The sequence below is a fragment of the Homo sapiens genome, chromosome 16 (genome assembly GCF_000001405.40).
Source record: "Homo sapiens chromosome 16, GRCh38.p14 Primary Assembly".
Taxonomy (NCBI): domain Eukaryota; kingdom Metazoa; phylum Chordata; class Mammalia; order Primates; family Hominidae; genus Homo; species Homo sapiens.
Window position 1 is genome coordinate 64,287,131 of NC_000016.10, and position 288,358 is coordinate 64,575,488.

The 288,358-nt window shown below is 37.2% G+C and overlaps 2 long non-coding RNA genes across 4 annotated transcripts, besides 1 other annotated feature; both read left to right on the forward strand.

The window, feature by feature from the left end:
* Positions 1 to 57,174: 57,174 nt before the first annotated feature.
* On the forward strand, positions 57,175 to 192,082 carry LOC105371310 (uncharacterized). Of its 3 annotated transcripts, none has more exons than XR_001752234.1 (4): positions 57,175 to 57,262; positions 77,649 to 77,766; positions 188,559 to 188,685; positions 191,945 to 192,082. It is a non-coding gene; the product is annotated as an uncharacterized LOC105371310 (long non-coding RNA). The 3 variants fall into 3 exon arrangements; XR_001752233.1 differs by lacking the exon at positions 57,175 to 57,262 and adding an exon at positions 64,609 to 64,714; XR_001752236.1 differs by lacking the exons at positions 57,175 to 57,262; positions 77,649 to 77,766 and adding an exon at positions 103,576 to 103,865.
* Positions 57,900 to 59,459, forward strand: LOC105371311 (uncharacterized). Its single transcript, XR_001752237.1, has 2 exons — positions 57,900 to 58,038; positions 58,688 to 59,459. It is a non-coding gene; the product is annotated as an uncharacterized LOC105371311 (long non-coding RNA).
* Positions 246,654 to 247,853: an enhancer, noted in NCBI's record as "MED14-independent group 3 enhancer chr16:64567687-64568886 (GRCh37/hg19 assembly coordinates)". NCBI's record gives its function as "activates an origin of replication core promoter dependent on BRD2, BRD4, P300/CBP and CDK7 cofactors, and independent of MED14, by STARR-seq in HCT116 cells {active_cell/tissue: HCT116}" and the evidence as "EXISTENCE:reporter gene assay evidence [ECO:0000049][PMID:35650434]".

Genomic DNA, 288,358 nt, shown 5'->3' on the forward strand with positions numbered 1-288,358 from the left:
GACACTTTTTTTTTTAACAGAGTCTTGCTCTGTCGCCCAGGCAGTGGTGCAATCTCAGCTCACTGCAACCTCCAACTCCTGCGTTGAAGTGTTTCTCCTGCCTCAGCCTCCCAAGTAGCTGGGATTACAGGTGTCTGCCACCACGCCTAGCATTTTTTTGTATTTTTAGTAGAGACGAGGTTTCACCATGTTGGCCAGGCTGGTCTTGAACTCCTGACCTCAGGTAGTCCACCCACTTTAGCCTCCCAGAGTGCTGGGATTACAGGCATGAGCCACTGCGCCTGGCCGACAGTTGCTTTCAAAATCCCATTCACGTAAAGCAGGTTTCCATGCAGTACATAAAATCTCAAAAATCTCCTACAAAATATTACTGAATAAATAATATTTGATAACATAAATAATATTGATAAAACAGAATTCTATATATATAATTATGTATATATAGAATTCTATATATAGGATTAAATATATATATTTAAATAAACCTATAACCAACTGTGGTTTTTCACAAGAATGAAAGTCTTGTTTAATATGTGAAAAAAAAATCTCACTATCTAAACAGTCTAATGAAGAAAATCCACATGATCATACAAATTCATGCAGAAAAAGTAATTGACAAAATTCAACATCTATCTGAATGAAAATTCACAGAAAACTATAAATAGAACTTCCTCAACTTGATAAAAGCCTATTTTGAGAGCTACAAGCTAAAATGGGATTCTAGTGCCAGAGAGATTAGCAACCCTGTCTTAACGAAAAATGAATAGAAGCTGAGCATGTGTGTTTACTGTGTCCTTCATGAAATACTTCTTTTACCTGACTGATGGCCTAACGCCTAGTTGTCCTGCTAATGACCAGGGGTCCCTCACCCAGAAAACTTGATTATGTTGGCAGATGCCCTTGAGGCTCTTGTCTGACATGTGTCCTGGTATGTGTCCAGTTACATGCCTAACATATTGTCTGATATGTGTCCAGTTATGCCTGCCTAACAGTTGCTTTAGCACTGGGGCCCTGCCTTGTGTTCTCCCTGACATGCCAGGGTAAACCTAGCTTGGGGATGGCCCCTAGTTCTTCAGATGGAAAGTGAAAATTCAATACACTACCACAATAGAAAAAACATTCAAATATTTTTCCCTACAGATTCTGAGCCGGCAGGGCACAATGTGCTGGGAGGGCAAACCTCAGGGTTACTAGGTTACATGAGGCAGGAATGAAGTGTCAGGAAGAGGGAGAGAGAGTGAGAGAGAGAGCATTGCAAATAGCAAAATACATACATAGAGAATAGGATGTGGGTCACTTTAAATTTGAAGGCAAATGCTTAAATGGCCCCTTTGGAGGAAGCAGCAGCAAAGCGAGGAGCCCAGTCTGCTAGGTGGGAAAGATGTCTCTAAGTTCTTATCTCTGGCCATAGATTTGGTATTCTATTTCTAATATCTAGGCAGTAGATATTAGAAATTTAGACATTTCTAAATTTGCTGTGGCATTCTTATTACAAGGGCACCTACAAGAAAAACTATAGCTAACTTTATACTTAATTATGAAAGACAAAATTATTTCCCCCTAAGTTCAAGAACAAGGTAAGGATGTCTAGTCCCATTAATATGTCATTCCTATTAAACAGGAAGCTCTAGCTAGTGCAATAAGACAAGATATACTTTTAGGCCGGGCGCATTGGCTCACGCCTGTAATCCCAGCTCTTTGGGAGGCCGAGGTGGGCAGATCATGAGGTCAGGAGATTGAGACCATCCTGGCTAACACGGTGAAACCCTTCTCTACTAAAAATACAAAACATTAGCCAGGCGTGGTGGCGGGCATCTGTAGTCCCAGCTACTTGGGAGGCTGAGGCAGGAGAATGGCATGAACCTGGGAGATGGAGATTGCAGTGAGCCGAGATTGTGCCGCTGCCCTCCAAGCTGGGCGACAGAGCGAGACTCCGTCTCAAAAAAAAAAAAAAAAAAAAAGACGAGATATACTTTTAAAAAGGCATACAGATTTGGAATGAAGAACTAAAACTGCCACTGTTTGCAGGTGACATGATTGCCTAAGTAGAAAATCCTAAGGAACATAGAAACAAAATAAAACAATAAAATAATAAAATCTTTCAGGATTATTAAGTGACTTTAGCAAAGTGGAAGATGCATGACTAAAACACAAAAATCTACATTTCAATGTACTACCAAAGCAATTTATCAATATAGATGTAAGTTTAAAAATGTAAATATTTAAAATACTTCTAAAAAAGATTTAAATTAGCTCCAAAATAAAATACTCATTAATAAATTTATAAAACAGATTTAGAAACTATATTCTGAAAAGTTCAAGACACATGAAACAAATCAAAGAAGACCTTAATAAATAAAGATGCATACCATTTTCATGGATTGGAGACTCAAATTGGTAAAAATGTCATCCGTCCCATATTTTTTTGCAAATTTAATTTAATTTCAATAGAATCCCAGCAAGATATTTTTATTGACTTAGAGAAGCTCATTCTAAAATTTATTTCAGAAAGCAATGGAACTAGAAGAAGCAAAACAACTTTGAAAAGAAAAATAATAAAGTTAAAGGAATCATCTTACCCAACTTAAAAATTTTTTTTAATTTAACATTTTTTAAAAGATACTGTTAAAAAATTAAATGATTAGCTATGGAATGAGAAAATACATATTCAAATCACATGTCTGACTTAAAGACTTGTATCCAGAATATATAACAAAGTCTCAAAACTAAATAACTAGGAAGAAAACAAATGGGTCATTAGTAAATGGCCAAAAAACTTGAATAGATAATTCACCAAAAAGGGTTATGGTTGTCAAAAAAGCATATTTAAAAGATGTTCAATTTGTTAGTCATTAGAAATATGCAAGTTAAAAACATGCCATACCACTGCACATCTATTAGAAAAGCCATGAAAAATACTGTGAGTATCAATTGCACACAAGGATGTGGAGTAAGTTGAACTCTTGTATGTTATATATGTAGAGAACTGCTGAACATTCTTAAGCAATAGCAGATTCCCCATCTATTGTCTAAATAGCTTTAAAACAAAACAAAACTTAAAAATATTGTTAATGTAGAGAATCTTAAAATATTATCAGATTCTTTCAAATATTTACATGTCATTTCATTTAATTCCTCTATTTTATCTCTAACAAAATTGATGTGGTCTTCTGAATTTGTTTGCCTGTATGTGTTTGTTTTGCTTGTTATCTTGCCTTTGAGAAATGGAAATACAGAAACATCAATAATACATTAAAAGAGATTAAAGAAAAATAAAATATTTTATATTTCTATTTATTTATTCCATAAACACTTAGTAGCACACACCCTATCCCCAGCAAGATGTTAGTCACTAGGAATTAAGACAACAAACAAATAAAAACCAGTCAGAATGCCTGCCTTCAAAGGGCTCTTTGTCTCATAAAAGACACCAAAACGTAAGTCTATGATTAAAGTATACTGTGGTTTGGGTTACAGTAGAATTATCCACAAAATTTGGTAGATACACAGAAAACGGACCCAAAATATAGCCTCGAGGTATTTTTGAGACTTGGAAGATGAGTAGGAGTGAGCTAACAGAACACCACAGGAAGGCTATATATGCCAAGCCCAGGAAACGTGCTCAGATTTTTGTAAGTGTGGCACATTCAAGAAAGTGCAATTAATTTCATATGGTGAATGTATGGAGAAGTGGGAAGAGAGAGGAACCTGAATAAGACAGCTGGAGCCAGTAGATAATGGAACTTGTGCTTCATGTCAGGGAGAGCAAATCTAATGCTTTGGTTCTGCCTTTTATTAGCTCTAAAACCTAATCAACATCTTTGGAAATTCAGTGTGCAAAACTAGATTAAAACTATAGCTTTCTAGTTATGGGTGTGAGGAGAACTGTCAAAACGGTAAAACCAACAACATTTCTAGCTGGTATCCCCGGAGTATCCTCCCTAGCCAAAGTTTGGAAAATACTGCAGGAATAATTGGGTAGTAACAATGGGACTTCAGAAGATAAATGGTAATATCAGATTTATAATTTGGAGAGAATAGTATACATAAACAAGGGCAGTATTCACAGAGAGGGAAATCTCTGAAAAAGACAAAATTAAAAGCACCCTTTGGATTTAAGTGATCACCAATGTATGCCATTGTAACATGTAGTGGGCATGTGGGTGCCACAATATGAGACATTTTACATGGAGTGCCTAAAGGAAGTTTTCCAACTTTATGGCAATACAGAAGAGAGCTGACCTAAAATGTTAATAATTACACTCTGAGTTAACATCACACTCTGAGAATAACACACCGTTTTTTACCACAGCACACTTCTGTGACTCCTGGTCACCAAAATGTATGGAGATTCATCCCCACCACTAATCAATCAATTCTGCAGCAGATTCTCCAGAGGACATAAGTTAGGTGTCCTCTAATTCAATTCAATTCTCACACTACCTGCCGAGAGATAGCATCAGATCCAATAAGTTGAGGGCTCAGGCCCACAAGATTGCCCTTCAATTCAGATGCCAGTCGCAACCACAGATTTTGTCTATGCTTCTGACTGACTGGCTATAAATCGAGGCTCCCACCACCCCCTCCTGGGGTTCAATTAATTTGCTAGTAAGCCTCACAGAACTCAGGGAAACAAGTACTTACTTCTGTTTACTGGTTTATTATAAAGAATACAGATGAACAATCATTGCACAGAGCTAGGTATGTGGGAAGGGGCGCAGAACTTCCCTGTCCTATCACCCTCCAGAAACATCCATGTGTTCAACTATCCAGAAGCCAATGATAACGTCATTGGCCATTGGTGATCAGTTCAACCTTCAGCCCCTTTCCTCTCCACAGAGGTTCAGGTATGGGGCTGAAAGTCCCAACTCTCCAATCATGCCTTGTTTTTTTTGGTAACCAAGCCTCATCTTGAAGCTATCTAGGGATCCCCAGCCACCAGTCATCTCATTAGCATGCAAAAAACACTCGTCACCCTTGAAAGTCCAAGGATTTTAGGAGCTGTATGTTAGAAAACTGGGAAGAAGACCAAATATATCATTCACAATATTACATACACACGTTCTTTATCAGAACACATTGATCATAACAAATTGTTTAATGAATAATATACTGCAAATTTTTATCTAGAAGGAGAAATATCAGCTATTTCAACAATTCCTAATCAGGGTTTCTCTGTGTTCTGCAGGAATATTCATGTATTGCAAGTTCCCCAGGGATATGTATGCACATTTGAATTTGATGAGCTCTAAGTCTAGACTGTCACCTGGTTGAGAGCTCAGTCTCTGTCTTATACATTCAAACATTGCATATGTCTCTTACAGTGTTAAATGGAAGAACAGATTTGGGTAATATTTGCAGTTTTAACTTTTACAAATAATGGAAATGAGATTGAGAGAGGTTGTGAGGCTTGTCTAAAGTCACATAGTCCTGCAAAGTTCTCCTGAGATTCAAACTAGGTTACGTTACCTGATACAATGACCAAGGAATCCACTAATGAAACTGTCTTTGCAAAATTATGATAATAAGAGAAATCCGATATGACTGACTCCATCTTGCTTTTAGCCTCACAGGTTGGCTGTCTTTGCTCATGCATGGGCATGGGGCAAGCTAATTTGGGAAAAAATTTAGTATATAGTTTAAATGATAATAGCACTTTCCAAAAGCTAAACTGCCCTTGTAAAACTAAGAAAGGCCACCAAGTTAAGAAGATGAGAGGGACCTGAATTTTACTAAGATGTAGGTGTAGTCAAATGATTACTAACAATACAAATAATTTATTCCAGAGGTCACAAGATTTACAACTTCCTCAATTACTCCTGCAGGTAACATCACTATTCCTAATATTGGCCTTATGAGATGTCTTTTTAGATCTTTGCATTTATGAAAACCAGATGGCCCTACTTGGACTCGCTGACCGGTCCTATGGCCCCCACCCAGGAACCAACACAGTGCAAGAAGACAGCTTTGACTCCCTATGATTTCATCTCCAACCCAACCAATCAGTACTCCCCACTCGCTGGACTCCTACCAACCAAACTATCTGAAAAATTCCTAACTTCTGGGCCTCTGGGGAGACTGATTTGAGTAATAACTCTTGCCTTTTGCTTGGCGTGGCCCCACCTTATGTCAATTACACTCTCTTTATTGCAATGCCATGGTCTCTGTGAATTGATCTGCTTTGTGCAGTGGATGGAAGGAACTCTTTAGGTGGTTACACTAATATTTGTATTTACACACCCCCCAACCCAGAGACCCTGTTCTGTATTCCCCTGTGGATATTTCAAGTTTTTCATGGGGACAATGTATACTTAGATGAAAAGATTACTTTTAAGAATTAATACATAGTGAATAATGCTGTTTGAGTTTATTTTTGTTGTTGTTTTTTGAAAAACACTCAAGGGTGGTAAGGTGTATGTGTGTGTATGATAGGGGTAGGATATCAAGGCAAGGGAAATGACCTCCTCTCAAATTGTCATTTGCCAACAGTTTCAAGTTCTGTTCATATCTAATCTAATTGCTTACTGCAACTGAAGCCCAGAATGATAATTCCAATTTTACATAATGCTTTCCCTTTGGTCTCTTGAGGAGGTGCAAAGGATTTTTGAGAGTGAGAATAACCGGATGTCCAAAAGAAGCAGGAGATATACCAAAGGGGTGAACCCAAAGGATTTGAAGAATCTAACCAAGAGAAGACTCTTTTTAGTGAGTTGATTTTTTAATGTGCAAATGTGGACTAATAATTCCCTTTTATATCCTAATTAGGGTGTGAAGCTCCCTGGGGCTCTCAACAGCTCTTGGCCATTTGTTCTGCTGTACCTGAGAGTAAGTGCTGAGATTTTTTTCTGATTCAAGTCAGATTGACAGAGCATCTCCAAAAAATCCCCTGACCTGTTTAGAGTAAGGTGATAAATAATTAAGATGTTGGGAGAGATAGAAAGACTTTTACCTTGCCTGATCCTTTCGAAAGGCAGTGGGTTTTCAGATTGTAAGGCTCTGTGAGAATGTTCTAATGTTCTTTTCTGATGACTTAGACCTAAGAGAGAATCAGTAGGAAGTAAAGCAATTATACTCATTGTGTAACTTAATGACACAATGTAATGTGTCTGCTAAATGGATGTAAATATATGTGGGTTATTAAAGCAAGGTTATGGATCTGAAGAAAGCAATAACCAAACTTTACAACATTTATGACAATATTCAACAAGCTAATATTAAACAGACTTTTAAGGAGTTTCAAGCAACTTCATGTAATAGATGGAATTAACGAAAAAGAAACGGCAGCTCCAAGGAGTATCAATCCAATCAATCTTTTTCTCATTTTGTAATAATTTATTTGTATTTTTCTCCCAGACACTGTGAACATATGTGTTTATTTCTGCTTTGACATATTGGAACTCATTACCAAGCGGCTTTTTTTCTAAATATCCTCTGAAATATTTACACAAATTATAGACTTAAAACAATACTGCTTGTAAATTAACTTCTATTTTATTATTATTTTTCCTGTACTTAAGTCCAAGTGAATTCTAATCTCAGCATCTAATTGTGCTTCTGTTAATGGAGATAGGAAGAAGATCTCAAGGTTTAGAGCTCCCCATATGTGCTGTAAATTTGACATTTGTTTCAAAATACTGTTTTTGACACATATGCAGCACATAAACAATTTGTAGGATAATGTGACCTCCTTACATATTGATAGCATTCACTATTGCTGATATTATGGAGTGTTGATACCATACACTTGCTCTATGACAAACTGAGATTTTTACTTTTAATGTAATCCACAAGTAAAGAAAGTACTATAAAATTGTGGATTCTTAAAGTTTGTTTTAATGGTGAAAAAGATGTACAACATAAAATTTACCATTTTATTCATTTTAAGTGTATAGTTTGAGGGCTTTAGGTATAATCGCATTGCTGTGTCACCATCTCCATCATCTACCTTCAGAACATTTTAGCTTTTAAAACTAAAACTCTGCACCCATCAAACATTCCACCTTCTCCCTATCTCCTGACAACCCCTATTCTAATTCCAGTCCTTATGATTTTGACTACTCTAGGTAACTCAGGTAAGTGGAATTGTAGAGTATTTGTCTTTTTGTGCCTGGCTTATTTCACTTAGCACAATGTCCTCAGGGTTTATCCATGTTGCATATGTCACAATCTAATTTCTTTTTGAGGCTGAATAATAGTCTACTGTCTGCATTTACCACATCTTGTTCATCCATTCATCTGTTATGATGAACATTTGTGTTGTTTACACATTTTGACTAATGCAAATAATGCTGCTATGGACAAGGGTGTACAACATATGTGTTGGAGTTCTTATTTTTTTAATTTGGTTATATACCCAGAAGTAGGATTCCTGCAACATTTTGTAATTCTATGTATAATTTTTGAGGAATGGCCATATCATTTTTTTGCAGTTACTGCCCCATTTTAGATTCCCACCAACAATGCAGAGGGCTCCAATTTCTCCATATCCTTGCCAACACTTATTATGTTTTGTTTTGTTTTAAGTAAATCCATGCTAATGATGTGAACTGATACGTCACTGTGGTTTTGACTCGCATTTCCCTTATGATTAGTGGTGTTCAGCATCCATCTTTTCCTGTATCCATTGACTATTTGTCTATCTTTAGAGAAATGTTTATTCAAATTCCTTGACAATTTTAAAAAAATAACCTTGGGGTTTTTGTTGTTATTGAGTAAAATTATGTTCTTAATTGGATTTTACCCCATTTTAGTGTTTGTAAATTCATGGCTTTGAATTTTATTCAAGTGTCTTTACAACAATAAATGAGGTTTCGCTACATAAATTTTCATGGGTTGCCTCTTAGCATCATTCAGCATGGATTTACACAATTTACTAAATGCACCGGCCCATAACATAATTTAAGCTGAGCTGAACTGTTGTCTGCAGATTCATAGAAAAATGAAATAAGATCAAAAGAGCCAGTCCAGGTACCAGGTACTTTTTTTTTTTTTTTTGAGATGGAGTCTTGCCCTGTCGCCCAGGCTAGAGTGCAATGGCATGGTCTTGGCTCACTGCAACCTCCGCCTTCAGGGTTCAAATGATTCTCCTGTCCACCACCACGCCCAGCTAATTTTTTGTATTTTTGGTAGAGACGGTGTTTCACCATGTTGGCCAGGCTGGTCTCGAACTCCTAGCCTTGTGACCCACCCTCCTCAGCCTCCGAAAGTGCTGGGATTACAAGGCATGAGCCACCACGCCTGGCCCAGGTACTTCTTATAATCCACAGTTTACTCCAAAGGAGCTAAAAGAAAGCTACTAATTATTAGTTGTGTCTTACAAAAATAAAGAGTTGATGTTGTCAGAGGCATTGCAACCAGAGCAACTTCATCTTGAATAGGGGCTGGATAAAATAAGGCCGAGATCTACTGGCCTACATTCCCAGACGGCTAGACATTCTAAGTCATAGGATGAGATAGGAGGTCAGCCCAAGATACAGGTCATAAAGACCTTGCTGATAAAACAGGTTGCAGTAAAGAACCCAGCTAAAACCCACCAAAACCAAGATGGTGACGAGAGTGACATCTGGTCGTTCTCACTGCTACACAACTACCAGCACCATGACAGTTTACAAATGCCATGGCAATGTCAGTAAGTTACCCTACATGATCTAAAAAGGGGAGGCATGAATAATCCACCCCTTGTTTAGCATATCATCAAGAATTAACCATAAAAATGGGCAACCAGCAGCCCATGGGGCTGCTCTGTCCATAGAGTAGCCATTCTTTTATTCCTTTTCTTTCTTAATAAACTTGCTTTCACTCTATGGACCCACCCTGAATTCTTTCTTGCACGAGATCCAAGAACTCTCTCTTGAGGTCTGGATCGGGACCCCTTTTTGGTAACAATGTGATATAAGATGCAGTTTACCTTAGAAATAATAGAGTTGAATTTGGTTTAAGATGATATATTAATAGTAAAACACAAGTTAACATGTAGCAGAAACGAGATGTATAGAGCCTATTGCTTCTTTGACATCTCCAATTAGATGTCCATCCAAAAAGCAGGACTAAAATCATACTAAACTCACCCTTTCTCTCCAAATCCTGACATTCATTTCAGTTCTCTCCTCCAGGCAATACTGCTCCTACCCACTCATGTACTGGAGGCCAAAGCTTGGCAGGCCCCATCTCATACTCCTCTGCACGCTCTCTCATCCCTCCCCATTCAATCCAGGTATAAATTCTACCCCATAAATAGCTCACAAATGTATCGATTTCTTTCCATTCCTTTTGATATTTCCATGTCCCAGGCCATCTTGACTGGAATACTGGGACAACTTCACAACTGGAGATTCTGATTTCATCTTTATCTCTTTCCAACCCATTTTCTGTATCATAAATCCTTCCTGAAACACAAACTTGCTAATGTCTTTCTCTTACCTCATACGTATTTATAAGGTTCTTGTTACCCTCAGGATAAAGTCAAAAGCTCTGATTTAGCTTGAAAGGCCCGTTAGGACTGTGACATGCACATTTATCTCTGTATACTCTTTCTCTCTTCCTTCTTCTCTTTGCCCCACCCCGGAGCCTTAAGTAAATCCCCCAAATGCATATTCTCAACTTTAGAGCTTTGCTTATTTCATCATTTGTTTCTGGAACACACTTGACCTCTTCAAGCTTTGTAAGACTGACTTCTACTTCCGTTAGAGTAGGCAGATAGCTGGAAGCCCCCAAGAAAAGGGAAAAGTCTGAAAAGTCTCACACCCCTGGGACCACTGAAAACCTGCATGCTAGTTATAAACAGAGAGGAGGGGAAATACCCGAGCAGAAAGGAATGCCCCTTAAGATGCTCAGTAATTGCTCCCTCTGTAGTTACCCTACCTGAATGTAGGTTATATGCTCCTAAGGAGGGCAAAGGAGAAATCCCTAAGATACACTCCGGGGTAAAAAGTGCAGATTTAACCACTATGTGACCTTTCTGGGGTGGCAGTAATGAGCAACGCAGCCAATATGTAGGATTGCTAGCTAGCAACAGCCTGTACATGCGCACCAACTAAGAGTAAGGGTGGGGTACCACAGACCTGGGGCAGGAACTAGGAGGGGACAGGGCAGAGACCTAAAGCAGGAGCAGAAAACCTAGACAAAGAAAAAGGCAGAAACTTAAGACAGAGGTGGGAACTTCAAGAAAGGGTCTGAAATAATAAAAAGCCGGTGCGGAACTCTCAAGCTGCTGCTGGCTCAATCCCTTCGGCAGGCGCTCTGCTTCAGTTTTGCAGAGTGTACTGTCCCCTCAAATAAACTCTCTGCTATTTTCCATCAGTAAATTATCTTTTTGGCAAAATCAGTCATTTGGCAGAATGCTTTCTCCAAGAGGACAAAGAACTGAGGATTCCTGCACTTCCCGGTCACGCTTCTATACCAATTGTAAATTTAGAAGAAATTCTTTGGTTATCTTTTCTTGACTCTTAAATCTGGATAAAATGCCCCAATGCTCTGCTTTTGCTCCCCCAGTAATTTCCCTAAAGTAACTCATCACATTGTATTCTTTTATCCTTTTAATTCATATGACCCTCCACCAGATTGAAATTCCATGAGGGCAAGCAACTTATCTGTTTTGCACATAGTTTGATTCAATTCCCCAACGCGATTCCCAAGTATTAGGTCAGGGAACGCTAATTCCTTATTTCCCCGCCTCATCCCCCACAAAGTTAATATGTTGAGGTCCTAACTCCTCGTAACTCAGAATATAACTGTATTTTCAGATAGGACTTTTACAGAGGTAGTCAGGTTAAATGAGGTCATATGAATGGGCTCTAATTTAATATGACTGGTGTCCTTATAAGAAGAAAAGAAATCAGGGATGCAAGGGCACAGAGAAAAGATCATGTGAGAAAACAGCTAGAAACAGCTGTCTGCAAGCCAAGGAGAGAGGTCTCAGTAAACCAAACCTGCTAACACATTAATCTTAGACTTTCAGCCTCCAGGGCTGTGAGAAATAAATTTGTTGTTGAAGGCACGTGATCTGTGGTATTTTGCTATGGCAGCCCTAGTCGAATAATATTCTGGTAAATGTAGACAGTTAACAAAAATGTGTTGAATAAATGAAACTTGGCCATAATCAAGAAAGATTTTCATCAATTTTTAATTAAACTTTGCAGTGATTATTTTAATAACACAAGTTTTACACATACTTTGAGTAATTTACTCTGCTATATATTTTTCTCTGCTGTAACAATCTTGTAAGTTGGCCATAATTACCTCCAATTCTCAGATGAGGAAACTGAAGTTCAAGAAGTTTAACTGAATTATCTGAGGATATTCAATTAGTAGCAAAGTGAAATTTCAAAGTTCTGGTTTTGAATTACTGATTCTGTGTTCAGCATATTGTTATAACATAATATTAATACCTCCTGAATCATCTCTTCTAATCATGTTTACTTTACTTTGGTTTCCTTATAAACAATGCAATAGCATTATTTCTTATATGAACCTATTTATGTTATCATGAACATTTGAATTTAAATATGATTTCGTGGTATATCGTACTTTAGGAAACCAATAAATTATCCTTGAGAAATAGGATTTCCTCAATGTTTGGTCTAAAATTGGCTTGAGTCTACAAAGCACTAATTATTTGATGAATTTAGAGAATTCACATTAAAATGACAGTTTAAACAGTATATTTTGATGTGTTAAATGTCATATAATTAATACATGAGTGTTCATTTTAAAATAAATTAACTATTCTTACAGAACACATTTAAACCCATCTCTTGGCATTATGATACCACTGAAAGCCTATTAAACTCAGAGTTAAAGGCAACTGGCTTCACATCTTAGGTGGAAGACCTTCAAGTGACATGTTCTTGATATTTAGGTAATCTCTCTGGATGCCACTTTTATTTAAAATATAACGTGCACCTGAAAGAATGATTGTGAGAATGAAAAGAATGAACACATATAAAACCTCAACACAATGTTATTACTGTTAACTTTGTCATGAAGGAAGAAAGATTTCCTTCAAGATTTTTATAGCCAAATATCTCTTCAAAACCTAGAATAATGAAACCATATTTGAAAGCTATTAAAAAAAGAATTAAAAATAACAAGTTTGCATGCTTTATCTAGAGCAGTGTCCTACAAGTATAAAAGTCTGAAGCCATCTGAGGCTCTTCACCTAGACTGACACACTCTTCTCTTTTTTCTTGCAGTACTGACAAATATATCTATGTATTTGTAATCTTTGGAAAGCTGTTGGTTCCATCTTTGAGCTTTACAGTGACAACAGAGCTTGAAGAAAAAAAAAAAAGGCTGGTTCTTGGGTTGAACCTCGGGAATTTTGTTTCCAATTATAAAGGAGTGGAACTTTAAGCAGCCCGTAAGTTATCCTTAAGCCTGTTTCAGCACAGTTTTCTTATTATGTCTATAATTATTTCCTTTATTACTTAACAGAAGTTTGATTCTTTTCTCATCTTAAGGAAATTTTGAAATCATTAAACTACACAGATAACCAGAGGAAGGAAATGTTCTACTGATTCCAAAAACTTACTCCTGGTCTCTGCTATAGAGTGTGTGAAAAACAGCCTTCTGCAAATCTGGCATGCTCTAGCTGTATTCAGTTTGTTGTCAACTATGTCATGAGTTGATAAGCTTTGCCAAATTCACAGTGGAAGAAAGTGTTTTCTTCTTTCTTTCTTTCTTTTCTTTCTTTCTTTCTTTCTTTCTTTCTTTCTTTCTTTCTTTCTTTCTTTCTTTTCTTTCTTTCTTTCTTTCTTTCTTTCTCTCTTTTCTTCTACTTCTTTTTTCTTTTTTTTTTTGACAGAGTTTCAGTCTTTGTTGCCCAGGCTGGAGTGCAATGGCACAATCTTGAATTAGTGCAACCTCCACCTCCTGGGTTCAAGTGATTTTCCTGCCTCAGCCTTCCAAGTAGCTGGGATTACAGGCATGCACCAGCACACCTGGCTAATTTTATATTTTCAGTAGAGATAGGGTTTTGCATGTTGGTCAGGCTGGTCTTGAACTCCTGACCTCAGGTGATCTGCCTGCCTCGGCTTCCCAAAGTGCTTGGATTACAGGCGTGAGCCACCACACCGGGTGCTCTCCTTCTTTCTTAATAGGTGGAGAAGCTTCAGTTGTTTCTTCACTGTTTCTGACATATATATATATATGTATGTATTTTAAACTGGTCTAAATGGTGCTTGCATCTGATTTGAAGAGTGCTGGAAAATAATAAAATTTGCACATTTCCAAAATAACCCCACATTTATCTAACCACTACTGTGAATGCTGCCTTCTCTGTGTTTTGGTCACAGATATTTTTCTATGTTTGTATAATAATGACAACGTCTCCCTAGCTGTGTGTTCAACTAAGACACACTTGGTGATATGGGTGGGTATTGTTAAGAATAGTGAGAGGTGATTTATATCACCGAGAAGGCAGAATAGTTTATTTGTAGAATAGGTGTTTATTTTTTCAGAAAATAAATACATAATTATTTTAGGAGTTTCAGAAAATTTAGAAAAGTCACAAAAAATTATTTATTTACCCATGACAGAAAAAAACATTGTTAATAATTTTATATAATTTATCTCAGGCATAATTTTTGTACATAGGCTTTATGTATAATAACCTACCATATATGTGTGTATATATGTATATATATATAATTCCATGTTTATAACTTTCACCTAATTCATAAAAATTCATATTATAAAAAGTGCATAAATATTAATTACTACACACTTTTCCATCCTATAGACGTAGCTCCATTTATTTTTTTATATATTTAAGTTGATTAATATTTGTAAGTAAAAAAGCAATGGATAAATGGAGAGATTTTGGTCAACCTCTAATACTACAAAGAAAATAGTTTCAAAAATTACTAGATTATAGATTATTGGGATGCAGGGAGTTTGTCTTGCCACTATATCGCCAAGCTATAGAAAAATACCTGCCACATGGTACATCAGCTCCAATATTTGTAAGTGAATGCAAGAATAACTGAATGATATCTATAAATACATATTATGACATTGCTTTCTTTCTTGTACCATGTCTAGACAAGGACCCGACTAGACATAATAAGCTATACAAAGTAAGTAGGAAATATTTATTTAGAATACTACTACACAATGAACTCCCTGAAACAGCCTTTGTTGCTTTCAATAGCATATACTTATTGGTTGGAGGCCAAGCCTTTGGGAACAGAGCTTCTAGATATTGACAACTGAGAGGTGGCCAAAAATCTGAGCCTATGCTCTAGAGTTGGTTTGATTTAGGCTGAAAATGGTATTCAAAGTAACTTGCATGTGTAGGCATGGGCTGGCATCGGTTGTCTTCAAACAGTAGCAATCTACAAGGCCTCCAGCATAAAGAATGGAGGAATAAAACATTTGAGTCTCAGACTCTCAAAAATCACTCACCTTCTTGATGAATTCTTATATCAGGTTTTCTTTTTCTTTGCTCTCATATACATTCACTCTTTTCAATTTTAGCCTTTACAGGTAAGTTACAGGATTCCTTCTTTTTTTTTTTTTTTTGAGACCGAGTCTCACTCTGTTGCCCAGGCTGGAGTGCAGTGGCGCCATCTCGGCTCACTGCAAGCTCCGCCTCCTGGGTTCACGCCATTCTCCTGCCTCAGCCTCCCAAGTAGCTGGGACTACAGGCGCCCGCCACCACGCCCGGCTAATTTTTTGTATTTTTAGTAGAGACGGAGTTTCACCGTGTTAGCCAGGATGGTCTCGATCTCCGGACCTTGTGATCCGCCAACCTCGGCCTCCCAAAGTGCTGGGATTACAGGCGTGCGCCACCGCGCCTGGCCACAGGATTCCTTCTTACAACTCAGTTTACTTCTCCATATCTCAGGGTTACTGGGAAGATTACGTGAGATAATCTTGTGATACGTGTGGCACAGTTTCAAAGAGTAACCAGGTACATAATAGTTTCCTAACTCCCCTTATTTTAGAGTTGATGACATTTGTGCTTCAATAATTTAAAGAGATTGACTTTCATTTAAAACAAGGCAAATCAACAACAACAAACTGAATCCCTGACAGTTGACATTAGGGAGGCACCAAAATTTGAGGACTGGGAAATTTCATGTTAAAAATAATACTCTAGGAGATATATTTTGTCAGCATTATAAAAAGGTAGATTAGGAATTGAACATGAAGATACAGCAGTTGTAGGAATATTTATAAGATTACTTTATCAAAATAATACAAGGCCATGAAGATAAAAACCTCAGTATCGGGGTAGCTTTGGAATTTCTTACTTTCCAAAATGAGAAGAAAAACATCATAAAGTTGTATATATTTATTACTAAAAATAACTATTTTTATTAGTGTCTATTCTAAGAAAGTACTTTGTTCTTAAATGAAAAACAAAAGGATAAAATAACAAATTGGTTTTGGCTGAAAAAAATAAATATAGCATGGCCTGCATTAAGAATAAGAAGGGATGTAAGTGAAGCCCAAGTGAATAAGTGGCTTCTAACAGATTAAGTCTTACTACTTAAAAGACACTCAGAGGACCCGAAAGAGTTAATGCATTCCACCTTTTACAACAGTCTACTTAAACTCCTCTTTTGACTAAGCCATGAAAATAGCCAAATCCAAAATTCATCCCCAAAGGAAATGTTATACACGAATCTAAATAATTATACCTTCATTTAATCACACTTATTACAGCTTTGTTGTTTATGAGGCACGCACCCTAAGACCTTTAGGAATAAGTAACTTAATATGACAATAAGATTCGCCCTCTTATGGGGGGGATGTTGTGGAGGGATTGTTTTTGTTTATGCTTTATTGCTTTTGTTATGAAGATGTCATTATTTTCTCCTGACTTATGTGACTGGCATTAACAGTGGACACTCATTTTCTACAAAAAAACCTCAATTTCCATTGCTTTCCAAAAGTTATTTTGTCCACAGTGAATAATCAACTATTATATAGGTAAATTGGGAGACATATGCTATCTATATCTGTACTAAGTAATTGACTCTCACATGCCAGCATCTTCAACTAACATTCAAATTCCTACAATGTCATAAATCAATTTAGGTCATGCAGTTCTTCATTTCTCACAAAGGGAGATGTTCAATCTATAATCCCCAGGGTTTGTAGGTGTCCTTAAATGAAATACTTGAATTATACATAGGACAGGATTAGAGAGTTCAAATGCAATTGAAATGTCTTTGTAAATGTTTGAGATGGGCATGCATACCACAATGGCAATATGATAGCAAAGCATTATTACATATCAATAGCACTAACTGGATTTTGTTTGGGAAATAAAATTAATTGCCCTGCACTCATTTGGTCTGGAAACACCGACTAAGTAACTTTGTTTTGATTGCTTCTTAGGAGGTGATTAAAAGTAGATAATCATTTTGTCACAAAGGCCAGTACACAAGCACAATTGAATAAGCTATGAGTGGTGAATGTGAACTCCATTCTGATTGGGGGCTTCAACTATGAAATCCATTAGATTCACTGCTTTTGTTTGAGCAGCTGTTGATCTGCAAATATATTCAGTGTCAATGTTTATATTAAACATTTAGACACAGTATGCAGTTTGCATTGTTTTAATCCAATAAAGTATCCACAGCCACTCAGTTTTGCATCTATTTATTTTATAATGCATCCAAAAAGTTGTAATGAGGTTTATTTTCTATTTTCTTTTTGTTTATTTTTCTTTTCCCAAATGAGCGTTGCATACCACATAAAAGAGAAACTGACTGAAGTATTTTGGTGAACTTTTGTCAACTTATCTTTCTGAAATAAAATTTAACCTTATAAATCTTTTCTTAGACATAAATTCCAAGACCCAGTCACTCTTTCCAAAGGTGCCTCCAAAGATATTGAGAAAGGTAGTGTCTGGAATTTTCTCTGAGGAGAAATGCTATGAATGGTATCTCCCCAAACAATATGCTTTTTGATAGTAAAATGATTTTCATAGTTTAAGTGTATTTTTGGCTGTTTTTTTTTGTCAGCAGAATATGATATGTTTGCTCTATCTTGGGAACTTCCTTAAACTATGACATATATATGGTCGTTGGCCAGAAAAGAAATACATTGCCAAAAATCACATCAATCACTTGTTTGTTTTGAAAGTCCTGTTATCACCTTAAATATTTATAATCGTTTTCAGAATTTGTTCAACCAGTGAAATTCATCAAAACTTCATTTGGACTCTCCACTATGCCCCACTTGGACTTGGGAATTAGACAGAAGCTGTGTAAACCTTGGGCTATTGTATAACCTCTCTGAAGCTCACTTTAATCACTCATAAAATTAGAGGACTTCTTGCCATACAGGCTTATTACTGTGAGGTTTGAATGAAATGTAATTGGCATCAACAACAGTAATGTCTGCATGCAGCTAATGCATGAGACATGCCAGTCTCCTTCTTTAGGTGGTCTGAGCATAATCTGGGAGCCTCTCTGAGGTCCTGTAATTTTCTATAGCCACTGTACGGAGAGCAGATTGGAAGGTTAGGCAGAACCAATAGACCGAAAATAAACTATTATTAAAACATAAGTCTGAAGTTACTTGGTTAAGGGACAAAAATACCTAATGCTTCATTTTGCTTTTTGCAGTCTTTTAATGCACTTTCTGACTGGTGGGACAAGAATAGCCAGGACAGGGACCAAAGGAATTTTTGGAAGGCCAGCATGAACAGGTCTTTTGTGTTTTTGAAAGAACGTGATATGGTAGACTGTTTAAGAATAACCCTGACCTCATTGGTTGCTGCTGGTGTGGGGAAGTGGACAGCATGCAGTGAGGGAGGGCTGATAGAGGAAGAGGGAAAGAGATACAGAATCTACCCCTTTAGTCTTATTCCTCTGTTTTCAAGTTATTGTTTTCCAGACCATTCCTATAAGACTCTCTTTATTGTTTGCTTTAGAGTTTCTATAAGTGCTTCTTATTGTGTGTATCATAAGCTAAATGAATGACTTTTTAGACAAAACTAAGTGTTTTTGTAAAGCTATTTGAATGGTATCACTGGTATAATAAACCTTTGTCTTCGATAACCACATGCTTCTTTTCATTTCCCTTTAGAAGCTGGTGATAGGTTTAGTTGAAGTCAAATGAATAAAAATTATAATTTTTAACCTTATTATTGAGTTAATGGTGTATCCCCAATACTACCATTGGGGAACACTGTTCATTCTGTACTTGCCAGGAGTAATCTAATGAGTGGGATCAGGAGATGACAATAGCAATGCCTGGCATTTGTATTCTACCTTATACTTTGGCAGAGCATGTTTGAGGCACATTATATCATTTGATTATCGTTTTATTTCAGTGTGTCAAGCACTGTGCCCTGGATCCCAGGATTCATTTGCCTGGTACGGGAGAAATCTGCACAGCTCTTTGCAATTTGGCTGCAGCCTACCTTTCAGCTTTTTCCCAAGAGAAGATCTTAAAAAGAAATTGAATCATTGCAGGACTATGAGACAGAATATTAAAATTGAATTAATTTAGTGTAGGATATCAGGAGAGGCATCCCTGAGGTAGCACACTTTGAGATGTGCAGGATAATAGTTAACTGTGCAGGAGGCATATGTGAAGGGCTCTGGTTTAGGAGACAACAGGGGAGGGAACAACAGAAAGAAGCAAGGGGCCTTGCAGGACTCCAAGAAATGGAGCATATGCTGAGGAGAGCAAGCTGGAGAGTGAGGGAGAGTGACTGGGGGAGAGAGAGAGGGAAAAGTGGAGAGAGAAAGGGGCAGAGAGAGAAGACAAGTGGGAGAGGGAGGGAGAGTGGGGAGAAGGAAGGACAGAAGGAGAGGAAGAGAGAAGGAGAGTGGAGGGAGGGAGAGAGAGGGAGAAAGAGAGGAAAAAGACAGGCTGCTATGGTTAGGATGTTCCCCCCTACCTCGCACTCCAAACCTGATGTTGAAATTTGATCTTCAATGTTGGAAGTGGGGCCTATTAGAATGTGTTTGGATCATGGGGGTGGATCCCTCAAGAATGGCTTGGTGCTATGGTGGTAATGATAGAGAGACTTCCCATTATTGGTTCCTGGAGAGCTGATGGTTAAATATAGCCTTGTGCCTCCCCCTGCTCTCCACCTTCCTCTCTCGCCACGTGATCTCTGCACAGGCTGGCTTCCCTTCACCTTCTGCCATGAGTGGAAGCAGCCTGTGGTCCTTACCACATGCAGATCCCCAATTCAGAACTTTTCCAAACATCAGAATTGTAAGCCAAATAAGCTTTTTTTTCTTTATAAATTACCCAGCCTCAGGTGTTGCTTTGTAGCAACACAAAATGAAGTGAGATGGAGCGATAGAGGGTGGGTGGGAGATACACAGGATGAGGGGAGAGAGACGGAAGAGAGGGAAAGAGAGAGGGAGAAAGAAGCAGCGAGAAAAAGAGAGGAAAGCAGGGAGGGAGGGAAGGGAAGGGAAGGAAGGAGATGGAGGCAGAGGGGAAAAGGAGAGAGGGAGATAAGAGAGGAGGGAGAGAACAGGAGAGGGGGAAAGAAAAGGGTGGGAGAAAGAGAGGGAGAGAGAAGGAAAAGGAGGAAGGGGAAAAGAGGGAAAAGTAGAGACAGAAAGGAAGAGAGGGAGGGAAGAGAAAGGAAAGGGAGATGGAGGAGAGAGAGGGGGATGAGGGAGAAAAAGACAGAAAAAGAGAGAGACTGAGAGAAGAAGGAACAGGGAAAGAAAGGAAGCTGGGAAAGGGAGAGGACTGGGAAAGAAAGAGCAACAGAGAGAGGGGAGAAAAAGAGACCGAGGGAAAGAGATAGAGAAATATTAAGTGAGATAACGGTGAGAGATGAGATGAAAGAAAAGAAAGGATAAGGTATGAAAAGTAATAGAAGAGAGGAGACAAGAGGAAAGGAGGCTAGAGAAACAGGAAGAGGAGAAGAGAAGAAGACAGAGAAAGAAAATTGAAATCGGGGGTAGGTGGGAAAGGGTAAGGGGTTTCAAGGCTGGACTATTCAGACCATTTTAAGCCATGTTCAGATGTTGCACATTCTATAAGAATTGCATAAAACACTTGGAGTGTTAAACATGACAGTGCCATGATCGGAAGTGTGGCTACATAAGACAATGACTTTTTCCTTTAAAAGTTTATAATTTAATACAGAGAGAAAGAAGTAAAGAAACATGTAACAAAAGCAAACCAAAGCAGTATAAATCAAGGGGCCCTAGCCCCTGGGCCATGGGCTGGTACTGCGCTGTGTCTTGTTAGGAGCTGGGCCACACAGCAGGAGGTGAGCAGAGGGCAGCAGGCATTACCTCCTGTCAGACCAACAGCAACATTAGATTCTTTGGGAATGCAAATACCATTGTGAACTGTGCATGTGAGGAATCTAGACTGGCACTCCTATGAGAATCTAATCAATGCCTGATCTGAGGTGGAACAGTTTCATTCCAAAATCAACTACCCCAGTCCATGGAAAAACTGTCTTCCATGAAAAGAGTCCCTGGTGCCAAAAACGTTGGGGACTTCTGGTATAAATAACATGGTATAATTAAGTAGAGTGTGATATCCTAAATTATAGAAAGAAAACAAATACAAACTTGAGGGGGACCTGTAACATAAATTGATGCCTGAGATAAGTCTTAGAGGATTCACAGCTGCCAGGAGACAAATAGGCAGGTATAATTCAGGCAGAGGAAACAATGTACAGAGGTAGGCAACTGAGAGAACCACAATTAGACAGGGATGCAAAACCCTGTGCAGAGCCTGGGGGAGGGATGAGAGATGGGCAAGGGAAGACCCTGAAGACCTTGTGATGAAAATGAGAAGTTTGATGGGAAGATGTTCAACCTCATTAGTCACTAGGGAAACGCAAATCAAACCCCCAAGATACCATGTCATAGACACTAGGATGACTATACTTGAAATAAAAAAAGAAAATGACAGAAAATAACAACTGTTGGGCCGGGTGTAGTGGCTCACACCTGTAATCCCAGCACTTTGGGAGTACGAGGGGGTGGATCATCTGAGGTCAGGAGTTTGAAACCAGCCTGACCAATATGGTGAAACCTTGTCTCTACTAAAAATACAAAAATTAGCCAGGCGTGGTGGTAGGCACCTGTAGTACCAACTACTGAGGAAGCTGAGACAGAAGAATTGCTTGAACCCAGGAGGCAGGGTTTGCAGTGAGCCAAGATCATACCACTGCACTCCAGCCTGCAGGACAGAGTGAGATACTCAAAAAAAAAAATAAAAATAAATAAAGAAGAAGAAGAAGAAAATAACAAGTGTTGAGGAAAATATGAAGATATTGACACATTCATACTTTGCTGATGGGAATGTAAAATGGTTCAACTACTCTGGAAAACATATAAACCTAAAATTATACTATAACCCAGAAATCCCAAACTTAAGTCTATACCAAAAGAAACATTGAAAACAGGTACTCAGCCAAACATGTATTCAGACATGTCCATAGCAGCCCTATTCACAGCAGCCAAAGGGGAGCGCAACTCAAATGTTCATGGACAGATAAATGGATATATAACTGTGGTATGCACATACACTGGAATATTACTCAGCCATAAAAAGGGATCATATACTGCTACATGCTGCATTGTAGCTAAACCTCAAAAACATGCTAAGTGAAGGAAGCCAGACACAGAAGGTCACTTATAGTCGATTCCACTGATGGGAAATACCCAAAATAGGTAAATCCATAGAGACAGAAAGCCAGTTGCTGTTAGATAGGAGCTGGGAGAGGGGAGGAATGGGGAACTACTGCTTAATAGGTATAGGGTTTCCTTCTAGTGTGGTTAAAATATTTTGGAACTAGATAGAAGTGGTGATTGCACAACACTGTGAATGCACTGTTTGTCACTAACTTTTCACTTTAAAATGTTTGATTGTAGGTCATGTGAACTTAATAAAAATGAAAATAAGAAGTTTGAACTTTAAAGTTATAGGAAGCTCTGAAAGGAAGAAAGCATGAAGAAAGAGAAGAAGGAAGGAAGAGAAAGAAGAAATGAAGGAAGGGAGGGGGTGAAGAAAAGTGAGGAGGGGAAGGCAGGGAAGAAAAATGACAGATTCTCAGGTATGTTTCTGAAAGAAAACTGCCAAAAAATGGTAGATAAGGGTTTGAAGACAAAGAGCCTATCTGGAGGACTTAGTAGAAATAAAACTAAAATAAATAAGGAACTAAACTAGAACAATATTTCAGAAGGTAAGGGAAAGCCTTGATTTTACTAGTAGTGGAGAGGGTGTAACCAGCATTAATTGATGTGCCAGCCAGGGGTGAGGAAAAGGGAGAGGGAGAGAGAGTGGCTTAGCCTTGTGCATGACTTTGTTCAAGGTATAGAGCTTTGGAGGGAAGATGATGTCTTCTCTTCACTCAGGCTTAGAGACCCTGGAGCCAGGTATCGAAAGATGTCTGGATCTGAAATGTCTATTTGGTACTCATCTGTTTACAGTGAGCTGTTTAAATCTTGCAATCAAAAGAGCTGTTCTTTTAACATGATTTCATGGTAAGCAGTTCAAGTTCTCGTTTTCTGACTAGCTATCAGGTCTTATAATTATTTTTAGGCTGAAAACTTTTAGAGAAAATATAAGAGCAAAACTCAGAAAAATATCCTCAGGGAGGTCAAATTGTATAAAGCGTCTCTGCTGAGAGCCTGGTTTCATGGAGTTAGGACACAGCAGAGCCAATTATCCAAAGATTTATGAACAAAGTAGTCTGACTGATAAAGGGAAGACATAACCCAATAACAAAGTTTTATTTTTTATTCTCATAGGGTGTGTGTGTGTGTTTGTGTGTGTGTTTGTGTGTGTGACTGTACATGTACCTTTCCCTTAAAGCCAGATTGATTCTAAGGCTGGGCAAGACCTATGAATTATATAATGCTGGATTCTATGATGTACTTGATATCCTAGGGAAAAATGATGAAGTTTTTCCCAACATTTGGGGTATGAGCCATGTGGGCTGACAGAATCATTTCAGAGTGAGAAATTGATATGACAAGATGGGATGGTTTTAGCATTCCCATTGGCCAAATTCTGTCCAAATCATGTTAGGACTGAAGAGATTAGGAAAGGTAATTTCAGCTAAACATCTTTTTCTTGAGCCTATTCTCTTCTTAATTTGTATTATAAGTGTGTCAAACAAGACAAGCAATTTTCCAATTTATTTTGCAAACAGAATTACTGAGGGAGAGTGTTAAAATGTATAATATTAGGCCTCATAGAAATATACTTTCACCCAATAGTGCTTGATCTTGATGCTGTTAGCACAAGAAATAGTGGAAAAGTCAAAGTTTAAGGCACCTTCCTGCTCAAGAATTCTATGGTTCAATAATTTTATTTCCCTTCCTATGGCAAGAGTATCTTGACCAGCAATGGTGAATCATACCCATGGAATTTTTCGAACAAGCCTAATTACACACATAGTCCTGTTGATTTCTTCTTCAAATAAAATGGATTTTCAGAGTCTTTTCTTTATTCATACTATGAAAAACATAAAGGGTCCAGAGGAAAGTAGTGGATTAGATTAAAACCCTAAGACTTGGGGTTTTTAAGATTTTTATAGCTAGGTTTATTTCAACTCTGGTATATTAAACTATCATTTATTTTCCATTTACAATAAGCTAGACACTGACATGGGTAATTCAGGGATAATAGAGCATTGCTCAGATCTGAAAGAACAACAGGGCTAGTTAACCCTGTAAAAGGTATAGCTGCATTAAAATCCAATACATATAAGTCATGAAAAAGTAATAATTCATGCAATAGCAAAACAGTATCTGAGAGAACGAATTAGCCTGTAAAATAAACTAAGCAGTGTTAATAACAGTCTTTTGGGCTGGGCATGGTGGCTCACGCCTGTAATCCCAGCACTTTGGGAGGCTGAGGCAGGTGGGTCACCTGAGGTCAGTAGTTTAAGACCAGCCTGACCAACATGGTGAAACTCCATCTCTACTTAAAAAAAAAAAAAAAAAAAAAAAAAAAAAATTAACTGGGCGTGGTGGCAGGTGCCTGTAATCCCAGCTACTCGGGAGGCTGATGCAGGACAATTGCTTGAACCTGGGAGGTGGAGGTTGCAGTGAGCAGAGATCACACCACTGCACTCCAGCCTGGGTGACAGAGCAAGACTCCATCTCAAAAACAAACAAACAAACAAAAGCAAAAAGCAAACAAAAATACAGTCTTTTGGCATATGAAAGATTTTATTGAATTAAGAAAAGACATTCACATGATGGCACAGGGAATATTGATTGAATTTGGATAGATCAGAAATGATGTGTTTGGAGAGAACTGTATTTTGCATTAAATGATATGTACTAGGACTTGTGTATATGAATAAATGCTTCTGGAAAATCTGCAGGCTGGACCATCAAATAACCAAGTATCCAGCATCAGGCATGTCATTGACTGTAAGCAGTAAATTCCTGACTCAGCAAGGAGTAGCTAGCTGGCTGGGATAAAGGGAAATAAGATTTCTGTAGCCAGGTGCAAGTAGATATATTGAAGGATGTCTATACAGCCAAAGTTTTGATGTCTTACCATAATTCACCTGTATGGAATGATGACATCCACATAAAAACAGAGAAGATGATAGCTAGTATTGAGGGCCACTCTGTGGCAGGCATTGCTCTGAATGCTGTATACTTATTAACTAACTTGATTTTCAAAACTATATTGTGAGGCAAGTGCCATAATTGCTTCTGATTTGTTGCTATAAAAACTGGGTTTAAAGAAGCTAAGTGCTTTTTCGCAAGGCCACACAGCAAGGTCACACAGCTAGCAGCAGAACCAGATGTAACGTATGTTTATTTGGTGCCAAATTCCTTGTTCTTTGCCTTGACTATCCCACAATACTGCCTTCTAATAAGCAATGGAACCTTACACACTAAGCCTAGATACAGATGTTCAATGTGTTTACCATTTTTAAGATTCTCATCAATTCAGGGAAAGAAACCATGATATAAAAGAGAGCAAGCTAATTAATAGTTTTCTCATATCAGACAAAGACAGGACCATTAGAGTCTTCCACTAGTACTCAGAATCACAGTACCCCTCCGAATGTTCCATCTATCATTTCACAGCATGAAAACAATCAAATTATAGTCATTGAAGGGAAGGTAAATACAGCTAAGAGATTGATGTTTTTTAAATGAGCGGAATTTGCTGAGCTAGTCTAGAGGAAGCTCCACATTATTAGAGAGTTGTAGCTGCAAAGAAGAAAAGGGTAGAAACCACACAAGTGTCCTAGGGGGAAGATGTCTTTAAACTAGGGGCAAACTGTTAAGCTCCAAGACTGAATGGCTTGTGTGGCTCAAAAAACTCACTCAGCCCCTACACACACACTATGGCTTTCAGGCAATGCAGCACACAGAATGATATGCTATTTTCCTGGATTTATTCATATAGTGGTCACTCACATAGCTTGAACCATTGCTACTGTAAAAGAAAAAAAGAAAAGAAAAAACATTCTTCAAAATGTATGTTTCATGATATTTCTGTTAGCATGAATGTTAATACTATATTTGCTTATTGTTTTTATTATGGTAAGAACACTTAACATGAGTTCTATCCTCTTAACAAATCTTTGAGTGCACAGTACAATATTATTAACTATAGGCAAAATGTTGTACAGGAGATCTCTAAAACTGATTTGTCTTGTAAAACTGAAACTTTGTACCTTTTAATAGTAACTCCCCATTTCCTTCCCCTCCCAGTCCCTGGCAACTACCATTCCGCTCTCTGTTCCTATGAGTTTGACTATTTCATTTCATTTTATTTTGAGGCAGGGTCTCACTGTTTCCTAAGTCTGCGTACAGTGGCAATAACATGGCTCACTGAAACCTCGACCGCCTGGGCTCAAGTAATCCTCCTGCCTCAACCTCCTGTGTAACTGAGACCACAGATGTGCACCACCATGCCTGGCTAGTTTTTTGATTTTTTGTGAGAAGGAAGTCTTATTTTATTGCCCAGGCTGGTCTTGAACTACTAGCCTCAAGTGTTCCTTCTGCCTAGGCCTCCCAAAGGGCTGGGATTACAGGTGTGAATCATCATTCCTGGCCTGACTATTTTAGATAGCTCTCATATAAGTGGAATTACGCAGCTTTTGTCATTCTGTGTCTGGCTTATTAAATTTAGCATAATATCCACTAGGTTCATCTATATTTTTGCATATAGCAACATGTCCTCACCTTTTACAACTTTATAATATTCTACTGTATACACACACACACACACACACACACACACACACACACATATCTTTATCTATTTACCTGTCAATGAACATTTAGACCACTTCCCTATTTTGGCTATTGTGAATAATACCACAATGTACACGAGAGTGCAGATGCATCTATGGGATCCTGTCTTCAGTTTTTGGGTGTATATACCCAGAAATTGGATCGCTGGATCATATGGTGGTTCTACTTTTAATTTTTTGAAGAATTTCCATACTGCTTTCCATAGTGGTTGTGCCATTTTAATTTCTTATTAACAGCATACAAGAGTTTCAACTTCTCTATATTTTCACCAACATCTTTTCATAATGCTCATCCTAACAAATGTGAGTTGAAGTCTTATTGCTGTTTTGATTTCCACTTTTTAATCATTACTGATGTTGAACATCTTTCCATATAATGATTGGTCATTTATATGTCTTTTTTAGAGAAATGTCTACTGAAGTCTTTCAGCCACTTTTAAAAATCAGGAATGTTACTACTCTAAACAAAACAAAACAAAACAAAACAAAACTTTACAAAGATAATAGAGAGAGCAAGGAGAATCTGTGGATAGCAGATTGATTGTGTCATATTCAATATCGTTGTCACATTCCAGGAATCCTTTATGGATTCAAATGAATGAAAATCTGACATCTGGTCAGATGCCTCTATTTTACAGTTGGAGAGAGATCACAGAAAATATATAACTTGGTCAAATCATTGAGAAAATTGGTGACTGTCTCGATTAAAATCTATATTTCCTAAATCTCCTTCAATGATATTATTGACATAGCAGGAGCTGGTCCAGTTCTTTTCCAAGTTGTATTTAGAAACTTTCTATAAGTAATGCTCAATAAATAATTCAGATATCAGTTTAGGTCAGTCTTTTGATTTTCAGCTAAAATAGAATAATCTTACCATCTTAAATTCAGAGGCAGATTCAAGTTCCTGCCCCCCAACTCTGACCATTTATGGATTTGATTGAACTTTTCCCTCATATTATTGCCTCCAATTTATTCCTTCAACTGAATTTTTCATTTATTTTGGACCTGCTGTCCCATTTCCAACACTGCATTAGCACTCAGAAAAGCAAGTCTATTTATTACAGCAAATAATTCTGCTGTTGGGCTCTCCGTGTATACAGAATTTTTAAAAGAGTTTCTACTTAAATCACAAGACAAAAAATATAAGCCACAAAATATTAGACATTCCTGTTTCAAATTCCTGTTTTGAGACCACTTGCCCTGGACAATTTTCACTGGCCACCTAGCCTTACTGGCTTCAGACTTGAACATACCAATTTGCTTCCTCTTTTCTCAAGTTCCTCTTCTCCTGTCTTTCTCCTTTCTATACAAAGTACTGAATCCCACTATTTTCTCATGCACATAGTTTTTTTGTTTTGTTTCTATAATTTTTATATCTTTTTCTAGCTTATGCCCTAGGTACTCCATTTTCAATGGTAAATTGCTTTAACTAGGTAGTTTCCTTAAACTGAGGAACTCTACTACCATTTTTGTCAATGCAATATCACAGTGTTATCCTATTTATGATGTACCAGTCAAGTTTTGGCTACAATAATCCTCTTTTATTTGATATAATGTAGATTTCCAAGAAGGGTTTACTTCCATCATGTTGCTCTAACTTCTCTATTTACATAAATCATAAATCATATGTTCATCTATTTTTATTCACTCCAAACAGCATGAGCCTTATGAAAGATGGAAGCCAGAAAGTTGCACCCAAGAAAAGACAATTGATATGACCAGGGGAACTGAGAATACAGGTAAGCTAGGTGCCACAGTGAAATGGAGGAAGAAAGTCATCAGATGCCATATGCCTTGATATGCCTCTTTGTAGACATGCCTCAGATGTCATGGCCCAGATAAAAGATGTGAATGAAGCATCACTGAAAACTCTCAATTAAAAAAAAATCTCTTTTATCTAAGAAATTGAATAAAGAAGCTCTTTAGTACTCTTTATCTTAATAAGCTTAATTGATACATGCCAATGCTAGATGCAAAGATAACCATTGAGAGATATGATGTCTAAAACTAGTGTTTCCTTTTTTCATGCCTATCACCTGGACATAGAGGCTGACTTAGGTCACTTTGCTTATGGGACAGAACGCAGAAGAAGAAATGCATAAAATCTATATCGATTGATGTACCCCACACTATCCTATTCAGTGATTTATTTGTATCTCCTAAGTACAAAGTGTCCACCCTCAACAGATTGGCATCAGCCTGTTATAGTTCAAAGGCCAGACCTGGAATATCATGATATGATAGTTAATTTTATTTTCTACCTCCACCTTCCTAAAGTTCTTCAAAACCAGAAAATAAAAATGAATCCAGAATACCAAAGATAAATAGGGCAAGATGAGAAGAGTGTACAAGTTGCAAAGTCAAGACTGTATGAAACATGAAATTGTGAGGAAGAAAAAATAGGAACCTGACCAAGTATGCTATTGGCTTCTGCTACAATATGAAGTTTGTGATTTGAGGACATAGGCACTGTGTTGGATGTTGTGGAAGATGCACAAAGTATTTAAAATTAGTATCTTTAGAAATTTTTCTTCTACTTAGAATGAATGTATTTTTTTCTTATTTCAAGAGAATATTATTTTTCCATGTTTGATGAGAAATAATTCTTGTGATACAGATCCTCAATAGATTATATAAACTACTATTTTCTTCTATCTGTTCTATGTTCCTATTTAAAGCAGAATAATTTTAACAGTATTACAAATATTTATGTTTATGTAACATCTCAAGTAATATAAAAAGAAAGATGAAAGCAACAGATAGCACCAAATACTGGGACCCAGAAATTATTTGATTGATATTTTGATGATAACATCGTAAGTCAGTCATTAAACATATCTCTCTCTATATGTATAGACAGAGAGATTAATGAAAGGAAGAATGGATGGATGGATGGATGGAAATATATGTAAAGATAATTAGAAGGAAAAACAAGAAAGAAAAAGATGCCTGGATGATTATAAACATGACTAGGTAATATCTGTAAACAAACTATTTCTATTAGTACTGATATGTTAAATAAATTTATTTCTTCTATTTGAATTTAAGATAAAAAGAAACTTAAGAAAAACTGAAATAATTGCTACATTTCAGAATGTTTTCAGCTGGGCACAGTGTCTTACGCCTGTAATACCAGCAAGTTGGGAAGCCAAGTCAGGAAATCACTTGAAGCCAGGAGTTCAAAACCAACCTGGGCCACATATCAATACCTTGTCTCTATAAAAAAATTTAAAAAATACCTGGGTGTGGTGACACATCCCTGAAGTTCTAGCCACTCAGGAGGCTGAGGAGGGAATTGCTTGAGCCCAGGAGTTGGGGGTTACAGTGAGCTATGATCATGCCACTGCACTCCAGCCTGGGAGACAGACAGAGAGTGAGAGACAGAAAGAAAGAGAGAGAGAGAGAGAGAGAGACACATTGTCTCAGAAAAAAAAGGATTTTTTTCATATCAGGGAGTATAATTTATTAAAAGATCAATTTGAAATTAAGAAAATACATTATTAAAATCATTAAGAGGTTAGAGTCATTATTTTACCCACACTTTTAAGGCAGTATGGATTGACTTCCTTTTACGCAAATAAGATAATTAGCACTCTGAAACTTTTTACCCACATCCCCATTTTTTATTGCTAATTATATTAGTGTTACTTTGTTAAGGATTACAGAAAGTACATTCTGTTCTGAATCGATAATTTCCTATTGTTGAGACTTAGTTTTATAAATAGACTAAATGAATGCCAGTTTTTATTGTGAAACAATTTGTAAGAGGCACAAAAGAAGAGGATAGTATAGGAAATCCAGGATTAATTTGAAACAAAACCAGTACATCATGCCAAGTTTGATATATTAATATATCCTACTTGGGAATTAGAAAGTAGTTACAAAATCTTAGAGTCTGTAAATGGTAGGAACTAGGAGAGGTTTTGCCCTGTAGGGGAAACTGGACTATGAGTTGTCACAACGGGAGGTGCAGTGCCATTGGCATCTAGAGGGTAGATGTAGTGTTGCTGCTAAACGTCCTAAAATGTGATGGACAACACTCCACAATAAAAAACTTTCTGGCCCCAAATGTCAATGTTGCGAAGCCAAAAACTCTGTTGTAATCCGATTCACCGCTCAAAGCACAGATTTCCATGAAACTTTCTGACTCTAGTGTTTTCCAGTCTACTTGATCACCTCCGTCTTTTCCTCTTGGTTTCTAAGGCTCCTTACCATCCTCATTAAGACATCTTGTTCCATGTCTTTTGAATGCCTGACAAGTTTGGCTCAAACCTCCAGAGTGGACATTTTCGTCATGTTACATAGATTTTTTTCTCCAAATTAATTTCTGGAAAGCTATATTTAAAGTTCCTGAGCCAGGTGGACCCAGATAAGAATTATCCTTCTGGAAGACCTTTGATCAAGACTCCAGTTTCTGCTGCCTGTTTGTCTTACTATTAAATACCACAAACCTAGCTGCCTGCACTTCCCTGATGGCATATTATTGTCTTTTGTATAATGCATAACCCTTGAAAATGTTCAAAACTTTTAAAAACATATTTGTGCATTATAGTGACAAAAATATACCTGGATTAATATGTTTATATTTATTTCACTTGACTATTCAACAAATAACATTTATCAATAGTTTCTCATTGTTGCTAAAAATAGATGTTAGCAAAATTAATAAACATATTAAGAAAGAATGTGATAGCTTTGTTTTTAGTGTCCTCAAATGAGCACTTTTCAATGGTAGTTCTAAGAAATCAGTAGTTGCTTATGCACATTTAGGAGCATTCATATGGAGGCACTATTTGAAAAATAAGAGCAAGTTAAAAATCAATACAGAAAGACTGAAAAGTATGATATTTATGTAGATAATGATTCAGGATAATTGAACAAGATTGTTTTAAGACACAGAATATATGGTAAGTGTTTTCAGAGTGGGCTCCAAAGTTATAATTCCTTAACACAAATTTCACACTATCACTTGCTTCAATTGTTTTATCTGTAAAATGGGTGTGCTAAAAAAGCAGCTGAATCAAAGTGTTTTGCTGAGAATTATTTTAGGTAATTAGGTCAACCACATAGTACAGATTTTGCTATGTAGTAATCAGCCAATAAATATTATCAACGGTTACTATCAGTAATCATTCTTATAATCTAATCTTATCACACACACACTTTTATTTTCAGATGAGCTTCAAGCCATCGTGCCCAGCCGGGAGAGATCTCTTTTCCCCCCAAATTACTCCCTTTATATTTACCAAGTGTTTATATTTATTTATGCCAAGCTCCTCTTCTCCTCTTTATAGAACTCAAATAGAAGAAATCATTTTTATTCATTCTTCATCAATTCATTAATTTAGTGTGCATTTATTAATCCATTCTAGAATGTATTTAATGTATGCACCAACTACTACATGGCAGGAATTTATGCTAGACTCTCCAGGTACAAAGGTGAAAAGCTATAAGATTCTACTCCTCAAGGAGCAAATAAGCAACTAAGACAATAGCTCTCTTGAAGCAGTAGAGACATAGTAGAAGGTACTAAAATATATATACTTTAAAATTTTCCATAAGTTATTGGGGGTACAGGTGGTATCTGGTTACATGAGTAAGGTCTTTAGTGGTGATTTGTGAGATTTTGGTGCACCCATCACCTGAACAGTATACACTGCACTATATTTGTGGTCTTTTATCACTCATCCCCCTCCCACTTTCCCCCCAAAGTCGCCAAAGTCCATTGTATCATTCTTATGCCTTTGCATCCTCATAGCTTAGCTCCCACATATCAGTGAGAACATACGATGTTTGGTTTTCCATTCCTGAGTTACTTCACTTAGAATAATAGTCTCCAGTCTCATCCAGGTCACTGCAAATGCTGTTAATTCATTCCTTTTTATGGCTGCAATATATATATATATATATATATATATATATATATATATATATATATAATCACAGTTTATCCACTTGTTGATTGAAGGGCATTTGGATTGGTTCCACGATTTTGCAATTGTAAATTTTGCTGCTATAAGCAAGTGTGTGTAAGTGTCTTTTTCGAATAATGACTTCTTTTCCCCTGGGTAGATACCCAGTAGTGGGATTGCTGGATCAAATGGTAGTTTTACCTTTAGTTCTTTAAGGAATCTCCACACTGTTTTCCATAGTGACTGTACTAGAATATTTTTGTGGGGGAGTGAATGGAGGCTTTAAAATGGGAGGAGTAGTTCAACTGATGCTCAGTCTCTTACTGAGATTGTGCTAGTGAACCAAACAGAAGGGGCCATTCTAAACAGGTGAAGTAGCATATAGACCATCGAGATGACATGGGGAATTCTGAAGACCACCTGATGTTCCAGAAAGTCCTGTTTCAAATCCCTTTCTCACAAAAGTCTGTGCAAATGTGCTTGACGTCTGTTATTCCAAATGTCTCCATGACACCTACATCCTGGTTTTACAACAAAGAAAACACTTGTTCTTAGTCCAAATAGAAAATGGAACCCTCTCAGTCAACTCTAAAGAACAGGAAAACCATGTTTCTATATATACCAAAACATAATAAAACAAAACAACTTTTAGAGATTGTGTCTCCATGCCTACTTCTATTGCTACTTGTAGAAATTGCAGGAAGGAAATTCCTGCTGCCTCCAGCCAATAGTTGACATCTCTGCTCCACCCATAACTGATAGTAATTGAATCACTGTGGTATCCCATGCTTGGAATGTCAGTAAAGGTGTGGCCAATAGTGATTTTCTACTTTTAAAAAATAACATAAACTTTTCAGATCTGCAGAAATCATTAATCAGATCCTAACAAAGAAATTATCGGAGTCAATGTGCTGAAAATTAAAGCAACCATGTCCTCACTCTCTGTTTGTCTGTATTTCAAGGCTTGGATGTCAGCCCTGTCAACAACTATTCAGTATGGCAAGAAGAGGGTGGCATTAACTAGGTTGCTGAAAGCAGGATGCTAATCCAAGCTAGATCTACCTTGCTATGATGCATAGAGTTCCTCTATAAAAGGCATCCTTTTGTTAAAGTGTTAGAATTATTTTCTTATTTAAATGAATAATAATTGGTAATTTTAATTTTGTTTGCAGCAAAACTTTAAGAGATAAATATATATATTGGTCTTTAGATGAGGGTGTTCATTAGATACTTACATTGAAACTCAATTTCTTTAGGATCTTTCTAGACCAGAAATATATTGGACACAGGGTACTGGGAATATTCCAGAATTTCTGGAGTATAAAGCATAAGAGAGGAAATTCAAGGGGATTGGAATGGAGGGAGAAATAAGAACCACATTTTGAAGTCTCTGGCACAGCCATCCAAGGAGTTGAGGTTCTTTCCTTTAGTCAACAGGCAGCCTCAGAATAAACTTCAGCAAGATAATTATTTGATTGGTTGTATTTATTATAGATTTTTTTTTTTTTTGGTGGGAGGGTTTTAGTGGATGAGACTGAAAAAAGAGATGATTTATGAAAGCTTTTTCCATAGTTTACATGTGGCAGCATGAACAAAGTCACAGGCAGGTGAGTCAGAAAGTGGACACAGAACATACAGAAAAGGTAGGATGCAGATAAATTTATGACTGGGTAGAGATGAGGTTTAAAATAGAAAATAATGTGAGCGGTATTCCTCTAGATGAAAAAGCTATACTGTTCTCTGCATCCAAATGCTCTCCCCACTATTGCAGAAAATATTCAGTGATTGCTCACAATGCCTGTTTCCCCTTTATACCCACACACAAACAGCACCTGCATGATTATTTATGTCTCCACATCTGGAGAACTAATTTGTTTGTGGACGGTTCCAGTTCCACAGAGCAGTTAGCTATCACTCAGTTCATTCAACCCTGATAATTAAATTAAATATCTACCAACATGAAAGAGACAGCAGAAACTTACCAACAATACCAAAAAGTTTACCTGGTCCCTCAAGAAAGCTGCATTGCATTATAATGGAGACTGATAACATATTCCGTAGTGGAGAGATGGTCAGTTTAATATTCCACTCATTTTAATGTGTCTGTGGTGTAGTTTAGCAGAGTATGGTCTCACAAGTGAAGTAACACATTGGCGGCTCAATATAATAGGACAGACATTACTATGGAGTTCAATATTACACGGGCATGACCTTACTGAAGGAGATTTAATTACTTAAAATATCAGAAGGATGAGGATGACACTATAACAATATCACTGCAAAGGTCTTTAGAAAGAAGTGCTTGAGTGTCATGGATTCTGATTTCCACAAATTCATTTGTTTTATTATTTTTATTTCTGCATTCGTTTTCTTAGTTAAGGACATCATCATCATTTTTGCACATTCTACAAGTCTTAGAATCACTCCTCTTAAATATTTTTTCCTCTCTGTTTCACTGAAAATAATGCATATACATTTAAAATAATAATAATAAGCAATCAAAAATAGTCTGCTTCCCATCCCTAGATCATGAGATATGTCTCTTTCTCTCTCCACAAGTGAACACTATCCCAGTCCATTGACTATCCTTCCTGTGATAAGACAATCCTAAGAGCATGTTTATTTGTGCATGTGTGTGTGTGTGTGTGCGTGCGTGCGTGCATTTGTCTGCCAAACTCTGTGTCTTTTTAATACATTAGCATATCTTACCTTTATATTAATACACTTTCTTATTTAATGCATCTTGGAAAGTATTTCATGTGAGCCAGTATGGATTGATTATGCAACACATCTATATGGTTTTTATTGTAGAGATGCACCATGACTTATTTAATGAATATTCTATTGATGGCTACTCAGGTTGTTTACAGTCTGTTTCAGACTGAATCATGTATTCTCAAAATTTATATTTTAAATCTGTAAACCCCAGAAAATTCAGTGCCTCAGAATGTCACTATATTTGGGAGATAGGATCCTTAAAGTGTTGATTAAGCTAAAATGAGGCCATTTGTGTGGGCTGTAACCCAGTCTATCTAGGCTCCTTGTAGAAGGAGGAAATTTGGACAAAAAGAGCCATTAGGATGCCTGTGCACAGGGGAAGGACCATGGGAAGACATAGAGAAAAGGCACTATCTGCAAGCCAAAGATAGGCTTAGAAGAAACCAGACCCACGAACACCTTGGTCTTGGCCTTCCGGGCTCTACAAACGTGAAAAAAAATTAATTTCTGTTGCCACTCCGTTGGTGATTTTTTTTGTTATGAAAGCCTTTTTTCTATGTGTATCACCATATTGATACACAGTCTCTTGTCTTTACAGCAAAACAGAAACTGGCCAGGCACGGTGGCTCATGCCTGTAATCTCAGCACTTTGGGAGGCCAAGGCAGGTGGATCACTTGTGGTCAGGAGTTCGAGATCAGCCTGGTCCACATAGTGAAAGCCCATCTCTACTAAAAATACAAAAATTAGCCTGGTGTGGTGGGGCAGGCCTGTATTCCTAGCTACTTGGGAGGCTGAGGCTGGAGAATCAATTGAGCCTGAGAGATGGAGATTGCAGTGAGCCGAGATTGTGACTGGAAAATGCTCCAGTCTGGGGGATAAGAGAGAGGCTCTGTCTCAAAACAAACAAACAAACAGATATTTGTAATCTAGATGAGGTTATTACAATTATTTCTATAGATTATAGTCTGTCAAAATGAATGTCGATGCTTATCACACTTTCACTGAATAGTATTACTTTTATACAAAAGATATCTTCCTCTTTGGTTGAAATATTACATTTTTAAATTTTGACTTAGTCTAAATATCTTTTCATCTGTTTACAACAACATAAGTGGACATGGTCTCCTTATCTTCCTATTGAATCTTTATTTTTCTGCAAGGTTGTCTTTCAAAAACAAATCTTAAATTCTGATTTAGCCATATCAGTCTTTGTTTAGTGATTTGTTTGTTTAGGAATTTGTTTCATTTGTTTCTTATTTAGAAATGTCTTCTCTGTTTATAATTTTGGAGCATTATTTACAATTATATTACTACTATTCAGATTTGTATTTAAAATAAATCCATGATCAATTTGATTATATTTGATAGAACTGAAATACATATATGTATTATTCACATATATGCATACATTATATATGCATATTTATATATAATATATATTATTCATGTTGTTATCTAAGGATATGAGTTTTTCCCTCATATTTTTCCAATAATTCTCACTATTCCTGCTTGCTTATAATTTAGAATCAACTAGAGTCTATTTCTAAGTATCAAGTTCTACTTACAACTTACTCTACAATTGTGTATAATTTTTAGATTAACTTAAGGATAACTGACTTCTTTAACATATTAAGTTTTACCCCAAAATAATGACTAACTTTTTATAGACACGTGTTTTTTTTCTCATCATATAGATCTCACACATTTTAAAAGATTACTCATAGGTATATTACATTTTCATGGAAGATTAAATAGAATGTCTTTATTCTCACTCTATTATTCTTTTTAAGAAACTTGGATTTTTTATGGTGATTTTGCAGTTAGTCATCTAATTCTATTGAATTATCAGTGCTCCTTTTTTCAGTTGGTTCTCTTGGATTTATTAAATATGGCACTAAAAGTTAACTTTCTTCATCCTTGTCTCATCCTCTCTCTTTTTTCCCATTTCTTTTCAATTCACTCTAGGTTCTGTACCATCTACTTTGTCTCACCTTATATTTTGTAGCTTCAATTTCTGTAAGCTCCAATATTCTGAGACCCTTATGTTTCTGTTCTGCCTAGAAAAGTTGCTTGCTAGTATTTAATAATCCCAAATCTCATCATCCTGAATCTCATTTAATCCTGAATAAAAGCACCAGCAGATCTCTATTTCTGCCCTGCACTGTATACAGATGCAGAAGACATTGGGGGCCTATCACTTCTATCAAATCCACAGGAAGATAAAAATGGTAAGAGGACAGTGTTTTCTTTGGGGGAGGGTTGTTTAAACAGGGTTTAAAGAAATTCTTTTTGATCATTCCCTTGGAGCTAAAATGTATTCCTGGGAAATTCAAAGGGCTCCATTAGTGGGATAGTCTATTTCAATTGTAACCCACATTCTTAGCCAATGGTCTTTCTTGATCAAGCACAACTGAAAACTCCAAAAGGAGACATTAGGCAGTAAACAACCTTGATTTTGTCTCCTTTCTCAACCTTTAAATGACTGTCGTTCCTCAGCTCTAAGAGGTTGTATGATCCAATTACGAAAATGGAAAAAGACTGCTTTTATGCAAAAGCATGAGAAAGTTAATTGAAATCAATCCAGGTTCAGTGAAAATGCTACAGACATCACTGATAATTTAGAGCAATTAAAAGATGTTGTCCTGAAGCAAGGCAGAAACATTAAGTTTAAAAGCCTGTTAAAGGAAAATTACTGAAAATATTTAAATGATACTATTCACCTAAGAAGGACTAGGGACATCTAAACCAATTAGAAATTATAAGGTATTTCATTAGTCAGAAGCTGTGTTCTTAAATCTATTGAGATGAGAATTTTTCACCTTGTATTCTTTGTTATTGCAAAGTAATCTGTTAAAAACAAAGCATTAACCCCAGTTTTGGGAACATTCTTCATGAAAATAGCTGTTGCAGCTCCATGATTAGAGAAAAGTTTCTCCATCTATGAAACAAGGGTGTTTTAATTAGAACAGTGGTTTGCAAGCTTTATTATTCAAAGGTCTAAATGTTCTAGGAGATGGCTGGGCATGGTGGCTCATGCCTATAATCCCAGCACTTTGGGAGTCTTGCATAATACTACTATACCAGCAGTGCTGTTGAATCCTAGCACTTTGGGAGGTCAAGGCAGGAGGATTGCTTGAGGCTAGGAGTTCAAGATCAGCCTGGAAAACTAAGGGAGACCCCATCTCTACAATAATAAAATAAAAATTAGCCAGGCATGGAGGTGCATGCCTGTTTTCCTAGCTACTCAAGAGGCTGAGAGAGGAGGATTGCTTGAGCCTAGAAAGACGAGGCTGAGGTAAGCTATGACTGTGCCATTGAACTCCAAAATAAATAAATAAATAAATGCTCTATGAGATAATTGGACAATACATTAGGCAGGATGAAGATGGTGCAAAGAGCAAAGGGATGACATATTAGAACTCTGGAATTCTCATCTCATGACTAAAACATGAACATCTCTGTTCCATTGTGTTGAATGTTCATGGAAAACAGAGATACCAAATTTGTGGTTCATCTTGGCGCTATTTATCTTGTCCATAACATACATCATCATGCAATCAAATTTTCTTTCCCCTAGAGGCTAGATACAGCCTTTGAATCCTTCTTAACACAGTGATACAAGAAACTAGTCCCAAATGATCAGAGGTGGCATGACAGATAAAACACTGGCAAATCCCTGACCTAAGATTTTGCTTAGAAAATGATTCCTTTGCAAAATAAATACATAGGAAAAAAAACATTTTGTATTAAAAAAACAAAACTGCTGTACTAATCACTTAAAATCCTTCTACAACCTTGATTCTTGTTTATGTTCTTTAAGCCCCAGGAATACTAGCCTCTTTATCTGTTTCTAGACCTACCATCACTTCTCCCTACTCTCACTAAGTCATTGTCTAACGTGTTACTTGCTCATATAATTCTGCTGAAATGGGCCTCCTTTTTGGCCACAGAATATGAAAACCACCATTGCAGAATTGTAACTGAGACAGTGACAGAGATCTGACCTGGCCGACTTCATCTTCCTTCTAATCACCAAGCTGTACTTGCTCATTCCTGGGCATAGGCCAAACTAACTTTGGGAGGAAATTAGTTCAAAATTTGAAACAAAGATAATAGCCTTTTTCCAAAGGAAACTCCCTTCTTGCCAGGGAACTAGATTGCCTTTGTAGGACTAACAAATTGGGCAAGAGATTAGAAATTATGGTTTTGGAGTCATACAGCTAAAGGCCACAAGATTCTGACCCTCCCCAGATTGTTCCTGGGGATGGCATCACTATTGCAAAACCTAAGATCAGTGCTTGAGATGTTTTGCAGACCCTCCACTTGATGGATCAGCTTGCACCACCCACATTGATAAACTGGCTCATCTGATCTTGTGACCCCCACCCAGGAACTGACTCAGCACAAGAGGACAGCTTTGACTCCCTATAATTTCATCTCCAACCCAACCAATCGGCACTTCTTGACTCAGTCTCCCCACTCCCCCTGAAATTGTCCTTAAAAACTCATCCCGCAATGCTCAGGGAGACTGATATTTGAGTAATAATAAAACTCCAGCTTCCCCAGTAGCTGGCTCTGTGTGAATTACTCCTTCTCTATTGGAATTCCCCAGTCTTGATAAATTGGCTGTCTAGGTAGAGGGCAGGGTGAACTCGTTGGGCAGTTTCAAATATAGGTGACCAACTTAGAGGGGTTTTGGAAATTCTTCTTGTTCTGACTACAAAACAACAGGTCCCCATCAATGCTAAAACCTGGGTTTCTTAAAACACACATACTTCCCTTAATGTTAAATGCCTCATGGAATCTCTCTTGCCATCTTTACTTTTACATGCTAGATAATTTCTGTCTGGAGTCTCTGCCCCCGCCACCCAAAAAAATAATCCTATACCTTCCTAATCATTTTGTTTTTAAACCTAAGTAACTTTGTTTTATCTCTGAAAGTTCTTGCTTTGACCCTCTGCTACAGTGCTTTTTGGACCGTTCTCTCTTTTGTTAACAGCATTCCACCCAGGGAGCACTCACCTTGGAGCCCTTATTACCTGTGTGTGTTTTCATTCATTTTGGTTTATGTTTCATTGTTTTGTTTCATGTTTTCATCTATCTCTTCCACTGATCAGTAGAACTCTTGATAGGAAGGGCAGTTCCAGATCTTCAAATATTTCCCCAGGTTCCTGCCTATTACACAGTAAATGGTAAATACATGTACGCATGCAAGCATGTAACAATGAGCTGTGTAGTGCAAAAAATAGAAAAACCCTTGGATCCAAAGTCTTCACTGAACTATTTACAAACAAGCCAAAAAGAAACTTCTGAATTTTTAATTACTGCCTCAATATGTCACCAGGATAATGCTTATTCCTGTTGGTTTTGTGGAACAGAAAAATACATGGCTGTTGGATGGCATTACTTTGTCTAGGTCTTGATAGAATCTGAATAACTGAGTAGAGACTAACCTTCTGAGGTAACACATGTTGCTTAGATTTCAATTTGCACTGTCACCAACTGACATTTATTAAAAGCCTACCATGTGCTAGGAACTGGAATATGTCCACTTCCACCTGTATGGTATTTGGTTGTTAATACACCAATTTTATGTCCATTACCTTAGATCAGTTTTCATAAGCCTCAAAGCTGTCAGGAGGAAAGAGCGGGAGGCTTCTTTTCAGTTAAGAAGAGTAAGTTCAAGAGAGGGTAAAAGATTTGCCTTAGACCTATAAAATGAATACAAGTTAAGCTTTGCCCTCAAGGAACATCAACTCTACTGGAAGATCCAGATAGGTAAAATGAAAATACAAATTTAGTGTAATAATGGTAGTAAATGCCAGGAAAATTGGGGAGAATAGCAGGAAATTAACCCATTCTAGAGTTAAAAAAAATGTTTCTTAGAATTGAAAAGGCCCTTCCGAATGGGCTCTCAGAAACCATTAGAAGTTTGCTAGGGGAGAATTTAGATCAGGAATATTAAAGACTGAGGAGCAAAGCTTCAATTGTTGGAAGCAAGAGAAAAATGTTCTATTTAGGCAAATTCCCTTAGGTCAATGGACATAACCCCTAAAGTGAGATTGCAGCTCAGTAGGAGGTGCAATAAGAGAAATAACTAAGAATAAGATCATTTTTTGCCAAGCTGTACTTGGACTTTATCTTGTGTGAACATACAATTAGCATTATGAAGAGCACACTGGAGCAGGATAAGTAATTGTAAGACCACCAATTGCAATAATCTCAGCAAGAAATTATAGTTATCTACTTTAGTCTCATGAAAATGAAAATAAAATTGTTTTGCTGTTTATGTAAAGGCAATTTGTCCTTAATTGAAGAGGGACAGGCGAGAAAATTTCCTTAAGAAAAAATAAAAATTTCAAAGTGAATGAGAGCAGGGAAGAGTGGTGAGTCCTGATATAAATATAAATATAAATATAAATATAAATATAAATATATATATAGCACAGGGAAAGGCTGAGACTTGGAGGAAAATATATTTGAAGCAAAGATGCCATCAAAAAGACCACTTAGGAGCAGGTGGCAGCAAGCAAGCTTTCTTGGATTAAGATATTGCCAGTGGGGATGGGAAAAGGTTCATGGATACTAGTGATTCTCAAATAGTCAAATTATCATAGCTGGTGATTGGTTACATGTATGTGGGTGGGAGAGTGAAATACTGAAAAGAGATAGAACTCAACAGGTTTCACACCAACGCCAGCATAAATAAACACTGACTTCTTATGGCAAGAAATGGGTTCTCCCAATGACTGCTTAATCTTTCACAGGACAAAAACAGACGCTCATGTTAATAGTTCCAGCCAGGTGCGGTGGCTCATGACTGTAATCCCAGCACTGTGGGAGACCCAAGTGGGCAGATCCCTTGAGTTCAGGGGTTCAAGACCAGCCTGGGCAATGTAGCCAGATCCGTCTCTACAAAAAATACCAAAATTAGCTGGACATGGTGGCATGTGCCTGTGGTCCCAGCTACTCAGAAGGCTGAGGTGGGAGGATACCTTGGGCCTGGGAGGTGGATGTTGCAGTGAGCTGTGTCCATGCCATTGCATTCCAGCCTGGGCAACAGAGTGAGACCCTATCTCAAAAAGAAAAAAAAAAAAAGCTCCAAGAAGTTTGTTTTATATAGAAGAGTCTAATTCATGCTTACCCATACTAACACAATAATTTTGGCAACATACTCCTGAAAAATTATATCATAAAATTAAGGACTTTACCCTTTTTAAAGGTGTTCCTCTTGTTCACATACTCAGTGCATGTAATTTTCCAGGTGTGGGGTGGGGAAACGTGCAGTGAATTCAAAGCATGCAGAGAAGCAATCGAGTCATAGATTAGGGAGAAACTCTAGACAGTATTAAGTTAAATCCTCACTTTTCACAAATGTGAAACTGAACATTCAGAGAGATAAAGTGATTCCAGAGCCATCATAAAACTTTTTATTCTTTAACAAGCATTTCAGTACTGCTTTAGTCATATGATAGTGAGTAAAGTATGTATTATTGAAAAACTTATTGTAAGGGCTCCGAATGCCTCAGGACCTCTTTGAAATGCCTCCATATTTATCAGTTTAAACTAAGTCATGCAATGGTAACAGACAATAAAACATCAGTGATTCGAACCAGAAACAGCTATTTCTTGTTCATATCATGATATGTAGGTGGGGGGCTCAGCTCCTCATTATGTTTGATCTGCCTTTGAGTGGGAGCCCTCTCTTAAATACTTTCACCTGAAGGAGGCCCATAGACTGTCCACTCATGTCCTGTGGATAAGAGGATGCCCATGATCATGTCTGAATTGAAGACGCATAGTCTTCTCCTGGGGCTGGAAACAGGAGAACTGGAGAAGTGCGAATGTGTCTGAGTAGCATAAATACTTAGCATGAGTTCTTTGGAAATTGTCTTCAAATCTTTTTTTTTTTTTTTTTTTTTTTTTTTTTTTTTTTTTTTTTTTTTTGAGACTGAGTCTCGCTCTGTCGCCCAGGCTGGAGGGCAGTGGCGTGATCTCGGCTTACTGCAAACTCTGCCTCCCGGATTCACGCCATCCTCCTGTCTCAGCCTCCCGAGTAGCTGGGACTACAGGCGCCTGCCACCACACCCAGCTAATTTTTTTTGTATTTTTTAGTAGAGACGGGATTTCACCATGTTAGCCAGGATGGTCTCGATCTCCTGACCTCATGATCTGCCCGCCTTGGCCTCCCAAAGTGCTGGGATTACCGAAGTGAGCCACCGTGCCTGGCCATCTTCAAATCTTATATCACATCAGAGTCAAGATTGTGGTACCCAGAGTTGGCAAAATCAAGTAAATAATTTATCCTGTAGAATTCCGTAATAGATATTTTTATTTGCGTGCATTCTCTTGAACCATAGAAGTGTTCATGGAAAGAGAGTTGTAGAATAACAGAAGGAGAACTTATGAAGACAGTGTCTTACTTCTTATATCCCCAAGGACCAGGCCATAATTACCTGAGATCCAGATTACTCTAGAACTGATGAAAAGAGTTTAAACGGAGGATATAAGTTAAAATGCCTGGGGTCCTTTTAATATTTCCTGACAAATACGGAAGTGAGGACCAAGTCCTCACTTGTCCTGGGCTTCCCACAAGGAAGACACCAAAACAATACTTCACACACACAGTTCCTTGACATATTTGACTGGTGAGAGCAAATAACAAATGACAAGAGCTCCTGACATATTTTTTGAGGACTGAAGCAGGTGGGGATCATGATGTGGGAGCTGGCAGGTATGCACTCCAGGTAGTTGTCACTGACAGAGCCTGAGGGCTTAAGGTACGATAGGAAGAAGGAGATGACCATCAGGGCAGATATTTATTTTAAAGAAAGGAAGGGCGGTATGAGAAAGGAGCAGACACTTGCCACAGAAGGCACATTAGCAACTGCCCAGAGTGTCCTCATTCATGTTACCAGCCTCTGGATATTTTTTAATACTTTGCACTCTCTAATTTTGCCATTTGATCTCATTTTCCAACCCTAATTATTCTCTCAATTCTTTCCACCAAATTCTGCAAGCCTGGTTCAAACTTTAAAAAGGTTAAACTCTTTCTCCTCTATCATATCCAAAGGCCAAAGCATTCTGACAAATGAAATAACACAGGTATCTAGATGTAGATTTGTAACTACAACTAATCTATCTTGTCATATCCATTCAATTTTTATTTAACTTTTACTGTGGGCTGAGCATTAAAATTTTGAAAAAAAGAGAAAAAAATTTCTGCCTGAGCAGAAATTCTGGGAGCCTCTGTCAACTCTTTTATTCCCCAGAGAGAAGCAAGCAGCTGTGTTTTCTTCGTTCACTTGCTCTGTGCTAAGCAGGAGGACCAATGGTATTTGCCAGCCCAAGCCACTGCATTCATTCTCCTCAAGGATACTAGACTCAACCAAACCCATCAGAGCACCAACTGGCAAGACAGAGGCCAGTTTTGGGGGAGTTCTTTTGGAAAATGTGGGATGACAGATGCAGAAACCAATGCCTTCCCTTCCCTAGGTGAAGCTGGGACCTGGGGGGTCTCCTCCTGATCATATGATGCTTATTGGGGTCAGGATATCTGGCAAGAGGGTGTGAAAATCTCGCTGCCTCCTTTGATGAGTTTGGTTTTATTCTCCCAGGGTGCAAGAAACTTTCACCTAGTTTCTGATTTCTCACAAAGGGAATTTGTCTGTGAATTGTTGATGAATTGATGTGCTGGTGGTGGGGAGGGGAGTTCCAGGGCTTCTGATTCTATCTCGCTGACATTACAACTGAAGACACAGAAATGAAAAGGACTCATATTATGAACAATTACACACCAACAAACTGGATAACATAGAAGTAATGGATAAGTTCCTAAAAATATACACATTACCAGGACTAAATCAAGACAAAATAGAGTTTGAGCAAATCTATAAATAGTATGGAGATTGATTCGGTAACCAAAAACCTCCCAACAAAGAAAACCTAAGGACCAGATAGCTTCACTGAAGAATTCTACCGAGCATTAAAAAAAAAAAAAAAAGAAAAAATTAATGCCAGTACTTCTCAAACTCTTCTAAAATATTTGAAGAGGAAGGACACATGCAAACTCATTAAACTGATACCAAAGCCAGATAAAGACAAGAGAAAAGAAAGGTACAAGTCATTATCCCTGATGAATATATGCAAAAATATTCAACAAAATACTAGCAAGCTGAATCCAAGAATCATACAACATGACCAAGTGGGATTTACTTCTGAGATGCAAGGATGGTGAAAGTATGGAAATCAATTAATGTAATACACCACATTAACAGAATAGAGGATAAAAAATTACATCATTTCAAAAGATGCAGAAAAAGAGTTTGTCAAAATCAAACAATCTTTCATTATAAAAACTCTCAACAAACTAGAAATAGAAAGACATGACCTCAAAATAGTAAAGATCAAAAATGAAAACTTACAGCTAACATCATAATCAAGTGCGAAAAACTGAAACTTTTTTTTTTTTTTGCCTAAGGTCAGGAACAAGGGAAAGAAGCCCACTCTCATCACTTCTGTTCAATGTGGTATTGGCAGTCTTCAGTAGAGCAATTAGGAAGGAAAAGAAACAAAAGTGATACAAATCGGAAAGAAGAAGTAAAATTGTCCATCTTCGCAGACAACACAATCTTATATAAACAGAAAATCCTTAATACTCCATTTTAAAAAAAGTTAGAAATCATAAACAATTTTGGTAAAGTTACAGGATACAAAATCAACAAACAAAAATCAGTGTTTTTTTCTGTACAGTAACAATGAACTGTCTAAAAAGGAAATTAGAAAAACAATCGCAATTATAATGGCACCAAAAGAAATAAAATGCCTAACACTAACACTAAACTTCACTAAGGCGGTATGTCTTAGTCTGTTCTCGTACTGCTATAAAGAACTACCTGAGACTGGGTAATTTATAAAGAAAAGAAGTTTAATTGATTCACAGTTCCACATGCCTGGGGAGGCCTCAGGAAACTTACAATCATGGTGGAAGGGGAAGCAGGCACATCTTACACAGAAGCAGGTGAGAGAGAGAGATTGTGTGTGAGAAGGAGAACTGTCAAGCACTTGTATAACCATCAGATCTTGTGATAACTCACTATCGTGAGAACAGCATGGGGGAATCTGCCCCCAAGATCCAATCATCTCCCACCAGGTCCCTCCCTGGACACATGGGGATTATGGGGATTATAATTTGAGACAAGATTTGAATGGGGACACAGAGCCAAACCATATCATAGGTAAAAGAAAGACCTGTACATGGAAAACTACAAAATATTGATGAAAAAATTAGACAAAGCACACACAAATGGGAAGTCCTCCTGTGTTGATGGATTGGAAGATATAATAGTGTTAACATGTTCATGCTATGGAAGATGATCTACAAATTCAATGCAGTCTCTCTCAAAACCACAATGTTATTTTTCACGGAAATAGAAAATAAAATTCTAAAAATCCTGTGAAATCATGAAAGACCACAAAATAGCCAAATCATTTTTGAAAAAGAAGAACAAAGCTAGAAGCATCAAATTTCCTGATTTCAAAATATATTACAAAGCTGCAGTAATAAAAACATAATTGTAGTAGCACAAAGACAGACAAATAGATGAATGGAACAGAGTGGAGGGCCCATAAATAAATTCATGCATTTACAGTCAACTGTTCTCTGATAAAGGGCCCAAGAACACCCAATGAGGAAATAATAGTCTTTTCAAAATAACGGTATTGGGAAAACTGGATATCTGCATGCAAAGGAATGGAATTAGAACCTTATCTTGCACCACAAACAAAAATCAACTCAAAATGAATTAAAGACTGAAATATAAGACCTGAAACTGTAAGACCTCTAGAATAAAACATAAGGGAAAATTTCATGATGTTGGTTTTAGCAATGACCTTGTGAACAAGACACCAAAAACACATATGAGAAAAACAAAAATAAACAAGTAGAATGATATCAAACTGAAAAGTTCTGCACAGTAAAAGAAACAAACAGTAATAGAGTGAAAAGGCAACCTACAGAATGGGAGAACATAGTTGCAAATCACTCATCTGCTAAGGGGTTAATCTCTGAAATATATAAGGGACTCTTACAACTCAATAGTAAAAAAAAATTTAATAACAATTAAAAATGGGCTATAACCTTGAATAGACACTTCTCAAAGAAGGCATGGATATATTTGTACAACAACTTGAAGTCTATAAATTCCATGAAGGATAGGACAGAAAACCTCTATCTAAAACACTTAATATGACTGGGACTTAGCATTCAATGAACACTTTATGAATGAATGAATTATTAAATTAATTAGAGTATTACAGTGGGCAAATATAAAACAGCTCCCCAAGAAAGATGTTCTCAGTGCAGTGCTCCACACTGCGATTTGAAGCTCGCCTTCACAAACGTGGCTTTGTAATCCCCAGATAATACTTTCTGCTTGTATCTGACAGCCCCCAGTCCTTTGCAGAAAATGCTACACCCTTCATGAGCCCCAGTACTCTGTTCTGGCATCCTGACAGCCCTAGATTTAAATCAATAAAATTTTCCAGCATCTACTAACAGTTGAAGACTGAAAAAAGTCCATTTTACTGCTGAAAATACAAGCTTCATAATGAGGTAAAAACTTGATGTTGTGGATAATGTGTTCACTTAACCTCTGCTAAGGGCAAAATATGTGATTTATTGATTTTGATTTTCTAATAAAAAATTATGTTACCTTTTCATAAGCAACTTATTACCAGATGCTGGGGTCTTGGGTCCCATAAACAAAGATTATGCTTAAAATATATCAAAAGGAGAATTTCAATATAAAAATCAATAAAAATATGGAAAAAGCAAAATGAATCAAGATCAAAAGCAATTTCTTCTTGGGACATTGTAATAACATTTATTTTTAAAAAATCCTCAACTCATTGCCTGATCCTGAACAAAGTAGTAGAATAATAGTGGTAGAAAAATTAACAAAACCAATATAATAGTAAATAATGACAACAGTAATAATAGCAGCTTCCACTTTTTGAGCACTCATTGCACATCAGGTGCTGGGATGGAAGCTCAGATTACTACAGAGAACAAATTACACGTAGATTCTAATGCATTCTAGGCAGGAGACTTGACTTTTTAACATAAATTATCATATTTAATACAGCAATCCTTGGGGGGTCTGTATTTTAATGACTGTATTTTAGAATGAGAAAGTAGAAGCTCAGAGATATCAATTCACCTGTGCCAAATCACAGCTAATACATGCTGCAATCTAGATGATATTTGAACTCCAAATTTAATGATCATTCCTATAAACCTTACTGCTCCTCACAAACACCGAAAAACACCAAAAAATATTCCATCAACCACCTGGCCAATTGGTGAAGATTTAATTATTTTTGAGGAGAATTGTAGGTCTTCTTTATTTTTATTTTTCAAAGTGGATCATCCCCAGGGTGATCCTCAGCTATTGCTCAGGCTAGATTTAATAAGTGCTGGCATTTACATTTTTGCATGATAGTGGGGACTATACCACCGAAAGCCAGGGATTACTTTTTGTGAGCTACATTTAATCAAAAGTGATCCATAATTTCAAGCTCCAATGCCTTCCACCATGTTATTAACTAGACAGTTGTTCACTGTGAAGCCTCCTCACTCAGGTTTAAAATGTGGTGTGTGATATGCTGAGAGACTTCTCTTTGCCACCTCCCAAATGGCTGCCCTTTTTAAAAGCTCAAGAAATAATTTTATCCTTTGGTTTCTTACTCTTCCCTAAGTATTACAGATGAGTTGAAAAATATTAGACTTACTAGTGAGGATTTTCTTAGACAAAGTAGTTTGTTATATGTTTGTGAACATACATGAATGTGTATCTATATGTGTGTTTCAGGAAGGAACATTATTATCAAAACATAAAGTTTCCCCCCACCTACCTCTGAGCACCCATCCTGTCCAGTCCATTGTTCCAAACAGAATTTCTTAACTCCCAGCAAAGGGAGATATTGTAACTAACTGACTAAAATAGATCAAGGAGTATTATTAAATCAATCATGTCAATTATGAGATAAAGGGTACATATTCTATTTTCTCCCCTATGGCAACATAAGCATCAGAATTGATGTTTTATCAAGAAAAAGTAGAACAACAGATAAATTCTAAAGCCATGAAACGGTGTGAACACTCAGAACATTTTTAGATTATACAGCCACCTCTAAGCTCAGTCTCTCTTCCTCTCTCCCTCCCTCTCTCTTCCTTTCTTCCTTCCTTCCTTTTTTCCTTCTTTCACTGTCTTGCTATTTCCTGCCATTTTATTTATATATGTAATTTTTTATGTCTTAGGTCTACTTTTCTCCAGGACTTAAGAGAGTGGTTTTTATCATAGAATGGAAAATAAAATAACCAAAGCACTAGCCACAAGGGAAACAGCACTCCCGAATGCCACCTGGAGAAATGGTTGGCTCTATTTTGAGGATGAGCTGGGAATCAATGGGGCAAGAAAAGTAAAAATTGAGCATAAACAGGATAACTTGCAGAGACTGTCCTTATTGCCTCTGTCTTCTCTCATCCCCAGTTGGAGTGTTGCTGCTGGGCTTATACAACCAGGAGCAAATACGTGGCCCATTTGAAATCCTATAATGAAGACAATGGTGGGAAATTGGAACCTAGTACTTCTTTCAAGGGCAGTGTTTGGATGTGGATGCCATGGGGTTTGAATACTGTTTTTGTAGATGAAAGCTTGGAGAAATTCCTAAGTTTCTGTTTGTCACCTGCAAGATATTTTTTTGAAAGAAATAAATACTGTATAGGCAAAAGTGATTAATTAGATTGATGAGAAATTGGCAAGTGCAATAAAAAAGAAAAAGTGATGGTTAAACTTTTGGCTTATCAAAATTTTTAAAAATCATTTGTGCCAAGGCAAAATATCTTTATTTTCCCTAAGCATAAGTCATCTGGGTATTTAGAGATACTGGATTAATTCAGTTCACTGTATTATGATACTTCAGCTCAGTCTGGCAATGAAGACAGACATATTGGTTGTCATTAGTTACCAGTAAGACATTTCATGAAAGAAATAAAGACTGTATAGGTAGAAGTGATTACATAGAAAGGTAGCTTTTAGTTCACTTCATTTGTCAGCTCCTGATGTTTTCCTGCCGAATCTTCAGGCAGCCAAGTATAGTAAAATAGTAGTAGTAGTAGCAGTTTATGGTGTTTTCTTAAAATAAAATATACTTTAGATTGTCAGCCCAGGGTCAATCTTGGGCTCAAAATTTTGAATTAAATTACTCTCCTGAATAATGACCTTCCCTTAGGGTTGACAGAGAAGGTCTTTTGCCAGAAAAGAAGATTTTGAAGTTAGAAAGGTCTTGTCTGTTGCATCCTGGCTTGATACTGGAACACTTCATTGATTCTGGCTATATTCTTCTTCCATAAAATTTCTTTATGGCCACAAATATACTCAGTCTTGATTTCTAACTCTGTCTGCATTCCATCCTTCTTACTGACTGTTTAGTGACTATATATATTTGTATTTATATAATTGTACGTGCACACACAAACACACACACACACACACACACACACATATATATTATTGTGCTGATGAGCAACATTAATTGTAAGATAGGCAATGTTAAGACAGAAACAATGTAAAGGGGGCAGAGGATGTGAAAACTCAGCACCAGTCAGTCTTAGCTAGGTGAATTTTGCAGAACTCTTTCCCTGTGGTTACGTTTTCAGTTGCCTCCTCATACCACTATTAATTTCTATGGTTCTTTGAGAGAAATAGCATCCCACTGACAAGTAACATTGAAAGAACTTAGGCTCTTCCAAGCTCAATTATAAACTTTTGGTATTGATACTGGATTAGAAGCTTAGACTACGTAGGGCATTTGAGGGATTTGGAGGCTGAACAAGAAAAAAATATAGGACCACAAGAGGCAGTTGTGTACAAAAAACTTCACTGGGCAATGCTCAAACATGGTCACATGAGAGGGGTGTCCCTTTATGGCAGGGGGCCATCCAGAGGCTTATAGTGACAGGGCCAGAAGGAGAGATTGGTAAGGAAACTCCAGAGAGATAGGGGGATGAAAGCAGCATAATAGGGAGTTTGTCTTTGTCAGAGAACTCTGAAGGGTAATAGTGGCTTAAAGCAGGGGTCCCCAGTCCCCAGGCCGCATACCAATGGCAGTCCAGGGACTGTTAGGAACCAGTCCACAGAGCACAGGGTAAGTGGCAGATGAGTGAAGCTTCATCTGTATTATCAGCCGCTCCCCATGGCTTGTGTCACTGCCTGAGCTCCACCTCCTGTCAGATCAGTGGTAGAGGGAACTAGGTCGCATGCTCCTTGTGAGAATCTAATGCCTGATGATCTTTCACTGTCTCCCATCACCCATGATCTCCCATCATCAATCTAGTTGCTGGAAAACAAGCTCAGGGCCCCCATTGACTCTACATTATGGTGAGTTATATAATTATTTCATGATATGTTACAAGGGAATAATAATATAAATAATGTGTGCAATAAATGTAATGTCATTGAATCATCCCAAAACCATCCCCCTTCCCCCATTCTTGGAAAATTTGTCATCCATGAAACTGGTCCCTGGTGCCAAAAAGGTTGGCCGACTGCTGGGTTATATTATTAAAACCACAAACCTCTCTCTTATTAATGGCCAACAGATGCAGCAGAAGATTTTGTTGAGTACACAAAGCAGATAGTCTCTAAATGACTAAAAGTCTACTTATTTGGGTTATTTATTTGTAATAGTTTCAACTTTGAGATTCAGGGGGTATATGTGCAAGGTTGTTACAAGGGTATATTGTGTGAGCTGAGATTTGGGGTACAATTGATCCCATCACACAGCTACTGAGCATAGTGCCCAACAGTGAGGTTTTTTTTTCTTTTTCTTTTTTTTTGAGATGAGTCTCACTCTTTCACCCAGGCTGGAGTGCACTGGCCAATCTTGGCTTACTGCAGCCTCTGCCTCCAGGGTTCAAGCAGAGGCTTGAATCCGGGAGGCGGAGGTTGAAGTGATTCTCCTGTCTCAGCCTCCTGAGTAGCTGGGATTACAGGTGTGTGCCACCACACCTGGCTACTTTTTGTATTTTTATTAGAGACAGGGTTTCACCATGGTGCCCTGGCTGGTCTTGAATTCCAGACTTCAAGTGATCCACCCACCTTGGCCTCCCAAAGTGCTGGGATTATAAGTGTGAGCCACCACTCCCTGACCAATAGTGACTTTTTCAATTCTTTTCTTCTCCTTCTCTTCCAGTAGTCCCCAGTGTCTAACGTTGCCATCTTTATGTCCATGAGTATCTAATGTTTACCTTTCACTTATAAGGGAGTAATGTTTCTGCATTAATTTGCCTAGCATAATTGCCTCCAGCTGCATCCATGTTGCTGTAAGGGACATGATTCTGCTCTTTTTTTATGGCTGTGTAGTATTCCATGGTGTATATGTATGTTTCATTATCCAGTTGTTTGGATTATATTTAAAACAATAGGGAACATAAAATTTTCTATTTGGTTATGGCAGGCTTGTGAACTAACAGGTATTAATTTGCAGTGAAGAAATAACCTAGGGGGTAATACCTACAGACTATTGTTTGGCTCATTTATAAAATAGATTGCCACGAAGAACTAAGAGTATCAAAAACCAAGAGCAGTTTTCTGGACAAGGCACATGAAAAGGTCTTCTGTTTCTTTTGTTGTGTAAATTTTTAAGAAAAAAAAGAAGAGGACCAGAATTTGAAGAAAGCTGGGTTGACATAATTATTGAATCTTTGTTAAATGAGCCTTATCTGAATAATATTTGAGCAGAACATGGGATGAGTCTTAAGATATTGTTAATACTGGATGATGAATAACACCCCCTAAAATTTTCCTAATAAAATAATCATGCCATATTTACCTAAGATTCCAAAAGGCTCAGGCTACTAAAAGTATCTAGGGAGTAGTAACACTTAGTACTCAAATGACCTTAACAACTTAGTCCCACCTACCCTTTCTGTTAGTTTTCTATCAGTGTGCATCAAACAACCTGCCTTCCAGTCTCCCAAAAGAACCCAGAGGATTTGTTATTGTTTTATTTCTTTCGTTGTTGGTTTTGCTTTAAATAATCTTTTTATTTTAATTTTATTTATTTATTTATTTTTGAGACAGAGTTTTGCTCTTGTTGCCCAGGCTGGAGTGCAGTGGCACAATTTTGGCGCACTGCAACCCCTGCCTCTGGGTTCAAATGATTCTCCTGCCTCAGTCTCCTGAGTAACTGGAATTACAGGCATGTGTCACCACGCCAGGTTAATTTTGAATTTTTAATAGAGACAAAGTTTCACCATGTTGGTCAGGATGGTCTCGAACTCCCAACCTCAGGTGATCCACCTGCCTCAGCCTCCCAAAGTGCTGGGATTACAGGCGTGAGCCACTGCACCTAGCCTAAACAATCTTTAAGCTAACCAATCTATCCATGCTGTCTAGAGATGCCCTAATGCATCCTACTTGGTAGATGGTGAATAGTGATAGATTTCTTTTCCTTTTCCTTCCTTCCTTCCTTCCCTCCCTCCTCCCTCTCCTTCCTTCCTTTCCTTCCTTCCCTCCTTCCTTCCTTCCCTCCCTTCCTCCTTCCTTCCCTCCTTCCTTCTTTCCCTCCCTCCTCCCTCTCCTTCCTTCCTTCCCTTCTTCCTTCCTTCCTTCCCTCCCTCCCTCTCCTTCCTTCCTTCCCTTCTTCCTTCCTTCCTTCCCTCCCTCCCTCTCCTTCCTTCCTCTCTCTCTTTTCTTGTCTTTCCTTCCTTCCTTCCTTCCTTCTTTCTTCTTGACAGTCTCATGCTGTCACTCAGAGTCGAGTGCAGTGACCTTAACCTCCTGGGATCAAGCAACCCTCTCACCTCACCCCCCGAGTAGCTGGGGCTTCAGGTGTACACCACCAGGCCTAGCTAATTTTATTTTATTTTTGTAGAGATGGGGTTTCACCATGTTGTCCAGGCTGATCATGAACACCTGGCCTCAAGCCATCCTCCCACAATGGCCTCCCAAACTGCTGAGATTACAGGCATGAGCCACCCTACTTGGCCAGATTTCTCATTAATGTATCAAGAAAAAATTATGTTACCTGCTTTGTAAAGTTTTCTCTGAAGTTCCCAGGCAAAATGAATAAATATGTCTTCTATATTTCCATAGAATTTTGCCTGTGATATTACCAAGGACATTTTATGCTTCATGTTATAATTTTTTTTTCTATATTGTAGGCTCCCCTCATCCTATACCTTTAAGAGAATGCCTCTCATAATGTTAATTCTCTTTGAGTTAGAGCAAGGTCTGACACACAAAGGTGCAAAATAAAGGTTTGCTAGATTAATAAAGTATGTATATTGTTTTTACTAACTTTGCTAAATGTTTAGCTGTCTTAATGAAATATGAATGTGGTAACTTGTGCTAAAGGAGAATGTCAAAAGTGATTAATAATAATTATTAATTTATCATAAGAATATATATTCAAATTAGTAAAAAGTTAAAACAAATTCTTACAAAAGGCATGAATGAATTTCAAAATGTGTGAAAAGTCTGAGATTATTGCAGAATTCTATTATTCATTTTTGATTATCTGGTGAAGGTAGAACTAATGGCCCAGAATGTTCTGTCCCACAGTTCAGTGAGGAAGATTCTTTTGGGTGGTACACAACATTCTTCGTGTCATAATATCACGTGTTCTCTCCTACATGTGAGAGCCAAAAAAGTTGATCTCATGAAGGTAAAGAGTAGACTGATGGTTACCAGAGGCCAAGAAGAGTAGAGGTAATAGGGGATGAAAACAAGATGGTTATTATGTAGAAAACTACAGCCAGATAGAAGGAATAAGTTCTAGTGTTTGATGGTACAATAGACTGACAATAGTTAACAATGATTTAATGCGTATTTTAGGATAGCTAGAAGAGAACATTTGGAATGTTCTCAGCACAAAGAAATAATAAATATTTGAAGTTATTAATATTCTAATTACTTTGATTTGATTATATGCATGTATCAAAATATCACATTTACCTCATAAATATGTACAATTATTATATAGCAATAAAAAATAAAATAAAGTTTCACATACTTAAGAAAAATTATCCAGGTTACGAAAAACCAATGTCACTGGAATTTGCCTCTAAGAGACATTGGACAATTGTTGGAATAATGGAAAAAGTCACTCAGGGGCATGTCTATTTCAGCATATAATAGGCCTGAATAAATTCTCTCCTGCACATGCTACTTCTAGATTTTCTTTTACTTTACACCATCTGTTGGTCTGCATTCCATGTTGCTTTTTGCATCCTTTTGGAAGGCATAAGCAGTACACCTGCCTCACAGATGTTCCAAGGCTCAACCAGACACCCAGATGCAAAACTGATGAAAAGAGAATTGGCCAAATTTGAGGTGAATAAAAAAATATTGAATGCAATTAGAAAATTTTCATGCATACAGAGAATAATCAGGAAAACTTATTAAAGATCTGCAGCTTTATTAATTGTTAGGCTATGAATTAATTTTTAGTACAATGAACTGTCTCTTTTTTTGTTATACAGAATTAATTTCTGGTCCACCTCACCTGATCCCAGGGAGAAAAAATCTTGGAGCAGAGCTGGTAATGTATTTAAGATGCCAGAGGTGGTCCCTCTGGAGTGGCTGCTGAGAAGAAACTGGCTGAAGTGGGGGGTGTGGCCAGAGTTGTGCGCTCCACAAGGCCAGCGGGAGCCCACACTTCTGGGCACAGCTGCAGCTCCAGACCCAGGTGAGAGGTGACAGCATGAGGGCAGCCCTCACAGCCCTCGCTCGCTCTCGGCGCCTCCTCTGCCTGGGCTCCCACTTTGGCGGCACTTGAGGAGCCCTTCAGCCCGCCGCTGCACTGTGGGAGCCCCTTTCTGGGCCGGCCAAGGCCGAAGCCGGCTCCCTCAGCTTGCAGAGAGGTGTGGAGGGAGAGGCGCGAGCGGCAACCGAGGCTGCGCGCGGCGCATGCGGACCAGCTGGAGTTCCGGGTAGGCGTGGGCTTGGCGGGACCCGCACTCGGAGTGGCGGGCTGGCCCTGCCGGCCCGGGCAATGAGGAGCTTAGCACCCGGGCCAGCGGCTGCGGAGGGTGTGCTGGGTCCCCCAGCAGTGCCGGCCTACCGGCGCTGCGCTCGATTTCTCCCCGGGCCTTAGCTGCCTTCCCGCGGGGCAGGGCTCGGGACCTGCAGCCCTCCATGCCTGAGCTACCCCCGCCTCCGTGGGCTCCTGTGCAGCCGGAGCCACCCCGACGAGCGCCGCCCCCTGCTCCAGGGCGCCCAGTCCCATCGACCACCCAAGGGCTGAGGAGTGCGGCCGAAGGCTCGGGACTGGCAGGCAGCTCCACCTGCAGCCCCAATGCGAGATCCACGGGGTGAAGCCAGCTGGGCTCCTGAGTCTGGTGGGAACTTGAAGAACGTTTATGCCTAGGTAAGAGATTGTAAATACACCAATCAGCACTCTGTCTCTAGCTCAAGGTTTGTAAACACACCAATCAGCACCCTGTGTCTGGCTCAGGGTTTGTGAATGCACCAATGGACACTCTGTATCTAGCTACTCTGGTAGGGACTTGGAGAACTTCTATGTCTAGCTAGGGGATTGTAAACACACCAATCAGCACCCTGTCTAGCTCAGGGTTTGTGAATGCACCAGTGGACGCTCTGTATCTAGCTACTCTGGTGGGGCTTAGAGAACCTTTGTGTCTAGCTCAGGGATTGTAAATGCACCAATCAGAGCCCTGTCAAAACAGACCACTCGGCTCTCTGTAAAATGGACCAATCAGCAGGATGTGGGTGGGGCCAGATAAGAGAATAAAAGCAGGCTGCCTGAGCCAACAGTGGCAACTTGCTCGGGTCCCCTTCCACACTGTGGTAGCTTTGTTCTTTCGCTCTTTGCGATAAACCTTGCTGCTGCTCCCTCTTTGGGTCCACACTGCTTTTATGTGCTGTAATACTCACCGTGAAGGTCTGCACCTTCACTCCTGAAGCCAACGAGACAATGAACCCACCGGGAGGAACAAACAACTCCAGACGCACCACCTTCAGAGCTGTAACACTCACCAGGAAGGTCTGCAGCTTCACTTCTGAGCCAGCGAGACCCCGAACCCACCAGAAGGCTGAACACATCCGAACATCGGAAGAACTCTGGACACGCTGCGTTTAAGAACTGTAACACTCACCGCGAGTGTCCGCGGCTTCATTTTTGAAGTAGGTGAGACCAAGAATCCACCAATCCCAGACACACAAGCATGCCTGTGGCTTGTGTGTCTGCAGGCTTGAAAGTGCTTCCTCCCACTGCCTGGCCTCTCCCCATTCCTCGTGCCCACTCCAGGGCAGAGCAAAGCTGTGGCTGAGCCTAGGCACTGTTGCAGTCTGTGTGTGCACACTCAGGGCAGTGCTGACACATCAGGCCCCTGTTGCCTTGGCTCCCTCAGGACTTTGGGTGCTGATGAGCATGGGAGAGAGGCTGAGCAGGGGCTTCAAGGCAGCTCTGCCAGGGCCTGCAGGTGTTTCTTGGCATGAATAGCTTGAGTGCCATGGACAACGTGTTGATGGCGGTAGGAGGCAGACAGGCTCTGGTGCAGAAAGGGGTGGGTTACTAGAGAAACCCCACTTTCAAGCCAGGGACAACCTGAAGCCTGAAGGCCAAGCTGTCAGTTCCAGGTGGAGTCCACAGCCTGGAGTGAGAATTTATGGTGCTTTATCTGAGCCTTCCCATGGCCTCCCATGGAACAATCAGAATGCACTTCCTCCATTCTGAGCCCGTGAAAACCCTCAGACTCAGCCAGACTCACGCAGACTGTGGGATGGCCTGCCTGCAGAAAGGAGCTAACCACTGCGGGTCTCTTCTCCACAGAGAACTGGACACTTGTCAAGAGGACCTGCCTGCAGAAAGGAGTTCCCTCTTCTGGTCCCCTGAGAACTGTTCTGTTGTTCAGTAATGCTCTTCTCAGCCTTGCTTAACCTTCAGTTGTCCACATACCTCATTCTTCTGGACACAGGACAAGAACTCAAGACGTGCTGAATGGGGGGATTGAAAGAACTGTAACACAAACAGGGCTGAAACATGCCCACTGCTTGCCATGTTTCAGGCAATGAGAAGGAGAGAAGATCTGTAGCCTTTTGGACACCCCAGACCTAGGGGCTCCCCAAGCCAGGGCTGTGACTACTCTCTTGGGGCTCTGAGTTCCTGGCATCTCCAAGCTTCAGGGTGCCACCTTGTTCCCCTTGTCCAGACATAGGTGCCTGCTGTGGAAGCTGCCGTGCAGTACATCTGGTCCAGCTGCAGCCTCACATGGAGCCGGCACCTGTGTCAGCACCTGGAGCTGCCTGCCCTGCCACAGCAGCTGGCATGCCTGGCTGTATGCAGTGGCTGGACCCTGCACTTGCTCGGCCACACACCACTCATCTCTTTGTGCCTGGCCCACCCTTGGTGGATGTCGGATCCAGGCTGGTAGCATGAGCCAAGTGCAGCCTGCCAGTCTGAGTGGGCAAAATGAGCTCAACAGGTGCAAGCAATACTCAGGCAGAAAGCACCAGTGGACACAGAGGTTTCCAGCTGATGAAGTGACACACCAAAGATCCTGTGACATTTATTACTAAATAAATAGTATTGCATAGTTTCTTCATGTGATTGTGTGGTTATGAATCTGTCAGGGAAAAATACATGGCACAGTCTGTGTTATTGATCTTTTATAGACCCTGGTACACATCACTAATCAATGATAGCACTCTGGACAGCCACTACCAATCAATCAGAATGTGTACTTACATAAAAAACTAATTATATTCATGTAGTTATTTTTACATATATTCCACATATTTCTTTATCTACATCTGTCTATCTCAAACAAATAGGGAAAATACTAACATTCATTCTTCTCATATTCATTTAAATGTGTCCTTTTCATAGAGGTTTTTTTCGGTGAAGCTATAAAGTCCCACTCACCAGGAATTATCAAATATGTTACCATCACCTATTCACATGTCATTTATCACAATTTGAAATTACGATTTGAATTATCGTGATTATGTTTATTTCCTTGCTTTATTTTTTTGATATCTCAAATGAAAATATAAGCTCTAAGAAAGTCAGAAGTTATCTACCTGGAACTTTTCTATATTCCCAATATAGACAAAAGTGCTTACTAACTAGTGGCCACTCAATAAATGTTTGTTCAATGTAAGCAGTAAAGTTTATAAGAAAAGGCCCAAGAGCAAGAACAAAAATGAGAGGTGTCTGATTTCTATACATTAGCTCTTTTTATCTGGAGAAAACTCTGTCCAAAATAAATATAATGTGAACTACATATGCACGTTTTAAATTTCTAGCAGACCCATCAAAAAATTGAAAAGAAGCAGGTAAAAGTGATTTTAAGAGTATATCTAATCTAATACAATATATTCAAAGTAGTATCATTTCATTATGGTATTGATAATAAAATAATAAGATATTTTCTTTTTTTTTTGTGCTAAGTTACTGAAATCTGGTGTGTATTTTATACTCACAGCTCATTTCAATATGAACGAGGCACATTTCAAATGCTTTGTAGCCATAGATGGCTAGTGGCTGCTGCACTGGACATTGTGGATAGAGAATATAGTTTGTGTGGGAGTTTCACGAAAAATAAGCCCAACTGGTAGGGCTATAATTCGGTAATCATGGCAAGGTGAGATCTGTGGAACAAATTAACAAAAGGAAGATGATTAGCATTGTGTTCAAGGAAAAGTAACATAACGTATGTTGAAGTTAGAAGATGGCAAGAAAAATTTGGAATTTGATTGTCATGAAACAAGTAAGAAATAGATACTTGAATTTAAGCAGTGACATAGACTGGGAAAGGTGGGGTAGATAAATCAGATTCAGTAAATATTCTGAAGTAGACATTTATTCAATGCAACTTCACAAAAACCATCCTATTTTACACCAATAAATATTTCCAGGTTTCATTTAGAGTGATTTGCTGTGATAATAACAGTTAAGAATTATGAATCTTTTCACTCATAAAAGAAGTCTTTTTACACCTTTACATTACACTCAGCTGACAGCAAACCTGTCAAAAAGCAAATTGATGGATGAAAGATGAACATAACATTTAAAAACACTGAACCTCTTTATATAAAACTTAGTTGGAGACTTAAAGTAGAAGTGTCTTTTGAGGCTACATCTTTGTGTTCAACAAAAGACAGAAGAGGCTTTGTTTAAGGGTATAGTGCCCCATCATTTCTGCTCACACAAAGGCAACAATCCTTAAAGCCCAACTCAGGCCTTGCTTCATCCATGAATACATAAGATTTTTGTGGGCCTATAATGTAGCAGACATAGTGTTAGTTCCCATAAGTGAAATATCTCACTTGACATATGATCTCATGGAGATCCCAACCACTCTCCAGCTCATTGCATTCTCCAAAGGATTTCGGGGTGTTTACTGTCTTCTTTCAATCTATTCTTTTTTGCTAAAACAAAATACATTAGTCCATGTTTGCCAAAGGATTAAAAGATACCAGTGTACATGTAAAATACTTAATATATACTATCTTATTCTTTGTTGTTGTTGTTTGTTTGTTTCATTTGAGACAGGGTCTTGCTCTGTCACCCAGACTGGAGTGCACTGGTACAATCTTGGCTCACTGCAGCCTCTATCTCTTGGGTTCAAGTGATTCTTGTGCTTCAGCCTCCTGAGTAGCTGAGACTACAGGCATTCACCACCATGCCCAATTAATTTTTGTATTTTTAGTAGAGATGGGATTTCACCATGTTGGCCAGGATGGTCTTGAACTCCTGACCTCAAGTGATCTTCCTGCCTTGGCCTCCCAAAGTGCTGAGATTACAGGCATGATCTACTGTGCCTGGCTGTTTAACAACTGTATAATGTAAGCACTATTATTATTCAAATTTTCCAAAGAGGAAACTGAGGCTTAGAGATGTTAAGAAGCTTTTCAAAGTCAGAAATAAAGTGGAGAATAGATAGGAACACCATTGATCTAAAAATTTTAAACAATCATATCAAATATCATTTATCTCAAAAACATTTATTCTCTTAATAACCTAACCTAAGGGCAACAGCAATGAGAGTTGCAAAAAGGAGACTGTCCATATGTTAGATGCTACTGAAAAATTAAATAAAATGAGAATTGAGATCATTTGTTTCAGTTGCATTTCTGGGAGAGGTCAACTTTGGTAACTTCTGAAGCAATATTTCAGATGAGGAATGGGGAAGAGAATGGACAGTCATTGTTGTGGAGATTGTGATTGAGTAAGGAGTCCTGTAGTAATGCATCCTCCATGGGAAATCCTAAAACCTCTTCCTCTACCTCCTTTCAGTTCCGTAATTTGACTTCCCTGGGAAGTCGCTGAAGGAGATGTGAGTAATGTAATTGTTATAATTACTATCCAATTTGACCCTGATCTACTAGACAGTTGTAGACCCTCAGAGTGAATAGTGACTTTATAAGTATGTAATTCAGCATCCTATCATAAACCTTTAATTTTCTCTGGTATCTTGGGACAAAGCATACAGTTTCATGACGTGAGTTTGTTAGTTCCTTTAATTTATTTTAATTGTTAAATGAATGCAAAAATATTTCTTAAAATGAAGGCAATATAACTGTTAGGGCTGCTCTGAAATTAGAGTAGACATGATATATATTTATAAAGAGAGTTATATGTTTTATTTTTCATATAATATGCAGTGACTTGCCAATATGGTGCATTATTTTTTTTTCTTCTTCTCCCTAAGGAGTCCTAATAATGGTCTATGTACTCATAAAACAACTCTTTGGTTTTCAGACATCATGGTTATTAACTCTCAGACTTGCTAAAAATAGTTTGAAGTTCTTACAAGAAAGAGCTACTTAAAAACTTCTCTCCACTGATATGTTTCTTCTGTGAAAAAGAGAGACTCTCAAATCTTACAGCACCACTGAAGTGTTAAAAGTATAATTTCTCATGTCCTTAATTCACCCCCAACTCAAAGTGTGTTTTCTCTCTCAAACCATTCAGAATAATTTCTGTTACCAATTCAGCAGATGCTCTCAATTTCAGATTCATTTCTTCCATCTAATTGTTTCTCTTTTTGTTTAACAGCTTTATTGATGTATAATTGATATATAAAGAATGAAACATATTTAATGTGTACAATTTGATGAGTTTGGACATAGGCAAACACCCATGATGCCATTACCACAATCAAGGCAATAGACATACTTCCCAAAGTTTTCTCATGTTTTTGTGTATGTGGGGTGTGTGTGTGTGTGTGTTTGTGTGTGTGTGTGTATGTGTAGTTGGAGTACCTAACATGAGACTTGCCCTTTTAATCATTTCTTATTGGCCATTTGCTTTCAGTTTGTCCGTGTATTGAGTGGTAATTGAGCAGGCCCATTCTTAATAAGTTGGAGCCATCATCTCCCTCACTGAAGGTACTGGGCTTCAATTAAAACAAAGAAAATGCAGTGCAGTATGTAAGGGACAGTCAAAAAATGTGTTGTCCAGGCTAACGAGCAATTTTTATTACTGAGGTTGCAATGGTCTGAATTCATGTTGAAATCCTAACCCCGAGATAATTGTATTAGGAAATAGAACCTTTAGGAGGTGAATAGGTCCTGAGAGCAAAGCCCTCATGAATGAGATTAGTGCCCTTATAAAAGGGACCCTAGAGAGTTCTCTTCCCACTTCCACAATGTGAAGACACAGTGAAAATATATGCATCTATGAACCAGGAGAGACACTATCATCAGACACAGAACTGGCTGGTGCCTTGATGCTTGACTCCCCAGTTCCCAGAGCTATGAGAAATAAATTTTCCTTGTTTATAAGACACTACTGTATTTTTTTATTATAATAACTTGAACAAACTACTATAGAAACTTGGCACTGAGAAGTGGGGATGCTGCCATGATAAATACCTAAAAGGTGGAAGCAGCTTTACAACCAGGGAATGGGCAGAGACTGGAAAAGTTTTGAGGTGCATGCTGGAAAAAGCCTACACTGCCATAAATGGACCTGTAAGAGTGTTTTTGGTGACAGACCAGAAAGAAAAGAGGATAACTGAAGACAGAGCCTCAGTCTTCTTAGAGAATATCTAAATAATCCTGAACAGAATGTTGATAGAAATATGGATGGCTAAAGCCAATCGGATGAGGTCTCAGACAGAAATAAAGAACATGTTATTGGACAATGGAAGAAACACAATTCTTGTTATAAACTGGCAAAAATATGGCTGAATTGTGCTTGTCTTCTGGTGTTTAATGGAAGGTAGAACTTTTAAGCTGCAAAACTGGATATTTGATTGAGTCAGTTTCTAAGCAAAGGGTTGAAGGAGTGGCCTGGTTTTACTTGACTGCTCCTCATAAAATCTGAGAAGAGAGAAATGACTTAAAGACAGAATCATTAACTAAAAGAGGCCAGGCATGGTGGCTTACACCTGTACGAATCCCAGCTCTCTGGGAGGCTGAGGCAAGTGGATCACCTGAGGTCAGGAGTTCAAGAACAGCCTGGCCAACATGGTGAAACCCAATCTCTACTAAAAAATACAAAAAGTAGCTGGGTGAGGTGGCAAACACCTGTAATACCAGCTACTCAGGGGGCTGAGGATGGAGAATTGCTTGAACTCGGGAGGTGGAGATTACAGTGAGCTGAGATCATGCCGCTGTGCTCCAGCCTGGGCGAGTGGCAGAACATAAAGATTAAAAGGAGGCAGAATGTAAAGATTTTGAACATTCTTGTCTATCCATGTTGGAAAGAATAAGAGAGCCTCTTAACCTTCTCTATTCAGGAGAGAACCAGAAGGATGTGGCCAAATAACCATGTGTTAAGGAGATCAGTCAGCCATCCGAACAGAGGCCAGGAGCTGTTGTACAAGACAATGAAAGAATGACCCCAAAGGTAATTAAAAATAATCCAAGACTGCCCTTCTTATCCCGAGTCCCAGTGAGCAAGGGGCCACTGCAGAGGGCCTCCATTAGGGCAAAGTGCAGAGGAGCCTCCATTAGGGCAAAGTGCAGAGGCTGTATGAATGACCCTAGAACAGTAGAGCCACACACATGGGAGTCCAGCCATTGAAAAGAGCTGGTTCAAAACCCAGGCACAAAGCTGTAGTTGGTGTGGGACCACCCAAAGAGGCTTCTCAGAGACTTGGGGGCCCAACCTGGCAATACAGGGGGTATAGGACAATTACTCCAATGTGCGTAAGGTGAGACCTCTGCCCTAGTGGGCATGGAACATACAGAGCCATAGAAGATTATTCTCAAGACTTAGGATCTAATGTAATTTGACCTGTTGACTTTCCAGCTTCCTTGGGATCTGTTACTCCTTTCTTCTTCCCTATTTCTGTTATTTTGTAATGCGTGTGTCTATTCTGTGCTTTTCCCACCATTGTAGTTCAGAAGTGCATAGTACATTTGATTTCACAGGTGGACAGCTGAAAAGCAGTTTGCCTCAGGATGAATCATACTTTGAGTCTTGCCCATATCTGATTTAGATAATGTTCACAGGAGACCTCAGACTTTTGAGATGATGCTAGGATGAATTAAGACTTTGGTATTATTGGATTGCAATGCATGCATTTGCAGTTAAGAAGGATGTGAATTTTGGAGGACCACAGGAAGAATTTGCAACCCCCCTTACAAATCTATATGTTCAAATTCTAACCTCAAGGTAATAATATGAAGAGGTGGTGCCATTAGGAGGCGAGTAGACCATAAAAGTAAAGCCCATATGAATGATTTCAGTGCCCTTATGAAAGAGGCTGGAGAGAACTCCCTTCCCTCTTTCACCATGTGAGAATATAGTAGAAAGACAGCCATCCATTAACAGGAAGTGGGCCCTCACCAGACACAGATTCTGCTGGTGCCTTAATCTTGGACTTCCCAGCCTCCAGAACTGTGAGAAATAAATTTCTTTTTTTTATAAGTCACCCCACCCAGTTTGTGGTGTTTTGTTATAGCAACCTACATGGACTAAGACAGAGACATACAGACCCTTTGAGTAAGAGCCTGCCCTCTGAATGACGTTAGATGTTGATATTTATGCCAAATCTGGATATATCAATGAACTTATGTAAATGATGGAGTATCATCTTTATATCAAGCAGAATATAATTAATTATCTACTCATATATCTAAGTCTTTGATATTAGTTACGTTATTATTCAGGACCTTCCTCATATCACTACCCAGACCCTGGAGGGCTTTATATTGCTGCCCCATCATTAACTGGTTTACTAAATGTCTCCCAGCTCTAGTTACTTCATGTGCAGAAAATACTAACTATGATACCCCTTTCTTGAACTTATTGTGAGATTCAAAAGAAATCCACATATAACCTCTTAGGACTGCAATTTGGCATATCATCCTAAATATTATCTGCTATCATTTTCATAGCTTTCTGAATTAGATAAAAATATATGAGATGCAAAGGTATAGAAGATATATCATGGCATACAATTTAAGGGATATAGTATAAGAAAGAATAGTCATCCTGAATGTAGCAGATCCTGTTTATGCCAATTCCATGTCACTTAAATTATGCATTCTAACTTTTTTCTTCATGTCTAAATAAAATTGACATTTAGAAAAGCCACAGTGACTTGACACATTGACTTAGAACAACTCTAAATAAATTCTGTTATTGGCAGAGGCATTTTGACCATTAGCAATAGTTTGGCCATATAAAAAAGACCTATTTTTATGAGTAAGGATTTATTTATATGAAGCCATGATAGGGATCAAATAGAAGCTAATATGTGAAGCAAAGTCAGGAAAATTAGCAAATGTAGATATCACTCCTCATATTCTCCCATAGCCAAAGCTAATAAGTGTGTATTTATATAAATTGATCAGAGCTATTATTACATGCTAGATGGTTATCTTATATGAATTGTGATACTTATGTAATTCAAAAACCCTAATCATAGTTATTAGCAAAACAGTTGCATAAAAATCAATTAGCCTTTGCACTGTAAGACATTACAAACTAGCGCATTATTTCTGCCTCACAATACATTTATTTCCCAAGCCTATATAAAATATTTTCAGTATACAATGGAAGAAACAATATTCCTTCGGGAAAGTTCTGGAGTTGTCTCTGTGAACTTTCCAAGGTCAGGATTATGAGATAGCAAATTCTTGATTCTCTGAATCATTACTCGTGTGTTTTCCTAACTTGAACTTACACAGATTTATGCTCATTTTACCATTAAAATGAAAAAAGACAAGACTATATGTATTGTGATTTATAGGACTTGCATTCTTACCCAGGATGAATACATATCCTTATATTTGAAATCTGAAAAATTAGCAATACTTCTTAAAGTATGGTAAAAAGTACAAAAGATTATTTTTCAAAGTTATATTTGGGTTGCTTTTCTCTAGCACAGGGAAATATTTCAATCCAACTTCTGAAGACTCCTTATATTTTCTCTGTGTTTTAAAGTTTTTGTAAAATATCTTTATCAATTCTGCAATGAAACTGTTGAGATTTAGAACCTCTCTGTCTGTCCTTCTCCCCCTGCGCTTTCTCTCTCTCTCTATCTCTCATAGACAATGACTATTCTTTCCCGGGGCAATTTCTATTTGGCAATAAACTCAGAGACATTTCCAAAGTCAAGAAGAATGAGGGGAACTGGGGATTACAAAGTTATAAAATGCAAGTTGTCTTGTTAAAGCATAAAATGATTGCAGGAAATGTCACTCCAGGGGAACAGTGTCTTGCCACTGATTTTTGCTAATGGAAACATTTGATCGACTCCAAGGAGAACGTTGCTTCATGATTACTAGGGCAGTGCCATTATTCAAAATCTCAGTCTGATTTTAGCACTAAGGATGCAGTTTTAATGCCCAATGATACTGAGTTCTTTTCAGCAATAAGTGACTCTTAAAAGGTTCAGGAATATTGGTTAGAAGAAGTCCTACCCTTAAAGTTTAGATGGCAGGATATGAATCTTAAATTTTTTGTGAACTTGAAACAATGATTTAACTTTTCTGGGCTTATCAGGATTGTGGAGTTCTCTCCTATTGATCCACCTAGATTTTCTAGTTGCCATCTGTCCAACAATTATTCATTGTTGGTTTATTGATTAATTGATTCAGCAAATATTTGTGTAGTGCTTTCCATTATATAAATGAATGCACAGCAGCTGTACCAAAGTTTTACTACTGACTTTGAGCTTTAGTTTAATTGATGGATCATGAAATTAGCTTCAACATGCTGTCAAGTAACTTGATTTAACCCTAAAGTAGGTACTCTAGAGCTCAAGTAGAAAGACATCTTGTTCTTTGCCAAGATTATAGACTTACAGTTCATTAGAATAGTGAGCCTCCTTCTAATAGTTTATAGATTTTTTTCCTTTTTAAAAGTATATTTTATGTTAACAATTCTATGGTATTTGTTAGCACTTTAATAAAAACTGTGTCCCATTTTTGATGGAAAGCATCTTACCTTATTTATTTGGCATACTGGTATTCATTAATTTCCCAACATTTCCTCTAATTTACCAGGTAAAAAGTGCTGTGCAAAGTGCTCAGGAGCAGCATGATATATCCGACATGATCTCTCATTTTCTTTTTTTTTAAGCAAGTACTTAGCACCTACTATGTTTTATTCTGGCCCTTGAGAGTCACAGGCTACCTGAGATAAAGTCTATATATTTAGAATCTAACAGTATTAAAAGAGGAGCTAATATGTTAAGGCCAAGTACCATTAATACAAGGAAGAATATCCATTTATAACAGGGGAGCACAAGGAGTAAAGGAAATTCTTTCAAAATTAAAGAAAAACATTTATTATAAAATTATTTATGTATTTATTTGACATCCCTCACACATTTCAGTCAAATGTAACCAGTCTAAATAATTGAACATTTATGCAACAAAAAACAGACTATTCTATGTTTCTAAATATGGACCTGTCCTGCAATAGCCTAATAATAATATATTCTAAACTAAATAACAGTATCCAGTGTCAATTTATAAATCAAATAAATGAGCATATTTACTGTCAGTTTAGAAAAATATATATATAGCTTTGTTGCTCATTTGCCACAGGAAAACCACCACAGAATTATTCTATATTTTTAAATTATATTTTATTTGGGTTATAATAAACTACATAGTGACTTAAAGGAATGGAACAGAGGATGTCTTTGTTTGTTTGTTTTCATATGCTGGACATTAAAGAAATTTCCAAACATAGCCCCAGTGCATCCCAGATGTATTTGCAGATTTCAGGCTCTTATTCATTTATTTTAAAATGTTGCTTTGAAATCATCGCTAACATTTTTTGAACGCTCATCCTATCCAGAGCTCCCTTTAAGTGTTTCCTAGGTTCCATCTCATTTAATCCTGACAATCATTGCATGAGGCTTTTTTTTTTCAGATGAGAAATCTGAGTTAAAGGTTGAGCAACCTCCATAAACCAGAGTTTTGCTGAATTTCACAGTCTGAGACATTTCTTCCCTGGCAGATGAGTCACAAGATAATAAGTTGTGGAGGAATTACAAGTCTAAGTTTTTAACCAACTGAAGCTGTTGTACATGTGAAAATTGAACCAACTACTTTGTAGCCAGATCAGCATATTTCACAGTCACCTCTTTTTTGCTTTCTCTGCAGAATTCCACACATGGTTCTGCTTAATGTTAAGCTACGCATGGAGACCTGGTTTAATTGTAACAGAAGTGGCACTTTTTCCCCATTACTGCTACTGCAGGAAGAAGTGACTTTATGTTAACTGAAATGCACAACTTATGTAGTGTATTATACCTGAATGTTACAAAGTTCTTAAGAAATTGACAGTTTAAGTCCTGTTATTTGACTTATACTGGAATAGTGTAGGAGGTGGATTGTACTAAAATTGAGCAAGTGAAAAAATGAGATTAAAAAAAAATGCCCCAAACAGGCAATTTCTCTTTAATTGAACTATATCATGTAATATTGTTTATTTCATTGCATTATTTTAATTAAAATCAAAAGTGCTGTTACTACCACATGTAGTCCGTTTAGGTAAGTTTTTGTAATATAGTTAGCATGTCATCATATTTAATATTTCTTAGAAATATGCTTGGTAGAAAAATGGCCACATGGAAATCATTTTATTTTTCTTTGTTCAAATTTGCTGTCACATAATTTTACATCAGCAGTTAATACTGTTCTAAGCTTGGGAGAAGGCATTAAAACCATTATTTGGAATCTTATTTGAGGATCTGGGTACTAAAAACACATTTGGGTAGGTGTAATCTATTTAAGAAAACACAGATCACGTATTCCTCTGAAGCTACTTTTTTTAAAATGTTGAAAATATTAAGAAGTTGGAGATGATAACTAAGAATATTGCTTGCATGCGAATAACCTTGGCATTATAAAGTGAAACTAAGTGGATCCAAATAATTTAGTGAATATTTGGACCTCCTATACTAATTTTCTACTTTAAAAATGTCCATATTGAAATTATTCAAAGCTGAAAAGAGGACAGTTGCTTGAGCTGAGAAGAGTTATCTACCTATCTAACTAGATGCACATGTAACTTCATATGTGGAAAATTTATAACTAAAAGTATATAGGCAGTTTTATCATCTTTATCATTCTATTATTATACATTGCTAGTTGAGACATTAAAGATGTTTGATAATCATATTCCTCAGTTTTCTTCTTCTTCTTCTTCTTCTTCTTCTTCTTCTTCTTCTTCTTCTTGTTTTTCTTCTTCTTCTTCCTCCTCTTTTTTTTTTGGTGGGGGTTGAGGTGGAGATAGGGTCTCCCTCTGTCACCCAGGCTGGAGTGCAGTGGCACAATCATGGATCACTGCAGCCTGGAACTCCCAGGCTCAAATGATCCTGCATCAGCCTCCTGAGGAGCTGGAACTACAGGCAACTGTCACCACACTCAGCTCATTTTTTTTTTCTGTTATTTGTACAGATGTGACTTCCATGTGTTGCCCAAGCTGGACTCAAACTCCTGGGCTCAAGTGATCCTCCCCGCTCGGCCTCCCAGAGTGCTGGGATTACAGGCATGAGCCATTATGCCCAGCTATATTCTTCAGTTTTTACCAGGGAAAAGGTTATGTTGTTTCAAAAAACAGAATCATCCATAGAATAAATAGGAAGCAAAGTAATTTAGTCAGATACTAAACTAAATTCCCCTAATCAAAGGTGAGACCCTCTGTCCCTAACTCCCTGGATTTAGGGGAGGAAAAAAAGGATTGTAAACTTTGAGTAGATACCAAGACCAAGAACATGGGAGTATATATTATATCGCTGAATCCTGTATGCTGGAGGATGCTGCCTCCTCTTGGAGACTTCTTCCCACGTAGAACCATATATTCGACTTGTCTTCTCCTACATCGTTCCAGTCTCTGAGATCTTTGCCTGAGAACTAACCTCACTTAATTTATGCAGTCTTATCATTTTATCTTCCATGTTCAGTTTTGGCTTTTTGTTAGCTCTGGCTACCACTGATTTGATTGGCAGATGAGAATGTACTGATTATCTGCAGAGATGATTGCTTTACGAATCCAGTAGATGAAGAAGATTTATATTGATGATTGATTATTGGCAATGGTCATTTGGTTTTGGAAGCCAATTGAGCTAAAGGTTTTTTATTTCCCTCTTGTAATGTGTGTATATCAATGTATAAACACATAGATGCAGCATTCCAACTAACATAATCTGTGATAAATATGTCCTTCCAGTTTTCAGGAAATATTTTTGAGAGTGGGACATGGATATAATAGGATGAGTTAACCATGCTCAGTAGTTCTCAGCACGCTCTTGTCAGTAGCCTGTGCGAGGCTTCCTCTCCTGCTTTACTGATTTCCTTTTCTCCTCCTTTTTCACACACATCCTTCTCATCCTCTCATGAACAATGTTTCTAAAATGTTGATGTATATATTTTTCTTGTTATGTATAATTTCTACACTTTTTGTGTACATGAATTTTTTATTCACCTAAGTTGTATTATACAATAGATCTTACTTGATTTTTAAAATTTTTCTTGTACTATGGCTTTAAGATCTATTCATGTTATGATGGGAACCTGTAGTATATTTCTCCCAGCAAATTTTTTAATGATAACCATCCAAGTAGTTACTAATCCTGTTGTGCATCAAAATATCTTATGGAAATTTTTGCTTATTTGTTTTTGTTTTGTTGTAAGACATATATACTAGATGCCACTCCCAGAAAACTCTCATTTGGAGATCTAGAGTACCAGCAAGTTTTAAACCTTTGTAATATTGGGGTTCAGTCAAGATTGAGAATCAAAAGTAGGTTCCAGCTCTACACAATTCCTTATATTTCAATTCATACCCTTTATGTTGTAAATCCCAACAATTCAATTAAACCTGTTGCTTGAAGAGTATCAGTGTCCAATTAATGCTAATGTTTTAAAATAATAGGTTCGCTGGAACCTTCTGCAGGATCTGATATTAATTTGTGACTCCTCCCACTTAAAAGGTTATCTTAGTTTGCCTCTTCGCTTTTCCCAGTGTCTGAAATATAGAGTTGGGTACAAGCAGTGATTTTTGGTGTCGTCGTCTTTTGTTTTTAAAATTTTGTCTTAGGCTGGCCGGGCGTGGTTGCTCACACCTGCTATCCCAGCATTTTGGGAGGCCAAGGCGGGCAGATAACTTGAGGTCAGTATTTCACGGCCAGCCTGGCCAACAAGGTGAAACTCCGTCTCTACTAAAAATACAAAAATTAGCTGGGTGTAGTGGCAGGCGCCTGTAATCCCAGCTACTTGGGAGACTTAGGAAGCTACTCGGGAGGCTGAGGTTACAGTGAGCCAAGATCGCACCACTGCACTCCAGCCTGGGAGACAGAGGGAGACTCTGTCTCAAAAACAAAAACAAAAACAAAACTAAAGAAATAGAGTGAAGAAACAGAAGGTGATCAATGGAAGCAAGAAAGCCAGTTAAGTTTACATTATTGACATATATACCATCATGGACAACTGTGACTCAATCCTGTTTCTGACCTATGGAACCATGGAAACTGTTCCACAAAAATGTTCTAGCAAATGATCAGAATGTGGGCATTTATCCAATAAGTTCTGCAGCTCTTTGTTTGAGGATTTACCCTCTACCCCACCCCAGGTGTTAAGTGAGCTCCCCTTCCCCTGTACTGTCAGGCTGTGCCTATGCGACCAGATGAGCAGTCACTCGACATTGGAGAAAGCCTAAAAGCTGCCACAGGGTCCCTTGAGATGGGATTCTGGAAGTTTGCAAAATGCTGTTCCCCAGTGCTACGCTGAAACTAGCGGGGCCAAGGGAATGTATTGTGGACCTCAAGTAGTGTCTGCTTCCAATGACTTTCTCTTACTATCGTATTCTTCTTTGTTCTTTTTTTTCTTCCTGCCTGAAAATAAAAATATGTTCACATACCGTGTAAAAATCTAACACTAGGCAAGACAAGATCCTTTCCCATTCATAACTGCTTGATTTAATGGGAAAGGCAGATCATTCAATCCAAAATGGTGGTGGAAGAGATATGCAAATGGAACAACTGAGACTGTTTTTGCAAAATCACCTTAGGAAAGTCAGAGAAGGCGAAGTGGGAAGGGCTAATCCCTGAGATGCATCTTAAATAATGTTTACAAGAAAGCCCATGACAGAAAACAACCTGTTTCATTATCATGCACTCCGATTATTTCCCTTCCATGTGCTTGCAGAAATAAATTATTCTGTTCTTGGCCTTCTCTCTTTACACATATTCTCATTGTCATTATGTATAATTTACCTTCTTTATTTGAGCGATTATTTGATTAATGTTGGGCTCCACAATTGACCAGAGGCCATTAGAACAGAAATATCTGTTTCCATTTATCTTCCTTGAATCCCAAGTCCTAACATAGTGCCTGACATACAGATAAATAAACAAACAGATGAAATGATAGAGTCCCAGTATTGATATTTAAGAGTCCAATGCTTTAGCAATCCCTTTAATATAAACTTAATGTATGACTTTAGGAAGGTCATTTTTCTTTCATGGGCCTCAGTCTTCACAGTTGATTATTGCATTTAGAGTCCTAAAATGGACCTTCTAGTTGAGTCTTTAATGACTCAAAATACCATGAAGATAACTTTGGCATTTTGTTTTTCAATAAATCAGTAATAGCCATTCTTTGTTGAGGCCTTTGCCTTGGAAAAGAATCAACCATCTTTACATAGCCATATAGCATTTACTTCCTCAGACTGTGGCTCACATCTACACAGGTCCAAACCCTTACCTCTCTTAACCCTTTACATACAGTGCACTTTTATATAATCTTATGCTAGAAAGAGAAGTGTTTATTATTTGAATATCAAACAACATAGACATGAGCATGCTTCCATTTGGAAAATCTTCTTGGTTCTATTGTCTGAAATATCCACCAAGTAGATCTGTAACCAGGGAATATTTAAAGCCACTGTATATTTTGTTCTTTATTTTTAAAAAGAGTGTTTTTTTAAATAAAGCATGTGGAATTGCTATGTTAATATAAATCAGGTAATGACAGAGTTGATTTGTAGTGTTGGGTCAGCCCTCATTATCTGGAAGATCCATGAAGTCTCAGATGTGTCACTAAGTCATACAGTCTTTGGAGAGTTGGGGCAAAAACAGAGATCTGGTAAATTCACTGTGAAACATGGTTGCCATAGACAATCATGGCCTGTTTCTAAAAGCAGAATAAATCCTCATTGGTAGAAAGTCACAAGATGATGGCCCAAATAGTCTTATTTCATGCATCCAGGCCTCTTGTTACCCTCTTGTGTACCCAATTACAAAGTCAGGAGAGAGGTAAGACATTCACAATGGATGTGCCTCCTCATATATAGAAGGATACACACGACCCTACTGGGTATGCATCCACAACTGCAGAGAAGAGAATACACTCTGAGAAAAACTATCTAGTGAGCTACACATTTCCTTCAAACTTTCTGAGTTGTCAGCAGAACACAATGTCCCGTGCCAAAAATTATGTCAGCCTTTCCCCCCAGAAATCACTCCATAAAAATTTAAGTCTGTGCCATTTCAAATTCATCTGAGAAAAGGAGAGATAAAGTATCCTTAAATCAAAGAGATTTATGTATTCCAATAAAGCTGCAAGATTTTGTTTTGATAGCAATAATGCAAAAGCCCACAAATTAAATGCTCTTGAGGAATGATTATGGCTACAGGAGTTATTTTGTTTTTATCAGGATTGAATAGCTGTGTAACTTGTCTCTTATAGTTGTACAGATTGCAGTTGTATTGATAAGTGGTTTATGAGAAATGGTGTTGAATGAGGAGGAAAGTACAATTTACTTTTAATTTGATTTCATTTGGTAAACCTGACTTCACAGCTTGTGTTGTGCTTATTTATTATTCACCATCCATGATACAAAGTAACCTGCCACCAGGGACATCAATTATGACCCCCCACCTCCCCACTCAATGAAGATTGCTGTCATCAGAAGGAATGCCACGCTCTCTGCCCATGTGTCAGTGATGAGTCAATGTAAAATTTCCTCTGACCTCGAAGGGAGTTTCTGCTTCTTCTCTCTCCCTATTGCCAGAGGGTCCTTTACTTTACTTGGCATTCACTAAAGAGCCACAGAGGCAGAATAGACTGATCAAGCAATCCAGAGGCCAGTCAAGATAAATTAGATGCTTAATTTATATGCCAGGCTTTGCAGACAGACTAATTACACAAAGACAGTTTGATAAAGTAATATAAGACTCTGCACATATTAGCCAGAGCCTGCTTCCGTGAAATTATTGCTGATATATGTGCTATGGGCTTTGAGATTTCATATGCGCAATTGTTCAGCGGGCACTATGAAACACATTCTATAAAGGTATTAAGACTGGGTGCTATCTGCCAATCTTTTCTAATTTTATGCTGCCACTAAGAGACTATTCTTCCTTGGCTTTGTGATTTTATAGCACTCATTGAGATGAATGTGAAACAGTTAAACAGGAAATCTGAAGATACGATGGCCAAGAAAGACACTGGAAATGAAGCACAGACAATTTTCATGGACCAAGCCACTAAAATATTGGTGAAAATGGGCCTTTTGAAGAATCACGCTGGATCTAAAGCTCTTGCCTTATCTCTTGAGAATTCAGTCTGAGTGACCAGAGACACAGAATACAAGATAGGAGCTGAAACACACCGATAGAACAAGAGAAACCTTTGGCTGCTAATGTTATATTGCAAGATCACAGGATCAAGGACAGACTTTATATTCCAGAACTTTGTGTTTGTGGACAGTGGCTAATAGGGGCAGCCAATAGCTCATGTTCTTGGAATAGCTTTAAACACTGTAATTGAAATGTAAGCTTCACCTAATTGCGTAAGAGAGGCCAAGAATTGACTGCATTTAGTATAAATACTAATGGAAAGAAAAGGATATTTTAAAGTGAAGGGTATGAGAGATGAGATAATTGGGAGAAGAAAAGAGTTTTAGGTAATTGAATGAGAAGTTTGAGGATATTAGTAGAGCCAGAAGAGAAACAGCTCTCACAATTACAAGAAGGTAAAATTTTTTAAAAGTTCCCAGATATGAGAAGATAGCATCAGAATCACACACACACACGTGCGCACACACACACACACAAAGAAAAGTATTCATTTATTACCAGAGAAGGATATTTAAAGCAAATACACATATAAAATAAACAAAAAATGTATCCAAAAAGTCATTGCGGCAACATACTAGGACACAGAATTTCTAGATGGGATAAGCACTGCCTATAGCAAAGTCAGACCTGAATAAATTTCCTCTGATTGTTCTACATGTTACGCTTCCAGTATAGTGGCTGCTCCCAGGTGAATAATGGTGCAGAGGTCATGGATATCTGGGCCATCGTATACATTCATTCCTTTTCCTAGTTAGTTTTTAAGAGACACTTTCATCCCTACCTGAACTTTGGTTCGGAAACCTCATAGGGTCAGAACCTTGTTTTCTGACTTTGAGTTAAGGGCTCCCCTGGGGCTTCATAGAAGTTTTGACATTAAAAGGCCTCAATGTAGCTTCTCTAGAATTTCCGAAGAAAGTTTCAATTAATGATTTACAATTTCTCAAGGGAATGTGTTAAGTTCCTGGACATCTAAAATCAGCTTCAAAAAAATTCATGTTCAACCCACGATTTAGCCTTTCCATAGTGTTAGAGTACCTAATATCTCCTCTTTGATCTGTAGAATGATCAAGAAAATAATTGTGGCTACAGACAAGTGCCTTTACATCCCTAAACTCCATGATACTTGGTTTGCCAACAGAGTTTCCTTGGCAACATGCTTTAGTTATGTGTTACGCTCTCTAATTCCTCCTCTGACTCAATTTATATCAGCATGAACTTGCTTTAACAACAACAACAACAACAGCAACAACAACACCACCACAATCCTATATTGAAATTCTTTACTGAATCATAAACTGCTGATCACAAGTGCATGCTGGGAGGTAACATAGCATCCTCCATAAGTATAAAAGGTCTGTAAGTTCTGAAGGTAGACTTCCTCAGTTCTGTATTTTGCCAGAATGTAATGTTAGACATGTTATTTTTAAATCTTCAGATTATAATTTTTTGTCAGTTTATTTAATAATATAGCAATAATAATGCCTATGTCACTGGATTGCAAAGGGAATTAAATAGCATAATGTGTGCAAGAAGCTTAGCGGCATGCTTGGCACACAATTGGCATTTAACAAAATTTCAGCTGCTACAGACTTCTCACCAGACTAGAACACTTTTTTTTTCTAGAAACACATATGGATAATATTTCAAATGAAATAGAGAGTGAATTCTTTACAATCTCAAAAGTACAGTGCTCTCAGTTTCACACAAAAAATGTATACTTCTCTTTAACAGATACACAGATGAAGATGACATCTATGGAATCTTTTCCTTGCAATTGATGCATTCTTTAGTCCAGTAATATCATCTCACTTTGTATCCAAGAGATCCTCTCTGTTCATGTAGAATTCAGGTAAGTCCCCTAAACTTCTTGGTTTTCCATCTGTGGAAAAATTGTGGTGGGAATATTTGTACACCAGTGCTACTATTTTATGGCTTTCAGTTACCAGACATATAAAAACCTCAGTTTTATCTAAAAAGTTAACTTTAATATAATGTTTCATCAGTGACTAAAATATCTTCATTCCTGGTTTATTTCCAAGTTTAATTTCTAGCCTAATGACATAGAAATGACTAATTCCTCTGGCACAAGAAAGTAATCAGTAAATTAAATATTCTTATGCCTGTATTCCAAACTTAAAATTGCTTGTTGGAAGTAAGGATTGAATGGAGTATTTGATTACTATCTTGAATAAATTTATTAATTTATTCAAAACTCATTTGAGTGTCTATAATGTGCTAGATACATGCTAACTTCTAAAGAAAAAAGTATATATATATGTTTTTATATTTGCTTTATAATTCATAAAGTGCTTTTGAGTGACATTATCTATTTTAACATTTACGATAATCCGATAAGAAAGGTGAATGATCTCCCATTTTAAGATAAAGAGTTTGATTGTGGGAGATGCCAAGTGACTTTTACATCATCCTATAGTTAAGTACTGGACAGCAGGTGGAAACAATCTATTAAAATTATATGTCATTTCCAATCAAACTGTACTCATTCTAAAGTTTTGTGTTTGTTTGTTTTACCACGTAAGTCAGGAAACATCCAGTTCAATACTTGCCTTTGTCAAAACTTTAATCCTACGATAAATAAAATCTCCTTTCTTAGCCTGGGTCAGTTTTAGGATATACTGCATTTCTGAATGATGAACTAACACAGTGAAAAGCAATACATTATGCAGAGTCAGAGGGCCTGGAAAAATCAGCTGCTGTTGTTTTAGCTAATATATAATGATTTCAGGTTTTCTGACTAATGAAACAGAGAATGCCATGTTTCTCCCTAAATGGTGCAATTTCAGCTCTCAGGCTGGAACTTTATCAGAAATGCAGATTTAGAAAAGCAAAGTGGTCTATGCATCTGCTCAGTAGAATGGGCTATGTGAATGCTTGTGAATCTTTATTTTGGTAAACCTGATGATTTGAAAGCAGAGAGAATGATTAAGTTCCCATGATTAGTAAATAAGGGGTTTGGGACTCAAATCCATTTCTCTCTGGCTTCTAAACCACATCCCCTGCTCCTGTCTAATGGAGTCTTCTGAGTGTTCTTCTTTCCATTATGGGAATGGGGAAGCTCCTTCTTCTCTGTAGCCTCAGTGCCAAGCATATTATGGGTGTTCAGTAAATAGGTGGTGAATTGCCTGTGTGGATGAACTTTTCATCATAGCACCAAATACCTCCCTAAGTACTCCATTTTATGGGGCTGGAGGTTTTAAACTGGCCTAGCCAGGGTCAGTTGCCTTGTCATGTTATTGAAATTACTTATTAACACTGTTTATAACAGCCTCATCCAGAAAGTGATTGTTTCATGTCAGTGAACTCACAGCATCTGATGGTGTCTATTCCATTTTCACAGGTGCACCTGTACCCACACGCACACAAACATGGCAAAATGATGTTGTTATTATCTGTTTTTTTAAAAAAATATTTACTTGTGATTAGCTTATAAGCTAAAATCTGGCCCCTGAAATTTCCATTATGTTTTCTGTCCTTTTTAGGGGGACAAACATGTAGTTTAATTGTCTATATATCCATATATATAATCTCAATATTTATATTACAGTCCTTTCCAGCTATTGCCAATTAAATACAAGGCCACCAAGGTTATTTTTCTTCTAAAAATACTTTCCTTTGACCATCATGAGCACAACTAATACCATGACCAAGGACACTGTCTGTAAAATATCTCCATGGAATTTCAATGTCAGTGAAAAAAAATATGTAGAAAAGAGAATTACCTTAAAGGCAAGTTAAATATTGAGACAACACATACCTTGGTATGTATAGTAATTGCAAAAAACAATTTGATGAACGTTTAAAGTTCAAACTGCCTAGAATTTTTTTCCAATGAAAAGAATATTGCAATGCATTGTACATAAACAATGTATTGTAATTAAATATTATTCAATCTAAAACTGTATATTTTAAAATATATGCTGTTATTCCCAAATATATATGTTTATGTATATCTAATATATGTATATTAAAATTAATTTAACCCTCTATCTCCCAAAAAGATTTATCACAAAGTACATTTCAAGAGAGCAATGACATGTTTATATTTTGTTCACAGTTATACCTTCAATACCTCAAACATTACCGGCCATACAATAGGTAATCAATAAATGTTTATTGACTTCATTACCAATGAAACTAATCCTAAGAATTTCTAATGGTAATAGCTTTGTGCTAGGCATTAGCTTACCAATGATAATTCGAAGATGAATTTGATCTGTTCACCGTCTTTAAGGACCTACTAGTGTGTTGATTTTTATAAAAACATATAGGGTAGGCATCACTTTCAGTTAGTCCCATGTCCCAAAGTTGGAAGCCAAGGCTCTGTGAGACTGAAAGTCTCGCTCAAGTTCAACTATCTAACTGTGGCAAAGCCAAGGCTACAACAAATAATATCTATCAGAAATGCCTTTCAGAAATTGTTCTGTGTGCCAACAATTAAACTGCAAATGTTTAGAGTCAGGAAACTAAATGAGTAAACCTGAAGCAGCCCCTTAATGGACTCAGCCTCTGTCATGATTCTCAGTAAAAAAGCTAAAAGATACTTGGGGTGGTCCCAAGGAACTCAAACCTTTAACATGATTCATGAGCATAAGAAGAGCTCTTGGAGAAGGATTTTTCCCAGAGTCCCTAGAATTCCTGAAGCTATGGGTGGAAGACATGAGGGAAGTGCTGGGCCAGGGTTTTTATCTGTGAAAGGCACTGGTTTTGAAGCCTAAAATAAGGTCACATGGTTTTACTAATTTCTAGTGTTTTTTTACAAAAATAGTTATTATGAGCATTGCACATTGAGTTGTCACTTTGAACACCTGGCAGTTACAACAGTCTGGCTTTGTGTCCCAAAGGAAAGACGTACCGATACACTACCAAAGACTGGAACAAGTAGCACTACATATTTCTTCCATAAGTACATACGTTAATATATGTTAAGTGCCTTACAAATGGACATGTCTTTAAATCATTTATTTCTAATTTTAGGACAACGTTTTCAAGAAACAATCTCAAATAAGGATAGACTTTTTTGAGAAAATGGTATATGCATTTTTTTCAAATAATGGAAAGAAGAAAATATTCAACATACAATGGCCTTAGGGTTGTATGATGTGTGTGTGCGTGTGTGAGTGTGTGTGTGTTTTCATTTTGTGACTATGTAACTACTACCTAAAATAGTTAATAGCTGTAAATGCAAAGCATTGCTTTCATAGTGATAATTTGCAGTGGAAAATTATTTCACTTGATAGGATTTAACTTTCTCAAGGTATTGTTTCTTAAATAGCATATTCCTAGGCTCCAAAAGGACATATTTGTAGCAGTCTGAGAAAATTACATTTTTCCCTTTGGAAAAGAGATGATTCATTACTCAAATGTAGGAAATACTGTTTATTATAAAGTGTAAATCCAAGTATATAACATATACATGTGTTAACACACACAAACTTACACAAAATCCTAAAAGAAAATAAAAATGTTAAATATTATTTTATTTTCAGAATATTTTTATTTTAATGAATGTATACTTTCTTTACATCAAAAACAAGCAAAACAGTAAAAATACCGTAAAGCCATATGAAATTTACCAGTTATTGAATAATGAAGTCCAAGTACATCTTATTTAGTTTCATTGTCTTTTACTTAGAATCACTTTTAACTCAAAATTTTATGCTTCAGCTCTACAGCTATCAGGCCATTTTGTAGTTTACTAATTGGACAAGATCTGTTGAGAACATTTTAGCATTTTTTAGATCTTTAAACATATGTTCAGTAAAGTTACAATAATATTGCCTTTCTGATCAATTCTGGATTGTTTTAACACAGAAAAAGACATTTCCTATAGTTTCAATAAAAGTGTATTTTAAATTATTAACTGTATTACTATTAAGATTAATAATAATTTAATTATAGCCTGAGTGATGGATGAGTTTGATTCTCCACAGAGGAAAAGGATAAAAAGAAAGAGGTGCTTTTGAATCATTTAATTTGTTAGGGCATTTTACTTGTGAGGTTGGTATTATTAATGCTAGATTACGAGTTAGTGGGTGCAGCGCACCAGCATGGCACATGTAGACATATGTAACTAACCTGCACATTGTGCACATGTACCCTAAAATTTAAAGTATAATAATAAAAATAAATAAATAACAAAGTTAACACAGAGAAGGTAGCAACTTTAATCAAAGTTACATAAGTTGTATATAGGTGAGAATGCCAGAATTTGAATTTGAACCTTTGGTCTCTACAAACACTTTTTCACCATTCCTAGGCATTCCTGTCTCTTAAGTCCCCTTAAAGATGAAGCCAAGATTCTTACCTTGTCCCATGCAGCCCTTTATCTCTGCATGTCACATCTCACCCTCCCTTTACTGTCAGTTCCACTGAAACCAGCTTCCCCATGGTCAATCTGGAGACCCAAATTCACCTGGTATTTTTCTTTTCTTTCTTCAACTCAATTAAAAAATACTTCTACATCTTCTTCCTCGGGTTTACTGCTATGGACTACACACATCAGATGCTGAGAAATATGCAGTTAAGATACAGATATTCTTCAGAGTCATTTTCATCATCTGCTATTCTTCAAGTTATCTTTTAAATATGCTCTGAAGATGTTTTTAAAGTACAATCTAGGCCAGGCACGGTGGCTCATGCCTGTAATCCCAGCACTTTGGGGGGCTGAGGTGGGAGAATTACCTGAGCTCAGGAATTCAAGACCAGCCTGGGAAACACAGCAAAACCCCGTCTCTACTAAAATACAAAAAATTAGCCGGGCGTGTCAGCGGGCGCCTGTAATCCCAGCTACTCGGGAGGCTGAGGTGGTAGAATCGCTTGAACCTGGGAGGCGGAGGTTACAGCAAGCCGAGATTGTGCCACTGCACGCCAGCCTGGGCAACAGAGTGAGACTCCGTCTCCAAAAAAAAAAGGTACCATCTAAAACTTGAAAGGGGAGTTTCATAATTCCGAATGGCTATTAGAAAACACACACACGTGTGCACATGCACACACACACACACACACACACACACATCCCCCTTATATCTATTTCTATCTGTGCATGCTTATATGTCTATATTTTGCCATCAGACTCATGGTGTTCAAAAGCAACACTGGCTTTCATTGAATGCCCCTATAGCAATATTAGCAAAGTGCTATTGCTGCTGGCTCAGTGCTTATTTAAATGGAATAGCAGGGCCATTTCTCCCCATGTTATGGGCTTCGGTGCACAGCAGAGAGCAGCTAAGGATTTCTTGGCACACATCTGAGTGACTCTCCACAGAGGTCACCTAAGGACACAAGAAATTGGAGGCCAGATAAATATCCCTTTTGCATCTTCAAAGAGTGACCTTTCTAGGTGTGCTTAAAGGAATGGGATTTTTCTTCTACTGCCAAGGACAAGAATCTGGCCTAAGCTCAAATGTTAACAACAACAAAAAATGAATTCTAAGATGCCACTTCCTCATCAGAGCTTTCTAAGGTGGGAGCGTTCATTGTCAGTGTGAATTCTGTACCAGGAAGAAAATCACCAGAACAATGGTGCTAAATTTGAACCAGGGCACTGTAGGAAGTGTGGGTGCAAGTGTGGACTTTGTACACAGATGAACCAAAATTTGTACCTGTTCACCTGAGTTCTACCTTCTAGCAGTGGTCTTTTGTGATCTGATGGACCCCAAGATAACGATTTTAGAAAAGAGGTCCCAGGAAGTACCTTCTTACTTAGTAAGGGGGAGTGCTTAGCAGTGAGCCAGAGAGACTGGAAAGGATTAGTAGTTAACAAAGGATATTTTAATAAGCAGGTTACAGTTATGGGCAACTGAGCCTCAGTCCCATTGGGAAACTCTAAGAAACAGTATAGAACTTGCCTCAGATTTGTCCCACCAGGTAGGCCAAGAAGCTAGGTGTTTTTCTTCTAAATTATTTTAGTCATTGCCTGAAGTTACTTCTGAGACCATTAACATCATGGCACTCTAGTGGAGTGGCAGGAAGGCCCTATGAATATATATTGGAAACATGAGTATGATAGGAACATGGGTGGGGCCCCTGCTTTTCTAGGTAGGTGACTTAACTGCTCTTACCTTCATCTGTACATTGGGTAGAATCATCAGTGTTTTACAAAGTGTTATTAAACATCATCTGGAATTACATACATAAAATGTCTAACAATGCCCATTCCCAACGACTACACAAAGGAAAGCATAGCTATATTTCACTTTTAAGGGGTGATTGACAAAGGGTCCATTTAAATATTCTTAGGACACTATAAGTTTTAAGGCAGTCAACTCTCTGGGCCTCATGATGAAAGTCCTTGTAAAATAATATTTGAAGTGCTTTTATCTAAGGATAGAGGTGCTTTATTTGAAGGTAAGGATAGGGGTAAGAATGAATTATGAGCCCACTTACTAGGTAGCAAATGTGTATTAACTCCAGGGAAAGGAAAGGTCACGTAGAAGGAGGGAGGAAGTGAATTAATTACAAAGCATCTTGTTAAATAATTGTAAGAACCAGAGAAAAGGCTAAAAGAATTATGGTTCCACATGCTGACTGTGGCCATGTCTACACTGAGAAAACAGGTCAACTTATGTAACCAGGAAAAGAAAGAAAACATGCAAAGAAGAGGAGACAGCCTGAAACAATGAAATTTTCAGGTTCTATCTTGGTGCGTGGACATCTAAATATATCAATTTACCTAGAAGAGTTATTTATGCATTATGTTCAGTACCCTCTCTGAATATCTGTGCATGCAATGTCTGTGTTTAAGTTATCAATATATGAAAATAGGATCTTTCCTTGGGTTTTATAGGAAAGGTATAATTACCTTTTCATGTATAACAAGAACAGTAAAATATGCTATAACAAATAAAACCAATGCAAAATAATTTTAAGTCCATGTAAGGGTATTCTATTTGATATAATTAGGTAACTTAATTGCTCTTTTAGGACTATTTCAGATTCAAAGCTTAGTTTAAGCCTCATCTGAGATTTGAAATTTAACAGCGTGCAGTTCTATGTGAGATATGTGAAAGCAGACAGAGAACTGGTTTGAAATTATGACTGTGTCCTTTACTAGACAGAAGACAATAACATAACTCTGCAACCCTCAGTTTGCTGGGCTACCTGGTGAGAGTAACAATTCTTACCTTGGATGAAATATATTTGCCAGTCTAGAGTACTTCCTGGTGCTCATAGCATCATAACTCAGATATAATTCATTTAATCAGTGCTCCTATGGGATGTTTTCATAGTCCAATGCATGACATGTGGGACAGTTTCCGCATATGAGCCAGGATGAACAAATTACTGTGTGGCATGAATCTACAGAGTACATGTGCTAGAGGTACCACATATATTCATTACTGGAGGTGCCACATATATTCAATTATTCACAATATTTGTCAATGACTATCAAATATGGGACCATTTAAGAACCTTAGGAAAAAAATACACAGAAGATCTAGCTATAGTTTACAAGTTGTTTGTTTTAATAGGGAATCCATTTATATAATTAGCTATATAATTAATTACAATAAAGTATTGCTAGGGATGTTTGACAAAAATCAGGAATGAATAATTATGAGTAATATCTGCAGTTGACACTAAGGTAGGCAGTGAGGCATACGGAGGTAAGAACAAGAATCTGAAGACTGTGTGTTACAGCCCTAATTCTGGTACTATTAGAATGACTATAGGCAAGACATTTAACCCCTATATGCTTTAAATTTCATCATCTATAATATGGAATCCTTATGGGCCGTACAATTTTTTTGGTGGAGGGAAACACAGGGTGGCTAATTAGCATGTTGTCTGATGTGTGGCAGAGGCTAATTAAGTGTTGGCTTTTATTTTTATGTCTTAGATTTTATTTTATTTATTTATTTATTTTATTTTATTTTTTGAGACAGAGTCTTGCCCTGTCACTCAGGCTGAAGCACAGTGGCGCAATCTCAGCTCACTGCAAGCCCCGCCTCCTGGGTTCATGCCATTCTCCTGCCTCAGCCTCCTGAGTAGCTGGGATTACAGGCGGCAGCCACCACGCCCAGCTCATTTTTTTTTGTTTTTGTATTGTTTGTAGAGACGAGGTTTCACCGTCTTAGCCAGGATGGTCTCAATCTCCTGACCTCGTGATCTGCCTGCCTCAGCCTCCCAAAGTGCTGGGATTACAGGCGTGAGCCACTGCGCCCGGCCGTGTCCTAGATTTTAGACGAAGGGCTTTATGAATACCATTGAATTTGATCAATACGATGAACTAAGGCTAATGTCATACTCATTTTATAGATGGGGAAATTTGGCTTCAAGACATTATTTTAACTTGCCCAGTTTTACACAGATAATCTATGACTAAGACAGGTTTTCTTCTATATGAGTGCAATGCAAGCTCTTACCCACACCACCATATATGCTCTTTGAAAAATCAGACAAAGCAAGGAGAAAAGTCAGGATAATGTCTTTGTTGGAAACGCAGACTTGGACAATTAAAGGATGTTGGCATTTAAAAAGTGAGGGGGCCTGGGGTGCTTAGAGGCCAGGCACAGTGGCTCATGCCTGCAATCCTAGAACTTTAGGAGGCCAAGGCAGGAGGAGAGCTTGAGGCCAGAAGATTGAGACCAGCCTGGGCAATATAGAAAGACCCTGTCTCTACAGGAAAAACTAAAACAAAAACAAAACACTGAACAACTTAACTTGGCATGGAGGTGCGCACCTGTAGTTGTGGCTTGACTTTTCAAGCTAGAGGTCAGAGTGAGCTATGGTCACACCACTGCACTCCAGCCTGGGCAACAGAGCAAGACCCTTATCCCTCCCCTCCCCAAAAAAGGAGGGCTTATAATCTTATAATTGTGCCTGAAAAACAGTAGGTGGGGCTTGCTAATCTGTATCTAAGGTCCCACTCTGTTTGATGTGGTTGATAATGTAATCATGATTGAAGCTAAGATTTAGCTGATATTGAAGAGAGTTGACAAGAAAATAACCCCTCTTTCTAACAGGGCATATTGCCTTCTCTATGTAAGATTTTAATATATACTTAAAAAGGGCATAACCCAAATATCTTTTTTTCTACTCAAGAATCTAAATTAGCCTAGGTTCCTGAGACCAAGGGAAGACCCAAAAGAGAAAAACTGGTTAGTCTATGTGGGTGTTTTAAAAAGTCTGCTGTGAAAGTTCAGAAAACCAAATGACTAATTCAGACTGGGTACAGCTAGAAAGATGATCATGCAAGATTAGTCTTACCTTGAGGCTGTAAAAAGATGTGTAAGCTATTATCCTCCCATAATGAGTGTTTTATTGATAGTAGATTTTAACCCCCTTTGCTCAATTACCTTTTATTTTACTTTCTTCAAACCCTCCATTCTCTAGGTGGCCATCTATTCAGTTATCTGCTCCAAAAACAAGTCATTAAACATATCTAGCAGTAAACAGCAAATATACTGAAACTAGCCTATCTTACAAGGAGTACATATTCAGCAGGTTAAGATGAGTTAATGGGATTTCTTAAATCTTGAGAGGGGGTTTCCTTCAGCTGTGGTAATTAACATGTTTGAAAACTAGAATTAATAAATAATCATAGCAAGTTCAACTTCAATTACCATTACAAATGTTTGTATTTATTTTTGCAAAACAATTGACATCTAATTAGCATGTTAAAAGCTACTTGTGTTCACATATTAATCAGACAGCTTCTAAAAATCTTAAGAGTTATTTATTAAGGATAAGCCAGACATATGCATAACCATAATTAACTCATAACACTACATGATCTACTACTCAAATAACTGTTAGAACTATGACCATAGACTCACCTGTTTATTCATTCAAAAATATGATACAGCAGAAGCCCTAAAATACACTAAGATTATTACAGCTAAGTGATGTGTGTCTCCTCTATCTTACTCCAGAACGCTAAAACTTATAGGTACCAGAGGATATATATATATCCTACTAAACAAAACTAGCTTTGCTTATAAAGCTTCTTCCAAATTTTAGTGCCCCTATAATGGTTTGATCATGTTTTATTACTTCTTATTGCATTGTATGATAATATTTGTTTACAAGTTAAACATTCCCATGTATTGCGAACTTCCAAAAAATGATATTGAAGTCTTTTATTTTGTATTCCCAGTTCATGACATGATTGTTTAGAAAATAACAGACATCTACAAAGTCTATAAAACAGGATGGAACATCTACTGGTGTGATCTGTTCTTAAACTGTGCACTTTAAGTCTTTTTGAAGAAAGTTAACTCATGGAAAAGTTCAGGCTTTGACATTAGACAGACCTAGAATGAGAAGCATGCCTCGGCCCTGCTCTACCTAACGTGAGCTAATCATGTAACCTCTGAACCTCAGATACCTCATCTGTAAAGGAGGAATTATATTCCTTACGTCAGAGTGGTGGCAAGTATTTCATGAGATAAATATAAATTCCACCCGCTATGAACATTAAGAGACCTCTTTCCTGCAACTCATACATCAGCTATAAAAGGCTTCCCTTTCATCCTTAGCCCAGTTTGTGGCATGAAGTGAGCCCTTGGAATGTATAATTTTCCTTTGTCTCTTTTAAATGTAGAAATATGATAAACTTCAGAAATGAGATTGCATTTGCAGAAAATCCACACTGGTCCCAAGAACTCATTCCATTGCACAGCACTTGTTCAGCCTCTGATAGAAGGAAATGTAAATGTGGAGCCATTCTTATCTTTGCCTGGAAGTTTCCAATTGCATGGCTCTGGAGAGCAGTCTCACTGACTCAACGAATGTGGCTTGGCCCAGTTTGCATGCAACTTTGAGATGTTCCTTGGATTTCAGTAGTTCTGTCCTGCTCTCTCTGTCCCAGGGTATAATGTGTTTTCCCTGACTCAAACCTTCCTTGTTTGGAAGGCAGTAAAATAGTCTGAAAAGCAGTTTTTCTGTTTTTGTTTTTTTAATCAAATGGAAGAAAGTGGAACAGAGCCAGCTCTTGAAATGAAATATAAAAGCAAGCCAAGTGAAAATGCTAATATTTCAATTGCTACCCTGGGTACAGAAACTCAGAAGTGTTAACAAAGAAATCTGAGTTCATAGCTCAAGGAGCCCTTACTTCTATATAGCTTAGAATAGACATTGCCTTTGATAGCATGTTGAGAGAGAAGTCAGTCTACCCGGTTAGGTCATCTCTTGTGACTGGGACCTCAGTATCTCATTTTTCAGTGCCTCCATCATTGATTTGTTTGTTTGTTTGTGCTTTGTTTGTATGTTCAGCAGCAGCTTTTAAAATGTCTACCAATGATGCCCCATTTCAGGTATCTCGGCCCTTTTTATCCCCTCCCCTTTAGTCTAGGCTGGAACTAATGATTTGCTTCTAACGAACAAAATTTAGCAAAAGGAATGGGATATAACTTATGAGATTAGGTTATAAAAAAAGTCTGGTTTCTGTTTTGTTCAGCATCTCTTGCTTTCACATTTGTTCATTCTGATGGAAGGCAGCTGCCATTTTGTGAGCTGTTCTATGGAGAGGCCCACGTGGTTAGGAAATGGGGGACGCATCCAGCCAACCACCAGAGAAAAACTGCAGTCGTCTGTCCACTCACCCCAAAGAAACTAAATCTGAACAATAGAAAATATTATGAACTAAATAAAAATGAAATCGGTCGGGCGTGGTGGCTCACGCCTGTAATCCCAGCACTTTGGGATGCTGAGGTGGGTGGATCACGAGATCAAGTGATCCAGACCATCCTGGCCAACATGGTGAAACCCCATCTCTAGTAAAAATACAAAACTTAGCTGGGCATGGCAACGCGCGCCTGTAGTCCCAGCTGCTCGGGAGGCTGAGGCAGGAGAATCTCTTGAACCCAGGAGGCGGAGATTGCAGTGAGCTGAGATCGCGCCACTGCACTCCAACCTGACGACAGTGTGAGACTCCGTCTCAAAAAACAAACAAACAAAAATTAAATCAATCATGCCAAAACATATCAAATTTTTTGGGATGTAACAAAACAGTGCTCAGAGAAAAACTCATAACATTGAATTTTTATTTTGTAAAAAAGAAAGATTTCTGATCAATAATCTAGGCTTTCAACTTTAAAAAGTAGAGAAATGAGACAAAAAATGAATTCGAAGCACGTAGAAGAAAATAAGAAAGAAATAATAGCAGAAATCAATGAAATAGAAACAGAAAAGAACATAGGAAAAATCACTAAAACCAAAAGCTGGTTCTTTGAAAAAGTAAACTGATAAACATCTAGCAAGACTGACAAGAAAGAGAAACAAATAATCAATATCAGTAATGAAAGAAAGGTTATCACCACAGACCACATAGACACTACAAAAAATTTAAGAGAACACTACCAACAACTCTACACACATAAATTTAACAATTTTCAAGAAATGAACTAGTTCCTGAGAAGCCATAAACCAAAAAATACTCACTAAGAATGAAAGAAAACTTTATAGTCCTACAATTACTAAATAATTGAATTAATACTTAAGAAGTCAGTTTTATTTTCAAAGTTTTTGCAGAAGTAATCAGAACGGTTTCCTGTGTGTAGTACCCTGTGGCCTACCTGGGAACTTTAGAGTGGTCTATCCTGTTGGTCATTTTTTAAAGGCTAATGAATACTGCTTAGGGTCAGAATCATGCAAGAAGGGCTCATAGGTGATCCCAGAAGTTCATAAACAAATATATGATGTCTCCTTTTTGAATTCCTCTCTCTTCATCTCTTCTGTACTTTACAGCTCCCTGAGATTCCTTTTGAGAATTTTCACCCAGAAAGCTGGGGCTTTATTTACACTGTTCTGCCACGCACTTCCTATAAACGCACCTACATCTGGGGCCAAGTGGTAGAAAAAGAGAGAAAGGAAAAATAATCAGGAAGTTTATTTTATCCTCTTGAGACCCATGGTTTTCCCTCCAGTGTTCAGTGCCTATGGGCTATCCTGGCCTGAGGAACAATAGAATGAAGAAAAGAAAAATAATAGAAAAGAGAAGATTTTTTCTACTACCTAGGAATGTTAAGAGAACTCTTTCCTGCATCTCCTGCATGAACTATAAGCTTGTCTTTCAGCCCTCACTGCTAGGGCTATAGCCCAATTTCTGTTTTGGCATTGCCTTGAGTATAGGCTGGGAGACACTAAAAGGGGAGAAAAAAGATAATTCCAATGGTACTTAAATTCTTGTTTTCTTCCTCAATCTGCCTGTTGCTCTCTATTTAGAGTCCTCAAATAGCTGCTACATTTATTCTGTTCAGGTTTTACAACACATTCAGTGGGGAAAAGAAAAATACGTTTTTCCCTAAAATTTAAACGTGTCTCAGAATTGGAGTATTTCCTAATATTTTTATAGGTTTTGTTTCGTGTTAAAATAAAGAAATTCCTAGTACCACTCAGAAAATACCGTTACCTATTTCATGGTACACATTTTTTTAAATGAATATATGTTCTACTTCTAGGGGAAATGTATTTTAAAAATCCGTGATATGCACTATTGCGGAACGACTTAAGAGTAGTGTAAATATTCTCACGATGTAAAAGTGCATTGTACTGTCTGATAAATACGATAGGTTTTGCTGGCCTATGTCTTTGGAGGATCTCACTAGAACATTTGGAACTAAAAATGGAAAAAATGTGTCACAAAACTTTTGATGATTATTTGTTATTTTGAGATTTATGATCTAGGATTTTTGACTCATAAGAGGTCTAGCTCACCCACTGAACTGCAGTTAGTTGTCAGTACTGAGGCACCAAGCTTTAACTCAACAACAATATTCACCAGATGCTTGGGGTATAAAAAAGAAAAGTCATCAAAATCAATATGAGTCTATTTTTATAGAGAACTGTACTTCATAAATAGCACTCCCTTCATCTTACAAGTTCAGAGCACAGAAGTTTCTTCTTTTTGGAGTTGGTCAAAAGTCTCTCTTGCTTTCATTTTCTTTCTATCTCGCTTTCTTTCTCCCCTATCTCTTTTTCTTTCCATTCCTCAAATTTAAAATTCAATTTGTTAAAGGTTTATGTGGATTGATGCAATTATTTAAGAGCCATGGACTAAAAATCATACTGTGAAATTTCAATATATCAAGAAATAAGATATGTTTCTAATATTTTTCTTCCAAGGAAAGGATTAAATTTGAGACAGAGTTCAGGGTAAAGTAGGGTGTAGAGAATGGGGTGGTCAGCTCTCACTCACAAAGTCAGAGAATTTGCCTTTGCCAAATCTAGTAAGGTTTGGATATCCTGTCACTTGCAATCCTTGGGTTTCCATTTACACAGAAATCTTCATAGAGGAAGTAATCTGACCTGTATCCTGGGGGAACTGTAGAAGATATCTAGCTTTGGGGCATTGCCTGGAGTGAAAACAATATGTGCGAAGGCAATAAAGCACTTTTCAGAAAGTACCATATATTATATATACACGCACACACATATATATATGTATATATGCATATATAAACATGCTAATTCAAATACTAGAAATGGTGAGCAGTAATGGAAAGAAAGTTAAGTTGAAGTTAATCTAATCAAAAGGGACCCATTTTAGAATTTTGCTGCAAAAGGCAGGGACTCATCATTATATCCTTTTATGTGTGTGTTTTGAGGGGGACATGAGTGTGCATTTTTATTTTAGAAAGTGGAAATAATGGGTTGGATGGAGACAATCAAGACATAGAAGAAATAGTTTTATCAGTTGGTAGATTATGACAGTAGTTTAGAAAGAGAAAATGATCCCAAATGAATAAGGTCATCAGTTAAATTTTTTTAAATTATTTAAATTTAAATTTCAAATTCTCTGTAATATAATTTATTTAATTTTTTTATATATTTCTATTTTATAATGCACAATATGACTTTAGATGTAAAGATTATAAAAATTTAAGTTTTTCTACATTTATATTCACTTTGAGGAATTTTTAGGTGTATTTTTATATAAAAATATCAGAAAAGCTGTAATGGAGCAAGTGGCTTTAACCCACTGAGTTTCTGTTACTGTGTTTCTCCAGTAGGGATAATAATATCCACCCATCTGGACACTGGGAGTGATGTCAGTGTTGTTTAGTTGGGATTGGAGCTTATTTATTTCTGGGATTTGCTTACAAGGGATCACAGCAAGAAATGGAAACAAAAATACATGATTCATATTCTTAAAGAGATTCAAGACTGATCCATAGAAACAACACGAGGACCATGTTCAAACAGAGAAAGTAAAAACAATAAATGAAACCAGGGACTAGCTGTTCAGTTAAATGCAGTAGGAACAAGCGCTAAAACAAGACAGGTATTGCCCTGGGAATTGCTATTGACTTTTGTTTGTGTTCCTAGGATATCAAAATGTAAGACTTGTCAATTATTTGTATCAGCAGGCTGGTAAAGACACATATGTTTTAGGTTGATTTAGAAGTATAGATATTAAGAGAAAAGCATTAATTATTTATAAACACTTGGAAAGAAAAGATTAAAATTATCTTTTGTTTTGATGGTGATTTGACTGTTTACCTAGAGAATTTAAAATACTATATTAGAATTAATACAATATTTAGGAAGGTTAATGGAGAAAACATACATTTAACAATAGTTTTCCTCTGTTTCAACAATGTACTTCTAGAAATCATAATTGATTTCTTCATTTATCAAAGAATTACTAGTCATTAACCTGCATTTGTCCCACTTGTTGGTGGATAGGTATAAATAAATATACAAAAGAAACCTTATTGAGTACAATTCTAGATAGGATAGGTAAAATATAATCAGTAAACCCAAGAGATAAATACAATTGTATGGTAGCTACTGATGGCAGCAGTGGCCCATCTGGAATAGCTGTTGCCAGGATGCTGGCTTCAATGGGGGAGGTGCAGCAGGGGTTGGACTTTGTGGGGCTCCTGGGAGCTGAGAACAGGCAGGAGCCTCTCCCCTTACCGTCAGGGGGAGCCCCGCCCTCCCAGGCACAGCTGCAGCTGCCCAGCCATGGCTTCGGACCTGGGCATCCCTGCACTCTTGGGGGCTCAGGAAGCCCTCTGTCCCCACAGGCTCAGAATTGCCTGCTCCCACTCCCTGGCCTCTCCCTCATGCTGGCACCTGCTCTGATTTTGGAGGAAAGTTGAGCTGAGCCCAAGCACTGTAGTGACCTGGCTGGGAGTGTGTGCACTCAGGGCAGTGCTGACACGCTATTCCCCCAGTTGCCTTGGCCCCCTCCAGACTTTGGACACTGAGGAGTCCAGGAGGGAGGCCAGGGGTGGGCTGAGGGCAGCTCAGTGTGGGCCTGCAGGTGCCCCTCAGCATGAACATCCTGGGTGCTGTGGACAGCATGTTGAAGATGGGAGGCAGACAGACTCCTGAGCAGAAAGGGTTAGGTCCCAGGTGAGACCCCACATTCAAGCCAGGATGGCCTGAAGCGTGGGGGCTCAGCTGCCAGCTCCAGGTGGAGTCCTTGGCCCAGAGTGAGAACTTATGGTGCTTTTTCCAGGCCCACCCATGGCTATCCTTGGACCAATCAGCACTCACTTCCTCCATTCTGAGCCCATAAAAACCCTGGACTCAGCCAGACTTGTACAGATGTCAGGACTACCAGTTGTGGAAAGGAATTATCCACTGCAGTTCTCCTCTCTGCTGAGAGCTGGACACTGCTGAGAGTTGGACACTCATTGGGATGACCTGCTTGTGGAAAGGAGCTACCCATTTCGGGTCTCCTGAGATCTGTTCTGTCACTCAATGAAGCTGCTCTTCACCTTACTCACCCTCCAGTTTTCTGCCTCTCTCATTCTTCCTGGATACAGGACAAGAACTCTGGAGCCTCTGAATGGCAGGACTGAAAGAGCTGTAACATAAACAGGGCTGAAACACGCCCTCCACTCACTGTGTTGCTTGTGATAAGAAGGAGAGAAGCACTGCAACCTTTCAGTAAGCCCAGACCTAGGGTCTCCCTGAGCCAGAGTAGTGACATCCTCTTTGGGGCTTGCAGTTCCTGGCATCTCCAGGCTTCTGGGTTTCACTGCTTTTTCCTCTCCAGACATGGGTGCCCACAGTTTAAGCCATGTGTGGTACATGTGGTCCAGCTGCAGCCTTGCACAGAGCCCACACCTGTGTCGGTGCCTGGAGCTGCCCGCCCTGCTGCACTGTCAGCATGCCCAGCTATGCACAGTGGCCAGATCCCATGCTCACTTACTCACACACCCCTTGCTGTTCTGCACCTGGCTTGCCCTTGGCAGGTGTGGGGTCCAGGCTGGTAAAGTGAGTCAAGTGCTGCCTGCCAGGCCAAGTGGGGAGAATGAGCTCAGCTCTGAGTATGAGAAATACTCAGGCAGAAGGCGCCACCAGCCACAGAGGTTTCCAGCTGGCGAAGTGACACCCCAGGGATCCTGTGACACTACAAGTTGAAAAGTATGTTTGAGTACAAATTTAAGCAAGGGAGCAGAAAATTGGGAGTGCAAAAGGGATGCAGTTCTAAATTGAGAGATTATATTCTCAAGCTACATAATAAAATTGATATGACATTGATATGGAGATTGACAAAATATTTGGTGAAAAAAAACTAGAATGTTTCCAGAACTGGACCACAATATGTATCATAATTTAATGTATAGTAGAGATGTTACTTTAATTCAGTGGAATGAGACATGTCCTGTTTATGAAATCAAGCTGGAACAACCTTTATCCATTTGAAAGTAAATAAAAGGGGACTACTCTCTCACACTAAGCAGAAAAATATAACTCATTTAGAAGAAAACCTAGATGTAAAAATAATGGTAATAAAAAAGATATCAAAACTCTCTTGTGAAAAACTAGAAAGTGAATACATCTTTCATTAAATGCATAGTTATTGAATCCTGTTAGGTATAATTCTAGGTGCTTGAGGCATTACAATTAAATGAAACATGGATCTCCATGTTGAATAAATAGGAGACAATAACTAGCAAGCAAAATAAATAATTATACAATCTATTTTGCCAGGAAATAACAAGGGCTGTGGAAAAAAGTATAACTAAAGTGAAACTGGGAAAGAGAGATTGTGAATGCTGGGGCCAAAGAGGGTAAAGAGTAGGCCAGATTATGATTCTTTGTAATACCATAAAATAGGACTCATTGAAAATGTGTCATTTGGTCAGTGCATTGACTCTCACCTGTAATCCCAGTGCTTTGGGATACTAAGGCAAGAGGATCACTCCAGGTCAGCAGTTCAAGACCAGCCTGGATAACACAGTGAAACCCCTATCTTCACACACACACACACACAGAAATTAGCTAGGCATGGTGTCATGCTCTTGTCATCCTAGCTACTTGGGAGGCTGAGTCTGAAGGATTGTTTGAGCCCAGGAGGTTGAGGCAGCAAGGGGCTATGATCACACCACTTCACTCCAGTCTTGCTGACAAAGTGAGACCCTGTCTCTAAAAAGAAAGAAAGAAAATATTGCATTTGAGCCAAAATTTGAAGAAACTGACTAGCAATTCAGGCAGATGCCTTAGAACACAGAGGTCTAAGCAGAGTCAGGAGCTGGTGTAAAGGTTCTAAGGTGTGTGTGTGTACACAGAAGAGCATAGTCAGTATGTGGCTTCAAGAACTGGAGGGATATTAAGAGGTAAAATGGAATCAGGTCATATAGAGCATTGTAGGCTGTTTTAATAACTTCTCATATAACCATTCTTTATATGCAAAAACTCAAAGTTGAGCCCCATTTGACAAGATAGAAATTAGAAATCCTTTTGAGTTATAATACCATAAAAAGAAAATACACAAACCATAGATTTGAAAAATTGTAATTGCCATACCTAAGATATACTACATTTTTAATTTGCATAAAATAGAAAAATGAGTTAAATGTGTTGAAGGCAGTGCACAAAGAACAAATCCAACAGTTCAACAGACATACGAGAGTTTATCTACCTTTATGGTAGTGAAGTCAATGAAAATTAAAATAACAGTGACTTTTGAAATACCTATGAGAGTGGCATAAATTAAGAAGAAAAGAACTATAATTCCAATTACTGGCTAAAATGCAAGGATATACTTTGCTAATGGAAATATCAATTTGTCTATTTCTAAAGCAATCTGCAAATATCTAGTAACATTAGTGACATTGAAAGTACAATTTTAAGTGATTGCTTTTATACCTTTGTAAGCCTTTTAATAGAAATCATTTTAAATATTGATTTAAAAATCTTTAGACAAAAAAATCTTGATGGACTACAAAACCTGATTGTGTGTATGCAAAAGAATGCACGTGTGCACATATACTCACACAGGTGTTTTTTGTATGGACTTAAAATTTGGAGAAAGAAATGCTCAGTAATTCTGGCTTTGGTACTACCACCCTGTTTTAATTGTAAATTTGTCATATTTGTTTTATATATTATTATGTACATATAATTATTTATACATATATATATTCCAAACAAGTATTTTATTTTGCATAACAATTCAAGCTTACAAAAATAGACTTAATAATTTTTGTTTAATGTCAATATTCTTATGGTATAATGTGGAAACTGAGGCCCCAATAAATATACAAATTTACATAGCGAATAACAAAGCCAGATGTAGCTAACATTCTCTCCCTGCCACCCCCATCCCCCTTACTTTCTTTCTCTCTCTTAACCATGCCAGTGTTCTCTAGACAAAAGGGCGTGAGAACCTTGAATTAGATGCTTCCACGTACAAAGCTTGATTGTCTTCTCTGAGTCCTGTCAGGATTTTTGCTATTATTTTCCAGCATCTCCCAAACTTTTTGAAGTTTATGTTTGAAATTAAGTAGCATGCAAAAGTTCTCTGGACTGGGGACAAATTTCTTCTTTGATTATTGTGCCATATTCCCCATTATAGGAAGGTCAGAAGGAAACATCTGGCCAGCAAATTGCCATGGAGTAGAATTGAAGAATTACTGGGAAATTCATGCAATTCCATGGACAAGTGACAAACGATTCCGAAGGCATTGATGCCAAAACATTCACAACAGAAAAGAGAAAATAAAGAGCGTTTTGTCCTAAGAATTAAAAAGAAAAGACAAATATAAATGTCAACCAAGGGCCATAGATGTTCTAAATTTTATTCCAAGTGGAAAACAGCAAGTCTTCCAACTTTGTGAAACACTTTCTTTAGGCAATAAAGATTACGTTTGTTTACATCTGGCATTTTAATCATCCTCATCTAGATTGTCTAGATTTATATCAATTAAATAGCCAAGACCAAGAAAAAAGGGTAACTTGCCCAAGTCACCCAGTTAATTATCAGCAATGTCAGACTAGATGTGCATTTTCTGACATTATCTTCCCCATCCTCTTCCTCATAGAGTATCTTGGGGTGAGATATTGAATGAATGTAGAAAACAGATAATTCATACTTAGAGGAACAAAGAAGAAAATTAGTTTTCAAAAACATGTAACTAATATAACTGCACAGAAGACATTCTCTGCAATACTGATATTACCTTTTATGTAATTTTTTTGGGCATAGATAAAGAGTATGTGCTACACACCACAATTGGCAAATAGTTTCTTGAGGGTGATACGTGATTCAGCTCTTAGCATCTTCTTTTCTGTGTCTTTTTGGCCCAGAACTATAATGTGTTTTTCACTTCATTTTGAGTACCTTGAGTTCATCGAGTTTTTCATTATTATTATATTTGGTCCTTGGGCCACTTAATATGATCACAAAGCAGGTATGAATAAGTGTTGAACAAGTAAATTGATAGATGAATATATTCCTGGCTTGTAAGTGGAAAATACTTCCACTTGTTGACATGTGGCCTTAGGAAGTTGTTAGTGATTCCCAAGCCCTTAATCATGAAAATCCCTTGTGTGTTCGTCCATTTTCATGCTGCTCATAAAGACATATCTGAGACTGGGCAATTTACAAAAGAAAGAGGTTTGTTGGACTTAAAGTTCCACATGGCTGGGGAAGCCTCACAATCACGGTGGAAGGTAAAAGGCACATCTTGCATGGCAGCAGACAAAAGAAGAGAGCTTGTGCAGGGAAATTCCCCTTTTAAGACAATCAGATCTCATTAGACTTATTCACAATCACGAGAACGGCATGGGAAAGACCTGCTCCCATGACTCAATTACCTCCCACCAGGTTCCTCCCACAACACATGGGAATTCAAAATGAGATTTGGGTGGGGACACAGTCAAATCATATCACCTGGTTATTATACCTGTTTGTGTGTATATGTGTGGGCACTGATGCTACCTCCCCACTGTTGTCACTCAGAATCATGTGTTGTCTATGACACTTTAGTGTTCGTGTGATATCAGTATGAGTTTGTCTTCTTGAACCAACTGATGATCTTTGATTGAAATATAACTTTGGGGAACCTACTGTAGGTCAGTTATTGTTCCAAGCACTAGAAATAAAATAGGCAAAGACAACTTTTCTACTTGTGCAGAAAACTCACAGATGAGTTTAAGACAGAGATGCACAAAGAACTGGAGAGCATTAAGAAGAGCCTCTGAGTTGTGTTTGGAGGTGAGACCTGGAAGACGAATATAAATTCTGCGGACAAAAAAGTGTGGGTTTAGTGGTAGGCAAAAGAGTATTTGAATGGGGCTTGCTTTTTTTTCGGAGGAATGGGTCTGCATGTGGGAAGGTAAATGAGAAGATCTGAGAGACCATACACATTCATGCATGTGAAATGTCTATGTTTATTTGGAATAATAGGAGAAGAAAGAGATTAAACCTGAATGTAAGGAGAAGATAAAATCTGAGACATTGAAGAAGAAAGGGATAAACACTGAGAGTAAGCAGAGCCACACCTTGTAAAACTTTGCCAACTGAATAACTTATACTTTATCAAGGGTTTTTGAAATTTATTGAACAGTTTTAAGAAGCGGGGATTATATTCAAGTTGGCTTTTTTTTTTTTTTTTTTTTTTGAGACTGTGTCTCACTCTGTCGCCAGGCTGGAGTGTGCAGTGGTGTGATCTCAGCTTACCGCAACTTCTGCCTCCCGGGTTCAAGCGATTTTCCTGCCTCAGCCCCCGGAGTAACTGGGACTACAGGTGCGCAATGCTACACCCAGCTAATTTTTGTATTTTTAGTAGACACGGGGTTTCACCTTGTTGGCCAGGATGGTCTCGATTTCTTGACCTCGTGATTTGCCTGTCTCGGCCTACCAAAGTGCTGGGATTAACAGGTGTGAGCCACCGCGCACAGCCTCAAGTTGCTTTTAAAATTACTTGGTCTGCTCTGTGAAAAAAAAAATGGCTAGATGAGCAATGTTGAAAGGAGGACATATGTTTCTTCTTCTAAAAAGTAATGATAATTGTAAACTGACTAGACTTATTAGAAATGGGTTTTACACCCTTTGGTGTAATGGGCTAGATTGGATTTGAAATGGAGCCAAACACAGAGTCCGGCACAAAGAATTCATGTAATATACCTTAGTTTCTCTCTACCCATTTCTAATTTCCTTATTTGCTCTTGCCTTGTCAAAGATTTTTTTTTTTTAAGTGGACTATATGTTGCTTCTGTCGTGTCTGTTTTATCCATGCCTGAGAATAGTGGGGAATAAGTGTTGGTCTAACTAGAGCCAAATCGCCAGGAAGCACTGAGTCTTTAAAGAATCACACGGGACAGGCACAGTGGCTCATGCCTGTAATCCCAGCACTTTGGCAGGCTGAGGTGGAAGGATCCCTTGAGTCTAGGAGTTTGAGACCAGCCTGGGCAACATGGTGGGACCCAATCTCTACAAAAAATAAAACAATTAGCTTGGCATGGTGGCACATGCCTGTAATCCCAGCAACTCCGGAGGCTGATGCAGGAGAGCATAAGCCTGGGAGGTTGAGGCTGCAGTGTGCTATAATTGTGCCACTGAACTCCAGCCTGGATGACAGATTGAGACCCTGTTTCAAAAAAAACCCACTCATCCTTTCCATTGTCCTCTTTATTTCCTTTTAAGTTAAAGTTATGTAGTCCTCTGTCTACAGATACTCTATCATCAGACAGAAAAAAAAATGGAGGAGATGTTGACTGAGCTCTTGTCCAGTGTTTGAGTGTGACATTGTTCCATTCTGATATAATCTCAATCTTCAGGTATGCATGGAACAGATGAAGCGGGCATTTTTGTCATCCTCTCCCATATATTTACTTGGTATCTGTGATCTTCTTAATGAGAACCTGGGGTAAAGTCATAAGATCATAAGATACACATAAACCTCATATCAGCACCAGCATCCGTTCATCCATTTGCCGTTTTAGATGAAGGAGGTTTATTGTGCTGTATTTAGCTGGATGGAAAACTAGGAAAACTGTCAAAAGGACATTATAGAAAAAGAAAAAAATCTTTCAGTAAAACATGTTTCATTTCCATCATTTCAATTGCTTTGGAATTATGGGCTATTTCTTCAGGGACAGCAGCTTTAAGGCAAATGGTTGAGTCTCTAAAAAACTACTGATCACTTTCCTAAATAAACTGTGGGACAATCTCTACAATAAGATACAATGCTTCAGTCATGTTCAAAGGAATGCCACAACCACTGTCCACTTGACAATTCAGTCTTGAAGGTCAGACAAAACATCACACTTCTATGAATTTTTTAATTTTTTTTATTATATTTTAAGTTCTAGGGTACATGTGCGCAATGTGCAGGTTTGTTACATATGTATACATGTGCCATGTTAGTGTGCTGCACCCATTAACTCATCATTTACATTAGGTATATCTCCTAATGCTATCCCTCCCCCCTCCCCCCACCCCACAACAGGCCCAGGTGTGTGATGTTCCCCTTCCTGTGTCCAGGTGTTCTCATTGTTCAATCCCCACCTATGAGTGAGAACATGCGGTGTTTGGCTTTTTGTCCTTGTGATAGTTTGCTGAAAATGATGGTTTCCATCTTCATCCATGTCCCTGCAAAGGACATGAACTTATCCTTTTTTATGGCTGCGTAGTATTCCATGGTGTATATGTGCCACATTTTCTTAGTCCAGTCAATCACTGATGGATATTTGTGTTGGTTCCAAGTCTTTGCTATTGTGAATAGTGCCGCAATAAACATACGTGTGCATGTATCTTTATAGCCGCATGATTTATAATCCTTTGGGTATATACCCAGTCATGGGATGGCTGGGTCAAATGGTATTTCTAGTTCTAGATCCTTGAGGAATCGCCACACTGTCTTCCACAATGGTTGAACTAGTTTACAGTCCCACCAACAGTGTAAAAGTGTTCCTATTTCTCCACATCCTCTCCAGCACCTGTTGTTTCCTGACTTTTTAATGATCGCCATTCTAACGGGTGTGAGATGGTATCTCATTGTGGTTTTGATTTGCATTTCTCTGAAAGAGAATGTTCACAACTTCCACTGTACTCACAAAGAACTTTGTACCCTGGGTTGCACTTCACTGTATAATTTAACTTTGGGTTTGTCTGTCCATTGGTCCCACTTAGTATCTTGTGATTACATTGTGTTCTCATCATGCCTTATCTCTGTGTATCTAAAATCTTCACATAAAAATAGGTGGTTAGCAAAAAAAAAATGCTTTTAAAGGAATGGATGCATTGTTAAGTACAGGCTCTCAGAAATGTATCCCAAGATTTTTTTAAAATTACATTTGGAAACAATTATAGAGTCACTGAAAATTGCAAAGATAGTACAGAAAGTTCCCCTTTGACCTTCATTCAGCTTTCCCTAATGGAAACATTTAAATAACTATTGGACATCTTCAAAACAAGGAAATTGATATTGGCACAATACAATTAACTAGAATCTACTTGGATTTCATCAGGTTTTGCATGCACTGTTTTTTTTTGTGTGTTAATTTTTGTAATTTTGTGTATAGTTATGTGAGATTTTCTCACCTGCATAGGTTTATACAAGTCAGATACTGAAATGTTCTGCCACTCAATGGACCTACTTTTATAGCCACACCCTCTTCCTCTGCACTAACCACAGGCAACCATTGAGCTGTCCTCCCATTGCTATAGTTTTGTTGTTTAGAAAATGTATAAATGGAATCATCTAGCACTTAACTTTCAAAGATTGACATTTTTCACTTAGTGTGATGTCCTTGAAATCCATCCAAGTTGTCCCATTACCTGCAGTTTCTTTCTTTTTAGCACTGGGTAGCATTCTATTATGTGATTGTACCACAGTGTGTTTAGCCAGACTCCTCAGATATTTAATATAATTTTCAATTTTTTTCATCATTACCATCTCATGCTTACACTTCTCATAGGTAATAGTTTAAAAATTCTTTTCCCAAGATCTTTCTTGTGAATGTTTCTCGTTAAATTCTCTATAAATCATGTCCCTTATTGATGTGCCAGAGAGGAATATTTCGACATCTAACTTGGCCCTCCAGCATTCTTCAACTTGGAACCAAGTTGAAGGATACAACTTCCCCAGTAGTAAGAACAACATGGTTATAGGATCTTGGCAAAAATTTGGAACGTACAGGTTACAGTAAGTAATTTTGGTAAATGTTCCTAATTCACTCTGTTCCTTTGCACACATTAACATTTTACTCCAGGGTTCTTTAGCAACGCACTTTTAAGTGCTATCAGAGATAATTTATTTGTTCTAAACCATGCATAACTCAGTGAATCTGAGAGCTTGATCTTTGAGGGGGAACTGTTTTTAAAGGAAGATCATTTTATATTTGATACAGCTCTGGCAAGAACTGAATTTAACAAATCGATATACACTTATGGTTTCACCAAAGGCTTCGGGTGGTTAAGGAGGTGGTGGTGTGACTTGGAAAGGCATAGACAGCTTTTTATGACTCTAAGTAGTGGAGTTGACATTTTTTTTCAGTACAACGATTCAAACACACAAAAGGAATCCCCATGATGCTGAGTAAAAAATACTTTGTGTTTTCTTTTTCTGCTTTTTTTCAACTTAACCCTGAGATCATGAAAAAGAGTGGAAAGAAAAGAATAATAATGAGAATCTGACTTAGTAAAAGCAAAGTTCTTTCTCTGTTAGTATCACAAAAACAGAGAAGTCCCCAGGCCTTTCATGTGTATTCTGGAAGGAACGCCCGCTTCCAAAAATGGTAAGTTTAACCTTCTCTAAGTTACATTTTCCTGAATAATCAAGGCTCAGTCTTGTTCTTTTGTTACTGAATACATCTCTCATAAAACTCAGACGCCTTTTTGGGTTGACCCTGGAGCTGAGGGTGGAGGCAGCAAGGAGGTGGGTTAGGAGGAAGCCCATGTATTTCATGTTTCTTCTAATCAGTTTCTTTCAGGTGCTTCTTCAGGGACTGCCTGATCCCTTCACAATGCTCCTGCTCCTGATCAAGGAAAAGACATATGATTTTGCAGTCTCCTTTAGCTCTCCTTCATGGAAATGATTCTCTTGATACTGAAACTAAAACATATTCTAGGCATGGCTGAAAAGTAAGCATCCCGGGCCTCTTTTCAATTTCTCCAAGCCCCAGCCGCGATTGGAAATTGTTAAGCAGTCTTTCTCATAGTTTCTTTCTGTTTTTACTATTTTGGTTTGCTTTATATGAATCATTTTTCACTGCAGCAAGAAAAGTGAGGGAGTGAAAGGTAACAGAGTGCTGGGGAATAGAATAATATTTGCTCTCTGCTGAGTCATCTGACTCAGATCATTAGTAGGGCCCTTTCAAGGCTGGATTTCTAGCTGGAAAGGGATTTTTAAAATGAGAAAAACTGAAAATAACCCCCATGCTGATGGTCAGGATTTAACTAGGAATAGAAGTTTGCCTCCAAGAATGTTAGGAGAAATTTCTGAGAGGATCTTGCCTAAAACTTGTCACTTGTGGATTCCAATTTTTAACTTTGAGTTTTATATTGAAATAAATGTGTCATGTTCTCCTAGTATCTGTGAAATATTTTTATTCTATGATAGGATAGGTTAGAAACAAAAGCAGGGAATTTTCCAAACCTTGGTACATGTTGTGAGTGGATATTTGGTGTCATAGAGAGAATTAGGTATTGAAGACAGACAGCCCTGACTGGGTTTCCTCCATATATAGTTTATCAGCTGATGATTTCTTGAGAAGCGTGTTACCTTTTTGATCTGGAATATTGTAATGCTACCTTTCTTTCAAGGGTGCTGCAGGGATTATAATGTGGAAAACAAATCAATTTATTATTAGAAAAATAGTATTATTGTATTATTAGAAATCTAAATTAGAAAAATTTAGTTGTTGTACAGGCCTTCAAAATAGTTTACACAAGCACCCTGCATTTAACAATAGTAAATCAAAACCTAGTGATCTGAATTTATAAACATAGAAAGCTAGTATTAGAGACCGTCTGACTTTTAGGTTACTGTATGTAGAATACTTTTGACTTATATTCGTAACTTCTGTGTATATACTTGTAAATATTTATAATATTAAATATAAATATTTATAATATTTAATACTATAAATATAATATTAAATATTATAAATATTTAAATATTTATAATACATTTACTCACTATAATACTGAGTAAATAATTTCAGAGTAAATTTGGCATATATCTCATAATAGAAACATTGTAAATACAGGTAAAGGATTTGCAAGCAATGACAACTCAAATGAAAATAAAAGTGATTCGGCTAGATCCAAACCAAAGATGAAATTGAACATGAGGATACAACATGAGTTCACTTATTTTTATCATATCCAGCCTACATCTGACTTTGTTACCCAATAAATGTTATGCTGGGACTGTTATATAACATTCCACATTCAGCTGTTGTTCCAGCAGATGACATTAAAACTCCTTCAACCACCATTAAGATAACAAGTAAGTTTCACTTCCTTAGGATTTCTGGCAATAATTGAAAACTTATTTAACATATGCCTAGAAAGACAAGCTGAAGAAGAGAACAGAAAAATGATTATTCAACTTGTTCAGAGTCTGCCTAAAATTACTCCAGAATGATTGGACTGACAATTCCCATTGGAAAGGAGGCTTGTGGCCCTTATGGTCATAAAAGGCATATGATCTGTGACCTCTACAATACAAGATGAGAAAGACAAAGCTGGGTGTACAATGTACAGATGTTGAAGGAGATAGAAATGTTGTTTCATATTTAAGGATTAAAGATACAATTTAATTTTTGAAAATACATAAATTACATGATACATAAACAACCTCCTCTATCTCCTCTAAATCATATTACTCGAACAAACCACAGCTTTAGCCTAAGAGAAAGCTTTTCCAATAACTAAGTGAACTGATAGAGTTTCTTTTTATTTAAAAAAAAAACCTACTTAATAAACATGTAAGTGTAGAGTACAGTATTGTTAACTATGTGCATTGTATATAACATAACTCCAGACAGTTTTCATCTTGCATAACTGAAACTCTATAGCCAGCGAACTCCTTATTTCCCTCTCCCCGCAGCCCCCGGCAATCACCATCCTACCTTCTGCTACTAAGAGTTTGAGTACTTCAGATGCCTCAGATAATTGAAATCATACAGTGTTAAATGAATTGAAAACAAGATTTCAAAGAGATATACTTATAGTCTGAAGTTTATTCTAGCATTATTCATAAATGCTGATATATGAAATAACCCCAAAGTCCATATATGAATAAATGGATAATGAAAAGGTGATAACAATCTATTTATCTCTAGATATCTATCTATATGTCACATCTATCTGTCTATCTATTTATCTATCTATCTCTACCTATCACTTATCTGTTGATAGATAGATATCTATAGATAAAGAGATATAGATTTCTCTCTCTCTATATATATAGGTATCTACGTATTTATATGTAGATATAGGTGGATATAGGTATCTACATCTTCATATAGAGAGATAATCTGTCTATCTATCTAATACAGTCATGGTCTTTTAATGATGGGATACTTTCTGATAAATGCATCCTTAAGCGATTTTGTCATGCATTGACAGAGTGTACATACACAGACCTAGACAGTACAGCCTATTACATGTCTAGGTTAATTATGTAAACATTTCTTACAAAGAGTTTGAGGCCAACCTCTTATATAAAATGTAAATATTACCAGGAAAAAACATATTCTATGTTTTATTAGTTTTATATAATATAAACAAGAACTTTTGCTCTTTGGACCTCAACATTTCTTACCGGTTTGGGGGGGTAAAAAAAAAGAAGGGAAGAAAGAAAATAATTGTAGCTCGTTATTTTCTAAAGGAAGCTTGATAGTTAAAAGTTTATGAAAGTTAACCTGATGGAGTTTAGAGATTTTCCAAGGGATTTGGAGTCTAAAGGCTTGGATCTGAGTTTTGAGTATGTCATTAAATGGCTTTGTGATCTGGTTTTGTATCCTCAGTTTTTTCATCTATAAAATTATGCTGATACAAGCTTTTCTCCAGTGTTTTTAGGTAAATCATGTGAAGCTGTATATATGAATATATGTTTTGTTTACTAAAAATATTAATGTTTTCTGATGATTCTATTAGTAGTGTTAGTCAATAGGATGTGCTACACCTAAGGACTGAAATGTTAACTTTATATATAAATATGTCAATATATACATATAACATTACTCTGTCATTTAACATGTCATTTAACATCTGTTTACATATTCTCTGTCTAGGTCATGCAGGTACTGGATCTTTACCAGTGTCTGTAAGTGAATCTGAAATTGTTTAGAAGGATCCCAGAATTTGAGAACTGGGTAGTAGGACCTGGAATCTGGGATCTAAAGATGCTAGGACAATTAATGAAGGCTATGCCAAAGGCAAATAATGATTCCAGATAATTAATGAAATTAAGAAACATAAACTTCTGGGATAAAAGGCATTTCTAAATACTTACTTATGTTTTCAAATGTATTCTTTATACAAACACTCAGTTATAATGTTGATTTCTTTTTTTTTTTAGGAATAACTTCTGAAATTTATTTATTTATTTTTATTATTATTATACTTTAAGTTTTAGGGTACATGTGCACAATGTGCAGATTAGTTACATATGTATACATGTGCCATGCTGGTGTCCTGCACCCATTAACTCGTCATTTAGCATTAGGTATATCTCCTAATGCTATCCCTCCCCCCTTCCCCCACCCTACAACAGTCCCCAGAGTGTGATGTTCCCCTTCCTGTGTCCATGTGTTCTCATTGTTCAGTTCCCACCTATGAGTGAGAACATGCGGTGTTTGGTTTTTTGTCCTTGCGATAGTTTACTGAGAATGATGATTTCCAATTTCATCCATGTCCCTACAAAGGACATGAACTCATCATTTTTTATGGCTGCATAGTATTACATGGTGTATATGTGCCACATTTTCTTAATCCAATCTATCGTTGTTGGACATTTGTGTTTGTTCCAAGTCTTTGCTATTGTGAATAGTGCCGCAATAAACATACGTGTGCATGTGTCTTTATAGCAGCATGATTTATAGTCCTTTGGGTATATATCCAGTAATGGGATGGCTGGGTCAAATGGTATTTCTAGTTCTAGATCCCTGAGGAATCGCCACACTGACTTCCACAATGGTTGAACTAGTTTATAGTCCCACCAACAGTGTAAAAGTGTTCCTATTTCTCCACATCCTCTCCAGCACCTGTTGTTTCCTGACTTTTTAATGATTGCCGTTCTAACGGGTGTGAGATGGTATCTCATTGTGGTTTTGATTTGCATTTCTCTGATGGCCAGTGAGGGTGAGCATTTTTTCATGTGTTTTTTGGCTGCATAAATGTCTTCTTTTGAGAAGTGTCTGTTCATGGCCTTTGCCCACTTTTTGATGGGGTTGTTTGTTTTTTTCTTGTAAATTTGTTTGAGTTCATTGTAGATTCTGGATATTAGCCCTTTGTCAGATAAGTAGGTTGCGAAAATTTTCTCCCATTTTGTAGGTTGCCTGTTCACTCTGATGGTAGTTTCTTTTGCTGTGCAGAAGCTCTTGAGTTTAATTAGATTCCATTTGTCAATTTTGGCTTTTGTTGCCATTGCTTTTGGTGTTTTAGACATGAAGTCCTTGCCCATGCCTATGTCCTGAATGGTAATGCCTAGGTTTTCTTCTAGGGTTTTTATGGTTTCAGGTCTAACGTTTAAGTCTTTAATCCATCTTGAATTAATTTTTGTATAAGGTGTAAGGAAGAGATCCAGTTTCAGCTTTCTACATATGGCTAGCCAGTTTTCCCAGCACCATTTATCAAATAGGGAGTTGTTTCCTCATTTCTTGTTTTTGTCAGGTTTGTCAAAGATCAGATGGTTGTAGATATGCGGCGTTATTTCTGAGGGCTCTGTTCTGTTCCATTGATCTATATCTCTGTTTTGGTACCAGTACCATGCTGTTTTGGTTACTGTAGCCTTGTAGTATAGTTTGAAGTCAGGTAGCGTGATGCCTCCAGCTTTGTTCTTTTGGCTTAGGATTGACTTGGCAATGTGGGCTCTTTTTTGGTTCCATATGAACTTTAAAGTAGTTTTTTCCAATTCTGTGAAGAAAGTCATTGGTAGCTTGATGGGGATGGCATTGAATCTATAAATTACCTTGGGTAGTGTGGCCATTTTCACGATATTGATTCTTCCTACCCATGAGCATGGAATGTTCTTCCGTTTGTTTGTATCCTCTTTAATTTCATTTAGCAGTGGTTTGTAGTTCTCCTTGAAGAGGTCCTTCACATCCCTTGTAAGTTGGATTCCTAGGTATTTTATTCTCTTTGAAGCAATTGTGAATGCGAGTTCACTCATGATTTGGCTCTCTGTTTGTCTCTTATAATGTTGATTTCAAGAACTAAACAAGAAGGATTCATAAGTGTTTCTCAAATACCAGTCAAGTGCTTATCCATCGCCCAGGCAACTTGCATGTATTACTTGTGTAATCCTCCTGATAACTGTATCAGATGGGTACTTTTATTTACAAATGTGGGACTGAGTTGCAATGAATACTTAAAGTGTCCAGAGCCATGATACAGAGATAGATCTTAGCCCAAATGTTCTACCTGTCTAATTATCTGTTATCTAAATACACATGATATATTTTTATCTATTTGTATTAGTTCATTCTCTCATTACTATAAAGAAATACCTGAGACTGGGTAATTTATAAAGAAAAGAGGTTTACTTGGCTCACGGTACTGCAGGCTGTACAGGAAGCGTGATGCTGGCATCTGCTTGGTTTCTGGGGAGGTCTCCAGAAAATTACAATCATGGGGAAGGCGAAGCAGGAGCAGGCACATCACACGGCCGGAGGAGAAGCAAGAGATCAAGAGTGAGGTGCTACACACTTTTAAATGACCAAATCTCATGAGAACTCACTATTGTGATAACAGTACCAAGGGGGATGGTGCTAAACTATTCATGAGCAATCTGCCCTCATGATGAGTCACCTCCCACCAGGCCCCATCTCCAACATTGGGGGTTACATTTCAGTAGGAGATGTGGGTTGGGACAGTTCCAAACCATATCACTATCAATGTTTCTTTGTGTGCATGTATTATATCTATCTATCTCTCTGCCTAAGTCTCTATTTCTATACCTAGATAGTACCTTGAGAAAGTAAGTCTATATCTTATTTTCATATTGGCATATCTTGCTCAAGTAATAGAAAGGGCCAACCACAAGTGAAAATCAACCTCAGGATCATGTCCACCATATAAAATAAAGAAAAAAGAAGAAGGAAAGGTTAAGAAATCTGAAATAATTTGTGAATATCGGACGGGGTAGTATTTCTCAGAAAAACATTTTAAATAATAGTAGGAATCCTGTTATAAGCTTCTATAACTCCATGGAAGAAATGGAGAAAACAGGGAAAAGTAAAATTAATTGTACAATTCAGTTACAGTTTAACACTTGATTCACACCTTATTAGGATGAATCAGCTCTTAGTATTTTCTCAGAAGACAGACAAATCTTAGGAAAACTCCAGGTGCCCCAGAAGCAATTTATTTGCGTTATAGTTTAGTTAATGGCTTTTGGAAGGAAAAAGAGCCTGATCATATCAAGAAATGTGTTATAGTTTTGTTTTGTTTTGTCACCTGCAAAACTTGGATCTGCCTGGAAAGTGGAAAAGAGGTAGGTATGTAAAAATATGTGTGCAGAATAGCCAGAGAACATGCATGATTTAGCATGAAGGCATATATGTTTCAAGTTTAAACTCTTTTATGAAGCCCACCAATGATCCGAGTTCTTTCACCTCCCTCCTGAATTTTCCCTCTCAGAACTCATTGTGTATCTCTAGCAGGCTGGATCCCTCTTCGGGAATTACCAAAGACCTCAAGAAATGCTTGTGAAACTCTTAACCCTGTACTGATTTTTAATAAGCTAGCTCATCTGATTTCTTTTTTAATCCTACTTAGTCCTTCCAAACCCTATTCAAACTCTTCCATTCATTCAAATTGTGAGTAACTTTTTGGCAGGGGCTTATCTAATTTTCCTATTTCCTCTGTACAGCATAGTGCTTTGCACATCAGAGCTGCTCAGTAATGTCTAAATAATTTTGTTTTCTTGACTGCTAGGGATCCACTACTAGAGGTCCCTGCATGCTGCTGTCCAGTTCTGCACTCCCTAAAATAAGTGCCTTATTATGCCTTTGCCTATGGCAAAGATAAAAATTTAAGTTTCGAGAGAATGAACAAAGTCACATGATTAACTAATGGGTATGAGGATGAGTTAAGCTCCATGCTTGTCCCATTGCCCTATAGTGCCTCAAAAGTTCACATGCAATGAATAAGACACATTAGGATATTTATCTGTGCCAAGGGAAGAGTGCAATAAAAGCTTGGAGAGTCTGTTCTTGCAATGACATTTGCACACATCCACATAAGTGAACACTCAAGTGACCCATTCTTTCTCTCCTATAATGCATGAGCTACCATTTGGAAAGGGATTGGAATATCTGCCAAAATGTTCTGAAAATGTTCATGGGTTTCATGATTCTCTTAAAATATTTTTTCCAGATTCGTATAGCCTTTTCTCAGTACAAAGAATGAATTCCACATTATTTCCTCCTAGAATAGAACTCAAAAATATTTCTTCCAAATGCTTCACAGCCTACCCTATACACTCTGCTCTTTGATGATGGCTCTATTTTAGAGCTCATGGTATGTAAGGCAGACGGAATGTTGTCTCATCTCCTTCCTGTCCATGCCAGTTTCTTCCTGTAAGCTACAGAATAAACTAAAGGAAGATGACTGCTTTATTTCTCACAACTAATATGATCCGTGATTCATGACATATATAGTTCTCTTGGAAGAATGTAAATAGGTTGTTTTATGCACTATAAGAGTCGGCAAAACCAATATTCATGGAAAATAATTATAGTTTTAAAGTACGCTGTATGTTTCAGGTCCTTTTATAGGTGGTTCACATATTTTATGTTTAATATTCAGTTCAAGCCTATGGTTGATATTAGTGTTAACATTTTACAATAAGAACTCTGAAGATTAAAGTGATAACTACCACAGAGCTAGCCAATGGTAAAACAGGATTCAATTCAAATTGATCTGTATAAAATTGAGTTCTTCTTAATGACATTTCACTGAGCAATTTTTTGTGGATGCCTTTAAACTCTTGTAGCATCATGATGAAGCAGAGAAAAGAATATCTTCTGAGGAATGCTATATAGCATAGTAGCATAGTATAGGGAAGGGAAGTAGACTTTGAAGCCAGATCCCCTGGGTTAAAATCCTGGCTCCATTATTTACAGCTGTGTCATTGTGTTTAAGTCAGTAAACTGCTCTTTGCCTCAGTTTCCTGATTTATAAAATAGAAGCAATGATAGTAGGTACCTCTTTGGGTTATTATGAGAATCAAATGAACAGTGGTGAGCACAGTACAGGAGGAGCTGTATGTGTTTGTTTGCTCTCACACCTTACCCCAGGCACTCCCTGGGCAAGAAACTACCTCACCATTGAGTTTTAAGAAGAATATAATGTGTAGACTAAAGAAACAAAATGCAACACCCTAGATCCTGCTATATACACGTATGCATTCAGTTTAACAAGAAGCAGTGGAACATGTCTATTCTGTCTTTTTTTGGAATTCTAGTCTGATGGTTTACTTACAAGGATAGAAGGATAAATTTAGAGATGAGACTACATATATATATATATGTATTATATATACATATGCATAAATATGTTTGGTCTGTGATTTTTGAGTAGGTATATGGTTTTCAACCATCACTGTCTGCACATGAAATAACACAGAACTTAAGCATTATACAACCCTAATTGTGAATTGGGAAAGGAGGGGAATTTTTTTTTCTTTTTCAAAATACTCTCCTTATGTCTCTGAGTTTCTGAAAATCTTAAGTAATTTTCCCCCCTTTGGCATCTTGTCATATCTTGAAGGTCAGGCTGACAGCAATGAACAAGCTCAATTTCTTTCTGATTTCCCAAGGATACTCACTGATACACTTTTTTCTGTAGTGTGATTAGGTCCCTCACATTAATAACAGAATACAGATCATCTGCAATTCTGAATATTAGTCTATCTTTAAAAAATGAGGGATTCATTTAACTAGTATTGAAGAACTAATTTAAAATTCACTAGCAATTCATTTTTCCCAGGTTATAGGATAGATTAAGAAGCACTGAATTTAAAATAAGCCTGAATCCTCAATGCATAGGGGAACATATTAAGAAACTATCTATAGGTAGCTTAACATAAAAAGAGAAATTTTTAAATTATAATTAAGTAGATATTATTTCTTGAGATTCTATCAACTGACTTAATGTTGTCTTAATTAATGTTGCAATATTTTTAAGAGAATATTCAAGCAGATACACATCTATACATATTGACGGGTGTATAGGATAATGAGTCACACTTCTTAAATCAGGCCAAAATCAGTTCAAATCCTCTCATTGACATTTAGTAGCAGCCAGATCTTGGGAGAGTTGTTTATTTAACCTCTCTTATCATCAGTGTCTTCATTTATAACAGTGAGAAAAATAATTTTAGGCTTAGAGTCAACCTTTTTAAATATCTATCACTTATTTCTTAGTCCACTTTATCACTAAAAATATCCCTTGATGTGTGTGTATATGTATGTTCAGCTATTCTATAAGAATGAAGGATTTGTAACGTCTCATACATAGGTTTGATATTTGGAGCTTTGGCTCCAAACAAAAATATTTTCAGCTTTATTAAAAAAAAGGAGTGTTTGGAGTGAACTGAAAGAAAAATAGTCATCCAAACAAAAAGTGATGATGCTTCTAACATCTTTTTGCCAAATTGATTTTTGCCTTTTAGGGTTAATTATCTACCAAGTGCCTTTTACCCCCTTGGTAGGGCCATCATGTTCTATTTATTTTAAAGTCCTTCCAGAAATGTTTAAGGAGATAGCAAACTCCGCTTGATCACTGGAATTTAGAAGGGGTTGAATACACAATGCCGATATCCAACAGGACCAATGCTCCTTTTTCCGACTTGTCCGAAACTCCAATTTTCTTTTTGCATATAATTTAACTAAAAAAAAAGAATTGAAGTTTGACCTTATTCTATGTTAATACCTATTACCTTGTCGGCAATTCTTCTTCATGAAAAATACCGCATTTTAAGTCATTCACGGAGGCCATGCTACCCAAGAGAAAATATTTGCAGAATATGATCATATCTGAACCAAAATGTTGATTCTGAATTGCTACTGTTCATTTAGTTTTCACTTAGAACTGATGTCATCTGGTAGAAACAATCATTGTTAACACATTCATCAATCTGGATTGTGTTAACTATTGAAAACTCTAGTTTATTTCATGAATCTCCCTTGTGTATATTGGCACATTTAGTGATGACCATTGGGCTTTGATAAATTTGAACTCCTGCAATTAGCTGTAACACCATTTATTTAAACAAAATTGTGGGCTATCTCTCTTTTAGATATTCACTATCTTTCAGCTTCTCTAAAATCTGACTATTTTCTTGTAATAATAAATTGCAGAGTAAGAAAAATTAAGATTAGTAACTGACAAAAGAATGGATAACAACAAAGAAATGAGTGACACTAATACTAATAACATCCAGCAGTTCCAAAGCATCTCCTATATGATAAACACTGGGTTAAACACTCTGTGTCAGACACCTCATTTAATCCTTACGAACAGCATATAAATTAGAAATAGTAATGTATTTCCATGTTACTAATGAAAAAACTGAGATCAGAGGGGTTACGGGATAACCTACTCAAGATTGTAATTGCAACACCAGACAGATGTGTGTGATGTATCAAAGTGGGCAGAGCTGGGCCTCAAGGAATCTTTGTTTTGTGTCATGTCATAACACATGGTTCTAACATTTACTATGGATTTGCACGGTCTCTGTATCTTTGTATCACTCACTGACTATTTCAGTCCTGGGCAGAAGCACCCACTTGACAGATGCTGTGGGGATTTCTTCCCATGCACACCTAGGGCTTATCATAACAAAGTGGGGTTTTATAAATGTTAAATTGGGTTATAGTTAGTTCCTAGAGGAACTGCATTTGTCCACATCAAGTCATCTTTATTCAAATATTCAATTATGTTTTTTATTTGATCAAAAGGTATGAGTTTTGTATACATATATAGATATACACACTGGCTGGATTTAAATAAGTATTGATGTTTAACAGTACTGCTTTAGAATCACTACTTGTTTTTATTATGAAAGAAAAATTTACAGAAAAGTTTTATGTTTATAACTCCATCGCTGATGTTAATCATGTTTTTATTATAATATCAAAATTTAGGTAGCTAGTGTCTACAATCAAGTAGTAATATACTTGGATTTTTACAAAATGTTTATATTCTTTCATCTTTAACTGTGTAACAGAATAAATTTCTATCATGTAATATTTGCATAAAAATATTCTTTCATCTTTTAAATGAAGAGCAATCATTGTCATGCACTTACATATGTCATTTCACATTGTACCATGTACATTTGAAATTTGGCCAATATTGTGTTAACATCAAGAAATAATGGGTAAATTAAACTCAGCCTGTGTGTGTGTGTGTAATACAAATTGTTTGGGTAAAAAAAAATTCTAGAAGTCAGGACAAGAACTGTGTCTTAATCATTTGTATTCCAGCAAAACATTGAAAATGCATATCCTCCCGAGTAGAAAGATTTGGCAGCATATACTGCTATTTTGCCTCTTCTTTTAAAGCTGAAATATTCGTATTAAGTTTTTGTTTGTGAACAATGAGAAACAATCAGTTAACTCAAAAAGAAGACGTTAATAGAAGGATATCAGCAAATGCACAGGGAGGCGAGTGAACCAGAGGAGGCTGGCCGGAGGAAATACAGATCCCATCCCTGCTTCTAGCTCTGCCTTTCCTCCCAAGAAAGGGATGCTGCTGCCTCCATTTCAAAATAAACTGTGAAGTGTCTACACCTTTCTCATTACTCATTGAAGATTCCAAGTCCTGAGCAAAAACACTGATTTGCCACAGAGAAGCTAGGTCATGTGACCACGTTTTAGTTACTAAAGAAGTAGGAGGAGGGAATACTGGGTGTTTTTATTTCTGAATTGGGAGCAGCAGAAACAAAAAGAGGTGGCAAATGTCTCCTGGGAAATGATTAAATGGGGCTGATCACCATTGATTTCAGTGAAGGGTTATTTTCACAACTAGAATACATTCATTTTGGAGGCGGAAAGCAAAAACAAATAAGGCCAGAAAAACTGTTCAAACATAATTTTGGCTACTGATTAACTTTGGGATGAAAACCATAACAGTTCCTTGGTGAAAATGAGAAGGTTCAAACTACCTAGCACTTTTCAGGTAGAAGAGGTTATCTGTCCAAGTGCAGTTACTGAACTAAATGAAAGGGGCAGGTTTATCATAATAACTTTTTCATAATAACTTTTAAGCTTCTTCCTCCTTGTATTCTTGGGGCTTACTAGACAAATAGAAAAAAAATCACACTTTTATATTATCTGTGGGTCTCCTTTGACAGCTGATTTCTTACAAAAGGTTTCAGAACAAACTGAAGTCATAACCAAATTCCACAATATAGCTGTTGCAGTCATTTCTGCCCAGCCACATGCTTTTAAAAGAAGAAGAAGAAGAAAAAAAACTAATGAATCTGATAAAATCTTATAGATGTTACCATATAAACAATACATAATTTTAAAAACAGGAAATTCTTACACAAATGGTCAACTGAATTCAGTATCTGGAGTGATGAAATTAAACATACCACGGCTTTTCACCTATGAATGAAGTTTTAGCACATAGGCTTGACATAGATTTGACTTATTTTACTAACACTTTGATTGTTTAAGCATTTTCATAGTTATACCACAATTTCCTTTCTCTCTCAATATATTAAAATAATAATGATTACAACCACCACCACCATTAAAATGGCTTTGTTGAATCAAACCCTTTAAACCAATGACTTATTTTGTCTTTATAATGACATGATATGAGCTTTTTAAAATGTTCTTTTTATTTTATTTGCCGGAGTCTTGCTATGTTATTTAATCATAATGGGGATAGCGAATATCCCTGAACAAACAGTCTCTAAGCCAGTACCTGTCACCTGATTCATAACACATGAATCTCTATTGAATGAAATTTGATGAAGAAACCATTTATTAAGTAATGCTAGATTAAAAGTAAGATGTAACAAAATGTTATACAGAAGAAGTCAGTCAAGAATAAGTACATCCTATATAATTCAATTTTATGAAGTTCAAGAACAAGTAAAATCTATATATGGTGATAGATATCAGTTTAGTGGTTTATCTCTGGAAGGGGTTTTGACTGGAAGGGTCAAAAGGAAGCCTTTTGGGGTACTGTAAATGTCTTTGATCTTATGCTTTATGCATATTAAATTATGCCTAAAAATAAATCATAAAACAATATGTATGTAGAGTTACTGATAAATTTTAAATATGTGTGTGGGGAGTTTAATTAATTTGGAAAACATTCAAACATACTAAATTTCTTTTTGTCTTAAGATGCTGCAATTGTGGGTAATTGTGTCTTTATGTCATATATTTTATAATTTTCTGTTATGATTATGTATATACTTTAATAAATGAAGCCAAAGATTTTATCATTGTATCACAATACCTATGAAGTCTCATACAGAGTTTATGCTCAAGAAAAATGAGTACAATTATTTGACCAGGAATAGAGCTGTTATTCTGAGTCAAAGGTTTTGAGCAGAAATAGATATTTCAGCTCACTCCATATATTTGTGTTTTGGATAAGTGTCTACTTTCTTCTCCATAGTACCTTTAGTGCCTAGAATAGTTCTTGACACAGAGTTGGATGCCTATTAAATATTTGTTAAATGAGTGAATGAATCTGATGCACCCTAAAATTATTATGAGCTTAAGTATAACTTGAAGCAGAACTCAAGTTTCCTCTACCTGTAATGAAATTGTGTTTGTCTCTACTCAGATAGGTCGTGAATAAACAATGAGGCGTTCTCTTAAAGAAAAGCGCTCCTAGTTTCAATAGCAAGTCATGTAGCACAGCAAGAAAAAGGGATGGGATTTAACAACTGACAGATTCATTTGAAATCCTGATTTTGTCACATTGTCTTTTTGTGAAGTTTGCCTGGCTGCCCAAATATTCAAGCCCAATTTTCTTTATCTGCAAAACAGAAATGCTTCTGAAATTGAAGTAGATAATAAGAGTCAGCCCCTACTAAGCATTCACTATGTACATTCTCTTTGCTAAAAGCATTGCATATGTTACCATATTGCTTGTATGCAGAGTATATGAATTACTTAGCATAAAGCTCAATAAAAATACATTTCTTTTCTATGGCAATTCAATTCTTAAGACCATTCCAATTAACTTTCTACATATTTTCTATTGTCTAATTTCTTTTCTTTGGGTTTTGTAAATTATTTTAGATTGTATTTTCTTAGCATTTCCCTAAAGAATTTAAATTTCTTAAAGGAATGAACCATTTGCTTTCTGAGTGGTATAAAGTTCATTGAATTACCAAATCTTAGCATGGCCAGTGATGACATGTAATCTTTCCCACAATAAATGAAGTATTTCTCTAATGAAGAGACATTTGATGGATTTAGGATAGAGGTTTTTTGTTTTCTGTTTTTTAGATAGGGTCTTGCTTTGTGGTCCTGGCTGGTCTTGAAATCCTGGGCTCACGCTGTCCACCTGCCTCAGTCTCCTGAGTATCTGGGACCACAGACACACACCACTATGTCTGGTGGCTTTATACTTTAAGTGAAGCAGAGTTATTCTCTTCTGAGATGCCAAGTTCCATTTTTTGACAACTTTGTGCCTTCCACTCTTAGACCTTCTTTTCTCTGAAACAACATAGTTCTCTGACAAGCTGGAGATGGTTGCATATGAAAATCCCCATAAATTGATCATAAAAATAAGAAGTAGGGTAGTGATAGCTCTATTCTATAAATTAAAACTTTGTAGGGAGTGGCATATTCGATTTAAGAGTTTTGACTCAGAGAAGGGTAAAGATAGTGGAATCTGGAATAGGTTCTGATAGGGAATAAGGGTGGTTGATTAAAAGAAGGTAGAAGAATTTCTTAACTTCCAGGGACTGGTGCCAACATAGGAGATGTCTTGGCTAAGAAAGTGGAGAAGTGACATTTGCAGAGAAGATACCATGGAAGAGAAAGGCAAACACAGACAGTCTCCCCCTTGAAAGTAGGTTTGAGAAAGGTGAAGTGTTGAGTGGATGGATTCAAGGACTCTAATCACATTAACAGTGCTGAAACCAATAGGAACTGATGTCCCTGGAGTTTCTCTATAGTGAGGGAACAATATCATTTCCTTGTGTAGTGTCTGCCATGTGTCAGGTTCTCTGCTAGGCATTTGGAGGAATTATTTCATTTAGTAGTCAGAGCAGCCTCCGTGTTAGGAATCATTATCCCAGATGAAGAAGCAGAGGCTGAGGGAGATGAGGTGGGAGAAAGAAAAGAAAAAGGCATAAAAACTTTCCTCCTTTGGAACACAAATGAGAATGAGGCATGAGTTTTTTTAAAAGTACTGAGATTTCTCTCTACACCCCCTCCCAGCTTCTTTTCATGTCCTCAAAAGGCTGGGATTAGGAATCCTCCCACAGCCCATGTCTCCTGAGAACTTACATAGCACTGCTTCTGATTAAACTAACAGATTAGACCCAATGGCATAAGGCACAGCTTCTCTCCTTTGAGAAAGAGCAAGTAAGAATGAAGTGTTAGATTGCAAAGCTAATTATACATTCTGTTCAAGTGTCAACCATCTGTTGCAATTGTTTAAAAAGCAGACATAAGTCAACTGTTGGGGCGGGATGTTTATTGTTGCGAACACACAGGAAGCTTTCAACACCCGTGGAGAACTCTTGATCTATCACGTGCCTGTAGGCTGCAGTGAGATTCTACTGATGTCTTGAGAAACCCACCTTTTCAAGAGAGGGTAAGTGATAGCTCCAGGTAGCTGAAGATTAAGGACCAGTCACAGAGACCCCTTCAGCACTGGAAAAGATCTTCAACATTATATGATCCACACTCAGTGTACAGATGGGAGAACAGAGATACAGTGAAGATAAGGCACTACCTATTACTTATAATCTTAACAATATTCTGCAGAAATTTTGTGTCTGCACATAGAGCCCTCTCTAAAGGAAGGGGTGGAACACTATTTTTTCTCTGTACTTCATGTATAGTATAATACTCAATGCAGAAAAACAAAAGGAAAGTTGCTCTCAACATTGGAAAGTCAACAAAGAGAAGGAAGTTGTCCAAAGGTGTGCTGCTAGTGATGACCAGGGTCATTTGTAAAATGTTGTAAAAATATAATTAGTTGTAGTGTGGATGAAAGTCAGGATGCACAGAGAAAGTGGCACATTCCCTCCTACGCCAGAGCCATGCTGTTCTTTTCCTTATCAATTTCTTTATTGAATAAGCTGAAAGTTCTACCAAACTGAGGCTGCCCATAATTCTCTTTGTTAAGAACAACTGGAATGAGGCTGAAAGTTATTTTCACGTACAAAATGGGAGTCAATTGACACCCAACAATAAAGAACACTAACTCAAACCAGAAAAACCATTTTCTTCTGGTTCATTCTATTTCTGAGTGAATAATGAAGTCTTTTTGATAAAAGCAAATTTTGCCTTTTTATATTAATGAATATATTTAGTCTCTGAGACAATCAAGGGGAGATTATTATAGGCATCATGGGGAGGACTGCCTCCAGCCCAGTTGCATTGGAGTCTGCAATCACCATGTGGAGGTGGGAAGCATTCTCTTGCATCCCTGGCTTCAGACCACTCACCAGAGATGTGCGTTTCACTATCAGCATGTCACAGTGCATTGAGTGAGTTATCTTTCATTGATTTGAATGAAAGATAACTTCCATGTTTCTTTTTGTAATTCTATAATTTGTTTCTAGTTTTGCCATCACTAGCAGCATGTCCCTGGACAATTTGCTTCTGTCTTTGTTGATGCTCCAATGCTGAGAAGAACTTTCCTCATCTCTTTTCTATGAAAAATTACAAAATCCCTTCACTTGTTCCTCATGAGACCTATTATCCCGACCCTAGGACTGTTTCCTGTGGAAGCATTCCTATTGTCAGTGACCTATGAAAATAACATGCTCAGGTTTGGCCAATGGAATTTGTGAAGAATAAGTCATGGTTCTAATAACACCTTGCCACTGAGTTCCTATTTAATTGAATCATACTCAGGGAGCCAGCTAAGAATAAGAAGTGATTTCAGATTAATTGCTTTTCCTCGAAACTGGACATGATTTTAACTCAGGACTTCAGTTGGCTGCTGAGTCTTTCATTTGCAATTTTCCCCCTATTTTCATATTCAAGTCTTGGGCATTGGGCCCTGGGTCAACAGAGGAATACCTGACTACAATTTTCCAGCCACCTACATAGTCATTTGCAGCCATTTCCACCACTTCTTCAAAGACAGTGAAATGGGCACTACTTTTCAACCTGAGGTGTGGCTGATGAAGCTCAGTAGAGGTTACATTCTTATCTGCCTTTGAAATTAGATTGGTGATTTTTTTTTGTCAAAAGGGTGGTCACTGAGGTTCGTACAAAGACAACTTTAAGGTGTTTAAACAATACTGCCCCCTCTTGGGGTTTGGAGTTGAAGATCTCTCAGTGGGACTTAACTAGAAATTAGGTATCTTCTTACAGCTTAGAGAGAAAATAAATGAAAAAAATTATTGCAAGAAAAGTCATTGTTGTTTTTTTTTCACTTGATTTTCCTTACATTTCATTCTAATGTCAGAGCTGCTGTGGTTGTGTTAATGCCTCAACCTCACGATTATTTTTACTTTGTTTTCTTTACTGTTCTTACAATGTGAGGACCATATCGTTTCCTCATACAAATGCTACTCAAATGACCACCTCACTCCCTCACCCAGGGGAATGCTACCATCAGTCACTATGCTTTTAATATCAAGAAAAATAAAACTATCAATGTATCTTTTTTACTTAGTAGCATTTATTTGTATACTACCCCCTAAAGATTTAACGTGCATTTTAACAACCAACCAAACAAAAAAAATATAATAAAATAATAAAAGAACAAAATGAGAGTAAGAAAACAGGAGTAAGAGGAAATATTATTGAGAATAGAAATTCAAAATCATGGTGAAAAATGAAATTAAGTGTTCTGCCACATTATGGCCACTTTCTCACCTCCAAATTGGCCCCAATTTTGTTGAAAGTTAAGCATTATAATTTATATAGTTTTCGTCATGGAGAGGAACAAGATAATTATTTTATCTTGAGTGTTTTCACCCAGATCTTTATTATAGTTGATGTGCAATGTCCTGGTTTTATTTTACACTCTCTTTATTAGAGTGAAAATATATTACAGTTAATGTTAAGAGTAGTTTGTGTTTTAGTAAAAATACATAATATGACAAATACAAGTCACAAGGAGTGAATAGGAATGAGAGAATACATGTAGCTCAAATCCGTGTAACTAAATTTCTCCAGATTCTCTCAACAGTAGCGTTTGTTGTAAGCAATGTGTTGCAATACCATAAGGGGGACTCACAAAATAATGTCATCACAAAGTTCAGATGAGTGTGATCGTCTAATTGCCACATCTAGGGCAATGTGACCTTCACATACTGAGTTAGTCCTGTTGCAGACTAGAAAATCAAGGAGCTCCAAGTAAGGAGTGTCTGCCCTCCTTTTGATCTTGCTCCTGAGTCTGAGTAACTGAGATCTAGTCTTTTCTGGTATTCTGGCCAAAAACTGGGTCACTGCCTTAGAACAATCTAGTTATCCCTTCTCCTAACTGGATGAAATGTTTTGCTTTCGTCATACTTTTTAGGCACTCTGTTTCTTGCCCTAAATCCGATTCCTGTGGTTTGTCATCTGCCTTGACCTTTGCCATGAGTGTTCTTGATATAATAACCACCAGATCAATTCATCTGCTTAGTAGCTGTAGCACTGACTTCCCTTTTTTGGCCTCCTCCTCTGGGGATATTTGAGGAATAATTTGGTCTGCAGATCTCCACCCCTAACCATCTGAATTATTCAAATATCAACCCAGTTAAATTATAGTAATAAACATTCATCTCTGGATGACTTCTTTTTCTTTTAATCAATCATTAGAATTTTATTACTTTAAAAAATGGTTCTAACTATAAATAGATGTTTTTCCCAGGAGCTCTCCCTCAGGAAGCCAGGATGTTTTGGCAGTTCTTTCTTCTCTTTCTTTCCCCCTTCCAGTCAATGTCTTAGTCATCCTCGCAGGAGAATTTTGAAATCATGGGATTCACCCCAATGCACCTTTATCAAAAACCTATTTTATTTTCTGCAGATTTATGCCCAGGCCCTTTTCATACACTTTATATTATTTCATCTCAAAAAAGTCCTTGTAAAATTGCTATTACTAGTATCTCTGTTTTACAAGTGATAAGAATGACAAACAGAAAGCTTATGCTATTTGCCCAGGGTCACAGAATTAGTCAATGACAGATATGGACTTGGACTTGTGAATTTCCTCTACTTTCTCTCTTAAGGGCCAACTTTATGCAAATATTTTAACATAGTGTTTCTGTTTAAAAGTATGATTCTTTCTTATGAATTCAAACTGATACATTTCAAATTAGTAAGTAGCTTTATATTTCAAAGATGAAATCCAAAATCATCTGGCTCAAATGTATGTTAATGGTCAAAGTACTTGTGTTGAAAATGTTGAATTTTGTGTTCAGTTGTAGGGAATACGGAGTTCCTAGAGAAGGAACCAATGGGGTACTTTTTCCACAAGTTTTATTTGAAGGCCTGATGTTGCATTTTATTTCTTTTTAATTTTTTTATTTTTTTAAATTAATAGATTTAGGTGTACCAGTGGTTTTCAGTGATACGGATAAACTGTATAGTGATGAAGCCTGGACTTTTAATGTAGCCATCACCCAAATGGTGTACATTTTACCCAAGAGGTAGTTTTTTAACCCGAACCCTCCTCTACCCTCCCTGATTCTGAATCTCTAAAGGCAATTATACCACTCCGTATGCCTCTGTCTACCCAGAGCTTAACTCCCACTTATCAGTGAGATCATGTGGTAATTGGTTTTCCATTCCTGAGTTACTTCACATAGGATAATAACCTCCAGCTCCGTCCAAGTTGCTAAAAAAGACATTATTTCGGTTTTAATGAATGAGTAAGGTCAGGCACACGGTGGCTCACACCTGTAATCTCAACACTTCGGGAGGCCAGGGTGGGAGGATTGCTTGAGCCCAGGAGTTCGATAGCAGCCTGGGCAACATAGTGAGACTCCATTGCTACAGAAAATACAAAAAAAAAAAAAAAAATTCCAGGCATGGTGGTGCACCTACAGTCCCAGCTACTTGAGAGGGTTAGGCGGAAGGATTGCTTGAGCCCAGGAGGCAAAAGTTGCATTGAGCTGAGTTTGTGCCAGTGCACTCCAGCCTGAGTGACAAAGTGAGAACCTGTCTCAAAAAAAAAAAAAAAAAAAAAAGAATGAGTAGTCTTCAATGGTATACATATACATATGCCACATTTTCTTTATCTGCTCCTCAGCTAAAGTTAGATTGGTTCCATGTCTTTGCAATTGTGAATTGTGCTGCTATAAACATACAGATGCAGATGTCTTCTTGATATAGTGACTTCTTTTCCTTTGGGTAGATGCCCAGTAGCGAGAGGGCTGGATTGAATGGTACAGTTTAGTGCTTTGAGAAAACTTCATATGGTTTTCCATAGAGATTGTACTAATTCACCTTCCCACCCACAGTGTATAAGTGTTCCCTTTTCACTGCATCCGCACCAACATCTATTGTTTTTTTACTTTAATTCCGACTGGAGTAAGGTGATATCTCATTATGGTTTTAAATTACATTTCTTTGATGATTAGTGATGTTGAATATTTTTTCATATGTTTGTTGGACATTTGTATATCTTCTTTTAAAACATGTCTTTTCGTGTCATTTACCTATTTTTTAAATGGATTAGTTTTTTTTCTTTTCTTGCTGATGTGAGTTCCTTGTAGATTCTTGGTACTAGTCCTTTTTCAGATGCATAGTTTGCAAATATTTTCTTCCATTCTATAGGTTGGCTATTTACTCTATTGATTATTTATTTTGCTTCACAGAAGCCTTTTACTTAACTCTTATTTATTATTTTTGTTGGATTTGCTTTCAGAGTAGTCATAAATTCTTTCTTATGCCAATGTCCAGAGAAGTTTTTTATGAATTTTCTTCTAGAGTGTTTAATGTTTTGGTCTTATACTTAAGTCTTTAATCCATATTGAGTTAATTTTTGTATATGGTGAGAGACAGGGATTCAGTTTCATTCTTCTGCATGTGGCTATCCAATTTTCCCAGCACCACTTATTGAATAGAATTTTTTTCCCTAGTGGATATTTTTGCCTGCTTTGTCAAAGATTAGATAGTTGTGTGCATTTTGCTTTATTTTTGGTTTCTCTGTTCTGTTCCATTGGTCTATGAGTCTATTTTTACACCAGTCTCATGCTGTCTTGCTTACTGTAACCTTGTTAGGTTAGATGAAGTTAGGTAAAGTGGCATACCTCTAGATTTGTTCTTTTTGCTAAAGATTGCTTTGGCTATTTGGGCTCTTTTTTGGTTCCATACAAATCGTAGATTGATTTCTCTAGTTCTGTGAATAATAACATTGGTTTCTTGACAGGAGTTGCATTGAATCTGCAGATTGCTTTGGGCAGTGTGGTCATTGGCCAGCACCCCAGTGGGAATATGTGTCACTGAGACAGTCTCTGTCTTATTCAGGCTCTGGAGACTTACAGCTTTCTGTCTGACTCACAGTACAAGTTGCTGCTCACTGTTCCTTTCAAAGTATTCAAAGTTTCTTTCACTATTTTTGTTGAGTTCCCACGTTCTTCTTGGATGGAAGATCACCATGTGACTCTCTGCACATTTTCTTTCTCTTTCCAAGTGTTGAGCATGTTAACCAAGCCTCCAATCTAACATCTTAAAAATGAATTTTATTTCTAATTCTAGTTTCTTCTGGTCTGCTCTGTACCTTGCCCAGGGTTAGGCACACACCAGAAAGATGTCTTTGGCACTCTCCCTCCAACAGTGAACAGCTAAATGGCGGAAGTTGTTAAGGTGTGAAGACTCATCTCTGGCCAGTCTGTTTTATTCCCTAGGTCTGGGATTCTGCTTTTGTCTCCATGACCGAGGTACTAATTCACCTTTTACAGGAGACCTCTATTCTGAAAATCTTGCAGTTAAATTTTTGTGGGACCGGTTATTTTGCCAAACTATAAAAACAATTCCATTTCAGGAATAGATGTTTCCTGCCATGGTTGAAATGCTGCTCTGAAGATAGTGCTATTTAGAACCATGGGATTTCAGCATTTGATCTACTTTGTGGATTACTCCATGTTAGGGATGGGTCACTAATCGTGCAAGGCCCTGGAGGCTGACGGGAGCTAGGAGAGGAGGGAGGGAGGGTTTTCTATCCTCAACAGCATTCTGCCTCTCTCAGTAACTGTGATGTGCCCAGATCCAAAGGAAATTCATCCAAGAAACTGTGAACTCTCCATTTTCTTTATCACCTTAGGTATCAGTTGTTCCATTTTTCTTTTATATATTCGTTCACTCTCTTCCTTTTCCCTTTCTCTGACCTATAACTTATTTTCTTTTTCCATTTTACTACCAACAAAAATCCACAAAATAATGATTTTTTTAACCCTGAATCCTAGTAGTTTTTGCTGCATCTCTTCCCTTGGTTTACTGCCAAGTTGTTGAATGCCTAGTGGAAAATTTGAAGTTTCTGCATTCTTTCATGCCAATCACTCTGTTTAGCTGTGTCCTTCATTACCCTTTTAGAACCCTTCTGAATCTATTCCTCAGTGCACAGAGTCCTAAATACTATTTGTCCTTATATCAGAAACATTAATACTGTTAAGCCTTCTTAAAACGTCCTTTTGTTTGAAAATCTTACCAACTGTGGTTTACTTTACATGTTTTTTTTTTCTTGTCTATTTCTGAAAATAAACAATGGGTTTTCTGAACTCAGTAAGCAGAGACTTGGGTTTGAATGTCCATTTATCAAGTTACCAACCACTTACCCTTGGACAATTTCTTTATATTCCCTAAGCATCATTATTTTCATCTGTTAAGTAAGCTTACTATTAGCATCCATCACGTAGTTTTTAAAATATAATTTAAATAATATTATGCTTAGGAAATGCTTAGCATAGTATGTACTAAATATGTATTATATGCCACCTGCTTTCAATACAATTTTATTGCTAGTATTGTTGTTACCATTATCATTCTTCTTTACATTTCCCAAAGTTCTTCTTCTTTACTTAAATTTAGCTTCCCCTTTGGTTGAATCTTGGCTCTTCATCTTGTACATATACCCTTGCTTATCTTTAACAAGTATGTATATTCTGGTAACTCTCAGTCTGTATCTTTGGTTTCATTTTATTCTATAAATTCTAAACTTTTATATGTGACAACCTAGTAGACAACTCCCACTGCTCCTAGCACATATAGCAGCAAGATGAAATGTATTTAAAAAAATAAGTAACAAGGAACAAACACATAATAATAAGAAAATCACCATAAATTTACTCTGCCACCTGTGTGAAAATCTGGGAAGCATCTTAGACTCCTTCCCATGCCTGCATCTAACTCACCTGTAGATTTTAGCAAAAAAATTCTGTAGATTTTAATAAATTAGACTCTTTTTCCATTTTCATTCCTGGAGCCTGAGTTCTTATCTCAGCTGGATTAGCACAAAAAATTTATCAACCATTCACACCCTTCTCCATCCTCTATCCTAAAAGTAATCTTATGAGGGTAATCTTTTCCAAACTATAGTAAAAAACAAAAAAAAAATGCATAAATAAATAATATCATGTGTCTCCCCCTCCTAAAACTCCTTTAGGGTCTATATTGCTTATAGGGGCCATTCCCAGCTACTTAGCCTGGCTTAGAGGGTCATGCTCTGAGTCCTACCTACTCTTACTTAGAGGTTGCACGGTATGGTTGTTAAGAATAGGGCTGCAAAGTCATCTTGCCTGGGTTTAAAATATGCCTTCACTTCTTCCTCCTCATCATCCTGGGGACCTGTGATAGGCGTCTTCTGTTTAACCCTCCGAATCTATACATCAGCCTTCACTTGCTCTGCCAATTAGCTCCTCTGGACTCTGGAGCCACTTAGCTCCCCAGCCCTGCAGTGGCACTTGGATTTGGCCATTGAAAGCCACCTGCAGGACCTCCTCAGGACACCCAGAGAGTACTCCCTACCTGCTGGGCTGCACGGGTTGATAGTGCCTGTCTACTGATGGCCACAGCTCCAATTAGATAGACCTCTCCTATTTCCTTTTCCTGGGTTCTGATAATTGCCTTCTCTTCTTTATGGCCTAAGGATCATAGCATCTTTTTCCGTATTACTAGCCCCATGGTACTGTACCATCCATGCTGACTTCCCTAAACCCATGGTTTTCAAATGTCAGAGTGCATCAGAATCACCTAGAGGGATTTTTAGAAGACAAATTGCTGGACCTTATTCCCAGAAATTGGGATTTTGTAATTCTAGGATAAGGCCTGAGAATTTGCATTTCTTACAAATTCTCATATGATGCTGATAGTGCTGGTCTAGGGAACCACACTTTGAGGACCATTGGCTTAAACTATGCTCACAGCTTGAAAAATAGTCCCTTTACTACACACTCCAGGATCATCCAGTTTGAATGTTCTGTGGGTTCACCAACTGAATTAACATGCCACTAAATTCTCTAGAACTCAGATTTCTAATCTGCTAAATAAGATAAATAGTAAAATTGTTCCAGTCTTGCACTTCAATGCAAAGATGAAATGAGAAAATGGGTGAACAGTATATGGCATGAACCAAGAACTCCAGATGTACTAGCAGCTATTGTTACCAAGTTGCAAAGTCTCATTCGCGCCTGCTTTCCCAGGCATATCCTGTATTTCAGCCAAATGCAAGTAATTAAAATTGCTCAAAAACAAACTCTCACATTTCTATGGATACCATGGTTAATGTAGGTGCTTTAGCCTGAAGTACTCTCTGGCAGCTTTCCTGCCTCTTATATTTGTAATTTAATGCTTCAGGACTCAATTCAAGACTCCAGTGCATTCTTAGAATGAATGCTTTCACTTTCACTTCCTGACGCCATCATACTTTTATCCTAATTCGGTTTTAGTCTTGTCATAGGACATTGTTTTCATGCCATTCTTCCCCACTAGACTGTTGTGGGTAGCAATAGTGTTTTATACATCTTGGTAACCACAGTTCCTTGTCTAATACCTGAAGCAGGGTAAATAGTCAATAGAGTTGAGTCAAATGAATGCATGAACTGTTTCTAGGCTTTGTTTCCTAAGAGTGACCATGTTATTTAGCTTTGCCTATGACACTCAGAGAAATAGAAACCCAAACCCAAAATGTCAGAAACCATTAGCACTGTAATGGCAATGTGCACCTTTACTGTCACTGTTTCTCATTATCTGAATAAGACAGCACAAGGAAACAGATGGTTTGGGAAGACATAAAATAAACATGAGTAACACAAAACCTGCCATTCAATAACGCTAATCACACCACAGATTTTGGACAGTGATGTCTTCTCCACTTGCTAATAAAACTATTGTGAAACATATGTTCTGGGAAAAATGAAAATAGATAAAGGAAAGTTAGAAAAATTTCAACCCTGCCACTTGCTTTAAAATACTTGTCTTTCTGGGATGCTTTGCTACAAATTCAGTGAGTATACATAAAAATTCCATTTCAGAAGGCTCTCATGCCATATACAACCCTTCTATCACTTACTTTAAAACCAACCTGTACTTTCTCTGAAACGCTGTCATTTTATTTGTAAAAGTATTTCATATTCTAAGGCTGAGATGATTTGCATAGGTCCAGGGTTCTTATTTTGTACAGATCTGACAGCTTTTCAACAAAAATATTTCAAAGCCATTATGTAGAATTATTATTTTATGGCTTTTCTAAAGGATCATTTTGACTTTTAAAAGTTTTACAGTTTCGCATGTTTAGAATTTAAACCTTCAAATAGATACATCAAAAGAATCAGTGGAATTTTTGATTCTATGCAGAAAGTTTTAAAATATAATGTATTTGAAATAAAAGTAGCATGACCCATTTCTGTACCAGAGAACATGGCACCAGGTCAGTTTCACTATAGGAAAGCATCATATATAATTTTTCCCTTAATACATTTTTCACCTTAGTCAAGTCTCCACTTGTTGCTCCAGTTAAAACCCTGGATTTTGAATATCATATCATTTTAAAAATTTATAAAATATAGTATCTGAAATCATTTAGTAGTTGATGATTTTTAACTCAAAGATATTTGACTCTTAGAAAAAGATACTTGGTAATAATCCAAACACAGTACTTTTTTATAGGATCCAAGTTAAATTCTTCTGAATTCAGCCCACAAATACTTGGCACTACTTAAGTCTCCGGGTGGAATGTAAAAACTGGCTTATCCATCAGATATTTATTTGGTACTTTCTGTATTCCAGGCATTGTGCTTGACCTTGGTGGTACAAAGAAGAATGTCAGACTTGTATCACTTGTTTTCTTGGGTTTACCAGAAATCATTGTGAATTGAAGGAGGCAGGTCCTTAGAGAAGTGGCTATGGCTCAATGAGAAGTCAATAGGAACTGAGTGTTACAGGAATACAGAGAATGGAGGGATGGACTGAGAGAGAGTCAGAGAGATTATTCAGTTAAATTGAGAGGCACCAGTGGGAGATTACTCATGGAATCTGAGAGCTGAGACTTACAGACACAGGAAATCATGCTGAACAGCATGCAAAACAGAGAAGTGAACTCCCATGTACTTTGAGACAACATTGGACTTTAAACTCCAGAAGTAAGTGGCTGTGTATAGTTCATGTTCCATTTTAGCCTAGTGTCTAGCACAGTGTGTAGCATATTTTTATTGGACATGAAATACTAAATGCAAGAGTAAATGAATGACTAAACTACAGCTTTTGTCCTGTGATAGTGAAAGAGATATGAGTCCTCAAACTAAAAATTTTGGCCAGGCATAGTGGCTCAAACCTGTAATCCCAGAACACTGGGAGGCCTAAGCAGGAGGATCACTTGAGGCCAGGAGATAAAGACCAGCCTGGGTAACATAGTGAGACCCAGCCTCTACAAAAATAATAAATTAGCTTAGTGTGGTGGTGTACACCTGTAGTCCTAGCTATTTAGGAGGCTGAGGCAGGAGAATTGCTGGAGCCCAGGAAGTTGAGGTTTCAGTGAGCCGTGATTGTACCACTGTACTCCAGCCTGAGTGATAGAGTGACACCGTGCCTTAAAACACACACACTCAGACACACACACACACCTACCTCACTAGGTTGGGAGTTTGTTGGAGTACGTATTATGATAATTATTTAGGACTTTATCCTGCAGGATATGAAAGATCATTATGGCTAAATATTAAATCAAGCTAAACTCTGAACTGATTAATACATTCTTCTTTCAAATAAATATTTATTGAGCATCTACTGTGTACAATTGAAGTGCAACTAAACTCTGCCTACTGTCCTCCTGAAGTAGTCATTCTAATTAGTATTATGACAATAAACAGGTATAAAATAACAAATGTTCCAACTATAATTTGTAATAAGTATTATGAACCAGAAAGTCAGTCAATTACCTCTGCTTGCTGAATCCTACCAGCTTCCTGTTTTGTGAATAAAATGATATTGTTACACACCCATGGTTTTTCTTTACATAGTGTCTGTGGCTGCTTTCAGGTTATGGCGACAGAGTTGAATGATTGTGATAGACACCTTAGGGCCTGTGAAGCCTAAAATATTTCTAGCTGGGTTTTTGCAGAAAGAGGTTGCCAACCCTTGACATAAATGAAACAAATGAGGAGCAGAAATGAAAACAAATGAAGAGTAGACCACGCCAGACAGGATTCCAGAAATGACCTTGGTAAGCAGGTGACATTTAGGCAAGGGTGTAAAGGATGAGTAGAAGTCAGCCACATGGAGATAGGGAGGCGGCCCTGGAACAGGCAATAATGTGAGCAAAGGCCAAAGGCTGGAATGGCCTTAGCATGTTTGGTGTCCTCAGATATGAGCAATGTAACTTGGGGACATGGTCAAACAGAGAAAGGGGTTGTTATTAGATTATGTTAGAGATAAACCAGATTGATCTGTCTATCAATCTGTCCAGCTACTTCTCTCTGGAGATAAACCTTGATGGGATTTAAAAAATCAGTTTAAAAACAACTCATGCAGACCTTAGCCTATCAGTAAACACCTCTTGGATTTTCACTATGAATATTGTTAATAGACCTAAAGGGTATATTGATGACAAAGATAGGCTCTTCTCCAACCGTGACAATAAAGCTGGCATGAAGAAGGTTATTTGTGAGGCAAAGCCAATTAAATCTGCATTTACGCTGATTTTGCAGTGATTCTAGAGTGATTTTTTTTTCTTTTGAATGGCAGAGCTGGCAAAATGCTAACAAATTCAATGTACCATGCACCACATGAAGCCCAGAGAGTATTTCTAGAAAATGATGATGGTTTTCTAAACTAGTCGAAAAGGGGAGGGTTATTTTAGCCCTAATGCACTCCACTATATCAAGTTGTTTGCTTGAATTATTTATGTGTGTATTGCGATTTTTAAATGGGAGCATCAGAGACACTTAAGCCACTGAGAAGTTAAAGACCTTGTAGGTCGTTCAAGGAGAATGTTAACTAGGGCAAGCGGCAGTGGCTGGAGAAATATGTCCAATCCACTTCACAAGTCACAGGGGCTTGGCTGTCAGACAGAACCAGATATGAAGATGGATTCAGTTATTTTTCAACTCCATGAACTGAGGCACTTACTACCCTTACCCCAAGCCTCAGTTTCCAAATCTCTAACCTTGGGATCATACATTCTGGATTAGAGTTTACTATGATTTAGTAATATGTCAAAAGAATGAAATATACAGTAAACATAATGAATTATAACTATTGATATGATTATTACTGTTATTTTACTCCAGAAAAATCCAATAAGCATGAGAATGCAAACTCAACACTAGGAATTTCACTGGGTACAAAACACCTTGGTTCTTGTGGTAGTGAAGAAAACATAAATCCCGCATAACTTAAAATCAATGGGAAGAAGGCCAGTGTTTTATGAATATCCTTGAGTGCTTGTTAAAATACTGTGTCCGAAGCCCCATTCTAAAATTCACTGAATCAGAATCTCCTAGGGAACAGCTAGAAAGCTACTTGTTTAACAGATAACCACGTAATACAAATTGTTTGGTATTATTCAGTGATCATCCATGCAGAGAAACACATATATGAATTCCTGCCTTAAGAGAAGCATAAACAAAATGCATTAGGAAATCCAACGTGGGAAAAATACCTCTAAATAAAGTCCTAATTTTCTGACTCTGAGAACATATTTAGGAAAAAGACAATTGTTATATACCATTAAAAATAAAATGAGTGAGACTAAATGATAAAATATATCTGAACCAAAAAGCAAGTGTTAAATCTGAATAATAAAATACTTATTTTCAGGTAAACTTCTTCTAGGATTTGCAATTGAGAAATCAATTTTCTCATCAGCTAAAATATCATGAAATTTCAGTCACAGATGCTCTGTGAGAAAAGGGAGTATGTTTTCTTCAAATCTAAATAGTAAAATACAGCAAGCAAACAAAAACCTGCCCTTAACATGTATCATAACATGGTTGCCCCCGTTTCCAGGAAGGAATATGCTACAAGAAGTCAGATGTTAACACGTTCAGGTCTCACAAAGTTATGACAGTGCTGAGGTCAACATAGCCATTGGGAATAAGAATACCCAGCCCAGATTTTTTTTTTAACTTCTATTTTTAGGCTCAAGAGTACATGTGCAGATTTGTTATATAGGTAAATTGCATTTCATGGGGGGTTGGTGTACAGATTATTTTGTCACCCTGGTAATAAACATAGTATTTGATAGGTAGTTTATTAGTCCTCTCGCTTCTCCCACCCTACACCCTCAAGTAGACCCTGGTGTCTGTTATTTTCTTTGTGTCCATGTTTTCTCATCATCTCATTACTTTTGATGATGTTTACATCATAAGTAAGAACATGCGATATTTGGTTGTCTGTTCCTGTATTAGTTTGCTTGGAATAATGACCTCTAGTTCCATCCATACTGTTGAAAAGGACATAATCTCATTCTTTTTTATGACACCATGGTAATTAATGGTATATATGTATTTTCTTTATCCTGTCTACCATTGATGAGCATTTACATTGATTCCATGTCTTTGCTCTTATAAATAGTGCTGCAGTGAACATACATGTGCACATATCTTTATGGTAGAATGACTCATATTCCTTTGGGTGTATACCTACTGAAGCAGACTTTAGTTATATACCTAGTGAAGCAGACATTGTCTCACAGCCAAGGAGATCAAGGACGTGGACACACAAAGGGTGAGGTTTAGAGTAGAAATTTAATAGGTGAAGGAAAGAGAATAGCTCTCTGCTACAGAGAGGGGCTCCAGAAAAATGGGTTGTTGTTTCAAAGTTTGGATATAGAGGCTTTTGTAAGAAACCCCTATGGGGTTGGGCATCTCATTTGCATAAGGTGTGCATTTCTGGTAGTTCCATCCCATCCTCCTAGTGTGCATGTGGGATCTTAGCTTGAGTTATTCCATGTTGCTTTCTTCCCCTTACTGTGCTTGTGTCAGGGGACAAAATTTTCCATTGTGGGCATGTGTGGGAAAGTCTCCTGTGTAGCCTTTCTCATCTATGTGCCTGTGGGGATGTCTTAGGCAAGCCCCCCTGGGAAAGTTCCCTTATCTGTGCCTGCAGCTTGATTTTCCAGGCTATTCTTTTGTTTGAAAGAATTTAACCAAGGACCTGCTCTAAAACTGAGGACCCACCCTGTCTTCCTGATCGGTTTCTTCCTTTCTCCTCTCTCACTAGTAATAGGATTGTTAGCCCAGATCTTAAAATCCATCTGAACAGCCCAAAGTCAGATCTGGGGACAAATACACAGAAAAAAAAGGCAGATGTTGAACTTTATTCTATGAAGAAAAGTGAGATAAAATAGCAGTGGTAAGAGCTAGTTGTAGCCAGAACAGTAGTGGTAGAAAGGCAATGGTGAGGCAATGATGGATTACACACTTACTATAATATACTACTAAAACCTTGAGTGCAACATCTCCATTAATCATCTGCCGTCTTATGCATAGATCCTAACATTGTCTCCATTTTACAGAGGAAGAAAATCAGCTGGGATGCAATCAAGTGCATTTCATTAGGTCAGAAGCTTATAAGTGGTTATGCTGAGATTTGAACCCATGTTCTCTGACCTCTGACCTTATTTCAATTTAAAATTGCATCTCAGGAAGTAGGAATGAGAAATCTGATTCTATTTCTTGTTGTTTGACTGTGGACAGCTTTTAGACTCATCTCCTTGTTCTCTACATCTAAAAAAACATAAGCAAGCTTTCCTCCCTTGGCTCCCACAGGAAATTAAAACCGTGCAAATCACTGCCCACCTGGAACTCTCACTGTGGGACCCCATCCTTTAACAATAAAAACCCAAACTGTTACCCACAAAAGGGTGAATTCAATCGCTTGCTTGCAGTGACAATCCAATGACCACAACCAAGGAGGATTTAACAAGGAGATTTTGTTACTTTTAAAGAGTAAAATGGACACCCACCAGGGGTAGTCCCTTAAAGCAGCATCACCTCGAACAACAGGGAAAACAGGACTTTCATTAGGCTGGTGAGCTGAGTCATTGTATGTAGAGGTGGAGTAAAGGCAGAGCAGGTACAATCACCATGCTTCTGCATCCGTCATGTGTATAAGAAATAGCAGATAGGCTCCTCCCAGGGAGGTGTTTTTAGTGTGGTAGTGAAGAAACTTCACTATGGTTCATCTCCAACTCGGGCATCTCTGGATCCAACAAGTTTTTTGTTTTTCCCAGGCTGATCTTCTTCCAGGCACTTTTTGAAACAACAAGAACTTAAAGTTCAACCATTACAAGTGGAAACTTTTTCACAGTACATACCCCAAAACCCAGGAACCCTAGGTTACAAAACCAGTTTTCTTTCTATGCTGTCTCAGGTCATATTTTGACCTTCTTGAAAGTCCTGCCCTGATCGTCCCAGAGATTTAAATTATGTAAGTAATAAACCTTTTAAACCCTCTTGGTGTGTGTGGTGTGTGTGTGTGTGTGTGTGTGTGTGTGTGTGTGTGTGTGAGAGAGAGAGAGAGAGAGAGAGAGAGAGGCATCATTGGCCAGGCGCGGTGGCTCACGCCTGTAATCCCAGCACTTTGGGAGGCCCAGGCGGGTGGATCACGAGATCAAGAGATCAAGACCATCCTGGCTAACATGGTGAAACCCCGTCTCTACTAAAAATACAAAAAATAGCCGGGCGTGGTGGCAGGCGCCTGTAGTCCCACCTACTCGGGGAGGCTGAGGCAGAAGAATGGCATGAACCCGGGAGGCGGAGCTTGCAGTGAGCCGAGATCACGCCAATGCACTCCAACCTGGGCGACAGAGCGAGACTCCATCTCAAAAAAAAAAAAAAAAAAAAAAGCATCATTAATGTTGACATCCAAAATAAATTTTGGGTGGGAGTTTTTCTGCCTCTACAGGTGACCACAACAAATGAAATGTGTTATTTAACTTGTCTCCAACTTTTGTTCTTTCCCCATGTGCATTATTTTGATATTCCACACTAAACACCCTCATCTCCTTCCTCCTCCCTGTTTCACTTGGGACAATTGTTTCAATAGCAAATGTTGAATGTAACAGGTCTTCCTCTCTGAACACTGGAAATTATCACTAACCAAGTACAGCCCATGTATACCTGAGATCTGTGGCTACTCTGGCATTCTTCTTACAATTATTTTTTTCTAGACAGCCAGAGTTGATTAATGTTGAGAAAATAGATAAAATATTTTTACCATCCTAGACATATGTGTTTGTGTTAGGACAGGCAGGGAGCTGTGGCTATTCTTCAACTGCAGCCTGGGTATATAAGATGCCTAAGATACAGTAGTTGTTGGAAATACTAAGCAATAGGAAAGGGACACTCTGTCTCAAAAGTCCTTCAAAGAGGCAGGAAAAGTAAGTAATGTCAGAAATATACCTGAGATATAATAGTGACCTCAGGGGCTTTGCTTTATATAGTTGAGACCTGTAGTTCTCTAATACATATTTTTCTCAGATTTGATTAAAAAAACAAATAATGAAGCAACAGAAAAACTTATTTTCCTTAGCACCGAGTAGCACCCATTAAAGAGACCCCCGTAGGTACCTTTACATTCTTGAGAAAATATCATGATATTAAACTCAGGGAGTGACACAGTTGGCAGAATATCCCTTGAAAATATTTTGCCTTTCAGCTGCGAAAGTTTCTCTAACAAAGTGGATGTTAGAAGAAGCTCCCAGGCACCCCTGGCTATGTCTAGAGCTCATTATCTCCTCATTACAGGGAACCTGAGGGGGATGAGGAAAATGCATTCAGAAAGATGCATTCATGTTTTATTGATTGCCAACAGAGCTCAAGTCTCTGAATTCTCACACTCTGGGATATTTTGTTAGGAAAATAAGCACAGTAGGCTCTTGTTTACATGCCCTCTTCCTTCTGGTACAATTGATTCCAGCACAGCACAAAACTGAGCATCTTCCCCAATTAGGTTCTCATGAGCCACAACCACACAAGAACTAAAGCAAAGCTTTCAATAAGCACATTGCTTATTGTCTCAGAGGATCTGAAACATATCCTATTCATTAAATCCCCTCTTTCGATGAATGAGAAAACTTGGGTCCAGAGAAGTTAATTGGTTTGTTCCTGGTCACACAGCCAGTGGTGACAGAGCCTAGGTTAGAATTCAGGGTTCCTGATGTCTTCAATCACACCTTTTTGGTTATTCTAACTGCATATATTTTCCCATTTCTGGAGAAAAAAAGTAATAAAGTGGTAATTTTAAACTGTCCTCTATAATTTCAACATATATTATAGAGCCCATCTTGGCATGCTATGATAACTCAGTTTGTGGAGAACTCAGATTATATTGGAAGGTAGCAAACTGGGGAGGCAGTTATGCTGAGGCTATAACAGTTAATAGATTTGTGAAGAAACTTAGGAGATTTCATCCTGACATAAAGACACAACATAGTGGAAGCATGATAGCTGTCTTGAGGAAAAAGGAATTGATTGACTCTTAAGGGCAGAAGCAGGTAGAACCAATGAGAAAATTGTTATGAGCATGGACTTTGGAATCAGAAAGAGTAACTAGGATAACTTTGGGCAAAATATTAAACTTTCTGAGTTTCAGTTTCTGTGCCTGTAAAATAGAGATAATACTTAACTTATGGAGATAATACATAGGACAACTTTATAGGGTGGCTGTGAAAAATATATTAGACCATGTTAAGAATGACTCTTCATGAGGCAATTATTGTGCAGTGTTCTAAGCATTTTACATGTGTACATTTATTTTTGTCCTCCCACAACCCCATGAAGCAAGTGCTATTATCTTTTTATGGATAACAGAAAAATCGAAGCACAGAAGAAAGAGCTTATAGTTGGAAAAGCAGAGATTTTTGGGTTTTGGGTTTTATCTGCTAAGTCAAATTGGCTCCAAGATTCATGATCTTCACTACTATGTTAAATTACCATATTTTAAGATCCCTTTACTGAACACATAATAAATGCTCTGTAATGTCTATACAATGGTAACTTCTATAACAATAATAATAATTACTGTTGTCATAAAATTAATGATGATAAATAAGAATAAAAAAGGAGGACGAGGAAGAGGGACAGAGGAAGAAGGTAATTAAGGAATTTGCCTAAGTTCACATATATGTTGCATCAGCCAGAAAAGGCTACATTTTGCTAACAACTACCCACAAAGTCTTAGTGGATTGATACAAATCACTTCTACTTACATTGAGTTGTTCAAGGTAAGCCACAAACCACACTTAATATCAGAGTGTATAGGGAAGTTCCATAATACTTGTGCTTAGGAGAAATTTAATGGTTATGGACAGTCTTAATGACTTCTATTGTCAGAAAGTAGGAGAGCCAGAAATAGAAACTGGGTTTCAGTTTTTAAGAAAGAAATTTCTGTATTCATTTTCTATGACCACATCACAAATTATCGTCAATTTGTCAGATTAAAGCAACTCACACTTTTCTCACATTTCCCAGGTCAGAAGTTCGTGTAAGCTCAACTGGGTTCTCTAATTAAGGTCTCATGAAGCTGAGATCAAGAGGTTGCAGGGCTGGACTCAGACTTGAAGAAAAAATTCATTTTTGAGTTCATTCAGGTTGTTGACAGAATCCTTTGGTGTAGTTGGAAGGTCCCCCGTTTCCTTGTGATATTTCAAGCCATGGCCTATCATTGATTCTAGAGGCCATCCCTAGGTCTTTTCAGATAGCCTGTTCCATCTCCCAATCAGGAACAGTGTGTCAATTCATCTCAAACTTAATTTCCCTGGTTTCTCCTTCTGTCACTATCCAGATAAAATGTCCTGCTTTTAACAGCTTACGCAAGTATTAGGTTGGTGCAAAAGTAATTGCGGATTTGCCACTACTTTTACTAGTTCAGGCCCACCCAGATAATCCCTCTAACCGAATCACTTGTGCTATATAATATACACAGTCATGGAAGTGATAGTTCATCATATTTCTGAGTTTTGAGTTGTCTTAGTCAGTTTGAGCTGCCATAAGAAAATATCAAAGGCTAGGTAGCTTATAAAACAAAAAAACAAAAAAACAAAAAAACATAAATTAATTTCTGGCTGTTGTGAAGGCTGGGAAGTCAAAGATCAAGGCACCAGCAGATTCAGTGTCTGGTGAGGGCCTGTTTTTTCATCGATGGCACCTTCTTACCCTGTCTTCACATGTGGAAGGGGCTAGCTAGCTCTTTTTCATTTATTTTATAAGGGCACTAATCCCAATTATGAGGGCTCTGCCCTCATCAACTAATCAGTTCTCCAAAAGCCCTACCTCCTAATATCTAAAAGAATTTCAACATGTACACTTTAAGGGGGTTCAAACATTCAGACCATAACATGAGGTTAAAGTGGAACATCTCTGATGGACCATTTTAAAAAATTCATCTGCTGCACCATAGCATTCACCAAGGGTGATATGGATTGTCTTCCAAGACAAGTGTTTCCTTAATTGCAAACACAAGTCACAGCCCAGGATGGAAGATCTTCTTTCAGTTAAGTTGCAAAGAGGATATTTTGGCTTTCTGGAGCCTGAATTACATACCCAATTGCTGACTCTTGTTTATTTTTGTTTTTTATTTCTTACATAGCATAAATAAATGAAATTTAACTATATTAGTTTGTAACCTGTAACCATATCACTGAGTGATTCACTGTTTAGGTAAGAATATGTGTGATTATATACCACATATATATAACTGTATTAGCTTGTAACAAATTGCCACTAACATAGTTGCTTAAGCTATCCAAATTTATTATCCTACAAGTCCAAATTTACTATTCCACAAAGTGGAAAATGTGACAGAGGCCTCACTGGGCTAAAATGAAGGTGTCATCGAGATGTATCCTATCCTTTCTCAGGTTTTAGAAAGACTCATTTCCTAACTTTTGTGGATTTTAGAGGATGCCCACATTCTTTGACTCATGGTCTCCTTTTTCCATCTTCAAAGTCTACAATTCCAGATCAAGTCCTTCTCACATGGCATATCTGCCCCTTCCTTTGTAATTTCAGCTCTCTTTAATCAAGTGTCCTGTAAAGGTTCTAAATAATTATTTGTTTTTAAGGACTCATTTATTTAGATTTGGCTAGCCCAATATTCCAGGGTAATCTCCCCATATCAAGGTCATTATCCTTGATCACGTCTACAAAATTCCATTTGTGATGTAAGGTAGTACATTTGCAGGTTTCAGGATTAGGTCATAGACAATTCTGTGGGTCATTTTTCTGCCTATCACACTGACTTAACCAAACAAAAGTGGAAATCTATTCTGAGGATTTTTGCATTTATCAGGTAAATTTAGGATTTCCAAAAGAGTTTGGGATTATAAACCAGAAAAACAGTTGCAATCTCTCCCTCTGTGTTTTCTCTGCTCTTTCTGAAAATCTGCTTCATTTTTTTTTTCTCACAGAAACCACCTTTTCTGTTTATCCAGTCCACATAATAGAAAATGGCTGTTTTACATCTCTTGATTGTAGGATACTGGTCTAGCCACTGGCAGAGATTGTCTTGGCTATTTTCTTAGACCATATTTTCAAAATAACTAATAGTGAAGACTTGGTCTAATAAGCAGCACTGAGTGGTATAGGATTATGAGGCCAGATAACAGCTGCTAAAGATCAACCACAGAGTTCAAGGATGATTACTCATAGACAGGAAATGTTGGCTTGTTCCCAAGCAAGAGGTGTCCATTTCATATCAATTTGACTATGATTTTTATTGTATTTCTGCCATAACTATGGTCTTTTCCACCAGTACAGTAAGACTACACATTGCCAGAAGAAATGTCATCAGATACCATGCAGCTAACGTGATGCATATGTGTGAAGCAGCTTTGCATGTGCAGCTCATTGATGCATTAAAACTAATCTTTTGAATTGCAAAACATGAAAGAAATCAGAATGCACTGAAGAGATGATAGAAAGTTTTATGTGCATGAAGAAATGGAAAAGCCAGACACACATGCGATTTTGTTACTACACACGTGGACACTGATTGTCAGAGCGGCAGTGCTTGCCAGGCAAAAATCATCAAGTAGCTTCCTAATGTTTTCTTCTATTTCTATTGAACTCAGCTGATCGATAAAATTAAAAACTGGCAAAGATATCATCTAAAAACTCAGCATAAGATAGGTAGAAATGTTGTATTAAAAGTCTTATGGTTGGAAATAATATCAGACCCAGTCTGATATCTGGCCTACTTGGGGAAAATATGCTATCAAGGTATAACTGAGAATTGAAAATATTAAAAATAAAATTATACAACAGTAAAAAGTAATACAAATAAAAATACAGTAACAACTATTTACATGGCATTTACATTATATGAGCTATTATAAGTAATCTAGAGGTGATTTAAAATATACAGGAGGATATGTGTAGGTTATATGCAAATACCATCATTTTATATAAGGGACTTGAACACCTGCTGATTGTATTATCCACAGGGATCCTGGAACCAATCCCCCATGGATACCAAGGGACAACTGTATACATACATGTATATATGAGTATATTTACACATATAATAGCATCATTCTGTGCAAACCTGTTATTTGATGCAAAATATGAACATCGGTTGCTATGTAAAGTTCATTCTTTTATATGGCTGTACCATAAGCCATTTAGTCCAAATCCTACTGCTGAAATTTTGTCCATTTGCAGTTCATTATTATGTACAAAACTGTAACTTCTTTGATTATTTCAGGATTTAATTTCTAGAAATTATATTTTTTTTCTGTGAAGGGATTGAGGCTATTGATGCATATTTAAAACTACCATTTATAAAGGTTGAATTAGGGAGTTGCCTTATTATTTTGATTAGCATTTTTGCCTAGCATAAAGGTTGAATGAATTTTTCCCCAAACTATATACAAGCATTGTTTTTCTCTCTCAAAAAACACTAATGCTAAATATCATCATTAAATCAAAAAGAAACAAATACCAACAGTTTACAGTTGTTAAATACTGAATAATATGACTTTTATTTTACAAAAAGAAATATAAAAGAAAATTGTAGAGGTGCACCTAGATTAATAGGTAGAGGATACTTAGCAAGATTTTGGACATCTATTGTCAGGAAATAAGACTACCTCTCTCCCGTATTTGTATGCATCAGTTACCACCATTGCCTGAGAAACAAAGTACATTTTTTATTACTCTGTTAAATAAAAATTAATAAAATCCATAAGTAATAGTGACTATCTGCCCTCCGTACAGGTGCTGGGATTTTAGGGATCTGGCAGCTGTGTTCATGAAATATTGAGAAAGGGAAAGTACATCAAGATCAGATGAAAATTATTTGCGATATTTCAGAAGAAATGCAATGAACTGCATATCTAGAGTGATAGATATAACAAAGTGGGAGAGAAAAGAGATATGAGATATATTGTATATAAAGAATAAGCTTGACATTGTAATCTACGTTTTTTTGAATGGCATAATAAAACAGAAATCAGAGATAATGGCGAGTTTTTTTTTAATTTAGTCAATTGGCTAGCCATTAATAAATTTAGAATATGTATATGTATATGTATGCATGTGTGTTTCTATATATATATATATATATATATATATATATATATATATATATAAAATTCTTTTTTGAAATGGAGTTTCACTCTTGTTGCCCAGGCTGGAGGGCAATGGTGCGATCTCAGCTCACTGCAACCTCCAACTCCCAGATTCAAGCAGTTCTGCCTCAGCCTCCCAAATAGCTGGGACTAAAAGCTCACACCACAAAGACTGCCTAATTTTTTTATTAGTAGTAGAGATGGGGTTTCACCATGCTGCTCAGGCTGGTCTCAAACTCTTGACCTCAGGTAATCGACCCACCTCGGCCTCCCAAAGTGCTGGTATTACAGGTGTGAGCCACTGTACCAAGCCAAAATTAGAATATATTTTGAGAAGCTCTATTGGAAGAAGAATCTGATGTATTCAGGAAATTTCTGTGATTCTTTTATCAGAAAAAAACTCAATGCACAGATATAAAATTAATATTTGGAATAGTAGGAATAAAGACTCAGAGATCAAGGGTTAAGTTCAGCTTATAAGATTGGAGAATAATCTATACAACGTCAGTATAAAAGTCATAGAATTGAATGTGATGCCAGGATGCAACTCCAGGAAGATACGAGAAAAGATTAGTCATGATTACATGTTTCAGATTATTGCCTTTAAATGGATGAAAACCATAATTTATTTTAGATTTATGAAACCATTTTAGTTGCTCCTTAAAAACACAAGCCAACAAATTTAAAAATAATAGTAAAATGATATATCTCCAAATAGTTTCAAGAACCGTCACATCAGTCACAGCATTCTTCTTGTAATTCAGCTTGTTCTCCATGATGACTAAGCATGGCATAGATTTAAAATACCATGAGACGAATTTTTATATTTAAGCAAGAAATTAATTTTCAATGAAAATCAATGATTTCTTTTTTTGAGCCATTGATCCTTCCTTTGTGACCTTTTTTTTTTTTTAAAATCATACTTTAAGTTCTGGGATACAGGTGCAGACCATGCAGTCTTGTTACATAGGTATACATGTGCCATGGCAGTTTGCTGCACTCATCAACCCGTTGTCTATATTAGGTATTTCTCTTAATGCCATCCCTCTCCTAGTCCCCCACCTCCTGACAAGCTCGGTGTGTGATGCTCCCCTCCTTGTGTCCATGTGTTCTCATTGTTCCACTCCTACTCATGAGTGAGAAGAGATGGTGTTTGATTTTCTGTTCTGTGTTAGTTTGCTGAGAGTGATGGTTTCCAGCTTCATCCATGTCCCTGCAAAGGACATGAACTCATTCTTTTTTATGGCTGCATAGTATTCCATGACGTATATGTGCCATATTTTCTTTATCCAGTCTATCATTGCTGGGCATTTGGGTTGTTTCCAAGTCTTTGCTATTGTGAACAGTGCTGCAATAAACATACATGTGCATGTGTCTTTATAGTAGAATGATTTATAATCCTTTGGGTATATACCCAGTAATGGGATTGCTAGGTCAAATGGCAATTCTGGTTCTAGATCCTTGAGGAATCGCCACACTGTTGTCCACAATGGTTGAACTAATTTACACTCCCACCAACAATTTAAAAACATTCCTATTTCTCCATATCCTCTCCAGCATCTGTTGTTTCCTGATGTTTTAATGATCACCATTCCACCTGGCATGAGATGGTATCTCATTGTAGTTTGATTTGCATTTCTCTAATGACCAGAGATGATGAGCTTTTTTTCATATGTTTTTTGGCCACATAAATGTCTTCTTTGGAGAAGTGTCTGTTCTTATCCTTCACCCACTTTTTGATGTTTTTTTTTCTTGTAAATTTGTTTAAGTTCTTTGTAGATTTTATATATTAGTCCTTTGTCAGATGGCTAGATTGCAAAAATTTTCTCCCATTCTGTAGGTTGCCTGTTCACTCTGATGATAGTTTGTTTTGCTGTGCAGAAGCTCTTTGGTTTAATTAGATCCTATTTGTCAATTTTGGCTTTTGTTGCCATTGCTTTTTGTGTTTTAGTCATGAAGTCTTTGCCCATGCCTGTGTCCTGAAGGGCATTGCCTAGGTTTTCTTCTAGGGATTTTATGGTTTTAGGTCTTACGTTTAAGTCTTTAATCCATCTTGAGTTAATTTTTGTGTAAGGTGTAAGGAAGGGGTCCAGTTTCAGTTTTCTGCATATGGCTAGCCAGTTTCCCAACACCATTTATTAAATAGGGAATCCATTCCCCATTGCTTGTTTGTGTCAGGTTTGTCAAAGATCAGATGGTTGTAGATGTGTGGCATTATTTCTGAGGCCTCTGTTCTGTTCCGTTTGTCTATATATCTGTTTTGGTACCAGTACCATGCTGTTTTGGTTACCGTAACCTTGTAGTATAGTTTGAAGTCAGGTAGCATGATGCCTCCAGTTTTGTTCTTTTTGCTTAAGATTATCTTGGCTATATGGGCTTTCTTTTTTTTTTTTTTTTTTTTTTTTGGTTGCATAGGAAATTTAAAGTAGTTTTCTCTAATTGTGTGAAGAAAGTCAGTGGTAGCTTGATGGGGATAGCATTCAACCTATAAATTATTTTTTGCAGTATGGCCATTTTCATGAAATTGATTCTTCCTATCCATGAACATGGATTGTTTTTTTTTCCATTTGTTTATGTACTCTCTTATTTTCTTGAGCAGTGGTGTGTAGTTCTCCTTGAAGGGGTCCTTCACATCCCTTGTAAATTGTACTTGTAGGTATTTTATTCTCTTTGTAGCAATGAGAAGAAAGACACAACATACCAGCATCTCTGGGACGCAGCTAAAGCAGTGTTTAGAGGGAAATTTATAGCACTAAATGCTCACAGAAGAAAGCAGGAAAGATCTAAAATTGACACCCTAACATCGCAATGAAAAGAACTAGAGAAGCAAGAGCAAGCAGATTCAAAAACTAGCAGAAGACAAGAAATAACTAAGATCACAGCAGAAATGAAGGAGATAGAGACAGAAAACCCTTCAAAAAAACAATGAATCCATGAGCTGGTTTTTTGAAAAGATGAACAAAATAGGTAGACCACTAGCAAGACTAATAAAGAAGAAAAGAGAGAAGAATCAAATAGACACAATAAAAAATAATAAAGGGGATATCACCACTGATCCCACAGAAATACAAACTACCATCAGAAAATACTATAAACACCTCTACGCAAATAAACAAGAAAATCTAGAAGACATGGATAAATTCCTGGACACAAATGTCCTCCCAAGACTAAACCAGGAAGAAGTCGAATCTCTGATTAGATCAATAAGAAGTTCTGAAATTGAGGCAGTAATTAGCAGCCTACCAACCAAAAAATGCCCATGATCAGATGGATTCACAGCTGAATTCTACCAAAGGTACAAAAAGGAGCTGGTACCATTCCTTCTGAAACTATTTCAAACAATAGAAAAAGAGGGACTCCCCCCAACTCATTTTATGAGGCCAGCATCATCCTGATACCAAAACCTGGCAGACACACAACAATGGAAAATAAAATTTCAGGCCAATATCCCTGAAGAACATCAATGTGAAAATCCTCAGTAAAATACTGGCAAACCGTATACAGCAGCACATCAAAAATCTTACCTACCACAATCAAGTTGGCTTCATCCCTGGGATGCAAGGCTGGTTCAACATATGCAAATCAATAAATGTAATCCATCACATAAACAGAACCAATGACCAAAAAAACACATGATTATTTCAATAGATGCAGAAAAGGCTTTTGATAAAATTCAACACCCCTTCATGCTATAAACTCTCAATAAACTAGGTATTGATGGAATGTACGTTTGTGACCTTTAAAATACTACTCATATTTCCCTTGCTCAAATGGTGGGTGTGGGGGAAGATTAGGGAGTTCGAGAAGAAAATGAGGAACTCTGTAGACCTATTCCACAGGAAAGCAACGAAAATTTGTGAACACTAAAAAACATATAAGCAGAGAAAAAAACACAATACTTAAATTCATAAGGATATATAGCACATAAAGTAACTTAAAAAGATTTTTTTATAAAATATACTGAATCCCCATATAAACAGCAAAAGTCTCCAGAACTTAAGCCATGACCCATTTTCTGACCCCTCAGCTCAGTGAGACAGAAGTGCCTCTACTGGCAGGTGTGGAAAAGAAGGTAGATTGCGTTCTTCCCCCGGGCTACCAGGTCTGTGATATTTTCCAGAGGGAAACAGGACACCAGCTTTCTTATCTCTATCGGCTCCATGCTGCAGAGGCTAAATTCCCTGAGTATATTCAAGTGGTTGGGTGCTTCTGTATTCCACCCAGCTGTCACTTATAGGGCAGAAGCTCTATGCTAGATGTAACAGTCCAAGAATAAGTACAAGGGCCCTTGATTGCTCTCAGCATAGCAATCACATAGAGTGAAGTTTCCACAGTGGGAAAAGCATGTTGAAAATACTAGAGGCTCCTGCCCAGAGATCTGCTCAAAGAGCTGAAAGATGAGAGCTGTATGACTGGGAAAGTTGTGGGCCATTGTCCCTACTTCAACTGAAGAGCATTTTCTTCGATACTATGCCCCGGCAGAAAGGCAGGCCCTTAAGATGGAGTGCTCTAAAACTCTCCTCAAATGAATTGAAATTAGTTGGAACAGAATGTGGAGAAGTTCAAGCCAATGAGCATTCTCATAAACAATGGATATTTTGGTGGTAAGAAATTCAGAGGAGACTGGTAGTTCCATAAGAAAAACAAGGTAAGCCATTTGCTGGAGGTTTTTCAGAGAGTCACAGAACAGGGCAGGTAAGACAATCTCTCCTGAAGTCAGAGCAGTTCTCAAAGAATGGCTTCAAAGTCAGCTCCTGCAAAGAAGACCTACTTTATTGCAATCTGTATCCCTGGAAATTGTCAAAAGCAATAACACAATCAGCTAGTAATTTATGGAGCTGATCAACTGGATATGATACCAACCGAGGCAGACAGCTTAACTGCTAAATCAGGGAAAAAAAAAAACAAAAAACAAAGAAAGACCTGACAAAACTATTGGCATCCAAGGCTGACTGTGGACATGCCCAAGTATATATACTAGAAAAAGTGACATTAGATGCAAACTCTAGGAGAAATAGACCAGGGTATTCAATAGCACAGTTAAGTCACTAAAAAAACAAACAAGTAAACAACTGCAATAATAATCCATGTTGGAGGGGATTCAGTGTCCAGAGTTGCTACATTATATTATCTAAATATTAGGGGAAAAAAACTATGTGACATGCAGATAAACAGAAAAGCATGCTCCATACACTGGAAAATAAGCTGCCCAAATATTGGACTTAACAGACAAAAATTTCAAAGAAGCCAACATAAATATGTTGAAAGAACTAAATGAACTCATGCTTACAGAAGTAAAGGAAGGTATAATGACAATATCCCAATAAAAAGGAAATATGAATTAAAAGTTAGAGATTACACAAAAGCACCAAATGGAAATTCTGGAATTGAAAAGTAAAGTAACTGAAATGGGCTGAACTTGAATAAAATAATTAATCTTGGAGTTCAAGGGTAGATTTGAATTGTGAGAGGAAAGAATCAGCAAGACCAAAAAGAAAAAAGAAGATAAAGATGTCCACTCTTATTTATATTCTATGTTATACTGAAGGTTCTAGCCAGGATAATTAGGCATAAAAAGAAATAAAAGACATTCAAATTGGAAAGAAAGAGGTAAAATTATTTCTGTTTTCAAATGACATTGTCTTAACTATGGAAACACCTAAGGAATCTACACACACACACAGACACACACACACACACACACACACACACACACACACACACACACAGACAGATATAGGGGAAGGACACAGTTAGAGGTAGAGGTAATAAATGAATTCAATGAGGTAGCAGAATACAAAATAAATATTCAAAAATCAATTATATTTTAATAAATTATCAATAAGCAATCCAAAATGAAATTAAAGAAAAAAATGCACTTTCAGTAGCACCAAAATTAGTAAAATTCTTAGAATTAAGTTTAACAAAAGATGTGAAAAACATATTCTGGGAACAACAAAACTTTTCTCAAATAAATTAAAACTTAAATGACACTTCATTGATTGGTAGATATTGTTAAGACAGAAATATTCTCTAAATTGTTGTACATATTTAATAAAATCCCTATCATAATACCAGCTGGATTTTTTTCAGAAATCGACAAGCTGCTATTAAGATTCATATGAATTAAAGAAACAAGAATAGTAAAAATGATCTTTAAAAAACAAATTTGGAAGACTCACACTTTCCAATTTTTAAACTTACCACAAAGCTACAATAATCAAAACAGCTTAGTACTTTTGTTGAAATAAGGAAAGATATGTAGTTCCATGAAACAAAATTGAGACCAGAAGTAAATACATCCATATCTAGTGTATTTTTTTATTTTTTTAATTGAGACGGAATCTCCCTCTGTCACCCAGGCTGGAGTGCAGTGGCCCAATCTCGGCTCACTGCAACCTCTGTCTCCCGGGTTCAAGCAATTCTCCTGCTTCAGCCTCCTGAGTAGCTGGTGTTACAGGCGCCCACCACCACACCCAGCTAATTTTTGTATTTTTAGTAGAGACGGGGTTTCGGGGTTTCGCTATGTTGGCCAGGCTGGTCTCGGACTCCTGACCTCAGGTGATCCATTCACCTCAGCTTTCCAAAGTGCTGGGATTACAGGCATGAGCCACCGCGCCCAGCCTGTATTTTTTAAAAGACTCTCAAATTCATACAATAGGAAAGACTGACCCTTTGGAGAAACAGTGCTGGCACAATTGAATATTCACATGCGAAAGAATATTTACATCCAAAATGTTAGTTGGGACCTTTCTACACAATACACAAAATTAACTCAAAATTGACTATGGGCCTAAATGTGAGAGCAATAACTAAATCACTTAGAAAAAAATATAGAAGTAAATCTTTTTTACTTTGGGTTAGGCAAAGCTGTCTTACACATGACAGCAGAAGCAAAACCAATAAAAGAAAAAAAGAGATGAGCTTCATTTCAAAACGTTTGTGTTTGAAGGGATACCCTCAGACAAATGAAAGGCAACCCACAGGATGGGATTAAAAAGGTGCGTTGTAAATTATATACCGGATAAGTCTGGTGTGAAATTTTTATTTATAATATATAAATTTATTTTTACAGCTGAACAATAAAATGACAACTCAATTTAAAAATTGGCCAAGGATCTGAGTAAATATTTCTTCAAAGACAGAATACAAAAGGCCAATCAGATCATACAAAGTATGGTCCATACTGTAAGAAGTACTTTTTAAACTGTCTATTTTCAGAAAACAGGCCCAGGCAAGTCTGGACAGCTCCCTTGCAGGCATGACAAGTGACATGGTACAGACATCTGGGAAGAGTGATAAGACTCATAGAAGTCAGAGGGGAAGGAGAAAAAGGCCGGGGGCCTAATCCATAAAATGAAGGAAAGTTTTGCCATTGGGAAATTGAAACTTAAAGTGGGGAAGGGGACAAGATGTAACTTTACAAGGGGATAATGAAACTTAGGTGTCGTCCGGGAAGATTGTAACCCCACAGTACTCGGCCTATGAGGAACTGGGGGAGGGACTTACACACTGGGGGATAAATTGCTTGTTGAAACTGCACCAGGTGTGCCTGCTTGCCAGACACCCGATCTTGCGAGACCGTCATTAAAGTCTCGCTTTTGTTGTTCTTCATGTCTCTAAGTCCATTCTTTGGGTTTGGACAGATGAGTGTGTTTCTTACCAACAACATTAGCCATCCGGAAAATAAAATAAAACAAGCACACACACACAATGAGACACTGCTTCACATACATTAGGACTGCTTTAACCAAAAAGAAAAGTATTAGTAAGTATTGAGAAGAATGTGGAGAAATTGAAACTCTCAAACACGGTTGTGCAAATATAAAACGGTGCACCTACTTTGGAAAACTATCTGGCAGTTCCTCCAAAGTTTATACACGTAGTTATCATGTAACCCAACAGTTCCACTCCTATGTATATATCCAAGAGAAGTGAAAATATATGTTCACACAAAAAAAAATTCAAATACTTACAGCAGCATTATTTATAATTGTCAAAAAGTAGAAACTTCCCAAATGCCCTTTAATCAATGATGGATAAACAAAACTTGGTATATCCATACAACAGAATGATATTTGACAATTAAAAGGAATAAATTAATGATATATACCACAACATAGACAAATCTTGGAGATATTATGTTAAGTGAAAGAAGATGGTCACACACACCCCCCACATATTTTATGATTCAATTTATATAAAATGTTTGGATTAGGCAAATCTATAGAAACAAAAAGTAGACTAATGGTTGCCTAGGGCTGAGAGTTTCTAAGGTAAATTGACACTGATTGATAATGGGTATGGATTCTTTTGGGGGTAATGAAATGTCATAAAACTGATTGTGGTGATACTTGTACAATTCTGTGAATATACTAAAAAACTGAATTGTATGATGTAAATGCGTGAATTTTATATGAATTACATCTCATAAAGATATCATGTGTTTTGTTTTGTTTGTTTTTGTGGTTTTTTTTTTTTTTTGGTTTTTTTTTTTTTTGAGACAGAGTCTCGCTCTGTCACCCAGGCTGGAGTGCAGTGGCATGACCTCGGCTTACTGCAAGCTGCACCACCCATGTTCACGCCATTCTCCTGCCTCAGCCTCCCAAGTAGCTAGGACTACAGGTGCTTGCCACCATGCCCGGCTAATTTTTTTTAATTTTTAGTAGAGACGGGGTTTCACTGCATTAGCCAGGATTGTCTCAATCTCCTGACCTTGTAATCTGCTCGCCTTGGCCTCCCAAAGTCCTGGGATTACAGGCATGAGCCACCACGCCTGGCCCTAAAGATACTATGTTTTTAAAAGATATGTATAACAACTTTTCAGAGACTATTATATTTATCAAAAAACATGAGCACTTAATACTAAGGCAAAGGCATATATTGATTAAGTTTTATTAAGCTTATACATTACACTTTCTAGCCATTTTATTTTCTCTGATTCTTTACCTTAACTTGATTGACTGGTTCTCTTCCTAAAGGAATATTAGAAACATTAAATTAGAAGCAAGAGACTATAACATTAATGAGACAGAAATGAAAGTTGTACAAATAACAGTAAGAATGTAACTATGAAAGAATGTATAAATAAATAATATAATTAGGGGTCATTTTTCTACAGAGCAAGTAACTGGCCACTCTTCAGCAATTGATATCTGTAAAGAAGGTCACAATAATCAATGATTTTAACTTAAATTTACAATTTATATTTAGTAATGCAGGAAGTACATAGATGTTTCAAAATGATTTAAAGCCAAAATGATTGATTTAAACGAATTTAGATTTCAAAGTTGGATATATCAGCTATCTGTAGTATATATTTTATAAAATAATAAATTTCCACTTATTTCAAAGAAGTATCATTGTTTAATATTTTCTTATGTTTAATATAAAGACACCAATTAGAAATATCCGTCTTACACCGTGAATATGTTTCTGATAAAGACGTTGTAAACTCCGTGTTCATGTCATCATGTGTGTGTGCATTTATGTGTGCGATTATATGTTATCTGCAAATTTGATAGGTGCATAAGAACCCTATTAGGGAATCAGACACTCATCTCTCATGCCCTCATAATTCAAATCCAATGTCAACACAGGATCTATGACTCCTCCAAGTGTGGTTTTATTACACCTGTATACAAGTAACATCCAGCACCTGGTAAATGTTCTTCATAACATTTCTTGATTTTCTGTCCAGTTCAGCTTTCCCCTAAGCAATCTTTCCCAGTTAGTAACTAATGGTTTATTCAGTGTACAAAGTTTATTGTTTGTTTCTGAATGTGTCCCACTTATATTTCAGGCAATAGTAACAAATTAAAGTAATAACGGAGGAGAAAGCAAATAGTGTCCAGGAAATGTCAATGCTGAGAGATTGTAACTACACAGTCACATTCTGGTTTAGGGTTTCCATGTGTTTGACTGGAAATGGGGATTCAGTATTTCTGGGAAAGAGATTGAGAAATGCACTTTTGAGTGTCCAGTATTTTCAAATTAAGTATCATTATTTCCATCTTAGACTGTGATTTGCACTGGAGGATTCCTTTTTGCTGTCTCAATTTGGATTATATGTCACTGTGTGGTTTATGACTCAGACACAGTCATCCGTAACATTACTGACCTAGCAACAAGGGAATCTCAAAAACTGTGCTGGACACAGGCCTGTTGGCATGGTTGTGAGTCCATATTAACATTGCCTGCCTTACAGTCCGCATGCAAGCTGGTCTGCAGTACCAAATATTTCTTTTTTTACATCTGTGTGAGTTGTGGACCTGTTTTTCCTGCCTTTAACTACCTTGTATCTCATAATACAATGACTTAAAGATAATTACTTTCTTGTGATTTTAAATAAAAAGCTCATTACCAAAAATTAAAGCCACCCAGAAAAACATAAAAGAAGAAAGCAAAAATGTATAAATATCATACCTCCCACCCAAGCCAAATTATCATTATTTTCATTAGCTGAACAGCACCCCTCAAAAGCAATAGTATTTTAGGGTAAAATTGTATGTCCACTGCATCTACAAACAGTGATTTAAAAAGAATAGTGCTGAGACTTTTTAAAAGAAAGAATGAATGCCTTCTTTTCCTATAGGGAAGTTGAACTTTCCGTGAAAGAAATACACAGTGCTTGTACTCTGTGTAGTGCATAAGCATGCTTGAATCAGAGAATCTGTGCCGAAGTGTACCTCAGCACTGAGAGAACTGAGTATCTTTAGGAATTCACCACATCATTTACTGAATGTTTTAACTTTTGCCAGAACTGAATATATATGTGCATGTATATAAATTCATATTTGAAGTGGCAATTAAAATTATATTTGTGTCACTATGGGAAATAGAGCCTCCTCTGAACTGTCTACATTAGCAAATAGGTACTCTGAACATGTTGTTAACTTACTTGCAGAAAATCATATCTCTTAACAAATAATAGGTTAAAAAAAATAAAGTCCATCTCACATTTTTTTGTAATAGCTGCATATATTTCTGGTTCATGACTGTTAAGGGCAGACCCTGAAAGAATCGGCAGTTATTCTTGCCTTCTGGTATTCGCCAGCAGAAGGGACTGTGTCGTCTCCTCCCATGGAGTGGTGATACGACTTGTTCCTAAGCCATGCAATATCGCAAAGGAGACGGAATATCACTCCTTCCATTATGTTACATTATATGGCAAGGGTCATGGGATGTCACTTCATGATTACATTATATCATATGAGACATAATCTTCTTTGAAGATCTACATTAGATTCTCTTGCTCTCTTGATGGCATTGTAGAAGCAAGCTGCAATATTATGAGCTGCCTTTAAAGAGAACGTTTAGCAGGGAACTGCGGAAGCCATCTAAAGTCTGAGAGCAATCTATAAGACAACTAAGACCTGGGTTCCTCAGTCCTATTTTCATAAATGATAAATTCTATCAAAAACCTAAGGGAGCTTGGGAATGGATCCATCCCCAGTTAAGCCTTCAGAAGAGAACCCAACTATTGCCAACATCATGACTGCAGTCACACAGAGGAAACAGCCAATCCATGCCAAAATTCCTGCTCCACACTGTGAGCTAATCAATATGTATTTTTTGAAGCTACTAAGTGTGCCAAATTTATTATATGTTAATTGATAACTAATATAGTTTTCTAAGTTAAATGCAAGTGTGGACAAAAAAAATGGTATGGATTCAACATATGGATGCAACAAATTGGCAGTGCAGATAGTTTAGAATATATTATTTAATATGTATATACATTTTGGTTTGAAAATACAATGTGCATCTGACAAAATGGTGGATGGATAGAAAAGCATTATTCTCTGGGGAGCCTGAACTGTGATGCCTATTGCCATGAGGATCTTTGTGTATGTGTTTATAAGTGTACATGTATGTTACAGAATGTTTCTGACATGCCTATTGTCCCTAGACTAGGGAAACATGAGAATCAAGACTCTCTTTATAGATGGTCTAACTCAGGATATGAGTCTTCCTATGTCATTCTTTATTCTTTCACATTTATCATCTTTTATGATATGTACATATGGCAAAGATTATTCCCACTTTACAGATGAAGGAGCATTTACTTGAAAGGATGCAGAATAAAAACAGATATAATTCATATACTAAAAGACATTTCATAGACAATGGCACAATGATTTCTCCAAACCGCCCTACATTATATGATTTCTTATCTTCATTGTGTTGCTGATTAAACAGTTTAAGTGATTTATCCAGTTCCTCTTAGGAAGTGGCAGAATAGAAAGCTATGATGGTTAATTTTATGCGTCAGCTTGACTGAGCCATGGGGTGCCCAACATTTAGTCAAACATTATTCTGTGTGTATCTGTGAGGATCCTTCTGGATGAAATCAACGTTTGAATTGTTAGACTGAATAAAGCAGATTTCTCTCCCCAATGTATATAGGCTCATCCTATTTGTTAAAGGTCTGAAATGTTGACTCTCTCTCTTAGTCCGTTCTATGTTGCTGTAGAGAGATATGTGAGACTGGGTAATTTATAAGGAAAGGTGGTTTATTTGGCTCACAGTTCTGCAGGCTGTGCAAGAGGCATGGCACAAGCATCTGCTTCTGGAAAGGGACGTCAGGAGGCTTCCAATCATGGCAGCAGGGGAAAGGGAGAAGGGCAAGGTATGTCACATGGCAAGAGAGGAAGAAAGAGGGAGAGAAGAAGAAGGTGCCAGGCTCTTTTTAACCATCAGTTATCATGGGAACTAATAGAGTGAGGACTCAGCACAAAGTCATGCATAAAGGATCTGACCCGTGATCCAAACAGTTTCCACCAGGCCCCACCTCCAGTGCTGGGGATCAAAATTCAACATGAGATTTGAAGAGGACAAATATCCAAACTATATCACCCTCCCATAAGTAAGAAGGCCCCTGTGAGTGCAGTGTGTTTTAGTTTAAGCTACTAGGAAGGGTGAGGCAGGAGGATTACTTGTTGAGCCTAGAGGTTCAAGTCCTGCCTAGGCAGCACAGCAAGACCCCACCTCTAAAAAAATGGAGCCCCTCCTGTCATAGTACACCAGATATTTCCTGTCTTCTAACTTGAACTGAAACATCCATATTTTAAAAGTCTCAAGTTTACAAATCTTGGGACTTTTTAGCCTCCATATCACACAAGCCAATTTCTTATAATAATAATAATGATGATACAATATATAGGATATATATTGTTTCTGTTTCACTAAAGAACCCTCATACAGAAGCCAAGCAGCATCCTCTCTAATGTCAAAATCAGTGCTTTTTCTGTGACATTCATGCTCCTCTACGAATGAAAACCTGGCTCACATTTTATGCTAATACTAAGGAGTAAAAAAACATCCATTACTTATTGTATACCATAAAGCATGTTTTCACATGCACCACCTCAATTGTTGTGAAGCTTTTATTGTATTTAGAACTGCTTTTTTACTCACATCTTCATTCACCAAAATGTTAAAGAAATAGAAACATCACTGTACTGGTTGAAGCAGAAGGATTGCAGGCGAGGCACTGTCTGCCCTCAAACCCCTTCTGCAATTCCAGAGCCCCACAGAACATATCTTGAAGAAACGGTAAACATTTCAACTGGTCTTTCACACTTCTGAGGATATGAATGACAGGGATTTTTTCTCTACTTGATATAGGAAGAAAATTCTGTGGGTTTAAGCGAATCACTCATGGTGAAGTATGTTTTCAGCAAAGCCTAAATAGCAGTGTCCTGATCTGAGGTACTAGAATTCTGGCTTCATCATTTCCTCAATGATTATTTCTAAAGAAGTTGGTTCTTTCCAGTTAGCATGCTCATACAAGTCACTTATGAGCATCCCCAAACTGTTCAACATCTCAGATAGCCTAACGAATCCATAACAATTATATTGACTCTATCTATCTGAAATACAAATGATAAAGAAATAGTTTATGTTTCATATTGATAGCAAGATCATTATGTGAAAGCTAATGGAGTCTAATGGTTAAAAGAATTTTAACTGTATGAGTTAGACAACTTTCGTTCCCTCCCCTGCTTAGATTACTTCTCTGAAAATGAGGATGATTATGCTATCTCATGGATTTTCTGTGACAATTGAAGGAACATACATAGTAGTATCTGTACTACGATTAGAGATAATTATATTAGCTACCTGTAGACATGTAAATTCTTCATAAGGTAAATATTTGTAATTTTCAGATCACGAATTGGATCTATTGAAAACATAGTTAGCAAATCAATGGCAGGTTGCCTCAATGAAGAGCAAAATGTTTTGTATAATACAGCAGAATAGAATTTCAATTTATTTTCAATAAGACCAAGTTCTACTAGCACAATGAAGTATTGAATGCCAAATTATCTCATTCAGACAAAAGTGAAATGTCCGAAGCTTAATAAAATAAGATAATTGGTTTTGGCTTTTATATTAAATTACTATTTGGCTACACACTGTAGTTTCAGAGCAGATGCCCTGCAGGTGAATGGAGCTATAGATGAGGTTACACATAAACCATATGTCCCCTTTATAAGTCTCCTTGTACTGTCTGTGGTTCATTGCTTTCCAGAACATAATGAAGACCAAGTGCTTATAGTATAGAAAGCGAGTCAATCAGAAAGCATAGAAGCAAGAATGGGGTCTCCTCGTGGTCCAGGTAATGCTTCACCTCGTTATGTAGTGGCGTGCAGTGTAGAGCAGGAAGAAACATCTGTCTGACCCTAGCGGGGTTCTTGACCTCATAACCTGTAGATTTTCATGTCAGGTTCTGAAGATTGATAGGTCACTGGCAGGCTCCATGTGCTTTTAAAAAAAAAATGCACTAACAAAAGAGGATCCCCGTTGAGTTTTTAGTTAACTCATTAACTAGTTTAAGCACCTAGGCTGACCCCCTACAGATAATTGTTGTGTTCTCTGTACTGGGTCATATCTCACACAGTTAGAAAATATCCCTTTTTTACCTGAGTATTAAAGGTACTTCGAACCAGGCTCTCAAATAACAGATATTATGCTAAAAAGAAAATGAATCTGTAAATCAAAATGTCAGGGTTTTAATTCTTCTTCTGCCATTAAACCCTGTGAGTCCCTATTGATATTTAGCTATTCCAGGTCTTAGTAAACTCACCATGAAGCTGAAACCATTGAAATCCCCATTTAAACAAATAAGGAAACCAAAGTTCAAAGAGTTGAGATATTTCGTGGAAGATCACACAGCTAGTAAGCCACAGGGTCAAGTTTAAACCAGATGTGTTAGCACCACCGCCCACATTCTTGGACCTGCCCTTACATCTCCTACTGTACTGAGTGCTTATCAAAATCATTCTGAACAAGTGTCAATGCAAATTGCTGGTTTTCACAGAACACAATCTCCTCTTACATTAACTCCGTGGTCTCAAGCCAATCATTACAACTTTTCTGAGCCTCTGTTTCCTTATCTGTAAAATGTAAATGAGATGATAACAGTAGTTAAGTCATAGCTTTATTTTAAGGACTCAATGGATTATTATTTTTAAAGTGCTTAGAACTTTAAATAAACATTGGCTATAATTATTATTATTATTTCCTGAGGCTACCTAGTGACTTAAAGCAGCAATTAGTATGGACCCAGTATCAGTTGACAGACACAAGTGTCATTCACATTCAAGCAAACAGATTAATAAAGGTAAATATCACAACTAAATGCTACATTTAAAACACTGCTGTTTATGGTACTAGCAAAAGACAGTTGAGTTGAGGCTGTGGCATAATCTCTCAATGTTGGAAAGGCAATAGAATCACCTAGGAGCTTTAAAAAATGTCCATGCCAAGTCCCATTTGAGACCAATTAAAATAGAATCTCTGGGTGTGGAATCTGCATATCCTTACATTTTTAAATCACTCCCACACCAGTTGATTTGGAGTTAGGAAGGGGCCAGTTTATGAAGGATTTTGAATTCCAGGAAGAATTAGTATTTGGTTAGGGGAGTGAGGCTAGAAAATATTAGTCAGAGATTCTGCACAGGGCTACTATACACTTATTTATAAATCTTTTCACCTTTCAGGGATGGTTTTGCTGTCGTCCTTTGGTTCAGAATAAAGAAGCTCTTAGTTTCCTCTATTTCTTAAAGTTGATCTAAACACACTCCCTCCGACTTGGTTGTTCCATAATAAAATTGTCATCTCACTGGAAGCCATCCTAATCCTATTTAGAGAAAGACCATTTTCCTCCTGACCTGAAGTCTCACTTTTTATCTTGCTGGCTGGGTGTTCAAAAAGTGCATTCAAACTGTTTAAAATCCTGCGAGTTAAGATGACCCTGATATTGTCAGGTAAAAATAAAAAGGAGAAGACACCAGAATGTAATTTGCTTATCCTCAATGTAGCTTTATTTCTTCCAGTTTTAAGCATGACTTTAAATTTCTTTTTGTGGTAGTGAGGACCAGGACTGTGTGGGAGCTCAGAGATGGGGAATGAAAACTCTAGTCATTGAGCCATAACATATCCTCTCTCTGAGCAGTAACTCCTAACAAAAATCACCTTTTGGGTGATTTAAGCATTTTTTTTTTTTTTTTTTTTTTGCAAGAGAGTTACCCATGTCCAACCTGGTGAGTGAATTGTCCAGTAGACTGGGATTGTTAATCAATTGGAGAACCATTTTAAGATCCAAGTGTTTACAGTCTATAGCCCATTAAAGTCTGCTCTATGTATGTAGTCTTTGTCGCTCCCCAACTGCTAAGTTGTGTTAGTTTTAAGTTGTTTACTTAACTCGGGCCTTTGTTCTATCAGGAATGATATAAAAACAAAGGAACATGAGATGAAGAGAACAGTGCCTACCCTCAAAGAGGTCATAATCCATTTGTGCATATTTGGGAGGAAGACAAAGTAAGAAACTTCCAAATGCATTGCTGTATGATAAGTACCAGTAGTGGAGCGGGTGGAACACATTGCAACAGCCCCTACCTGATCCTAGGTCAATAGAGAAAGACTTACTCAAAGAGGTGGCCTGAGTTGAGTCTTGCAGGGCTTCTCTATGAGAAAAGGGAAAAACACAGCCTGTGGAAAGGCCAGGAGAGGCAAGAAAACAAGGCTTTTCTTCAGAGGTGCAATGTCAAGGGGTGCTATGAGTGAGTCAGAGAAGAGATCGGTGAATATAACATCATGGGCATTAAATGTGAGAGGCAAGCGTTCATCCTTTATTCTGAAGGTGACTTGAAAATAATTTTGGCTTTTAAGTAGGAGAGCAACATAGTTTGGTTATTATTTTAGGTGGGAAGGAAGGCACTTCGGATTGCTACATTTAGAATCACATGGGGATGTCAGAGGAAAATGTCAGGTTATTGAAGGAATTCACGTTATATTATATAAGGAACAGATTATAGAACTGGTGCAGATTTTAATCTGGGGGGATAAGACCAACGTAGAATACCTGATGCCACGTGAAAGAGGAAGAAACATTTTTATTCGAAATTTTTGGAAACCGAAAGACCTATTAATTATTGGTGCTGTATTTCAGTTCAACATAACTATATTGCCTCTGGGTGTTCAGAGTTGTTTCAAGATGGGATGTTTTGCCTTTTGCATCTGATTGATCTCTGGTTGATGTCGTAAGTGCACATATCCAGTGGATACTGGGTTGGGTCTATTTAAGTTCTTTGCAAAGACTGTATACCCACGTGGATAGCTTTGGTCACCATATGCAGCCACTAGAAAGTGTGCTGACGAAACAAACCAGTTAAAGGTCACTAGTGGAGCAAGCTTCCTCAAGGGCTGAAATGGAAGTTCAGATAATGAGAACTCTTTGTACTCGTTGTAGACACATTCTTTCAATTAGAAGCAAATAACAAAGTTAAGGTCCTTAAAAATCTGTGGCCTTCACCTTATAAGCAAAACGATATGATTCAAAAGAGTTCATTGGATCCTCCCTGCAAGGGATCTTATATCACTTTTTTTTTGCATAAGCTATCATGATTTATAGGGCACAGGCTCATCTTTACAATTATATTACTGAACATCTTCTTTTTTTTTTTTAGTTTCCAGAAACCTGGAGGTAAAATATAGCTCATAAAATGCTACATGTTAATAAAAAGGATATTTTGAACTGGAACAAAACATAGAATAGTTATGTGTGCTTCATTTATACAAATACTTATGTGTATAATATGTTGTCACATAGAATATGACTTTAACATATTATCCTTCACACTATAATACTGTAGAGATGATAGTCTATGAGTAATGAAAATATTTATGGGGACTCTTAGAAAAATAAGAGAAAGGAAGGTTTGTAAATATCTGTTCTTTCAGTTTAACATGCATTTCAGTGACAAATATGAACCAGTTTTCTGGTCCAGCTGAACTGAGATCTAGAACCTTTTACTTGACATTTCATTTGACATTTTGAATTAATTTGCCTTTGCAGCCATGGAACCAGAATAAAATTACTTGTTGTTGATTGATAATCTTAGAGAACTGTGCCTGGAATCTATGAGGTTGAACCATACAAAGTTACTGATATTTAAACATTTTAACCTAAGAATTGGCAATTTCTATGGTTTACCCTAAGGGAAGCCTTTGTTTCAGTCTTTGTTGTACCACAGAGACTTGAAAATTAAATAATTTATTCAACTTTTTAGAACCTAAATTTTTCTCATCCTGTTAAATGTGGACAATAGCAGCAATCTTTTAGAGGTGTGTGGATTAAATGAGACACTGGGTGGGAAAACATATTGAAAATTGTGAAGTAATTTGAATTGCATTTAGAATCCTCAAAAACCCCAGTGAGATTGTTGGGTTTATAAACTTTCACTCCCTGCTGGTTAAGTGATTGCTTGGTTAGAATACACAGGGGTTTATGTGTTTATATTTCTTTCTGAATATGATCTGACTTTCCTATTTATTGTTTATTCTGAAAGCTGTTTTCTTCCATCCTTGGATTTACAGTACAGATTTCTTCTGAATGGGTAGAATATTCATACATTTCATTAACAATATTTACTCAGGCTTTCTGGTTCATTCATCCAGTGAAATACTCAGCAGAAAATGTGCTTGAGGATTTTCCCCCACCATTGGGGAGGTGAAATTAATTCTATTGTAATTTCCAGGAGCTTTAAGCATTTGTTTTGTTTAGGAGTAAAACAGCTGTGCTGGCAAAGCTTTTCTTATTGTTAATGTGCTTTGGCCATTTATATCTGGATGATACATTTTACAAGCATTGATCAGACAGTACTTTCAACAACTGTTTTATGGACCAACCTCCAGTGAGGTCTTTTCAACCTTCAGTTTCTCTCCCTTTCAAATCTGTTGTCCAACTTACCAGCAGAGTTTTACTTCTAATCACAAATGGGATTGTAATATCCCTTATTTTAAAAGAATCTTGCATGACTCCCCTGTGTGTAAAGGCTAAAATTCTCAATACATGGTCTAGTGTACAAGAACTTCTTAAAATAGTACTTAACAACAAACTGTCTGTAGCTTTTACTCTCCCTTCTTCTGAATCCAACTTACTAAACTCTTCACCATTCTCTAAATATTCTATCATAATGTTATTTTCTCTCTGCCTATGCACAACCTGGTCCTCTACCTAGAATGACTTCTGTCTTCTTTGAGTAGTAAAATCATCCTTATAGGACAGCTCAAATGCCATCTCTCTATGAAATCCTTTGCTCTTCCCCAAGGCAATTCATCATTTATTCCCCTTAGAACTGTGCACAATCTTTTTATGGTGATAATCGTTTTACTTATCTGTTTCTCTTTCTTCAGTTTGTGACCTCTTGTAAAGCAAGGACTCTTACTTACTCATGTTTGCTTCCCTAGGGCATAGTTGCTCAGCGAACATTTTTTAAAGGATAAATGAAAAATAAAGGATAAATGAATCCTGCTGGCACTGCCTAAATGACTCACAATGAAAATTCACAATTACTCAGTGAATGTCCAAATGTCTGAAGCTCTTAGAGAAGAAAATTACCGAAGAGTTTTCAAGAGAGAATGAGTTTCAGATATATGATTCCGTACACCCTGGCAAAATGTGAAGGGGTATACATAGGGTCTACTTCCCCAAATCTGGCCATAAATAGAGAGAACATGGAGATGATTTGTTTTGGTGTCTGGGAATAGCATCTGGCATTTGAGCTGATCACTGGCTTAATGAGATGCTGTAGATGTTTGGTGTTATATTCAGATCACAGAAAGCAAATCTTTAACTGTGGTCGCCCTCAGGGAGAATACATCTGCATTAGTTGGTTCATTGCATAGGATATTTTTTGAGAGGGACAATGTTGATTTACAGTTGGCCCATAATGAGGAACCAAAAAGATGAGGGGTAGACATGACATCATTAAAGTAAAAGAAATTGAGATAATTAGATAAACGTGAAGAATGAAAGAGCTTCCATGTATTCACATTTGGGCCACATACGTGAAGAGTTGACACGTGAAAAGACAGTGGAATGCATGTCCCATTGTGCCAAAAGGAAAGGACACTCTACAAGGAAGGCATCTTGTTTCTGTGTTACAGGGAGACAGGCTTCCTTAGCAAGTTAGCAAGTGAAACTGCCACATAAAATGGTGAGTTTTCTTGCCCTCTAAGCAGGAGGTGAACAATCATTTGTATTGCATTTATAGTAGTAGGGAGTAGACTAAACCAATGTTTCACAAACATTATTATATATATGAACAACTGAGAATTTGGGTTAAATGCAGATTCTTTTTCAGAAGATCTGGGGTGGAACCTGTGATTCTTCAGTTCTAACATATTCCTAGGTAAAGCTGATACTGCTGCTCAGTGGTTCATACTCTGAGTAATGATGCGCTGGATAACAGGGAAATGTCGTAGCATGTCATAATTGTTAGGAACATAAATTTCAAAATCAGAAAGCCCTGATTTGAGTTTTAATCAGATGTAACTTTGGGAAAGGTGCTTACCTTTCTGAAATTTAATTTCCTCATCTATAAAATAGGAATTGCTATTGCCTCTTTCATATTGTCTTGGACCAGATTAATGAGAAGATGTTTGTGTGTAGAACATTTGATGTCATGCTCAGCACATACTAAGCTCCTCAATAATGTTAGTGATTATATTTTAGGTTTAACAACATAGTGCCTTTCATTTCTATGATTATATTATTCTGATTTACTTCCAAATGTGTCAGAATAATAAGAAGACAAAAGCTACCCATGAAAATTAATTAAAGTGAATTTCGTCATTCTGATCATATGTTTAATAAAACTATAGCCAACATCAGCCCAGTGCAAAATTATTTTTTCTGAAGAGTAACTATACCTATTTGAAGGTTCAACTAAAATATCACCTATTTTTCTATTTTATACCTTCCTGATAATAACCAGGGGATTATCACTCAGCTTTTTGGCCCCTCTGTTGTACCTGCTGCAGGCATATATTACAGCATTCCTCATAGAACTATGCAAACAACTGCCTGAGAGCAAGTACATCTCCTCCTCTGAACTGGGAATGCATTACATTTATGGACTAAGTCTTATACACATAATGTCCCTACATTTATATCTAACATGTAGTTTGGTCAATAATGGGTCCTCTACTATAATGGATGAGCAAAAAACATAGATGAATAGCTTAATGGATTAATGACATGGGAAAAGTCAGTTGTTGGTGCTCACATTTTCCTTTCAAAAACTTCCTGCCCTGTCATGACATTTTCTGCCTCATTGGGATGGGGTTTTGCCCCAAGATACTGTGATGATAGCTTCCATTAAGATGTTTGTAACAAAAAATATAATACTTGTCTTCTCTTTGAGGAAATTGTATTTTAACCAGGGTTATTAGGAGATATGTAGATATGTGAAGATATATTATTATGTAAAAACAACTAGAAGCTGAGATATGATATGGATATTTGAAGGGAATTATAGGCCATTTCAAATTCTTTTCAAATGATAAGTATGCAACTCTGTTCATGAGGTCAGTTTTCCATCATTTCAAGAGTAAAAATTAGGAATAAGGAAATTGCTCTGTTTGTGCTTTTGCTCTCCCTTTATGGAGAGGCACTTCCTTTTTTGACACCAACAAGAGACATTCCATCCACTCAGCCAAGAGCATCATGCAGAGTATGCATCATTTGAGGAAATTCAAATGGCTGGGAAGTCAAGACCTCTAGATTCTAAAGAATCTTACAGATCATCTTCTCCATTCTTCTGTTTCTAGAGACAAGAGCTGTGTTGAAATGCAGGGCAGCCTCATGTTTATATCATCTTTGTGGACTAAAATAATTTGTTTACAACTCTTTTTTTTTTTCAAATACTTTCAAATAGTACAAAGGAAAGAGAGGCCAGGCATGGTACGACCCTTGCCCTGCTGACAATGGCAGCTACTAGAATTGCAAGTAGAGTAAATAGAAAAATCTCTGTAATTCCCCTTGAAACAAACTAACAAGAGTGGAAAAAATTATTGTTTATTTTATAATATTGATAATTGTTATACTATTAATAATAGTAGCTGCTATTTATTTAGTGCTTGCAATATGTTAGACATTGTACTAACATCTAAATGCATTATCTTTTTTTTTTTTTTAAGATGGAATCTCACTCTGTCACCAGGCTGGAGTGCAGTGGCGTGATCCCGGCACACTGCAATCTCTGCCTCCCAGGTTCAAGCAATTCCCCTGCCTCAGCCTCCCAAGTAGCTGAGACTACAGGTGCACATCACCATGCCCGGCTAATTTTTTTGTATTTTAGTAGAGATGGGGTTTCACCGTGTTGGCCAGGATGGTCTCGATCTCCTGACCTCATGATCTGCCCGCCTAGGCCTTCCAAAGTGCTTGAATTCCAGGCGTGAACCACTGCGCCCAGCCTTTGGTTTGTTTTTTAATCTCTATGAAACATCTGAGAATGAAGTGCTATTATCCAATTTTAGACAATAGGAAAGTCTTCTTAGAGGTTAAATAATGTAGACAATATCAGATCTCTGTACATGCAAAGTCATGTTTTCCACCACAGAGCTCTATGCCTCGGTACCCACAGAAGCATTGTAATTTCCATTTCAAAAACGGCACCATCGCTTGTTCAAAATCTTTAAGATTATAGAAAGGTACACAAGAGATGGACTTTCCAGATAGAATGTTTATCTTTTTGGATCATAAAGATTAACAGCAATAGTGTTTTTAAAATCTTCTTAAGCAAGTGCCTTGGAGGTACAATAAGCACAATTCCTTGAATGTCCCTCTGAAGCTGCTCATGGAGTTTCACTCTCTATATTGGCCACTAAAATCTTTAAATAGCCCTATCTGTGCTTTGTGGCTTTCATTACAATGTTCCTCCTAGCGTCTGTAGTCAGAGGCTATGGGAAACATGTGGCTGGATATAAAGTTAACCCTAGCATGAGGCACTCAGAGTCAGCAGAGACCAGTATTAGGGCATGCAATAGTCATCTCTTCTGCAGGCTTGCTTAAGATCTTTAGGTTTTCCCCATCCTTGAATTGAGGAATTTCGAACTTGTGAAATTCTCTTTTTGTTTTTTTTTGTTCAGTAAAGCTGAGCCCACCTAGAGGGTCTGGCAGACCCATTGCTCAAGTCTGTAACTGAAATTGGATGGCCTTACTTCATATTCAATTGGAATATTTTTCTTCTTATTTCTCTTTTTAAAAATCAATAAATGCTTTATGATGCCTTTAAAAGAGATTGAATGAGTGGAAATCAGGTTTTTCCATCGTATTGTGGCAACTAAACACTCTGGAATAGATCCAATTTCAAATATCCTATCTTGTCCCCCATTTGTATATTAAGTCAATATTTGCTGACTTTTTATTAGAGAGATATGCTTTCCTCAGAGAGCAGAAAAGGAAAGGAAGCCTTTTGATCATCAACACTTTTGGCCAGGAATTAGACTTGGGGACACACACACACACACACACACACACATATACACATAAGTATGTACTTGTGTACATATGTATACATATGTGGATACGTGTGTGTGTGTGTGTGTTTTGTCCTTATCATGCTCCCATTACAACAGTGGAAAAATTGAAGCCTACAAATTTCTCTTGGCTATACTGCTTTTAAATAGCTGTGATAGAGTTCCAACCTGATAGTCTGTCTTTAAAGCCTGTGGTCATTTTTCTTAATCTTCCTATGTCCTCAAACTTATTTTTTAAAGGTAAATTCTTCCATCTTCATCCAAACCTATTTCTCTTGAGAACATACCCCAGGCTCCTGGTCATCTGGCTACAGATGCCAGGTAAAGGGGTAAGTTGCCCTGTCCTGAGCCTTCTATCTATTCTATCCAGCTTCCTGTCTGTCTTGTCTTGTCCTAACTCCTTAATTCTTGCTCCTGGGAGGTGTGAATCAAACACCATACACCTGAACTGGTGCCTGCCTGAAGAGCCATGATTGATTACCATGTACTAATTACTTGGAAGGATTGGGAGTGGGTACGAGAATAAAGATGATCACAGAACAGTTAAAAAGAGATTTGTTTCTCTTTTTGCTGCTCCCCTGTCATTTGCAAATGTCTGTTGGTTTTCTTTCAGCATATTTGTGATTAAGAATCCTGCTGAGATGACACTTGGTGATTTGAAAAGCCAAGTGTTTCTGCATTTCCGCAGGTAATTTAGCGATGCATCCATGGGAAGCCCATCCACACATTACAAGAGCAAAGCTCTCCATAACCTTTTAAAAAGTCTGTAACAATTGACATAAAAACACTAAGGTGAAATTTTCTAGTGAGAACGTAATTGATGAAATACTATTAAGATTTTCATTAATAAATCCTTTGACTATCAGGTTTTCACGTTATCTTGCTGCTTCTCTTAAACACATGCAGCAACACCATTCTGATGATAGTTAATAACCAAAAAAGTAAACATAGCTTTTAGGTAATTTATGTGGCAGACATGCCCATCAGGTATCATTACTGGAATCTTTCTATGTATGAGTCAGGGCCAGGGGAGAGTTGAAATTAAATCTTTCTAAGGAAAATAACCTACACAGGTTTGCAAGATTCAAAATTATAAGAGTGACCCCTAGTGACTATGAAACTGCTTAAATCTTTCCTGAATCTCAGTATAGTGTTCAATGTGAACATCTGAAGAAAGAGAATATCTTTTTTAAAGCACAAAAAACTTATTCATTTTGAATTTAGTAGTTATGTTTTGAAAATAGTAGGAATGGACTATCCCTCAAACCATTGTTTTTTTGGGTTTTTTTCTCCAGTAAAATACGTATGTGCTTTACTATTCCTTCTTTGGTTTACATCAAAGAGCCTGCATTGTGAACCTACTGCGTGCAAAGTGCCCGGAAACTTTTGAGGATGGGAAGATTAAGGTCTCCTCATGGTTTCTCCGGTGCCTGCAGACTCAGGAGGAAAGAGATAAGCAAACAGGAGTCTTGCAGGACAGTGAGGGGCGAAGGGATAAGTGAGACAACAGAGTGTAATAACAGGGGCCCTAAGAACAGAATCATTTGTATAACGGTTACATGGTCATTCCTATAGAGGACAGATTAGAGTAAGAATTTACCCAATGGAAAGTAACAGGGGGTGGCTCTACCTAGGCACAAATAAATGAAACAACATATTTTTGTGTAAGAATCACGAGTAGGCTGGGCGCCGTGGCTCACACCTGTAATTCCAGCACTTTAGGAGGCCGAGGCAGGCGGATCACTTGAGGTCAGGAGTTTGAGACCAGCCTGGCCAACGTGGTGAAACCCTGTCTCTACTAAAAATACAAAAATTAGCCAGGTGTGGTGGCAGGTGCCTGTAGTTCCAGCTACCTGGGAGGCTGAGGCAGGAGAATGGCTTGAACCAGGGAGGTGGAGGTTGCAGTGAGCCGAGATCGTGCCATTGCACTCCAGCCTGGGAGACAGAGCAAGACTCCGTCTCAACAACAACAGCAACAACAATAACAAAAACAAAAAAGAATCACAAGTATTTCAGCAGGGATAGAGAGGTGAGCTATCAAGATGTACAAGATGGAGCTTGAGACATAAGCATGAGATAGCTCAGAACAGTCTTTGTACACTGCTGTTGGCCCTTCTGCTGAAGGCAATAGGACTAGGTTTAAGCAAGAAACTAAGGTACACTGATTAGCATTTTGGAAGAACTGTCTGGCTTCTAGGCAGAAGGTGGTGTCAGAGCAACCAAGACTAGTTGCAGAGAGATCACATAGGAGGACTCCAGCATTTTCACTGTTGGAAATGTAAGGCTTCTCTTTCTTCACCTAGATCATAGATATCTGGGCCTTGTGCTTTATACTTCATTCAAATTTGTATTATCAGTAGACATAATAGGTTTTGAAAAATGCATATTGAATAAAAATTAGCATTAATTTTACTCTGAGTTAAATTACATTGCCATATCTATGTGTTCATGTATAAATGTGTTAAATATACATATTTATATATGTATATATGTCTATAAATTACAAACACTCATATACTTTGATAATACATGTTAATGAAAAAGCATGTATTTTGGTTGTGTAGAAGTAGAAACATTAATTCAGATATAATAACTATATAAACCACATCATGTTTTATTTTAGAATCAAACCTTTTAAATCTTCATTACATAAAGACTTTCAGTCAGGCACCATGGTGTGCATTTATGGTTCCAGCTATTTGGGAAGAGGCTTGAACCCAGGAGTTTGAAGCTGCAGTGTGCTATGATCATGCCTGTGAACAGCCACTGAACTCCAGCCTGAGCAGCATAGCAAGACCCTACCTCAAATTTATGTATATAATGAACCAGAAAGTACCTGTATTATTGATATTAAATGAACCAGAATGTACCTATATTAAGTGAATTATTATATTAAATGAACCAGAATGTACCTGTATTATTGATATAATAAATCAAATATATATATTTATTACATATATTAAGTATATAAATATATATTAAATATATATATATATATTATTAGATGGATCAGAAAGTACCTGAAGAAGGTTTTGTATCCCTAGTTTTTTCAGATATGATGTCAGAAATCCAAACATGGAACTACAAACCTTGTATTGATGATTGAATTCTCACCTTTCTGATACATCAAAACATTTACTTCAACATCTTACTACCTTAGTTTGCTAGGGCTGCCATAAGCAAATGCCACACACTGAATGGCTTAAACAACAGAAATTTATTATCTCACATTTCTGGAGGCTGGAAGTCCAAGATCAAAGTGTTGGCAGGTTTGGTTTTTCCTGAGGCCTCACTCCCTTGGCTTGCAGATGGCCACCTTCTTGCAGTTTCCCCACACAGCCTTTTCTTTGTGCTTCCCTGATACCTTTTCCTCTTCCTATAAGGATACCAGACATATTAGATTAGGGCCTTAACTAATCTGTCCTCTGACCTCAACCTCCAAATATACAGTCACATTGGGAATTAGAGTTTTGACATGTGAATTTTGGGGCAACACAATTCATTCCATAACTGTTATAAATTTCCCTGATCAGGAAGTGATGAAGAAGAGAACTCTTCTTCTAGAGTTATACTTTAAGGAAACATCTTGAACACAATCAGAAACTAGACTTTTGGCAACAGGAAAAGCAATAGCATTGGAAACTGTAGTGGAGGCTGTGGTGTGTTACCCTATTGTCCCCTTTAAAACTAGGGCATTCATTCCTCTAGCTGCTGGAAGTGTTGCCTGCTGAGAAAGCTCAAGGCTAGGTTGCTTTCCAGAATTTCCCAAAGCCAAAATCAGTTTCTTTGTCCAATGCTAGGTAGCAGTACAAATCCAAAGATGCACCAATATAGGCTTCCAAAGCCTAGCCCCTAAGCTTCTGCATGGATGTGACAACTCAGAAGTGGCATCCAAAGTCCAGACCTTCTTGTGTTGATGGCTAAATCCTTCATTGAGACTGCATTTCAGCCCATCTTCTACCTCTGCCCAATTCTGCTTTCCACCTTCTCTTCCACAGAGTGGAACAGAGAGCACTGAACACAAATCTGTTTTATTATTCCCAAGAAATCTAATTATATATATGCCAAACATTGGAATGATGAATAACACTAAAATAATCCATTTTAATGACATCAATCTGTGGAAATAGAGGACATAATTTATATCCATATTGTTTTTAAATTATTGATTATTCCTTACTAAATTTGTTTGGTATTACATTGCACCATGATATAAGCATCATGGGGACAGAAATGTTACGAAATTGGTTCTTAGAAGCATTCATAGCATCAAATAATATACCTGAAATATTGGGCATACCAATAAAGCTTAAAATTATAGCTTATTGCATATTCCTTAGAAAGCAGATAAAAATCTTAGTATAGTTTTGCATGTACAATTATTGTATATCCATCAAAGACTGGGTCAAAAGCTACTTCATAATGTTTGCATTGATTTACCCCAGGTAAAAGAATCAGTCCTCACTGAGTTCTCTGCTGCTCCTTTGCAATGTCTGTTCCTTCCTGCCATCTATTACAGTTATTTAGCTCTCTTTGTTACATTTTTTTATTAATCAGCAAACCATGAAGTTGAATGAAGGAAATTGCATCCATTCTCCATGATGGCTGAAGAAGGTGTGGAGGAGGGAAGCCACATGTGGATGGAAGCTTTTTGAAGCATAAACATTTGGATACACTCTAAGATTTGGAACAATCTTCACCATGACCAGGAAATCATTTATATTGCAGTATCCCCTACTGTGCCTAAAAATGTGATGTGTTCACTTTGTCTTACAATTGATTTCTAATGACTTCAAACTTATATATCTTCTTTGTGTCTTAAAGTAAATTTCAAATAATGGAATGTCAAGCATCAGAATAGAGGGGTAGAGATGTACAAGTATTGCAGTTATGTCCTTGATACTGATTTAAGTAAGCACTACCTACCTCTATTCTAACATTGTTGTAGATTATGAACCCTGGTAAATTTTATAGCTGCCACCTTTGTCTGCCTGATCCTATACGCTTAAATCTGTCCAGTCCACCTATGTATGAAGTGGGAGGAAGAAAACCAGTACAAACTAAACTTACATCTCCAGCATTACATCAGGAAGTTCCAGACCCCCTCAATATCTCCTGAATAGGTTATGCTCTCATTCAGTTCTGCGGCATAACAAATTCTTGAGCTCTGAGAGTTCTCTCTCACTTCTAGGACTCATCTTGTTGTGGCATGTAGAATTTAATTCCTGCATCTTAAACATGCTACTTTTTGTAGGACATAGTTGGAGCTCACACTCTTTCTGTTCTTTAGATATTTGAGTCAATGAACTGTTTTCAACAAATATGAATAATGGCTGTTTTTCAGATAGTTTCTGCTTAATTTAGGTTCCCAGAAATAAATACTGAGATGGAGAATTTTGGGCAAGACTTTTTTTTTTTTCCTGGTGAGTGCTGTCTTCAAGATTGTCCTAAGTTGGGATGAGGTGCTTTTTATGCCTTTCCATGAAAAAGTTATTTGAGGTAGGCTGCCTCCACGGGAGAGGATGTGATCTTGGCAAGACAACTGTCTTTATCTGAGGCAATTCTCCAAGATGCTTGACAACTGAGGGCTGTCTGTTGGCAGCATTCCCAGCAGCTGAGGAATAAGTCCTCTTCTGTCTTAAAGTGAGATCTGGACAGTGTTTCATAGGCTCCTATATTTGGTAAGTTCCAAGAACCTTCCAATAGGTAAATATGTCTTAATAATCTAATTTTTGGAAATATATCATAAGAAAAAATTCAGTGTGATGGTCTTCCTGTGAGAATAATATAGTATTTCTCAAAGTGTGATTCTGGAACACCACTACTACTAGGAATATGTTGAATACTGAATAACAATCTCTGGCGATTGGTTCAAGGTCATTATATTAATTAATACCCCCCTAAAACCAAGTGAATCAGAACTTCTAGAGTCTGTGGAAAAGACTGCCGTGTAAGAGGGAGGATTTTCCTGGACTTAAGGCAAAGCCATCTTTACTGGTATGTGTGTTTGGTTGGGGGAAGGGAGGCAGGTGTGTGTATGTGTGTTGAATGAATGGTAAGTATTCATGTTGATAATGTGACACAGGTAGCAATTTAAGTGCAAATGGTATATGAAGGCCTATTTTAATAAAAACAATATTTTGAGGATTTAGGTTATTTTGTTAAAATAGACTTTGAATGAGTGTCGAAAAATTTTTGAAAGAGCAGTAAATTCATTAGAATGTAAGATATTTAGCCATTTCAAGTATCCATAAGCAACCTCAGTTATCCAAAATCATTTGGAAGCCTTTGGATAAATGGGAATTTGGTTAAAATATCTGGTTAGATGGTGGCCAGGAATGAATCACCGGCTAGTGAAACCCATCTAGTAATAACCTGGGATCTACCAAACAAAACTGTTTTGTGCACAGGGACTGCAAGAGACGATATAAATGTTGGCCTTCAAGATAGCCATGATTTTTTTAAATTATCACAATGGATCAAATTCATTGTCATTAATATCTGAGCTCTGTCAGCCCCTTGCCTTCCAGCTCAATGATGATGTCTCAACATTTACATCTCCATCTGCAACATCTTGGCTAATCTCCAGATATATTAATTCAAATTCCTGCTTGAAATCTCTACTTAGATTTCATATAATCCCACCTGAGCATTGACAGAGCCAAAAGCAAACCTTTTATTCTCTACCACATCCTTCCAAATCTGTTTGTTCTCTGGCCTCCCTATGTCATTAAGTAATGCCACCATATTGAAATTGTTCAACTGAAAACTTGGAAAACAATCTCAATCCATGACTCCTTCAGCACCTTCCTAAAGCTAAATGTAGTATAATTGTCTCCAACTGGCCTTCTTTTCACTCTTCTCCCAACTCCAAGCCTATATTTTCTCCCTACAGCAGCCAGAGTCGTTTTTTCATATTATCATTAGGTAGCATTATTTCCCTTTTGAAATATCATCAAAATATTTTCATAATACATTTTATAACATACCAATGACACCTACCATATCGTACACATTCTTACTTGGCATGACCCCTGCTCATTTTTCCAACTCTTTTATCATTCTTTTCCTTGTTTATTCTTCAAAGCACAATGACATTCCTATTAATTCTGGAAAAATAAAAGTGAATTCTTATCTCGGAAATTTTTTCTTGCTGTATTCTTTTTCTGGAATGATCTGCCTCCAGGTCTTCTCCAGGAGGGACTCTGAATATTCCCACATGTACCCAAATATTACCTTTTAGCCAAGCTTTTTCTTAACAATTCAATATAAGTCACCACCTTGTCCATCTTCCCCTAACATATCACCTTTTATTTATGTATTACATTTGTCATTATATTATTTATTAGTGCTTATTAATTTATTAATATTATTCTTAAGATAACTGAAACTCTACAGATAAAGTATCTTGCTTGGCTTATTGGCTACCATGTTTTTAGCTTCAGTCACAGTGTTTGCATATTGCAAACATTCAACAAATATTTTTGAATTAATGAATTGATATCAATCATAATAGCAATTGCTAACTTTATTTAGCACTTAATATGCACCAGTTTTAAGCAATTTAAATGCACTATTTCATTCCATTCTTACATTGGCTTTATGAGGCACCACTATGCTAAAGAAAATTACAATTGTTAAAAAATTACAGCTTTATCCTGGTAGAATTTATATTAATAAACTTATGGGTGGCTTTATTTATCTGTTTATTATATAAGGAAATGAAAGTGTTCACTAATTTTTAATTAATTTCTACATAATTTCAAGGTGGAAAAGAATATAATAAGAGTAGTATATGTGAACTGGGGTATTTTTGTAAAACACTGTCTTAGTCCACTTTGTGTTGCTTATAAAAATACCTGAGACTGGGTAATTTAAACAAACAAAAAAGAGCTTCATGTAGCTCATGGTTCTTTAGGCTGAGAAGTTCAAAGACATAGCCCTGGCTTCCAGCAAGGGCTTTCTTGCTGTATTACAACAAGTGGAGAATGGTGGAGAAAGACAAAAAGGAAGTGGACTCATGTGAACATGAGAAAACATGAGTAGTGTCTTGGCTTTATGAAAGACTCATTCTGGTGGAAACTAATCCATTTCCCCAAGAATAATCCCCCTTCACAAAAGTGAGAACTGACTCATTACTGCTATATCAGCACCAAGTCATTCATAGGGATCTGTACCCCTAACCAGTTACCTCCTAATAGGTCTCACCTCTCAATACCACTGCATGGGGATCACATTTCAATATGGGTTTTAGTGGAGGAAAACAAATCATGTCCAAACCATAGTAAACCCAAACATTTTCCTTGGCAACGTCAAAAATCTACTTACTTAAAGCAAATGAACCAGTGTCTAGAAGTAGAGCATCTTTTAGTTATACAAACATATTATGCTAATGGGGCTTATTCTTTTATTACTATAAAGTATTGTGAAAATGTTCTCAAATTGTTTTGGAAAATAATTCATGGAAAAAATAACAAATTCTCATAGAACTGCATGAAGCAATACTGCTGGAAAACAAAATAAAATGTATGATGGTGTTTTATTGATGGTAACAATATCATCTAGTACTTAGTTGGCAAGATTAATATGTATCTAGGACTTGGAGCTATTAAAACCCATCAAAAGTATCTCATTAGCTGTTAAAGTATTAAGGAAATAGAATTGCAATTATCTAAATCATCAAAACAAGTCTGCTTAAAATTTTATTCTCAGAGGTTTAGTAAAGAAGATATGGCATTTTAAAATAAATAGTCCTCATGACAATTTACTTAAAGTCATCATGTGATTCTTCACCTTGGTCATGTAAAGAAGTATGAGTTACTGCCTCTGAGTTGGCCTGATATGGCAAGACTTTCAAGGTGAGACTATCTAATAAACTCCCTGAGTGTTAGCTAATAATACTTAGTGTCATTCTATCCTTCCATATAAGTTGAATGTGAAGTGCAAGCTATGGATTTGGGAAGATGGGCAGAAGAACTTAAGAGTGTTTTGTAATAACCAGACTTAAAAACTATAATTTAAGATGTTTTGTCGTTGTTGTTGTTGTTTTTGGAGTAGGGACAATAAATTTAGCTTCATAACCAATAGAGTCTGAGATTATGGTCAAGGAGGTTATTATCTGGTTTTGATCTGGGTAACCTCTAGCTTTATTTCTTTTTCTTTATGGTATTTACCATTGAAAAGTTCATATCACAAAAATTAGCCAGGTGTGGTGGTGTGCACCTGTAGTCCCAGCTACTTGGGAGACTGAGGCAAGAGATCACGGAGGTTCTCGGATCACGAAGGTTGCAGTGATCCAAGATCACGCCAAAAAAAAAAAAAGTATTAATTATAGATAAAACTAAATGCTTACTACGTACCTCATTCTCTCAGCCATTCTGTTTGATAAATTTCATGATCAGTAATCTTTAATATAGAAAATAAAGACTCAGATAATTAAGTAAATTCCCAAATAGGTTAAAAAAGCTGAAGTTCAAATTCAGGTCCAGTGTTGATTAGAAAACACTGGGCCCCAATCGATGGTCCTTAGTCTGTTCTTGAACCCTCTCCTTCCATTTCCCTTTATATAAATTCAATGTAAGACTATACAATGATCACCACCATGCCAGACCCCATAGGAGGTAGCAAAGAAAAAAGAATACCTAGCTGGATCTAATTCAATATTTGTGCTGATAATTAAATGTGATTTTTTAAAATGCTAAGCACATTGACTGGGTTTATCAAATCATGGAGTTTATTTTTTCTCCTCCTCCTATTTGATGATGATGGTGATGATAATGATAATGATGACTCTATTTCTGTCTTTAGGAATTTAAATCTAATAAAAGCAACAAATATAAAGACAAATAAAATCATTAGATATTAGAGGTGCTATGAGTACAGGGGATGTGTCTTAGAGTATTTGGTTTAAGAGATATCTTAAGTTTTGAGTATGATTTAGCTTAGCAGTGGAGAAGGAAGTCTCAGCATTAAAACTTTCTTGAACAGAGATGTGAAAGAAATGCTCTCAATCCCAAATCAACTTGAGGCTGAGTAGATAGTGGTAGAAGATCCTCTTCTGGAGATTCTGACCCCTTCTCTTCAATGCAGACCATCAAATCTCCTGAGGTTTATAAAGCTCCAAGCCGAATCCCACTCCATTCAGTAGTGTCAGATTTCCCTTCAAGAGAGGAATAAAAAGGAAAACCTCTGTGGAGTCAAATATATGCATCTCTCTCAAGATACACTTTAGAGCTAAAATGTTCCGCCCCTGATTCAACAGAGAGGCCTGTTGTAGGGCTTTCTAGAAGCAATGGCTCTGTGAATACCTGTTCTGGTTCTTGTAACTTTCTATGTGAAACTTTCTGGCATTGACTGGTTTTAGTCATTTCTATCCCTGCCCTGCCCAACCACAGCGACTTGCAATGATTTTTTTTTTTTCTAGTCACTGATTAGTTCAGCTAGGATGAATCTGATTTTTGCTTAGTTTTGTGCAAATTTCCTCCTGTGAACTGCTGCTGGTCTGTTGGGTCCCTGCCAAGGACACTTCCTCACCTGGAATCTTGTTTAAGGTTTCAGGCAGCAAGTTGGCAGCTGAGATGTTTGTAGTCATAGTAACTCCAGCGGAAGATTAGGGATGCACCTACGTGAAGATGTCTGGCCATGTGAATGTGAAGCTGCCTTTCTCAATTCTTCCTTCTATCCATTCATTCACTGATTCAGCCTCCACCCATTCATTGAGAATCTCCTATATTTCCTACCTTGCATTTGATACAGGAAATGCAGACTTGAACATTACTTAGGTGCTGCCTTTAAAAGAACCATTCATTATTTAATCCCTGAAAAATTTTTTTAGGACTTCTATACGCCAACCCTTCTCTGAGTTCTTGAAATGTAGGGAGGAGATGAATAGGACACAGTGCTTATCCGTATAGTATATGTCATCCAGAAAAACAAAAGAGCAACCACTATGCATAGAGCTCAGTGCCATATACATTATTTTGAATCTACTAAAGTACACAGACATAAAAGCAAACTTCACTGCAGTAAGGGAAGTGTCACATAACTTAATAGTAGTGGATCTCAACCATGTACTATATGGCCCTACCTGGGTACATTTAGTAGTGTCTGGAGCCATGTTTGATTATCAGACCGGAGGAGTGTTACCAGCACTGAGTAGGTAAAAGACAGCAATGCTGCTAAATGCCCTACAGTCTATAGGACAGCCCTCCACAACAAATAGTAATCCAGCCCCATATGTCAATAGTGTCCCGACTGGGCTTCACTCTACAGACAAATGCAGATGGCTACGAGTGAAAAGGAAGGTTTGATTCACCATCTTGAGGGTCAAAAAAAGGCTTTCCAAGAAGAAAGCATTTCAGTTGGCGATTGTGGACTTCACTACACATTAGCATGATTTCTTATGAACCTGAAACCTTATAGAGTAAACACCAAGTGACAGAAAATCCTCTTTGGTTTATTTTCACCAAAATTACTGGGGAATATTTTTTCCAAGTGATTTTGTTAGATATTCCCAACTACTCTGTCATGGATATGGAACAAATAACAAATACTATTTTTCTGTGAAAATTAAAACCCAAAAGGATCATGTTTTGTTTTATACATCCCTCTTAGTCCTAAGTCACCACTGTTCATAAATGACATTGCTAATCAAGTCTGATAATTGCCGAAAATAAGCCATGTTACTCCAGCAACGAAGAGACAGGAGAAATACCAGAAATTCTTCGCAAGGTATACTGATAATGTTCTGTTGAACCACAAGTTGCACTTTTGGGTGATTAAGTATCAGGTTCCTTGGATATTTTTTTAACCTCATTAGAAACCTTCTATTATTTAACAATACCCTAGTTAAATAATCTGACAATACCATGCTGTTTTGTTTACTGTAGGCTTGTAATATAGTTTGAAGTCAGGTAGCGTGATGCCTCCAGCTTTGTTCTTTTTGCTTAGGATTGTCTTGCTTATGTGGTCTCTTTTTTGGTTCCACATGAAATTTAAAGTAGTTTTTTTTTTTAATTCTCAAGAAAGTCAATTGTAGCTTGATGAGGATAGCATTGACTCTATAAATACTTTGGGCAGTATGGCCTTTTTCACCTTTCCTCCTATCCATGAGCATGGAATGTTTTTCCATTTGTTTGTGTCCTCTCTTATTTCCTTGAGCAGTGGTTAGTAGTTCTCCTGAAAGAGGTCCTTCATGTCCCTTGTAAGTTGTATTCCTAGGTATTTTATTCTCTTTGTAGCAATTATGAATTGTGGTGTATAGGAATGCCTGTGGTTTTTGCACATTGATCTTGTATCCTGAGACTTTGCTGAAGTTGCTTATCAGCTTAAGGAGATTTTGGGCTGAGATGATGGGGTTTTCTAAATACACAATCCAAAACAGATATATAGACCAATGGAACAGAACAGAGGCCTCAGAAATAATGCCACACATCTACAACCATCTGATCTTTGACAAACCTGACACGAACAAGCAATGAGGAAAGGATTCCCTATTTAATAAATGGTGTTGGGAAAACTGGCTAGCCATATGCAGGAAGGTGAAACTGGATCACTTCTTTACACCTTATATAAAAATTAACTCAAGATGGATTAAAGACTTGAACATAAGACCTAAAACCTTAAAAACCCTAGAAGAAAACCTAGGCAATACAATTTAGGACATAGGCATGGGCAAAGACTTCATGACTAAAACACCAAAAGCAATGGCAACAAAAGCCAAAATTGACAAATGAGATATAATTAAACTAAAGAGCTCCTGCACAGCAAAACAAACTGTCATGAGTGAACAGGCAACCTACAGAATGGGAGAAAAATGTTGCAATCTGTCCATCTGACAAAGGGCTAATATCAAGAATCCACAATGAACTTTAAACAAATTTACAAGAAAAAAACAAACAACCCCATCAAAAAGTGGGCAAAGGATATAAACAGACACTTCTCAAAAGAAGACATTTATGTGGCCAACAAACATGAAAAAAAGCTCATCATTACTGGTCATCAGAGAAATGCAAATCAAAACCACAATAAGATAACATCTCACCCCAGTTAGAATGGTGATCATTAAAAAGTCAGGAAACAACAGATGCTGGAGAGGATGGGGAGAAATAGGAATGCTTTTAAATTGTTGGTGGGAGTGTAAATTAGTTCAACCATTGTGGAAAACAGTGTGGCGATTCTTCAAGGATCTAGAACTAGAAATACCATTTGACCCAGCAATCCCATTACTGAGTATATACCTAAAAGATTGTAAATCATTCTACTACAAAGACACATGCACATATATGTTTATTGCAGCACTGTTCACAATAGCAAAGACTTGAAACCAACCCAAATGCCCATCAATGATAGACTGAATAAAGAAAATGTGGCACATATACACCACGGAATACTATGCAGCCATAAAAAAGATGAGTTCATGTCCTTTGCAGGGACATGGATGAAGCTGGAAACCATCATCCTCAGCAAACTAACACAGGAACAGAAAACCAAGCACCGCATGTTCTCACTCATAAGTGAAAGTTGAACAATGAGAACACATGGACACTGGGAAGGGAACATCACACAATGGGGACTGTCAAGGGATGAGGGGTTGGGGAGGGATAGCATTAGGAGAAATACCTAATGTAGATGACCGGTTGATGGGTGCAGCAAACCACCATGGCACATGTATATGTGTATGTAATAAACCTATTACATATGTAATAAACCTGCACATTTTGTGCATGTATCCCAGAACTTAAAGTATAATTAAAAAAAAAATAATAATCTGACAAATGGCGTCATTTTGAATGAGGACCATTAACAATGACTATTTAAACCCTTTAGAAGAGCATTGATTTGAGGAACTACCCAAAAAACTACCAAGAAAACATAGAATTGTTCAGAGACCACATTTGGCAGGAAATGGATTAAGGAATGGAGTTCAGCTTCATTAGTTATTTCTCTAATGGACTTCCCACCTTCAGGAAATGCCAGAGTTAATCAGGTAGATAACTCTTCAGATACTTTGCATCACCTAAAGGTTTACTTGAGGCTTATAATCACTTGCCCACTTGACCATTTGTAGCTATTTCCTTTCAAAGCAAGTTACCCATATCTGCTTATTCTACCATCTAAACATTTTTCTAATCTGTTCCTAATTTCTGCTCTCCAGTGCACAGCTGGTTTAGGATATTGACTACCCTATCTTTTATATTCTGTTCCCATATTACATCTAAATTATTCAGCTAACATATTTATCTAAAATCACAAACATAATTGGATTTATTTTGAAAGAAATAATCCAGGAATGAAAAACTACCTCAGGATGGAAAAAGAAGATAAAGTTAAAGTAATTACAATGAAAAACAAAAGGAGTTGTCTAATTCTGCCTGGAAGCCATTATGTAGAGGTCACCTCTAACTGCTGAGAAGGGGATTAGCAAATTTTAGAGAGGTGTTAACAGCCATGATCAAACTGTGACCTTCTCTTCCATGTAATCAGGACTGAAATAGCACTGAAAAAAGGACCTCATCACGTGAATGGTGATAATTTTAACCTATTTTGCACCCTGTAACTCATTCTATGCCTCACCAGTGGTATGGATCCCTCACTTTGAGAAACAGTGATTCAGGCTTGTCATCTTAGCTTGGACCATGGCAAAGCATTTAAATAGGGCTCTGTCTCATTCCCTTCCAAAATGCCCACCACACTAGGCACCCATGTGACTTGAAAAGGCAGATTTCTTTTTTCTTTTAAACCTTTCTCACTTTAAACCATACAGTGGTTTCATTGTACGGTATGTGTCTCCAAAAAGAGTTACTACAAGGAACAGAACTTTAAAATTTTTAAAAAAAATTTCTGAAAGTTGTGTTTTGAGTTACCAAAAGACAATCATGAAAAGATTGAAAGGTGTGGATGTAGTTTCTTTCTTCTATCTTAGCCAATAATAATAACTAATATTTATAATATCAAATTACTCAAAATACTTAAAGACAAAACAGTGTCAGGAACTATTCTAAGTAGTTGTATATATTAACAAGTGAAACAGATCCGAAAACTGGAGTACAGTGAAGTAGTGTCCTGTCCAACATTTCAGACCCTATTAGTGGCAGAGCCAAAGCATTGCTCAAATTGAACACAGGTGGTCTGGCTTCTGAGTCAGTGTTTTCAGTCATCTTTAGAGTAACTCAAAATCTAATATATCTCATTAGAATTTTTGGTTATGTGCACATTTAATAGGTTTACATCCTTTCAGCTTCTTTAGATGAAATGAGGGACACTGATACAGAACACCAATTTTATGCAAACTACAGACAAACAATTTTCTGTCAGTTTGGTTATCAGTGGACCTGAACTGTTGTGTGTGTGTGTGTGTGTGTGTGTGTGTGTGTGTGTGTGTGTGTAAGACAAGAAGGGAAGAGTAGAGAGGAGCTTTGCTAAATTGTATAGAGATAGTATATTATGAGGTGGATTGTAAGATCATTTTCACACATTGGACATTAATTCTATAGAATACCATTGGATTCTTAAACTTTTTATGTAGATTCTTTAAAATGGTCATTTGCAGCTTGTGCTAAGCATAAAAATGGATTACGCATTTTTAGGCCTGTCTTGCAAAGAGGTTATGATATCAACAGTTCCTGTTTCCCATTTTCAGGGCAGAAGTAAATCTAGATTCCTCTTGCAAGACACAGCTTGTCACAAATGCTAGACTAAACATTCAAAAATGAAGGTGAGCTCCAGAGAGAGCACAGAGCTTCCAAAGGCCAATTTGTACACCCTGTCTTGAGAGCTATTTTCTGACAGACAACAAAAGATGCTGTTCTCAAAAGAAGAGCTTATTTATTTGGGTTGTCTGCAGTAAGCTTGTTTGATGTTTCTTTGACTCTTGATCTTTGTTGGAGGAAAAGTGGAAGAGGAAGAGAGACAGAGAAAAAAAAAGTCTATTAAATTGGTAAAGTTCTGGTTCTAATGTTGGAATAAAGAACTCTTTAACCCAGCTGGAAATACAGATCTACCTTGGTTTGCCTTTCTCTAGCTTCCACAGCTGTTTGCTGTGGGCTGTACTCCAGCTCTCCCTGCTGGCTCAGAACCACTTGCTCCTTGGGACAATGCTGGCAGGGGGAGGAAGATATTCAATACTTTAAACTTACTCTCACCCCTTTTATGAATATACAGGGATTAAGATTAAGTTGCTGCCTCCTATGTGGAATCTGGGGAGTCAGTTTTGATTATTAGACGCTGGCTTATTGGAATGGACTGTTGACTACCAGGATAATTTTGAGTCTATAAAATCTTTCTTATTCCATAATCTTAGCCTGGTTAGTAGCACTCTTCTCAATTCTTTATCCCCTTCTTTCCTTCTCTCTCTCTCCTTTCTCATTCTCTCTCTTGTCTATTCATTTAACAAACATTTCTGACAGTTTTTCTACCATTATCTATGAGAATCATAAAGGACTTTCACAGATACATTAAAACACAATTTCCTAATAAAGATGTCATGATATATGGGAAATTATATGGAATATCACTTATTGGTTAGCTGTTGGGATGTCTTTGGAAGATATCTAGGACCTCTTCAGAACTGGAATTAGAAAAGCCACAAAGAGCCCAGGAAATCCTAAATCTTTATTCTCCTCTTCTATGCTTATCTCTAAATCTGTGGTATGTTCTCCTTTGTACAAACTGTTTGTCTTGGTTGCTTCATGTCCAAAACACGTATTTTCTAGGTTAAATTGTTTCTATTATGCAAGTAAAACCAAACTTATTTACAGGCTCCCAGTCATAATTCCAAATTTCCCAGAAAGACAGTCTGATTGTCTCCACTTGCTTGAGATGTAATGCCGATGTTTAAGTGATTTCTTGAAGAAGAGCTTGTCTCTTTTTCAGCCATAATCACTTGCTCTGTCTGGTAGAGATGTCCTCTCCTCTACTTTTGTAGGTCTGTCTTGAAGCCCCATATCATCATCATCATCGCCGTTGCCCTGATTATCTGCTAGAGTCATGTTATGGCACCCCCTGGACTTGATTTCTCTCCCTGGGTGCCAGCAGAATACTTTAACATATAATAAATGTTCAATTAAATTTAGTGGCAGTTTAGTAATGATGACGTTTATGATCAGCAAGAAAAGAAAAAAAATATTCCAGGCCAAATGGCAGTTAATTGAGTCAAATTTATCTCAATTAATTAACTGGATTAATAAGTCTGCTTAGGCAAAATTTATGTCCCTACACGGTAGCCAGATAGGTAAATAGAGATAGCCTTAGAAGAATACATGTTATGTAAACACTCAGTAAATATCAGTTAATATTATTTATCCTCCCATAAAAGTGGCTTGAGGTGTGAAAAGAAACCTGTGTGTGTGCCTCTCTGTGTGTGTATGTATATGTATCGTTTCCCAATACCCTTTCATCTTTTAAAAAAAAATTCCTAAGTCATTTTCCACCATCCCAATTATCCATTTTGAAACATATCTTATTTTTTATGAATTGGTGTTTTGAGGGTACATACATTTCAATATCGATTTTTGAAAATTATTTAATACTGTTAGTGCTGCTGGATGGGATAATGACAAAAGGAGGTCTTTAAAGAAAATGTTTTTTATGGTAAGAAAAATAGAAGCACTGGAAGTTCTAGCCAGAGCAATTATACACACACACACACACACACACACACACACACACACACACACACACTCACACACACGAAGCAATAAAAGAAATAAAGGGCATCCAAACTGGAAAGGAAAGTGAAATTATCCTTGGTGGCAGATAATATGATTTTATATTTAGAAAAACCTAAAGAGTCTACCTAGAAACTATTAGAACTGATAAACAAATTCAGTAAAATTGTGGATATAAAATTCTAATACAAAAATTAGTAGCATTTCTGTATGTCAATAGCAAACAGTCTGAAAAAGAAATGACGAAGGCAATTCCATCTACAATGGCTACAAATAAAATAAAATTCTTAGAATTAAACTTAACCAAAGACGTGAAAAATCTCTACATTTAAAACTGTAAACATTAATAAAAGAAATTGAAGTGGGGACAAGAAATTGAAGTGGGGACAATAAATTGAAAGATATCCCATGTTTATGGATAGGAAGAATTAGTATTGTTAAAATGTCAATATTACCCAAATAAATCTACAGAATCAATGCAATACCTATCAAAATAACAAATATAATTTTTACAGAAATAGAAAAAATATTATAAAATGCACATGGAATCACAAAAGACCCAGAACAGCTCAAGCAATTCTGAGCAAAAAGGACAAAGCTGAAGATATCACATTACCTGATTTCAAATTCTAATACAAAGCTATATTAAACAAAACAACACGTTACTGGCATAAAAACTATACATACAGACCAATGGAAGAAAATAGAAAATCCTGAAGTAAATTCAGGTATTTGCAGTGAATTCATTTTCAACAAAGTTGCCAAGAACATACACTGAGGAAAGGAGGAAAGGACAGTCTCTTCAAAAAATTGTGCTAAGAAAACTGGATATCCAAATGCAGAAAAATGAAACTAGATTCCTATCTCTCACCACATAAGAAATCAAATTGAAATGCATTAAAGACGTAACATAAATCCAAGATGTGAAACTATAAAACTTCTAGAATAAAACATTGGAGAAACACTTCAGGCTATCGGTCTGGGCAAAGATTTCTTGAGTAAGCCTTCAAAAGCACAGGCAACCAAAGTAAAAATGGACAAATGCAACCACATCAAGCTAAAAAGCTTCAGCATAACAGAGGAAACAATCAATGAAGTGAAGAAACAACCCACAAAATGGGAGAAAATATTTACAAACTATCCATCTGACAAAGGATTAACAACCAGAATATATAAGAAGCTCAAACAATGCAGTAGGAAAAAATAATCTGATTAAAAATGGGCAAAAGATCTAAATAGACATTTCTCTATTGCTGCTTTACAAGGGCTGTTTTCTGTCTTCATGTATCTGGGTGGCTATCAAATTCTCTTATGATATTTAAAACTTAGAATATTTACTATAGCCTTTGTGAATATGTCCCAATTCTCACCTACTTGACCCTGAATATGTCTTCTTTAGTTATGCACAAGATTCTTTGCCTTGTGAAAGCTCTTGGACAATACTTTTTTGATCTGCTCTTCGATATTTTAGTTTTTGCCTTTGTGCATTAAGAAGTCTGCAATGTACCTGCAGTACTGTGCTAGGCATAAGGGAAACAGCGGTGAACAAAACAGACATCCAGATACTCCTAGAACATATAAGTTAAGGGACAATATGAACCATAAACAAAAAAAATACAAATCATCAACTTGTTAATACACAAAGATCATCAACTGATCTTTTAAGAGTAAATGCCAGGAAGCTAAAGCTTAAGAAAAGTTGTATATTATACACAAGAGTGTAAAACTTAGCTTGGCCAGTCAAAAAAAAAAAAAAAAAAAAAAGGTGTCCCTCTGGAAATGATGTTTAAGCTGAGACCTCAAGGATAAGTACAAGTTATCCAGTTATTGAAAGAGGAGACAATCAATTTGAGGAGAGAAAAAAATATGCTAACTCTCCTTCATGCATTTTTTTATCTATTCAACAGACATTGATTGAATGCCCAATTGATGCTGAGTACTTTTGGAGACAGTGGAAACTCAGAAGAGAACAAGTTAGGAAATTTTAACTCATTTGGTACTGAAATTCTAGTGAGGAAGGCAGAGTGCACACGTTCTTTTGGAACTTAAATTCTAGTCGGGAAGACAAACACATGAGAAAATGATGCTGTTTCTAGCACTGACCTGTGTAATGAATGAAATTTATGACCGGGCGTGGTGGCTTATGCCCGTAATCCCAGCAGTTTGGGAGGCTGAGGCAGGCAGATCACCTGAGGTCAGGGGTTTGAGACTAGCCTGGCCAACATGGTGAAACCCCATCTCTACTAAAAATACAAAAATTAGCCAGGAGTGGTGGTACACACCGGTAATTCCAGCTACTAGGGAGGCTGAGACGAGGATCACTTGAACCCGGGATGCAGAGGTTGCAGTGAGCTGAGATTGCACCACTGCGCTCCAGCAGCAATATACAATAGGTGGGTCTGGGCAAACATTTCAGAGGAGTTAAGTTTCAGTGGGTGAAAATGAAGTACACATGTGAAACTGAGAGGAGTTCAGTATAGTTGGAGTGAAGAACATCAGGGGCAGAGATGTGCATAATTCATCTGGAAAAGTATGTGAGACCAGATCCTGCAGGAATCTGTGATTTTGAGTATTTTCCAAAGGTCGATGAGCAGCTATTAAAAGGTATTAAACAGGGGCATCGCATGATCTTATTTGCATTTTGTAAAATGAGTAAAAAAGATCATCTGTGGAGCATGGATGCCTGTTAAAATCTCTCCTGAGCTGCTAATATGCATATAAAGACTCGACACTGACTGTCTGTACTATTAAAGCTGAACATGCAGGCAACCAGGTGACTCATTAATCCCATTCCTAGGTACATTACCCAACATAAATGCATGAATATTTGCACCAAAACAGATGTGCAACATTTGATATTTGAAACATTTGAAATTGATAGCAACACTGTTTGTAGTATCTCCAACCTAAAACCAAACCAAATGTTCATCCAAAGTGGATTAAATAATGAATTATGTCATATTCATATAATGGAATACTTTGTAGCAATAAGAATAAACAAATTACTGCTACACACAACATTGAGGACTAGGACAAACAAGACATTAAACAAACGAGCCAAATGTACAAGAATACATACTGCGTGATTTCATTTATATAAATTTTCAATGTAGGCCTTTAGTGTTTGAATTCAGAAACTGGTTGTCTTTGAGGAGGAGAATGGGAATACCTTGGGGAGGTGGCTTCGGGATACTGGTGATGTTCCATTTCTTGATCCAGGGAGAAGTGGTATACATGGGAATTTACATTATGAAGATTCGTTGAGTTGCACAATTGTAATTTTTGCCCTTTCATTGTGTATTTTATAATTCAATTAAAATTTTAATAAAACCAAGAAACCAAAAAAAAAAAAATGTTAAGAATGATGGCCACAGGCCAGGTGTGGATTGATCACATCCCAGACCAGAAGGTATAAGAATAAATAAGTAGATTAAAGTGATACTCTAAGGACATTAAGAGGCTCAATGATTGGTCACTGAGGAATCAGGAGGAGTCAGATAATTGTTAGAATTTTGTGTAAATTTACTCTCTCCCTCTCTTTTGCAAGCTTCTTAAAGGTGTGTCTGTATCTCGTTCCTATTATCCCCACAGCCAAACACTACAATGGATGTGGAATAAATGAGCAACAAATATTGAATTAATAAATAAACATCGCACTTTCTGATGAGGCTGGAGGCTCTCACTTGATAGCAGAGGATAAAGAGAAGAAGAAAAGCAGGTCAGTAAGCTGTAGTGCTCTCAGCTGTTACTTCATCAGAAAAGGAAATAAATATAGAGTTGTTTTGAACAGCAGTATCGATGTTTTCTTAGGTCTAGTGGACACAGCAATGAGTCCTGACACGGGGTGGGAGACCATCTATTGACAGTCGGCACTCATCATAAGCCTTTTAAAGTTTTCTGCGGAAAGCCAAGATGAAGTAAAAATAGCACCGTATTATTCTAGGTCTGACTGATGGGAACAGTTGCATAAAGGTTTCTTGTTAAGCGCGTCAAATGTTACCCTTTGTGTGACTTTGGTTTAGCTTGCTAGTCTGATTAAATTCCATTCACCAGCAGAGGAAGCGATTGGTATTTATATGTCTGAAGCTGCTCTGAGTCTGGCCGTCCTAGACAATGTGGATATTTCTGGAGAGAGAGGGAGAGAAAAGCCAGGGTTTATCCACTTGGTTTATAAATGGTCACCAAGAACAAATAGATATTGTGTAACCTCATGAAGTGCAGTCAGGTTCAGTAGATCTGCCTGCATCTGAGCTGTTTCACATCAGCTTTTTTCTTTTTTTTTTTTCTTTCCTGGATTTATAAAGCTTTTAATAGTCATTTGCCAAAGCATTTTTTTTTTCTTCATGGTAAGTGGATTTTTTTCTACAATATATTAGATGCTTAATCACTTTCTTATAATGGGCATATTTAGAAAAAACTGTTTCTTAAAAAAAAATTGAGGTTCATGACTATAAACAACAACTTCACAGCTTGGACCATGGCTAGGCCAAGGGATTTTGAGTGAGGCTGGCTAAGTTTTCACACCTCTGCACTTACTCTTGTCACAGACATGTGACAGCAGTGAAGGAATTTGGGTTAAGGGCCTGTTTTTCCTTAACCGTAAAATCGTGAGCATACTATCTAACTAACAGTTTTATCAGTATTTCCATCTTGCAATAATGTATATTTAACGCCTAAGATGATTCCTGGCATACAGAGACATAAACATATATGCTACTGACCTTCTCTTTGTCCGTATTTTGATACTGAATTACAGTTAATTTTTATGAGCAGCTTTGTTTTATCTTATACCAAGAGCCCTAATTTATTTTACCCTAGGATAATTATATTTCAATTTCGGTTTTGCTTCCGGTTACTTTCCTCACCATCAACCATCAGTATTATTACTGTGTGTCAGTGGATGCTGGTATTCCCATTTGTTCTTTCTTTATCTGCTGTGAAATCAGGTATCTACATTCACAGAAAGGAAGAGCAGAATCTGAGTTCAGGCCTAAGGGGGCCTTCATGGGTGAGTCCCTGGGCTCTTAGAGTAGCCCTTGGACATCTCTCTTGGCTGCTCAGGGTTCAACTCTTCATCCTTGAGGATTCTTCTTGGATAAGTGAGGTCTTGCTGATACGTGTTGGCAACCCCTCAAGAAGTCACACTTTTGCACATGAAGGATAGAAGCTCATTGTAAAGGTCTATAGAAATGAAGGTTAAATATCCTCAAAATAAGATTATAATGCATTTTATGAGAATAGACATTCTGCTATGCTCATTTAAGGGAGGCACCAATGTTAAGAATAACTACACATTCCTACTCTGATAAAAAGAAAAATAGCTGAAATCAGTTTTATCAATAAGGAAAAAAATTAGTACACATTGCAAGGATCAGAGCAGAGCAATGGGAAAGAAAAGAGCAGATCTATAAGCTGGGCATGCTGACAAGTGCCTGTAATCCCAGCTACTTTGGAGGCTGAGAAGGGAGAATCGCTTGAGCCCAGGAGTTCAAGATCAGCCTGGGAAACATAGCAAGACTCTCTCTCAAACACAACTCTCTCTCTCACACACACACACACACACACACACACACACCAAACACAGATCATCTGAGGCAGTGGGTCTGGAATGAACTGGAATGATCATCTGAAATGCAGATGATCCCACCAGGTAATACCAATGTTTCTGGTTGTGGGGCCACGCTTTGAGAACTGGTTCGGATTCTGGCTGCTCAGCGTGGTTAAGCATGGTGCACAGACCAGTAGCATCGGTGACACCTGGGAGCACTGTTATGCATGCAATCTCAGACCCCCTCTCAGACTTACTGAATCAGAACTTGTGGGCACAGTAAAACTTAAGATTCACCAGTCTGAAAAAAAAAAAAAAAAAAAGCAGACCTGAAAGCAAACAGGCAAATGGTCAACCCACTAGTGGAAGAAAATCAGCTGTAATCAAGGGTTAACATTTGGGCAAATTCATATGGAAATGGAGTTTAAATGATCTTGCATGTCAGGAAATTAAAATGGCAGAGGGGTAATGGGAGTTGTCACAATAATATCTCACAAATGGAGAAATGCTGTTGCCTAGGATGACCAATTGTGCACAAGTTACTTTTCATCCTCTGGCTGTGAACAGAGCTCAAAAAGTATATTCCTGACCTTACTTCCTTCTATAAATTATTGACGCTAATACCTCCCTGTCTGTGGATGCACTGAGAGATAACAAAGCACACACGCAGCTCTATAGCCTCTTTCCTTCATATTCTCAATCTTCAGTGTACGGATGAAGCCACCAACCTGGCAGAGCATCCAGGGAAAGCAATTACTTCATTTATGACACATTTAAATTTGTTGAGTAAACAATTTTGAGTCTTCTATGGGGCCTATTACACTTGAGCCTGAGAAGTACTTATTAATAATTTTTCAGCTAATATTTACTCAAAGCACTCTAAATCAGCATTTCTAAATAAAGCTGAGTCCAAAGGGCAGAGGGCTGGTAGGCAGATGATGAGGAAAGCTGACTCTCAACATTCCTTTAGAAAGTTGAGGTTTATAGAGGGTTGGTTTTGGCAACTCCACCGGAAACTTATGTTTGGATAGCCGTCTAATTCTAAACCAGTTCTGACTTTGCCCAGAATTTGGGTATGAGACAATAAATTAGCCTGATATTGTTGGAAAGAAATCTACTCAGGCTAAGAGTCAGAAAACAAACTTGCTTTTATTAGCTCTGTGACCTTGAATATGGCACTTAGCATTGCAGAGGCTTAGAAGGTAGGAAAGTAGGGGTGGGTGGGGGGAACACTTACTGAGAGCAAAGCACAACAGACTTCTACAACAACGGATATTAACCCTGCTTACTCTGTCTCCATGCACTCAAAGACACATGCAAGAGACACAGAGATGTGTATTAAAATGCAGAGTTTGCTGCAAGCTGTTATCAAATCAACTTGATCGTATCAGCCATGTCTCTAAAGTTATCTGTTTTGATTCTTCTTCAGGAACTACTTTCGGCTGGTAAGCAGATCTTACAGTACAGTAGTTAAGCATATAATGTTTGGAGCCTGACTGATATAGGCACAAATCTCAAGTCCACAACTATGTGAACGTTGGTAAGTTGCTAAACATTGTTAAGCCATTGTTTCCACATCTGTAAAATGGAAAAAAAATAATTGTTCCTACCTCAATGCTGTATATGCTGAATGAGAGGGAGAATGTATAAAAGCTCTTACCATAGCATAATACAGAACCTAACACAAACTTAGCCTCAATCAATTCTAAATATTTTGACCACTGTGAATTTTGAATTATTTACTTACACTTTAATCAGGATGGTTATTTCTATCTATTTTATGATCTTTGTCCATCTAGATATCTCTTGCGGGATACTTTCACCTGGACTACATTTGTAGCTATTTAATGATTCCTAAGTCCGATGCATGACCAGTCCTTTATCCCAACCTCTCTTAAGTTCAATCCCCATTCAGGTCCTAAACACATTCACCTTTTTCCAGGTATATTAAGTTTGGTTCCTTAGAAGTGGGTATCAGGAAAAGGATCCATGTGAATACAAATAAATCAATAATCGATTTTTTTAAAATGATAAGAGATAGGGAATGTGGGAAGAAAAGAAGGCCCCACAAGAGTGTGATATCAAACAATGTGCCAGGGAGGTAAATGTTGGCTCAGCCCCACACGTGATCTCTGGAGACAGCATGGATTCTACACAGGTTTGCAGGTAAACTAGCTCCCTGAAAATATTGGAATTATTCCAAACAGATGGCAAGATAACTGGCTATATCCATCACTCATTGTTTGAGGGCTGCCCCAGAAATTTGAAGGTCTCCATGTATTAAGGCAAGTTAGCTACTGATAGCCTGAGGGAAGACTGCCTGCTAAGAAGCACACGTGCTAGCTGTTGAGAGTAAAGGTATACATGGAACTGACCATGAAAACAGTGTAAAAGGAATCATAGGAACATAGGCAGAGCCCTGACAGCATCTGCCATAACAATAATGCTAATATTAATGTAATCAGAAAAGGGGTCTTGATGCAGACCTCAGGAGTGTGTTCTTGCAGACAGGAATTCAAGGTGAGTCAAAGAGAGAAGAGAAGGTTCGTAGAAAGCTACCCTATTACAGAGCAGGGCATACTCAGAACACAAGAAGAGGAATGCTTCACAGTAAGAAGAGACAGTTTCTTGAAAGCTATTCCATTACTGAGTAGAGTGTCCTCAGAAAGCAAGTGGAGGAATTCACTATCTTTGCTTGAAGTTTTTCTTACACAGGAGTCTTACCTATGTAAAGAATAAACTAAGCTGTGCCTACATGTGGGTGGGCTGACAGCATGACAAAATGTATTATTCTATTGATTTAAATAAAACTATCTGTGACGTGTTAGTGTGTAAGTATATTAAAGTATAACTGTAATTATCTTGAAAGCACATATTGTTATGGTTATTGAGAGATCTAGGCTTTCTGTTTTTATAGGAGTTTGTCCTTACAGGCATTACCAAGCTGACTCCTTAGGTAAAAACATCTTAGGACTATGGGTCATGACTAGCAAAGACTGTGCCTTGCCAGTTTTAAGATGGAGTTGATTTTAAAATGGTGGCACTCTGGCTTTCCTAGGCTCCTGCTTTCCTAACATTAACATCCCAGCAAAAAGTTTCCATGAACATAGTAGTCTGCCCTTTGTACTTTTGCCATCATCTCATGTTGCTGGGTAAGGATTATTAGTCCCAGTGATAGATGGTTTAGGTGAATATAATTTAACATACATGCATATGTACACATACATAGACATAAATATTTTCAAATTCCTGTTTAGCAATTTATTCCATAATATTTGGTTTTACTATGAAAGTAGGTCATTTAATTAATTAATTAATGTTAGTTATACAAATTTATCTTTGCTATAGTGCTTTACATAAAAAGGGGAATAGTCTTTGGTAAAATGTATTTTTAAGTATTTAAGTCCCTTTTGAGTCAAGGTAGTTTCAGTCATCAAAAGTTTGCATGTATAAATTGCATGGAAAAGTCCCAAAGGAGTGCAAAGAGAACTCTTGTCTCTCATTTGGGCTACAAGAGACACACTTTTCTAAGATTATGACTCATGATAGTTGCTATAATGGTGCATATTAAAACTTTTTTTCAATAATATGAGAAACAATGTTGATTTTCAATTACACACGTAAAGAGCTGAATAGAGAGTATCTGGATTTCTGCCATGTATTATTCTTCTCTCCAGTTCCTGCCGATCAGTTGAACCTCTCAAAATAAGATATGGATCAAAGATGGACCTCAGAATTCCCCACTTATCAGTTCCTAGAATGAGAAAAGAGTTGAGAAACATCTAAATTCCTGATGTCTGTTGATTCAGACATGCACATAAAGCAAACTGCAGTAATTAGGGTCATATAAATTTCCTATAGCCATTAGCCCATCACCTTCCCTCATGGGAAAAGAGAACCAGGCAGTGGGATCTTCTCCTTGACTCCTGGAACCCCAGGCTGCCTTTCTTTTTATTTGAGTTAAGATGTGTTGGTTGCCTGGATACGGCTGAGCTTGTGAAAAAAATGTCACTGAGCTGCTGTCATGATGGCCATTTTATTACCATGATTTATAAATGGATTATCTGTGAAAATGGCTCTGGTTTTAATCATGCCCCCTGCAGGAAATGGCCTGTTCTTATTGGTTTGTTTCAATGACAGGTCGAGATATCCTGATATTTTATAACAGTTGGTAGATGCTTTACTGCAAATGATATCCATCCTCCAGAAAAAATTAGTTAACTTCTAATAGCATTAACCTCAGGAAGTGTATCCTGCCCACCCCCTCAATCTTATTTCAGATTCCTTCTTCTGGGGCATCAAGCTCCCCTTAGCTTTCCATCCTGTTTTCTCGTAATTCTGTTTCAAGGAGGAAGCAATCAACAACAGATTTCTTCCACAATGTTCCACATATGGGAATCACTCTTTGATGTTTTACAACAAATGGATTTCAAATAGTGAACAGGAGAAGATGCACAGATTCCTCGGTTTTGTGGTTCCACAGGAGGAAGGTGATGCTTTGCTAGGGTGCCTGGAATCAATCCTATCATCATCATCAATTTATTGAGTCTTTATCCCAAGCTGATAGCTTTACATATATTGTTCCTCACTTTCAAACCAAGGTGGATAATCTTCAAAATAGGAATTATCTTCACCACTCCCAGTCACACAAGGTTAATTTAAGTGACATAGTTAAGTGGTAGGAGTGAGATTCCACCCAGGTGTCTATGATACAAATCTTCAGTTATTTTCTTCACTTCATTGCTTCCTAAAGCTTATTCCATAGAACACTAGTTCTGTACAATTTCCAAACCTCCATTCCCTACCTGCAATAAGGTTAAAAAACAAAGAAGCAAAAATAAATATCTGGGGATAGTCTTGAAGATTCACTGTACATGCTAATATTCTGAAAGCTCTAAGAGTCTCTAATTTCTGTTGATAGTTTTAACTGATCTTTTCCCAAAACTTAGTCAAACATGAAATACATGTTTAATTAACACCTACTAATGGAACTCTGTAAATAAGGGTTTGCTGAAAGCTTCACTAGAGTATGTTTCAGTGCCTATACTTATAGATTTTTTCTTTTTTTAAAATCTACTTATATTTTTAGAAGTTTGATATAATTTTATAGTATTTGTAAAGTCCATACACTCTATCTTTTTTTTAATCACCACAGTAAACTTTATTTGAGCATGAATGCAGTGTGAGTACCATGCTTTTCCTCATTTCATCTCAATTACAAAGATCAAAAAGATTGAGGATTTTGCCTAAAATTACAGAGCTAGAAAATGGCTGAGCAGAGAGTTAACACCCTCATTTACTTTTGAATTTTGAACAAGGAATCACAAGAAAGTGTGCATAGACATTATCTAATCCTATTCCATTTTTTGGTCTTGGAAATATGAGTTTTTGAGAATTTAAGAGATGATACTCAAGCTTCAGGGTAAAAAGGCAGTGGAGCAAGGATTAGAATTCAAGTCTTCTCATCCTCAGGCTAAATCTGTTTCCAGAAGGATCTGAGTGGCACTTCTGGCAACACATCAAAAAGATTTTCTACCACTCCTTCTCATTTTAGAAGTTCAAATGTGTGAATCAGGTCATCTAGCATGCAATATGCTCAGCACCCTAATGTGTTTTGTAACTAAATGGAAACTCCACTTTTAATTAACTAACATTGATTAGCATATCAGTTACTCTAACTCATTACAAACAAATTAGACCAAAAATCTGACCATATGAGCATGAAATAAGCACTATTAAATTTCTATTTGGATAGAGATTGAACTAAACTGTTGCTTCTAGTATCAAAAAAGCCAAATTATCCTTTACTAAGATTTAACTTGGAATCAATATTAAAAGCTGTCTCTAATTTTCATTTTATATATTCCTCTCATCTCCGTAGAATTTCCTGGTCACCTGAATGATAATTAAATAACACCAAATGCAACTTACATTTAACTATAAGATTTTGTCAGACATAACAATTTTTTAATAGATCTTAACATTTGAACATTTGCAAGATTTAAGATTTCTTTTAGGAATGAAAAATAGACTATAGTCATGTTCTTTTTGTAGGAAGCATATAAACAGGATATAAACAAATCTGACCTAAATTGAGTCATGGTTATTTTCATTTATTAATATTCAGTTTTTAGAGGAGATTATGTGCTTCTTATAAACAGTAATTCCCCCTAGCATTGCAAGATTATTTGTGTATTATTAGTTGTGTCTGTTACTAAGGAACAGTAAAATAGAGAAAAATGCTAACCTTCTCAAGCAACTCAGATGATGACCAGGTAAAAAAACAACTGAAAAAAAAAAAAAAAAGAGAGAGAGAGAATACAGATTTGGAACTATAGGACTGTGACAATCAATATGGGCCTTATTTGGCTTACTAAAACATGTAGAAGAATACAGTAAAGGAAATGGAATACATTTGATTTGAAGTCAAGGTATCTGCATTTAAATCTTGTTTCTCCACTAACTTCTCATCCTTTGGTAAGAATGTTAATCTCTGTGGGCCCCTAAATATTTTCATCTGGAATTTACAGAGAGACTGCATTTCCTCCCTTACAGTTATTTACTGTGAGTTAAAGGTGATTGATGTAAGTTTCTAATACTTGTCTCACACAGTAGGAACTCAACACAAGGGGTGGTGTTACATTACCTTGTGATTGACGTTTGCATTAAAATGATGCTATATAGCCAGGTTTAGTTCCAAATGGGTTAGGAATTTAGTACAGTTCTACCTATAGGTACAGGGACTTTGGTTATGTCTGCTTCTTAAAGTTAAGATAGACAATTGATGCATAAGGAAATGTAAGTATATTTACTTTATTCACAGGCTGTAATCTCATTGGTGCTAATCAAATTGGAAACGTTGCATTATTTTTTAAGCTATTACAACTACATGTGAATAAATCTATGATTTATTAAACCATGCCTGTTACAGACAACTGTCATAGAATAAACTGAGCTGAAACTGAATGGCAGCCAGCAGGTTATCATCTTTCAAAGAGATCCAAAGCAGAACAGTGTATGAAAATATCATGAGTTAGTTCGGTTGTGTGATCTTTGCCAATACACTGATGTTCTGAGATTTCCAGCTTCCTTACATGTCAAGTGGCACTAATAAAAAATAATAATAACATATGGAGATCTATGTCTGAACCTATGACATAGATATATGTGTATTATTACTTTATATGCATATTGGGTTTTTTATTAGTGTGGCTTGTATATAGGTATACACATATGTACATACATAATCACTCTTTGGAAAATACTTATGCTACTGGAGAGTTATTAGGCACTAAGTTGAGGGTGGTGTCTATTTGTGTTCCCAAAATAACATCAGAGCAGAATATCAGGCCAATATTCCCCACATTCTGTTTGTCAAGAGGACATCAACCATACACCAAAGAAGCAGTCCTTAAAATTAATTTAAAAAAAAGAAGAAAAAAGGAATAAATTAGAGGTTTGTACTAGAGCAACCATCATGAAATCTGTTTGGTTCAACACAGTATTGGACAGTAGTTCCATTTAAATATGGCCTGACACTTGGCTCAGAAGTTGACTGCCATCTTGAATCTCTGAACCAAACCGCATGCGTGCATGGACACACACACACACGCACACACACACACACACACACTTATTCAATTCTTATGAAGAATATTATGAACTTGTACTTTAAAGCAATAATCTGATTTCTTATTGGGTTTTCAAATATAAGGTATAATTTCAATGCTTTTACAAAGAACTTCAGTCTTTCTGAAAATCATTGTTCTGATACATTGGCATAATCCTCGTGTTTTGATTTTCTTGTTTTCTATCTATATATAAATTATTTTATAGCTTTAATAATTAAAATTAAGATGTTTCAGTGTTTTGTTTTCCATTTTTCTGCATCTATTTTCTTCCTTAAATTCATGGAAAGTAAACCCTCTAGAGAAAAGGAGGAGGGTGACATTTAGAGTGAATCATGATGTGCCAGGCATAGAACAGAACACATTACAGTGGTGGTTTCACTTAATCATCACAACCAGCCTGAAAGATGGGTATAATTTCCAGATCTCACAAGTGAGTAAACCGAGCTCCGGAGTGGCTCTCCAGGCCAATGAGTGGTGAAAGAGCTGAGCCTTAAGCACGAGTTTTGGTGATTACAAACCGCAGTCTTTCCATGCTCTTGTTCCTTTGAGTGTCAGGGATCAAACTCCTCTTCTATATAACTTGTCAGTCAAACAGCATGTTGAGCTTAGTCTTATTATACAGAGCCTCCAATAAGTGACAATCATTGGTGAAAAAACAGGACTAGGTCATGCAATGAAATCATCGTTAAAGATTGGCTTTCTCTTATTGATGAAGTTAATGGGAAACCAGTGTAAAAATTTAATATATTAGCACTTCTCTGAAAGAGAAACTCATATGGGAACTTGGCAGTAATACAGATGAGATTCTTGTATGCTAGTCAGATGTGGTAGTGGTGCCCCTTCCAGCCTTCTCTTTCATTGCCTTCATCAATAGCACCAAGTCTATCCTGATATCATCATCAACATAAGTTAACGATGCCGATTCCTTCATCATGATTAGGATCATTCTACTGAAGATCACTGGAAATGCCCCTTTGGCCTGGGGAATCCAGTCAAGTTATCCAACTTTGGAGTAGCTTCTTCGGAAGTTGTCTCTCATATCTTAATGGTCTGCAGCTCTTTGTCATTGGAAAACTGAATTTCCTGTTGTAATGCCAGAATTTGCTTATTGTGAAAACTATTACCGCATTAGATGTCTCTGCCTGCAATTTATTTGGAAAGATAAGACAATATTTTAGAAAGTACTGCGAATACCACACAAATGATACGAGACACAAATAAACACACACACACGTGCAAAAAAATTGCTTGTTTCTTTACTGATGTCATTTGAAAAATCCTAGGTTCAATCATGTTGAAAATATTTTAAGCAGTAAAACTTTTTTCCAGACTCATTAAAATTGCAATATGAATGCCTGGCAAATGTATCTTTGCACATAGGATTTTCTTCTATTCCTGGATTAAGTCTGAATTCTCGCAAAGTCAGTATAATTATACAGAAGGCATATATGAATGTATGGGACTGTGATTATCCATAAACTTTGAAGATTTCTAAACAACATGTGCACAGAGCTTTATGTGGCAACACAGATTGGGGAAATGATGTCTTTCAATGAGATGAGAAGATGAGGATAAGATCATCATCAAAAGGAACAAAGAGTAAATGAAACAGCTCAGCTCCCTTGAAAAGAGTCAGGCACCTTTGTCATATGTGTTTTTAAAATTTCAGTAATGTCTAAATTGCACCGGACCCACTGGCTAGTTAAGCACCATGAACCTCCCAATAACTCCATCACTTAGCCCTAAAGCCATTTATCTTTTCTCTGTTTTTTTTTTTTTTTTTTTTTTTTTTTTGTACTTTTGAGTAATCTGGCATTATAGAAGGAAGTAACTATAATGGATACAGGCTCTGTGGAGCTCAGACTTTGAAGTCAGATAAAACTTCATTACATCCTTGAGTTAATTGCCAGTATTTTAAAGCCTTACTTTCAACAATATCCCCTTCTCAGCAAAGAAAAAAAAAATGCCCAAAACATTTCTCCTGCCACATGACGATGGGTGAAATTACAAACTTGTTTTACATCTGAATCTTAGTTTTGTCTATTTTTTTGTGTTATGGTAAAATTGAATAATACTTATCTAAAAAAATTGATGTACTAAATAAAAACATAAATACAAAGCCCTTAATATAAAGCTGGCATTGGTCAAAGCTTCCTTAATTATAAATGGTACCAGTAGTAGAAGTAGTAATAGAGACCTAGTAGTAATATCCATATGAATTATTTGTACATGATATTGTTAATTCTATTTATGAACAACCGTTTGTCTAGGGGTAGTTCCCAAGAGAAGAAAGGAACTAAGTATAAACGGTTCTGGAGCCCCATCATAAACCAGCACAATGGTTCACAACAAGTGAGCATTGAACTTAGAAAAGCCTTGTGTTAGTGAAGGGCTAGGTGCTTCCATGTTGTTCAATGCCCGCACTCACCACAGTAGACCCTTCTGCTAGATGAGTCCCATGTTTCCTACAGATGGTTTTCTTTAGTTCTCGATAAACATTTTAAAAATGTTCCTGGAGACTAGGAACATTGAATTGTTTGAATTGTTCTTTTAAAAAACCAAGTGGGCTGGGCATGGTGGCTCATGTCTGTAATCCCAGCATTTTGGGAGACCAAGGAGGGTGGATCACTTAAGGTCAGGAGTTCGAGACCAGCCTGGCCAACATGGCGAAACCCCGTCTCTACTAAAAATACAAAGAATTAGTTAGGCGTGATGGTGTGCGCCTGTTATCCCAGCTACTTGGGAGGCTGAGGCAGGAGAATCACTTGAACCCAGGAGTTAGAGGTTGAAGGGAGCCAAGATCATACCACTGCACTCCAACCTGGGCAATAGAGCGAGACTTCATCTTAAACAAACAGACAAACAAACAAACAAAAAGAAACCAAATGGACAACGCAGCAGTTCTTCCCCAAATCAGTCCATGTTATGATGAGACAAAAACAATAAAGAAGATCTTTACCAAATATAGACAAGAGGGACTATGAGCTTTAGAGGACATAATCAACACATTAAATGGTATTCAAAATAGAACAACTAAAATAGTGAAGAATTAAAAAAAATACATGTACCATTAGAATAACATTTAAAGGCCAGTGAGTGGTTAATTTGATGATGAGAAATAAGAGAGAACAAAGATCTGGCTACAACTATGTGTAACTCAGTGAATCCAACCATAATTTATATTAATCTGGAAGGTCGATTAAGGAGCAACAGAGGTCTATTGATTCCAATAAAAGGGTTCTGTAATAGAAAGACTTATCCAAATATATATTGTGCCATCTCAGAAGGTAGGAAGCCTCCATCAGTAAAATTATTCAAGAAGTTAAATGTTCCTTGTTCATGAATCAATCTGGAGGAGCACATACATATGATAGGGGCAAACTTTCAATGCCAAGATGGTCTTGAAGGCAGACCTGATGGTTTTGTGTCTGTTGAGTGTTGATCAAGTTTTCCTGCAATCATAGTAAATCCTGGTGCTTTAATTTCCCAAAAAGATCAACTGAAACTACATTTTCAAGTCCTAATTATAATCTTAGACTCAGAATCTTGAAGCAGGAAGGGACCTCAGTAATAATGAAGACCAGCTTCTACAGAGAGGTTTCACCATCCTGGCTGTCTGGGACAGAAAGTTGAATAGGGGCCTGTGGCTTTGTCCTGGCTCTGCAGGCGTGAGTGCCTGATCCTTTAATAATGACTGCAGTGGGCCAAGGGAAAAGTTGAGTGGGAGGAGGAACATATTCATGTGCGTGTAACATCTTTGCCCAATCTATGCTGCTTTCTTGCTTCATAAGTGGGACTCAGAAAATTTCAGTTTCCCAATGGCAATGCTTAGGTTATGGAAGAGGACATGAAGTGTTATTGGTGATGTGCCGTGAGTAAATTGACTATATGTAAGATTTCTACCGACCTTTTGTTAGTTTGTTCTTTAGGTTGTGTACACCACATATATAGAACTTGACTCAAATGTGTTAATGATACGTTTGAAAGACCCTTCAATAATGTCACTTACGTGGAACTTATAATGTGTCAGGCACTATTCTGAGCACTTTTCTACCTATACTTTACTCATCTGATCCTCACTCATAACACATCTATGAAGTAGTTCTATTTTGATAAATCCTATTTTACAGATAAAAAACTAGACCCAGAGAGGTTAAATATCTTGCTAAAGTGCTGTGTAAGCAGCAGACCTAGAATTTGAACCCACAAAGCCTGGACCCAGAGCCTGTGGTCTGAAGTACTTTGTTGCTTTCCTCTGTGGGATGTTTGTTAGACTCCTGAATAAATAATTAGTGGCAGAGCCTCTTTACAATATCTTAAGCTTATCCCTGGATGTTCCAAGAGGACTTTTCTGGATATTCCAGTATTGCACAACCCTCTAGCACCTTAACTAGGGAGAAAGAGATGTGTACAAACCACTTGGAAGAGGCTACTGATCGTTATCAAAATAGGTTTAAGAAGAAAAGAAATAAAATTCCCATTCTCTCAAGATAAATAAAGACTTCTTTCATGAGGAAACAAGACACATGAGGCCAAAACCAATCCTAGAACTCTTTTAAAATTAATGAATGGAGACATTGGCAGAATAGTGTGTACCCTCTCTCCTTTTAGTAGTCACTCATTTTCTTAAGAACTTCTTTTATGACCCACTAGGCTACAAAAATTACATTTTTAAAGCTCTGAAAAGAAATTAGCAAAATTAGCAGTTTAAAATAAAAAATATTTCTTTATAAAAGATGCATGGCCTAACCACAGTGTTCCTTCAAATTGTGTACAACATGCTAATTACAAAGGACCCCAGGTTTTGTTAAGTATAGGCTTTTAATGAAAGAAACATAGTCATAAGACTAACTGCAGCTGTTGAGGAAAAAAAAAGGTTGAAATAATAGGGTAGACTGGAGAAGAATGAGAGAAACAAATCTGCTTGCAACAAGATTTGTGGACCAGTGCCAGCAAAAGTCAAAGGGAGGAGGGTTCCCAATTCTGTATTTCCCCCTGGGTTGAGGATGGTATATGGGCACGTGTGCTTACAGGACACACAATTCCCAACTTGCCCATTGGCAAGTCAAACTTATAGGCAGCTTTGGCCTGGAACAAGGGCTTAATCAAAGAACAATGGCTTCAAGGCTATGAAAAGTTTAGGACACTGTATTATAATAAAAATCATGAAAGAATTCTGAGATAAATGCATAAATGACATGGAAAACAATGTAGGGACACAAATGCCATCAGAAGAAAGAGGGTCAGGTAAATTTTTATGAGAGATACAGAAAAATATACAGATATAAAAAGGATCTTTTTAGAAGAGATACAGATTACAATTAATTTTATAATTTAACTGTAAAATTAATACAAGGGCAGAGGTGTTTACTCCCAATGACCACCTGGGCTTAGATATATAACTAAGGAGAGTCTTCTCTTTCTCTCCCATGATTCCAACTATCTTAGAGCTCTCTACACCCTCTTCAATGTGCCTTTCCCCCTTTCTCTTACCTCGTCCAGTTTTATTCTTTCTCAGTGCTTACCTTTATCAGAAACTTATTGTTCATGTGTGTCATTATTTGACATTCTTTCTTTCCAATTAGAAAGTCAGCTTTGTGAGTGCTAGTGGCTTGTCTATCATATTGATTATATCAGATTGATTGTCATATTGAAGCAGAGGTGATCTGCTGCTTCACCATCTTCTTCCAGTTATTCATCGAACACTTATTGTTCAACCACTACACTCTACACATTAGACTCTTGTGAAGCAGTGACAAACAATGCCTAACCACTCTATTCAAGGATCTTGGGTCTAGTAAGAAAAACAAATGTGTGATAGGGCAAATAAAGCACAGAGGGAGAATTGGATGATGTTAGGCAAGGACAGATGCCAGGGAGCATCCCTGGGCTACATAATTAAAACTCGTCTGAGTCAAATTACTAGGGAAGGTTGGAAGGCAAGTAGTGAGGACCTGGATGTTTTGGTAAATGGAAAGACGACTTTCACAGCTAACCTACAGTGTAATGTCATAATGAAGCCTGATGTAGTGAGTTTGGATGAAATTTTAAATGAATGAATGGCACACACAGGAATAGTCCCCATTGGGAATTTGACCAGATATCGGGTTTTGGATTCTAGGAAGAGCAGGGTTATACGTCAAGAACTTGGTAGCCTTAACAGAACAGGAGACATTGAGTAGTTCAGAGTCTCAGAGACAAGGAAAAATCTCAGATATCAGGCAAAAGAAAAAAGATCCAGGTGGGACTCATAGGCGAGGTGATCTGCTGCTTCACCGTCTTCTTCCAGTTATTCATTGAACACTTATTGTTCAACCACTACACTCTACACATTAGACTCTTGTGAAACAGTGACAAACAATGCATAACCACTCTATTCAAGGATCTTGGGTCTAGTAAGAAAGATAAATGTGTGATAGGGCAAATACAGCACAGAGGGAGAATTGGGGTGATGTTGGGCAAGGACAGATGCCAGGGAGCATCCCTGGGCTATATAATTAAAGCTTATCTGAGTCAAATTAGTAGGGAAGGTTGTAAGGCAAGTACCGAGGACCTGGTAATTAACAGAGTAATTAGTTATCTGAAATGTGGGGAATCAGGAAATGGAGAGCTATGAAACAAGACCATTTTCCTTTTTACACATTTTTTGGAATGCATATGGAACTAAGATAGTGTGAGTTGGCAAACTCACCCAATACTACATAATATTGTATTCCCAATACCATAGTCATTATTCACATGCAGCAATTTTAAGTTAAATTTTAATTAACTAAATTGAATTACATTAAAACTTTTGCTGCTTATTTTAAGTGTTGGATAGCCATATTTGGCTAGTGGTTACCATATTGGACAGCACAAATATAAACCATCCCTAACATTACAGAATGTTCTATTAGACAGTGCTGGTCTAAGGAGTATTAGCTATAATCTGCCTTTCTTTCTTTTTATTTATTTATGTATTTTTTGCCTAAAGTCAAATGAACCAATTTTCTATGGCTCACAGTACTCAAAATTCTCTAATGTCATTCATTCATTGATTCATTCATTGATTCAAACAACAGTTAAGGGGCTGTTATGTACTAGTTTCTGTTTGGTGATTTGGAGACACAAAAATAGATACGGCCAATCTGTGAGCTTCTCTTATGGGATATAGATCCTGTGGAAGAAGAAGACAGTGAATAACTAAACACATCTAGACATGATAAAATTTTGGTAGTGATATACAGTTCAAAATGTCTAAAATGTTGTTAGTTCAAATTAGTCTGAATGGAGCCATTCTATGTCTGAGCTCCCCTTCCTAGAGTTAGTATTATTAACACCAGAAGTAAAATTTTTATCTGTTGTTGTTTTGCTTCTGAAATAAATGTCAGTCCTTTCAAATGCCTGCATACTGTACATTTTTCTCAATTGCCATATTTTCTAGTTCAAATAACAGGGCAAGTGATCTCATAAGAGCATTCATTTTGATTTTCTATGTTTGTGAATATATTGATAGAAAGCATGACAAAAGAAAAATTAACTGAAATTTAGCTAATGGTTTGCTCAGTCATTATTGAAAAGCATATACAGATAATCATGGAAAATCTAGGGATACTGTATCATTATCTGGGATCTGTGGCATTTTTCTACGTTGAACTAGAAAGACGGCATCTATGTATTTCTATCTTTAAAAGCAGATCAGTTTTAGAAAATGCACAACTTTGTCAATCCTATAATCATATTATGAACTAAGTAAGAGAGAAAGAAGAGAGAGTTAAACACCACCACCTGATTAGATAGCATCATCACCTTGCTTTAATGTAAACTTTTGGTTTAGAGAAGCATTATTATGTAATGCTCTTAGCTTAAAAATCTCAAATATTTACTAAACTTTAAAATTTTAGGAAGATGTTTGCCTTAGATGTCATAAATGGCTCTTTGAGGTTTAATGATTACTTACTATCATTGCATCATTTTGTTAAACTATAACATTATTACAGAAAAATGTCAAGGCAATTATTTAACATTTGCCATTTGGTTTAGTGGAAACAAACATGGACTATGCAGTCAGGCCCCAAATGAGGCTTGTTCTGAGCCTCATTTATTCAACATAGCAGAGACTTCATGAGTGAAGTCTCATGAGTTTCCCTTTTTGTCCATCCAGAGGTAAGTATAGTTTATGTATGTTTGCTTAAGCAAGATTAAAGTTGGCAACAATTGAGATTTCAAAGTTGGCAACAACTGAGATTTAATCTTGGTGTTAGAAGCAGCCCATGTTTTTTCTAATGCAGAAAATCTCACAGCACTGAAATTTAAAGTTACAGCTGGAAGTAAAATGAATAATTGCTTATTATCTCTATCTTTCTATAGAGTGGTGACTAGGCCCAGTGAAATTCAGTAACTTACCTAATTCTCAGCTGATTTTTAACGCTTCGTCATGAGGTTGGGCCATCCATCCAGTGCTCTTTTCTTGATGACCTAAGATGGGATTAATTCCTCTCAGGTCTTTTTATCAGGAAAATTGTTCCTTTGATATATTCAGAATCGAGCCATCTGCTTGAGTGCAATTCTGTCATCATTATCTGTCAGAGCAGAACAAAAGCAAACTCCTAAGCCTAGTGACAGAGTTTTTGAATGTTTGCCTGCTCCATACCTCATGTGATCCCCAGTGTGGGAGGTGGAGCCTGGTGGGAGGTGTTTGGGTCATGGGAAAGGCTCCCTCATGAATGGCTGGGTGCCTTTCCAGTGGTGATGAGTTACTTCAAGATCTGGTTGTGAAAAAGACCCTGGGACCTGCCCACTCTCTCTCTCTCTCGCTCCCTCTCCAGCCATGTGACACACCAGCTCCCCCTTTGCCTTCTGCCATAAGGAAAAGCTTCATGAGGCCTCATTAGAAGCTGAGCAGATATTGGCGCCATGCTTGTATAGCCTGCAGAACAGCGAGCCAAATAAAACTCTTTTCTTTGTAAATTACCCAGCCTCAGGTATTCCCTTATAGCAATGCAAAGTGAACCAATACACGTAAATAATTATTTCAGTAGTTGAAAGTATGGGAAAACTTCGGATGTTTATTCTTTGTTTTGGTTTGACTGTGCCTCTGTTTCTCCACCAAGAAACAGGCAGGAACTCATCTTAGTCAGTGTAACTACTTTTGTTCATTTGGGCATGGTTAGAAGCATGTCTGTAGTCAGTGAACAGGTTAGTGCTAGTTCTGTGAGGCAGAAAAAATTCTCCCCACTCCTCAATCTATTTTTCTAAGTTGTGCAGGGAAATTTCTGAGAAATAGGGATACAGACTAGGAATCTAAGTGCTACTCTTATCACACGCTATGAGGTTAAACAATTATGGCACAGAGGCTATTTCAGTAGTACCTGAATGACGTGTGTGTGTGTGTGCATGTGTGTCTAAATGATGTCTATATATTATTGTACATATATATTTAACCATTATATACATGTGTATGTGTAGGTAATGATTAACTTGTTTATTCACTTTAATTATTATCTTACTTGTTCATCCCTTCACTCATTTATAAATTGTAGTGGCAGTGTTTATAATAAAAGTAATAGCCAAACAAAGTAAACGTAGGCCTTTGCCCTTACAAAGGTGACTTAAAGACCCTACTATGTGCCAGATTTTTTTTTTTCCAAATAGCACATATTGAAGAGTACATGGCTTTGCTCAGGGGTGTGTCCCTGAAGATGGAATCCTTTCTCATGCATGTTTAAAGAAAGAGACTGCCAAGATTTTCTTGAAAAATGGAGTTGTTTGAATAATTTAGGAGATTGTCAGTGATGAGACCACATAGAGCTTGTGAAACAGGCTACAGCATAAGACGTGGTTCCTCTCATGGAGCTTGGTTTTAAAAGCTTCCCTTCTTGGGAAGGAGGGAGGGACCTCTAACTGTGTGGTTATTTACTTCCTGTTGCTAAGCATCTCAACCTCCACAGAATGTATGCTGTTTTTATTGACATTTTGAAGAATAAGCTTCAGTAATCATAAATTATTCTCTCTCGTTTACTTATGAGGAGAAATCTTCCAATTCCTGGAGATTGAGATTGTTAAAGTCTTTCAATAGAGCATTTTGGAGATGTTTTGGTAAATGGAAATGATGACTTCCACAGCCAACCTACAGTATAATGTCATTGCCTCTTGTCTATAAAATGATGCTGCATTGTCTATAGTTTGAATCACTAAATTATGTCTCCCTTAAGCTGAATATATCACAATAGAAGAATTTTTAATATTATAGTTTACAAAAAACATTATTGTCGCTTTTGGTTTCCATTCATTTTTTTCTTTCTGTTCAGCTACAAAGACATTGAAGTTTCAATTAAATAGGAGATCACATGACATAGTATGTTAAAGCCAGAAGTAAGAAATTTACCCTACAACTTACTAGGTACTTGGCTATGGGTGCTTTGAGCAGCACTCTTTGTATATGGATTGTATGTTAATATAAATTATATGAAATTATATAATAACATATACATTATGTAAGTATGTAAATAGTACATTATATAAGTATGTAAATGCAATAGTATGTAAATAGCATAATAGTAAAATAATGCATTATGTAAATATGTAAATAGTACATTATATAGTTATGCAAATGTAATAGTATGTAAATAGTAAAATTGTATAATAATACATTATATAAGTATGTAAATAGTACATTATATAAGTAAATGTAATATGTAGATAATACAACAGTAGAATAATTATATAAGTATGTAAATAGTACATTGTATAAGTATGAAAAGGTAATAATATGTAAATAATACAACTGTAGAATACATTATATAAGTATGTAAATGGTACATTTTATAAGTATGTATAGGTAACAATATGTAAATAATGCAACAGTAGACTATATTATATAAGTATGTAAATAGTATATATTATATATGTATCTTTTAATAGTATTTATTATACTGTAAGTATATTTTATATGTATTACATAATAAATAATATAAAAATATATGTAATTACAAATACTAATTAACAACTGCCATGAGTAGAGTGTTAGAATAAGCCAAAAGGAAAAAAAATCCACCCAGGCCATGCAGTTAAATTTGAATTTAAGGCAAAAAATAGAAATCTTTTTAGTATAAATATGTCCCTTGGAATATTTGGGACACATTTACCTTAAAATAATTTACTGTTTATCTGAAATTGAAATTTAACTTACTGTCCTCTATTTTAAATGGTAATCTTAGTTATGAGAGTAATGTAAGAGAACTCTCAATGTAACTCACATTGGTTTTATTTATTTCTCCTTGGATATTAGTATACACTTGCTTAATAGTGTAACATTTGTAAGTACAATCTCTGCAGGCAAATATTATGGGTTCAAATCTTCACACTCTTTTCTGTCGGCCATGTGAATTTAAACAATTTGGTTAATCTCTCATTGTTCCAATCTTCTGATATTTAAAATGGAAATAATAATAGTACAGATGTCATATAGTTTTTAAATAAGTTAAATATGTTAATATCTGTAAAATACTAAGAATCTTCCTTTTACATGAACTTATTAGCATACTTAATACCCTCTCTAGTTTTTGCAACAGAGTATACACCCAATAAATATGTTGAACAAGAATACAGTCAATATATATGTTGAAAGAAGAAACAGAGAGAGAGAGAGAGAGAGAGAAGGTTAGCAGGTGGGGTAGAAGAGTCGTCTGCAGTATTAAAAAGTACTATAGAAAACAGATTCATATGTAATTAGGAAGATTAATCACACTTTCTCACAAGCAAGTAAGTTTACCTCTAAAAATGATTGACAACTTTTGCTTTATTTCAAGGAGAAGTAGCATCAAATTTAATAATAATAATAAAAAAAGCTGCCAAAATCTTACCCAAGTAAATACATTTGGAAAAGAATCCATCTCTTGGCTTATGGGGAAAATAATAAAAAGATGTGTAGTGATGACACATTTCAGGAATAAATTTACAGACGATTGTTGAATACAATTCCACAAAGAGACCTTAGGGAAGGAGAGTCTATACAGTAATTAAATCACTTGTTACCCTCACACTTTGGCAGATCTACAGAGATGTCACTTAAGGGAATTTGAAGACTGCTCTCCTGTGGGAGCACTTCACTTTGGGGAACCTGAAGCTTTATTTAAACAGGTCATTTGCTCAATAGATTCTAACAGTGATTATAGCAGTGACAGATTTTCTTGTTATTGTAAGACATGTAACAAACCTTTCATTTATTCACCTACCAAGCCAAGTTGGATTTGTTCAATGGAGGTAGTTATACTTTAAATGTTTCAGAATAAGGATTTTGGATACTTTAAAAAAATCTAAAATTAATGGAATGGAAACTAGTGCTATTGTTATATTCTCTGAATCCAACCATCAGTCTTACATATTATTAACATTGTATAGAGGACAAAATGCAGGACCTGCCTGCTCAGTAAAGGCACCCATTTAGGAAATGCTGCAAGGTTCTTTTACCAGAAAGTGTGAGACTATGGATCAGAGTGTCCAAATTATCTGGTCAGTCATTTGAGGGTGAAGCATGGAGGTGAATAACAAGAAGCTATAGTATCAAATAGGGACTGATGAAGCAGGAAAAGACAGAAAGAGATAGTAGACAGAGCAGGAGCCTGGGAGGCCAGATTTCCTTTGCTGAAGTTGGGGATGTGGTACAGAAACATCTGCAGTTTGGTTTTGCAGATAGCCAAGATGCACAAGAGTAGGCAGTCCAGGTGAATTGTGCAAGACAGATTTTTTTTCCCCCTTTTCTCATGTCTCACCCACTTTACTTGGTAGGAAAATACTTGATAGGAGGGATATTGCAGGTGGATTGTAACAACAGGCCATGGAATCACACAGACCAGAAAGCAATGCAGGCTCTGAAATTTAGCACCTTGGAACATTTACTTAGCCATGATCTACCTTGGTTTCCTCATTCGTACAAAGATGGTTAAAAATTGTAGATACCTTAAAAGGTTATTGCGATTAATGATTATTGGACTTCAGTACTGACTTAATAGCTATGATAAAACAGCTGATAATAAGTCAGCAGACTCTGAAGAGTCTCTGTACCTTGATTATTGACAAATTCATTGTTTCACTTCTTACTGAAGGACATGTGTGTGGGGAGGGAATGGGGAACTGGTTCACAACATAATCTAAAGGAGATCAAAAATCTGTAGGGACAGGTACCCAGTGATAATAATATATATGAAAACACAAGCCATTTTTATTCTTCATCCCAATTAACTTGAGATACTCTAATGATGAAGCACTCAATTGCACTATAACCTCCTTGAGTGAAGTGCAGCTTGTTTCCTCTCTCAGTTTTTGTTTCTTTTTAATATGCAAATGTGAGTGTGCGATCTTCAGTGTGTCTGCATAAGCTAACTTAAAAGTGAATTTAAGTACGGTTTTCTGAAACATTTCTACTGAAATAAATTACTTAAAATTTAAAAAAAGGTTATTGTGAAAATAAGTCAGTAATACTTATTTTCTCTGTGCTTAACATTGAGTCCAGCACAAAATAAGCTCAAATAATGTAAACTGCTATGATCACCAGATGCATTATTTAGCTTCCTACCACTTTGTGTAGCACATTTATCACCTGGACTTATAGTGGATATTAAACAAATACATATATTTACATGTAGTTTTTTCTGCATTAGGTCATTGTCTATATATGTCCAAGAACTTACAATTTATGTAAAATGCATTCATCACAACATTGCAAAAAGTTCATCAGAACAAATGAAATACACTAGATTTTTATAAGTATAAATCTTAATAATTCAAAATTATAATATGAGTGGAAAACCATGTATTTACTCAGAGGACCATGAAAGGAATAGGTGAGAAATGGAAAAAGACTCAGTAGCTGAACACTTGTGCTTATGCAAAGATTACTTTAATCCACCATAATCAGAAAGCACTGTTTTCCATTTATCAAAATGTATGTATTCAGATGTACACACTTGAGCTCAGCCAGTCATATGGCACCCGCTTTGTAAAACAACTGGTTTATGGTAAAGAGGAAGTCTAGGACCAAGGAACAATGCAAAGGACATGGGTATGTGACAATCTCAAAAATGTGAGAAAGAATCTTGCAGCTAAGCTGCTGCAAACCAATTTTATCTCAATAGGACATGCTAAATCATGGCTTATCACCACCTCCACTGTCACCTTCCTATTTAAAACACCTTCCTTGGACTAATTAAGATATGTAATCAGATTATTTACCATGCCTAGTAAAGCCTGGAAACATATTTGTGCCATGAAGATAATCACTCATCAACATTCTGAAATGTGTTGATCACAACAAGCAACACAGAGAGGAAATCTGTATTAATGACTATTTCTAAGACAAAGGGATGGTGGTAGATTATTTGTAAATATGTCAGAAAATGTTATGTAGGTTTCGGACATTTTATCAAGAAGATAAATATGAACAAACTGTAATCTGCAAAAGACTTCTGCCAGTTGGGACAGGAGAAAATATATATGAATCACAAAATTTTCCTGAATTAGTTACCTTTACTTTGTGTTATTAGAGTTTAAATTTATAGGTAATCTTGTGTACAAAGTGTCAAATCTGTTGTAATAATATTAAATAACTTAGTGTTTCAGATTAAAGTTGAATATGAATTATATATATATGAATTTTTGATTATCTTAAAATTATATCATAAATCTGATAATTTATAAAATTATCAGTCTAGATTTTATAGATTTTGAATTGATCATTAAATTTAAAGGCATAATTTTGCTTATCAGACCAGTGTGTAACTTCTTATAATACATTTAAAGTACAAAAAAAATCTTAATTTTCATTTACTTGTAGAGTACAAAAAGTACGACTATATTCTAACATTTTTCTTGGTCAGGAAATGATTTCAATAAACTTATATTATTTTTATTTCTGTCAAGGGGAAAACATGAACAAACAATAGATTTATATCAGAGGACTGATGATATAACCTCAGATACTTTAAGATTGCCTTCATTATAATTTTATTCTCAATTATTCTATATCAGATTATGTTAAAACTTTAAGCTAAAGTCTCATTATTTTGGAGACAGGACATGAATCCTTTCTCAATAATAAAAAAAATGATATCTTTGAGAATTTTCTTCCATTCAGAATGAACCACAATATTTTTCCTACCATAAATATAAACAATGCACATTGCAATATATCTTTCTTTAGTTTAGAAATAGCTATTTTCTTCCAATATACAATTTTTTGCTGTTTCATTTTTATTCTTATTTACACTCTTTAGCACTCTAACATCTTGTTATAAAATTACAAATAATAGATTCAGATCTTTACTATATTAAATAAATCTCAAAGGCCCAATTGATCTGAAATATGAGTCTCAGAACTTGAGAAGATTTTTACATTAACTTTACATGACTCATATTTAAAGTAATTTAAACAAAGATTACAATGAATATACCACTATTATTTTATTTTTCATTCTTTATTTTTATCATTGGATTTCTTGTTTCTTATTGGTATATAATATTTGTACATATTTTTGGTGAACATATGATATTTCATTACATGCATAGAGTCTGTATAATGATCCAGTCAGGGTATTTGAGGTGTCCATCACCTCTAGTATTTATCAGTTTTATGTATTGAGAACATTTCAAGTCCTCTCTTCTACCTATTTTGAATATACAATACATTGCTGTTATCTATGTCACCCTACTCTGCTATCAAGCATTATAACTTATTCCTTCCATCTAACTGTATGTTTGTACCCATCAACCAACCTCTCTTTAATCACTCCATACAAATAAATACCCTTTCCAGGATCTGATATTAACCATTCTACTCTCTACCTCCATGAGATCAACTTTGTTAGCTCCCACATGTGAATGAAAATATGCAATATTCGCCCTTCTGTTCCTGGCTTATTTCACTTAACTCTAGATTCATTCATGTTGCTGCAAATGGCATGATTTCATTCTTTTTTATGGTTGAATAGTATTCGGTGTGTGTGTGTGTGTGTCACATTTTCTTTATTCATTTGCCCATTGATGGACATTTAGGTTTTTTCCATATCTTTCCTATTGTGAATAGTGCCGCAGTACACATGGGAGTGCGGATGTTTCTTTGATACATCAATTTATTTTCCTTTAGATGAAAACCCAATAGTGGGATTGCTGGATCTATGGTAAATCTATTTTTAGATTTTTTTTTTTTTAGAAATCACACTCTTTTTCACAGTGACTGAACTTATTTACATTATCACCAACAACATATAATAATTCTTATTTATCCTACCCTCACCAGCACCTGCTTATTTTTGCCTTTTTAATTATAGCCATTCTAACTAGGGTAAGGTAATATTTCATTGTGGTTTTGATGTGTATTTCCCTGATGATTAGTGACGTTGAAAATTTCTGTCCTGTGTATATCTTCTTTTGAGAAAAGACTGTTCCTGTATTTTATTCATTTGTTTAAAATTACATAAATTTATGGGGTACAAGTGTAATTTTTTTTACATGCATAGATTTCACAGTGATGAAGTCAGGGCTTTTAGGCTATCCATCACCAGAATAATGCACATTGTACCCATTAAGTGATTTCTCATCATCTGTCCCCCTCCTACCCACCCTTCTGAGTTTTCATTGTCTGTCATTCCAAACTCTACATCTATGTGTACACAATATTAGCTCTCACTTATGAGAACAGGTGGTATTTGTCCTTTTGTGCCAAAGTTGTTATACTTAAGATCATTGCTTCCAGTTCTCTTTATGTTGCTACAAATGACTTGATTTCATTTTTCATGCCGGATTAGTACTTCATTGTTTATACATCTCACAGTTTTTTCATCCATTTTTCTATGGATGGTCACTTGGTTGATTCTATCCTTGTTGTTGTAAGTAGTGTTGTGATAAACATGAGTGCAGGTAACATTTTGCTAACATGATTTATTTTTTCCTTGGGTAGATACCCAGCATAGCATTGCTGGATCAAATGATAGTTCTATTTGTAGCTCTTTGAGAAATCTCCTTACCGTTTTCCATAGAGATTTTATTAATTTACATCCTTACCAAAAGTGTATAAGACTTACCTTTTCTCCACATGCTTGCCAACATCTGATATTTCTTGTCTTTTTAATAATTACCATTATGAATGGTGTAAAATGATATTTCACTGTGGTTTTCATTTGGATTTCGCTGATGATTAGTAATGTTGAGCATTTTTTCATATGCTTGTTGGTAATCTGTATGTTTTCTTTTGCAAAACATTTATTCATGCCCTTTGCCCACTTTGTAATGGGATTATTTAGGGTTTTATTTTTTTACAGTTGAGTTTCTTGTACATTCTGGATATTAGCCTTTTACGAGGTGAACAGTTTGCAAATATTTTGCCCATTGAACAGGTTGATTCTTCATTCTGTTAATTTTTTTCATTGCTGTGCAGAATATTTTAGTTTACTATACTTCTATATGTCTATTTTTGTTTTTATTGCTTATGCTTGTGAGGCATTAGCCATTAAATCTCTACCTAGACTAATGTCCTGAAGTGTTTCCGTGTCTTCTTCTTGTTTTATAGTTTTAGTTCTTACTTTTAAGTCTTTAATCCATCTTCACTTGATTTCTGTATATAATGAACAATAGGGGTCCAGTTTCATTCTTCTGCATATAGTTATCTAGTTTTCCCAGCACCGTTTATTGAAGAGTGTGTCCTTTCCCTAGTGTAGGTTCTTGACACTTTTATCAAATTCAATTGGCTATAAACACATCAATTTATTTCTGGGTTGTCTATTCTCTTTCATTGGTCTAGGTTTCTGTTTTTACAGCACTACTATACTGTTTGGTTACTATACCCTTGTGATATCTTTCAAAGACAGGGAGTGTGATGCCTCCAGCTTTGTTCTTTTTGCTTGAGATTGCTTTGCCTGTTAGGGCTTTTTTGGTGCCAGGAAAACTGGATGGCTATATGTAAATTTTTGGATTTATTTTTTCTATTTCTATGAAAAACTGCATTGGTATTTTGATAAAAATTGCATTGAATCTATAGATTGCTTTGGGCAGTATGGCTATTTTACAGATATTAATGAGCATGAGAAGTATTTCCATTTTTCGTGTTCTTTACAATTTCTTTCATCAGTCTTTTGTCCATTTCCTTGTAGAACTCTTTCACCACTTTGGTTAAATTTATACCTAAGTATTTGTTTATAGCTATTGCAAATGGGGTTTCTTTCTTGATTACTTTCTCAGCTTATTTATTATTGGATTATAGAAACACTACTGATTTTTGTATGTTGATTTTGTATCCTGTAACTTTACTGAATTTATTTATCAGATCTAAGAATGCTTTGGTAGTGTCTTTAGGTTTTTCTGTATGTAGGATTATATCATTAGGAAAGAGGGATAATTTGACTTTCTCTTTTCTAGTTTGAATGCGTTTTATTTTTTTCTCTTGCCTGATTGTTCTGGCTACGACTTCCAGTATTACGTTGAATAGTACTGGTGAAAGGAAGCATCTTTGTCTTGTGCCAATACTTAGAGGAAACACTTTCAGCTTTTCCCATTCAGTATATTAGCCTTTATTATGTTGAGGTATGTTCCTTCTCTGCATAGTTTATTGAGAATTTCTGTTATACAGAAACACTGAATTTTATCACTTGCCTTTCTGTATCTATTGAGATGATCATATGGTTTTTTTTCATTCTGTTAATGTGATATATCACATTTATTAATTTGCATTCTCTGATCCATCTCTGGAATTGCACATGATCATGGTGTATTATCTTTTTGATGTGCTATTAAATTTGGTTTGCTAATATTCCATTGAGGATTTTTGTGTCTATGTTCATTAAGGATATTGGTCTGTAGTTTTCTTTTTTTGTTGTGTCTTTGTCTGATTTTGGTATCAGGGTATTTCTGGCCTCATAGAACGAGTTACGGAGAAATTCCTCCTCTTCAATTTTTTGGAATAGTTTGAGAGGAATTGGTGTTAGTTCTTTGTAAATTTGGTAGACTTCATCAGGGAAGCTGCCCCCAGTCCTGGACTTTTCTTTGTTGTAAGACATTTATTATTGAGTCAGCCTAATTACTTGATATTGGTCTATTCAAGTTTTATATTTTTCCTGATTCAATCTGTGTAGAATGTATGTGTCTGGAATTCATCCACTTTCTCTATATTTTCCAGATTTTTTGTGTTATAGTTGTTCATAGTAGCCTTGATGATCTTCTGTGTTTCTGTGGTATCAGTTGTAATGTTTCCTTTTTCCTTTTTGATTTTATTTGGATTTTATCTCTTTGTTTGATTTGTCTATCTAGTACTTTATCAATTTTGTTTATCGTTTCAAAAAACCAACTTTTTCTTTTATTGACTCTTTGTGTCATCTTTTAGTCTATATTTAGTTTAGTTCTGGCCTCATATTTATTATTTCTTTCCTTCAATTAATTTCGGATTAGATTTTTTACTGCTTTTCTGTTCTTTCAGGTGTATCATTTGATTTTGTATTTAAAATCTTTCTACTATTTTATGTAGGCATTTGTTGCTATAAATTTTCTTCCTAGCACTGCTTTTGCTGTATTCCATAGGATTTTGTATGTTATGTTATGAAACAGCTTTTACTAGTTTCAAAACATTTGTAGATTTTCTCCTCAATTTCTTCCTTGAACCTATGGTCATTTAAAAACATGTTGTTCAATTTTTATGTATTTGTACAGTTTTCAAAGCTCCTTTTGTTATTAATTTCTTGTTTTATTCCACTGTGGTCTGAAAATACACATGATATGATTCAGTATTTTGAAATTTTGAGGAACTTGTTTTGTTTCATAACATACGGTTTATCCTGGTGAGTGTTCTATTTGCTGATGAGAAGAATGTGTTTTATGTAGCTATCGGATGAAATGTTCTGTAAATGTCTGTTATGTTCATTTGTCTAAACTGCAGCTTAAATCCAATATTTCTTTATTAATCTTATATCTAGATGATATGTCTAACACAGAGTAGAATGTTGAAGTATCTAACGATTATTGTATTGCAGTCTATTTCTCCATTTACATATGATATTATTTGTTTTATATATCTGGGCGCTGTAGTGTTGGGTGCATAGATGTTCAGATTGCCATCTTACCGTCCTGCATTAACCCCTTTATCATTATATAATGACCTTATATGTTCAGATTGTTATATTACCCTTCTGCATTAACCTCTTTATCATTATATAATGACCTTCTGTATAGTTTTTTACTGTTTTTGACTTAAAGTCTATTTTATCTGATACAAGTATAGATACTCCTGCTTACTTCAGTATTTGTTGTGCATGGAGTATCTTTTTCCATCCCTTTACTTTCAGCCTTTATGTGTCTTTACATGGGAGTTCAATTTCTTGTAGGCAGCACATAGTTGGGTCCAGTATTTTTTATATATCCAACCAATCAATATCTTATTAATGGAAAATTTAACTCACTTCCATTTAAGGCCATTATTGATATGTGAGGGCTTATTTCTGTTATTTTATTAATTAGTTTTTGGTGGTTTGCTATATCCTTTGTTTCTGTCTTTCTGTTATTGCTTATATTGTGTTTGGTAGTTTTTTGTAATGGTAACAGTTGAGTTATTTGTCTTTCTTATTGTGTGTTTGTGCTACCATTGGATTTTATACTTTTGTGTGTATTCATTACAGTAGATGTTCTCCTTTCATTTTCAGATTTCAGACTCTCTTAAACATTTCTTGTAGGGCTAGTCTAGTAGTAATAAATTCCCTTGGCTTCTGCTTGTCTGAGAAAGAATTTATTTCCTCTTCATGTATGAAGAATGTATTTGCTGGGTGTAGGGTTCTTATAGCTGTTTCCTGTTCTCTTTCAGCACTTTGAATATATCATTTAATTCTCTCCTGGCCTATAGGGTTTCTGTTGAAAAATCCACTTGTTTCTCTGATGTAAGTTATCTTATAACTGACTGGATGCCTTTCTCTTGCTGCTCATCTTTTGAAAGGGGCACCAAAATTTTGAATGTTTGATTGCTTTATGGTGTGTCATGTGTCACGTAGGCTTTGTTTATTCTTTTTTATTATTTTAAACATTTATTTGCATTTGACTGCATTACTTAAAAAGACCTGTCTTGGAGTTCTGAGATTTTTGTCTTCTGTTTGATCTCCTACATCATTGAAATTTTGAATGTATTTTGTATTTCATTTAAATAATTCTTCAGTTCCAGAATTTCTGTTTGGTATTTTATGATATCTATCTCTTTGGTAAATCTCTCATTCAAATCCTGAATTGTTTTTCTGATTTGCTTGCATTGTTTTTCTGTATTCTCTTGTATCTCACTGAGCTTCCTTAATATGATTATTTTTATTTTTTCTGGGATTTTACAAATTTCTTTTTAATTAGGATCTTTTCCTGGAGAATTATTGCATTACTTTGGGGACATAATATTTCATTGCTATTTCATGTTTTTGTGTGTTTGTGCCTTTACATTATCAGTGCATTGGGTGTAAGCATCTTTTCTTCAATTTTTTGGAATTTGCTTTCACTGGGGAAGACTTTTTTGAAGATATGTGTATGGTGTTGGTTGTGTAAGGCACTTTGGGTTTGCGTCTAGGTGCATACATTAGTGTAGTCTTCTCTGTTTGATTTCTTTGGCTGTAAATAGCATCAGTAGTGTCTGCAATTTCCACCAGTGCTAGTGAAGACTGTGATGAATTTTTTCTGAGGATAAGGATGCAGGAGAACCTATCCTTAGGTCCAAGTGGTAGCAGTGGCACACCAAGCATGCTTGTCCTTGGACCCCAGGGTTGCATACACTGACACTGCTGTTGGTACATCCAGATGGAACAATTTGGGGACCGCTAAGAGTCTTACTCATATGCCAGTAGTGGCACAAGTGTTCCAGGCAGGTGGGTGGGTTCTCAAGCCTCTGGGTGCTACACAGGCAATGGCATTAGCAGTGTCTGGACAACCCTCTGGCTCTCAAGTGGCCCACACTGGTGCTGGTATTAGCCATGACAAGCTGAGTGGGACAGTCCCCAGGCCTACAGGTGGCACATGCAAGTGGGTAACAGCTGTTAAACAGTAGTTGCAGGCTGAGTGGCCCCAACCTCAGGCCCCTGAGAGGAGTGCTCAGATGCCAACAGTGTGTTAACTGGGCTGGGTGAGCCCCAGGCCTCTGGACAGCATGCTCAGGTATTGGTGAGACAGAGTGAGGCCAGGCAGACCTGTCCTCTGGTCCCTGCGTAGTGCATGCAGGCACTGGCTGTGGTAGTTAGTGCCAGGATATTCCCCAAGCCCCTTGTAGAATGCTTAGCAGCAGCTGTGCTACAGCACTGATAACGGAGAGAACAGTTTTTGTTTGTTTGTTTGTCTGTTTGTTTTTAAGGTTAAGCAGCTATATACAGATCACTGGAGTAACATACACTTCACATGAGCTTTGGCCTTGACAGCAGCAAGCAACACCATGGCAGCTGCAAGCAGAGAAGTTTGTCTTTGGGGCATGTGAGAATGCATGATACCTTCACTGGTGGAGACAGCAGGATTGTTGTCAGTGGTTCATGCTTCAGCCCTGGTGACAAGAGCCAGCCACAGTTGTGGCTGCTAATGAGGAATGTCAATGTGCTGCAGGATTGTGGAGATAAGGGGCTCTTGAGCTCCTGGACAGGATGCAGTCTGGTGGGAGCTGGGCTCTTAATATGGCACCTTGCTGTAGCTTCTCAGGACTTGGGAGGTATGTGGGACCCAGTGTGACCTCCCTCTCTGGGGCAATACCTTTGCATCATCTTTAGGTGGTTTCCTATGTTAGTCTCAGTGCCTGTGCCTGTGAGTCTAGGAGCTCTTCTGTGGCTAGGACTGCAGGAGTCCACAGTGGGAATGTGGAACACTGGGGGTCTCTCACAACTTCCTCCCATTGGGAAGCATCTCTGGACTCCCAGCTGATCCCAGATGAGCGGGCTGCCTCCTTTTCCTCTCCTTTCCTTTAGGTATATCCTGTCACTTTTCTGTTCCTGTCATTGTTCTCTCTTAAATGATCTATTCAAAGTGTGATTGTCTACTCACATTTTGGTTTTTCTTTATGGAGGTGGTAGATACCAGATGCTTCTAGTCAGCTAGTGAGTATCTTACTTTTTTCAATTCATTTTGTATGTTTTGCTATATCTTCTCTTTGCTTGCCATTTGTCTACCTCTTTGTAAGTTTTAAAATAAACATTTTGTTTTTATTATTAATGTTTATCTATATCTTTTATTATAATATATAGTAGTCAACATTAATTTATTTTATTTTCAAAATTAATATTTGATTTTATATTTGTCATTTTTCTTTGCAAATTGAGTTATTTACTAGATGAGAGGACAGTGCAATTCAGCCTTAACCAAGCAGGCTTTGAAATCGGACATGTGTTGTGATTCAACCTCTGCTAATTCCACCTTGGATGAATTACTTATCTTTTCCAAACTTTGTTATTTAAATAATGTTGATGAACTCACCTATCTTTCAAGGTTGTTGAAAGGATGAAGTGGAATGAACCATATGAATTTCTAAATGCACAAAGTAGCATATCCAAAGCTGTTAATAAATAATGTGTATTATCACTATTGCAGTATTTAAAATCATCACCCTATTTAACATTGTCACATTTTGTTTTCTTCTTCTCATCTTCTTCAATTTAGTTTAGATTGTAAAAATATTATTAGGGACTTGAAATCAGTTTCATGGCTTTCGTTTCAGTGATCACCTTGAAAACCTTATTTTTCAATATTTTTATTTCTGTATTTTTAAATTATTAACATTTTATATTTTCATCATCCTTGAAAGTCCTCTTTTTACTGAGAATTCACACAAATTAAAATTGTGTAATGTTAATTATTTGGGAGAAGGAGTATAATGAAATTTCTTTTAAATTTTTTCTCTATTATCAAATACCAGGCACTAAACTTAGACCACTGTATGCCCATGCCAGTTAAATATTCAACATTATACTAAGATTTATATTATAAAGTTTTTTGAAGATGTTATCCATTTGTTTTTTGTTTTTGAGATAGAGCCTTGCTCTATAGCCCAGGCTGGACTACAGTGGCACAATCTTGGCTAACTGCAACCTCTGCCTCCCAAGGTCAAGCAATTCTCTTGCCTCAGGCTCCTGAGTAGCTGGGATTACAGATGTGCACCACCATGCCCAGCTAATTTTTGTATTTTTAGTAGAGACAGTGTTTTGCCATGTTGGCCATGCTGGTCTCGAACTCCCGACCTCAGGTGATCTGCCCGCCTCGGCCTCCCAAAGTGCTGGGATTATAGGCATGAGCCACTGCACTGGCCTGTTTTTGTTTGTTTGTTTGTTTGTTTTTTATTAAATCTGATCATTGTAACAAAAGCAGGTAAACCTAAAATACTATATTGTTTTCTCTTCTCATAATTTAGTTAAAAGAAAATTGTTCACTTAAAGCAAAAAGCGTAACAATGTCAGTTAGGGTTTATAATGATAAGCAACTATTGCATAGAGGAGAAGGCAATATTGAATGGGTAAATTAAATTATACTCTTATAAGGTTATTACATTTGTGATGTGGGAAGCATCAAGATAAAGTCTAAAGCATCAGAAGGTACAATAGAGCCTAAAGAGTTAAAACTGCATTATTGCTAGGCCTAGCTAAGAAATCAATAGAGGAAATAAAATGGTCACTAAAACATTTTTTTATGAATCCAAGCAATTCATTAAGGAAGCAACAGAAGAACAACAAAGAAGGGACAATTTGAAAATATTTGGTTGTATTAAAACCAGACATGTCAATGATTTCATTAGTAACGTAAGTGTACTAAATGCCTTAAATAAAAGCAAAGATTGTCACGCTGAAAAAAAGGGCAAGATCCAACTTTTTCAGTCTACAAGAGATGCATTTTATCCTTAAATAACAGATGAATTTCAAGTATAAGGGTGAAAAAACATATCATGCAAATATAGTAAGCATAAAAAATAACCTGGCATGGCTATGTTAGTTAAAGCCAAAGTAGACTTAATGCAAAAAGTATTAAGGGAGAAAAAGATAAAAATTACATAGTGATACAGGAAGCAATGCGCCAGGAAGACAAGAAGTTTCTAAATAGCTCTTCACCAGATAAAAGGTAATCAAAATTCATTCGCTGAACTCTCAGAACTAAAGGAATAAATACATAAATCATCAAGGATAGCCAGATATTTTAACATCCTTGTTTCAACAATTAATGCAACTACTTGACAAAAAAATTAAGAAGTATATAAAAGAACTAAACAACATTATCAACCTGCTAGATCTAATTGTCATGTATAGAACTTCCCAATCAAATTCCATAAAATCCACATGCTTTTCAAGAGCCCATTGAATGCTCTTCAGTAGAGACCCTATGCCTGACCATAAAATAAATCTCCATAAATTTTAAGTTAGAAACTTAGAAAATACTTTCTGAAAAATTAAATTAATAATCAGTAACATAAAAATATTTATAAAATCTTCAGACACTTGCAAATCAAAGTTTTTAAATGATCCATGAGTCAAACAGAAAATTTCAGTGATGATGATCCGTAAGTCAAATAAAGAATTTCAGTGGAAATGTGGAATATTTTAAACTAAACGAAAATGAAAAAAGCAAGCATATCAAAATCTCTAAGTAGTAGATATAGCAGTTACAGCTTTAAAATGTCTATGTTAGAAAAGACAAATGCTTCAAAGCAATAACCTATACTTTCACCTTAACTTTGAAGTCAAAAGAACCTATGGCAATTTCTGAAGTAGAACAATAGAGGTAATAAATAGCAAAAAACAATATTATAGAAAGCACAAATTATAAAAAAAGGAATGTCAAAAGCTAGATTTTTAAAAAGATATATAAAAGTAGTTAACATACAGAAAGAAAAACAGAGAACAGCTTACGAATAACTAGAGTGAAAGTAAAAATATCAGTACTTATTCTACAACATCAAAGAATACTTAAAAAATGTTATAACCACTCTCTGCTAATAAATTCTACAGAGCAGATGGAAGGAGAAATTCCTTAAAAACAAATTACCAAAATTGATGGCAGAAGAAATAAAAAGATCTGAATATCCTAAATTCATTATATAAATCAAAGTTGTTTTTAACAAAATTACCAACAAATAAATATAAATGAATTTGAATGTTTTAAACAAAGAAGAATAAAATATCAATTTACTTAAACTTTTCCAGAAAGTAGGGATAGACACTTCCCAACTATTTTATGAGGTCAGCATTACCCTTACACACAAAGTCTGACAATAACAATACAAAAAAAGAAAAATTAAAACCACTATCCTTTAAGAAGCTATATGTAAAATCTAAAAAAAATTAATAATTAAAATCCATAAATAAATAAATATCTACATGTGGATATCTAGATATATAAAATGAACTGTGACTTTTAGTGGAACTTACATCAAAAATACAAAATTTTTGCAATATTCAAAAAGACATCAATAAAATATAGTGTATTCTCAGAATAGAGGAAAAATGTTATTTTTGATCAATTTAATAATATTAAAAAAATAAGCTCTTGACAAAATTCAATATGGATACACTATCAAAAGTATCAGCAAACTAGATAAACAAAGAAACTTCCTAAGCCTGAACAAAGCCATTAAAAATAAGTCTATACCTAACACCATTCTTAAGGGTAAACGACTGAATTATTTCCCATGTGATTAGAAATAAAGTAATACAGCAGGGTGCAGTGCCTCACGCTGGTAATCCCAGCACTTTGGGAGGCCAAGGTGGGTGGGTCACCTAAGGTCAGGAGTTTGAGACCAGCCTGGCCAACATGGCGAATCCCCTTCTCTGCTAAAAATACAAAATTAGCTGGGTGTGGTGGCGCCTGTAATCCCAGCTACTCGGAAGGCTGAGACAGGAGAATTGCTTGAACTCAGGAGGTGGAGGTCTCAAAAAAAAAAAGGAAAAAAGAAAGAATGTAATACTATCTACTCTTACCATATCCATGCAATAAAGTAATCATCATCATCATCATCATCTGAAATAAAGATAATTACTATTATTACTGTTAGAGGCTTAAAGATTGAAAAGACATAAAACTCTTAGCTTCTATTCTTGATAACTCCAACACAATTCTTCAGTAGAAAATCCTTGGGATTTTTTTTTTTTTTAATCCTGGAACAAACAAATGAATTTAGCATGGTTACAGGACATAAAGTAAATATTCAAGAGTAAATTTTATTTCTTTATATTAGAAGCAAACTTTTCAAAATATCATTCACGTTATCCAAATGTGAAGTACTTAGAGATAAATTTAACAATATATGTGCATGACCAGTACAATAAAAAGGCATAAATCATTACTTAGAGAAATAAATACAATCTAAATAAATATAAATGTATGCCATGTTCATAGATTAAAAGACTTGAGTACATTTTCTCAATATCGATCTATAAATTCAGCTCAATACTAATTGAAATCTCAACGGTAATTTTTGTAGGAATTGCAAAGTAGACTGTGAAATTCATGTGGAAACACAAAGGACTTCAAATAGTCAAAATAACTTTGTAATAGTATAAAAAGCCCAAGGATTGATACCATCTGACTTAAAGACTTATTCTAAATTATTAATGATCAATATAGAATAATATCAATATAAGAACTGACATGTAAATAATTGAAACAGAATAGAGTACAGAAATAGACATCCTCATATATAGTTAATTGATGTGTAGTTGGGTGACTAATTTGGTAGAAAATACTAGCAATTTCAACAAATTATATTGAAAAAATTAAATATTTCTAAGTATATAAAATTGGTTTTAATTGACTTCTACCACGCATCATATGTACAACTGAACTTACACGCCTAAAAGAAAACTTAGGAGAAAAAATTTTCAACCTTTGTTTGGACAAATATTTCTAATATGCTACACAAAAATTATATAACATTAAAAAATTAAGTTCAGCTTGACCAAAAGTAAAATCTTCTACATTTAAAAAGATGTGCCATCTAAAAATAAAAAGACTAAGTACTAGATGACAAAAATTCTTAGCATATATATCTGAAAAAATACTTAAGCCCTGAATATAGAAATAAATAATATAACCTAATATTAGTAAAAAACATAAAGCAATTTTAAAATGAGCAAATGTATTAAACAAACACTTCATTAAAGAAGATATGCAAATGGTAAATACTACATAAAAGAATGTTTAATAACATTAGTCATCTAGGAAGTGCAAATTAAAACCCAATGGGATAACATTTCATGCTTACTAAATTGGCCACAATTAAAGTAGACCTGGAATACCAATTCTAGACAGTATGTTCCAACTGCTATCTCATGTGCTGTGGAAGGAGTGTAAAATAGTGCGATCATTTTTGAAAACATTTTTGACAGGTTTTCATAAAGTTAAACATACATTTAGCATAGCAGTATGTCTTCTAGGTATTTACCCAAGAGACACGAAAGCATGAATTCATAAAAACCTTGCATGTAAATGTAAATAACAGGCGCATGTATAACAGTCCAAACTAATAATAACCCAAATGTCCATTAAAAGTGAATGGATAAACAAACTGTGGTATATCCATTGAATTGATACTACCCAGCAAAACTAAGAAAAATAACTATGCTTTTGATCAAAAGAAACTGCACACAGGAGTCCAAACTGTATGATTACATTTATATAAATTCCAGAACGGGCAAAAGCAATCTATGTTGATGGAAATCAGATCAATGTTTCCCTGGTTTGAGGGATGAGGATGAGAAAGAATGAATAAATTTTCTACAGCAATTGAACTGTTCATTATATTGATGGAGTTGGTGGTTACATCAGCATGTTGCAACTATGAAAAGTACATTAGTATGTACAACTGTATACTAAATGTGTCTGAATTACATTTGTGTATAAATTATACCTCAATAGATCACACATACACACACATATGCACACCACTAGGCTGGACTTGTGACATGGTGACACTTTCCCTACCTACCTAAGACAAGAGTTAAAGTGAATCCAGGATCTCACTTTTCTATAACCGAACTGATCTGTGTGTTTTTATCCTATTCCTATAGTTTAAAAAGTCAGAAGCAATCCCATAGCCACTTAGTCTTCACGACCATACGAATATGTTTTCATAGGTTCATGAGTGGCTGTGTTTGTGTTCATTCATTTTTAATTGGCTTTATTTTCTGATTTTACATTCTGGATTGGGAAGAGACCTATCTGGAAAGTGGCATCTGCCCAAGGTTCAGGAAATATGGATCTTCCATGGAGTAAGACAAATATTTTCCCATGTGATTAGAAATAAAGTAATACGGCAGAGTACTGTGGCTCTTGCCTGTAATCTCAGCACTTTGGGAGGCCAAGGCAGGTGGATCACCTAAGGTCAGGAGTTCCAGACCAGCCTGACCAACATGGTGAATCCCTGTCTCTACTAAAAATACAAAAAGCAGCCTGGCATGGTGGCGCCTCTAAGTCTTTTCCTTGTCTTACTCCATGGGAGTAAGATTCCTGCATATATGGAGTGCAGGTTGATTTGTAGCCTCTGAGCAATTTCCAACTTTTTTTTTTTTTTTTTTTTTTGAGACGAAATCTCGCTCTTGTTCCCCAGGCTGGAGTGCGATGGCACAATCTCGGCACACTGCAACCTCTGCCTCCCTGGTTCAAGCGATTCTCTTGCCTCAGCCACCCGAGTAGCTGGGATTACAGGCGCCTGCCACCACGCCCAGCTAATTTTTGTATTTTTAGTTGAGACAGGGTTTCACCATTTTGGCCAGGCTAGTCTTGAACTCCTGATCTCAGATGATCCACCCGCCTCGGCCTCCCAAAGTGCTGGGATTGCAGGTGTGAGCCACTGTGCCTGGCCTGCAATTTCCTACTTCTTATAGAACATTACAATATCTGTATCTCTTCCTTTGGAATAGAAAATTTGATGCTCTTATTTATTTTCCAAACAAAAAGTGTGTGGTAAAGTGGACATTTTTACCACACTTCTTCATCTACAATCTTTAGTGCATCATATGCAGGAACTTTTCCTTCCAGAAAGCAAGAGACTATTACCAAGATTTTTTGGGGGGATGCTCTGTGAATGGTGTTCTTCTTGGAGTTAGCTTCTCTGGCTTGATCTCAGGTAGCAAATCCTAATTTTTAAAAAGATAAACACAGTTTTTAGACTTTCAACAAACAGCCACCATTAAGAACAAGGACCAGTTTTCAAGATGCTTCGTAGTATTTGCTTTAAAGGCAAAAATGAACTCATGGTAGGGGAAAAGCCATGCTTTTCTTATTCTTTTTTCATTTTGAGACAGAGTCTTGCCCTGTCGCTCAGGTTGGAACGCAGTAGGGCAGTCTTGGTCACTGCAACCTCCACCTCCCAGGTTCAAGTGATTCTTCTCCCTCAGCTTCCCCAGTAAGTGGGACTACAGGCGCTCCCCACCATGCCCGGCTAATTTTTGCATTTTTAGTAGAGATGGGGTTTCACCATGTTGGCCAGGCTGGTCTCAAACTCTTGACCTCAAGTGATCCACCCGACTCGGCCTCCCAAAGTGCTAAGATTACAGGTGTGAGCCATCGCACACCGGCTGGTTTCCTTACCTGTTAAGGATAGTGAATTTCTTCTGTTTGAGAAGGAAGTCTTTATGGATCAAACATTGTCTTTTTTCCTTCTGGTGTGCCATATATGATTTTTCACTGTTATATAATGACAAAACCATCCATAAAGCACCTATTATGCAGAGAAGACAGGACATTAGCCTGGGTACATACCCCTCCATATTTTTACTTTAGTGAGTATGAATATTCTTTAATTATCTCCTCTTTAATATTCTTTGTTTTATTTATTTAAAGATTCTGTTTTCAGGGATTCTGTGTGAGTCAGTTATGAGACTCAAACAAGTAAATGAAATTCTGCTGTGATGAAGTTCCACAATATTGCTACTAATAGCAACTCACATATATTGAACTTAAATTATATATGTTGCCACATTCCAGCCACTATTATTCCAAATCTAACTGATCCCACATAAAACCACAAAGATGATTTTTCTGTTTTCTCTCTCTCTCTGTCATTCTGGGAAAGGGTCATATAGGGAAAGTTAATTTTGGCTCTGGTTTGCTTATGGGAATGCAATTTAAATGATAGCAAAGACATTAGCGAAACTGAAAATTTGGGGAAAATTTGGGGAAGTTAACTAAATTCCATGTTTATAAATTAAAGATGATAATTCCTACCCCACAGACTTACTACAAAGAATACTTGAGATAAATTCTGTATGGCATTTATTACAATAATTAGCAGTATGGGTAGAACTGCAAACATGATATTCTTTCCTCTTTCTCCATTATTAACAGTAAAAGTTGTACTTGATGGATCCTATTTACCATTATGATATAAAACTAAGAAAATATCCCTTTATATCCAGAGATACTGATAGAAAAGCTATTTTATTTTCAATTTCTTGAGAAAGAAAACATAGTGTCACTTTATTCAAATCACACCCATCACTCATATCTTAGGAAGTAAAGTTTTTGTTTTTGTTTTTGTTTTTGTTTGAGACGGAGTCTTGCTCTGTCGCCCAGCTGGAGTGCAGTGGAGAGATCTCGGCTCACTGCAAGCTCCGCCTACTGGGTTCACGCCATTCTCCTGCCTCAGCCTCCCGAGTAGCTGGGACTACAGGCGCCCGCCACCACGCCCGGCTAATTTTTTTTGTGTTTTTAGTAGAGACGGGGTTTCACCGCGTTAGCCAGGATGGTCTCGATCTCCTGACCTCGTGATCTGCCCGCCTCGGCCTCCCAAAGTGCTGAGATTACAGGCATGAGCCACCGGGCCCAGCCATCACAGCATAGACTCAGTTTGGTCCCCCAATGGCACAGAGTTCCTCTGTAACTTTATGATATGTGAAAGTGGACTGTTTATACTGCCAGCTGCTAACATGTCCCACATTTGTGGACCCGTACATGAATGGCTTTCTTTTGTTCTCACTGGAATGGAAAGACCCCCAACAAAGTAAACCATTGGCATATATGTCAAAAGCTGTGTCATTAAGAGTTTTCAAATGAAGGAATACTATGCAGCCATAAAAAAGAAGAAAATCATGTCCTTTGCAGGAACATGGATGGAACTGGAGGCCATTATCCTTAGCAAACTAATGCAGGAAGAGAAAAACAAATATCACATGTTCTCACTTATAAGTGGAAGTGAAATAATGAGGACACATGGACAGAAAGAGGGGAACAACAGGCCCTAGGGCCCACTTGAGGGAAGTGGGTGGATGGAGGGAAAGGTTCAGGAAAAATAAAAAAATCTGTTGGGTACCCAGGTGAGAAATTAATCTGTACAACAAACTGTCGAGTCATGAGTTTACCTATATAACAAACCTGCACATGTACCCCTGAACCTAAAATCAAAGTTAAAATATTTATTTAAAAAAGAACGCCCAGGCTAGGCATGGTGGGTCATGCCTGCAATCCCAGCACTTTGGGAGGCCGAGGCAGGCGGATCACCTGAGGTCAGGAGTTCGAGGCCAGTCTGGCCAACATGGCAAAATTACATCTCTACTAAAAGTACAAAAAGTTACAGGGCATGGTGGCACATGCCTGTAATTCCAGCTACTCAGAAGGTGGAGGCATAAGAATCGCTTGAGCCCGGGAGGTGGAGGTTGCAGTGAGTCGAGATTGCCTCACTGCACTCCAGCCTAGCCTGGGTACTCTGTCTCAAAAAAAAAAAAAAAAAAAAAAAAGCCCAATGTAGGCCCTATCTCATTTCTTCATGCTAACGGGAAATATGGTGTAATTTTCTTTATACAAGACCAACTTGGATCCTAGTTCTGATTGACACCAATATAATCATTGTAATACAAAAAACACAAAGAGGATTCCAGTTTAGCCAAACTTGTATTATTAAGATACAACTAAGATATATTTATTATAGTATTACCGAAGTAAAACTCAAGACTGATTACAGGTTCTGGAGGTATGTTTCAGTAGAGTATGTGTCAATCTGGAGAGAATTTCAATGTATTTACTTTTATATATAAACCTATTATCAACGATAGAAGTGTAAATACTGTGATTTATTGCATGTCTTTATCTTCATTTATTTTAACTGCTATGAAACTCTGTACTTTCTCTTTCACTTTTACCCCTTCTATTAACTTCTCCTATATAGGTACAGAAAATATTTTACAGATTGTTTATCCATTCAATTGTGGTTTTATTTGGCCTTGTCTGAGTGGGATATCCTAAGCCCTCAGTAAAAAAAAAGGGGAAACGTTTCAGCCTCTTAAAGCATGAATTGAAATTGTTCCATCCTCTTCAGATATTCTGAGTGATGGCAAAAAGTGTTATCATCAAGCACCATTGGTTCAGTTCTATACTAATGTGATTTGAATGGACTGAAGGTATATTTTTATATTGTAAATATCCAGTCCTTGTCTTCTCCAGAACTAGGTAGAAACAAAACAAGATAATAATTAAAATGTTTCCTAGATAAGCAGATCTCTAAACCTATATATTAAGTAGTGAACTTTTTAGATGTTTTCCTGTTGGCCAAAATCTTAGAAAATTAAAGGAATGTAATGTTGTATCTGTAGAAAACAATAGGCATCTCCTAGAAGAGATGCATTTGAGAAATTCACTCTCATGGCAGTATCGTTTGAGAAAAATGACATTTAAGATTGATGGAATGTAAGTTTAGGCTTGTACAACATTACAAGTGAAATGGGAAAATGTTACCAATTTTAAAAAGTATATGTTTTGCTCTCATTTAGCAATATTAAAGAATGCTGCTAAAATAATAATTGCCAATTATTGAGTATTGAATAATTTATTAATGCAATTCTAATTACTCTTTATACATACTCGTGTATGTATTTGTGTATGTGTATATGTATATATATGTCTGTGCGTATAAACAGACAGATACATATATTTCTCAAAATCACGCAGCTGCTCTATAACAGAGGAAGAACCGGAACTTACAACCAGATCTGTCTATACCAAGCACCTATCACCAATAGATACTTGAGTCGTTATCTATAACATAGATTATAGGTAACAGACACCTCTGTTATAGGTAACGACTCAAGTATACTCTACTCTTTCCACCAGGTAATTTATACCATGTGTCATTCAGTTTCCATTATAGGTGCGGGATCTTTGTTTGACCAATCTCTTAGATTTGTCAGAGATCCCCTTTAGTGCTGTGGTTGTCCGTGGTACACAGCGATTGCACTTAGAAGCTGAGTGGAAACTTGTGGTCCAGGCTTGGTATTAACAGTGTGATGATTCTGTTCACAAGGAGACAGGAGAATTCTGCTCTGCCCTGGCTGCTTGTCCATCTGATCAGTTTCCTCAAGCCAGTCCTCCATGGGGCCAGTCTCTTGGCATGTCCAATGCCACTCCTGTACCCTTTCTTTGGCTCAGGCCCACTAGTCTTCTACTGTATATAATAATATTGCAGTAAAAGTCTCCAGTCGTGGTATCTTTGAAAATAACAAGGAATAAACTTAGGTTTTGGTATGTTAGATAACTAACCTGATTTCTGGCAGCCAGAAGCTCTTCATGTTTCCATGAATTTGAGTGAATTTTAGTGGGACATCCGCACAGGACAAATACCACTCCTGGAATCCTTGAATAACACTGGGTGCTTTCAGGTCCCTGGGGAGGCAGCCCTGATCAGTCACCACAAATGTGGTTGCAAATATATTAGGTTCCAATGATAGAAATGCAAAGAAATTTTGGTGACCAGTTATACGTGTAATCCCCAGGAAGGTTACCCATGTAACCTCTGTCTACTTAAGTAGTCATGTCTTCTACTTAATGCAGTTGCTTCAAATGGATTTGCATTATATGCACCTGCTATGCCTAGCATCTTTTGGGGAGGGTGCAAACAAATAATTGAAAAATCAAAGAAAAAAAAAATGGAACCAGAAAGGTAATAAAGTTTTCTTTTGTTGATTAATTCGGGGCACTGTTCATGACTTCATTCATACTTTTTTTTTTTTTTTTTTTTGTGACAGAGTCTCCCTCTGTTGCCCAGGCTGGAGTGCAGTGTTGTGATCTCTGCTCACTGGAAACTCCACCTCCTGGGTTCAAGCGATTCTCCTACCTCAGCCTCCCAAGTAACTAGGATTACAGGTGTGTGCCACCACACCTGTTTTTTTTTTTTTTTTTTCTATTTCCAGTCGAGACAAAGTTTCACCATGTTACCCAGGCTGGTCTTGAACTTCTGACCTGAAGTGATCCACCCGCCTTGGCCTCCCAAAGTGCTGGGATTATAGGCATGAGCCACTGTGCCTGGCCCATCCATACATGTTTTTATGGAAAATGATGGTATATTCAAACAGAGGAATTGAGTAAAGTTTAATGAAAGACTATTTATGAAGGTGTCTGTGAGGTTGGTAGAACTAGGGGTGGTGTGTTGACAGGGACAATCAATGTTGAGAAGCCCTTAACACCCCTCATTACACCTAGGATCCGATTTTCCAACCATATTCTTGTCAACCAGAGATCTTCCCTAAATAATGTTATGGAGACTGGCAAACATATCCAAAGACTTATACTAAATAGAGATCTGAGAAGTCGGGGGTTTCTTCCCAGGTCCTTCCTTCCAGTCCTGCCTGTATTAGACAATTTTAGCTTTGCAAATTCTTTTAAATTTGCCCCATTCTTTCTTATTTTCATGTTATCATCATATTCTTTAGAAGTTATTTTCCTACACTTTTGTAATAACTGTGTCTCAAGGATAACCTCATATAAATCCATTCTGCTATATCAAAAACAATGCAAATAATGACCACAATATCATTTATCAAGTTCTAACTATGTGTCAAGCACTTTGATACATGCTCTAAAATTTTATTAGTACTGATACTTAAAAAAAGACTCTCTGATAGAAGTATTATTAATCCCATTTTAAAGATGAGTAAGTGAGGCAGTTTTTCAGTATCAGACAACTACCAAGTTATAAAACTAGGCCGTATATTTTGGTCTCACTCTTTAATTAAGGCATAATCAGCAAATGAAAATCGTACATTTTTAAGTGTTTTATACATGGTTTGTGCTTTGATATAAGTATACATTGTATAATGATCCCAACAATCAGATTAATTAACCTATCCATTACCTGGCATACTTACCATTTGCACATGTGTGTGTGTTTGTAGAGAACACTTAAGATCTATTCCCTTAGCAATTTTTAAAAAATTGATACTTCATTTTATTACTGAATAATATTCCATTGTATACATAGGTTACATTTTTTTAAACTTTTTTTTTAATTATACTTTAAGTTTTAGGGTACATGTGCACAATGTGCCGGTTAGTTACACTTAAAAAAATGTAACCTATGTATACATGTGCCATGTATACATAGGTTACATTTTTTTAAGTTTAACTTTTAAGTTCCTGGGTACATGTGAGGTTTATTTACATAAGTAAACTTGTGTCACAGGGGGTTGTTGTACAGATAATTTTGTTACCCAAGTATTAAGCCTAGTACTCATTAGTTATTTTTCCTGATTCTCTCTCTTGCCACCCTCCACCGTCCAGAAGGCCCCAGTGTGTGTTGTTCCGCTCTGTGTGTCCACTTGTTCTCATCATTTAGCTACCATTCATAAGTGAGGACATGTGGTATTTGATTTTGTTGTTGTTGTTGTTGTTCCTGTGTTAGTTTGCTAAGCAAAATGGCCTCCAGCTTCACCTATGTTCCTGCAAAGGATCCCTTCCTTCCCTTTACACTATATGCAAACATTAACTCAAGATGGATTAAAAGTTTGAATATAAAATCCAAAACTATAAAAACCCTGAAGACAACTTAGGCAATACCATTCTGGATATAGGAACGGGCAAAGTTTTCGTGATGAAGATAATGAAAGCAATCACAACAAAAGCAAAAATTGACAAATGGGATATAATTAAATTAAAGGGTTTCTGCACAGCAAAGGAAACTATTAACAGAATTAACAGACAACCTACAGAATGAGAGAAAATTTCTGTAAACTATGCATCTGACAGAAGTGTAACATCCAGCATCTATAAGGAAATTAAAACAAATTTACAAGCAAAAAACAAATAACACCATTAAAAAGTGGGCTAAAAACATGAACAGACACTTTTCAAAAGAAGACATATGTGCAGCCAACAATCACATGAAAAAAAGCTCAACACAACTAATTATTACAGAAATGCAAACCAAAACCACAATGAGATACCATTTCACACCAGTGATAATGACTATTATTAAAAAGTAAAAAAATAACAGATTCTGGCAAGGTCGCAGAGAAAACACTGTTGGTGGATATGTTCAACAATTGTGGAAGACATTGTGGCAATCCTCCAAAGATCTAAAAACAGAAATGCCATTCAACCCCAACCCAACAATTCAATTACTGAGTATATACCAAAAGGAATATAAATCACTCTGTAATAAAGACACATACATGTATATGCTCATTGCAGCACTATTCACAGGAAGAAATTCAAGGAATCAACCTAAATGTCCATCAGTGGTAAACTGGGTAAAGAAAATGTGGTACATATACACCTATGGAATACTATGCAACCATAAAAAGGAACAATATCCTGTCCTTTGCAGAAGCATGGATGGATATAGAGGTCATTATTCATAGCAAATTTCAAGTATAAAATAAACTATTATTAACTATAGTTACAGTGCTATATACAGATCTCTGGAACTATCTTACAACTAAATGTGTGTTAACTTTGATCAATATCTCTCAACTTTTTCCTACTCCCCAGCCCCTGGCAACCACTATTCTATATTCTGTTTCTTTATGTTTCAACTATTTTACTTTCCACCTATAAGTGATATCATGCAATATTTATCTTTCTGTGTCTGGTTTATTTCACTTAGCATAATGTCATCCAAGTTTATCCACGTTGCCACAATTGTAAGAATTTCCCTCTTTATTAAGCTAAATAATATTTCATTATATTTGATATATATCATAACTGTCATACTAATTATAATATGATGAAACATATATTAATGATATAAATCATAATTTCTTTATTAATTTATCCATGAATGGACACTTAAGCTGTTTACATATCTTGGTTATTTTGAACAATAGTGCAATGAATTTTAACATTTTGTTCGTTTCCAATTCTGGATTGGAGATTGATTTAGCTTTCTATCTTTATCTCCTTGGTATCTACCACATTTGCTCTTAATGAACATTTGTTAATTACTGAACAAATATGGAAGCATCTGGAGGCTATTCCATGATTTTTTCAATGAATTTCAGACCCAGCATCACTCCCTTGAAATAGATGTTTACTCTGCAACTCTCCTCCCCAGCATTTACCAGGGTGGTGTTGTAGTGATGTTTGGATGGCACCTTAGTTGTTTGGCTTATGGTCTGGTTTGCAAGATGAGAGAATAAACTGTCCATTTTTGCTCTTATACACTCTCTCTTGAGGTCTCCCTTAGTGGTTAATGTATTTCTTTCAGCTGAAAATATAAACATAAAAATAAATGATCTTATTAGCTTGTAATTTTCATATCCTGGGGTTGCTTTTAGTGCCTAATGGGGAACTTTTTCCTCTAAGAGAAGTCTAAATTGGTTCTGTTGTCCAATATGAGCCATGTGCTCCAGCAAATATCTCTATCAATGATTAATAAGATAGTCCATCAGTAACTATAAGGTGAGTGGAACATTCATTCATACACAGGTACCTTGTCTGTTTTGCCTGCAGTAAATTCCTCTTTTAGGGAATTTTTCAAATTAAGCCTTTAAAGGAAAATAAGTTCTCTAACAATAGCCAAGCATCAAGAAATATTGCAAAATAAAATTGTATTCTGTTAGATATATAATATTCTTACAATGGTCACATTTTATTTATTCTTCTAATATTCTTATTACCTATTCTGTCTGACAGTCATGAATTCAAAGATGTCCTTGTCTCTTATAATTTGCTGAATATAACATTTACCTGTTCTCCAGCAAACAGATGCAAATAAATCTAAGTCAAATTTGATAACATTTGCAAAGTGCCAAGTTCTGTGTTCATATAAAATGAGGGAAAATGTGCTAAGCACTTTAAGGCAGGTCGACAGCATTGTATGAGTGTTTAGAGGAAATGCTGCCTTGAACTGTAGAATAAATATGATGTTTTAAGTCAATAAGACATAGGTTTCAAGCCAGGATATGTATTTACTAGTTGATAACTTTGAGCAGTATGATTGCCTTTGCCTGTTTCCTGAATTTAAAAATCGGAGACAATGTTTGGTATAAAGAATTGTTCTGAAACTTATACATTGTTGGTGGGAGCATAAATCAGTTTAGCCACTGTGGAAAGCAGTTTGGAGATTTCTCAAGGAACTAAAAAGAGAACTAGCATTCGACCCAGCAATCCTATCAATCCTATCACTGAGTATACATACAAAAGAAAATATGAATAAATGTTTCTACCAATAAGATACACGCACTCATATGTTAATCGCAGCACTATTCACAATAGCAAAGACATGGAGGCAACCTAGGTGCCTATCAACAGTAGATTCAATAAAGAAAATGTGGTACATTTACACCAAGGAATACTTTTACAATTATAAAAAAGGAATGGAATCATGCCCTTTGCAGTGATATGGATGCACCTGGAGATGATTAAGCTGAGTGAATTAACACAGGAACAAGAAACCAAATACTGCATGTTCTCACTTACAAGTGGGAGCTAAACATTGAGTGCACTTGAACATAAATATGACAACAATAGACACTGGGACTCCTAGAGGGTGAAGAGAGGATGAGGGGCAGAGCTTGAACTACTAACTATTGGATATTACACTCAATTAATGGGTGAGGGATTCAATTGTACCCCAAAGCTCAGCATCATGCAATATATGCCACATACCCATGTAACAAACCTTCTATGTACCCTCTGAATCTAAAATAAAAGTCAAAACTATATTAGAAAAATGTATGGTCTGAGACTTAAAGAGATGTTATTTTTAAGGAACCTAACAAAGCACTTGGCCTGTAGCAGGTGACCAGTAAATGCTAGATGGAATCTCCTTCTTTCATTTGGGGGGCTAAGAAGATATTTGAATTGGTTTTCGAAGCATGTGTCAGATTTCAAAGTATAGACCATGTTGATAGAAAAGATTTCACAGTATGCTTGTTTGATATCAAGGTTCTCTATTAGTTCCCTTATTTATTAACATAGTAAGTTGTTAGTGTGGAATACCAGATAAGCCTGCAGGTATCCAAGAATACTGCAGTATAATATCTTACATTTGACTTTTACTTGTTCTCACTCTCTCTCTCTTTCTGCCCCACTTAATTGACAAAAGAGAAAGACAGAAGAAAGGAACTGACACAGCTGAGAAAAAATAATTCTCTCTTAAAACATTGTATAAATATTATGAGTCAAGTCATCATTCTAATTATCTTGGTGAGCAAGCATTATAAACCATTCTGTTTGAGAGAGCTCAATAACCATTTATATCACTTTCTTAGAGACATAATAATTGTCCTCTCTTTTCTCATGCCTATGACCCAGTGCCTAGCTTGAACTCGTAACTGTCACACTCGAAATGTTTGCTGAGTTAGTAAATTGGGGATTGGATTTAATTTTCCTTCTCTTCTTAGGTTCATTAAGTGCAAGCCAGTTATACTATTGTCATGTAAAGTCTAAATGCTGTTAATTTCAGATATACATGGTAAATAGGGTGTTTGCATTCAGCCAGTGTTTGGTCTAACTTGCTATCTCTTCAAATGAGGATTGTATGGCCAAAGTGCCTTCAGAACTGAATAATATATTTTTTTTCCCTCTTACAAAAGCAACAACAAACATATAAACTCTCCTTCCTTGGTGAAATGTTTATATGAAAGACATATTGCCTGTGTCTGTTTCTAAACACATATTCCCCAGCCCATTAGCTGTGTATTTAAATATTTTACAGATTCTATTTTTCTACTAATTGACCTTCTGACTAAAGCAATTTGTGATTAGTAAAATAGTCACCAAATTAACGTGTCAATTTAATATGTTTAAATAATTTAATCTGAGCAGTTCTTCTCAGTGGAAAGCTATCTGCTACATTTTAGGAAGTTAGCAAAATGTTGATACTGAAAAGATAGGATAGATAAAAGATAGAAAACACACACAAAGAAACTATAGTAAAATCTCAGTTATGAATACAAATATATTAATATGAAGAAAATCCTAGACAATCCTTCTCATTTGTAGGTACAGGTACATCTATATGATTTCTCTCTTACCAGATGAAGTTTGCTGCCCCTCCAAAATACTTTAGTGTTTTAAAATCTGTCCCTAAACATCTGTGTAGCTCTAGGTGTAACAAGAATAAAAAGGCCAATGTCCATCTCAATTGATGTAATATATTTCTCATAAAGGTTTTTTGTCTGTGTCCGTGTGTGTCAAAGGATGAATATGTTAACTCCTACTTAATAGTACATCATTAGTGACATTCAAATCAAGAAGAACAAAAAACAAATTTGTGCCAATGCAATTTTTAACACTGTTCTGTAAATTCTTAATAATATAATTGGAAAGGAATAAGGAAACCAAAGAGTAATATGAAAAGACAAGTATAAGAATTTACAAAAGATTATATGTTTATATATATAATTATATTTATGTGTTTATATATAATTATATATATAATTTCCATATATATGTTGACATATATATATATATTCACTTGAAAATTAGAGAAAAATAAATATAAACCCAATAAATTCTCACCCCCATAATAGAGGTGGACGTCAATACCACGCCAATTCACCATGTATGGAAATCTGAGGGGGCTAATTGCTAACCTCACTGGGTTCCAGTTTCTAAATTATTTGAAAAGGAGACACTAGGGTCAGATATATAACAATATATATTCTGGTTTATACCTAAACACACATGGAAGTTTCTCCCTGAATGAAACTTGCCTCTGCAAGCATAGTCAAAGCAGCAGGACAAATACTGGCTTCTATCCACTGCTGTGACCATTCTCACAGGCTGACAGAATAGTAGAGGAGATAACATTTATCTTTGACGTCTGGGTAGGCAGGACCTCAGGAATCCAAAAGACAAAAATCACTCATGAGCTCCCACCAAAGAATTTCTCATCATCTTATCACCTGGTGAGAAGGGGAGAGAGAGAGAGAGAGAGAGAGAGAGAGAGAGAGAGAGAGAGTGAGAGAGCGAGAGCGAGAGCCTGAAAGCATAGAGAGCTCAATACTTTTCTGTCTTGGGAGACTGATATGGTTTGGCTGTGATCCCACCCAAATCTCACCTTGAATTGTAATAGTCCCCACATGTCAAGGGTGGGACCAGGTGGAGATAATTGAATTATGGGGTCAGTTTCCTCCATACTGTTCTCATGGTAATGAAAAAGTCTCATGATACCTGATGGTTTTATAAATGGGACTTCCCCTACACAAGCCCTCTCTTTGCCTGCTGCCATATGAGAAATTCCTTGCTGTTCTTTTGTCTTCTGCCATGATTGTGAGGCCTCTCCAGCCACATGGAACTGTGAGTCCATTAAACCTCTTCCCTTTATACATTACCCAGTTTTGGGTATGTCTTTATTAGAAACATGAGAACAGACTAATACAGAGACCTATCAGGGAAAATGGAGTTGGGGCAATAGAAGGTCGACCCAAGCATCCCCTGCTTTTCCACAGAACTCCACTTTGTGCATGGTGAAGATATAAGAAGTGTTGACAATTTTACAAAATTCCCTCTACTGAGAAACAATCAACCATATCCTTACCCAAGAATGGTATCAAAATGTATGGGTTCTTGAGTCCGTCTAACCCTGTGTAATAGATTCAAATGTACATACATTGTTTGATATGTCTCCCATTAAGAGGTGGAGTCTATATCCCTTAACCTTATTTTATTTCTGGGCTAGACCTATGACTCCCTTTTGACCAACAGAATATGGTAGAAGTGAGGCTACATCTTAACTCTTTTGGAATTCTTACTCTGGGAGAAATCAGACATCATATAAGCAATGTGACTACTCTGACATTTCTATGCTGTGAGGAAGCCCAGACTAGTCATGTAGATTGGCTACATGGAGAGATAAAGAGAGAAGAGATAGATAGATAGATAGATAGACGGACAGATAGATAGATAGATGTACACCTGGAAGCCCTGGCTGTGAGAGTCATCCTAGCCAAGATATCAGACAGCTAAGTGAAGAAGAAATATTGGGAATTTGAGACCTAGCAGACATGATGTGGGGAAGAATTGGAGAGAGAGCCAGAACAAGGGCTCTAAGCATATGCTCCCAATGGAGTTGTCTCAGACATTTTCAACTCTTTAAACCATGCCAGCTGAGGCCTTCGTCATGGTGTAAAACGGATAAGCTGTTCCTATTGCACCCTGCCTCAATTCCTAACCCATAAGATTGTAAGTATACTAAAATGAGATTTGCTTCATGCCACTAATTTTGGAGATATTTTGACATATGGTAATAGGTGACCAGAACAGCTGAGTTTCAATCATTGCTTCAGTACTGCTATGGACTGAATTTTCTAACCCCAGAATTCTAACCCCTGATGTGACTGCATTTAGACATTTAGCTTTTAGAAGCTAATTAAGGTTGAATGAGGTCATAAAGGTGGAGCCCTGATCTAATGGGATTAGTGTCCTCATAGGAAGAGATATCAGAATCCTCTCTGTCTCTCAATTCCTTTCTGAGGACAGGCATGGAGAAAAGATCATGTGAGAATAAAGCAAGAAGGTGACCGTCTGCAGGCCAGGAAGAGAGGCCCCACCAGAAACTGATTCTCCCGAACCTTGATCTGAGATTTACAACCTTCAGAACTGTGAACAATAAAATTATGTTGTTAAAGCCACCCAATCTGTGGTATGTTATTATGGCAGTCCCAGCAGATTAATACAACTACCTATTAACTGTGAGATCTGGGGCAATTATTTAAACTTTCTTAGTCTTTATTTTCTCATCTGTAAAATGAGAAAAAAAAGATACTAGTTCTTTATCATGCCGCTGTTGTGTAGATTAAATGAGATAATGTATGTGAAATCCTAAACACAATACCTGATACAGAGCATAAAATAAATTTAATTTAATTATTATATTTCAGTAAGTTATGCTGCTCAAAAACTGAAGAGTCATGAGAAAAAATAGAACCATAACACCAGTAGAATTCATAGTAAAATTTATGCTGAAACCAGAACTACTCTTACTATGGAGTTTGAAGGCAATTCCACATTAAAATAGTCTGAAAAATATGCTTCATGATACCATAACAATGTTTCCATTACATTCTAACAGTTAACAATAGCATTATATTGCAGAATGGCTTTATGCCTCTCTAAAAGGGATAGCATTGTTATTTCATGGGGAAGCTGTGACCTTGGTTTATTCTGATGAATGGAAGAAAGGAAGGAAGGAAGGGGTAAGGAGGAAAGAGAAAGAGAAGGAGGGGAAAGAAAAGTGGGGAAGAAGGGATTCGACCAGGGAAAAGTCATATTCAATGTGAAAATTCATTCGATATATGCATTTGGATCTTGAAAAACAAAGACCATTAGGCTCAGTAATTATCATTTAAAACTTCGTTCAAAATAAATGTAGAAGAGTCTTTTTATAAAAGGATAGTCATTATAGTATTACTATATCAACAAAGCATTGAAAAATCACTTGAAATATTCAACAATAATAATTTTTGGTTAATCTCTCATGAAGAATATTATTATTTCATTAACCACTTATGTTTACATAAAATAAAAATAATTACATAAAAATAAAATAATTTAAAAATCAGTACACGTAATAATAAACGTAGGTATGCGAAGCTTATACATAACTATGATTGGAAAGTAATTACCAAATATTACCAGCAGTTTTCAAGGATTAGCAAAATTATTGGTAACTTGTTTTATCTTTTTCCTCTTCTATATTTCCCAAATTTCTATCATGAATATATACTTATGTTATATTATAAACACATAAACAAAAACCAAACTCTCTCTACTTTCACTTAAGCAGTAGCAACTTGTAGAGTCATAAAATCATTTACTATAGACATTATAAAACAAAACCCTGAGTAAAATTTCCATTGTTATTTTTTCCCCAATAAAACTTATCTCTTGTCTTTGAAAACCTTTCTGACAGCTTCATTGGAGATGTTAAAAAATAAAAAGATTTAAAACAGAAAAAAAATAGATTTTCTCCTTTCTGCATCAAGGTGTGTCGGGAGAAATCTTCAGAGAATTTTAGTGCAGCTCAGATTAATCTTTGTTTTTACTTCCAGATAAATAACTACATATTACTGTCAATCATATTAAGCTATGAGAAAAAGAAGATTCTACTGAGCATATTCTCATATGTTTCATTATTCATTTCCAAGGTATAGCAACATTTGTAAAGAGTTGTTTATCCAATAAACTCTCATGTGGCCCATGCATTACTTGACATCAGAACTTAAAACCATACCTGTTGCTTGAATCAGATGCCTACAATATGCTAGGGGATGGATAGACTTGACTTCATTGATCTGTTTCTATGGCCCCTCTATGCCACAAATCCTCACTTCGAATTAACCTTTCAGCAAACGCAAGTAAATATTTGTAGAGAACTTGCTTGCCTGTCCAGAACTGTGACAGTCTCTACGGGAACAAAATTTCGGGAGAGATATATTGGCTGCTAGATTTTAGCAACATGATTCTGAGATTACTTTGTAAAAATTATTTACAAATTCTTGCTAATATGAGTGCAGAGGAGACAGATAATCTTTAATGAGCATGTCTTTTCTCTGTATATGTTACACTAAAGATGTTGAACTTGTCTTGTGAATGATGTCTTCTTTTTAATTAGTTTTTGTTTTTGAAGGTCAAAGTGTTGCCCTGTCTTTTACAGGGCTACACTTACTTTCTTTTTGTCACTATTTAAAGGTGTCTGAGCAATTAGCCTATCTGTCCATGCTTGTGTGAAATCATACTTATTCTTGCACAACTAGGTACTCAGTCAGGAGCATAGACAGGATCTGATTTGGAAACTGCCTCATAAAAATCTAATCAGAGACCAGCAAGTGATTCTCACAGATGAACAGTGTTAAGACATTAATCTGCATTCATGCCCAAAATGTAGTTGCAAACTGCACTATGGTAAGTCACTTGGAAAAAAAAATGTATTTAGGCACTTTTTACAAGTATGAAAACATTAATGCTAAGATCCCTTTATGAATAAAGACATTTTCTGCAATATTAGTAGGCCACAGTAAGAGAGGAATGTGGCATCGCTACTGCCCTTTCTCTTTCTTTCCAAAGGGATTGGAGATGGGACTTAAGGCTGTTATTATAATATATAGTCTTCCTGATACTCATAGGCACTTCAAAGTGTCCTCCAGAGCCGTTCTTTCTTAATATCTCTAGGATTGAGACAGACACAATGCTCTATGCACTTAGGCCAGGGAATTTGCTTCAAAACCATAGATTACTGTTGTTTAGCTCAAAGGGCTGAAAGTAAGGAAATGATGTCGCTGTTCTTACTCATGAGTTACTATGCTGTTTGTTTTTGGCAATGAGTCCACTTAGCCCTTCTGAGCCTCAGTTTCACTGTCTGTAAAATGAGGGTAACATAGTTGGTAGCGGCAGCATGTGCCTCTAGTCCCAGCTACTTGGGAGATTGAGGTAGGAGGATCCTTTGATCCTGGGCAATGTGGGGAGATCCTGCCTCTATTTAAAAAGATATCTATTTATCTCTTTATCTATCTATCTATCTATCTATCTATCTATCTATCTATTTTTTAAAAATAAAAAAAGGAAGAAAGGAAAAAATAATATAATGAAGATAACTCCTTCAGGCACTCCAGATATTTGCAGATGTAAAATGAGATCTCAGCTTAAAGCCACATTGTAAACTGGGACTCACTATGTCATTGTGAGGGGATTTAATTAGGTTTACTATTAACCTGTCTTCTCCCTGGTACACTGTAGTTATTGGAAGTTATACAAATATTTTAAAAAACGGAAGAACCTCTCACATAGGTATTATATAAGAAAGATTCATTTTGGAGATCTGCTTTCAATAGGGCAGAATGTAATGTTTGCAAACCAAAGTGAAACTGTTTGCTACACTGCATTTCCTTTTTGAGCCCATGCTTGAACCAGCAAGACTCGCTTATGAGCCCTAATCACTGTGGGTGGAGAGCAGAGTGGCTGCATTCTGCCATTGATTAGAATGAGATTCAATTATCAAATGAAGGTTTATTAAAGCATGTGTTTTTTTCACTAGCCTCTTCTCACTACCAGGCAATTCCCCTTCCACAAGAAACACCGCCTCTGGCAGCATTACAGACAATGTTAACTTTTTATGTGCGTGGGGGCTGAACACAATTTCTAGCCAGTATGTGAAAAGTCTGGAAGAAAAACACTCCTTTATAAAAGGAAATGAGTTTTAAGATGGAAGAATGAGATTTCAGTGTGACAGGGGTACAATTTCTTGCCTTGAATAAAGGAACAGAGCACCAATTCCTTCAGAGTTGCAGGTGACCCCAATTCGGATGGAGGATACAAAAGTAATGGCCTTCCTCCACCGTGGAATGGACCCTTCATTTTGAAACCAGGCTGGTGTGCTGATTAGTTCTGCTAAGTGACTCTGAAGAGACCCATTTGTTTAGCACTACATGTAATTTTAAAGGAAAGGACGTGTCAGCAGCAGGGAGGAGAGTCAAATGAGGTCACTCGTGAAATAGCAGGAGAAATCCGCGGGTGCCTCTGCCTTGTTTTATTCTACTCCATCACCACTGACCTCTGCTCCTGAAGACTGATGCACCAGCTAAATGGAACCTTCATTTTCTCATTCCACGAATGACCAGGCCGGCTCCTCAATGCCCTCAGAAACAGATCTTCGTTTCTCTATTGCTGGGGACACCACACTTAACCCTTAATGGCATAAGGCAGTTTTCACCTGCAGAGTCTCCGTCGGTACATGCTGATTCCCTCATGGAAGCTCCGTCTGTTCAAAATTCACATCTCCATTATTATTTTGCTCTCTGTGCATGGTAGGATAAAGTGCATGCCACTCTTGTAGAAATGGTAGAATATCCTAAGCTGACACTTTTGAGGTCCTAAACCTGACAAGCCAAGAAAGTAACTGAGCACACTGACATTTTACAGATTTCTCTCAAACTTAAATTGGTTTTTGACCTTAAAATCAGGTCATAACCTGTCCTGTTTCAAACCAAGCCAATTGAATCAGATGTCATGTAAAAACAGCAATGTAATACATGTTGCATTCTTGACTCTGATACTAACTTTTTTGTGTAAGAAGAGAAAAAATAATCATAATAACAAAAGAAACTCCAAATGGAGAACCACATTGTTTCCTTCTCCACAGTTCTGGTATATTGAAAATGTACCAGTGTCACGGTCATGATCATCTTAATTAGAAGTTTCTGGTATGAGTTTTCCTCCCACCAATTTAATAACCTGTGGCCAAAGACCTTTCCTTATTCATCTCCATTTTCCCAGGGTTGTAGCAGAAGGTTAGTGTGTGGCAAGCACTCCAAAGTTTGAGCTGAATACATACGTATTAAACAGAATATGAGTTTTCAGATTATAAACACACAAATTAAATAGGAAACTGAAGCTACCACTCACATATTTTTCTCTACGTGCTATAACCTTATATTTTTCTGTATAAAACTCTGATCTTTTTTCCCCGTCTGTTATTTACTGCTTCTGGTTATCAGCCTGTGGAGCACTTCTTTGTGGAGGTTATGATGGGTCTCACTGATTCTGGCACTTCTGAGCCACTTAAAAGGGGTTGAGAAATGTAAGTTGTGTGTGGGTCAGAGGGTGGGTAGGTCGGTGGGTGTGTAGGTTCTTTTTAGTTCTCTGTTTTTCTCAGGGAACATTAACCAGAAACAAATATGGGGATTCACAATTAAGTTTTTTATTTCCTTCCTTGTGGCATTCAATCTGTGTTTCAGCATTTGCTGGGCCATGTGGCTTTCATAAATAAATCGTCAAGGATTTGAGAATGGAAATATCCCCAAGATGAGGACTGCCTATGTAAATTCTGTGCATATAAAGGCCACCTTTGTGGAAGGAAAAATAGGCACATAGAGAAGATCCCGGTGTGTAAGATGCCATGGGTAAGAGTCAAATCCAGCATCAGTGACTCAGCAAGTTTAGCAAAATCACTTTGGGCCTCGCTTTCTTTATCTATACAAACGGAGATAATACTTGCTTTGGTAAAAGGATTTGCATGTGTGTGAATTTGTTTTTAGTGGGCTGTAGGTCACAGGGTGGTAAATCTCACCTTGGGGTATGGTTTGCCCCACCTCCCATGGAATGTCCATTCACATTCTAATCTTCCTGGAGTGGTTTATGGAACATTTTCTTTTTCTTGGAGTTGCTCTTGGCTGCCAGCAGCCTCTTCAGGTCCACTGCTGACTGGCGCCTCTTCGGAAGAGAATTTGCTCTTCCTGGGAGATACTCCTGTTGTTTGCCTCTTTGGGATCCCTACCTATTTCTTCCTTGGGTGAAGATTTCTTCTTCCTGGGAAGAACTGTGCTGCCAGTGGCCTCTTCAAGATCACTGCAGATATGATTTGGCTGTGTCCCCACCCAAATCTCTACTCAAATTGTAAACCCTATATTCCCCACATGTCTAGGGAAAGACCTATTTGGAGGTGATTGGATCATGAGCTGGTTTACCCCGTGCTGTTCCTGTGATAGTGAGTGAGTTCTCATGAGATCTGAGATCTGATGGTTTTATAAGAGACCCTTCCCCCTTTGCTGCTCACTCCTCTCTCTCTCCTGCAGACTTGTGAGAAGATCCAAATTTGCTTTGCCTTTGCCTTCCACCATGACTGTAAGTTGCCTGAGTCCTCCCTGGCCATATGGACCTGTGAGTCAATTAAACCTCTTTCCTTTATAAATTATCCAGCTCAGGTATTTCTTTATAGCAGCATGAAAGCAGACTAATACAGCTACTGTCCAAATCCTCCTTAGAAAAATGTGTTTTTTTCTTGGATTTGGAGAAAAAAGTAGATAAGTCTTCCATTCCATTCTCCCAAGGAGCCTCCTGAGGCTTTTTCTTTTTTCTTCTTTTTGGGTTTTTCACTTGTCTCCTGAACCACTGCTTCCTTCATGACATCCTGATTGTTTCATGGAATCTGGATTCCACAAAATTAAATGTTACAATGCCAATGTACTCATTTATCATTTCTTTCAGTATTGTCAGCATTTAGAATACTCCAAGCTTTTTGTGAGTCAAAGAAGTAGTGGCATGGAAAAGCAAACCTGGGACCTACTCCTGTGTAGTTTATGGTTTAGTTGAAAAAAAAAAATATATATATATATATATATGTATGTATCAATCAACTATTGTATAATGACAATCAGAATACATGTTTGGGAGAATGAAAATAGATATTATGGAAACACAGACTGCTCTTATAGAAAAGTCTAAGGAGGCTGACCTGAAAGAGATAACACAGCAGGTCCCCTTTCCCTAAGCTAAGGTGAGGTGTGCAAAATGAATGGACACTTTCCAGATGGATGAGGAGTAGGGAAAGTGCTTCAATCAAAAAGGCCAGCAAGAGTGAAGGCCCCAGCATGGCAGCATGTGGTGGAGGTTGAGAAAATAAATGGGCAATATGGCAGTCAGGTATCAATGGAGGGTGGATGGTTGCCAGGCACAGGCCAGCCCTCGTAGGCTTTGTAGACCATGTTAAGTATTTTAGTCTTTATATCAAGACTGTATAGCAAACTGCTCACTGCCTTTCAAATGCCCTGGCATTATGTTTCTCAGTTCTAAATGGAAACAGAAATGTGTTTCTTCAGTCGTATTTATGTGATTGTTTCAGTCCAACTGAATGATCTACAGCCCAGCCTTTCCATTCTGAGCACTAGTCTTGAAGGAAATTATTGGTGTAACATTTCAAGGCAGAGTGTTCCTGGTCTTTTAGAATCCCAGAATTGGAAAGGTTGTGCACCATCCTCTTCCAAGCGTCCTGTGACTGGCTGGAATGTGCTGAGCACAAGAGGACCATACTCTCATACAGATTTCCTGGGTCCAGATCTTCTTCCTCTGCCGTTTGGTTTCTTCTCCCCTACTATTCTCTGTCTCATCCTCTTTCTGGGAATCCCCACAACATTAAATTGAAAGATCAACCGTAGATCTATTTTATCATTTCTCTATTATGGATAGAAAAGACTGATACATAAGACAAATAGGACACATGAACAAATGAAAGCATAAAGAGGGATTGGGGAAATGAAAATAGAAAGTTGGGCACCAGAAGAATTGACCTTTCAAAATCCTAAACCTACTTAGCTAGCACATCTAAAGAGTTCTATCATTTTAACATTTTTAAGAATGTCCCCTCCTCCCATCTTCACTGCTATTACCCTTGATCAGACTCTCATAATTCTCCCAACAATCTCTGTTGTAGAACTTTGGCCTTGTGTCGATCAAGCTAACCCATATTCCTTATGCTGTCAGTTTATTCTTTCTGCAATACAAAACGGATCCTGTCCCTCCCCTGCCTAACACTCTTTGATAGCTACCTTATAAAATGTGTTGCGTTCAATACATCGATTTATGCTGGTAGATCTGCACAATGAGAGGCTCTAATGGATTACATTATGTGGTGTGGAAGAGCCAGGCATTTCCAGTGCAGTGGTGACTCTGACCTTCATACCTTCTTCTTTTCTTTTCTTTTCTTTTTTTTTTTTTTTTTTGAGAGAGAGTTTCGCTGTTGTTGCCCAGGCTGGAGTGCAATGGCACGATCTCGGCTCACCACCACCTCTGCCTCCTGGGTTCAGGGCATGCGCCACCATGCCCAGCTAATTTTGTATTTTTAGTAGAGATGGGATTTATCCATGTCGGTAAGGCTGGCCTCGAACTCCCGACCTCAGGTGATCTGCCTGCCTTGGCCTCCCAAAGTGCTGGGATTACAGGCCTGAGCCACCACACCCGGCCCCTTTCGTACCTTCTTATGTCCAAACAGCAGTGGACTGCGGCATTGTGTTGGAGCTCACAGGAGTATATTCTATCTTAATGAAGATGATTAACCCTGGAATTGTGCTAAGCACTTAACGTGCAATATTTTATTCTGTTTTCATAACGATGCTTTGAAACATGTGGTGTTATTATCCTGTCAATGAAAAGAGTCAAACTCTAAAATATTTGAAGAGATTTATTCTGAGCCAAGTATGAGTGACCATGGCTCATGACAGAGACCTCAGGAGATCCTGAGAACATGTGCCTGCGGTGGTTAGAGCACAGCCTGGTTTTATGCAATTTTGGAAGACATAAGACGTTAATGAAATGCATTTAAGATGTACAACTGGCTTGATTCAGAAAGGAGGGACAACTCAAAATGGCAGCTTTCAGGCTATAGGTAAATTTTAAAAATTTCTAGTTGACAATTTGTTGAGTTGTCTAAGGACCTGGGATCAATAGAAAGAAAATGTATGGGGTAAGATAAAGGATTGTGGAGTCCAAAGTTTTATTGTGAAGAGGAAAGCTTTTAGCTAGCAGGCTTCAGAGAGAATAGATTATAAAAGGTTTTCTTATTGGACTTAAAAAAGGTGCCTGACTCTTAGGTGATTATCTCCTGAATATGGAAAGAAAAAAAAGGGGAAAAGGGATTCTTTACAGAATGTAGATTTTTTCCCACAAGAGACAACTTTGCAGGGCGATTTCAAGATATGACAAGGAAATATATTTGAGGTTAAATATTTTGATTTCTTTCTTTATTTGTTATGTGATGCTATACAAGGGTCAGGTTGGAAAACAGGCCACATTATATAGGGTCAAATAGACCCCTCTGATGAGACTTTGTGGTTTGTAGGACATGGCCCCTCAAACCCCTTAGGTAGGAATTTGAGCAAGAAAAAAAAAAGTCAGACTTTAGTCCTCAATCCTTACTTTACAGATACAGAAACTGAGGTTCAGGTATTACTAAACTTCCCAGGGTCACACCGCTAGTAAGGGACACAGTCTTAATTTAAATACAGACAGACAATCTCCAGAACATACACGGTTAACCACTGTTCCATGTCCTAATCATTTCTATTTTTTTTTTACTTGTAGACAAAGGTTAATTGCTAAAATCAAACTGGAGGTCGTAAGCCATATAATCAAATATGATTATACCACTTCACAGAAATTATCCCTAGTTTTACTGACTGCAAAATTATTTGACTTGAAATAAGTTGGTAATATGGTTTGAATGTGTCCTCAAGTTTATGTGTTAGAACCTTAATTCCTGAAGCAACAGTGTTGAGAGTTGGGGCCTTTAACAGATAATCATAAGCGTTCTTACCTCCACAAATGAATTAACATTGCTGTTGGATCAGATTAGTTATTGTAGCAGTGGGTTCCTGAATAAAAATATTGAATTTTACCCCCTTTCTGGCTCTCTCTGGAGGACTCTTTTGCCATGTGATGCCTTCTTCCATGTTATGATGAAGCCAGATGAGGCCCCATTATCTTGGACTTTCCAGCCTCCAGAACTTTGAGCTGAATAGAGCTGTATTTATTATAAATGACACAATCTGTGGTAGTCTTATAACAATACAAAATTGATTAAGACAGAAAATTGCTATTGAGACATAGGGCTGTTACTGTAAACAATTCTTGAATATATGGAAACAGCTTTGAAACTAGGTAATAGGGGCTGGAAGAATTTGGAGCAGTAGGCTAGAAAAAGCCTATATTGCCACAAATGGAACATTAAAGGCATTTTCTGGTAAAGGCCTATGCGAAGACAGGAGCTGTAGGGAGACCCTAAATCTTAGGGATTAGTTATGTGGTTGTAATCAGAATGTTGGTAAAAATATGGAATGTAAAAAAAAAAAAAAATTCTGATGATGTGTCCATGAGGGCATGGACAAAATTCTGAATTATGCCCATTATATTCCTTTAGGAATGTCTTATTGGAAATTGGAGTTAAAAACTATCCTTGTCATAAAGGGCAAAAATCTTGGCTGAATTGTTTCCATGCTGTTGGGCTTACAGAAGGTAGAGTTTAAGAACAATGAACTAGGAAATATGGCAGAAGAAATACCTAAAGAGAAAAGCATTCAAATTGCTGCATGGTTACTTTTGGCCACTTACAATAAAGTGAGAGAAGAGAGAAATTATTTAAAGATGAAATTTAAAATAAAAAATGAAGCAGAGTGGAAGGATTTTAAAAATCTGAGCCGAGCCATGTAAAAAATGAAAAAAAAAAAAAAAAAAAAAAAAAAAGTCCGGGTGTGGTGGCTCACGCCTGTAATCCCAACACTTTGGGATGCCAAGGTGGGAGGATCACGAGGTCAAGAGATTGAGACCATCCTGGCCAACATGGTGAAACCCTGTCTCTATTAAAAATACAAAAATTAGCTGGGCATGGTGGCATGCATCTGTAGTGCCAGCTACTCAGGAGACTGAAGCAGGAGAATCCCTTGAATCCGGGAGGCGGAGGGTGCAGTGAGCCAAGATTGAGCCACTGCACTCCAGCCTGGTGACAGAGCAAGACTCCGTCTCAAAAGGAAAAATAAATAAATAAATAATGTTCTGGGGAGAATACTAAGTATGAGGCCAAGTGGCTACTTGCTAAATAGATTAATAGGGATAGAAGGAAGCCAAGTTTTACTCATCAAGACAATGAGAGAATGATCCCAAAGGCACTTCAGAGATCTAAAGACAAGCTGGGACCCTGAGGGAAAGGTTTCCAGAGAGACACCTGTGGGACCTCAGCATCACGATGCCCATAGCCTCAGGACTCTGCTGCACACATCTAGGCACAGCACTCCTTGGCTGCCCCAGATATGGCTCAAGTGAGCTCAGCTGCAGCTCCTGCCCAGCTCCAGAAGTTGCACGTTAAACCTTGGCAACATCCTCCTGGGGCTGACTCTGCAGACGCATAGATTACAGGAGCTGTGGAGTCAAGAAAACCTCCACCTAGATTTCAAAGGATATATCAGACAGCCTGAGGGCCCAAGCAGATGCTTGTCATGGGGCGGAGTCACCACAGAGCACCCTCACTAGGGAAATGCATAGTGGAGTAGTGGGAGTTGGGTAGTCCTGAAGACCACAGAACTGTAGAGCTACCAGCATGCAACTCCAGCCTGGAAAAGCTGCAGGTGGGAGACTCCAAGCAGTGAGAGCTGCTGGGTGGCCTGAGTCCAGCAAAGTCTTAGGGGCAGGTCTGCCTGAGCCCTTGGGGGCTCAATTCTCACCTCAGTGTACTTAGGATGCAGAACATAGAGTTGAGGGAGATTATTCTCCAGCTTAGAACTTGTTTTCCCTGTTTGGTTTTAGACTTATTCAGGACCAGCTACCTCTTTCTTTCTGCCTACTTCTCCTTTTGGAATGAGAATGTCTATCCTGTGCCTGTTCCACCATTGTATTTTGGACACACCTAACTTGTTAATTTCACAGTCTTAAAGAAATTAGCAACGGGATGAATCATGCCTTGAGTCTCACACATGTCTGATTCAGATGAGACTGTGGACTTTGGACTTCTGAGGTGGTGTTGGAGTGAGTTAAGACTTTGGGACTTTTGGAGTAAAATGAATGCACTTTGCATGTGAAAAGAACATAAATTTTAGGAGTCAGGAGCAGAATGCTATGACTTGAACGTTTTCCCCAAGGTTTACGTTTTGGAAACTCAACCCCCAATGCAACAGTGTTGAGAGGTGGAACCTTTAAGAGGTGATTAGGTTACAAGGGCTCTACCCTCATGAAGGGATTAATTCTATTATTGCTGGAGTGGGTTAGTTATAAAGAAAGTGGGTCCCTGATAAAAAGGTTGCGTTTGATTCCCCTGGTTTCTCTCTCATGCACCTTTGCCAGGTGATATGCCTTCTGCCGTGTTATGGCACAGCAAGAAGTCCCTCAGCAGATGCAGCCCTTCAGCCTTGAACTTCCCAGCCTCCAGATCTGTGAGGCAAATAAATTTCTGTTCATTAAAAATTACCTAGCTTTAGTTATTCTGTTATGGTAGCAGAAAACAAACTAAGACATTTGGCTATTACTAGATCCTTGACAACTCTGTTATACTGAAATTCTACTTAAAAATGCTTTGAACAATAGGATCTAAAATTAAGCAATGTCTAACCAGTTGTCAAATTCTCCAAGCCTCTTGATTAGTTTGCATCTTTCAGACAGAATCTTGAGTTAATGCTCATGTTTCGTCCCCTACTCCTCCAGAACAATCTCACCACCCCTTTGAGATTTTGCTAAAATTCCAACACACTGTCTTTCAGGAGCATTATTATATAGTCTTAGTAACATGAACTGAATAAAAATGGACACGTTACAGAGACTTGATTCCTTCAACAGTAATTGGAAATAGATCGAAAAGGCTGAGGCACTAACTCAACTAGCCATTCCATCATCAGCTTGTCTCAGGGTGGTAATAAACTTCTTGGTCTGCTAAATTTATGGAGCAGAAGTGTGAGCACAACCTCCCAGTGGTTCCCATGGCTTTGATCAGGTCAGTAACAGTGGTCTGGAGGTCTGCATGCTGACCATTATAAGCACTATGTGTACTCTCACCAATGTGCTGTCGTTAGTGATTGCTTCCACACTAGTTCCTCAGCTGAGAAGATAAATCTGGCTGCCTTAGGAGGGGATTTTGCATGAGATTGCATAAGAGTATTTCTTATGTAGAAATATAAGATTAAGGGTTTAACTGCCAAATACCCTCTATACCTATATATTCCACTAGCTAAACCGGCAACTATGGACTATAAGAGAGCTAGACTAGTGCAGTCATGAGTCACCCTCTTATCTAAGTCAAAGTATTACTTCTCCCCTTGCAAGGGTAATGGTGCCCTATGCTATAATGAAAAAAAAAATAACCCTCAGGTTATGTTACTTATGAAATGAATAAGCATAAGATGTTCAAGCTTCATTCTATATTTACAATGAATGTCATAATATAATTGACTTTATGACTTTATGTCAAATTGGAAAGGCAAGTTATACTGGTTCTTGAAGGACCACGCTCTCTCCATCACTAAAACTTTGCAGGTTCTATTCCAATTGCCTTGATCACTCCTCTCTGTATTGCCTAGTTAACTCCTATTCATTTTCTTGGAGAAGCTTTCTCAGATCTGGCTGACTAAATCTCCAGCCCCTACGCCATATGAATTCTAAGTTCAGTATAGTCAGCATATTTGGTGACTCCTGGATTTATGTCTGTCTCTCTTTGCTCACTGTTGTATTCCTCTAGCATAGTTTTCAGCATGCAATAGAAAAATAGTAGGTATTGCAAGAAAGACTATAAGAAAAAAATACTAACAATATTTTAGAAAATAAGACACATCCTATATTTTTCAAAATGTCTGCAGATAATTTTCTTTCTCAATTCTGAAGCTATCCATTTATTCTCTCATTTTTTCCAAGATATTTCTCAGTCTTTCAGTATTTCCTAGACATTTGCTGGAACCTGGGCCTACAATGGTAAATAAAGAAAACAAATATATTCGTATGCAAATAATCTTTACTTTTAATCCTTTTTTTTCTCATTCTCTCTTTCCTTCAGACAGAAATAAAAATATATATTTATTTACTAAAATAGATTGATATTAATCATAATGCTCTATTTATATATCAGTGTTTGATGGCAAGCCATATGTTTGTTCTCTCCAAAAGTCCAAGAAATTAATTCATAGAAATAGATGTTTAATAATTGCTCAAATATCCAGAAAGAATTTCCTTTGGAAGGAGCTCCTGGTTTTATAGCTGTTCATCAGGATCCATATGTCTTAGACATGTCTTATCAAAAAACAAAACAAAGATCTCTTTTGTAGACTAAGGATGATGTATTTTAAATGACTTATTTAATGTTAAATAGGAATTTTCTCAAAGGATCAGAGCCTTTGGAAACCATTAGTAGACAGTAGGCATAGGATGAGGAAAATAAGCATGTGCTATTGAAAATTTAGGCATTTGAATATTCAATGTATGCATGTATTTCATGTATATGATATGTTAGTATATAACAGAGGATTGTCTGGAGCGACAGTTGGGTGTCAGAGAAGAAACTTGGAATTCTTGCAGCAGCATGTTGAATAAAAGCCAAATGTAATAAAGTACATCTGGCTTGCTTTCTAGAGAAATCTAAGAAATTAATTTTTCTGCCAACTAGACCCAATTTATATTGAATCCTTCCATACAAGCTAGTTAAGATTGATCATAGGTAGCTTTTACTCATATGATTTTTATTGGCCAGTTGCTTGTTTAGGGGAAATAGAGAAACAGCACAGAACATCTCTAATAAGAGTTTTACTGAGTTTGCACACCTTTATGCAACAGCAAGCTCCACCACAGGCAATATAGTAAGGTGATTTGACACTCCAGCCTGGCATATTCATACTTACAAACAAAAATAGCTCTGCCTAGCAGCCTACATATGAAACGGTCATATGCAATTCAACCACAAACCGCATCTGCTCAAAATTTTAGTAGATCACATAAAATGGAATCTGTTTCACATTTGCATAACAGCTGGAGCTTAATGCTGTGACTTTAATGCCTTAAACCAGAGGTTCTCGAAGTACAGTACCTGGACTAGCAGCGTCAACATCACATGGGAGCCTGTTAGAAAGGCAAATTCTCAGGCTCCATCCCAAATCTAGTGAGTCAGAAGCTTTGGGAGTGGGGTCCAGCAATCTGTATTTTAACAGGCCCTTCTAGGGATTCTGATGGACACTCAAGTTGGAGAACACTGCTCTAGGTTCAGGTAAACCAAGTTAAGCTCTGTCTCTGCAGTATTCTTATCATAAATGCCACTTTAATTCTTTGTTCCCCCTGTTTTTATTTCTAAATTAGAGATGCACTAAATCAACCTAAGATTTATTAGAGATGCATGTAATAGAAAGAGCACAGTCAGACAGGATTGGCTTCAACATTGGGAATTCCCTATGGGAATTATTGTTTAACAATAATAAAATCTAATTTTTATTGAGCAGTTAGTAGGTGCAAAACTCTATGCTAAGTGCTTTCTTTATCTCTCTGAGTCCTCACAGAAATACTGTAAGATAACATTATCCCCATTTTGTAGATGAATTGATGAGATTTAGAGACATTTTGTCAATTTAATAATTGGGATTGATACAAAGGATAATGAAGCTTACTTCAGAGGTTAGTTTGCACAATACTAGTTAAAAATAATTCTTTTCTGCCTACAAAACCTCTTTAATCCTGAATAAAATAGAATAATACCAGCAACCTCATAGAAAATTGGTGAGTTAAATGAGAGAAGCTGGATATTTAACATACTGTAGCTGCTCAAATCCTAAATTATTCTTTTCTTTTCACTCTGCAAGTATATGACAAGATATGATGATACAATGATATACACATTTAAAAGGTGATTAAAGAGATTATTGAAGCAAAAATTTAGAAATGTCACCTCTCCCTACCAATTTTACTTTTTACATGTTTTGCAACCTTCATTTCACTACACTGTAAATTTAAATATTTTGGAAAAGCTTGGTGGGATTTTATGTTTATGAAGCAGGAAGACTGTGGGGGACACACACTGAGGTTGCTGCCTGTGATCCCCATCTCCTGATATTATACTACCCTATAATACCGTCTCCTTGAGTATGGGTGAGGGTTTTGACTCGCTTCTCACTAGAAGACTATAACAAAAATGAGGAGATGCCACTCCATGATGTTGTTATATGAGATTACCATTTTCATCTTGCTAGCAGACTCACCCTATAGACTCTTCCTTCATGTCTTTTGATGAATCAAGCTGCCATGCTTTATGCTTCCCTATAGAGCAGTATGTGTTGTAAAGAACGGTGAGTAGCCTCTGGCTGACAGACAAAAAGGAATTGAGGTCCTTAATCTGACAGCCAGCAGGAACCAAATCCTGCCAACAATCACATTAGCTAGTAAGCAGATCCTTCCCCCACTGAGCTTTCAAATGAGATCTCAGGCCTGGATGACACCTTGATTGCAGTCTCCTCAGACCCTAAAGCAGAAGACTCAGGTTAGCACAGATTTCTTACCCACAGAAACTGTGATGTAATATGAATATATTATTTATTTAAACCTCTAAATGTGTTATGTAGCAATAAGTAATACAAAGGCAAAATAGTTTCGACTGTAAACCGTGTGATAGCTGCTACACTCACTTCTTTCATTAAGTCTCTGTGTGGTATACTGTTTGCAGGGAATGCTGGAAATCAGAATATAATTAGGCAAAAAGAGAAGTGATTTTCCTTAGCATTAAAATAAGAAGATGGCTGGGTGTGGTGACTCATGAATGTAATTCCAGTATTTTTAGAGTTGGAGGCAGGAGGACTGCTTAAGGTCAGGAGTTCGAGGCCAGCAAGGCAACATAGCCAGATCCTATCTCAACGAAAATGAAAAATTAAAGATTTGCTGGGCTTGATGTTGCCTGCCTGTGGTCCTAGCTACTTATAAGGCTGAGGCAAGAGGATGGCTTGAGCCTAGGAGTTCAAGGCTGCAGTGAGGCATGATCACACCACTGCACTCCAGCCCGAGGGACAAAGTGAGACCCTGTCTCTAAAAATAAATGAACGAATAAATAAATAAAATAAAAAGAAGATAATGTTCTCTATATAAGGCAGGGAAAGCTTATGGATTATTAGGAGGCTGCTGATAATAGAACCACAGAGCCAAGAAAGCGGATAACCAATAGAAATTTGATCAGCCTTCTCCTCCTGGACTACACCTTCTCACCTGTTCTTCAAAGTTCTCAGCCAGGGATCCTGTCTGCTGGAAACATGCCCAGAGAATTCCATTCTGACATGACCCACTTCTGTGATGACATATATCCTGACTCAGCTCTTTTGTCTGGTTGTATTCCTGCCTCCTTCGTCTCATTCACCAGATACTGAGCCCTTTGTCTTTACCTCTTCCTTTACCTTCTTTTTCTGGCTTTTCTTTTGCTCCTCCTCAACTTCATTCTTTACATGAGATTCCATATACAGCACATGCTCAATCCATGATTAGCATATGTAAACTAATTTAAGAAAAAAATCATTGACTTCTTCAATATTTTTCAATAGAAGAGTCCAATAGGTGGGTGCTGGTGTCAGACTCAGCTAGTTCCAGGTGCTTACACCATGTTGTCCTTCATTGTCCTTGTGTCTTCTTCTTGTTCTTCCTCCCACTTGTCCTTCTCCCTGTTTCTGCAACTCTTTTTATTCTCTCTTTTCCTATCTTTCCCTGACTTTTTTTCCCCCAAATTCCACATTTATCCCCATTGTCTTCATTCTCAAGAAAAGATTTTCTATGTAGCTCAATGCTGCCTCCACCAACTCCAGGATTACTGCATCTTCCAAGCTAACCTTTTCTTCATTAGTGTTCTTAAACATTTCTGTAAAGGACTTATCTTGTCTCTGGTTATATAATGTGTATTTGTCTGTTCTCAGGCTGCTAATAAAGACATACCCAAGACTGTGTAATTTATAAAGGAAAGAGGTTTCATTAACTCACAGTTCCATATGGCTGGGGAGGCCTCACAATCATGGTGGAATGTGAAGGAAAAGCAAAGTCACATCTTGCATGGTGGCAGGCAAGAGAGAATGAGAGACAAGCAAAAGAGGAAACCCCTTATCAAATCAGATTTTGTGAGACGTATTCACTACCCCAAGAACCAGATGAGGAAAACTGGCCCCATGATTCAAGTATCTTTCAATTATCTTTCAGTTATCTTTTCCTCCCACAATATGTGGGAATTATGAGAACCACAATTCAAGATGAGATTTGAGTGGGGAGACAGCCAAACCCTATCATCATGTGACCACCTCTGGGTGAATTGTTTTGTCTGAGGGAATAATCTCCTATCTGGCCAATCTGGGCAAAGCCTCTACCTTGATCAGTTGAGTTACATGACTGATTGACATAACAGAGTGTCATGGAGTCATTGTAGGGGATTTCCAAAAGGAAAAATATCAGGACAAACTCAGAAAAAGCAGCAGATGGCCATGAAGTAATAAGTGAAAATCCAACCAGCTTCAGGTACAGCCTTACATCCCATTTAGTATTTCCTGAGACTGGTGTCCTCATCTCTTTAGTTGTCTGTTTTTCTATACCTGTGTCTCCCTGCCCCTCTCCCTTAAGAAATGTCCCAGTCTATCTAGAACCTAATTTCATGATAAATGAACTCTTCATCACTAAACCTTTCAAAGGCTACTTCTCCAACTATCCCAGCTTTTTATTTTTTTTTACTTTTAAAGCAATTTTTATACCACTATTCCTAAATTTTCAGTCACATTCCTTTTCAGAGGAATCTCCCTGACCCTTCCCTTCTCTTCGCAAAGCCACTGTTTGATCCAGTTACATTTTTATATATAAACATTTTAAGCAGCTCCAGTTGCTGATTTTACAAAGCATGGAAACATAGAATATGAAATGATCAATGATAGGAGCATTTGGCAGAAACTGTTAAAACTGAGCAACAACCTACTGATATATTCTTGCCATATAAGTGATTTGTTTGCTTTTATTTATTTAACTTTTATTTTAAATTTGGGGTTACATGTGCAGGTTTGTTACATACGTAAACTCGTGTCATGAGGATTTCCTGTACATATTATTTCATCACCCAGGTATTAAGCCTAGTATCCATGAGTTATTTTTCCTCATCCTCTCCTCCCTCCCACTCTCTGCCCTCTGATAGGCCCTGATGTGTGTTGTTCCCTTCTATGTGTCCACGTGTTCTCATCATTTAGCTCCCACTTGCAAGTGAGAACATGAAGTATTTGGTTTTCTGTTCCTGCATTAGTTTTCTAAGGATAATGGTCTCCAGCTCCATCCAATCTGGGTGATCCTTAAGCTGGACCCTGAAGATTCCATACCGTGCAGATGGCTCATTCTTTTCATCTTACAGTACTATGCAGAGTTGCTTGTGATTTTCCCTACACCCCTTCTCAATCCTGCTTCTGTTCGCTCTGACTTCTCCATCCAGACTACCCTTTCTTACCTGTCCTTTGAAGACTAATCAGGCTCCCCTCGCCTGGTGCACTGTCCCAGGAAACTCTGCTCTAAAGTGAAGAATACTCTTGGGTGCTTCTGCGTAACCTGACCTTTCTCTTTAGTCCAGCTGGCTTTCCATCTTCCTTGGAAAACTGTTGAGCTTCAAGAGAACAAGCACTGTGCCTTTTGTCTTCTTAGACCTTGAAATTAGCAGCATATACGGCACATAGTAGGTGTGTAAATGCTCATTAGGTTAAAAGAATCCATAGCACCATATAATTTACACGATGACCCTGTGTGACAGATATAATATATTATAACATTTTATTCTAATTTTTAAATAATACTTGCTCACTACAGAATATTTGGAAAATACCACATAGTATAAGGTATAAAATAAAATCAACTATTATTTGTGGCATGCAGAGACAATCACTGTTAACATTTTGGCACACTTATTTCTAAGCATTTTGTTTGTACTAAAAAAAAAATGGAGTTATGGTCTATAACACTTCCCAGCTTGTTTTTCATCACTCTTTATGCAGTACAGGGCCTTTTTTGTTTCCACCCTCTCAGAAATGTTCATCCTTTTCTTAAAAAGCCCTCCCCCTTCCTCCTCCTACAGAACCCTTGCCTGTACTCTTCTAGTCAATAACTCAATTGCCCTCCCTTTGCGACTCCTTCTTTGAGAACTTTATTTATTACTTTCTCTGTGCTGGCCCACTACCTAGTACATGCATTTCTTCACATACATTTTCTTTAAGTATGTGTTCACGAGATATTTCACTCTTTCCACACTGAGCATCTCACCTTTACCTGTCCTCTTCCACTGTTCTTTCTGCTCCCTTTTTGCCCCTTCCGCCCTCTTCTTTACATGAGATTTGATATATGTGATACACTCAATACCTGAATGCAAAATAAATGAACTATGCTAGGAGCTTCTTTCGGTTCTGTACCTGATATAGATGAGGAAAGAGAGGCACGTGCAACTTACGTCTATTGCCCAAGGACACGCTGGTATGCTTCTTTCATTTTCTTGCAAGAGAAAAAAAAAATCAATAGTCTGCAGTGTCTTTCCAATAAATTAAACACACATGAACCAGTTTTACATCTAGAATGGGCATTTGCAATAATGTTGATGCTCCAAAATAAAATTGAGTGCTCCCCATCACTGAAACGTCTTAACACCAGTGAGTTCATGCTTCCATCAGCCAAGAGCTGCAGTTGGACCTTCCCTTAGGATTGGCTTCACTTCAGGACTGGCAGCTTTTCCAGGAACAAACTCACCTTATTCTCTGAACTGGATAATCTACATAAAGGCTGAGGTGGTTTGTATCACTGGGTGTGTTAGTTTTAAGGCCAAAAAAAAGAAGCCAAGGAAAAGAGAGGCCTTGTCAGATAAAAGCGTCGTTCACACTATTTTCCTCCCCCTTCTCCTGACTTCGCTTTGCTGAACTATAATTGTACCATCTTCTCCTTGAGGAAGACAGAAAAATAAAAGCTCTCACTTGCGCAGATAAAGAGCCTGTTCTCCCCGAAGTCATTCCAGCAATGCACAGCAGAGCTTCCCACAAACATGAGAGTGGTGTGATCCGTCTACAAAGAACATTTTCCAGATGCTGCCTTCTGTGCTTTTGGGTTATTTTCTTGTTTGTTTATTTGAGAAAATGACACAGAAATAAAGAAAAACAAGAGGTACATGGGTTTTGCTCACTCAGTAATATCCAATAGATAATTCTAAATGGATTTTCCTGAAAGCAACTGAAGAGAGATTGGACAGTTGCGTGTGGAAAAAGAAAGTGCAATCGTGGAGTCCATTACTAGAATCTGTAGGGCTCAAATGTTGCATGTCCTATTCTGACAGGGTATTATTTTAACCCATTAGCAGAAAATAAACTCTTTGGTATGATCTGAGTTCTCAATCCAAGTCATCTCTTAAATCAGTCAGCAATGTTTATTGAGTGCCTACTCCGTACACAGATGGAAGTGTTCAGTAGCGTTTTGTTAGCATGTTCACTTAGTGCTATTGCATTCATTCAAGAATATGAATCCAGGCCGGGCACGGTGGCTGATACCTGTAATCCCAGCACTTTGGGAGGCCGAGGCAGGCAGGTCATTTGAGGCCAGGAATTCAAGACCAACCTGGGCAACACGGTGAAACCCCACTGCTATTAAACATACAAAAATTAGCTGGTCATGGTGATGCTTACCTATAATCCCAGCTGCTTGAGAAGCTGAGGCATGAGAACTGCTTGAACCTGGGAGGCAGAGGTTGCAATGAGCCGAGAGCGTGCCACTGCACTCCTGCCTGGGCAACAGAGCAAGACTCCGTCTCAAAAAAAATAAATAAATAAAATAAATAAATAAATAAATAAATAAATAAAATAAAATGAAAAAATAAAAGAATCTAAAAGAGTTCTCTCAGTCTGTGCTTCAAAAGAGTCTGACTAGAATGCGCAACAGCATACTAACCACCTCATAGTCTAAATAAAATTAGTGCCAAAAATGCCAAATCAAGATTACTATGGTTAATTTCTCTTCCATGTCCCTAATTATAATAGTACTTAGGAACATGGAATAATTATACCAGTGGTTTTTGAATTTAGATTGCCAAGCCCCAGGCCTAATATTTCTGAATCTAGTCCTTTTCCAGTGATGCAGATGCTGCTGGTTTAGGACACCAGTTTGAGAAACACTGCTCATCCAGGCGTGGTGGCTCATGCTGGTAATCCCAGCACTTTGGGAGGCTGAGGTGGGAGGATCACTTGAGACCAGGAGTTTGAGACTAGCCTGGACAACAAAGCAAAACCTTGCCTTCATACAAAAGAAAATAATTAGCCAGGCATGGTGGCATGAGCCTATAGGCCCAGACACTTTGGGGGCTAAGGCAGAAGGACAATTTGAGCCCAGGAGTTCAAGGCTGCAGTGAGCTATGATCATGCCATTGGGTTCCAGCCTGGGAGGCAGAGCAAGATCCTCTAAAAATAATAATAAAGTGAAAAAGAGAAAGGGTGGAGAACAAGAAATGTTATCTTTGTTTAATATTACTTATATACCAGGAAATACATTATAGTTATATAATATTGTCTCATTTATCTTTGTTTAATGTTATTTATATACCAGGCAATGCATTATAGTTATATAATATTGTCTCATTTAGTTCCTATAATAAACCATTGCAGGCTGGGCAGCACAGTGGCTCACACCTGTAATCCAAGCACTTTGGAAGGCCAAGGCGGGCAGATCACCTGAGGTCAGGAGTTCAGGATCAGCCTGGCCAACATGGAGAAACCCTGTGTCTACTAAAAATACAAAAATTAGCCAGTCATGGTGGTGCGCATCTGTAATCCCAGCTACTTGGGAGACTGAGGCAGGATAATCGCTTGAACCTGGGAGGTGGAGGTTGCAGTGAGCTGAGATCGCACCACTGCACTCCAGCCTGGGAGACAGAATGAGACTCTGTCTCAAAACAAACAACAAACAAACAAACAAACAAAACACTGCTCTATTTTATTTTTTAAACGAAACACTTTCTACAACATAGGGATAATAACAACAAATGCTACCTCCCTCATAGACTTCTCTTTCTGTCATTCAATATTTTTTCTCCTTAATTAATTGGAACTCCTTGAATGACAATAAAACTTGAATGAATTATTTTCCTGGTTAGTGCGCCTTTTCGAAACATAGTTTCTCAGAACTCAGTAAAAGTATATGATTTAATTATAGCTAGCAGTGTAGAATGAGCAATATTGCATTTATTTGCTCACATGGTCATTTATTTGTTTATTCAACACATACTCCACATGTATTATTTGTCATGGTCAGATTGTGTGCTCCAGAGTGGAGATATAAAGGTAAATATGGCATAAATGGTTTTAGGGGGTCAAAATCTAGTGGGAAACACAAGTGAATATAAAACTAACAGACATTATTGCACAAGGATAGCAGCAAGTACAAGGAAGGAGCTCCACTATAACCAGATTGGAGAGCGATGCCAAGAAATACATCCAGAGCACATGATGCTTGTGCTACTGTGGTCCGTTTGAGAGTTTATGTCCCTAGTGGGGCTAGTGCTTGGCTTCTAGAATGGTGCTATGGCTAGACATGGAGCAGTTTGTTGTTGTTGTTGTCGTTGTTTAGTTTTCTTTAGATGCAATCGATATAAAAAAATTGCACACATTTAATGTAAATATTTTGATAAGTTTGGACATATGCGCACGTCCATGATACCATCATCATAACAAAGTACTATACATATCCATCACCTCCAAAAATATTCGTGTGTTCTTTTGTGTACGTGTGTTTTTTTTTGTAAGAGCACTGAAGATCTATCCACTTAACATACAGTATTTTAAAGTGCACAATCCTGTACTGTTAACTATAGGTTTTATGAGATACAGCAGATCTCCAGAACTTAAATGTCTTGTATTACAGAAACGTTACACTCACTGCAAAGCAATTTCCTTTTTCCCCCTCTCTCCAGTCCCTGGGAGCCACCATTCCGTTCTCTGCTTTTGTGTTTGACTATGTTAGAGACCTCATGTGAGTGGAATCATGAAATATTCGTCCCTCTGAGATTCACTTAACTCATTTCACTTAATGCCCTCGAGGTTCATCTCAGTTGTCACGAACAGTAGAATTTCCTGCTTTTCTAAGGCTGGTTGATATTCCATTGTATGTATATGCCATACTTTCTTCATTCATTCATCTGTTGGTGGACATTTGTGTTGTTTCCATATCATGGCTAATTGGAAATAATGCTGCAGTGCAGCCACTATGAAAAACAGTACTAAGTTTCCTTAAAAAATGAAAAACAGGGACGGGCACGGTGGCTCACGCCTGTAATCCCAGCACTTTGGGAAGCCGAGGCGGGTGGATCACAAGGTCATGAGATCGAGACCATCCTGGTCAATATGGTGAAACCCCATCTCTACTAAAAAAAAAAGTACAAAAGTTAGCTGGGCGTGGTGGTGCATACCTGTAATCCCAGTTATTTTGGGAGGCTGAGATGGGAGAATTGCTTGACCCCGAGAGGAAGAGGTTGCAGTGAGCCGAGATCACACCACTGCACTGCAGCCAGGTGACATAGTGAGACTCCGTCTCAAAAAAAAAAAGAAAAACAGAACTACCATATAATTTGGCAATCCAATTTCTGGGAATGTGTACAAAAGAATACAGCAGATATTTTTGTTTATTCGTTTTAACAAGGACCCAATGCAATGATAATGGGGAGGCTAAGAGTATCTGGCTGAGAGATTGATCTGCCCTCTGAATTTGAATCCTGATCTCCTCACTTGACACCTTCATGACCTTGGGCAAGTCATTCAATTTCCCTAAGTCCCATTTTTAAATTTGTCATATATAGATAATAGTAGTGTTTTGATTGTGTTGAAGTTCAAATTCAAAATAATGCAGTTAAGGTTTCTTGTTCAATGACTACCTGGTACATAGGCAGTAGTATGTAGCAAATAGGAATAAAGTGGTAATGAATATAAAAAAATTGTAAACACAAGTTATAATCCTACACTGATGAGAAGGCAAGATTTGTTCATTGGTAACAGAGATTTAAAATGAATCTGCACAACCTTGCCCAGCATACTTGTAGAACATCCACATATTTAATTTGTAAGCTAATTTTTCCATGCAGCCTTCTGAGTTATTCATTAAAATTTCTGTCTGAAAAGAGAACAGAAGAAAATTTTACCCAGTTGGTTCAAAGTAAGTTGCAGTAACTTAAGGCTTGAGGAGTGTGAATGGCCTGGCCAGCCATTTTTACTAGCTCAACATAGTCTCCTTAAAGATCTGTTCCATTTTTACTCACATCTGTAATTCTATTTTTTAACACAAGCCTCAGACACAGAAGGTGGCAGCCCATGAATATTGAATGAATAAACAATGTAAGTGTTTGCTTTAATTTTGTTCTTCTAATTTTTGAGTCACATTGTGAAAATGCAGTAAGTCTGAACTGTATATCCAAAACAAAGAGAGAATGTAAAGAAATAACATGTATTAAAATACTTTCCTCATTAGGCACACTTTTTTTTAATTTTTAATTTTTTTGAGATGGAATCTCTCTCTGTCGCATAGGCTAGAGTGCAGTGGCGCGATCTGGGCTCACTGCAAGCTCTGCGTCCCGGGTTCACGCCATTCTCCTGCCTCAGCCTCCCGAGTAGCTGGGACTACAGGCACCCGCCACCACGCCGGGCTAATTTTTTGTATTTTTAGTAGAGACGGGGTTTCACCATGTTAGCCAGGATGGTCGCGATCTCCTGACCTCATGATCCGCCCGCCTCGGTCTCCCAAAGTGCTGGGAATAAAGGCGTGAGCCACCGCACCTGGCCAAGCACAGTTTTAATGCTTTAATGCAGCTTCAACAATTTCTGCATAAAAAGGCTTCTGTCCACAATTTTATTTAAATTATTGGCTTATAGTTAAGCCCCATGGTGGGGTAAAATAGTTTTAATGTTTTCTGCATTTTTTGTGTGTTTATGAGCATTAAGAAATGGTTTGCCAATACTTCAATTAATATTGAATGAAATAATGCAGTTGGCATTGATTTTTCTGGTATTATCCTTTTATTACAATTTATGGTGTGAAACTTATAGCATTCATGAGATCAATCGTTGGGATTGGGAATGGGCTCACCACATGGAATAAAACACATGACCATAACAGTTAGTATATAACGATAACCTCAAGCTCTGCTAATCGTATGCTCTTCTTTCCACTCTGTGCTGTCTTCCTATTTTCAGCCTTGAGAGCCGTTTCATATGATTTTTGCCAATAAAGGATGGCCTATAAACTGGCACTATCCCTACATTACGATGGTCTCTCATTTTAAGAAAACTTCATGCACTTATCTCTAAGTTGGCACCACTGAGGTCAAACTGTTTCTTTGATGCTAAAGAACACATTTGGTGCCACTATACATGTTATAACACATTTTTTTCTTTTTTCTGAGACGGAGTCTCTCTCTGTCGCCCAGGCTGGAGTGCAGTGGCGCGATCTCAGCTCACTGCAACCTCCGCCTCCCGGGTTCAAGCGATTCTCCTGCCTCAGCCTCCCAAGTAGCTGGGACTACAGTCTGTGCCACCACACTGGCTAATTTTTTGTATTTTTAGTAGAGATGGGGTTTCACCATGTTAGCCAGGCTGCTCTTGATCTACTGACCTCGTGATCCGCCCGCCTCAGCCTCCCAAAGTGCTGGGATTACAGGCATAAGCCACCGCACCCGCCCTATAACACATTTTTTTTGCAAAGGCCTTTTGTGATGTTTGATAATTTTTTAAAAATTTGCTCTTCTTGTACTTCAGTGGATACGAAAAGTATACTATTTGGACACGCATGTACTAGGGTTCTGTATCTGTTTTCCCAGTATGTGATTTCCCAGAATGTTTCTTCTTAATTAAGACAATCTCTTTCACCCTTACCATTAACTGAGTCCCACTTTGATTCACTAATAAAGATAAACGTCCCAATTTTTCACCCGATGAAAACAGAATCTTTAGCCCATGGTTGCCTAATATCAAGATTTTGGGGCACTTGGATTCTACAGGAATATTTCATATACCTTGTAGTTTATCATTATGTTATCTGTGGTAAAATTTTTAGTAGTAGATCGAGTAAAAGGACAAAATAGGTCAAAAAGGGAAAAGTTCTGTGAGTGACAGTAAAAGGATTTAAAATTAGGACTTGATAATTTTATTAATTTAATAAATGGAAAAGTAAGTGCTTGTGTCTTAATACAGCCAATTAAAATGATCTTATGATATCTCTTGCTGCTGCAGAGTGAGTGATGGAGTCTCTCTTTTGTGGTTAAGCATAAAAGTCATTAATTTTAATGAGAGTAATGTGTGTGTGTGTGTTTTTTTTAAGTAGAAATTAATGAAGTGAGCACATTGAAACTTTGCACTGGCCTGAATGGAATGGTAAAAGCATCATCTCCCAGGCCAATAATGCACTATTCTGGAAGCCTTTGTGTACCACGTGCCATGGACAATGATTACCAAGGAGTTATTGCGTCAATAGGTAAATCTCTAAAAATGAGTGACATTGGCACTAAATTGTAAGTCAATTCTCATGATTGCTAATATTTCAAAGATTGCTATTACCTTCATAAAAGAGGCATATCTCACTTTATACAGCAGTTAAGAAGCAAAAATTATTTTATTACACTGAATAAGGCAGCACAAAATCATGTTTTCTTCTGATGAGGTTGATAACAGAAAAACTTCATCCGAATTAAATTTAAGGGAGTTTAATTGAGCAATGAACCATTCGCGCATTGGGCAGCCCCCAGAATCACAGCAGATTCACAGATACTCCAGGGATGTCTCGTGGTCAGAACAAATTTATAGACCAAAAAGGTAAAGTGACGCACAGGAATTGGAAGTGAGGTACAGAAACAGTGAGATTGGTTAAAGCTCGGCATTTGCCGTATTTGAACGCAGTTTGAACACTCGGCAGTCTATGAGTTGCTGAAGTATGGCCGCTGGGATTGGCCAACGCTCAGCTATAGTTACGGGTGCATACTATTAAATTCAGTTTTCAATTTTGTCTGACAATTAAGCTAGGTTACAGCTGATCACAAGGACTCAAATATAGAAGTACAGAGTCCTTCTCAGGCCATATTTAGTTTGCTTTAACAAGGAGATAACACACTACGTGATCTTTTTCCCTCTGGGATTCCCCTTATGTAAGAGTGCTCAGTCTCTCCAGGGCACTCACAAACTACTTTTATTCCAAACGTCTGGGTGGAGCCTTAGGACAAGTATTTTTAACGAGTACTTTAAAGGGTCAGGATGCACATTTCTGAGGATTCCTACTATGAGCCACACTTCTAGCTATGTGGGAATTATTATTGTTATTATTGTTATTGTTATTATTATTATTATTATTTTGAGATGGAGTCTCACTCTGTTGCCCAGGCTGGAGTGCGGTATCTCGGCTCACTGCAACCTCCGCCTCCCGGGTTCAAGCGATTCCCCTGCCTCAGTCTCCCGAGTTGCTAGGACTATAGGCACAAGCCACCATGCCTGGCTAATTCTTTGTATTTTAGTAGAGATGGGGTTTCACCATGTTGGCCAGGATGGTCTCTATCTTCTGACCTCGTGATCTGCCCGCTTTGGCCTCCCAAAGTGCTAGGATTACAGGCTTGGGCCACCCTGCGCGGCCAGTAATTGTCTTTATAATGCAAACCTGGTCTATGTCGCCTCGTCCATTCTTTTCCTCCCTTCCCCTGGAACACCTTTTAAAATAAAAACTGGTGAAACCGTTATCTTAGATGTTATACATTGGAGACCTATGTATTAAGATATGCTTAGTTGGGCCTACACAGTTAAAAAATTTTTTTGAATATGTTACCAATGTTTAAATATGGGAGATTTCATAGAAAACAATAGATTTAAAGCTGCTTTTAAAATATTATTCCAACAGGACTAATCCAGGCCTTTGAGCATAAAACTCACCATACCTTATCTGATTCACTAGTTCCCAACTCTTCCTTTTAATGATACCAATCTACCTCTAGTTTTTAGCTAATGGGAGACCAGATATTTGAGGTTTCTGGAGCCTCTACAAAATATTCTCCCCTTCATGTCAAACATTCCCTTCAATGCCTGCACAAAAATTTCGCGTCTAGCCAAAGCTTGAGTTTTCCTCCAAACATATTTTCTTAGTGTTGTTTAATTTTTAACTCTGCTTTCCTATAGGTTTTGCAGTGAATGTCCAGCCTCCAAAATCCTAAGATAGGTTTGTCTTTTCTTTGAAATGCAGGTCTCAGACAATTAAAGTAGTGTCAATTTTTCCTTCTTTAAATTTCTATTACCATTGGTTACTAGTGTTTAAGTCAATTTCTTTTTTTTTCTTTTTCTTTTTTTTTTCTTTTTCTTTTTTTTTTTTTTTTTTTTTTTGAGATGGAGTCTGGCTCTGTCGCCCAGGCTGGAGTGCAGTGGCGCGATCTTGGCTCACTGCAAGGTCCGACTCCTGGGTTCACACCATTCTCCTGCCTCAGCCTCCCGAGTAGCTGGGACTACAGGCACCTGCCACCACGCCCGGCTAATTTTTTGTATTTTTAGTATTTTTAGTAGAGATGGGGTTTCACCGTGTTAACCAGGATTGTCTCGATCTCCTGACCTCGTGATCTGCCCGCCTTGGCCTCCCAAAATGCTGGGATTACAGGCGTGAGCCACTGCGCCCAGTGAAGTCAATTTCTTAACAAATTGTACTGTTTATCTACTTTAAACTTTACAGGCCGGCTGCAGTGGCTCACGCCTGTAATCACAGCACTTTGAGAGGCAGAGGCAGAAGGATCACCTGGGGTCAGGAGTTCGAGACCAGCCTGGCCAAAATGGTGAAACCTCGTCTCTACTAAAAATACAAAAATTAGCCAGGTGTGGTGGCAGGTGCCTATAATCCCAGCTACTCGGGAGGCTGAGGTAGGAGGATAGCTGGAATCCGGGAGGTTGAGATTGCAGTGAGCCGAGATCGTGCCATTGCACTCCAGCCTGGGTGACAAGAGTGAAACTCCATCTCAAAAAGTTTACAGAGCTGGGACCCTAAATTAATTACCTGTATATCCCTAAGGCATAGACTCAAACCAGGCATGTTGTAGTTGCACGTCAATATTAAATACGGCTGGATGGATGAATCTATATTATAAACATACTTGGTACCTATAGCTTCTGTGAGCTGGCTTCAGTTTTTATTATTATTTCACATAATCTGCAAGGGATGCAGAAAATCAGTTTCAGTCAGTGGTGGAAAAACAAAGATTAAAGGAAGAAGGAAACTTTGTCTAGCATGCTAGTTACTCACATTCCTTCAGGCATTTATGAAAACAAAATTACAACCAATTACATGCAGAAACTGAAAATACCTAGATTATGGGTACTTTTCATCCCAGTTCTCATGGAGTTGTTGAGAGGAGTGGCTCAGCCAAAGTATATAAAGGGTTTAGAATAGTTCCTGGCACCTATAAATATTCAATAGGAGTTAATTATATGTTGGGATTATTATGTTATCTAACTCTAGGTCATGTGCTTTCCTTCATTTCCTATAATATCCACTTAAAATTTATTAAATCCATGCCTGCTCATGCACTCTTTTGGCAAGATTCCCTGAACACCTTCTGTGTGTAAGCACATGCTGAGTCCTTTTGCCTGGAGTGTGCTTTCCTGTGTCCCAGGACTGCCTAACCTCTCCTCATCCTCCACGGTGACTTTCAGATGTCAGATATGCCTTCCAACCTTCACTGACTCCTTGCCCTAGAGAGAGAATCCTTTATCTGCACTCCTCCTGCCCCTTGGGACACACTCTATTGTCTGAGCTCATTACAAAATATTAACATCAGTTGTTTTCATAAATACACACAGGGCTACAACATACAGCTATGAAGGTTGTGCCCTTTATGGAATCTTATGACAAGTCAGGGATGCTCAAATGTAGCCCTGGTGATTGGACAATGCTCTTTGGCATGAGCTGAACCTAATTAGTACAATAAAATGGCACATGTTTTGCAATGTATTTGCCCAAAGAGATTGCATTTTATGATTAATTGGAACCAAGAGGAGCGCCTTTTTCTAATTGGCACAATTGGTCATGGTGACCCTGACCATGTCCTCATTAGCACGTGCGTTCTTTGACATCTGGAATCACATTCACCTTAAAATTCATTAATTTATACATCCATTCATTTAATCATTAAACAAATATTAATTGAGAACTTACTTTGTTACAGTCACTTATCTTAGAGTCTGGTTCTCTGTCCTTTGCCCCTTACGTGGTGTATAAAATAAATTTTTAAAAGCCAGTGAGTTGATTTCTATTATTGCTTTACAAAAGGATAAGTCATACTTTTTCTTTCTTTCTTCTTCTTCTTCTTCTTCTTCTTTTTTTTTTTTTTTTCACGGAGTCTCACTCTGTTGCCCAGGCTGGAGTGCAGTGGCACCATCTTGGCTCACTGCAAGCTCCACCTCCCAGGCTTAAGTGATTCTCCTGCCTCAGCATCTTAAATAGCTGGGACTACAGGCACCCACCACCACATCTGGCTAATTTTATATTTTTAGTAGAAACAGGGTTTCACCATGTTGGCCAGGCTCCTCTCGAACTCCTGATCTCAGGTGATTTACCTGCTTCAGCCCCCCAAAGTGCTGGGATTACAGGCATGAGCCACTGCATCCAGCCATACATTTTCAATTCTATTTGTCCTTTCTAATCCTAAACTGATGCTTAAAGTGATTAAGTGACTCAGCTAAGTTAAAACATCAAGTGGGTGATAGAATTAGGATGTTTAACCAGATTCCTGCTACTAGCAAACAGGACCGGCCCATGTATTAAACAGACAAATCACTGATAATCCTTTGACTCCATTGAATGAGGGGTCTTCCTGGGTTCAATCGCTGTAGCTAAGGTGAAAAATCCTGGAACAAAACACAGTTGCTAGGGCACAAGATTTGCTAAGAAAAATGAGCACCAATCATCAGAATCAGCAGGGGAGATATTTCACGTGGATTCCCAGTGGGTCTACAGTAAGGGCAAGATGTTTTTATTTTTTCATGTAAGCTGTGGTGATAATTTGGAGAAACAGCTGTATTTGAAAATCATAATTTTAAAACACTGTTACCCAGTACTGTTAAAATGCTCTCTGTTGTATTTAGATGAGAAACTCTATTAAGTTTACTTCAAGTTGAAGTAACTCTTACATTTCACCCCTGTGGCTCATTTGGTGAAATAAAAACAGGCACCCAGGGAAAATTATAAATAAAAGTACAGTAGCATGGGTTTAGGTTCCTAATAACTGGAAATAAATTGAAGTAATTTGGAAACTTTAAGATAGATAGATAGATATGTAAATAGATTACAGTGCTTCTACACAGTATCAGCAGAGGTTACATTACTTTGAATATCTCCCAGGGAGCACAAATATGAATAATAACTAATATATTTTGATCTTTATAAAAACCCTTTAAGATATAAAAAGTATTCATTATTACTTCCACTTTTGGGATGAGAAAATCAAGAGTTTCAGTTTAAATGGCAATCTCTAGGAAACAGCAAGCTCAGAATGGCTCTCCGAACATTAAATGTTGAATTTCTGCAAATGCACCGCTTCATGGTGAAGAAGAAGAAGAAGAGGAAGAGGAAGAGGAAGGAGGAGGAGAAGAAAAAGAAGAAGAGGAAGAAGAAGAAGAAGAAGAAGAAGAAGAAGAAGAAGAAGAAGAAGAAGAAGAAGAAGGAGAAGGAGAAGGAGAAGGAGAAGGAGAAGGAGAAGAAGAAAGAAGGAGGAGGAGAAGGAAGGGAAGGGAAAGGGGGAAGAAAGAGAATAAGAAGAGGAGGAGAAAGAGGAGGAGGAGGAAGAAGGAGGAGGAGGAGGAGAGGGAGAAGAAGAAGGAGAACAATGAAGAGAGGAGAAGAAGAGGAAAAGAATTCTTGACCTTCTTTTTCTCAGTTTGGAACTTGGCAGCAGTGTTAAAAGAATTATTATTTAATGTGCCAAACTTCAATGAATGAGCAAAATTTGGTCCTTTGGCATAACATAGAGGCTGAATATCATGAAATGGATGTCTGGAATCATTGTCCTATTCAAACTATTGGACTTCAGGTGATTGAATTGCTATGCTTCTTTTGAATTTAGTGAAATGTTTAGAATACTGTTTATTCACTCAACAGAAATAATATTGAGTCATCTCTTCATTCCAGCTATAATAAAAGATACTAGATAGGAAGAACCTATAGCCATTGATTTTGAAAAGCGAAGAGGTTAATTGGAGACACCATAAACACATGAGTGAATGAACCGTCACAGACTGACTTGTAACAGAGATATACATGTGGACTTAGTCTGATTCAATGGAACAGGGAATGTTCTGAACTGAGTGTCAAATTTTAGCTAAGCCAAGTTAACTCAAAAGGAGAAAGAAAGCTCATCTTTGTAGACAGGGGAGTAAATGCAAGACACGTATAGGTGGGTGTATTTGAGAAACTCAACAAGTATAACCAGTTGTTCCCTTCCTAAACAGTGATAGAAGTTCTTAGACTTATTTGTAAATATCTGATATTTATCACATACCTATAACGTGCATAGCACTGGCTTGCACAGGTCCCTGAGGAGCAAAGGGCAAACTTCAAATACTCCAAAAGTAGCACCTGTGATAAATGAATGGGTGAACCCTGTTCCCATGAAATATATGAAAAAGAAATGGCAATATGGATCTAAAATCAATGCAGCTTTTGGAGAGAAAGGGCATCAGGTGCGTTAACAGCAGCTTTCATCTCTCAGCAGCTAGTAATGTAATGGACTATGACAGGGAGAGATACCTGGAGATCTGCAGGAAACATTAAATGTCAGAAGAAACAGACTCAGGAGTCTTGCAGCAAAGGGAGAAACTCTTGGTATGATAGGGGCTTCATGGACCCAGATTTTTACTACTAACAAGTGCTTTGGCTTTAGACAAGGTTAGGATGTACTCCTGGGACAATTTTTTTGTGTGTATTTCCTTGTCACTGCACTGCTCTGGGCAGGATGGCCATGAAGGAAAGTGTTAGCATAGGGAGGGAGAAAATATAAGAATTGGGGGAAAAAATGTGCTTTAATTCCTTCCAGGACTCCTAAACACACATCTATGACAACATCTCCAACTCTTGAGTTCTGGCTATATGGCCTAGATGAAACAAAAGGCATTGTTCAAGAGCTCTGATACATTCAATGATCTGAGTAGTGGTTTAATGTATAGTGAAGGAAGTTCCGTGGCTACATAGTGTGCACATGGGAGGCTGGTGGATGGATGTAGTTCAATTCCTAGTTGTCCCTCTTTCTGTGTCTTAGTTTTCTTCTCTGTTAAGGGGCAATGATCATGGTGGCTCTCACATGCTACTGAAGTGAGGATGTAATGATAGATGGTGGTGAAATACTTAGTAGAGGATCTGGCACACAATAAGTGCTTCATGAATGTTAAATCTTCCACTAGTGTTTGACATTCTCTTTTTCCCTCTCCCTCTCTCTCTTTTTTTTAAAAAAATCCATCTGGATCTTTAATATAAATTGAAATACCTCATCAGTATGGCTGTGATTATGGAAAAGCAGGGTGGAATAAATTATACGGTGTTCAATGAGATTCCATGTAAGAGAGAGAGGGAGAGAAAGGAAGAAAAGAAGAAGAAGAAGAAGAAGAAGAAGAGGAGGAGGAGGAAGAAGGAGGAGGAGGAGGTGGAGGAGGAGGGAAGAAGGGGGAGAAGGAGGAAGAGGAGGAAGGAGGAGGAGAAGAATAGCAAGAGGAAGAAGGAGAGTGAGGGGAAGAGGAGGAGGAGAAGAAGAAGGAGATGAAGAAGAAGAGGGAGAAGAACAAGAAGAAAAGAAGAAGAAGAAGAAGAAGAAGAAGAAGAAGAAGAAGAAGAAGAAGAAGAAGAAGAAAAGAGGAGGAGGAGGAAGAAGAAGAAAATTGGCCTGCCTTGTTCTTCTTTTCTATAATTGTACCCTACAGCAAAATTCCTTTTTTTCCTTCCACAGATATTTATTGAGTCAGTTCTATGTCCAGAACCTGTGACAAAGCCTTAATTTATAATGATAAATCTGCTAGTTTGTCTTTAAGAACCAATCTGAAACACAGCTACAAAAATGGACTGATAGGTATGATGAGGACACATAAGGAAGGCACATGAGCAATTCCTGGCCATTTGAGTTGCAAAACATAGTTGCAACTCAAATGGAGTCTGAGAATGATCGCCTTTCAGCCAGGTAAATGAGTAGGTGGCAGAAAATGAATTAGGTTTTATATGATTGGGTTTGCAAAGTTCAACAGAGAACACAACTTGCTTTGGAAGGATGGAAGTAGTATGATGCAGTGAAGACTGGAACACAAGAGTGATGAGTGCTTGGGGAACAAAGCAGTGGCCATCTCAGGAAGATCTTATGAGACAGAGATAGAAGCTTGGAGTTTATACTGACAGCAAGAGAAGGCTTTCAGAGAAATCACTCGGTCAAATTGCCTCTTAAATTTAATAGATAACTCTGGTGCTCTATGAAGAAGGGAGGATTATACAGAGAACAATTTGAAAATTATGATGAAGGTTTGGCATGGCCCACTCTTGGGACAAATGGTGGTTGGAAAAAAGTAAAGTATGTGAATTCGAGAGAAACCTATGAGACAAAGTCAATAGTATTCAAAATTATGTTGATCACAGAAGTTGAAAAGAAGGAAGAATGACAGATGACACAAAATATATACATATGTTTCTAAGACAAATTTAAGTACAGAAGAATTGATATATCATCTTTCTTTGGGGACCCATGAATAAGGAGAGTTGTTAAAAATAGAGTATTCAGATAGTAAACTCATTTTCAGCACATGTGGTTTAATGTTGGAGATATGTTTATTAAAAACAGTTTGTCTCTGATTATGGAATATCGTAAGTGGAAATCTTGAAATTCAAGTATAGGACTTGAGATCCGTTCCTTTTTTTTTTTTTTTTTTTCATTCTGTAATGTGTGTTTTTCTCCCAGAAATAGAATAAAACTATTTGTTTTATTCAGACTGATGGTTATCTCGATGTTTTAATGATCCTTGTAAATGCCTAGAAATTTCTCCAGATTAAACAAAGCTCTAGCTAAACAATCTTGCATACTCCTTACTTTAAGTGAGCGCTACATAAATACCAGTTCCTAAAATAATTTGCCATGTAAGGAGTCTTGACCTTACCCTGAAACCACAAAGGTAGGATTTTTTCTTCTTGTTTATTTGCAAACACTATCAAAATTTCTCTGAAAAGTGGAATTTTTAGTATTTGAAAATGCTTTGTTCAGGTATTTTACTTCGTTTATTTAAGTGTGGCTGAATAATACTTCTTTTGTCTTAGGAATAAATAACTCTGATCTTGCACTCTCCAAGGCCCATGAAACTTCTGAACACAGAATAAAGGAAATGGTTATTCATCAAGTTACCTAGGGGAAAGGAAAGAGATTGCCAGATTACCTCTCCAGTCTATGTTAACGCTGACTGTCCAAACTATGAACTTTTTAGCTATGTGCTATTCTTGTATTCAGAGGTCATTTTTATATAATGACCTCTAACTATTTGAAAACCAAATCTCAACCCATAGACTTTGTGGAGGATAGAGGTAAAAAATAATTCAAATAGCATTTGCTAAAATAAGAGCATGTTTTTTCTGATGATAGATATGCCATTTTCTTTCCCAAAATAAAGCCACTGAGTTCTGCCCTAGATTTTCCCAAAGCATATTCAACAAAGAACTCCTTAAGGCCCTACTGTGTGCCACACAGTGGAAGAATATAGAATTAAGTAATAGGGGTTTGATATGGTTGGGCTGTGTCCCCACCAAAATCTCACCTTGAATTGTAGTTCCCATAATCCCTATGTGTCATGGAAGGGACTGAGTGTGAGGTTATTGAATCATGGGGGCAATTACCCCCCCCATGCTGTTCTGGTGATAGTGAGTGAGTTCTCAGGAAATCTGATGGTTTTATAAAGGGCTTTTCCCATTTTGCTTGGCACTTCTTCCTGCTGCCCTGTGAAGAAGGTGCCTTTCTTCCCCTTCACCTTCTGCCATAATTGTAAGTTTCCTGAGGCCTTCCTAGCCATGCAGAACTGCGAGTTAATTATACCTGTTTTCTTTATAAATTATCCAGTCTCAATTATGTCTTTATTAGCAGCATTAGATTGGACTAATACAGTAAATTGTTACCAAGGGAGTGGGGCACTGCTATGAGGATACCCGAAAATGGGCAAACAATTTTGGAACTGGGTAACAGGAAGGGATTATAATAGTTTGGAGGGTTCAGAAGAAGATAGGAAAATATGGGAATGTTTGGAACATCCTAGAGACTTGTTGAATGGCTTGACCAAAATACTCATAGTGATATGGACAATGAAGTCCAGGCTGAGGTGGTCTCAGATGGAGATGAAAAACTTGTTCAGAACTGGAGCAAAGGTGACTCTTACTATTCTTTAGCAAAGAGACTAGTGGCATTTTGCCCCTGTCCTAGAGATTTGTGGGACTTTGAACTTGAGAGAGATGATTTAGGGTATCTGATGGAAGAAATTTGTAAGTGACAAAGCATTCAAGAGGAATCAGAGCATAAAAGTTTGGAAAATTGGCAGCCTAACAATACAATAGAAAAGAAAAACCCATTTTCTGGGAAGAAATTCAAGCCCACTGCAGAAATTTGCATAAGTAATGAGAAGTCAAATGTTAGTCTCCAAGACAATGGAGACAATGTCTCCAGGACATGTCAGAGACATTCTCAGCAGCCCCTCTCATCACAGGCCAGAGGCCTAGAAGGGAAAAATGGTTTCATGGGGAAGGCCCAGGTCTCCCATGCTCTGTGCAGCCTCAAGACATGGTGCCCTGAGTCCCAGGTGCTTCAGCTCCAGCCATAGCTAAAAGGGGCCAATATATAGCTTGGGCCATTGCTTTAGAGGGTTCAAGCCCCAAGCCTTGGCAGTTTCCATGTGGTGTTGAGCCTGTGGGTGCACATAAGTCAAGAATTGAGGTTTAGGAACCTCCACCTAGATTTCAAAGGATGTATGCAAATGCCTGGATGTCTAGGCAGAAGTCTGCTACAGGGTGCGGAGCCCTCATGGTGACCCTCTGCTAGGTCAGTGAGGAAGGAAAATGTGGGGTCAGAGCTCCCACACAGAGTCCCCACTGGGGCACTGCCTAGTGGATCTATGGGAAGTGAGTCACCATCCTCCAGACCCCAGAATGGTAGATCCATCCTCAGCTTGCACTGTGGGTGTGGAAAAGCCACACATACTGTAACTATTTGAAAAATAAATCTTAACCCATGGACTTTGTAGAGGATGGAGATGTTCAACACAAACACTAAACACCAGCCCATGAAAACAGCTGGGAGGGTGGCTCCCCCTGCAAACCCACAGGTGCAGAGCTGCCCAAGGCCATGGGAGCCCTCCTCTTGCATCAGCATGACCTGGGTGTGAGACATGGAGTCAAAGGAGATGATTTTGGAACTTTAGGGTTTAGTGACTGCCCCATTGGATTTCAGACTTGCATGGAGCCTGTAGCCCATTTGTTTTGGCCAGTTTTTCCCATTTGGAATGGGTGTATTTACCCAATGCCTGTAACCCCATTGTACCTAGGAAGTAACTAACTTGCTTTTGATTTTACAGGCTCATAGGCAGAAGTGACTAGTCTTGTCTCATTAGAAATGTTGGACTTGGACATTTGGATTAATGCTGGAATGAGCTAAGACTTTGGGGAACTGTTGGAAAGGCATGATTGTGTTTTCAAATGTGAGGACATGAGATTTGGGAGGGACCAGGGTGGAATGATATGGTTTGGCTGTGTCCCTACCCAAATCTCATCTTGAATTGCAGTTCCCTTAATCCCCATGTGTCACGGGAGGGAAGAGGTGGGAGCTAATTGAATCATGGGGGCGATTACCCCCATGCTGTTCTTGTGACAGTGAGTTCCCATGAAATCTGATGGTTTTATAAGGGGCTTTTCCCCCTTTGCTTTGGCACTTCTTCTTCCTGTTGCCCTGTGAAGAATTTGCCTTTCTTTCCCTTCAACTTCTGCCATGATTGTAAGTTCCAGAGGTCTTCCCAGCCATGCAGAATTGTGAGTAAATTAAACCTCATTTCTACATAAATTACCAAGTCTTGATAATTGTTCATAGTAGTGCAAGAGCAGACTAACACAGATTTCTAAAGAATTTTTATTTTATTTATTTTTTAAGTTAGTGCTGATGGTAGTGTGATAAGATTCTATTGCAGCACTTTTTGAAACTTAATAGAGATACTATATGTGAAAGAATAAAATCAGCAAGAGATATCATATGTGAAAATGCCCAGCATATTGTTTTGTACCTTATATTAATAATGTTAATAATAATAAACACTAATAGTTTGTGTAATAACATATATTGGAAACTGAACTGTGATGGTTAGTTTTATGTGTCAGTTGACTGGGCCATGAGGTGCTCATATATTTGGTTAGACATTGAATGTGTCTGTGAGAGTAACTCTGGATAAGAAGAACATTTGAGTCAGTAGACTAAGTAAAGAAGATTAACCCCTCTAACGCAGTGGACCTCATCCAATTAGTCAAAAACTTCAATATAACAAAAAGACCGACCTTCATCACTAGTAAGAAGGAACTCCTCTGCCTGACTACCTTTCAGCTGGGACATCTGTGGGGTTTTTTTGCTGTTTTGTTGTTGTTGTTTATTTGTTTTCCTGCCTTCAGACTCAAACTGAACCATTGTCTCTTTCTGGGTGTTGAATCTGCCCATCTTTGGACTGGAACCATGCCAATGTTTTTCCTGGTTCTCAGCCTTTTGAACTCAGACTGAACTATACCATCAGATTTCCTGGCCCTCCAGCTTACTGACTGCCTATCTTGGGACTTTACAGCATCTACATTATGTTAGCCAATATCTTATAATAAATCTCTTTCTCTTTATACATATACATCCTATTCATTCTGCTTCTTTGGAGAAATTGACTAATATGTTAATATATTATAAGTACTTGGCCAAACACTTCATAATTATTTAATTATTAAAATTGGCAGTAAGGTGTGTAATATTTTCCAAATTTATAGATGAGAAATCTGAAATGTAGGGTTTAAGTAATTTGTCCCAAGCCACATAATTGATTTTTAACTCATACTCAATGATTCAAATATTGCTGTGTTTGAACATTATGCTAGATATCTATTTATAAGCTGCAATACATATATGATATTTATCTTTAGCTTGTACTTGTTAAGTGACAAACTCTCTTCTGAATATGGCTCCCCTCAATATGCAGTGATTAAGTCTGTTTCCCAATTAGTGAACATTTTCAAATCCTAAAGCAATTGATGGCGTACTGTTTATAGACAAGAAGTAAGTTAAACACACACACACACACACACACACACACACACCCGAACCCACTAGGGCTGGTGAATGTGTCAAAAGATTTTCTTTAACATGCAAGTGTATTGAACAGTCAGACCATCAATATGAAATATTGTTGCGATATTGCTGAATGACATTGTCTATGTCAATATGAAACATTGTCGCAATATTGCTGAATGATATTGTCTATTCAAGCCCTTAGAAAAATTGACTAACACTGGTTAATACTTTTGTATGTTAGATAGATATAGATATCTAGATGATAGATAAATCGACTGATCAGCCTGTTTGCCTCTCCTTAGGAAACGTCCATGAGGCTTTCTAAGGGTAGTCAGCTTACTACAATTCCAGATGAAAACTATTCACACATGCATTCACTTATCCAATCAACATTGTTTGGGCCTTTCCACGTTGCAATCACGTTTCTAGACACTGAGACACAGCAAGTGGTGTGCTGGTAAGTGTTTAACAAACAGTTCTCCAGGAAAAACATATTTGTAGCTTTTGTTGATGCTTGTAGCTTAATACCACCTAAAATGACTGATTTTAATCTACTGGTGTGATGTCAGCCAGCACACAAAATTCCCAAAAGTTTAACAGTTCGCTCTCATGAGCTCATACAAGCCAGCTCCAGCACATGATTGACCCAGTGAGAACAAATCAGACAGGGTGATTCTCTTTGGAATGAACAGCCTGATAGTGAAAAAAATAAGAACATTTCTGAATAAGGAGGTAAGAAAATACCAGGTAGTAATAATTTATACAAGGTAGAAGGCATTGGAATGGTGACGATGAGAAGACATTCTCAGAACTGAAGACACTGAAAATTAATTTGGAAAAAGTGAACTTTTCTTGTTCTGAAAATAAATTATTGTAGTGTACTTCCAGAAAGCAATAATAGCTACTTGAGAGGTCCTATGACCCACTATAGTGTTCACAAAAAAAAAAAAAAGAAAGAAAAGACAAGACAGCCCCATCTGGTTGGATGAGGATTTCGCCCTTTTGCTCCAAGGGTACTTAATAGTTTCATTCTGGCTCTGTAGTTACTGATGTGTTTCTTCTTCTCTACTTCATAGTTCGTAAGTTCCTTGAAGGCATAGCTTAGTTGTGATTCAAGTGAGTTTACTCTTTTTCCTGATAGAACATTTGACAGACATCTCCTGGATAATGAAATGCAGATTTTTTCACATTTAGTACACGTATCACTAGGACTTGAGACTGTTTTTGGTGGTATCTAAACAGACATTGTTTTAAACAAAATTGTATCAGTGAAACTTTTGTCTTTTTTTCCTTTTAATTTGCCACTAACTAGCCCACAAAAAATCTTAATATGCTTGTAATAGTAACTTTTTAACCATTTTGATATTCCCTTATTTTATATAATACGAAGGAAGAATAAATTTTAGGCTCACATCTCTAAACAAGTAATCTAACTTGAGTTTAACAATAATGTTTTGCTTTTGTGGAATTTATGGTTTTATAGTTATGTTTCTGCTTAAGTCAATTTTGACCTTGCATACTAATTATAATGCTGACTTAATTTGATTTTAATGAAATATAAATACACTTATGAACCCATATAAAGAAAAAAATAAGTAAAAGATAGTTTACATCAATGTACAAAAATCATGAAGTTGGTGGGTGAATAAGTCAGGTTCAGAAAACTCTACAGATGACTAGATCATTTCTTCACAGGGTATTGGGTGCAACGCAAGTATACAATTTGAAAACGTCTTTGGTATTCACTTGTGAAGAGATCCATGCATTGGCTGCTACATTCAAGCTCTTTAATTTACACAAAAAGAAGACATGCTAAATAATTGAAGCGATTTGACCAAAGTAGCATGAGGAATTGAGTTCCAGCAGCATCATTCAAAATAGCAAGTCTGGCTTCCAGATCCAGAGCTCTTCTCTTCCCAACACATTGAGTTTACCTTCAAAAATGCCTTCTCCTTTTTCCTTTACTTCCCTTTATCCTAAAAATTGACTTAGCCAAACTAAGTTACTCTGGATCAGCAAATTATGTTTTGAACTGAACTGGAGAAAATTGGTTTGATGAAATGCCCATTGTAATTTATTTTCTATTTGTTGATGGAGAGAATTGTTAACCATTGTTGAGTATTGATTTCCGATAGCTGTTCACCCTGGAACCCATTACCTAGAGTTGGCTGTGTGAGAAGCAGCTGAATGGCAAGTCAGAGTATGTTTTTAGAAGTGGCTGGTCTTGTGGTTCAAACTGGATCCCATATTTTATATGGCTCTGTGCTTTCTTTGATGACTGTACATTGTCAATCATGTGATCCCTCTTTTTCCTGAGATTTAGCTATTCTTGTGCATGACAACTTATCAAAAGGGGAGCACACAAGGCTCTAAAGGTGAAATGTTTACTCCACATAGCCTATATTTTAGTCATACCATCACAAATACACTGTCCAAATGGGGTGGAAATCTGCCCATCTGATTCAGAGAAAGAGAGACAGAGAGAAAGAGAGAGACTTAAGATTGTTAATTCTCTTGTCCTTCATAATAAACTCAGTGGACAAAATCTCAGCTCAGAGCTCAGAGCTTTAATTTCAGTCCTTCTACACCTCAAATTTCAGATGCTGCCTATTTATTTTCCTGCCATTGTGCTTCAGTCTTTTTCACATCTACAGTGGATAGAGTAATACTTTCTATAAGTAATATATTGGAGATTTTAAGTTGCAAAATTGTATGGCAAATATGCAAATAACTTAAACCTGAAAAAATCACAAAGTAGACAATTTTTAGCTAAATGTCACCATAAGGAACCAACATTTCAACCAGAAGTAGACATAATAAAATAATTCTATAGCCAGATTGTACTTTCTCTTAGTACCTTAACACTATGTACTACTGGTAATGGCAGTGATGGTAGCAGAAGTAGAATTAGCAGTACTATAGATGAATGAACACAGCATCTAACATTTGTTTGTCATTACCATCAGTTATTATTAAGTATTACTAATTGATAATCCTGGCCCTGCCACATAGTAGCAGAGTCACTTTGTGTAATTTACATAATCTCTTTAAGCCTTAATTATTCATCTATAAAATGGGCATAATAATAGTACTGGCTGCATGAATGTGACTTGAGTATTGCATTAGTTAATAAATATATAAATAGAACAGTTCCGTCACATAGGAAGTTTCCAATAAATGGTAGCTTACCAATTAATAGGCTGAAGCAATATCTCTACTAATGAATTTTTGATGCATATTATTTTATTTCCTTATCTAACTGTTAAAAATCATAGTGACTATGTTAAAACAAAAACAAAAAAACCTTGGATTTAAACTCAAATGTGTCTGAGTGCAAGGCCTGAGGGCTAAATCTTGAGCTCTTCTGGTTTATGGGCTGCAAGTTATTCTCCTTGGCTCTAAGTCTATAAGACCAAGGAAGAATGATTGAAAGCAAGAGTGATGGTGCTCCACTGAACTTTATATGTGACATAATTAGTGATCTTGGGACACCTTATTTGAAAGCTGTGGGCCAATATTATAAGGAAAGACATATCTATGTTGACTACTCTGTAATTGAATGCTTCTAAAGTTGACCCATCGTTAATTTAAAGATCTGCTTGACAAAAAGAGAGCTCTGAGACAAGTCATACCATTTACAATAAGCATCATGCCAGAGGGCATAGTTCTGCATGAATTCCCTCAATGATTGGTCTGTAGTCCTCATTGTGCTTCCCATCCTCTTGCCGTATTAGGTCTTATTTTTATAGTTCTATAGTATGCTGTATTCTCCCATGGGTGCTAAAAAAACATGATTTCTATTGTTGGCATTGTAAGCTATAATCGTGTAATTGGAAACAGCTGTGCACACAAGAAATATAATTCAAAGCAGTTTAATTAATACGTCTTCATTGACAAATTCCACTCATAATACTGATAATATTGTATGATTCTATAATCAAAAAAGGGAGTTTCTGAATCCCGGCCATTTCCACATTATTTGGTCAAATTTTACTTTTATGAAGAAAACTGAAAAATATATATTGAGTATAATTTTATCTGATCTTCCAACTCTTTTCCTGACTTCTCGTTGCAATTCCCTTCTCTCCTCAAAACCAGAGGCTAACAAAATTATGCTTCAAAATTTGTCTTCATGGTGCAGTGGATGTTGTTGCATGCCCACCCATCCCCATTTCAAATCTGAGGTGCTCATTCCCCCATCTTCTGTATTGGTGCCACTCCTAAAATTGAGCTCAGCTGAAGACAATTGCCTTATCCAAGGCCATGGCCCCTTTTGATGGGCAGCCTGTACCCAATGACTGGTCAATTGTAAGGAAGTATAAAGGCTGTCTTTGCTTGTCTTCATGTGGTCCCACTCGGAAGGGTCATGCCAGTAGTGGGAAAGGCTGCAACCCTTGTTGCAACTGTATCACAGATCAATTCTCCCTCTTGCCAATCCAGCTTCCTTCACTCCCCTCTTGGCTCACTGCAAGCTCCCCTGCCCGGGTTCATGCCATTCCCCGGCCTCAGCCTCCAAGTAGCTGGGACTACAGGTGCCCTCCACTACGCCCAGCTAATTTTTTGTGTGTATTTTTGGTAAAGATGGGATTTCACCATGTTAGCCAGGACAGTCTCGATCTCCTGACCTTGTGATCCGCCCACCTCGGCCTCCCAAAGTGCTGGGATTACAGGCTTGAGCCACTGCTCCCGGCCACAGCATTTGTTTTTTGAGGAACTCAACCCAAGATAGGTTTTAGACTAATTTTTACTTTATATTATTGTCCTTGCCTTAGCTTTTTGACGCCTTTCTGTTTCTTTGCATCTCTGATGCTGACCCATTCTCTATTTACTGTTTGCTTTTTGACTCTACCTTTTAAAATCTGCCTTTGGTTCTCATGATTTCTTGTGGACTCAACATAGTAAATATTGTTTACAAAGGTCTTATTCTAAATCCAACCTATAAGTTTGTATCAAACCTGGACAGTGATTTACTTTAATGAATCAACTTCTTTCTACTAACATTTAAAACATACACATACATACATCATATCACACCCACTCCCACACAGTATATACACACCACAACATACATACATACACACACACACACACACACACACACATACACACACAGTGTCCTATGTGGTTGAGTATTGCAGCATGATTTATTAAAAAGAAATCTTGTCTGGAAATTTGAATAAATTAATTTTAGAAGATGGCATTTTAATTTTTAGAAAATAAATGACAAAACACATTATTTTTTATTAGGTGCATACTATATTCTAGATAACTGTCTCATACATATTAATTAATTTACTCTTTATCCCTAGCCCCTCAAATATATATCATTATTTTTTCCTATTTTACACATAAAAATATTGAGAAAGCTATCTTAAGTTGCCATATTTCACCAGAAGAAAAAGGCTATTCAGTATATTTTGACCTGTTTTTTTTAATGAGATGATTTAAACATGGTAGCAACAGATTTTTGTAAGTCATTTGTCTCAAAATGCTGTTAAACTATTTTAAATTCTATAAAAAAACATGATTAGCATACACTTTGCTGTAAAAAGTTCACATTATTGAAAACATATGCTTCTGAATGAACATTTGTCAAGTAAGCCTTTATGTTTTCGATCTTTTACAATGCAAAATATTTTTAATGGATGACAGTATATCTGCATCATAAACTTTGTCATTAGCTAATACTACAGTTCAAATTCAATTATAATTTCCAATCAACTATCTGAAGTTAAAATGCTTATTCAAATACCAGGGAGATTACTATTCTGCAATCCTTGACAACAGTAGTACTCCAATTTAATACTCTCACTTAAAGGAAAATTTATTTTGTTTAAACAATAACATAGAATTTTTGTATATCTGACTTTTTTATTTTAATGCAAACAGTTACATTAATTGTTACATCCCAAGTCTTAATACAGTACTATGAACATATTGGCTTTAGGTTGGATTTATACAGAAGTTGAGAAAATTTAATAAAAAATTTGTTATGTTTTAAGAGTCAGGGAAAAAGAAACATTAATGGAAATCAGAATTTCTCTTGTCAATATTCTAACCTTAGCAGTTTTCTTTTCATTTCAAGAAAATTCTATTCACCCCCAGAGATAACATTTTCTTCTGTAGTACCATAAGTGGCACTGATTTGGATAGTATGATCGACATTTCATCTATTCCCTGACAAGAGTGGCAGAGTCACATCTCAAGTGCCTTTTGATGGTGACAAAATTAGCTAATATCATTGCATTCTGTTTTACTTCAATGCTTTTAAAGATGTTTCCAATCTACACTTTGATGATGCATAGCCAAGGCAGTCACACACTGAATTTCTAGGTGAGGCTCTGATTTCACATATGCTTGCTTTTTGTTCTGGTATTCGTGAGACCACCGGTTTCAGTATTTGATGGAGTCAACTCCAGCAGTTATGCACACTTTATACCTAACTGAAATTCTGAAATGGAATTAGAAAGGAAAT